At 37.9% G+C, this 288358-nt stretch overlaps 1 protein-coding gene across 1 annotated transcript; it reads right to left on the bottom strand.

Moving 5' to 3' along the window:
• Positions 1 to 15924: 15924 nt before the first annotated feature.
• Positions 15925 to 133623, bottom strand: SYT10 (synaptotagmin 10). The gene is made up of 7 exons (XM_027541702.1): positions 132997 to 133623; positions 97764 to 98121; positions 76631 to 77198; positions 35393 to 35513; positions 24101 to 24272; positions 20217 to 20346; positions 15925 to 16937 (listed from the first exon to the last, which is right to left on the bottom strand). The coding sequence occupies exons 1-7, from the start codon at positions 133145 to 133147 to the stop codon at positions 16866 to 16868; spliced, it is 1572 nt and encodes a 523-aa protein (XP_027397503.1). The 5' UTR covers positions 133148 to 133623; the 3' UTR covers positions 15925 to 16865.
• Positions 133624 to 288358: the final 154735 nt, after the last annotated feature.

The raw sequence follows: 288358 nt of genomic DNA on the forward strand, positions 1-288358 counted from the left end.
TACACAAATTGATTTGATATGTGTGTGTGTGTGTGTATATATATATATGAATTGTTTACCACAGTAAAGTTAGTTAATACATCCTTTACCTCATAAAATTACCCAAATTACCATTTTGTTGTTATTTTTATGATGAGTACATTATAGTTCTACTCTCATAGCAATTTTCAAGTATAGAATATGATATCATTAACTATGTTCCTATGCCATATATTAGATCCCTGGAAATTATTCATCTTATAACTGGAAGTTTGTATCCTTTGACCAACATCTCCCAATTCCCTTCACTGGCCACCTGTTCCTGGCAACCTCCATTCTACTATCTGTTTCTATGACTTCAATGTTTTTAGATTCCATACATATAAAAGAGATCATAGAGTATTTTTCTCTGTCTGACATTTCACTTAGCTTAATACCTTCAATGTCCATCCATGTTGTGGCATAATTGCTTTATTTTTGTGCTTCAGTGTAAATGTCGACTCATGTAGCTTTTTCATGCTTTTAAATAACTACCTTAGAGTTTTTCTCTTTATCCTTATAGAACTACTTATTTTTTTTCTCAGAAAATGGTTTGGACCACTCAACATTGACATTTAGATGTCTTAGTCACTTCAAAGTCAATATGTGGAAAATTATTTTTGAACCACTCCTTCTCTGTCAAAAATGCCCATTCTTCAATGTTCCCATTTCACTCTCATGTGCTTCTAATTCATTTTCTCCATATTAAAAAAATATGCAGTATTAAAAAGTTCTTGTCTGTAGGCATCTCATTCCCCTATTAGATAGAACAAATGAGTAGTAGACATATTACTGCATGGGCTGGCTCTTAACTAGCTATCTCTCCAACCTCATCTTGTATTACTCGTCAGACTGCCAGTTTTTTGTTCCTCCATAATTAGCATTCTTCATTTCTTCTACTGTACCCAGTTTTCTGTTTTCTAAAGCTTAGGCAGGTTGATAGACAGTCCAAGCCCCTTAAAGTAGGAGGAGGCAAACATTCTTTTGTACATCCTTTTGCCCTAGTCACATACAACATGCTTCTTTTAAGCCTTGTACTGATATTGCAACAGTATATCTCGCTTGAGATCTGGCCTTTCTTTAGGTCTGGAGCTAATGATTACATAGCACAATAATCTATCTTACTCATGGGTGTGCTTTTCCTAGGCTCTATGTTAATTATTATTATTGTAACAAATCTTTCCTGGGAACCTGTTTCTTAAGATCTGTACCCTTGATTACACCACAGCAATATATCTCACCCAGATACATTTTGCCCAGATCTTGTTCTTCCTGGCTAATCTTATACGGAAGTTATCTCAGGATGTAGGCCTTGGGAAAGGGTCTGGTGGAACTTTTAAAACCTTGAGGTATCCTTTTTATCTATTATCAGCAGCCAGTTGAAAAGTATATAATGTCCTGCTTAAACTAGTGAAGGTGGGTACTCTTTCTATCCCCTTCTGATGTCTATGTCAGAAGCTTTCCCTATCCTTTCACTTTTAAGTCTCTGGTGCATAAAGCTCTCTGAGTGACTTAGACTGTATCTTTGGTCCCTGAGTGAAATCTTCAGAGGCCACAAACCCAACACTGACCATCATTATCATTATCATTCCCAGCAAATGGTTTGGACCACTCAACATAGACATATAGATGTCTTAGTCACTTCAAAGTCAGTATATGGAAAACTATTTTTGAACCACTTCTTCTCTGTCAAAAATGCCCATTCTTCAGTGTTCTCTATCTCTATTTCACTCTTGCATGCCTCTAATCCATTTTTCCCCATATTAAAAAAATATGCAGTATTAAAAAGTTTTCTTGTCTGTAGGTATCTCATTCCCCTATTATATAGAACAAATGAGTAGTAGACATATTACTGCATGGGCTGGCTCTTAACCAGCTATCTCTCCAGCCTCATCTTGTATTACTCCTCAGACTGCCAATTTTTTGTTCCCCCATAATTAGCATTTTTCTTTTTCTTTTTCTTTTTTTTTTTTAATGTTTTCTCTCCAATTCACCGTACACCTCATTCTTCACATCTCAAGGAGAATATGCCTTCTTCCAACAAAGTCTCTAAGGACAAAGCTCTCCAATAGACTAGGTTAGGTCTTCCTATTACACAGTTTTAAAAATGTGCATGTCTCAGTTAAAATTATTAATAACTCTTTCTTATCCTCAACTTAAGCTCCATAATGGTATGGTCTGGGCCTGTTTTGTAGGTTCTCAATAACATCCATGGGGGAAAAAACTGAATGAATTATTATTTTTTTTTTTTGATTTTATATTATTTTTTTTTGAATTTTTTTTAAATTTTATTTTATTTTTAAACTTTACATAATTGTATTAGTTTTGCCAAATAACAAAATGAATCCATTACAGGTATACATGTGCTCCCCATCCTGAACCCTCCTCCCTCCTCCCTCCCCATACCATCCCTCTGGGTCGTCCCAGTACACTAGCCCCAAGCATCCAGTATCGTGCATTGAACCTGGACTGGCATCTCGTTTCATACATGATATTTTACATGTTTCAATGCCATTCTCCCAAATCTTCCCACCCTCTCCCTCTCCCAAAGATTCCATAAAACTGTTTCATACATCAGCGTCACTTTTGCTGTCTCGTACACAGGGTTATTGTTACCATCTTTCCAAATTCCATATATATGCATTAGTATACTATATTGGTGTTTTTCCTTCTGGCTTACTTCACTCTGTATAATAGGCTCCAGTTTCATCCACCTCATTAGAACTGATTCAAATGTATTCTTTTTAATGGCTGAGTAATACTCCATTGTGTATATGTACCACAGCTTTCTTATCCATTCATCTGCTGATGGACATCTAGGTTGTTTCCATGTCCTGGCTATTATAAACAGTGCTGCGATGAACATTGGGGTACACGTGTCTCTTTCCCTTCTGGTTTCCTCAGTGTGTATGCCCAGCAGTGGGATTGCTGGATTGTAAGGCAGTTCTATTTCCAGTTTTTTAAGGAATCTCCACACTGTTCTCCATAGTGGCTGTACTAGTTTGCATTCCCACCAACAGTGTAAGAGGGTTCCCTTTTCTCCACACCCTCTCCAGCATTTATTGCTTGTAGACTTTTGGATCTCAGCCATTCTGACTGGTGTGAAATGGTACCTCATAGTTGTCTTGATTTGCATTTCTCTGATAATAAGTGATGTTGAGCATCTTTTCATGTGTTTGTTAGCCATCTGTATGTCTTCTTTGGAGAAATGTCTATTTAGTTCTTTGGCCCATTTTTTGATTGGGTCATTTATTTTTCTGGAGTTGAGCTGTAGGAGTTGCTTGTATATTTTTGAGATTAGTTGTTTTGAATGAATTATTTTAAATCAATCTGTTTACTATGTTTTACGGACTGCAGTTCTTTCATCTTTATTTTGACTTTAAGTGGTCAAAATTCATTTTTCTATGATTTTTTTCCTCACAAAAACATGAATAACTGCAACTCTTCTATTATATAAATTTTATGCACTCTGCTCTTGGATCACTATCTCCTGCCTTTCCAGATCATTCATATTATCACTATTCCATTAAAATTTTGCTCCTATATCTCTGAAACTGAACATGTCTGGAGAAAAACACATACCTACATTCATTGTTTCTATTAAATTCATGCCACAAACTTAAAGGTATTCCCTTAATTATGCCTAGTAATCAGTACCTTTTACTAGGTTGCTCAACCCTACACTATCCTTGAAGACTTTCTCACATCTTCCATTCTCAGACTTCCCCTGTGGCCTTCTCTCTCAGCTGACACCCTTGCTTTCTTATTCACTGAGAATACTGAAATTCAAGGGAGAATTTTCCCAGATCCCAGCACCACATCTACTAACTGACCATCACCTGTAGCTAAAAGATCTGACAGCAAATTGAGCTACTTGTGCTCCTACCTGAATTCCCTGTGCTCCAAAAAGTTCATGGGTGTGTTAAACCTCTACTCATGTACAGTCATTGATTTAGGAATTCTATATCCCTTCCTTGTATTATGTTTTCTTTTTTTACACTATTATTCTCAACAGTACACATACATGTTTCCTCCCCGCCTCCAACTATGAGAATCTGGAGGCTTCTAAACCACTTATCAAGATTTATAAAATGCAGATAAGAGGGGTCGTGGCCTAAATCAGAATCATATCAATGGAAAAAATACTTTTTAAATGAGATATCATTCTGTTGTTTAGTCACTAAGTCACATTCGACTCTTTTGCAATCCCATGGCTGGCAGCACACCAGGCTCTTCTGTTCATGGGACTTCCAAGTCAAGAATATTGTAGTGGGCTGCCATTTTCTTTTCCAGAGGATCTTCCCAACCCAGGGATCAAACTTGTGTCTCCTGCATTGGCAGACAGATTCTATACCTCTGAGCCACCTGAGAAGCCTGAGATATTTTTAGTGGGAGTCTATGCTCTTTCTCTTTCTTTCTTTGCTCTTTTATTGTTAGGTCAGGGTTGATTCAATATCTAAAGGGAGTTCCTTTTCCTTAACAAACTGATCCCCACATATTCCTATCTTAGGCTTCTTAAAAATATTTACCCTATCCATGGTTATAGGTGTTAATGATCAGAATGATGTTGGTAACAAAACTAGTATCTACTGATGTTCATAGTGATTTACATGTTGTAAAAATGACAGAAACATTAACTAATTGGTAGATCAGGCAGATACAACTGATCTCAATTTAGAGATGAGTAAAGGTCAAGAACGTTTACCCATCTTTGGTCTTGGTGGTTTATCTAAAGAGGCAAAAAAAAAAAAAAAAAATCCAATTAGCTGTATTTTTAGTGTTAAACTGAAAAAGCATCATGTTGCTTATACTTCTAGCTTAGAGGCCAAAGATCTAGATTCGAAGCCCAGTTCCACCGTCTACTATGTGACCTTGGGATTTCTTGTAATTTCTTTTAACCACAATTGCCATCTTTGTTAAATGGGAGTGATAAAACCCACATGACTTGGATAAGAATCAAGAAACAGCAAATGTAAAAATATTTTAAAATTGTATACGGACTTCCCTGGTGGTCTAGTGGTTAAGAATCTGCCTTGCAATGCAAGGGATGCAGGTTAATTCGCTGGTTTGGGAACTACGATCCCACATGCCATGGAGCTACTAAGCCTGAATGCCACAATTAGACAGCCCTCAAGCCTAGTGAAAGATCCCAAATGCCCTCAACAAATGTCCCGTGTGCTACAACTGAGACCCAACACAGTTACATTAAATATTAGATTTTATATTTCATGATATGTAGAGAATAAACGGAGAAGACAATGGCACCCCACTCCAGTACTCTTGCCTGGAAAATCCTATGGACAGAGGAGCCTGGTGGGCTGCAGTCCATGGGGTCACTAAGAGTCGGATACGACTGAGCGACTTCACTTTCACTTTTCACTTTTCACTTTGATGCATTGGAGAAGGAAATGGCAACCCACTCCAGTGTTCTTGCCTGGAGAATCCCAGGGACGGGGGATCCTGATGGGCTGCCGTCTATGGGGTCGCACAGAGTCGGACACAACTGAAGCGACTTAGCAGCAGCAGCAGCAGCAGAGAATAAAAGCTCAGATTTAAGAATGAGTTTACCTTGTATTCAAAGCTGTGCTCCACTATTAAAAAAAAGAATCTCCCTAATTCTTGACTCTAGCTTGTAATTACTTTTTCTAGTTAAGGTACCTCTATAGCTTTCAATATACTTCTCCCTTGTTATTCACTAATTTAAGGGGTTATGTGAGTGTGAGTGTGATCAATGCCTCTAGAAGTTGTGTGATTAGGTGACCTGTTTGTGTTCTCAAATATAATTCTTTTTTAAGAAATTAATTTATTTGTTTTAATTGCAAGATAATTACTTTACAATATTGTGCTGATTTTTGGCATACATCAACATGAATTTGCCACAGGTATACATGTGTTCCCCCAATCCTGAAACCCCCCTACTTCTCTCCCCATCGTATTCCTCTGGGTTGTCCCAGAACCCTGACTTTGGGTGCCCTGCTTTATGGATCAAACTTGTACTGGTCATCTAGCTTACATATGGTAATGTACATGTTTCAATGCTACTTTCTCATATCATCCCATCCTCACCTTCTCCCACTGAGTCCAAAAGTCTGTTCTTTACATCTGTGTCTCCTTTGCTGCCCTACATGTAGGATTGTCAGTACCATCTTTCTAAATTCCACATATATGTGTCAATATACAGTATTTGTCTTTCTATTTCTGGCTTATTTCATTCTGTATAACAGGCTCCAGGTTATTCCACCTCATCAGAACTGACTCAGACAAGTTCCTTTATATAGCTAAGTAATAGTCCATTGTGTATAGGTACCACAACTTCTTTATCCATTCATCTGCTGATGAACATCTAGGTTGCTTCCATGTCCTAACTATTGTAAAAGTGATACAATGAATATTAGGGTATGTGTGTCTCTTTCAATTCTGGTTTCTTCAGAGTATATGCCCAGCAATGGGAATGCTGGGTTGTATGGCAGTTCTATTCCCAGATTTTTAAAGGAATCTCCACACTTTTTTCCATAGTGGTTGTACTAGTCTACATTTCCACCAACAATGTAAGAGGGTTCCCTTTTCCCTATACCCTTTTCAGCCTTGTTGTTTGTAACTTTTTGATGATGGCCATTCTGACAAGTGTTAGATGATACCTCATTGTGAGGAGACCTTACAAATAACTGAAAAGAAGAGATGCGAAAAGCAAAGGAGAAAAGGAAAAATATAAGCATCTGAATGCAGAATTCTAAGGAATAGCAAGGAGAGATAAGAAAGCCTTCCTCAGTGATCAATCCAAAGAAATAGAGGAAAACAACAGAATGGGAAAGACTAGAGATCTCTTCAAGAAAATTAGAGATACCAAGGGAACATTTCATGTAAAGATGGGCTCAATAAAGGACAGAAATGGTATGGACCTAACAGAAGCAGAAGATATTAACAAGAGGTAGCAAGAATACACGAACTGTACAAAAAAGATCTTCATGACCCAGATAATCATGATGGTGTGATCACTCACCTAGAGCCAGACATCCTGGAATGTGAAGTCAAGTGGGCCTTAGAAAGCATCACTACAAACGAAGCTAGTGGAGGTGATGGAATTCCAGTAGAGCTATTTCAAATCCTAAAAGATGATGCTGTGAAAGTGCTGCACTCAATATGCCAGCAAATTTGGAAAACTCAGCAGTGGCCACAGGACTGGAAAAGGTCAGTTTTCATTCCAATCCCAAAGAAAGGCAATGCCAAAGAATGCTCAAATTCCTGCACAATTGCACTCACCTCACACGCTAGTATAGTAATGCTTAAAATTCTCCAAGCCAGGCTTCAACAATATGTGAACCACGAACTTCCAGATGTTCAAGCTGGTTTTAGAAAAGGCAGAGGAACCAGAGATCAAATTGCCAACATCCGCTGGATCATCAAAAAAGCAAGAGAGTTCTAGAAAAACATCTATTTTTGCTTTGTTGACTATGCCAAAGCCTTTGACTGTGTGGATCACAATAACCTGTGGAAAATTCTGAAAGAGATGGGAATACCAGACCACCTGATCTGCCTCCTGAAAAACCTATATGCACATCAGGAAGCAACAGTTAGAACTGGACATGGAACAACAGACTGGTTCCAAATAGGAAAAGGAGTACGTCAAGGCTGTATATTGTCACCCTGCTTATTTAACTTATATGCAGAGTACATCATGAGAAATACTGGGCTGGAAGAAGCACAAGCTGGAATCAAGATTGCCAGGAGAAGTATCAATAACCTCAGATATGCATATGACACCACCCTTATGGCAGAAAGTGAAGAGGAACTAAAAAGCCTCTTGATGAAAGTGAAAGAGGAGAGTGAAAAAGTTGGCTTAAAGCTCAACATTCAGAAAATGAAGATCATGGCATCTGGTCCCATCACTTCATGGGAAATAGATGGGGAAACAGTGAAAACAGTGTCAGACTTTTTTTTGGGTGGGGGGGCTCCAAAATCACTGCAGATGGTGATTTCAGCCATGAAATTAAAAGACGCTTACTCCTTGGAAGTAAAGTTATGACCAACCTAGATAGCATATTGAAAAGCAGAGACATTACTTTGCCAACAAAGGTCTGTCTAGGCAAGGCCATGGTTTTTCCAGTGGTCATGTATGGATGTGAGAGTTGGATTGTGAAGAAATTTGAGCACCGAAGAATTGATGCTTTTGAATTGTGGTGTTGGAGAAGACTCTTGAGAGTCCCTTGGACTGCAAGGAGATCCAATCAGTCCATCCTATAGGAAATCAGTCCTGGGTGTTCATTGGAAGGACTTATGTTGAAGCTGAAACTCCAATATTTTGACCACCTGATGCGAACAGCTGACTCATTTGAAAAGACCCTGATTTTGCAAAAGATTGAAGGCAGGAGGAGGAGGGGACAACAGAGGATGAGATGGTTGATGGCATCACTGACTCAGTGGACCTGAGTTTGGGTAAACTCTGGGAATTGGTGATGGACAGGGAAGCCTGGCATGCTGCGGTTCATGGGGTCACAAAGAGTCGGACACGACGAGCAACTGAACTGACTGACTGACTGACTGATGCTGGGAAAGACTAAATGTGGGTGGAGAAGGGGATGACAGAGGAGAAGATGGTTGGATGGCATCACTGACTCAATGGACATGTGTTTGAGTAAACTCTGGGAGTTGGTGATGGACAGGGAGGCTCAGCATGCTGCAGTCCATGGGGTCGCAGAGTCGGACATGACTGAGAGACTAAATTGAACTGAACTGAATAATGAGTGATGTTGAGCATCTTTCATGTGTTTATCAGCCATCTGTATGATTATTTATTAGTTTCTTTTCTTTCTGGTTTAAGTTCCTGTCACTGATTCAATTCTAGTGACTCAAGGCTGAAAAGGTACAATTTTCAGTCATATGTGTTTTGAAATTTTTAAAAAACAAACAAGCATTACCCCCAAACATAAATGTTGCTCATGAAATGCACACAAGCTAAACAATTAGACTCATTAAGTGGATTCATAGTTGGAATTGACTCCGTCTACATAATTTATACTTGTAGGTGGAAATTTGGATAATGTTTTTTTCATTTGAAGGAAAACTGAGTTTAAAAAAAACACATAAACTGTTGTATGTTTTCATAGGTACTGTTCAGATTTTTGGTTTAATTTTCTGTAGACATTAATGGGTATATTGTCCCTTGTTCTGTATTAATTTATGAAAGTGGATAGTTTTGAAACTGTCCAAAACCCAGCACAAAAATTAGTTAAAACATAAGAAATAATGGTTTATCCATAAAATGGATGCCTTCAAATTCTTTTAGAAACACTGGCAGTGACAGCACAAAATGATCTAGAACCTTGTCAACATAACATCTTATGCTTTATAATAAAAACATGGTGACTTTTGATTGCACTTTTAATTTCTCATATATATTTTACTATATATTTTTCACTTGTATAGCTTGTATAAACTACCTTTACAGATTATAATCTAGCATTAAATGCCTTTAGCTCTGCAGAATGGAAATTAATTTGAGATGTGGTCATATGAAGAATATGTCTACATTAAGGGGAAAAGAAGCTTCTAAAATTGAATGAGGAAGTCAATTTCAACAAAAGAATGAGGAAATATTAAGCAATAAAATTCAAATTTCCAATCAAAATTTATGAAAAATTATGAATACCACCTGATTAAAAAAGAAATAAAATTAAAACACTGATGAAATATCATTTTAGTTGTGTTTAAATTGGCAAAGCTTCAAATAATAATTACGTCATGTATTGACAAGGTTAACTGGAAATTCTCGTATATTGTTAGTGGAAATATAAATTTTAATTTAGCCCAAAATTAAATATAAAAACTTCCTGGGGAGACATTTAGAAACACAAAATATCTTTAAGAGTGGCCATTTGACTAAGTTTTGTCTTAAACAAAACCAAATATAGAGCATTTGGTTTATAATTTCCTTTGAGTCAGTGCTGTGTTGATTGTCTAAAATTTGTTGCTATGGGTACATTCCTTAAGAAAATACTGATTATTTATGAAAATATGAAGGAAAGAGAAACAATATAACTGGTATTGCCCAACTACTAGATCATCTGATAATGTATTTATAGGGATATTTTGCAGATGAAACAAATGTAGCTAGTACGTGTAAATGGCATTTACCTCTTCTTACATCTGATTCATGTTTTTTTTTTTTTATTATTCCATATGGAAACAATCCAAGATCTTAAGTTCATAATTTTATTAAAATAATGATAAGAATTAAGTGAGGTTTTAAAGACATTAAGTTGCTTCACCTACTGAATTATTGATAAATGAATTACTCTGCTCTCTAATGAATGCCAAAAATAATGACTGTTAAAGAAAGACAGCAATTTAAAGGTCTCTAAATCTGAAAAAGATATTTTCTTCAATATCAAGAAAAATAATTTCTAATCACTTTATTTTTCAAAATACATATGAAACAATAAAATTATATTTTAAGTTCTTTTCCATTTTCTTTTATAAAAGTAATCATAGACTTTACAACAGCTTTGAGGTTTCATTGCTTCATAATTCATCTGAACCTGACAAATATGTTCACACATTTTAAAGAAGACGTAAAAGTACTGAACTATTTAACATGTTTTAAAGGTGGTTGCAAAACATTTGTTCTAAGTAATACAATTATATGTTGTCGTTTCACAAATGGCTGGTTACCATATACAAAAGCCAGAAACATGAATTTCAAAAGATTTTAAAATTTTTGTTCTATTATACAGACTCAGAGAAATCTATTTGAACAATAGCTATATATTATATCACAAACTTCAGTTAAAAAGCCACCACATCAACAATGACTGAAGGATACCAAAAAATGTCAAATATAATGGATATAAATTATTCAATGATATATATGAAATGAAGAAGTTTCATGTCTTCTGCCAGCTTAGAATAACTGGCAAATTATCTTGGACTGCTCATTAGTGGAATCATTGTATTTACAATGTGAGAAATTTCTTTTCTATATTGACTTCTTCTTTCTTCAATGAAGATCTCACTTCATGTGTTCTAAAACTTATCTAGATTTTGCAGATGAACCCAATTATTTCTCTCAGTTGGAAAAGTCCAAAAAGTTAATGCAAATTCAAGTTGGACTTTTTGTTTATAAAAACTTTAAATGTAAATATCTTATATTTTAGAGTTTGTCTACCTGCTTTCTTATGCTGTGATAGAATTTATGAAGCTATTCACATTAGGGATTACTATGCTTCTATATGGAAAGCTTAAAGGGTCTTTTAAAAGAAAAAAACAAAAATATATATAATAAAATTAGCAAAATGGTCTAAATGGATACAAATAGAATAAACCATGAAATTTTCATGGGGAATCAGTCTGTGACCAGTTTGTACATAGCCTTAGGTTGTTTTTTTAGGTTCACAAACTTTATTCTATAGCAAAGTCATAGTCAAATATAACTCTGTATGGATGTTTAGACTGGGAAAATAATAAAACAATTTTGAAAAGATAACAAAAATGAAAATCCAATGCATTAACTTTTCAGCATTGGGAATTATTTCTCTGAACAATTTTTGACTCATTTTTATAATGTGCACTGTTATCCCATACATTGTTTTTGAGGAAACAAAATTATGATCTCGAATAATTGAAATTCAGCATCCCATACAGTAAATAGATTCTGCGTATAGCTGATGCAACTCATAACAAAATTTCTGAAGACAGTGGTCCATTTTTACCCTTTTATGACAAAATCGGGCCATAGTTTGTTCTTTGGAGAGAGCATTCATGACCCAGTTGAGCTTCAAAGAAATCACTGACAATTGGAGGTTAAAACATTTCCATGCAATTACTATTTGCATATTTAGATCCATTGAATAGAAGTCATTTCCAGTGTTTCAGAATAAATAAAATAGGATTAGTATAATCAAGTCTTCTTTTAAGAGTGTATTTAAATCATTTCAAGCATGAAGAAGCCTATCTTCTCCTTTATATCTTCTACTTATGTTTTTCAATCACTATTTCTAATATCCAAAATGTTTGCATTCAATAAATCCTTAAGTCCCACCTCAGCTGTTTATGCTTTCTTTTTAAGGTCATGATATCATAATACTATTATGCTATTAAGTCAAACCCTGGTTACCAATCTTCATGATGAACAAAGTGGTAATAAAAACATGTTTTTGCCTTGATGAGAAAACACTTGAACTGAGAACAAGTTGCTGTGGCTCAAATGTACATCTTTTTGATTAACTGTCATTGACAGATGGCGAGTGTTACCAATGCATCTTTTATTAAATTACTATTCACTTAACATATGATTGAGCAAATAGAGGAAAAGTTTTTTTTAATGAAAAACAGAATTCTTACCTAAGAGATTATCACTGAATAACATATTGGAAATATTAGCACTCTTTTGCATATAAAATATGCATTCACTATTTTCTTTTAAATAATGGGTCTTAGTAGGTTCAGATGAATCATATCCTGAGCCACGTCTTCTAGTAAGTATTAAAATGCTGTTATCATGGGTTTTTTGAATAGTATTAGAGAATTTTATTTCTCCTAAAAGTTAAATTACATTTAATTTAAAAAAAACATTTAATTTTGCATTCAATGTCTTTATTTCCATAAGCTTTAACATCTGCGTTCAATTGTCATTTAGTTACATAGATTCTTAATTTAATTAACTTCACTTTCTATGCTTTTGTATCATTTCTTATTGGTAGCAATCAATTCCTAGCCTACAAACTGCTGCTGCTAAGTCACTTCAGTCGTGTCCGACTCTGTGCGACCCCAAAGACAGCAGCCCACCAGGCTCCCCCATCCCTGGTATTCTCCAAGCAAGAACACTGGAGTGGGTTGCCATTTCCTTCTCCAATGCATGTAAGTGAAAAGTGAAAGTGAAGTTGTGTCTGACTCTTAGCGACCCCATGGATTGCAGCCCACCAGGCTCCTCCATCCATGGGATTTTCCAGGCAAGAGTACTGGAGTGGGGTGCCATTGCCTTCTCCACTACAAACTATAAATTCTTAAATCAATTAAAGTATATCAGAACAGCCAGAGCTGCTTCAAGAACAGATTTGCTGGAAGACGATTTTCTTAAATCCTCATCAACTCTAGTTTTCTTTCTTTCTTTTTTTAATTATCAGGTAATTAAATTATTTGGCCATGATTGCAACTAAAGTGGCAAAAAAATCATATGGAACTCCATTCCATGAAAATATACCTGAGAAAATATCAAGTATTCTTTTTAAAGAGGTAAAGAAATAGCCATGCTTTCAATGTTAAGATTTTGTGTCACTTTATTTGCAACAGTCTCTGGCTCTTTTGATGACTCATTCTGAAATAAGTTATATTTTGTTTCATAGATAGTAAAAGTTGAGAAAGAAGTGAAAGTTTGGCTTTTTCATTTTTGAAGCAATTAATTATTAAATGGGATTTTAATCCCATTTTTAAGGGATTGACAGCTTTTTATTGCATTGTGCAAGTTTTAAAATAGCAAACATTACAGGAGAATAAGTACAGGTGTCAATTAAATATCACAATCAGATAGATTCAAAATACATATTTTGTATCTAATACCTGAGTCAGTATCAATCAGTTGTGAGCTCCCTGCAGTAACTAGAATGTACATAAACTCTCAAAAATTGCGTAAGATAGTGGGTGCTTGGTTCTGTGTTCTGTCCCTAGTTCCCCATTACTAGTCCTGCTGAGTTTTTTAAATGAATTGTTAATGTATTAATGTCATAAGTTTTATATATTAAATAAAGTGCCAGAAATAGGACTGGCCTGACAAAAATTTTAAATTGTCAATAAAAATGTTAAGAAACTGTGGTTAAAAAAAGCATCAACTGTTCAGAATTTTGCAAGAGAATGATTATATACTCCACAAACATCTGTGCTTTTTTATACTCAATTTCCTCATTCCCCTGATTATTTAGTGTAAAATAAGCAAATGAATAAACAAAATAAAAAACAAAAAGAACATCAGTGTTGTTACGCTAACTAATCAACATGTTTCTTTTTCTTAGATTTATGTTTGGCAAGTCCCTAGAATTAGGTATCCATTATATACCTAAACTGCAACTTCATCATGCATCAGTGTGGTTCTTAAAATGTGGTCTTTCACACAAATTAGTGGAGAATATCTGTAACAGCAAACCTTACTTTAAATATTGAAATGAAAAACACTGCATCTTTAACCATAAGTAGAAAGAGGATAAGTTATGTTTGTATGGATGTGTGACTGTGCAGAGTAGGATGTACTATATTGAAAATCCTACGGTGGCTCAGACAGTGAAGAACCTGCCTGCAGTGCAGGAGACCTGGATTCAGTCTCTGGGTCAAGAAGATTCCCTGGAGAAGGGAAAGGCAACCCACTCCAGTATTTTTGCCTGCAGAATTCCATGGACTGAGAAGCCTGGCAGGCTATAGTCAATGGGGTTGCAAAGAGTTGGACATGACTGAGCAACTAATACTTTCACACCATTTTAAATCATGCATTTAAAATCTGTTATGAATTTTCTCCCTTTAATCTCTCAAGGATTAGCAAATGGTCAGTCCTGGTATGTTTATTCTAATCCCTAGGAAACAATAATTTAAAAAAAAATTATCTTAAACTTTTAGTCCACAATGGCCACATTAAAGTCTCCTAGTTGGCTGGTTGTTTGTGTTTTTTACTGTAAACACTGACTATTTCTACATAGGAGGCAAAGAAAAGCATGAATAAAAATCCTTAAGTAGGTTTTAGGTGAAAAAAAATTACCATACTAAGGAAATATAGTTACTAATTAATTGTAAGCTGCAGCTATGCCTATAAACAATTGTCTTTGAACATGTTATTTTTATTAAGAGTCTTCTCATTTGACAATTTTATTTTCCAATAAAACAAAGAATTACAAAATAGAAGTGTCATCTTCAGTCATATTGTCTATAGCAAGTGGTTCTTTTAGGCTTGGTAAGGTTTCTTTAGTTTTAAATCAGAAAATGTTAGCCAGGAATACTTGTTTTCATTGAGATGCCACAAGTAGTTTTGAAAAATTTTAGGGAATTATGTATGACTTAAAAATATTAATTTGTAAAATAGTTACATCTTAATTAATGGTAATACCATCATATGAGAGGTGCCAACATACAAAATCTCAAGACTTTGAAACCTAATTTTAATATTTAGAAACAAGGGATTTTACTAAAATCAAAATTTTGCAACTGCTGATAAAATTTTCTCATTCTGTATTGGTGTTTTTCCTTCTGGCTTACTTCACTCTGTATAATAGGCTCCAGATGTATGAAACGAGGTGCCAGTCAAGGTTCAATGCACGATGCTGGATGCTTGGGGCTGGTGCACTGGGACGACCCAGAGGGATGGTGTGGGGAGGGAGGAGGGAGGAGGGTTCAGGATGGGGAACACATGTATACTAATTAAATAATTTTCTATTAAAGAAAAAAAAAATTTTTTTTTCTCATTCTGATGAATCTGTTTTTAAGGCCTAACTGCAGATTTTCTTGCTTTTTGGGGGGTGGGGGAGGGGGAGAAGATTTGGATTTAACCTTCTGTCTTTGGATAAGCTTGAAACATACACAATACACATCTCAAAAGTAAGGCTGGGGTCATTCAATATAGATATATTCTAATAGGGCCCAGAAACATGACAATAAAAAGTTGACATGATTTAAAGGAAAGTTCTGCAAAAACATTGCATTGTTTTTACAACTAGTGGCCTGATTCTTGATTCTTATGAGGACAAAACCTTTCACAAAAGACTGTGGGTCTGTGCCTTAAGAATTATTTGTTTTTTATTAGATGTTGAAGTTGAATTATTTATAATTTTATAATTTGCTGAAAAATAAGTAATTTTTTTCTTTAAGAAAATACCCATTTCTAAAGATTAGCTTCTGTTTGAGTTTAAAAGTCACTATCACTGTGTACAATCCAAATGGCAATAAGCACAGAGATTTATTGTAACTTTGGTGTCAGTATGTCTATCAGGAATACAGGATCCATGTGATAACTTTATGTCACAAAATAAACATGTTGTAGTACTTGAGAACCTCATGAGTTCTGATTCTATTCATTTAGGAATACTAATGCTACATTTGAGAATACGAATAATAGAATTTTTTAAATATCAAACAGTGCTACAGATATTTGAACTAGTAACTTTAAGACAGTATGAAATAGTAGCCCAAATGGCTCAATCTCCATTTGCCAGCTACTAAATATTCTTAAATGTATACCCAGAGAGGATCTTCAAATTATAGTGTTTTCTCTATATCTTAAAGAATAAGCTTGACAGAAAAAGTTTAGAGTTTAGCAAAAACCAAACTTCACCAAGAAAAGATTTTGTTGAGAATGAAAGAATAAATAATAAGTAAATTAATAAATTATATTAATTTGATTATTTAATGCAGTGACTAAAGCTCACATTTTCCATTAAGGTTTATATAGAACCATATACACAACTGGAAATGAACATAATTTTAACAAAGTCAAAACCATACATATATGACATGTGCTACTTTACACAATAGCAGCATTAACTATATTTAATTTTAGATAAGTATGGATTATTTTCAAAAATGTATTATTTGCTTATTCAGAGAATTTACAATTTATTAAAAACAGTTTTTCTGCTAATTGGCATATGACACAAATAATAAAATGCCTTATGTAAGTAAAGACCATTTGTATTCAAGTAAAATATATTAAGATGTTCAAAGTCAGTAAACAGACAATAAAAGCAAATAAAATTTACACAATATTTTGTTTGTTATCAGGATGTATTTCAAATGAGGAAATAAAATCTTCCACTTTTTTTTTCTAATTTGGTGAGTACATAGTCCTGGGTCCTCATTATAATGACATTATTTTGGAAGCATTATGGTGTGGAAGTTGGCTTGGGAGATGGACAGGATCCTTGACTATCAAAACTGGTCGCCCGGCCAGGTAACTGAAAGATAATAATTTTATAATGTACAAAAAAAATAATAAAGTGGGTAATTGTTGTTACCTTTTAATAGTGAATATTCACACCCATGATATGCTAGTCTCTGAAGAGAAGATATACATAACTCCCCATGACCTTCATAACTCACCTTCTCAGGTGGCGTGAGGGGACACAAACATCTCACAAAAATGTAGGCAGAGCATGGTACATAGATGACATGCAGGGAAACTGCAGATTCATTTCACATTCTATCACAGACTATTAGTTTTAGACTATTAGGCTCAGATGGCAAAGAATCTGCCTACAATGTAGGAGATCCAGGTTTGATCCCTGGGTTGGGAAGATCCCTGGCAAAGGGAATGGCTACCCACTCCAGTATTCTTGCCTGGTGAATTCCATGGACAGTGGAGCCTGGTGGGCTACAGTCCATGGGGCCATAAAGAATCGTGGGAAACAACTGAGCAACTAACACTTTCATTCTAAGGTTGGGTAAAAGCAAGAAGGTTCAAGACACAAGAGCCTGCATTCCATTTGCTGTAAGACAGGAGGTGATTTTTATAGAAGCAATTAAAGAGAAGGACTGAGTTTGGAAAATAGGAGCCACAGGGATAAAGAATAATTTCTTCTAGTCCCTAAATATTATGTATATTTTAAACATTTAATTACAATAGGATAAACTTTTATATCCAAGTAGAAGTAGACAGATTTTCAAAGTGAAGTTTTAGTCTCTTTCTTACCAATTTATTCAGCTCTTGAGTAATTGTTCCCTTCTCATTTTAATCCCTGCTGTGGCAACAAAACACATAATTCCACACACAGCACTTTCCCACAATTCAAAATCCAGCCAGTTCTTAGGTCTGTAGTCCCTATGTTCTGTTTGACCAGTGAATGCAGGTGCAGAAGTCAGAAAAAGTGAGCTATATGCTGGAGAAACTACCTCTGCATAATCTTTTCAGCCCTCCTGTCCTCTGCTAGTTAGCAACTAGAAAATTGTATCTAGGATCTTCTTCTGATGTTTATCCTTCCTATATACCCTACAATGACTGAAAAGTTCTCCTATGTTTTCACACACAAATTCATGCCTATTTCATAGTTTTTCCTCATCATATAAATGTATAACTGCTTATTGTTGTTCAGTTGCCCTAAACAACAGTCAGTCATGTTCGACTCTTCACAACCCCATGGACTGCTGCATGCCCAACTTACTGAAAGTGAAAGTGAAGTCGCTCAGTCGTGTCCGACTCTTTGCGACCCCATGTACTGTAGCCTACCAGGCTCCTCTGTCCATGGGATTTTCCAGGCAATAGTACTGGAGTGGATTGCCATTTCCTTCTCCAGTGGATCTTTCCGACCCAGGGATTGAACCCAGGTCTCCAGCATTGTAGACAGATGCTTTACTGTGTGAGCCAAGAAATTATAGTATGCTTTGGGTCATAAAACATCTGTCCTTTCATTAGTTAAAAGTTGTTGATCACACTATCTCACTTATCCCTACATCATTCCTATAAACTGTGTAAGAGCGCATATTTCTCTTTTTTAAATATTTATTAATTTTTTGGCTGTGCTGGGTCTTCAGGATCTTTGGTTGTGGAATGAGGATGCTTAGTTGCCACATGTAGAGCCTAGTTCCCTGACCAGGGGTCAAACCTGAGGCCCCTGCATTGGGAATGCAGAGTCTTAGTCACTGGACAATCAGGGAAGTCCCAGAGGTGTGCATCTCTATTTTCTAAATATAGAGAAATTTAGCTGCAGATAAAGCACCTGGTCTGCCCAGGATTAGACAGTTAGAGGGACAAGGGTTAGAATTCATGTCTGCCTTCAGTGTAGTACTCTGCCTAGCAAACTCTGTTCTTATGTCTAGATTCTTAGACCTAATAATCACTTTTCAAACTAAGTAAAAACAAAGATGAGAATCAGGAAAAGAATAGTTAAGCAGTAGCATGTACTTCAGATAATACACGTTGTTGAAATGAAACAACCTTCTCAGGACTTATTCAGTTATTATTTAGGGGAAAGTGCTGTGTGAATGTGCACTTGCATAGCATGTCTGTCTTTTATGATTTACAATAAATGATGAAGTGAGTTAAAGATTTGGAACATTAATGTAATAAAGCAGATAATTTATCTAAGATGACATTTCACCTCCTATGTCTGAGTATGTGCTGTTTATATAGTGTTCATGGAATTTTTCCCATAATGTCTTGAGTAACACAGCCAAGGTCACATTTTTGTGATCAAGCTGAGAACAGAACGAGGGCTCAATGACATTTAGTTAATTATACTGCTCTGTCTCTCCTATTCAATGTACGCTTAGTGACAGAATAAGAAGTAGAATTTTATCCATGGGAGAAATAGCAATGTATACTTCACTTACTATTACTGTGTGGTTATCATAAATTTTTGCATAAATTTCACCTCTTATCAACTCACAACTAATTAGATCATATAAATAATTTATTTTGAGGTTCTTCAAGATATTCCAGTCTTTGGAAAAGAAAGTCACTTCACCTGGCAACATTCAGTGTATCTGCTTTCATGGCTAAAAGTTCTGATAGAAACTGGTATTGATATTGCTTCTAGTTAATATAACTATTAATATTAGTTCTATTTAGAACAACATTGTGCTATACTCTGTGTTAAGTACTTAATAGTCAGCAGTTTGTCTAGTTTTACTCTATGTTTACTGCTATTAAGTAGTAATAACAGAAACTTAAGTTTATGTCTTGCCCAAGGTTCTCCAATATGTGGTCACACAGCAGAGCCAGGTTTTCAACTTAGGCAAACTGATGCCTCAATATTTTTAAAAACAATCTGTGAGACTTTTTACTTCCTGGACAGAGCCAGTAACTATATACCTCCTCCCTTACATATTAAGTGACATCTTTATTTAGGGATTCTTGGGAAGTTTACATGAGGTGGCTGTTTTCACAAAAGAGGAGCAACAAAATTCAGTTTCCAGGTAATAATGAATTTACTTGATTGTCATCCACCACTTAATGACACAAGTTTTCAGATTATGTAGAGAAAACAATAGATTTGCAGTTTTTACAGACTTACTCTAAAGGAATACCAAGCTCAAGAAAATTTAGTTATTTAAAAAAACCAACAAGACATACAGAATTTTGCATACTGGATAACTGAGTCTATGGGACAAAAACAAGAGCAAATAGCTATTTTTTTAAAAAGGTGAATATGTAAAATGTTAGTGAAATGTTAGCAGATAAATAATATTTAAACAAGAGATAAAGAAAAGAGTAGATGTGAGAGAGGTCCAAAGCTTACCTCCAACAAGGGGTGCCAATGTGTTATTGGTTTTCGGTGATAGGTCAACATTTCATTCCAGTGGTCTCGCCCAAGACCCTTGGCGTCCAGTCCTGTTCTACAAACTCCTATGACCTCATTGTGTCCTACCCTATGATTTGGAGAATATTTTACTTTCATTCCAATATTCAAAGATAAGTTTCACACACCTTAACAGAATTTTAAGCACAATTAAAACAGTAGATTTTGTGATAAGTTCTAGATAATTTTACATATTAAACTACTTCAGGCCAAATGAAGAGTCTTAAGCAAGTTAAAACTTACTAAACAAGATTGGGCTTCCCAGATGGTTCTAGTGGTAAAGAACCCAACTGCCAATGCAGGAGATATGAAAGATGCAGGTTCAATTCCTAGGTCAGGAAGATCCCCTGAAATTGGGCATGGCAACCCATTTCAGTGTTCTTGCCTCGAGAATCCCTTGGAGAGAGGAGCCTGGCAGGCTACAATCAGTACAGTCGCAAAAAGTAGAACACAACTGAAGTCACTGAGCAGGATCAGCATTCAAAAATGAATTTTTAAAAGGACTACACCCAAACTATTTTAGGGCTCTGTAAATTAAGCACATTTCACAATAATAGGAGTGTGAATGAGAAATGCCACTTGGTCCTTACCTATATGATGCATTTCTTTCTTGGAAGCAGACCTATTAACTTTAAGTGATGTAACTCTAATCTCCTTTTCCCAAAGGGCTTAATGTTTTATAATGATGCATAAATTACTCATAAAGAGTTCCATAAGTGAGCTTGTATAAATGACCATAATTAACTGATTCTAAATGATATGTCAGTGAATGTTACCACTGGTATAATAATTAAACAGGGAAGGGCTACATTTTGAACCATGGCATTTAACTTACTGAATAGCATCAGAGCATAGTGAACATTCTTGTTTTCTATTCATGCCTTGTTTTCATAGCAATAAATCAAAATAATATGACAGTTAATGTTTTTGAGAGCTTATTATGTGTGAGACACTTTTCTAAGTAATTTAAATGTACTGACTCACTTAATCTTTACATCATGACCATGAATATCATTATTATCAGTTCATTTTTGCAGACAAAGAAGTTAAAAATTCAGAAGGGACCTGCCTGCCTGTACACTTAGTAAGAGATAGAAGCCTTGAATCAAAAGAGTTGACCCAAACACATATGGGGTAAGCTGCTTCTCAAGAACAGAATGCAAGTTAAAGGCATTTTTTCTAGCATTATTTTGGCAGAAAACTCTAAGGAGATTTTTGAGATGATTTTAGGGCACTTCTCACTGTCACTGATGTAGTAATTGTACAGTTAATTAATGATGTAGTAATTAACTGATGTATTATGGCAGAAAGCAAAGAGGAACTAAAGAGCCTCTTGATGAAAGTGAAAGAGGAGAGTGAAAAAGCTGGCTTAAAACTCAACATTCAAAAAACTAAGATCATGGTATCTGGTCCTATCACTTCATGGCAAATAGATAGGAAAATAATGGAAACAGTGACAGACTTTATTTGGGGGGGGGGGTCCAAAATCACTGCATCTGGTGACTGCAGCCATGGAATTAAAAGACACTTGCTCCTTGGAAGAAAAGCTATGTAACAACCTAGACAGCATATTAAAAAGCAGAGACATTACTTTGCCGACAAAGGTCTGTCTAGTCAAAGCAATGGTTTTTCCAGTAGTTATGAATGAATGCACAAGTTGGACCATAATGAAAGCTGAGCGCTGAAGAATTGATGCTTTTGAACTGTGTTGTTGAGAGTCCCTTGGACAGCAAGGAGATCCAAACAGCCCATTCTAAAGGAAATCAGTCCTGACTATTCATTGGAAGGACTGATGCTGAAGCTGAAACTCCAATATTTTGGCCACCTGATGCGAAGAACTGACTCATTAGAAAAGATGCTGATGCTTAGAAGGCTCAAAGGCAGGAGGAGAAGGAGACAATAGAGGATGAGATGGTTGGATGGCATCACCAACTCAATGGACATGAGTTTGAGCAAGCTCCGGGAGTTGGTGATGGACAGGGAAGCCTGGCATGCTGTAGTCCATGGGGTCTCAAAGAATAAGATACTACTGAATGACTGAGCTGAACCGACTGAATTTCAGAAGGGACTGGGAGATGATTAAATAGTGCCCACCTTTGTACAATTAAGGATATTGAGGATTCTTGAGGATGCATTCATTAATTCAATTATTCACTTTCTCAGTATGCAACAAATATTTATTAGATTCTTAAAGGAGCCACAGGTTTTTCCTAGGCACTGAGGATAAAACAATAAACAAGTCACTGCCTTCAAAGAGTTTACAACCTATTGAATTAATGTCATTAGCAGACTAAAAGGTAGATAAGGAAAAACATAGTTTGAGCAAACTCTGGTCACTGGTGATGGACAGGGAAGCCTGTGTGCTGCCGTCCATGGGGTCACAAAGAGTCAGATACGGCTGAGTGAGTGAACTGAACTGGACTGATGTTTAGTATCTTTCCCTTTAAAATGAAGTCCCCACAAAAGTATATATTTATAAATAACTTTCAAAATTCATTTTACAGATTGTCAGGGTCCACTTCCCTAAAGTCATTTGGGTGACAAATGCTCAGTTGTATCTACCTGCAGTCTTTGCTGTGAGAAATCAATGGGAGTAATTTTTTGATAAAGTGGAACAAGGGGTTCTGATTGAAACACTGTAATATTTTTAGAGTTTGCCATTTCAACTATAAATTCAAGATTTTTCTCTCTCTCTCTCTTTAAACATTGTCAGCTTTTCTATAATCTGTGATATAAACTAACTTCAAATAGATAGTATAAATCATCTTATCTTTCAGTACTTCATTTTTCTAGCTGTCATCCAGAGTATACCATTTTTGATGTTTCTCTGTTATAGGGTCCTGTCTACTACCATTCACATAATAATACAAAATAGACACTCTGAATATGTATGCATTCTGTATCACTTGTGTTATCTTTAGAACAAAATAAGACACTATCTATGTGCTGATAATTTTGTAGTTTAAATATACAAGATTCATTTTTGAAAGCCTCATAAATATGAAGAGAAAACAATAAGAAGAATTATATAGCAAGGAACTTCAGTGGAACACAAGTTCAGAGGAAGAAGAGATTGATTAGCCAAGAAAGACGCAGAAATGGTGACTCGAGCGGAGCTGTAAACCATGAATGAAATGAGATAAACTGAGCAGGGCAACATTTCAGATAAGGAAGGAGTAGGTGCTCCAACAGGAAGAAGATTCAGTGCTTTACTCAGGAGTTACCTGTTTATTTTATAAATGGAGAAGTAATCAAAATGTGTGAGCTAGAAGAACTATCCATAAAGCAATGATTTAAGATTAGTGTGAAACCTTCAAGGCAATAACAATATAGACAATATTCACCTTCAATTCTTAATACTCACTGTTCACAATTCCACATTATACTAATGTTTCAAAAATGGAAAAGTGAATCTTTAAGAGAAAACTTGCCCTTTACACAGCTAATTAATGATAGAGCTCAGGTAAGCATCATGATATTCATATTCCAGCCCACTTGGAAAAGCAAAATCCATTGATTGTAATTTCTGCTGTTACTATTTTTAAAAACTTCACAAAAGTGTTTCTTATAATGTATCCCATACAGCTTCCACACCCATTATGTCACAATACTCAGGTAACCTGTCCTTCAACTTCAGAATGATGTACTTTGGAAAAGAAAAATGAAATGTTATAGCACAGAATAAAGTAAATTTTGAATAAATATTTTTTCCCTTTTCCAATTTAAATTAAAATTCTTGTAGCAGAAAATAAACTGAAAAGCTGAATTTGGTCCACATATGACTAAATGTAGCAATTACTCTGTGAGTAAAGAAATGAACATACCTATCATAATCCATGACTGCAATGGAGAGGCTGACCTGGTCCACATTCTCCGGAGGGATGTCGAAAATAATTGCCTCATTGTATACAGGGTTTAGAGTGTTTTTCTTCGTAGTTGTCTTCTTCTTTTTTAATCTTCGACCCTCACACATCAGAGACACTTTGACATAAGGATCTAGCAATAGAAAGGTAGTTTTAATAAAATGCAAATAATAGTACAAAGCACAAATAAAAACTGTGGTTAATTTTATTAAATAAGAAAAGTGGTATATTATGCCCTATAGTGGTATATTATGTCCTATAATGATATATTATGTCCTGTAGTTTCAATTATACCAAAGAAATTCTTGCACTGTTAAGAAAGTTCTAGGACCTACAACAGATTTCCCAACCTGGAGATCCAGCAAAGGGACTGAGAACTCCCAGGGACTTTGACATTGGAGGCCAGTGGGATTTGATTACAGAACTTCCACAGGACTGGGGAAAGAGACTCTTGGAGCGCATAAACAATACCTTGTGCCCACCAGGATCCAAGAGAAAGGAGTAGCGTCCACATAAGAGACTGAGCCAGACATGCATGTGTGTGTCCAAGAGTCTCTGGAGAAAGCATCGGTCAACAGTGGCCTGCTGCAGAGTCAGGGACACTGAATACAATAGTGCAGGCATAAGTCCTTTTGAAAGAAGTCTCCATTATCGCCATTACCACTACCATAGTTTGACCTCAGGCCAAAAAACAGGAAAGGACCACAGCCCCGATCACCAACAGAAAATTGGATTAAAGATATATTGATCATGGCACCACCTATCAGAACAAGAACCAGATTCCCCCACAGTCAGTCTCTCCCATCAGGAAGCTTCCCAAGCCTCTTATCCTTATCCATTGGAAAGCAGATAGAATGAAAACCACAATCACAGAAAACTAACCAAACTGATCACATAGAACACAGCCTTGTCTAACTCAATGAAACTTTGAGCCATGCCGTGTAGGGCCACCCAAGATGGGTGGGTCATGGTGTAGAGATCTGACAAAAACGTGGTCCACTGGAGAAGGGAATGGCAAACCACTTCAGTATTCTTGCCTTGAAAACCCCGTGAACAGTATGAAAAGGTAAAACGATAAGACATTGAAAGATGAACTCCTCAGCTAGGTAGGAGCCCAATATACTACTGGAATAGTGGAGAAATAACTCCAGAAAGATGGAGAGACAGAGCCAAAGTGAAAACAATGCCCAGGTGTGGATGTGACTGGTGATGGAAGCAATGTCTGATGACTTCCTATGAACAATATTGCATAGGAAACTGGAATGTTAGGTCTATGAATCAAGGTAAATCAGAAGTGGTCAAACAGAAGATGGCAAGAATGACCATTGACACTTTATGAATCAGTGAACTAAAATGAACCAGAATGGGTGAATTTAATTCAGATGATCATTATATCTACTACTGCGGGCAAGAATCGCTTAGAAAAAAGTGGAATAGCCCTCATAGTCAACAAAATAGTCCAAAATGCAGTACTTGGGTGCAATCTCAAAAATGAAAGAATGATCTCTATTCATTTATAAGGCAAACCATTCAATATCAGAGTAACCCAAGTCTATGCTCCAACCACTTATGCTAAAGAAGCTGAACAGTTCTATGATTATCTACAAGACCTTTTAGAACTAACATCCAAAAAAAATGTATTTTTCATCATAAGGGACAGGAATGCAAAAATAGGAAGTCAAGAGATACCTGGAGTAGCAGGAAAGTTTAGTCTTGGAGTACAAAACGAAGCAGGGCAAAGGCTAACAGAGTTTTGCCAAGATAACACACTGCACATAGCAAACATTCACTTCCAAGAACACAAGAGACAACTCTACACATGGACATCACCAGATGGTCAATATCAAAATGAGACTGATTATTTTCTTTGCAGCTGAAGATGGAAAAGCTCTATACAGTCAGCAAAAACAAGACCAGGAGCTGACTGTGGCTCAGATCATGAACTCCTTATTACAAAATTTAGGCTAAAACTGAAGAAAGTAGGGAAAACCACTAGACCATTCAGGTATGACCTAAATCAAATCTCTTAATTATGCAGTGGATGTGACAAACAGATTCAAGGGGTTAAATCTTATACACAGAGTGCCTGGAAAACTGTGGACAGAGGTTCATGACATTGTATAGAAGGTGATGATCAAGAGCATCCTCAAGAAAAATAAAGGCAAAATGGTTGCCTGAGGAGACCTTACAAATTGCTAAGAGAAGAAGAGATCCTAAAGGCAAAGGAAAAAAGGGAAAATATACCCATTTGAATACAGAGTTCCAAAGAATAGCAAGGAGAGATAAAAAAGCCTTCCTCAGTGATCAATGCAAAGAAATAGAGGAAAACAATAGAATGGAAAAGACTAGCTATCTCTTAAAGAAAATTAGAGACACCAAGGGAACATTTCATGCAAAAATGGGCACACTAAAGGACAGAAAAGATAAGGACCTAACAGAAGCAGAAGATATTAAGAGGTGGCAGAAATACACAGAAGAACTATACAGAAAAGATCTTAGTGACCAGGGTAACCACGATGGTATGATCACTGACCTAGAGCCAGATATCCTGGATTGAGAAGTCAAGTAGGCCTTAGGAAGCATCACAATGAACAAAGCTAGTGGAGGTGATGGAACTACAGTTGAGATATTTCAAATCCTAAAAGATGATGCTGTTAAAGTGTTGCACTCAGTATGCCAGCAAATTTGGAAAACTCAGCAGTGGCCACAGGACTGGAAAAGGTCAGTTTTCATTGAATCCCAAAGAAAGGCAACATCAAAGATTGTTTAAACTACAGCACAATTGCAGTCATCCCACGTGCTAGGAAAGTGATGCTCAAAATTCTACAAGCCACACTTCAGCAGTACATGAACTGAGAACTTCCAGATGTTTAAGCTGGACTTAGAAAAGGCAGAGGAACTGGAAATCAAATGCCAACATCAATTGGATCATCGAAAAATCAAGGAAGTTCCAGAAAAACATCTACTTCTGCTTTATTGACTATGCCAAAGCCTTTGACTGTATGCATTTTAACAAACAGTGGAAAATTCTAAGAGATGGGAATACCAGAACAATTTATCTGCCACCTCAGAAATCTGTATGCAGGTCAAGAAGCAACAGTTAGAATTGGACATGGAACAAAAGACTGGTTCCAAATTGGGAAAGGAGCACATCAAAGCTGTATATTGTGACCCTGCTTATTTAACTTACATGCAGAGTACATCATGTGAAATGCTGGGCTGGATGAAGCACAATCTGGAATCAAGATTGCTGGAAGAAATATCAAAAACCTCAGATACGCAGATGACACCACCCTTATGGCAGAGTGTGAAGAGGAACTAAAGAGCCTCTTGATGAAAGTGAAAGAGGAGAGTGAAAAAGCTGACTTAAAACTCAACATTGAAGAAACAAAGATCATGGCATCTGGTCCCATCACTTCACAGCAAATAGATGGGGAAACAATGGAAACAGTATCCGACTTTATTTTGGGGGGCTCCAAAATCACTGCAGATGGTGACTGCAGCCAAGGTGACTTGCTCCTTGGAAGAAAAGCTATGAACAACCTAGACAGCATATTAAAAAGCAGAGACATTGCTTTGTTGACAAAGGTCTGTCTAGTCAAAGCTATGGTTTTTCCAGTAGTCACATATGGATGTGAGAGTTGAACTATAAAGAAAGCTGAGTACCAAAGAATTGATGTTTTTGAACTGTGGTGCTGGAGAAGACTCTTGAGAGTCCCTTGGACTGCAAGAAGATCCATCCTGTCTATCCTGAAATAAATCAGTCCTGAATATTCATTGGAAGGACTGATGCTGAGGCTGAAGCTGCAATACTTTAGTCACCTGATAGGAAGAACTGACTCATTAGAAAGATTTTGATTCTGGGAAAGGTTGAAGGCAGGAGGAGAAGGGGATGGCAGACGATGAGATGGTTGGATGGCCTCATTAACTTAATATACATGAGTTTGAACAAGCTCCGTTGTTGGTGACAGACAGGGAAGCCTGGCGTGCTGCAGTCCATGGGACCCAAAGAGTTGGACATGACTGAGCAACTGAACTGAATGACTGATGTCCTATTGTATTACCAGTTTTATAATTAAATGGCATAACTGGGGGCAACAGAATAAGACTTCTTATTGAATGAACTAGAAAAGAATTAGCTGATCACTGTGTTTAATACAACAGAGAAAATCCACTATTTTACCAGGAGCCAGTCTAAATTATAATGTGTCTTTTAGTTATTTGAGGACATGTTTTAGTGTAAAAGATGTCTAAGGAATATAATCCAAATAGGAACAATTGTATTTATTTTCTTCAAAGTGATTTAGAAGACTAAAATTTATGAAATAGCAATTGTATCTGCATAAGTATATATAATCACAATGAATTGAAATTAGCAAAACTATACTTGTTAGGACTGTCTTGAATTGTTGGAAAAGGCACTAAATTTAGAGGTTCTGTTTCAGTCATCATGCTTGATAAGGAGTTTGGATTGAAGGAATGATTACTACAAATCATTTATTAAATGCTCAGCCATATAAAATGAAAAAAGGTAAAATTTGGTTTACATATATTCTCAAGGAAGTTTCGTCAAATGTATTGTCTATATGATGTCAATAGGAAAGAGAAATTTTCATTTAGGCTATATTTTTATGGGCCAAAGAGGACAAATAATTGGTAACAAGTTTTGCCCTAGCTGATCGATCTCTAACCTTAAGTAGAAAAACTGTCATAGTATTATAGAAAATCATACAATATTTGCAATAAGGAGTTCGTGATCTGAGCCACAGTCAGCTCCCAGTCTTGTTTTTGCTGCCTGTGTAGAGCTTCTCCATCTTCAGCTGCAAAGAAAATAATCAATCTCCTTTCAATACTGACCATCTGCCAATGTCCATGTGTAGAGTCATTTCTTGTGTTGTTGGAAGAGGGTGTTTGCTATGAGCATTGCCTTATCTTGGCAAAACTCTGTTAGACTTAACTTACCTATTACTAGAGGTTTCTCTTGACTTCCTACTTTTGCATTCCAGTCCCCTATGACAAAAATGACATCTTTTTTGGATGTTAGTTCTAGAAGGTCTTGTAAGTCTTCATAGAACCATTCAACTTCAGCTTATCTGGCATTAGTGGTTGGGGCACAGTCTTGGATTACTCTGATACTGAATCATTTGCCTTGGAAATGAACAGAGATCATTCTGTCCTTTTGAGATTGCACCCAAGTACTGTACTTTGGACTTTTGTTGACTATGAGAGCTACTCCATTTCTTCTAAGGGATTCTTAGAAGTAGTAGATATAGTGGCCCACAGTAGTAGATATAATGGTCACCTGAATTAATTTCACCCATTCCAGTCCATTTTAGTTTACTGATTCCTAAAATCGTGATGTTCACTCTTGCCATCTCCTGCTTTACCATTTCCAATTTACCTTGATTCATGGACCTAACATTTTAGTTTCCTATACAATCTTGTTCTTTACAGCATCAGACTTTACTTCCATCACTGGTCACATCCACAACTGGGCATTGTTTTCATTTTGGCTCTGTCTCTTCATTCTTTCTGGAGTTATTTCTCCAAAACATTAAAAAAAAAAAAAAAAAACCCTAAGATCATGGCATCTGGTCCCATCACTTCATAACAAATAGATGGGGAAACAATGGAAATGGTGACAGACTTTATTTTCTTAGGCTCCAAAATCACTGCAGATGGTGACTGCAGCCATGAAATTAAAAGACACTTACTCCTTGGAAGAGAAGCTATGACCAACCTAGACAGGATATTAAAAAGCAGAAACATTACTTTGCTGACAAAGTCTGTCTAGTTAAAACTATGTTTTTTCCAGTAGTCATGTATGGATGTGAGAGTTGGACCATAATGAAAGCTGACCACTGAAGAATTGATGCTTTTGAACTGTGGTGTTGAAGAAGACTCTTGAGAGTCCCTTGGACTGCAAAGAGATCCAACCAGTCCATCCTAAAAGAAATCAGTCCTCAATAGTCATTGAAAGGACTGAAGCTTAAGCTCCAATTCTTTGGCCACCTAATGGGAAGAACTGACTCATTAGAAAAGACCCTGATGCTGGGAAAGATTGAAAGCAGGAGAAGGGGGCAACAGAGGATGAGATGGTTGGATGGCATCACTGACTCGATATACGTGAGTCTGAGCAAGTTTTGGGAGTTTGTGATGGACAGGGAAGCCTGCAACAGTCCATGGGGTCACAGAGTCAGACAGGACTGAGCGACTGAACTGAACTGAACTGAACTGATATAACATTTATCAAAAGTTTGCTTTTTGTACCTTTTTATTAAAAGGAAGCATGGTTTTGGAAGAGGGTATAGGCATTGGGGTGAGTTTGCTAGGTGGTAAAACTGTCTATTCTATCTTCATTTGTTCTTTTTTTTTTTCATTACAATTACCCTCCAATTATAGCACCACAATTTTTTTTCACTCTATCAATGTAATAATAGATCTTATTTCCTTAGAATAAGCCAAAAATGTGACATTAATTTATTTCAGCAAATGAATGAAATGAATGTTTTTTAGATTCTAGAAAAATGTATCTGTATATTTCATAAGCATTTGTACCAAGGGGCCAAAACACATTTTGTGGCTGGAAATAAGGTATATAGAGGAAAACAAGGTAAAAGGGAAATATTCAATGACTGCTTGTATTTTTTTAAACTTTTTATTTTATATTGGCATACAGTTGTCAAACTCAGCTGAGCGACTAACAAACACACATACAGAGTTGATTAACAATGTTGTGTTAGTTTTAGGTTTACAGCAAAGTGATTCAGTTATGCATATATTTTTATGCATATATTTTTATGCATATTCATGCATCTATTCTTTTTCTGGGCTTCCCTGGTAGCTCAGACGGTAAAGCATCTGCCTACAATGTAGGAGACCTGGGTTCGATCCCTGAGTAGGGAAGATCCCCTGGAGAAAGAAATGGCAACCCATTCCAGTATTCATGCCTGGAAAATCCCATGGACCAAGGAGGCTGGTGGGCTACAGTACATCGGGTCGCAAAGAGTTGGACACGACTGAGTGACTTCACTTCACTTCACTTCACTTCATTCTTTTTCTAATTCTTTTCCCATTTAGGCTGTTACAGTATTGAGTAGAGTTATCTTCCCTATAGAGTAGGTGCTTGTTGTTTATCCATTTTAAATATAGCAGGGTATGGTGGTGGTTTAATTGCTAAGGCGTGTCTGACTCTTGTGATCCCATGGACTGTAGCTGCCAGGCTCCTCTGTCCATGGGATTCTCCGGGCAAGAATACTGGAATGGGTTGCCATTTCCTTCTTCAGAGGATCTTCCTGACCCAGGAATTGAACGCTGGATCCCCTGAATTGCAGGCAGATTCTTTACTGACTTATCTATGAGGGAAGCCCAGGTTGTATATATCAATAGCATTGTGTACATATCAATCCCCTATTCCCTGGCTATTCCTTCCCCCCACCCATTCCCCCTGGTAACCATAAGTTTGTTCTCTAACTCTGTGAGTTTGTCTAAATAGAAATATTGATCAATGGAACAGGATGGAAAACCCAGAAATAAACCCATGCACCTATGGTCAATTAATCTATGACAAAAGTGGAAAAATTAAACAATGAAATAATGGAGGTAAGATAGGCTCTTCAATAAATGGTGCTGGGAAAACTAGACAGCTATATGTTAAAAAATGAAATTAGAACATTCTTTAGCAGCATACACAAAAATAAGCTCAAAATAGATTAAAGGCCTAAATGTGAGACCAGACACTATAAAACTCTTAAGAGCACCCATGGATGATTCATGTCAATGTATGGCAAAAACCACTACAATATTGTAAAGTAATTAGCCTCCAATTAAAATAAATAAATTAATTTTTTTTTAAAAAAAACCTCTTAGAGCAAGACATAGGCAGAAGACTTTCTGACATAAATCGCAGCAACATCTTTTTTTTGATCTGTCTCTCACGGTAATGGAAATGAAAGCAAAAATAAACAAATGGGACTTAATTAAACTCAAAAGCTTTTGCATAGCAAAGGAAACAATAAACAAAACTAAAAGACAATCCACAGAAAGGGAGAAAATATTTGCAAACAATGTGACTGACAAGGTGTTTGTTTTCAATATTTACAAAGAGATCATGCATTTTAACATCATCAAAGCAAACAACCCAAGGCTTCCCTGGTTGCTCAGTGGTAAAGAATACACCTGTCAATGCAGGAGATATAGGGTCAGTCCCTGACCTGGGAAGACCCCACTTCCATGGAGCAACTAAGCCCACAACCCACAACTACTCTTAAGCCTAAACACTCCAGAGCCCAGGAGCCACAACTACTGAGCCCACATGCAGCAACCACTGAAGCCCATGAGCCCTAGAGCCCGTGCTCCACAACAATAGAAGCCACAACATTGAGAAACCCAAATGGCCTCTACAGAGTAGCTCCCGTTCACCTCAACTAGAGACAAGCACATGCAGCAACAAAGACCCAACACAGCAAAAATATAAATAATAAAGAAATAAATAAAAATTATAAAATACAATCAAATCAAAACGTGGGCTGAAGATCCAAATAGACATTTCTCCAAAGAAGACATATAGATGGCCAGAAGGCATATGAAAAGATGCTCAACATTGCTAATTACTTAGAGAAATACAAATCAAAACTATAATAAGATATCACCTCACACTAGTCAGAATGGTTATTATCAAAAAAGTCAACAAAAAATATATGCTGGAGAGGGTGTGGAAAGAAGGGAATCTTCCTAATCTGTTGGTGGAAATGTAAATTGATACAGCCACTATAAAGGTTTCTTCAAAAACTGGGTCTTCCCTAGTGGTTCAGACAGTAAAGAATCTGCCCACTATGCTGGAGACACAGGTTTGGTCCCTGGGTTGGGAGGATCCCCTGGAGAAGGGAGTGTCTACCCATTCCCTTTTTCCCTTAAGAATTGCAGTATTCTCATCTGGAAAATCCTATGGACAGAGGACCCTGGCAGGCTATAGCCCATGGGGTCACAAAGAGTCAGACACAACTGAGCAACTAACACTTCACTTCAAAAACTAAAAATACAGATACCATATGACACTGCAATCCCATTCCTGGGCATATACCCAGAGAAAAACATGGTCTGAATGGATACATGTATCCCAGTGTTCACTGTTTTACAATAACCAAGACATGGAAGCACCTTAAATGTCCATTGATAGTGGAATGGATAAAGAAGATGTATACACACACACATGATGGAATATTATTCACCTATTAAAAGAGAATGAAATAATGCCATTTGCAGTAACATGGATGGACCTAGAGAAGTCATACTAAGTTAAATCAGTCAGATAAAGAGAAATACTGCATGGTATTGCTTATATGCAAATCTAAAAATGATATAAATGAACTTATTTGCAAAATAGAAACATTCCTATATATTTTTCAATTTTTAATCATAGGAACTATGTTCTAAGGAAGAAACTCACTTTTGTGGTATGAGCCCCAGGCCTAAGCCTCTTATTAACAGTGAGAATGAGGCCTGGTTTATCATTTACTACCCCCATCATGTCTCTGATGACATTTCTCTATTAGTGATAAAGATAATTTACTGGTTCCTTACTTGATTCACAAGGCTGATGTGTGACTTAATGAGGTGATGTTCTCAAAGCATGCACTCCCCTGATGAGAAGCTTCATAGAAATAAAAAATATTCTTGAATTTAATTACAACTTTGCTATTTGCTTGTCTGGAAATTTGGTTCTCTTTCAATACATGGTAGAAAGAGCAAAATAAACAATAATTTGCAGAATACGTTGTTTATCTTAAGTTCTTCCACATTTGTTTACCTAAGACTTTTTCACCAAAATGAATGTAGAATTAATTTCCTTTCTTTCTATCTTTACATTTCAACTATGCATTGCAAATTTTAAAAAATGAATAAAAATTCATAACAAATTTTAAAAGATGAGACAGAGAAAGACATGCAATGAGAAGTCTCCTTCCCATCTGTTCCCATACTTCTCCACCCCTCAGTTTTTATATATCACTCAATTATTTCTTTATGCAAATATTAGCAACATGATATATATTTTAAGATTACACATTCTTATATCAAAAGGAGCATGATATCCATATTTATGCTTGTACATCATTTTTTATTCAGTTAATTTTTCCTGGAATCCTTTCTACATTAGAGCTCTTAATATTTTTTGTGTTGCAAATTTAGTTTATTTTGTTCTGAAGAACTAAAAGGTTATAGATTGCACTCCCCATGTCATCTTTTACTATATCTGCATTACTATTTCTTATTTATTTAATTCAACAAATGCTATTGACCTCCGTACTCTGTCCTTATCATTTTTTCTTCCACAGAGCTGTGCCAAAGTTCCCTATTAACTTACAAATAACTCTCCAGAACTGCGGTGATTTAAATGAAGGGATTAAAGAGAATGATGGGGTTTTACCTCTTTATCAAATCTAGAACAAGGGTAATTTTCTCCACTGATGTTTTTAAGAAACTTTAAGGTGTGTTCATTTACTTTATTATATCTCTCTGTTCCTGCATTCATGCATGCTCAGTCACTTCAGTTGTGCTCGACTCTTTGTGACCCCACGGACTATAGCCCTCCAGGCTCCTCTGTCCATGGAATTCTTCAGGCCAGAATACTGGAGTGGGTAGCCTTTCCCTTCTCCATAGGATCTTCCCAATCCAGGGATCGAACCCAGATCTCCCACATTGCAGGTGGATTCTTTACCAGCTGACCCACAAGGGAAGCCCCAAAGTATATGGTAAGTTACACACTTTTTGTGAAAGAACTAAATCAGTAGAGAAAGAAATTAAAATATAAACCCAAGTTCAAAGACAATCTACTTGATAATACCTTTCAAAAATGCCATAGTGATAATGTAAACTAAAGAGGTGTTTAGAACACTTTAGTTGGTAATTTTTTTTCCTACTTTTATAGTGCCCCAGGCTTCCCAGGTGGTGCTAGTGGTAAAGAACACACCTGTCAATGCAAGAGACATAGAGATGCTGCTTTAATCTTGGGAAGATCCCCTGGAGAAGAAAATGGCCACCTACTCCAGTATTCTTGCCTGGAGAATCCCATGGACAGAGGAGCCTGGCGGGCTACAGTCCATGGGTTCACAAAGAGTCGGACACAACTGAAGTGACTTAGCATATAGTGCCCCACAACAGACAAATGAACTTAATAATTCAGTAGCCATTCATAATTTCAGCTATATGGCATGTTATTTTGGTAATGTCCCCATTAGCCAATTGTGAACATACCTGATGAGCCAGTGACATCCATAGCCTTCAGGTTTCTGCACTTGATGACGGTCAATGTCATACGTCCAGCAGTTGGCAAATAACAAAGGGAAAACATGATTTCACCCAGATCTATACTTTCCTAGAAAGGAAATAAGTAACATTAGCAATTTAAAACACCAGATAGTGAAAAAAAAAATTACTGCTGAGTAAAAAAAATCACTTTAATGGACTATTTGAATTCCATTTTAAATTTTTTTATTGAGGATATATGTTACAATGCAAAAATGCTCTAATAAACAGGTAAGAAAAGAGAGTATATCCCAGGTGGTATTTTGATATATCTACTTGTATTTCTAACCAGAATCTCAAACTTAATACAGTCAGAATAAGACTGCTGGTTCTACTTATTTGCAAACATTTACTAAAACCAGTTCCTCTGTCATCTTTCCAAAATCAGGAAATGGTATCTTAATTCATCCAGAGGTTGCAGTTAAAAACCTAGCACTTACTTTTATTCTTCTTTTTCTCTCACCCCTAACACATCCAATCCACATCTTGCCTACATTATCTATAAAACATATCTGAAATTACTGACATTCTTTGCAGCTCTATTACTATTAATCTCATGGAAGCCACTTTCACTTTTTATCAGGATTACTGCAAAGATTAATCAGAAGCAGTCAGTGTGGTGACTTATGAAATGCAAACCACATTATCTCACTTTCCTGCTTAAAATCATCTAAACAGCTGGTATATCTAGGAAATTCCAGATTAATACCTTTTGTCCTGGTATAATTATCCAGAATATCTCTGTCTATTATTAAATATGTCTTTGTTTAGATAATGTATTACAAAGTCATTCACATAGGCCCCATGTGATCTGGTCTCATCTATCACTCTATTAATCTCTTGCCCCTTCCTCAGTTCACTCTCATGTAGGCCAAAAGCCTTTTTCTCAGTTATTCATCAGATGGTGTTTGTGCTTTTGACTTTTGCATTTTCTTTTTCTCTCCCATAACTTTATATGGCTGACTCAGCTCACCATATAGGGCTCAGCTCAAAAAAAAATCTCTTCAGTGAGGCCTTCCTCCTTCCTATCCTATACCCACCCTAATCACAGATTCTTCACATTTTTTCATAGCACTAAGCATCATCAGAATTATCTTTTAAATTCATTTTTCATTTCCCCGACTCCCATATGTAAGGTCTAAGGGAATATAGATCTTATCTATCTTATTTTTGTAACCTAGTGAAAGTACATAGCTGACTTTCAGTGCAGTTTCTAAGGAATGAAAATACTATTAATTAATCTGGATAAAAATCTGAACAGCTTTGCTTCATTTGTAAAGTAAAACTGTCCATAGTATCCTGGAATAGATAAATTTGCTGTCAAAGTCTGCATAGATGGTGGACAAATGAAAATGAGTGTGAACAATGCACATTCTGGATGCTTCTCAAAAAGTTGTTTACAGGAGTTAAATTAAATTATTCCTGGTTAGAAAATCTGTGGTAGATTTAATATGGGGAAGAACAAGTTGCTATTCATTCAGGTTCATAAAACTTGGTTCTTAAAAATTTTTCATGAAACACTATTAACATTTATTGGACTAATTCTTACAATTCAAGTTCTGATCTATGTAATTCCCATTTCTTTATTCATGGTCTAGAATTAGTGTTAGTTGCTCAGTCATGTCTGACTCTTTTCTACCCCATGGACTATGCACAATAGCCAACCAGGCTCCTCAGTTCATGGAATTATCCAGGCATGAATATGGAGTGGATAGCCATTCACTTCTCCAGCGGATCTTCCTGACCCAAGGACAGAACCTGGGGTTCCTGCATTGCAGGCAGATTCTTTACCTTCTGAACCATCAGGCCTAGCAATTAAGAGCATAAATATTAGAGTCAGCTAAAGTTGCACTGACTCCTGTTTTCTCCTTCTGAGCTGTGAGATCCTAGGAAATTTAATTAAGCTTTGAATCTCGGAAATTTCATTTTCAGATTGAAGAAAATATCCTCCCCACAGGGGTTTTAATCAGTAATTGAGATAATGTAAATAAAGTTCAAGGCATTTAACAAAGTGTCTGGCATATGATAAGGCATGCTGTTTTGTTCATTGCTGTATTGCTATCACATGGAGCAATGTCTTAACACATATCAGGCGCTCATAAATATTGGATAAGTGAAAAAAATAAATAGAAGAATTATTATTTTTAAAAAAGGGTAAGAAAATAATTATTTTAAAACAAAAGTATATCCAAATGGCTCTCCTCTGGGTTGTTTGCTGCACACTTAAAAGAGCAAGAAAGATCTAAAAGGAGAAGCCTGAGGAAAACAGGAAGGTACAGCCTCCTACAGGACTCATTCTTTTCCCTACCAAGAAAATATTGAGCATTATTTGTTAGGTACACTGGTAGGTGCTATAGATACTAAAAGAGAGATGGCATGATTCTGCCCTTGAAGATCTCAGCTGAGGAGGAAGTCAGTATATAAGACTATAAACAGCTAATAAAATAAGTCTGAATTTATTTATCTGATTCTTTACTTATTCTCTTTTCCAAGAATTTCTTTAGGCTCAGTTAATGGGTTAAAATTCTTTGTCTGTAGCCCATCCTTCTTTCCTTTTCTGGATGTTTGTCCTCCCAGGAACTATCAATCAGAGTAGGCACTTTTTGTTGAAAGCTGGTAAAAATTAAAGTGCTGTTAAACTGCTGTACTCAATATGCCAGCAAATTTGGAAAACTCAAAAGTGGCCATAGGACTGGAAAAGGTAAGTTTTCAATCCAATCCCAAAGAAGGGCAATGCCAACGAATGTTCATACTACTACACAATTGCACTCATTTCACACGCTAGCAAAGTAATGCTCAAAATTCTCCAAGCTAGGTTTCAACAGTACATAAACCGAGAACTTCCAGATGTTCAAGTTGGATTTAGAAAAGGCAAAGGAACCAGGGATCAAATTGTCAACATCTATTGGATCATTGAAAAGTCAAGAGTTCCAGAAAAACATCTTCTGCTTCATTGATTATGCTAAAACCTTTAACAGTGTGGATCAAAAAATTGTGGAAAATTTTTAAAGAGATGGGAATAACAGATCACCTTACCTGCCTCCTGAGAAATCTGTATGCAGGTCAAGAAGCAAGAATTAGAACTGGACATGGAAAAACAAACTGGTTTGAAATTGGGAAAGGAATATGTCAAGGTTGTATAGTTTCACCCTGCTTGTTTAACTTATATGCAGAGTACATCATGAGAAATGCAGAGCTGGATGAATCACAAGCTGGAATGAAGACTGCTGGGAGAAATATCAACAACCTCAGACATGCAGTTGACACCACTCTTTTGGAAGAAAGTGAAGAACTAAAGAGCCTTGGTGAAGATGAAAAAAGACACTGAAAAAGCTGGCTTAAACTCAACATTCAAAAAAACTAAGACTGTGGCATCTGGTCCCATCACTTCATGGCAAATAGATGGACAAACAATGGAAAGAGTGACAGACTATTTTTGAGGCTCCAAGATCACTGTAGATGGTGACTGCAGCCATGAAATTCAAAGACCCTTGCTCCTTGGAAGAAAAGCTATGACAAACCTAGACTGCATATTAAAAAGCAGAAACGTTACTTTGACAACAAAGATCCATCTAGTTAAAGCTATAGTTTTTCCAGTAGTCATTTATGGATGTGAGAGTTGGACCATAAAGAAAGCTGAGCACTGAAGAATTGATGCTGTTGAGCTGTGGTGTTGGAGAGGACTCTTGAGAGTCCCTTGGACTGTAAAGATATCAAACTAGTCAATCTAAAGAAAATCAGTCCTGCATATTCATTGGAAGGACTGGTGCTGAAGTTGAAGTTCTAGTACTTTGGTCACCTGATGGGAAGAGCTGACTCATTAGAAAAGCCCTGTTGCTGGGAAAGATTGAAGGCAGCAGGAGAAGGGGATGACAGAGTAAAAGATAGTTGAATGGCATTACCAACTCAATGGACATGAGTTTGAGCAAGCCCTGGGAGATGGTGGACAAAGAAGCCTGGCGTGCTGAAGTCCACGAGGTCACAAAGAGTCAGATATGACTGAGAGACTGAACAACAACAACAAAAATTAAAGGATCCCTTTATAAATATAGAACAAGGTACCAAGTGCCACCAAGAAACATGTTGGGGATTGTGATGGATAAATTAGGCAAGAAATAGGAGAGATAATCTCAGAGACAACATATTTAGAATTCAACAGGACATGAACCACATTTTCTGCTTGTGCAGAAAAAAAGTACACAGAGACTTCTAAAGGGGTTAATAAAACATTTTCATACCTCTGACTGATGGTTTTACTTTTATACATCACACAATCTGTAGGAGTAATTTTCTTTTTCTTTTGATGTATCACATGTTTACAGGGTAGAACAAAGAAAGTTTGCTGTGTTTGGTGCCATCTCTGAAAGATCCTATCTGTGAATTGATTGCAACATAATTTTGACTATCGATAGGTATTGGCAAATATGAAGAGGTTAAATTGACGAGTGATTGAAGAACTAGCCCAAATAAACTGAAAGAAAAGAATATGGACCACTTTTTAAAGGACCACTTTGATGACAAGCTAGTTGGCTTTTTGCTCACTGAAGTACTAAGAAATCTACTTAAATGTGTCAATTCCATATAGTCAGGAGTTTTAAGGAAACTGGAATGAGCTGAGTGGGGAAAATTAATGTATTGTAGCCATGTGTAATAACTGCACAAAATTTGAGTCTTCGTTAAGACTAAGTTTTTCCTTTAGGAAGTAAAAATTAGAAAGAAGTAAAACTGCCCATATATAGAAAAGGGCAAAATATTCTCTAGGGTAAATACCAATATTCTTCAGCTTTTTAAATCTGGAAGCAATACAAGAGATAATTATGAGAAATGAACTTGATGAAGGTAAAGGGCTGTATGACCTATAAAAAGATCCCATAACAAGAGTGCATCAAATCTCTGGATTTTGGTGACAGTCTTCTGAGCTACAATGTGCATTGATCTCAGTACCCACCACTGAATCTGTCCCTATATTGATAGCCCTCTTCCAGGGACCAGACTGAGTTTTATTTGACTCTGTCTGTCCCAGAGCAATGCAGTTTATAAGGAAAGTCACTTTCAACAATCTGAACTTCCCAGACCCAGCAAAAGACCAGGAAATAAACTGAAAGGTCTCTGAATATACAGCATAAATATAATATAGTTATGAAGTAAAATTCTCTTATATAAGAATGCTATACCATCCCTATCCAACACCCATTTACTATTATTTTAGACAAAATTCTAAGAAGAATTTTTAATTGGTGTATTGATCTGTAACAGGTCAAAACTCACACATGAAATGTAAAGTTGGGAAAACTAACAGCACTAGGTCTAGCAAAGCAGAGATAAACAATAGCTACAGAGATACAAAGCATATAAAAAAGAAGCAAATACTGTATCCTAAAAAGGATAGCAATCTAGAATCATTTTGTATCAAAGGTGACTAACACTAATAATGCCTCAGTAACTTAAAAATGTCATCTTATTACAGAGTTGAAGAGTAATTAAAGTTCAAAATGATGATTCTGAGTCATCAAGCTAGGGAAAATTATCCTTTATGTTTTGTTTAAGAAAGTAGAGAAGTATACACTATTTTTTTGAAGTTATTTTTATCCCCAAACCTTAAAGTGTTTAAAATAATAATTTTGGCTTAAAATGAGAAATGCTTTGAATTTCTGAAAATTTTATTTATGAGTAATCTCATTTACTGTAATGCTCTATAAATATGAACTCCCCATATTAACCTTTGAAAAACATTTGTGTCTTTATGCATATAGTTATTTGAAAGCCTACTATTAAGTCTAGGATATCATGTTCCATAAATTTTCTTTCAGATAGGACAACTTAAATTTAATTCTGATACACACACACATAATTGGTGAAACAGTCACAGTGACAATTTTCTTAATCCATTGGAATAAAGGGCTTATGAATAAAAGCTAACACTAGGGTCAGGTTAGACACTGTATCTTTGATTTCTTTTACCTGGTTCCACAGACATAGAGCTGGAGAGATCAAGATAATTAATGACTGGCTGCAGTCAACTTCTGAAACATAGTCACATTTATAAAGTTCTTGTGTGTACTGTCTCATTAAAACAGCAATCATTGGAAAGATAAATCAGTATGCAAACAGTTGCACTGCATATCTTATTTCAGGACTAACTGAACTAATAGTGAGCTCAAGATATGGAGAGGAGGCAGTTTAAAGGCTCGGTGACTAGTGTGTACAATAACCAACAGAAGCACTCCTTGAGGGAAATAATCCTTATGTTGGGTTTGAAGAATTAATGAAATTGAGTTTTACAGGGAAGAGTAGGAATAATGCTACAGGTGAGTACTATGATAAATACTCAGAAATAAAAATGGACAATTTATGTTGAGAAATATGGAGTTTGGCAACATGTTGAAGGAGGTTTAAGGCTAGATATAGTTGGTTTGGTGACTTCTCTGGGCAACAGGGATCCAAAGGTTTTGGAAACACTAGAGAGTGGGAGCTTGGCAGAGTGAAAAGGGCATAGGTTCCTGGATTGGAAAAGCCAGAGCTGAAAGCTACATATTCCATGTACTAGTTCCCAAGCACATGGCAAAAATATGACCTCCTTTAACTTCAGGTTGATCACAAGTAAAATGGGGATAATAACTTCTGCCTCACAAGGTAGGTATCATCCATATAAGGTGCCTGGCATGAATAGACATTCAGAAGTAATGATACCAATGAAAATAATGGTTTAAAAACATTTATTTATTTTGAGTAGGCTACATTAGGCCAGGAAAAGACCAAAGAGAGGGATCACTGAAGTAAGCAGATATAGGGAAGTGCTGGCTAAAGACATGCTTGAATTCAGATATATTAGAAGGATCATTAAGACTTATTTTAAAAAATCTTTAAATGAACAACTTGTTGCCATAGTGACAGCAGTCATCACATCCACTTAGGATCCTAAATGCAGCCTGCCTTCCAAATTTCCTGCTTGGTAAGAAAACAGATGGCTTTCCTCACTTTGTTAAATATGTTATTGGATCAAGTGAGTGTCTTCTTAAAGATACTATTTTACTTCATGAAATGAAGCTATAGTGAAATGCAGACCCAAAGAGGGTCTATTGAATTTAAACTACAGTAAAATACTTATATCTCTCTGACCCACACCTCCTATACACCTGAGGAAATCAATCAATCCATTTAACCCTATTTGGCCTTGGTGTTTTTTGGTATAAAATGAAGGTGTTCAAAGAGAAAAACTAGTTGATTTTCCAGCTCTAAAATTTTGTGTCTTAATTGCTAGTAAAATGAGGACTAAATAATATACATAGTTCAGGTATGTTTAGACTGGATGGACAGGCCCTTTTAGTCTTTGTGTGCTAAAGAGCCGACAAAACCTCATTGGAAAGACTAGAAAGGATCAGTTGGTGCTCATAGCTTGATTTCAAGTTTAAGAATAAGCAGTTATAAAACATAGCTGTCAATTAAATTCCAAGACAATGTCGTTCAGATGAGGAAGGATACAGTCCTTAAGGTAGAGAACATAGGGTTTATTTGGTTAGGGATTTGTGAGAAAAGACCATGTTGAACAAGTAACATTCAGGGTCATTTATATTGTTCCCTGGCTCTGCTAAAAATTCCAAGTATTTGACTCTCTGATACATGTTGGACACACAGGACTTTCAATATAGTCCATACTCCTCAACATGACACATAGTCCCTATCAAGTTGGTTCTTATGTTTTTTCTACTTTCATTTACAAATTCCTTGTTATATACAACAAACTCTTCATATTGCTCATGGGGTTCTCAAGGCAAGAATACTGAAGTAGTTTGCAATTCCCTTCTCCAGTGGACCAAATTTTGTCAAAACTCTCCACCATGACCTGTCTGTTTTGGGTGGCCCTACATGGCATGGCTCATAGCTTCATTGAATTAGACAAGGCTGTGGTCTATGTGATGAGATTGCTTAGTTTTCTGTGATTGTGGTTTTCAGTCTGTCTTCCCTCTGATGGAGAAGGATAAGAGGCTTATGGAAGCTTCCTGATGGGATAGACTGGCTGAGGGGGAAACTGGGTCCTGTTCTGATGGGAGGGGCCATGCTCAGTTCAGTTCAGTTCAGTTGCTCAGTCGTGTCTGACTCTTTGCGACACCATGAATCAAAGCACGCCAGGCCTCCCTGTCCATCACCAACTCCCGGAGTTCACTCAGACTCACGTCCATCGAGTCAGTGATGCCATCCATCTATCTCATCCTCTGTCGTCCCCTTCTCCTCCTGCCCCCAATCCCTCCCAGCATCAGAGTCTTTTCCAATGAGTCAACTCTTCACATGAGGTGGCCAAAGTACTGGAGTTTCAGCTTTAGCATCATTCCTTCCAAAGAAAGCCCAGGGCTGATCTCCTTCAGAATGGACTGGTTGGATCTCCTTGCAGTCCAAGGGACTCTCAAGAGTCTTCTCTAACACCACAGTTCAAAAGCATCAATTATTTGGCGCTCAGTTTTCTTCACAGTCCAACTCTCACATCCATACATGACCACTGGAAAAACCATAGCCTTGACTAGACGAACCTTTGTTGGCAAAGTAATGTCTCTGCTTTTGAACATGCTATCTAGGTTGGTCATAACTTTCCTTCCAAGGAGTAAGCGTCTTTTAATTTCAGGCTGCAATCACCATCTGCAGTGATTTTGGAGCCCCCTAAAATAAAGTCTGACACTGTTTCCACTGTTTCCCCATCTATTTCCCATGAAGTGATGGGATCAGATGCCATGATCTTCATCTTCTGAATGTTGAGCTTTAAGCCAACTTTTTTACTCTCCACTTTCACTTTCATCAAGAGGCTTTTTAGTTCCTCTTCACTTTCTGCCATAAGGGTGGTATCCTCTGCATATCTGAGATTATTGATATTTCTCCCTGAAATCTTGATTCCAGCTTCTGCTTCTTCCAGCCCAGCGTTTCTCATGATGTACTCTGCATATAAGTTAAATAAGCAGGGTGACAATATACAGCCTTGACGTACTCCCTTTCCTATTTGGAACCAGTCTGTTGTTTCATGTCCAGTTCTAACTGTTGCTTCCTGACCTGCATACAGGTTTCTCAAGAGGCAGGTCAGGTGGTCTGGTATTCCCATCTCTTTCAGAATTGTCCACAGTTTATTGTGATCCACACAGTCAAAGGCTTTGGCATAGTCAACAGAAACTGGGTCCTGTTCTGATGGGAGGGGCCATGCTCAGTAAATCTTTAATCCAATTTCCTCTTGATGGGTGGAGCTGTGTTCCCTCTCTGCTATTTACCTGAAGCCAGCCAGGAAGATCCCCTGAAGAAAGAAATGGCAATCCACTCCAGTACCCTTGCCTGGAAAATCCCATGGATGGAGGACCTTGGTGCAGGCTACTATCCATGGGGTCGCATAGAGTCGGGCACAACTGAGCGACTTCACTTTTACTTTCAAACTATGGTGGAGGTAATGAAGATAATAGTGACCTCCTTCAAAAGATCCCAGGCTTATACTGCTACACTCAGTGCCCCCAAGCCTGCAGCAGGCCACCACAAACCCACACCGCTGCTGGAGACTCCTGGACACTCACAGGCAAGTCTGGGTCAGTCTCTTGTGGGGTCATTGCTCCTTTCTCCTGGTGTACAAGGTTCTGTTTGTGCCCCCTAAGAGTCTATTTCCCAGTCCTGTGTAAGTTCTAGAAGCTCTATAGTGGGGTTAATGGCGACCTCCGTCAATAGGGTTTATACCATACCCAAGTCCACTGCACCCAGAGCCCCTGTCCCTGTGGCAGTCCACTGCTGACCCATACCTCCACAAGAGATGTTCAAACACAGTTCTGTCTCAGTCTGTATGGGGTCCCTGGGTCCTGGTGCACAGAAGCTTTGTTTGAGCCCTCTTAGTGTCTCTGGTGGGAATGGGATTTGATTCTAAATGCAAATTTGCCCCTCCTACCATCTTGCATCTTCCTACCATCTAGGGCGTCTCCTTTGCCCTTGGATATGGGGTATCTTCTCACAGCCACTTCAGCACCTACTGTCTTACTGGGGTTTCTCTGACTTTGGACATGGGGTATCTCCTTCCTTTGGGCTCACTGCTGCAGGAAATGTATCCCAATCAAGGGTCCAAGTAGGGCAAGGGTGGGGAGAAAACATGACTTCAATGCCTTTTTCCATTAATTTAGTCATAGTGGGTCACACACTAGTAAAGTAATGCTCAACATTCTCCAAGCCAGGCTTCAACAATACATGAACTTTGAACTTCCAGATGTCCAAGCTGGTTTTAGAAAAAGAAGAGGAACCAGAGATCAAATTGCAAACATCAGCAGGATCATCAAAAAAGCAAGAGTTCCAGAAAAACATTTATTTCTGCTTTATTGACTATGCCAAAGCCTTTGACTATGTGGATTACAATAAACCGTGGAAAATTCTGAAAGAGATGGGAACACCAGACCACCTGACCTGCTTCCTGAGAAATCTGTATGCAGGTCAGGAAGCAACAATTAGAACTGGACATGGAACAGACTGGTTCCAAATAGGAAAAGGAGTACATCAAGGCTGTATATTGTCACCCTGCTTATTTAACTTATATGCAGAGTACATCATGAGAAATTCTGGGCTGGATGAAACACAGCTGGAATCGAGATTAGCAGGAGAAATATCAATAACCTCAGATATGCAGATGACACCACCCTTATGGCAGAAAGTGAAGAGGAACTAAAGAGCCTCTTGATGAAAGTGAAAGAGGAGAGTGAAAAAGTTGGCTTAAAGCTCAACATTCAGAAAACGAAGATCATGGCATCTGGTCCCATCACTTCATGGGAAATAGATGGGAAAACAGTGGAAACAGTGTCAGATTTTATTTCTCTGGGCTCCAAAATCACTGCAGATCGTGATTGCAGCCATGAAATTAAAAGATGCTTACTCTTTGGAAGGAAAGTTATGACCAACCTGGATAGCATATTATAAAGCAGAGACATTACTTTGTCAACAAAAGTCCATCTAGTCAAGGCTATGGTTTTTCCAGTGGTCATGTATGGATGTGAGAGTTGGACTATAAAGAAAGCTAAGTGGAGAAGAACTGATGCTTTTGGTCTGTGGTGTTCGAGAAGACTCTTGAGACTCTCTTGGACTTCAAGGAGATCCAACCAGTCTATCGTAAAGGAAATCAGTCCTGAGTGTTTATTGGAAGGACTGATGTTGAAGCTGAAACTCCAATACTTTGGCCACTTGATGCGAAGAGCTGACTCATTTGAAAAGACCCTGATGCTGGGAAAGATTGAAGGTGGGAGAAGAAGGGGATGACAGAGGATAAGATGGTTGGATGGCATCACCATCTAACTCAATGGACATGAGTTTAGGTAAACTCCAGGAGTTGGTGATGGACAGGGAGCCCTGGCGTCTGCAGTCCATGGCATCACAAAGAGTCAGACATGACAGAGTGACTGAACTAAACTCAGCTGAAGTGATACAACAAACTCTGCACTCTAGCTTTATCAAATACCTCATCATTTTTTAAACATTCATTCATTTATTAGTATGCTTGTGTTTATTGAGAACAGCCTAAATGGAAAACACTTTTCTTATCATTGCTGCTGCTGCTGCTGCTAAGTCACTTCAGTCGTGTCCTACTCTGTGCGACCCCATAGACAGCAGCACACCAGGCTCCCCCGTCCCTGGGATTCTCCAGGCAAGAACATTGGAGTGGGTTGCCATTTCCTTCTCCAATGCATGAAAGTGAAATGTGAAAGTGAAGTTGCTCAGTCAGGTCTGACTCTTAGCGACCCCATGGACTGCAGCCTACCAGGCTCCTCCGTCCATGGGATTTTCCAGGCAAGAGTACTGAAGTGGGGTGCCATTGCCTTCTTCGTTCTTGTCATTAGGGGATCACTGATGATCAGGACAAAATTTTTCTCCTTATAGGGCTTATATGGGATTTTGTGTAAGTTACATAGCCTCTCAGAACATCACATAATTAAGAGACAAAATGGAATAAAAAATACTTACGTCTGTATAATTTTAAAGTACATTTTTAAATCCAGTGTTGTACAGTCTTTTAGAGGGATTCCTGGGTTTTAATTGTGAGAGTAGAGATGAAAAATACTTGCTTCTTCCCATGAGGATCTAGGAGAACTTCAGAAGTGGGTGACTGAATCTTGAAGAATGACTAATGGTAAAGGAAATTACAAATAGAGGAAGCATCATATAAAGATGTTGTGAGGTAAGGCTTTTAAGTGTCTAACTATGACCAGAATGTAAACAAGATCACTGCTTTAGGACCCTTTCTCAATAATACTTACTCAGATCAACCCAGAATTTCTCTGTAATCAAGATGAGATCCACTTTCATGACTAATATCGATAATAATTTTCTGGGGAGGTTGCATTTAGACTTAAAAGGGATAATATGCAAAGATAATGTATGTTCAATTTGCAGACGCTCAAGAAATACTATTCTTTTCTTGTTTATAACAATATTTCTATTGTTCATGAGCATCATAATGTTGATTCTCAATAAAAAGCATACTGAATGAAAAAATCATAAAAGCATCAAGCCAGGTCAGTGGCAGCAGGGACTTCACTTCCGTTTGAAGATGTAAAGACTGCTCATTAACCAGAGAGCAACTGAGCTAAGACACTGTTCATGACTGTTGAGGGCTTTATGAGGAAACCCTCTAGAAGTGTGCAAGGGCATATCCATGTATGGCTCAAAACACTTTTGAGTCATTTAAAGGTACACAGGATTTGGAGAGCTGAAGTTGCATGATACGTATCTGCTAGTTTTATTGAACCTATTTCTTTATAGATCCCTTTACTCTAGGGTGATTTGGCATTATGTTTGCTATAATTCTATAGCACTCTGGAATTTCAAAATAAATACATCCCTAAGGTGGAAAAATTGCTTCTTTTTTTGTACATCTGACCATCTCTTCCACTCAGCCAGGGCAAGCAGTCTAGTGACTATGGGGAGCAAGGGAAAACGACGAAGAAGGTGCTTGGCAGAATTACAATTAGGAAATATAATTAACATTATAATCCTGTTCCAGTTTCTAGCTCATTTCCCTCCTTCTTCTTCAAAGAACCACACTTTGTGAACAACCCTTCCTCCCTGCCCTTCCTCTTTCTCTCAGTGATTCCGATTAAACTAGATTTCATCATGTTCAATGAAGATGGAGAAGAAATAACCAAATGAGGGTCTTATCAGAAAACCTAGTTACATTCCTGAATTTTTACCTCACATTTTCTTTACTGATTCTTTCCCACCATCTCCATTAAAAACAGAGAAAAGGCTCACCTGGTGTCCTTTAGCAGGACCTGCTAGTTTTTCCATAATGAAGGAATGCCTTTGTATTAAGCATATAATATTAAGCATTGTGCTTGGTCATGGAACAAAGATGAAACTTATTTGAAGTCAAGGCAGAAGTGGGCAGACAGCATAGTAGTGTTATAGATGGGACCATTATAAAGCATACTGAGCATTAAGTGCTTAATGATCACAGCCAAGAGCTATTATTGCCAAGGATGCTATTTAATATTGCCCCTGTTTTGTCTCAGTAGGAGAACCATTTTCAGCCCTTAATTCAAGCAGGAAATAACTACCTGACACAATGGTTTAACTCTTATACAATCCAATACAGCCATTTGGATTAGCTACCAGGAGTCATTGAATGCTCAGGTTGAAGAGATAGAGCTGAAACAAACCTTCCTGGATTTAACAAATGAAGTATCCTAACCATCTACATAAAGAGCAAATGGGATAGACTAATATAGACACTGGGACAAGAAGAACTTGGAACACAATTAGAGTATACAAATTTGATAAGAACTCTTCATCTTACTGGTTAAGAGATAAGGAAGTTTCTTGCTGAGAGAAACTGGAGACTTATTTTCAAAACTTAATTACTATTTATAGATAGGTTATAGAAACTTGTGTAGTAAACTGTATACAGCAGTCCTTAGAATGTTTGATGCCTTTAAATATCATTACAAAATTCCTGATTGAAGGAATTCTTCTCAGTTATTGCTATATGAAGATATTGAACTGGATGAATTTAGCTTCACTATTTTAAAAAATAAGAAATTGGTTTAATTGGTTCCACATTCCTTTGCCAAAGTTTTTTCTCCATATAGTAGCCAGAGATCTTACAGCTAATAAATGAAGTCATGGCTCACTTCTGATCAAAAGCCATCAGTGGTCTCACATGTCACTCAGAATATCATTCAAAGTTCTTTCCATGACCTAAAGGCTCTCAGTGACCTGACCCTCATCTACCATGCTCATCAGAGAGGTTTTATCTGACCATACTATGAAGAGTGGCTCTGCCTCACTGCCAACTTCTTGTCCCTTACCTTGCCTCATATAGCACTTTCATTCACTGGAGATATTCATATTTCTTTCATTATCACCTGTTTCTACATAGTAAGCCTTATTAGACTGGGGACACTTTATGTCCTAAAACATCCAGAAGAATACCTGGCAAATAGAAGAACTAAACAGAAGTTATTGAACCTATAACATAGATAATTTAAATCCTTGGTCTAAATAGGCATAGCAGGTAACCAGCATCTGTTATAAAAATGTTCACCTAGTCATTATTTTTCACTGTGTGGGCAATATTTTATAGTCATCATATCAGTTATATCATAGTTGCTTCTCTATAAATAACTAGTTATAAATTGAAACATCTGCATCTACTTGGTACAGTAGCAACCTATTTAAACATAATTTCCTGCTCCTTAGAAAGAGTCTAAGCTCTTTCCTAGATTGCTATTTAATATGTGCCTATACTTGTAAATCATCCTATTACTTACTATGGGGTATGGGACTGTGCATAGCATATACAAAAATTAAAAGCATTCCAAAAATATAAATAAAATTGGTATACAATCAGTGATTGAATGGTTTAACATTGGTAAACATTTTGTAAAAATTTACAAAACCAAGTAAAAAACCAAGTAAAAATTGGTTTAGTGAACTAATTAAATTTATAGAAAGACTTAAAGCAGTGTATGCCAAAGCACAGTCTTTTATAATGTGTCATGTTTTAATCAACTTAAGATTGAGGATAATAGTAAAGAATATCTTATTCATTTTTAAAAACATTGTGACAGTAATACATTTAAGAAAGTTAAATATTAAGGTAAGAGATTTAACACATGGAGGGAATTGGATATTACTAATCAAGTAGATATTCAAGATATTCAAGAAAATCAAGGCTGTATATTGTCACCCTGCTTATTTAACATATATGCAGAGTACATCATGAGAAACGCCGAGCTGGAGGAAGCACAAACTTCCTCAGCACAAACCCAGGAATCAAGATTGCTGGGAGAAATATCAATAAGCTCAGATATGCAGATGACACCACCCTTATGGCAGAAAGTGAAGAACTAAAAAGCCTCTTGATGAAAGTGAAAGAGGAGAGTGAAAAAGTTGGTTTAAAGCTCAACATTCAGAAAACTAAGATCATGGCACCTGGTCCCATCACTTCATGGCAAACAGATGGGGAAACAGTGTCAGACTTTATTTTTCTGGGCTCCAAAATCACTGCAGATGGTGATTGCAGCCATGAAATTGAAAGAGGCTTACTCCCTGGAAGGAAAGTTATGACCAACCTAGACAGCATATTATAAAGCAGAGACATTACTTTGTCAACAAAAGTCCGTCTAGTCAAGGCCATGGTTTTTCCAGTGGTCATGTATGGATGTGAGAGTTGGACTATAAAGAAAGCTGAGTGCTGAAGAACTGATGTTTTTGAACTGTGGTGTTGGAGAAGACTCTTGAGAGTCCCTTGGACTGCAAGGAGATCCAATCAGTCCATTCTAAAAGAGATCAGTCCTGGGTGTTCATTGGAAGGACTGATGTTGAAGCTGAAACTCCAATACTTTGGCCACCTGATGGGAAGAGCTGACTCATTTGAAAAGACCCTGATGCTGGGAAAGACTGAGGGCAGGAGGAGAAGGGGATGACAGAGGATGAGATGGTTTTATGGCATCACCGACTCAATGGACATGGGTTTGGGCGGACTCCAGGAGTTGATGATGGACAGGGAGGCCTGGTGTGCTGAGGTTCATGGGGTCACAAAGAGTCAGACATGACTGAGAGACTGAACTGAACTGAATGAAGTAGATGACAAGTAGCTGTTTTCTTTATTTACAAGATTATAGCATGTTGGGTATAAGTGACAGAACTTATTTTAAAGTAACTAAATTTTACAGAACTTCACTTTTATTATCTTATTTTATTTTCAAAATTATTCCCATGGGGCTGATATTATTATAAACCTTTTTTTTTTTATGGTTGTAGGGACAAGTTCAGAAATGGTAAGCAGTTTCCCCAAAATGATATGACTAGATGGTAACAAATCCTGGATTGTAATTAAAGGACACTCATTTTGAGTTCCTGTGGTCTTCTGCTTTCCTCTGTGACTTTCTTCAAAGGAAATACTGCTTCACATTTTACAAACCAGAAGGACAAATTCAGAATTGTTTTCATGGACTTAGATTTCAAAGCTAGTGAATGAAGTACTATATTTCTTTGAAAAAAAAATTTTAATTAGAAAATCAGTTACTGAATTTTAGGAAACTATTTAATGCAGTCTATTATAGAAGAGGAGAAGATTTTGAATATTTAAAAATCAACTGCATATTATTTTCACTATATAAGAGAATATTAATAATTAAACTAGTTAAATGCAAGAGAGAAAGGAAAAATTTTAATTAAATACTACCAGTAGAATTATACTAAATCCCTAAAACTTGCAACAGACCTGTATATGTTGCTAGAACATCATGGGCATAAAAAGTTTCTTTCTGTTTCCTATAACCTCCAAACATTATAATATAGAAAGATACAAACAATAAATACAATCAAATTATACTTCTAGTGTGGATTTTTCACACATATATATAAGAAAGAAAAATAGCCTAGACATTCCCTGAAATAGCATTGATTCTGACTACTGTTGTGATAAGGCCACAACAATTACTGCTTAGCACTTCATGCATTTTTGATCAATGTTGTAAAGATAAATTTGACAGGGTTGTAAGTTTTAAATTTTTGACATATATTTTGTCAGAAGTATCATATTAAATTTTTATTAAATTCAAATTATGTAAGTAATTTGAGATTTTAGTTCTGTAAACCAAAAGTGAAATTCCATGTTAAAAAATTAATTCTTTTCATTTATTTTTAGCATATTTCAAACATGCAATCTAACATATTTCAAGGCAAACAACACTGAACCAAGAGTTAATTAATGATTTAAAATCTAGTTTTAAACTTTCTATTAATCAGCAGTGTGAACTGGTAATTTTCTTATCATTGGACTTCCATTTGCTAAACTATAAAACAAAAGGATCACTTGAATTCTCTACCAATTCTAAAATAATATGATCATAAGATACAGATTTTCAAAACCTACTCAGAACATACCCTTGAGCTTTTAGATTAATATAAAAAGACTTCTATCCTGTTACAAGCCTCATGCACTTTACTATGAGAACAAAATCTCAAATCATTATTTAACACATATTGATTCTACTTATATATAGTCCAACTTAGATATTTTATTATACAACCTAAAAGGAACAAATTGGAGAAGTAAGGAATGTAGGAAGCATGTATACTTATATGGAGAAAAAACAGTGTAATAGATGAATAAAGGACAAAAATAAAAGTCTGCTTTTTAAATTTACTATCATAATTAATGGTCATAAAGATCACCACTGATAAGCAAAGGCTAAATTATATTCAGTAGTTTCTATTGAAAAAGTAGGGACATATATATACATATATATATATATATGTATAATGTGTTCTTAAATTATATTTCTAAACTGGGCACACAAATATATGTTTTGAAATCTAAAAAAATTATCATAAATAGAGTCATTTTTTTAGACTATCTAAATAAATGGTGTATTATTTATTCTGAAATCTTGATTTTTTAAAAGACAGAAATTCAGATTTTTTTCAGTTGCAATGAAATGTGAAATTCTGATACAAGGAAGCCCATTGAAATTCTCTGTATAAAAAAGATTAGAAGACTGTAACAATGTCATACCTATTTTGCCTTGTTAATAGCTGAAAACTTTATCTTAATACCAAGCATTTAAAGGACTAATTTAGCTTCCCTAAAAGTAATAAATATGTGGAATATATTCCACATGTGGCACGGTCCCCAATGACTCAATGGATAAAGAATCCGCCTGCAATGCCAGAGATACAGGAAACGTGAGTTTGATCACTGGGTCATGAAGATCCCCTGGAGAAGGAAATGGCAACCCACTCCAGTATTTTTGCCTGGGAAATCCCATGGACAGAGAAACTGGCAGGCCATAGTCCATAGGGTCGCAAAGAGTTGGACAGACTGAGCAACTAAGCATTCATGCATGCATGATCCTAGAAGTTTACAGGAAATTAAGCTGTTTGTAATCAGGAATCATTTTATCTCTTTGTTATATCTTTCAGGGATATAAGAAGAAACAGAATGACACACACTGCTGCTGCTGCTGCTAAGTAGCTTCAGTCGTGTCTGACTCTGTGCAACCCCATAGACGGCAGCCCACCAGGCTCCTCCGTCCCTGGGATTCTTCAGGCAAGACTACTGGAGTGGGTTACACACACAAATCAGAGTAATTCCAAAGGGTTTAATTGGGGGTGGGGAGAATCTAAGGGGTGTAAGCAGGAAGTAGGGAAACCACAAGAGACAGTGTGATATCCTGGCTGCTGGTAAGAGTAGAGGTAGTAATGACCCCGAGGTCTGAAAGGGCAAGGGAGAGGACAGTTACCAGATCTCAGAAAGAGGTGTAATAAGAAAAGCCTACTTTGAGAGGAACTGTACCCTCAGGTAAAGCACATAGCCAGCCTGAGACAATCTCTCATAGAAAGATCTAAAGAGACTACATAGCCAAATACCATTCTCCTTCTGCCCTAACATCTTTTGCCAGAACTCAGAGAACATAGAGTGTGTGGACAAACAAGTCAACCTCTTTATGCATCAAACAGGTTGAAGAATAGTGGAAAGTAGCATACTGAAGATAACCAGCATCATTAACTTTTGAGGTTTTATAAGATACACATTATAAGTGCGTGCAGAGGTTGGTGAGGGGAAAAAGAGGAGGAGATGGGCCCAGTGGAAAAGGAAGAGTCAAGTCAGGTGGGAGATAAGAAGCATGTTAGGTAGCAGTATATATCATAAAAGAAAAAGTAGTATCTACTCACTGAGTCATGGCATACAGTAACTAAATAGATTTGAATTATCTCTTGCACAAAACTTTCCAATCTAAGTAGAAAAACACACCATCTAAAACTATCTTCAGTATAATAACAGGGCGAAGCTACTTTTAGCACCAAGATCTTCATTCCTATATAATAAGCCAACTATAACAAAAACCAAAACAATATACCAATGATATCATTTTGCCAATACTTCTTAGCAGCTAATGTATAGTGAGAATTTAGAAAAGGTCTGGATCTATGCTAAGCACATATCTTATTTAGTTTATTCAATAAACCATGATTAATGTGCTCATAATCCCCATTTTGCAGATAAGATAATTAAGACTTAGAGAGATATAGTAACTTGCTCAAAAATATACAGATTAATGACCTAGTATGTATGCAAATCCATGGTCAGTTTGTTTCAAAGTTCTCACTGAATTCTTCCATTCTTTTCCTCATTTGGGTGGGTATCCTTGTGACTTTCTGTCAGTGAGAACTTTCACAAAGACTTAGAAAATATAATAATGAATCAGTCAGAAATTAAGAATACAATAACTGACACAAAAATACACTAAAAAAATCAAGCATTATAATATTTACAGGGTCCCCAAAAAGAGAAGAGAGAGACAAAGAGAAAGAAAATATATCTGAAGAAATAATGGTTGAAAACTTCCTTAACCTGTGGACATCCAGGTATAGAAAGCACAGGCAGCCCCAAGCAAGATAAACCTAAAAAGGTCCACACTAAGGCATATCATAATGAAAATGGCAAAAGTTAAAGAGAGAATGATCAACTTGGATTCATTCCAGGGTTGCAAGAATGGTACAATATCCACAAATTCAATCAATGTGACATACCATATGAACAAAACAAAAAGTAAAAATCATATGATCATCTCAACAGATGTTGAAAGGCATTTTATAAAGTTCAACATCAATTTATGATAAAAACTCTCAACAAAGTGGGCATAGAAGGAGCATACTTCAACATAATAAAGACTATATATGATAAACCCATAGCTAACATCATACTCAATGATAAAAATTTGAAGACACATTTCCTTTAGGTCAGGAACAAGACAAGGATGCCCATTCTTGTCACTTTTATGTAACAGAGCATTAGAAATTCTAGTCACAATAATTAGTCAAGAAAAATAAACAGAAGTCATCTAAAGTGGAAGGGAAGGAGTAAAATTATCAATGTTTTCAGATGACCTGACACTATATAGAGAAGCCCCAAAGACTCCATCAACAAAGTATTAGGACTAATTAAAAAATTCAGCAATATTGAAGGATACAAACTAATATACATAAATCTGTTGCATTTTATACACTAATATCAAACTATCAGAAGGAGAAATTAAAAAAGACATCCCATTTAAAGCTGCATCAAAACAAATAAAATATATAGGAATAAATTTAGCCAAGGAGGTGAAAGATCTTTATTCTGAAAATTCTTAAGACTTTGATAAAAGAAATCAAAGACATTACAAGTAAGAGGAGAGACAGACTGTGCTTATGAATTGGAAAAATCAATATTTTATTAATCATTGCAATATCTATAAAAATAACTGATGTTTTTTCACAGAAGTAGGACAGATAATCCTAAAATTTGTTTGGGATCATGAAAGCCCTTGAATAGTCAAAGTAATTTTGAGAAAAAGAAGAAAGCTGAAAATATCATGCTCCTTGACTTCACACTATTCTACAAAGCTACAGTAAACAAAACAGTATAATCAATGGAACAGAATAGACAGCCCATACGGAGAAGGCAATGGCACCCTACTCCAGTACTTTTGCCTGGAAAATCCCATGGACGGAGGAGCCTGGTGGGCTGCAGTCAATGGGGTTGCTAGAACCGGACACAACTGAGTGACTTCACTTTCATGCATTGGAGAAGGAAATGGCAACCCACTCTAGTGTTCTTGCCTGGAGAATCCAAGGGATGGGGAAGCCTGGTGGGCTGCCGTCTATGGGGTCACACAGAGTCGGACACGACTGAAGTGACTTAGCAGTAGCAGCAGTAGAGAGCCCATAAATAAACACAAATTTAGATGGACAATTAATCTACATTAAAGGAGGTAAGAAATGACAATGGGAAAAGCTTATACAATAAATGGTGTTAGAAAACTGAACAGCTACATTCAAAAGAATCAAATTGACTATTGTCTCACACCATATAAAAACAAACTTTGAATGGATTAAAGACTGTACAAAACAAAACCATAGAATTCCTAGAAGAAAACATAGGCAGTACATTCCCTGACACTGATTTTAATATTTTTTCTATGTGTCTCATCAGGAAAGGAAGACAAAGGTATAAACAAACAAATAGGTAGGACTAGATCAAACTAAAATGCCTACTGAATGGGAAAAATAAGAATGAGAAATGCAAGTCAAAAAACATAATGATATAACCACCTCACAACTGTCAGAATGGCTATTATCAAAAGACAAGAAAAAAGTTTTGGTGAGAATACGGAGAAAAGAAAATTATCATACAATGTTAATGGAAGTTGTAAATTGGTGCAAGCTGTAAATTGGTGTAGAAAACAGTATGAAGGTTGTTCAAAAAATGAAAAAAAACAGGACTGAAATATGGGCCAGCAACTACACTTCTGGGTATTTGCTTGAAGAAAATAAAAATAGTCTTTTAAAAATATATATGTACCTCTGTGTTCATTACAGCACTGCTTATAGTAGCCAAGATATGGAAGCCACCTGTTTCTGTTGAAAGATAAATGGATAAAGAAGATGTATATATGCACACAATGGAATAGTACTCAATCATAAAAATAAAATCTTGTCATTTGCAATAATATGGATAGAACTTGAGGGCATTATACCCCAAGTTTATGAAATAAATCAGAGAGAAAGACAAGTGGCATATAAATTCGCTCATATGTGGAATCTAAAAAACAAATACAAATAAAACAGAAACAGACCCATAGGTACAAAGAACAAACTGGTGGTTGCCAGAAGGGAGGGACAAATAATCCTAAAATTTATATGGAACTATGAAAGAGTCATAATTGCCAAGGCAATGCTGAGGAAAAAGAAGAAAGCTGGAGGTATAAGCCTTCCAGACTTCAGACAGGACTGCAAAACCACAGTGATAGAAAAACATGGTATGGGCAGAAAAACAGACAAAGATCAGTGAAACAGAATATAGAGTCCAAAAATAAAGCCACACACCTACAGTCCATCTTCAAAAAAGGAGGCAAGAAAATACAGTGAAGAAAAGACATTCTCTTCCACAAGTGCTAGGAAACCTGGACAGCTGCATGTAAATCAATGAAGTTAACACTCTCCCACATCATACACAAAAATAAACTTAAAATGGCTCAAATACTTAAATATATGAAAAGACACCATAACACTCCTAGAAGAAAACATAGGTAAAACATTCTCTGACCTTAATTGTAGCAATGTTTTCTTAGGTCAGCTCCCAAGGCAATAGAAATAAAAGAAAAAAAGTAAACAAATGGGACCTAATCAAACTTATAAGATTTTGCATAGCAAAGGAAACCAGAAACAAAATGAAAAAACAATCTATGGACTCAGAGAAAATATTTGCAAAGGATGGAACCAACAAGGACTTAATTTCCAAAATATACAAACAGATCATACAACTCAACAATGAAATTTTTTTTTTTTTAATGGGCAGGAGACCTAAATAGACATATCTACAAAGAAGACAATAGGCACATGAAAAGATGCTCAATATCACTAATTATCATGCATGCTTCAATCATTTCTGACTTTTTGTGACCCTATTGACTATGGCCTGCCAGGCTCCTCTATCCATGGGATTCTCCAGGCAAAAATACTGGAGTAGGTTGCCATGCTCTTCTCCAGGGGAATCTTCCTGATGCAGGGATTGAATCAGTGTCCCTTATGTCTCCTGCACTGGCAGGAGGGTTCTTTACTACTTGCACCACTTGGGAAGCCCTAATGATCAGCAAAATACAAATCAAAACTACAAAGACGCATCATGTCACATCCTTCAGAATGACCATTATCAAAAAGTCTACAATTAAAAGCTAGAGAGGGTATGGAAAAAAGAGAACCCTCCTACACTGTTGGTGGGAATGCAAATTGATGCAGCTACTTTGGAAAACAGTATGGAGGTTCCTTAAGAAACTAAAATTAAAGTGACCATATGACCCAGCAATTTCACTCCTGGACATAAGTCCAGAAAAGATGAAAACTCTAATTCAGAAGTACATGCACCTCAATGTTTGTAGTGGCACTATTTACAATAGCCAGGACATGGAAGCAACCATAATGTCCATCAACAGATGAATGGATAAACATGTAATATATATATACAGTGGAATAACATTTAGCCATAAAAATGAATGAAATAATACCATTTGCAGCAACATGGATGGACTTAGAGATTAAAGAAAGACAGAGGGTGGTCCTAAGATGTCAAAGGAATAGGACGGGGAGACCACTTTCTTCCCCACAAATTCATCAAAAGAACATTTGAACGCTGAGTAAATTCCACAAAACAACCTCTGAATGCCAGCAGAGGACAGCAGGCACCCAGAAAAGCAGCCCATTGTCTTCGAAAGGAGGTAGGAAAAAATATAAAAGATAAAAAGAGAGGCAAAAGAGGTAGGGATGGAGATCCGTCCTGGGAAGGGAATCTTAAAAAAGAGAGAAGTTTCCAAACACCAGGAAACATTCTCATTGGCAAGTCTGTGGTGAGCCTTGGAACCTCAGAGGGCAACATAAATGGGAGGAAAAATAAATAAATAATTAAAACCAGATTGGGTGCCCAACGGTAACTCCCAGCGGAGAAGCAGTGCAGATGCGCGCATACACCACTAGCAAGCGGGGGCTGGGCAGGGAGGCGGGGGCTGCACTGCTTAGAGTAAGGACCAGGGCTGAATGCCCCAAGGGAAATCTGAGGGAACTAACTTGAGATAGCAACCCAGACTGTGGGATAGCTACCCTGTGAAAAGCCCTAACCTAAGACACCGCCAGGCACGCTCACAGAACAAAGGACTAACTAGAGCTAGCCGGCTGCAGACTGGCCCATCCCCTGCCAGAGACAGGCAGGGAAGGGCAGCCAGAGCCAGAAGGGGGCAATCGTGGCCCCAGAGATGGCATCACCTACCAAACTGCAAGCAGGCTTCGTTGCTAACCAAGACTTCTTGGGATTCTGAATGGTCAACATCCACCTGAGAAGGTGCGCCAATTATACACCCAGAAAACCAAGCAGCAGGGACAGGGGAGGTGATAAGTCGCAGAGACCGCGCTCGCCAAACACCTGGTCACCTGATCTGCTCGGACCTGGGAAGGGCACCAAACGCAGGCCCAACCGAGTCTGTGCCTTTGAGGAGTACCCAAGTACCTGAACCTGAGCGGCTTAGACCTGGGAAGTGCATACAACCCAGGGCCAGCCTCAGACAGTTCCTGGCAGAGCAACCTAGAGCCTAAGAGTGTAGACAGGGAAAGCACACACCCTGTGAGTGGGGGCAAACCCAATGTGGCCGAGACACTGTGAGCACTCCCCACAGAAGCCAGTGTTATTTGTTTGCAGCGTTCCTCCCTCCCCACAGCACGACTGAACAAGTGAGCCTAAAAAAGTGTCCACCATCGCCCCCTTATGTCAGGGCGGAAATTAGACATTGATCAGATCAGATCAGTCGCTCAGTCATGTGCGACTCTTCGTGACCCCATAAATCGCAGCACGCCAGGCCTCCCTGTCCATCACCAACTCCCGGAGTTCACCCAGACTCACGTCCATCAGGTCAGTGATGCCATCCAGCCATCTCATCCTCTGTCGTCCCCTTCTCCTCCTGCCCCCAATCCCTCCCAGTATCAGAGTCTTTTCCAATGAGTCAACTCTTCACATGAGATGGCCAAAGTACTGGAGTTTCAGCTTTAGCATCATTCCTTCCAAAGAAATCCCAGAGCTGATCTCCATCAGAATGGACTGGTTGGATCTCCTTGCAGTCCAAAGGACTCTCAAGAGTCTTCCCTAACACCATAGTTCAAAAGCACCAATTCTTCGGCACTCAGCCTTCTTCACAGTCCAACTTTCACATCCATACATGACCACAGGAAAAACCATAGCCTTGACTAGACGAACCTTTGTTGGCAAAGTAATGTCTCTGCTTTTGAACATGCTATCTAGGTTGGTCATAACTTTCCTTCCAAGGAGTAAGTGTCTTTTAATTTCATGGCTGCAGTCATCAGCAAACACAGGAAGCTAAAACAAACAGAGGGAACTGCCTTGGAAGTGACAGATGGAGAAGTCTTGAGGCTACTGTAAGAATAAGACTGAAAACCAGAGGCAGGAGGCTTAAATCCAAATCCTGAGAACACCAGAGATCTCCTGACTCCAGGGAACATTAATTGATAGGAGCTCATCAAATGCCTCCATACCTACACTTAAACCAAGCACCACCTAGGGACCAACAAGTTCCAGAGCAAGACATACCATATAAATTCTCCAGCAACACAGGAACATAGCCCTGAGCTTCAATATACAGGTTGCCCAAAGTTACTCCCAAACCACTGACATCTCATAACTCATTACTGGGCACTTCATTGCACTCCAGAGAGTAGAAATCCAGCTCTACCCACCAGAACACTGACACAAGCTTCCCTAACCAAGAAACCTTGACAAGCCACCCGTACAACCCCACCCACAGCGAGGAAATGCCACAATAAAGACAACTCCACAAACTGCCAGAATACAGAAAGGCCACCCCAAACACAGGAATATAAACAAGATGAAGAGACAGAGGAATACCCAGCAGGTAAAGGAACAGGATAAATGTCCACCAACCCAAACAAAAGAGGAACAGATAGGGAATCTACCTGATAAAGAATTCTGAATAATGATAGTGAAAATGATCCAAAATCTTGAAAACAAAATGGAGTTACAGATAAATAGCCTGGAGACAAGGATTGAGAAGATGCAAGAAAGATTTAACAAGGACCTAGAAGAAATAGATAAGAGTCAATATATAATGAATAATGAAATAAATGAGATCAAAAACATTCTGCAGGGAACCAACAGTAGAATAATGGAGGCAGAAGATAGGATAAGTGAGGTAGAAGATAGAATGGTAGAAATAAATGAAACAGAGAGGAAAAAAGAGAAACAAATTAAAAGAAATGAGGACAATCTCAGAGACCTCTGGGACAATGTTAAACGCCCCAACATTTGAATCATAGGAGTCCCAGAAGAAGACAAAAAGAAAGACCATGAGAAAATACTTGAGGAGATAATAGTTGAAAACTTCCCTAAAATGGGGAAGGAAATAATCACCCAAGTCCAAGAAACACAGAGAGTCCCAAACAGGATAAACCTAAGGCGACACACCCCAAGACACATATTAATCAAATTAATAAACATCAAACACAAAGAACAAATACTAAAAAGTGGCAAAGGAAAAACAATAAATAACACACAAGGGGATTCCCATAAGGATAACAGCTGATCTTTCAATAGAAACTCTTCAGGCCAGGAGGGAATGGCAGGACATACTTAAAGTGATGAAAGAAAATAAACTACAGCCCAGATTACTGTACCCAAGAAGGGTCTCATTCAAATATGAGTGAAAAATCAAAAGTTTTACAGAGAAGCAAAAGCTGAGAGAATTCAGCACCACCAAACCAGCTCTCCAAAAAATGCTAAAGGATCTTCTCTAGACAGGAAACACAGAAAGGGTGTATAAACTCAAACCCAAAACAATAAAGTAAATGGCAATGGGATCATACTTATCAATAATTACCTTAAATGTAAATGGGTTGAATGCCCCAACCAAAAGACAAAGACTGGCTGAATGGATATAAGAACAACACCCCTATATATGTTGTCTACAAGAGACCCACCTCAAAACAAGGGACACATATAGACTGAAAGTGAAGGGCTGGAAAAAGATATTCCACGCAAATAGAGACCAAAAGAAAGCAGGAGTAGCAATACTCATATCAGATAAAATAGACTTTAAAACAAAGGCTGTGAAAAGAGACAAAGAAGGACACTACATAATGATCAAAGGATCAATCCAAGAAGAAGCTATAACAATTATAAATATATATGCACTCAATATAGGAGCACCACAATATGTAAGATAAATGCTAACAAGTATGAAAGGGGAAATTAACAATAACACAATAATAGTGGGAGACTTTAATACCCTACTTACATCTATGGATAGATCAACTAAACAGAAAATTAACAAGGAAACACAAAATTTAAATGATAAAATAGACCAGTTAGACTAAATTGATATCTATAGGACATTTCACCCCGAAACAGTGAATTTCACCTTTTTCTCAAGTGCACACGGAACCTTCTCCAAGATAGATCACATCCTGGGCCATAAATCTAGCCTTGGCAAATTCAAAAAAATTGAAATCATTCCAAGCCTCTTTTCTGACCACAATGCAGTAAGATTAGATCTCAGTTACAGGAGAAAAACTACTAAAAATTCCAACATGTAGAGGCTGAACAACAGGCTGCTGAATAACCAACAAAGCATAGAAGAAATAAAAAAAGAAATCATGTTGATGTATGGCAAAACCAATACAAAATTGTAAAGTAAAATAAATAAAATAAAAAGGAGAAAAAAAGGAAAGAAATCAAAATATGCCTAGAAATGAATGAAAATGAAAACACAACCCAAAACCTGTGGGACACTGTAAAAGCAGTGCTAAGGGGAAGGTTCATAGCAATACAGGAGCACCTCAAGAAACAAGAAAAAAGTCAAATAAATAACCTAATTCTACACCTAAAGCAACTAGAAAAGGAAGAAATGAAGAACCCCAGGGTTAGTAGAAGGAAAGAAATCTTAAAAATTAGGGCAGTTCAGTTCAGTTCAGTTAAGTCGCTCAGTCATGTCCGACTCTTTGCGACCCCATGAATCGCAGCACGCCAGGCCTCCCTGTCTATCACCAACTTCCGGAGGTCACTCAGACTCATGTCCACCGAGTCAGTGATGCCATCCAGCCATCTCATCCTCTGTCGTAGGGCAGAAATAAATGCAAAAAAAAAAAAAAAGAGAGAGAGAGAGAGACCACAGCAAAAGTCAACAAAGCCAAAAGCTGGTTCTTTGAGAGGATAAATAAAATTGACAAACCATTAGCCAGACTCAGCAAGAAACAAAGGGAGAAAAATCAAATCAATAAAATTAGAAATGAAAATGGAGAGATCACAACAGACAACACAGAAATACAAAGGATCTTAAGAGACTACTATCAGCAATTATATGCCAATAAAATGGACAACATGGAAGAAATGGACAAATTCTTAGAAAAGTACAACTTTCCAAAACTGGACCAGGAAGAAATAGAAAATCTTAACAGAACCATCACAAGCACAGAAATTGAAACTGTAATCAGAAATCTTCCAGCAAACAAAAGCCCAGGTCCAGACGGCTTCACAGCTGAATTCTACCAAAAATTTGGAGAAGAGCTAACACCTATCCTACTCAAACTCTTACAGAAAATTGCAGAGGAAGGTAAACTTCCAAACTCATTCTAAGAAGCCACCATCACCCTAATATCAAAACCTGACAAAGATGCCACAAAAAAGGAAAACTACAGGCCAATATTACTGATGAACATAGATGCAAAAATCCTTAACAAAATTCTAGCAATCAGAATCCAACAACACATTAAAAACATCATACACCATGACCAAGTGGGCTTTATCCCAGGGATGCAAGGATTCTTCAATATCCATAAATCAATCAATGAAATACACCACATTAACAAATCGAAAAATAAAAGCCATAAGATTATCTTAATTGATGCAGAGAAAGCCTTTGACAAAATTCAACATCCATTTATGATAAAAACTCTCCAGAAAGCAGCAATAGGAGGAACATACCTCAACATAATAGAAGCTATATATGACAAACCCACAGCAAACATTATCCTCAATGGTGAAAAATTGAAAGCATTTTCCCTAAACTCAGGAACAAGAAAAGGGTGCCCACACTTACCACTACTATTCAACATAGTTTTGGAAGTTTTAGCCACAGCAATCAGAACAGAAAAAGAAATAAAAGGAATGCAAATTGGAAAAGAAGAAATAAAACTCTCACTGTTTGCAGGTGACATGATCCTCTACATAGAAAACCCTGAAGACTCCATCAGGAAATTACGAGAGCTAATCGATGAATATAGTAAAGTTGCAGGATATAAAATCAACACACAGAAATCCCTTGCATTCCTATACACTAATAATGAGAAAATAGAGAAATTAAGGAAACCATTCCATTCACATTTGCGATGAAAATAATAAAATACTTAGGAATATATCTACCTAAAGAAACAAAAGACCTATATATAGAAAACCATAAAACACTGGTGAAAGAAATCAAAGAGGACACAAATAGATGCAGAAATATACCATGTTTTTGGATCAGAAGAATCAATATAGTGAAAATGAGTATACTACCCAAAGTAATCTATAGATTCAATGCAATCCTTATCAAGCTACTAATGGTATTTTTCACAGAACTAGAACAAATAATTTCACAATTTGTACGGAAATACAAAAAACCTCAAATAGCCAAAGGTATCTTGAGAAAGAAGAATGGAACTGGAGGAGTCAACCTGCTTGACTTCAGGCTGTACTACAAAGCCCCAGTCATCAAGATAGTAAGGTACTGGCACAAAGACAGAAATGTAGATCAATGGAACAAAATAGAAAGCCCAGAGACAAATCCACGCACCTATGGACACCTTATCTTTGACAAAGGAGGCAAGAATATACAATGGAGAAAAGACAATCTTTTTAACAAGTGGTGCTGGGAAAACTGGTCAACCACTTGTAAAAGAATGAAACTAGAACACTTTCTAACACCATACACAAAAATAAACTCAAAATGGATTAAAGATCTAAATGTAGACCAGAAACTATAAAATTCCTAGAGGAGAACATAGGCAAAACACTCTCTGACATAAATCACAGCAGGATCCTCTATGACCCACCTCCCAGAATATTGGAAATAAAAGCAAAAATAAACAAATGGGACCTAATTAAACTTAAAAGCTTCTGCACAGCAAAGGAAACTATTAGCAAGGTGAAAAGACAGCCTTCAGAATGGGAGAAAATAATAGCAAATGAAACAACTGACAAAGAATTAATCTCAAAAATATACAAGCAACTCCTAATGGGCCAAAGAACTAAACAGACATATCTCCAAAGAAGACATACAGATGGCTAACAAACACATGAAAAGATGCTCAACATCACTAATTATTACAGAAATGCAAATCAAAACCACAATGAGGTACCATTTCATGCCAGTCAGAATGGCTGCGATCCAAAAGTCTACAAGCAATAAATGCTGGAGAGGGTGTGGAGAAAAGGGAACCCTCTTACACTGTTGGTGGGAATGCAAATTAGTACAGCCACTATGGAGTTACAAAACTGGAAATAGAACTGCCATATGACCCAGCAATCCCACTGCTGGGCATACACACCGAGGAAACCAGAATTGAAAGAGACACGTGTACCCCAATGTTCATCACAGCATTGTTTATAATAGCCAGGACATGGAAGCAACCTGGATGTCCATCAGCAGATGAATAGATAAGAAAGCTGTGGTACATATGTACAATGGAGTATTACTCAGCCATTAAAAAGAATACATTTGAATCAGTTCTAATGAGGTGGATGAAACTGGAGCCTATTATAGAGTAAAGTAAGCCAGAAAGAAAAACACTAACACATATATATATGGAATTTAGAAAGATGGTAACGATAACCCTGTATGCGATACAGCAAAAGAGACACTGATGTATAGAACAGTATTTTGGACTCTGTGGGAGAGGGCGAGGGTGGGATGATTTGGGAGAATGGCATTGAAACTTGTATATTATCATATGTGAAATGAATCGCCAGCCCAGGTTCGATGCATGATACAGGATGCTTGGGGCTGGTGCACTGGAATGACCCAGAGGGATGGTATGGGGAGGGAGGTGGGAGGTGGGTTCAGGATGGGGAACACATGTGGCAGATTCATGTCAATGTATAGCAAAACCAATACAATATTGTAAAGTAATTAGCCTCCAATTAAAATAAATAAATTTATATTTAAAAAATAAATTAAAAAACAAAAAATAAAGACAAATATATGCTATTACTTGTATGTGGAATCTAAAAAATAATACAAACAAAATTATTTACAAAACAGAAACAGTCAAAACATAATAGACTTTTGATAGACTATTAAAGATAATAGATTGAAACATGTTATATCTGTAAGCCAGGTCAATGTGGTTACACACATACATACATCCTTCCCTCCTTGAGGTTCCTGAGTGTCTAGAACATAGGTGGTGCTCAAAAAATATTATTTCAATAGCAGCATAAATAAATAAATGTGCAAATGAAGTGGTTCTGTTTATAAGAAGGAAAGCCTTTCCTTATATATTTATACTTTCAGTGGTTTCTTGAGTGTTCATAAGAAAACTACATTTACATATTCAAAATACATTAGTTTTTATGATATTGGACTTTTTGAAAAAGTTAATTAAAATTTGAATAATTAGTTTAAATGTAAAATGATCTCTGTTCGTTTCCAAGGCAAACCATTCAATATCACAGTAATCCAAATCTATGCCCCAACCAGTAATGCTGAAGAAGATGACATTGAAAAGTTCTATGAAGACCTAGGAGACCTTCTAGAATTAACACCCAAAATAGGTGTCCTATTCATTTTATGGGACTGGAATGCAAAAGTAGGAAGTCAAGAGATACCTGGAGTAACAGGTAAATTTGGCCTTGGAGTACAAAATGAAGCAGGGAAAAGTCTAACAGAGTTTTGTCAAGAGAACACATTGGTCATAGCAAACACCCTCTTCCAGAAACACAAGACACAATTATGCACATGGACATCACCAGATGGTCGATACCGAAATTAGATTGTTTTCTTTGCAGCTGAAGATGGAGAAGCTCTATGCTGCTGCTGCTGCTGCTGCTGCTGCTGCTGCTGCTGCTGCTGCTAAGTCGCTTCAGTCGTGTCCGACTCTGTGCGACCCCATAGACGGCAGCCCACCAGGCTCCCCCGTCCCTGGGATTCTCCAGGCAAAAACACTGGAGTGGGTTGCCATTTCCTTCTCCAATGCATGAAAGTGAAACGTGAAAGTGAAGTCGCTCAGTCGTGTCCAACTCTTAGCAACCCCATGGACTGCAGCCTACCAGGCTCCTCCATCCATGGGATTTTCCAGGCAAGAGTACTGGAGTTGGGTGCCATTGCCTTCTCCAAGAAGCTCTACAGAGTCAGCGAAAAGAAGACTGGGAACTGACTGTGGATCAGATCATGAATTCCTTATTGCCAAATTCAGACTGAAATTGAAGAAAGTATGGAAAACCACTAGAACATTCAGGTATGATCTAAATCAAATCCCCCATGATTATACAGTGGAAGTGACAAATAGATTCAAAGGATTAGATCTTATAGACAGAGTACTTGAAGAACTATGGACACAGGTTCATGGCATTGTACAGGAAGTAGTGATCAAGACCATCCTCAAGAAAAAGAAATGCAAAAAGGCAAAATGGTTGTCTGAGGAGGCCTTACAAATAGCTGAGAAAAGAAGAGAAGCTAAAGGCAAAGGAGAAAAAGAAAGATATACCTATTTGAATGCAGAGTTCCAAAGAATAGCAAGGAGAGATGAGAAAGTCTTCCTCAGTGATCAGGGCAAAGAAATAGAGGAAAACAATAGAATGGGAAAGACTAGAGGTCTCTTCAAGAAAATTAGTGATACCAAGGGAACATCTCATGCAAAGATGGGCACAATAAGAGACAGAGATGGTATGGACCTCACAGAAGCAGAAGACATTAAGAGGAGGTGGCAAGAATACACAGAAGAACTATAGAAAAAGATCTTCACGACCCAGGTAACCATGATGGTGTGATCACTCACCTAGAGCCAGACATCCCAGAATGCGAAGTCAAGAGGGTCTTAGCATCACTATGAACAGAGCTAGTGGAGGTGATGGAATTCCAGTTGAGATATTTCAAATCCTAAAAGATGATTCTGTTAATGTGTTCTACTCACATTGTAATATATTACTTTATTTACATTTTACATTTCAGTAGTTCAGTTCAGTTCAGTTCAGTAATATGCCAGCAAATTTAGAAAACTCAGCAGTGGTCACAGGACTGGGAAAGGTAAGTTTTCATTCCAATTCCAAAGAAAGGCAATGCCAAAGAATGTTCAAACTACCGCACAATTGTACTCATCTCACATGCTAGCAAAGTAATGCTCAAAATTCTCCAAGCCAGGCTTCAACAGTACGTGAACCGTGAACTTCCAGATGTTCAAGCTGGATTTAAAAAGGCAGAGGAACCAGAGATCAAATTGTCAACATCCACTGAATTATCAAAACAGCAAGTGAGTTCCAGAAAAACATCTACTGCTTATTGACTACACCAAAGCTTTTGACTGTGTGGATCACAACAAACTGGAAAATTCTGAAAGAGATGGGAATACCAAACCACCTTACCTCCATCCTGAGAAATCTGTATGTAGTTCAAGAAGCAATAGTTAGAACTGGATATGGAACAACAGACTGGTTCCAAATTGGGAAAGGAGTAGTCAAGGCTGTGTATTGCCACCCTACTTATTTAAGTTAAATGCAGAGTATATAATGCAAAATGCCAGACTGGATGAAGCACAAACTGGAATCAAGATTTCTGGGAGAAATATCAATAACCTCAAATACACAGATGATATCACCCTTATGGAAGAAAGTGAAGAACTAAAGAGCCTTTTAATGAAAGTGAAGGCAGGTGGAGAAGGGGATGACAGAGGTTGAGATGGTTGGATGGCATCACCAAAATGAATTTGAGCAAACTCTGGGTGTTAGTGATGGACAGGGAAGCCAGGTGTGCAGTAGTCCATGGGGTCACAAAGAGTCAGATACGACTGAGTGACTGAACTGAACTACTGAAACATAAAATGTATATAAAGTAATATATTACAAATTATTCCTTTTCCATATTCATTGAGTTTCTACCATTTTTGCCAATAGGTAATTGGCTCAGAGGTTAAAGCGTCTGCCTGTGTCTGTCTGTGTCTGCCTGCAATGCGGGAGACCTGAGTTCGATTCCTGGGTCGGGAAGATCCCCTGGAAAAAGAATGGAAACCCACTCCAGTATTCTTGCCTGGAGAATCCCATGGACAGAGGAGCCTGGTGGGCTTCAGTCACCGGGGTCGCAAAGAGTCAGACACGACTGAACGACTTCACTAGTGACTATTATTGGGCTTCTTAGGTGTTTCTAGTTATAAAGAACCCAGTTGCCAATGCAAGAGATGTAAGAGAGAGATGCAGGTTCCATCCCTGAGTCAGAAAGATCCCCTGGAGGAAGGCATGGCAACCCACCCCAGTATTTTTTCCTGGAGAATCTCATGGACAGAGGACTCTGATGTGCTACAGTCCACCGGGTCACAAAGAGTCCAACACGACTGGGCAGCTAAGCACATTGCCTGCATGCATGTTAAGTTGATTCAGTTGTTTCTGACTCTTTGCGACCTTATGGACTATAGCCCACCAGGATCCTCTGTCCATAAGATTCTCCAGGAAAGAATACTGGAGTGGGTTATCATGCACTCCTCCAGAGGATCTTCCCAACCTGGGGATTGAACCCAGATCTTCCGCACTGCATTCTCTGCTGTCTGAGCCACCGGGGAAGCCCAAGCATACGGGAGTGGGTAACCTGTCCCTTCTCCAGGGGATCTTCCTGACCCAGGAATCCAACTAGGGCCTCCTGCATTACAGGCAGATTCTTCATCAGTTGAGCTATGAAGGACACATGCAATCAGATCAGATCAGTTGCTCAGTCGTGTCTGACTCTTTCGACCCCATGAATCGCAGCACGCCAGGCCTCCCTGTCCATCACCAATTCCCGGAGTTCACTCAGACTCACGTCCATCGAGTCAGTGATGCCATCCAGCCATCTCATCCTCTGTCGTCCCCTTCTCCTCCTGCTAGTACTAAAATTTTATGTCTCCTTATAAAGACCTTTATTGCATATATAACTCAATGCGAATATATATTTTTCTTTCCCATTTTAGAAGTAGAGGTATAGTATATACACTGTCCTTCAATGTGATTTTTTTCCTACATTGGAGATATTTCTGTGTTAGGTGAAGTGCTAATTGGCTTACCATATTTTTAACATGCAATGAGACGAGCTCTAAAGTGATAACTAATTTTTTGCACAAAATAAAGATACAACTTTACTGTTTTCTTAGTCATTCAACCTGAAATTTAAAAAAAAACCCTACACACCAAGGAAACCAGAATTGAAAGAGACACGTGTACCCCAGTGTTCATTGCAGCACTGTTTATAATAGCCAGGACATGGAAGCAACCTAGATATCCACCAGCAGATGAATGGATAAGAAAGCTGTGGTACATATACACAATGGAGTATTACTCAGCCATTAAAAAGAATACATTTGAATCAGTTCTAATGAGGTGGATGAAACTGGAGCCTATTATACAGAGTGAAATAAGTCAGAAAGAAAAACACCAATACAGTATACTAACACATACATACGGAATTTAGAAAGATGGTAACGATAACCCTCTATGTGAGAGAGCAAAAGAGACATAGATGTATAAAACAGTCTTTTGGACTTTGTGGGAGAGGGCGAGGGTGGGATGATTTGGGAGAATGGCATTGAAATATGTATAATATCATATAAGAAACGAATCGCCAGTCCAGGTTCAATGCATGATACAGGATGCTTGGGGCTGGTGCACTGGGATGACCCAGAGGGATGGTATGGGGAGGGAGGAGGGAGGGGTTCAGGATGGGGAACACATGTACACTCGTGGCAGATTCGTGTTGATGTATGGCAAAACCAATACAATGTTGTAAAGTAATTTTCCTCCAATTAAAATAAAGCAATTTAAATTTTAAAAACCTGCTAATTCCTGATAAAAATGTTAATCCTACTTGTATAGAAATAATTAGTAATACATTTATACCTGATATGTGTCTCTTTTTTCAACCTGATAGGATGAACAATAAATTTAAAATATTAATATTTCTGGCTTATTTCACATATGAATTTGTGCTACACACTCAATAATTTTTAAATTTTTTTGTCTACAGAAAGTAGTTAATGGCAACAAATATAACCAAACATATCAATAAAGTACTTCATCGCATTGTTTTTCCCCCTCTGGGAGGTTTGTACTAACATACATTCTTTTACTGACCTTATATGAAAATATGCTAAGTTAATTATTCAACAAGTGTTTAGTGAGGGCATATGACTACATTACTATTTCATTCCTTTCTCCTTCTTTCTAGAAAACTCTATAGTTTCTGTGTGAATTTTTTAAAATTAAAGATGTGTGAGTAGGAAAAGACAATTTCTTAAGCAAATTTCAATTCGTTCTTTTTTTCATTTTTATTAATCTGAGGATATAAAAATGCTTAATAATTTCTCAAAAGCTGAAGAGAATTTTTAATTAAATACTACATTAACCTAAAAGATGATACTAGTGCATACTGAGAACTTTGGTTCCGTATTCAAGAAACTTGAGTTTCATCACTATCTTCACAACAAAAAAGTCATAAGTAGTATCTAGAACAGTGCATGGCTCGGTGTTCCAGTTAAAGGGAAACGTCATTTGACTAGAATAATTTAATAATACACATTATTATTCTCATACTTCCTTTTATATCCAGAATACTGAAACGAAAATATCTATAGCCATGGCAGACAAAATAAAGGCATCCTTAAAGATGGCTGCATCCTAATTACAAGACCTGAGTATGCTACCTACATGGCAAAAAAGGACTTTGCAGATATGATTAAGATTATAAACCTTGGGATGGGAAGCTTATCCTTGATTGCTCACATGGGCTCAATCAACACAAAGGAATTCCTGTGACTGCTAAAATCTGGAAAAGGCAAGAAATGCATCACCCCTAGAGCCTCTAGAAAGGAGCAGAGTCCTGCCAACACCTTGATCAGTCCAATAAGACCTATGTTGGACTTCTAACCTACAGAAGTATGACGTGATAAATTTGTGTTAAGACACTATATTTGTGGTAGGTTTTACAAGAGAAATAAAAAAGTAATACCTGAATCATATGGGAGAAGTAAAAATAAAACTGAGGAGTTCATTTATGTTCACCAAAAAACAGTTTATGTTCTATAAACAGTCAAAAATTGAAGCTTCCATGAGGAATTCTTACTATGTTTTTAAGGACCAATTATGGAACATATAAATAACATATAAATGTTAAAAAGAAAATCCACTATCAGTCACCTATAAAATTATGCTAATTTTTATACTTCATTTAGGAGTTACCTACCTCTGATCCCAAATATATGAACAGAATGTATGTCAAACAATTTTTTATGGTAACATTTTTCACATTCCTAGTACTCAGAGTATGTCAAACACAGAGTAGGTAATCAGCAAATAGTTGCTGAATAAATAAAAGAAGGAATAAGATTGGAGAATCAAGAGAAATAACCCAGCAATTAATTGTTATCTGCATTTTATAATTCTAGAATATGTCATATGTTTAAAACAGTAAAAACTCCCTCTTCACCATTGTTATTCCTGTAGGAATATAAGTAATAAGGTAAAAAATTATATGAAATCAAAAAGTTCCAATGTTCCTTTGAAATATAATCTAGTTTGTTCCTTAATAGAGAATCACAGTGGAGACGATGAAATAAAAACCCAAAAGCTAAAATGTTTTGATGACGTAATGCAATAAACTGACAATATAAAATTTTATTTAATTTATCTGTATAATTTATAATGGAAATGTGTTGACCTCAAATACTAGTGTGCTACAAAAGGAGCATTTCAAATTTAACAGTTTTCTTATTTTTTAAATAACTTCTGTCTCTGTCTAAAACTTCAACTTTTTAAGTTTATAATTTGTGGTAAAACTTTTATAAAAGATGTTAAATACATAAAGACAGCCTGGCAGTAAAAAACTAAATACCTTCATTTAATAATAAATGAAAAAAATTAGCAATCTAACCTCCTAGGAGACCAGTTCACTAATTCTGGTTCTCCAGTTCTATTCTGGACAAATATTCTTGAATATAAAAGAAATTTCTGTAAAAAGAATGCAACAATTTTTAGTATAAACAAATTTATGCCTAATTTAAATGTTCAACAATAAAAGACTCACTGGGGAAAATGGATCATATCTTGAACATCATGTACTAAAACAAACATCATCTGAAAAAAAGCATGGAAAAGTTTAAACTTATATTGACTTTAATTACTTACAAACATTTATAGAAAAACAAATAGCAATATGCCAAGTTTTTACATATTAATTCATGGCATTATAGGCTATTTAATTGCATATTTTTATTCTATTTTTCAAATTTTTATATTAAATTATTTTATAATCATAATAATCATTTTACAATGAAAAAGACAAGTTCTAATGTAAACAATTCCAGTTTAGTTATTTCAAATCCTAAAAGATGATGCTGTGAAAGTGCTCACTCAATATGCCAACAAATTTGGAAAACTCAGCAGTGACCACAGGAATGGAAAAGGTCAGTTTTCATTCCAATCCCTAAGAAAGGCAATGCCAAAGAACACACAAACTACCATACAATTGCACTCATCTCACATACTAGTAAAATAATGCTCAAAATTTTTCAAGCCAGGCTTCGACAATACATGAACTGTGAACTTCCAGATGTTCAAGCTGGTTTTAGAAAAGGCAGAGAAACCAGAGATCAAATTGCCAACATCCACTGGATCATGGAAAAGCAAGAGAGTTCCAGAAAAACATTTCTGTTTTACTGACTATGCCAAAGCCTTTGACTGTGTGGATCCCAATAAACTGTGGAAAATTCTGAAAGAGATGGGAATACCAGACCACCTGACCTGCCTCCAAGAAATCTGTATGCAGGTCAGGAAGCAACAGTTGGACGTGGAACAACAGACTGGTTCCAAATAGGAAAAGGAGTACATCAAGGCTGTATATTGTCACCCTGCTTATTTAACTTATATGCAGAATACATAATGAGAAATGCTAGGCTGGATGAAGCACAAGCTGGAATCAAGATTGCCAGAAGAAATATCAATAACCTCAGATAAGCAGATGACACCACCCTTATGGCAGAAAGTGAAGAAGAACTAAAAAGCCTCTTGATGAAAGTGAAAGAGGAGAGTGAAAAAGTTTACTTAAAGCTCAACATTCAGCTTTAGCATCATTCCTTCCAAAGAAATCTCCTTTAGAATGGATTGGTTGGATCTCCTGAAACTCCAGTACTTTGGCCACCTCATGTGAAGAGTTGACTCATTGGAAAAGACTCTGATGCTGGGAGGGATTGTGGGCAGGAAGAGAAGGGGACAACAGAGGATGAGATGGCTGGATGGCATCACTGACTCAATGGACATGAGTCTGAGTGAACTCCGGGAGATGGTGATGGACAGGGAGGCCTGGCGTGCTGCAATTCATGGGGTCGCAAAGAGTTGGACATGACTGAGTGACTGAACTGAACTGAACTGATAGCTATTCAGGATTCCTTGCAATTACATATGAACTTTAGGATTAGCTTGTCTTTCATTTGGATTTTCATAAGGATTGCATCTAACTTGTAAATTGTCATGTTAAAATATTAAACTTTCTAATTTATGAAATAGAATGGCTTTTCATTTATTTAGATCTTAATTCCTGTTAGAAATATCTTATAGTTTTCAGTGTACATGTCTTTAGTAAAATTTAATATTATGTATTTTTATGCTATTTTAAATAAAATTTTGTTCCTAAAAAAAAAAAAACTCAACATTCAGAAAACTAAGATCATGGCATTCAGTCCCATCACCTCATGGCAAATAGATGGGGAAACAGTGGAAACAGTGGCTGACTTTATTATTTTGGGCTCCCAAATCACTGCAGATGGTGATTTCTGCCATTAAATTAAAAGACACTTACTCCTTGGAAGGAAAGTTATGACAACCTAGACAGCATATTAAAAAACAGAGACATTACTTTGTCAGCAAAGGTCCATCTAGTCAAGGCTATGGTTTTTCCAGTGGTCGTGTATGGATGTGAGAGTTGGACTGTGAAGAAAGCTGAGCACCAAAGAATTGATGCTTTTGAACTGTGGTGTTGGAGAAAACTCTTGAGAGTCCCTTGGACTGCAAGGACATCCAACCAGTCCATCCTAAAGGAGATCAGTCCTGGGTGTTCATTGGAAGGACTGATGTTGAAGCTGAAACTCCAATACTTTGGCCACCAGATGCAAAGAGCTGACTCATTTGAGAAGACCCTGATGCTGGGAAAGATTGAGGGCAGAAGGAGAAGGGAACAACAGAGGATGAGATGGTTGGATGGCATCACCAACTCAATGGACATGAATTTGGGTAATCTCCGGGATTTGGTGATGGACAGGGAGGCCTGGGGTGCTGCAGTCCATGGGGTTGCAAAGAGTCAGACACAAGTGAGTGACTGAACTGAACTGAACTGAATGTAAACAATCACTTCCTCATTATTTGCCATTTCAAATGGTATAATTTTACAAATTCCACAAAAGCTTCTGAAGGAGTGGGCTGCTTTAAGCTCAATCAAGGCCTTTCCAAATGGCATCAAAGTACATTTTAGGTTAAATCTGAGGAATGAAATAGTCTTAAAAAATTAAAATCAATAATAACTATTTGGAAATTGACTGTAGAGAATAAGTTAAAGATAAATATTTTACAAGTGAAAGGCCTACTACTTTTGGCAAATTATAAGAACTGTCCAGTATGGTGAAGTAATGAACTTCCTCAAAACAAGAAGTGTAGAAACAAAGGTTAGACATTAAAAGAAAAGATTTTTTATGTACACAGTAACTAATATTACCTAGTGTTAAGTGCCTGAATTATGTATGTACATACGTAATTCATACACTGCAGGTATTTAGGATAAAATTTCCCTAAATTTTTAAACTAATCTGGGTAAAAATTAGTTTTATATATCACTGCAGGTCAAATAAAAGGAATACATTGGTGTTATTATAACTTACTGTGGTAGCACAATGAATATCTTTCCATACTGTGGCTTCTCTGGAGAGATCAGAGGCTTCAAACAAATTATCAAAAATCACTTCCCCAATCATGTCATGTCTAGAAAATCTGTCAAAATCATACACACTGAAATGTAATTTTCTGTTGCTTAGTTGATCATATGCTACAGGAAACTGAAAAGTTTCATCAAACAGAGGATTTAAAGTCTTTCTGTGCACACGAGTCTGAAATTTCTTTTTCCTATCTGGAAGAAGATACATCTTCACATAAGGATCAGAAGTTCCGATGAAGTCTTTAGCAGGGAGATCTAAGGCTTTGATAATTTTCACCACTAGAAGTTCATTTTCATAGTCATACTGGAGGGTGAAATTAAGCTTTCCACAGGTTTTGACATCTTCTTTCCTGTTGTCCTCAGAGTCCACTGATTTCTGTTTGTAGAGCTCTGGTTTTATTCTCCCAATGCTGGTTGTTGTTTCTCCTCTTTGTAAAATGGGTTCTGTGCCCATGCCAAAATCAACACTGGAAACCTGCATTTGCCTTGGTAGGTGTCTTCTGAAGGAATTGTGTCTGTATACATATATATATATACACACAAAAAATCATTTAAGCAGATTGTTTTGATAATAATGTTACATAAAGTGGCATAAAAACTCTTCCTCACACCCATGATAATGAAGTAATCTATCGACAGCAATAAACAGATGGACACACACACACACACACACATATACACACAGTACTTTTGAAAAACCAGGGATGAAGTATTCAAAGAAAAAATCTCCTAAAATTATAGAAACACCTAAAACACACAAATGCACAATTTACAAGTTCTTGGTATTTTTACTTACCATCATAAGCACAATTACAAAGAAAGAGGATTACCAAAAAAGTTCAATATTACACAAAATGTTATAAATGTTATCAATTACCTGCATGCATCAAGATTTAAACATTATGCAAACAAATCATTCAGATGACTGGTTTCTTTTCATCTAGATATTTTGGTCCTATGAATTTCCATTTTAGTGTCAATATTAAAGACATACGTCCACATGCTCTTACACTGTGTTATTTCTAATATTTAACCAAATTAATTTTTACTTTTCAAAATATATATAATTATGACAGCCAAAATGAGGACATTTTACTTTTTTCAACATAGAGTGGCTTCAGAAACTCTTAAGGATTGAAAGATTTTAGAATTTGGGGTTAAATAATAGTTCTTAAAATTCAAACTGAATTTCATATACTCAGTTACTGTTTATCTCATCAACATTTCCAAAACATTATATATATATACATATATATATATATATATATATATATATATATCAGCTTACTAATCGTCACCTAACTGTGACTTGCATTAAGATCTGATTCTTTTATACTTTCTGCATGATTTCTAGCATGAGCCATGTCAACTTATGTATTTCCTTAAGGTCTAGTTCCAGGTTTTCTGTTCTTTTTTCAGTCACTGCACTAGACTAATAATCAGTTCCTGAGCTATAATTACTATCTTAAATCTGATGATTCCCAGAGTTTCCTGAGATATAGATATATCTCATATAGACAAAAATTTAGTTCCATATCTCTTTGTCTTCAAGAGGGATTTCTAAACAAATGTCCTAATTTTGCCCCAAAGTCAAGCAAATTCATTATTTTCTCTATTTTGCTTTCAAATCTGTTATCTCTTCTATAATCTCTTATAACAGGTCTAACAGTTTTCTCAATCACTTATGCTTGGAATCCTGCAGTATGCTTTGAGTCATCTTTTCTTTAATTCATGGGCTTTGCTCAACTTTCTAAGTCCTGTTGATCTGCTGCTTTGAGACAGCTCATATAATTGCCCATTCTGCTTCATTTCCATTGCTATTCAGTCCAGATTCTCATCACCTCATACTTTGCTTTCTACAGTAGCCTTCAGTTTGGCTTTCCTTCTTTCAGCTCTCTCTTACACTCAATAGCTCTCCAGCGCTTATATCAAAATCCTTTACTCATGTCATTATATCTTTTTCCAGTTGATCATAATTTAAAAAATATTTCTATACAAAAACAAACTAGGACTACTTTATCTCAGATGAGGGAATTTGCTCCTAATTAAACTATACTGAATTCAAAACTAAAATAATTCAATATTTTAGTTTCAGTATTTGAGTATAAATATAAAAGTCTTTACTGACTGACTTCAAGCTTGAAGTGATCTGCTTCCTCAGACTGATCCCATTTTAACGTGTTGAATACGCTATAAAATGCATTTTAATCTTGACTCTATTCCTGATATATAAGATCAGGGGCTTAAATTAGGGTCACAAATCATCAGGAAATAATAAGAATTTTAAAAGGAATACAAGTAGTATATATTGCTGTGAATTATTAAATAGATCTAGTATATCCCACTTTATACATTCAACATTCTTAAGAGACTTGGAATACTTAACTAAACAATCTAATGTTTCTGCCAAACTCACTTTCACTTATGCAGCAATTTAATTTTTTTTTGCAAGCAAAAAACCCCACAAAAATTTTTTTCTTATTGGTTGACCCATGATTTCACTTCCCTATGCTTTTCAATAAAATTTAATCTTCTGTCCTCCCCCTGCTGCTGCTAAGTCACTTCAGTCATGTCTGACTCTGTGCAACACCATAGACGGCAGCCCACCAGGCTCCCCTGTCCCTGGGATTCTCCAGGCAATAACACTGGAGTGGGTTGCCATTTCCTTCTCCAATGCATGAAAGTGAAAAGTAAAAGTGAAGTCGCTCAGTCATGTCCGACCCTCAGCGACCCCATGGACTGTAGCCTTCCAGGCTCCTCCATCCATGGGATTTTCCAGACAAGAGTACTGGAGTGGGGTGCCATTGCCTTCTCCGTCTATCCTCCCCCTAAAAAATCAGTAATTTATTTCTTATGTCACTGACTATAACTGTGCAGCTGTAAGCCCCTTCTAACAAGAATCAAAAAGTAGTAAGATTTTCATTCTAGTAAGCCAGTACCCTAATTATAGAGTAAATAGTGCCTGTTCTAAGTCAGAGTTTAGCTAGTCAGCTAGGAGAAGCTTTAATTATTACAATGTTAAAGTACTGTCATGACAACACAGATCTTCTTTACCTTATTGCATTTTTTTTTCTCCTTTGGAATGACAGTGGTAAGTGGCTATTTAGTCTCACACAAATATCCAACCAATTAAAGTACAGGCCATTAGACTGCTACAGACCCCACTCTTAACCTTCAAACCTAGGAAGACACCACATATATACTCCTCCTGATGGAGAAGGAAAAGTTCTATCCACCTTACCTGGAACATCCGAGGGTAGCTACTAATTATAGTCAATATTACATAATGTCACAGGAACAAATGTATTAATACAGCAATTTTAAAATATTATTTTACCAACAGTTCTTTTCTTTCAAACAAAATCAGAGACCAGAAGTTGAATACAAATGGACAGAATCTCTTTGGGTGACATGTGAGTAGAGTCCTGGAATCACACTGGAAACCATGCCAATATTTCCCACTATCCAAGCAAAAGCACTTGAATAGGATTACACTGGGATGAGATTTTTAAAATGCTGCACTTGAAATCAGACAGTAGTTTGGTCCCAGCCTTCCTATGAAGTGAGCAACTTTGGACAAGTCACTTCACATTTTGAGCTTTATTTTCTTCATCCATGCTGCCATGCTGCTGCTCAGTTGCTTCAGTCATGTCCGGTTCTTTGAGAACCTATGGGCTGTCACCCACCAGGATCCTCTGTCCATGGGGTTCTCCAGGCAAGGATACTGGTGTAGGTTGCCATTTCCTCTCCAGGGAATCCCGACCCAGGTATCAAACCCATGTCTCTTACAATGTATTGTTCTTCATCCTGCTCACAGCGCCAGTTGTCTTGCTGTATCTCACTGTGCACACTGTTCGCTGAAACCACAGTAAGCAAGGTGAGAGCTAAGAGACTGGAAGAAAATGTGAGGAGTCTAGGAACTTCAGACCTGTTTATTCTCTCCTGGCTGGTGCAGCAGCCATAGAAGACACAACATAACTGCACACCACCCTTCTTTCTTGTCTTCTATTACCACTTTCACATCAATCCCCCTGAATACACCACTCCAGGCTCTAAAAAGTTCAAGTCAACAGATCATATCCACAACATTGTAAAGTAATTAGCCTCCAATTAAAATAAATAAATTTAAATTAAAAATAAAAAATAAAATAAATTTATATTAAAAAAAAAAACCAGATCATATTCCCATTAACACTTATTGTGAGTACTTTCAGTTCAGTCACTCAGTCGTGTCCAACTTTTTGTGACCCCATGGACTGTAGCACACCAGGCTTCCCTGTCCATCACCAACACCTGGAGCTTGCTCAAATTCATGTCCATTGAGTTGATGATGCCATCTAACTATCTCATTCTCTGTCACCTCCATATCCTCCTGCTGTCAATATTTCCCACCATCAGAGTCTTTTCCAGTGAGTCAGGTCTTTGATTCAGGTGGCTGAAGTGTTGGAGCTGCAGCTTCAGCATCAGTCCTCCAAGGAAATATTCTGAGTTGATTTCCTTTAGGATTGACTGGTTTGATCTCCTTGCTATTCAAGGAACTCAAGAATCTTCTCCAGCACCACACTTTGAAAGCATTAATTCTTCAGTGCTCAGCCTTTTTTGGTCCAACTTTCATACCTGTACATGACTATTAGAAAAACCATAGCTTTGACAATTGGGACTTTGTCAGCAAAGAGATGTCTCTGCTTTTTTTTTTTTTTTTTTAATTTTATTTTATTTTTAAACTTTACATAATTGTATTAGTTTTGCCAAATATCAAAATGAATATGCCACAGGCATACATGTGTTCCCCATCCTGAACCCTCCTCCCTCCTCCCTCCCCATACCATCCCTCTGGGTCGTCCCAGTGCACTAGCCCCAAGCATCCAGTATCGTGTATCAAACCTGGACTGGCAACTCGTTTCTTACATGATAATATGCTGTCTAGGTTTGTCATAGCTTTTCTTCCAAGGAGCAAACATCTTTGAATTTTATTACTGAAGTCACTATCCGCAGAGATTTTGGAGCCCAAGAAAATAAAGTATGTCACTGTTTCCATGTTTTGCCCATTTATTTGCCATGAAGTGATGGGACTAGATGCCATGATCTTAGTTTTCTAAATGTTTTAAGTTTTAAGTCAGCATTTTTGCTCTCCTCTTTCACTTTCATTGAGGCCCTTTAGTTCCATTTAGCTTTCTGCCATTATGGTGGTGTCATCTACATATCTGAGGTTATTGATATTTCTCCCAAAAACCCTAATTCCAGCCTGGCATTTCACATCAGGTACTCTGTGTATCCGTTAAATAAGTAGGGTGACAATATACAACCTTGATGCACTCCTGTCACAATTGTCAACCAGTCCATTGTACCAAGTCTGGTTCTAACTGTTGCTTCCTGGCCTGCATACAAGTTGCTCAGGAGGTAGGTAAGTGGTCTTTTATTCTCATTTCTTTAAGAATTTTCCACAGTCTGTTGTGATCCACACAGTGAAAGGCTTTATTGTAGTCAGTGAAGGAGAAGTAGATGTTTTCCTGGAATTTGCTTGCTTTTTCTATGATCCAGTGGATGTTGGCAATTTGATCTTTGGTCCCTTTGCCTTTTCTAAATCCACCTTGAGCATGTGGAACTTCTCAGTTTACATACTGTTGAAGACTCAGTTCAGTTAAGTCACTCAGTATTGTCCGACCCTTTGCGACCCCATGAGCTGCAGCACGCCAGGCCTCCCTGTCCATCACCAACTCCAGGAGTCCACCCAAACCCATGTCCATTGAGTCAGTGATGCTAACCAACCATCTCATCCTCTGTTGTCCCCTTCTCCTCCTGCCCTCAACCCTTCCCAGCATCAGGGTCTTTTCTAGTGAGTCAGCTTTTCACACCAAGTGGCCAAAGTATTGGAGTTTCAGCTTCAACATCAGTCTTTCCAATGAACACCCAGGACTGATCTCCTTCAGAATGGACTGGTTGGATCTCCTTGCAGTCCAAGGGACTCTCAATAGTCTTCTCCAACACCACAGTTCAAAAGCATCAATTCTTCAGTGTTCAGCTTTCTTTATAGTCCAACTCTCACATCCATACACGACCACTGGAAAAACCATAGCCTTGAATAGATGGACCTTTGTTGGCAAAGTAATATCTCTGTTTTTCAATATGCTATCTAGGTTGGTCATAACTTTCCTTCCAAGGAGTAAGTGTCTTTTAATTTCATGGCTGCAATCACCATCTGCAGTGATTCTGGAGCCCAGAAAAAATAAAGCCAGTCACTGTTTCCACTGTTTCCCTATCTACTTGCCATGAAGTGATGGGACTGGATGTCATGATGTTAGTTTTCTGAATTTTGAGCTTTAAGCCAACTTTTTCACTCTCCTCTTTCACTTTCATCAAGAGGTTCTTTAGTTTTTCTCTTTCTGCCATGAGGGTGGTGTCATCTGCATATCTGAGGTTATTGATATTTTTCCCAGCAATCTTGATTCCAGTTTGTGCTTCCTAAAGCCCAGCATTTCTCATTATGTACTCTGCATATAAATTAAATAAGCAGGGTGACAATATACAGACTTGACCTACTCCTTTCCCGATTTGGAACCAGTCTGTTGTTCCATGTCCAGTTCTAACTGTTGTTTCCTGACCTGCATACAGATTTCTCAGGACACAGGTCAGATGGTCTGGTAATCCCATCTCTTTCAGAATTTTCCACAGTTTATTGTGATCCACACAGTCAAAGGCTTTGGCTTAGTCAATAAAGCAGAAACAGATGTTTTTCTGGAACTCTCTTGCTTTTTCCATGATCCAGTGGATGTTGGCAATTTGATCTCTGGTTCCTCTGGATCACAACAAACTGTGGAAGATTCTTCAAGTGATGGGAATAGCAGGCCACCTTACTGCCCTCCTGAGAAATCTGCATGCAGGTCAAGAAGCAACATTTGGAATCAGACATGGAGCAACAGACTGGTTCCAAATAGGGAAAGGAGTACATCAAAGTTGCATATTGTCACCCTCATTATTTAACTTATATGCAGAGTGCATCATGCAAAATGCCAGACTGGATGAAGCACAAGCTGGAATCAAGATTTCTGGGAGAAATATCAATAACCTCAGATACACAGATGACACCACCCTTATGGCAGAAAGTGAAGAACTAAAGAGCTTCTTGATGAAAGCGAAAGAGGAGAGTGAAAAAGTTGACTTAAAACTCAACATTCAGAGAACTAAGATCGTGACATCTGGTCCCATCACTTCATGGCAAAGATGGGAAAACAATGGAAACAGTGTCAGACTTTATTTTCTTTGGCTCCAAAATAACTGCAAATGGTGACTGCAGCCATGAGATTAAAAGACAGTTGCTCTTCAGAAGAAAAGCTACAACCAGCCTGGATAGTATATTTAAAAATGCAGACATTACTTTGCTGACAAAGGTCCATATAGTCAAAGCTATGGTTTTTCCAGTAGTCATGTATGGATGTGAGAATTGGACTATAAAGAAAACTGAGCGCCGAAGAATTGATGCTTTTGAACTGTGGTGTTGGAGAAGACTCTTGAGAGTCCCTTGGACTGCATGGAGATCCAAACAGTCAAGCCTAAAGGAAATAAGTCCTGAATATTTATTGGAAGGACTGATGCTGAAGCTGAAACTCCAATACTTTGGCCATCTTATGTGAAGAATTGACTCTTTGGAAAAGATCCTGATGCTGGGAAAGATTGAGGGCAGGAGGAGAAGGGGATGACAGAGGATGAGATGGTTGCATGGCATCACCGACTCGATGGACATGTGTTTGAGTGAGGTTTGGGAGTTGGTGATAGACCAGGAAGTCTGGAGTGCTGCAGTCCATGGGGTCACAGAATCGGACACAAGTGAGCAACTGAACGGAACTGAATACACACACATACACAGAGATGCACATACCGTTGTTGGTGTTGTTTAGTTGCTAAGTCATGTCTGATTCTTTTGCAACCCCATGGACTGTAGCCAACAGGCTCCTCTGTCCATGGGAGTTTCCAGGCAAGAATGCAAGAAGACTGGAGTGGGTTGCCATTTCCTATTCCACAGTATGTTCCTGACCAAGGGATCAAACTCAAGTCTCCAGCATTGGAAGGTGGATTCTTTACCCCTGAGCCATTAGGGAAGCCCTGCTCTGTAAATATTGTTGAATAAATAAGTTAAAATTTTCCCTGAAAACTTTAGCTATATGACTAACAATCCAATAATAATAAAAGCTGTTTGGAGAGAAAAACTGTTTTTCTTTCAATTATGTGATATAATGGTTAAAATTAACTTGAGTAACTTATCTTTATTCTGTTCAAGGAAATTTGTTCTTTAATAGAAATTAATAAGATGAATTATGGTATTCAGAAAATACTTGTCCCTGACCTTTTATCATGTTAAAAAATGTTTATAAATCAAAACAAGAGATGATAAGCAATTGCTTTTGATGTATCATATATTTAAAGGAATGCATATGAAGTAATTAGGTTGGGAAATTTTTCTTGGTAGTTTTTTATCTACAAATAAAGTTCTGAAAACATAATATTTTATATTAAAAGAATGAAGCAATATAAAAGCCTAAATTTAAAAAAATCTTACAATAACATCTTATCACAATAATAAAACCAAGAATATTTTGTTTGGTATTGCTACATCCCCTATAAGGTCTTTTGACCTTATAATTATGTATTTTAGCTTTAACTTTCTATGCTAAACATGTCACTTAGGCTGTCCCTTAATTTTTTTTTTTTTTTGGTTCTTCTTTTATTTAAAACACTCCATGTTTTCTTTTCACATTTTATTCCTCTTTAATCTGTGATGATCCAGATATCATGAAATTTCCTATCAAATCTCTTGGATGCTTGATTTACTCTTTTTTTTTTTTTTTAATTTTTTATTCCTTTATTTCTCATGTGTTCCCCATCCTGAACCCTCCTCCCTCCTCCCTCCCCATACCATCCCTCTGGGTCGTCCCAGTGCACCAGCCCCAAGCATCCAGCATCGTGCATTGAACCTGGACTGGCATCTCGTTTCATACATGACATTTCACATGTTATCATGAGCCTCTCTTCTAGTGAGCTCAGCTAGGATTTGAAGGAAAGTGTTAAAATCCTTCAAATGAATTTACCTACCACTCTGGGGCCCTCCTTCTGTACCTTCACATCTCCTTGAGCATACTGCAAAGAGTGTATTGAAATATCCTATCTTCAGATTTATCTACCATTCCCCAACACTTCCACTAGTATTCTTTATAATAGCAGAAAATAAGTTTTATTAATCTTTTTATGAATTTCATAATAATCACAAGCTGGGATTCAGGAAATATCTGTTGGAGTTCATATCAAATGATTACTAAAAGATCTTATGACTAATAAAAGTCAACTTCCCAAGAATTATTTGTACTATGAAGAAGTGGGCCTAACCAATTTATGTGCTGCACTGTGCTTAGTCACTCAGTCACATCCAACTCTTTGCAACCCCACTGACTGTAGCCCTCCAGGCTCCTCTGTCCATAGCAACTCTCCAGGTAAGAATACTGGAATGGGTTGCCATGCCTTCCTCCAGGGGATCTTCCCAACCCAGGGACTGAACCCAGGTCTCCCACATTGCAGGCAGATTCTTTACCATCTGAGCCACCAGGGAAGCCCAAGAATCCTGGAGTGGGTAGCCTCTCCCTTCTCTAGAAGATCTTCCTGACCCAGGAATTGAACAGGAGTCTCCTGCATTACAATCAGATTCTTTACCAGCTGAGCTACTAGGGAAGCCCTAACCAATTTATAATTGGTGCTTATAAAGAGGAGATAATATTTATCAGTATCATTAAACAAAATCTCCTAGTTTTTATACCTTATAAGGTTTTATCTCTGACCTTGGTTCGAAGAGCCACTCCATTTCAAAAGTTAGATTATATACCAAAAGCATATGTTTCCTAAAGGAGATTATTTAACCACCTCAAGCATCTGTACAGTATATTTCATGAATTGTTATTTCAAGGAACTAGATATGCCTTATTTACCTTATATGCAGAGTACATTATGCAAAATACTGGGCTGGAAGAATCACAAGCTGGAATCAAGACTGCCAGGAGAAATATCAATAACCTCAGATATGCATATGACACCACCCTAATGGCAGAAAGCAAAGAGGAACTAAAGAATCTCTTGTTGAAGGTGAAAGAGAAGAGTGAAAAAACTGGCTTAAAACTCAACACTCAAAAAACAAAGATCATGGTATCCATTCCCATTGTGTGTGCATGAAAAGTTGCTTCAGTTGTGTCTGACTCTTTGCGACCCTCTTTGCAGCCCACCTGGCTCTTGGGTCCATGGGCTTCTCCAGGAAAGAATACTGGAGTGGGTTGCCATTTAGTTTTCCAGGGGATCTTCCTAACACAGGGACTGAACCCGGGTCTCCTTCATTGCAGGTGGATTCTTTACCACTGAGCATGGCAAATAGATGGGGGAAAATTGGAAACAATGACAGACTTTATTTTATTTGGCTCCAAAATCACTGCAGATGGTGACTGCACCCATGAAGTTCAAAGATGCTTGTTCCTTTGAAGAAAAGCTTTGACAAACCTAGACTGCAAATTTAAAAGTAGAGACATCACTTTGTCGACAAAGGTTTGTATAGTCAAAGCCATGGTTTTTCCAGGAGTCATGTATGGGTATCAGAGTTAGACCATAAAGGAGGCTGAGCACCAAAGAATTGATGCTTTAGAATTATGGTGCTGGAGAAGACTCTTTAGAGTCGTTTGAACACCAAGGATATCAAACCAGTCAATTCTAAAGTAAACCCACCTTGAATTTTCATTGGAAGGACTGATGCTGAAACTGAAGCTTCCTCCAATACTTTGACACCTGACGCCAAAGAGCTGACTTATTGGAAAAGACTCTGATGCTGGGAAATATTGAGGGCAGGAGGAGAAGAGGGTGACAGACAATGAAATAGTTGGATGGCATCATCATTTCAATGGACATGAGTTTGAGTAAACTCTGTGAGATAGTGAAGGACAGGGAAGTCTGATGTGCTGCAGTCCATGGAGTCACAAAGAGTTGAGCACACTGAGTGAGTGAACAACAACAGATCTGAGGTTCTCCTATTGTTCTGGTCATGATATCCTAGCAGTTAAATATCTTCTAAATTCTTCATTTGCGTAACATCTTGTTTCCCACTCTGTTCAGTATCTTGGAATGAAAATTGCAACTTTTGCTATCTTTTGAGAAGGATTTAATTTTTAAAAAATCTCTTAAAGAAAACTATACAATTCAGTTTTATATATAATTAAAATATTTTTGCATAATTTATTTCTGAGTGTTCTTTCTAACTTTATTTGTGATGACTTTAAGAATTACTTTTCTATGAAACCATGGCTAATGTAAATCCATCAGCACATATAAGTCAATTATTTCTTTTTTTTTTTTTCTTTTTTTTTATTTTATTCTTCCAATTTTATTTTATTTTTAAACTTTACATAATTGTATTAGTTTTGCCAAATATCAAAATGAATCCGCCACAGGTATACACGTGTTCCCCATCCCGAACCCTCCTCCCTCCTCCCTCCCCATACCATCCCTCTGGGCCGTCCACTTGTAAAAGAATGAAACTGGACCACTTTCTAACACCATACACAAAAATAAACTCAAAATGGATTAAAGATCTAAACGTAAGACCAGAAACTATAAAACTCCTAGAGGAGAACATAGGCAAAACACTCTCCAACATACATCACAGCAGGATCCTCTATGACCCACCTCCCAGAATATTGGAAATAAAAGCAATTATTTCTTTAATTATTTTCAGTAGGTACTTAGAATCCTAAAAGTGATCAACCAACATAATTTCTCATCCTCAACAAATTATTTTGCCACTTACAATTCACCTCATTTCACAATAGCAATGAATGCATAGAAAATTGTTCCTTATACTCATCCTAGGGAGTTGACTTAGGATTAACCATCATTATTATCTCACCAGCTGATGATGTCTTTAAAGGAGGAAAGTGGAGATATAATCAATCAAAATCAGTCACTTGATGCTTTTTATGCACTTACCCAGTGATGGAAATTGGGGCTCCCCTGGTGACACAGATGGTAAAGATCCACCTGCAATGCAGGAGTCCTGGGTTCAATCACCGGGTTGGGAAAATCCTCTGGAGAAGGGAATGGGTACCCATTCCAGTATACTTTCCTGAAGAACTCCACGGACAGAGGAGCCTGGCGGGCTATAGTCCATGGGGTCACAAAGAGTCAGACATGACTGAGCAACTAACACTCTCAGTGTCTTTCAATGATGGAAAAAAAGAGCACATTAAAGTAGGTTATATACACACTGGTTCTCTGAGAAGTTATCCTATTAGGTATGGCAATCAGCTAGAGCTCAACATTAAGACAATAAACAATTGCTAGACTGTAGATATGACTTTAAAGGACAATAACTGATAATTGGATAGGAAAAGATTTATTTCCTTAAAGATCTGATAGTGAATAAAACAGTTTGTCATTCTAGACAAAGGAAATGAGCACAGAAGAACAAAGTTGAAATCTACAGGAAGATGATAAAAAGACCAAGGACCTTTCTAACTGGTAACCATGAAAGACCCATTTGGATAGATAAGATGAAGTCATCAAATTCATTTACTGATTTTTTAAATCCAACAAATATATCCTGAATTCCTACAGTGCTTTGTCTAGGTTTCAAGAGCAATGCAGAAGTGAAATCAGCAGATTTTCTGCCTAAGAAGGCAGGGCTATATGTTTGGGGCAATATGGACCTAAAACATTATAATGGCAGCTTGGCATCATCAGACACATACATCAAACATCAAAAGTTTGAATGTCAAGCTTTTAGTCTAGGATTTGACTAGACTTGGAATGACAGAAGTGTCACTTAATACTTTTTATGAAATCTTAGATTCTTCCTTTATAACTTTTCTCAGTTTTCATTCGGTTGTTTGCAACTTCCTGATTTTTATCATGCCTGAACTAATATATTACTTTCAAAATAGATGTCTTTTTCTACAGCCTGCCCTCAAACTGTTGTCAAATTAAGTTCACTAAAACACAGCTCTTTAGCCAAGAGATTCTTCTGACACAAATATTTTTGACAGGACAGACCTTGAACATTTTGTCTATGATTTCAAGGCCTTCTCAGACTTTAATTCCAACTGACTTTATCTTCAATTATCCCTCAACTGACCTCTATTTTCTGATCAAGGTAACTTACCTGATGTTTTCATAGCAAGATTTCCTATTCTGTATCTTTCCATATAAAATGTTTCCATCTGGAATTCATACCCTCTTCGAATTGCCATTTATGTGAATTTCTAGTTTCCTTTGGCCTCAGATCCATGCCTCAGCTGGCAATGATTTTTCTATTCTCTTAAGTCCACATTTTCTACCACACAGTATGTACTTGTAATTTTGAATACTGTAATTTCTTATGTTTCTTATCTTTCTGCATTATGTTGTGGATGTTTTTCTCAGTTCCCTAGAGTTGCAGATCAGATACAGTATGCAGAATACCCTGACCATACTTAAAAGTTATATCTACTGAATATATCTACTAAGTAAGACTACTGGATGAATGAAAAAGCAATCAAGATAGATGCTAGAATAATGTTAATAGTAAGAAATACACAGACGTCTGTTGGGCTGCCAGGAGGCTGATGGGGTCAAATGTCCAAATATTTGAAAAGGAAGATGAGAACTTGAGAAATGTGATAGTTTCTAGCATGTTGTTAACTATTTAGGATGTCACTTAAAAATAGAGACAACTAAAAGTTGAGAGACTATGATGCTTGTCATCTATTGTCTAAGCCAAATAAAAGGGAGTCCTGATACCAGACTAGAGCTGGGATATCCTAATAAGGGGAGGGAACCAAGCATTAAAGTTAAATTACTGTGTGGGTTGGTGGGGTAGGGTTCCTGATATTGCTAGACTTCAATGAAAAGTTAGCATTTGAGCAGAATAATCCAATTTATAATAATGTGCCCTCAAGCTCTCTGTATAATAAACATCAATTTCCCCTTCCTCTCTATATAAAGGTAATTAGTATGATGAAGTAATTAACATATATGGGGAGTTTTGAGAAATAGAATAATCAAGTTTTCTGCAAGAAATTCATCCCAAGGTCAAACAGATTAAAATCGTGACTAGCTATTCGTGATAACCACATATAATTCCACATTTCTAACTGAGCAGAATGAGCAGGAAGATGCCCTCATTCTCCAACCTCCAAGCTACCTGTCCTCAGTGGACTTTGTAACCATCTTTTTTCCTGTTATTTTTATTTTGTAATAGGGTAGAGCTGATTAACAATATCATGATAGTTTCAGGTTAATAGTGAAGGGACTCAGCCATACATATACATGTATCCATTCTCCCCCAAACTCCTTTCCTGTCCAAGCTGTTACATAACACTGAACAGAGTTCTATGTGCTATACAGCAGGTCCTTGTTTGTAACATCTGATTGTGAAAAAACCATATCTTCTTGGCTTTAACTCTAAAAATGTGTTACATCAATCTGGATAAACGTGAGTTCTAATTTTCACCAGCTTCATTTCTTTAGGAACTTTTAAGAACCTCTCTGGATTTCAGTTAACTCAGAAGCAATAGGGATAATTAATAATAACTTCATGCAGGCTGGTGGAGGATTAGCAGGAAGGATGCTGGCATGGTGACTAAACTGCAAGCACTCAAAAATGATATTTTATTTTCTTCCTTCCCCAACCTCTCATAAACAAGGAAATTCAAAGAGGTCAATGATATCAAGCTTATAGAAAAACTATGAATCTGTACTACACTTTTTCTCTTAAAAAATATGAGACATATGTACAATGCCATCTTTATATTTTTTAAGATTAAGAGAAAAAATGATTTTTTTCTGATTTAATTTCCTATAATTACTGAGAAATTCCTGGAGTATAAAATAGCAACCCACTCCAGTATTCTTGCCTGGAAAATTCCATGGACGGAGCCTCATGGGCTACAGTCCATGGGGTCACAAAGAGTCATACATGACTCGGTGACTCACTGACTGAGAAATTTAGTGCTAAAATGATGTGTTGTCACTCTTTACTGTATTTTATTTCTAGATAGCAATTCTGCATCCAAAACCAATTCTTCAAACATGTGTTCTCAGTATGTATTCTTTCATTCTCCCCTGCTGCTGCTGCTGCTGCTAAGTCACTTCAGTCGTGTCCGACTCTGTGCGACCCCATAAACGGCAGCCCACCAGGCTTCCCCGCTAGCTAGTGATAATTGGATAAGTTGTATGTTTACATTCAACAGATAATCTTTTGGAGATAGTGTTTTATTTTTCTGAGGTTTCCAAAAAAAACTGAGCAAAGAAAGGCAAGTTATTCTTATTGTACATGCTCAGTCATTCAGTTGTGTCTAACTCTTTGCAACCCCATGGACTGCAGTCTGCCAGGCTACTCTGTCCATGGAATTTTCCAGGAAAGAACACTGGAGTGGGTTATCATTTTATACTCCAAGACATTTCCCTGACCCAGGGTATGAACCCACGATTTCTGTGTCTCCTGCATTGGTAGGCAGATTATCACCTGAGAAGCCCAAGTTATCTTCATTAATTGAGTGTCTTTATTTGGGATGCACTTATCCACTAAACAATTTGATTAATTCTGAACACTAAGTTGATATATAGTCACAGACAGTATCAATATTTTTTTTTAATGTCTTGTAGATTAATTGGATATTTTTACCCTGAAATTTCTGAGTATGTTAAGGCTTTATTAAATATCATATTTGGCCACAATTTGAAGTTTTGATAGTAATGATAATCATGTAACCACATGAAATAAACTTAAAGCATTTTTTCCTATAAAGAAGAAGCATATGGAATAATTATTTTAGAATTAACTATCTATAAATAAATTTAAATTAATGCATACTGGATCATAAAAGTGAATGGATGCAGTGCTCAGGAAAACCTGTCAACATAATAACATGAAGCACATCTAGGTTATAAAATTTAAATAGTTTGAAAAGTATAACACTTTCATCCATCCTCCTTACCCCAAAGTTCCTCATCCCTGAACTAACAATTATTCTTACCTATTTCACTGGAATTTATCTCAGAATGGTTTATTTATAGATACAATCTTTTTTTTTAATTTTACAAAAGATATATTGAATATTCTTTCAATCCTAGTAGTAAACATGACTCTTGCAGTTTTTCAACTTGATAGATTTCCAAATCCACAAAAAGTATGTCATATCAGAAAGCATGAATGCATCTTTGATTTAGAGAGATAGGAAGGTAAGATTAGGAAGTCAATTGTTTGGCAGAAAATATCACTTACCCTCATTGCTTTTGATTTTTACGATGTCCCTAGGGTAAAACTAGTTGTTACGTCTGGGAATCAGAGAAATACTGCTATTATTAGACCGTTATTATCAGAAACAATGTTACTATTACAATCAGTTAAGTTCAATTCAGTCACTCAGTCGTGTCCGACTCTTTGAGACCCCATGAATCGCAGCACGCTAGGCCTCCCTGTCCCTCACCAACTCGCGGAGTTCACTCAGACTCAGCCCATCGAGTAAGTGATGCCATCCAGCCATTTCATCCTCTATCGTCCCCTTCTCCTCCTGCCCCCAATCCCTCCCAGCATCAGGGTCTTTTCCAATGAGTCAACTCTTCGCATGAGATGGCCAAAGTACTGGAGTTTCAGCTTTAGCATCATTCCTTCCAAAGAAATCCCAGGGCTGATCTCCTTCAGAATGGACTGGTTGGATCTCCTTGCAGTCCAAGGGACTCTCAAGCGTCTTCTCCAACACCACAGTTCAAAAGCATCAATTCTTTGGAGCTCAGCCTTCTTCACAGTTCAACTCTCACATCCATACATGACCACTGGAAAAACCATAGCCTTGACTAGACGGACCTTTGTTGGCAAAGTAATGTCTCTGCTTTTGAATATGCTATCTAGGTTGGTCATAACTTTCCTTCCAAGGAGTAAGCGTCTTTTAATTTCATGGCTGCAGTCACCATCTGCAGTGATTTTGGAGCCCAAAAAAATGAAGTCTGACACTGTTTGCACTGTTTCCCCATCTATTTCCCATGAAGTGATGGGACCAGATGCATGATCTTTGTTTTCTGAATGTTGAGCTTTAAGCCAACTTTTTCACTTTCCACTTTCACTTTTATCAAGAGGCTTTTTAGTTCCTCTTCACTTTTTGTCATAAGGGTGGTGTCATCTGCATATCTGAGGTTATTGATATTTCTCTCAGCAATCTTGATTCCAGCTTGTGCTTCTTCCAGCCCCCATTTCTCATGATGTACTCTGCGTATAAGTTAAATAAGCAGGGTGATGATATACAGCCTTGACGTACTACTTTTCCTATTTGGAACCAGGCTGTTGTTCCATGTCCAGTTCTAACTGTTGCTCCCTGACCTGCATACAGATTTCTCAAGAGGCAGGTCAGGTGGTCTGGTATTCCCATCTCTTTCAGAATTTTCCACAGTTTATTGTGATCCACACAGTCAAAGGCTTTGGCATGGTCAATAAAGCAGAAATAGATGTTTTTCTGGAAGTCTCTTGCTTTTTCCATGATCCAGCGGATGTTGGCAATTTGATCTCTGGTTCCCCTGCCTTTTCTAAAAACAGCTTGAACATAAGGAAGTTCATGGTTCACATATTGCTGAAGCCTGGCTTGGAGAATTTTGAGCATTACTTTACTAGCATGTGAGATGAGTGCAATTGTGTGGTAGTTTGAGCATTCTTTGGCATTGCCTTTCTTTGGGATTGGAATGAAAACTGACCTTTTCCAGTTCTGTGGCCAGTGCCGAGTTTTCCAAATTTGCTGGCATATTGAGTGCAGCAGTTTCAAGCATAATCTTTCAGGATTTGAAATAGCTCTACTGGAATTCCATCACCTCCACTAACTTTGTTCGTAGTGATGCTTTCTAAGGCCCACTTGACTTCACATTCCAGGATGTCTGGCTCTAGGTGAGTGATCACACCATCCTGATTATCTGGGTCGTGAAGATCTTTTCTGTACAGTTCTTGTGTGTATTCTTGCCACCTCGTCTTTATATCTTCTGCTTCTATTAGGTCCATACCATTTCTGTCCTATCTCGAGCCCATCTTTGCATGAAATGTTCCCTTGGTATCTCTAATTTTCTTGAAGAGATCTCTAGTTTTTCCCATTATGTTGTTTTCCTCTATTTCTTTGCATTGATCGCTGAGGAAGGCTTTCTTATCTCTCCTTGCTATTCTTTGCAACTCTGCCTTCAGATGCTTATATCTTTCCTTTTCTCCTTTGCTTTTCGCTTCTCTTCTTTTCACAACTATTTGTAAGGCCTTCTCAGACAGCCATTTTGCTTTTTTGCATTTCTTTTCCATGGGGATGGTCTTGATCCCTTTCTCCTGTACAATGTCACGAACCTCAGTCCATAGTTCATCAGGCACTCTATCTATCAGATCTAGGCCCTTAAATCTATTTCTCACTTCCACTGTATAATCATAAGGGATTTGACTTAGGTCATACCTGAATGGTCTAGTGGTTCTCCCTACTTTCTTCAATTTAAGTCTAAATTTGGTAATAAGGAGCTCGTGATCTGAGCCACAGTAAGCTCCTGGTCTTGTTTTTGTTGATTTATACAGCTTCTCCATCTTTGGCTGCAAAGAATATAACCAATATGATTTCGGTGTTGACCATCTGGTGATGTCCATGTGTAGAGTCTTCTCTTGTGTTGTTGGAAGAGGGTGTTTTCTATGACCAGTGCATTTTCTTGGCAAAACTCTATTAGTCTTTGCCCTGCTTCATTCCATATTCCAAGGCCAAATTTGCCTGTTACTCCAGGTGTTTCTTGACTTCCCACTTTTGCATTCCAGTCACCTATAATGAAAAGGACATCTTTTTAGGGTGTTAGTTCTAAAAGGTCTTGTAGGTCTTCATAGAACCGTTCGACTTCAGCTTCTTCAGCATTACTAATTGGGCCATAGACTTGGATTACTGTGATATTGAATTGTTTGCCTTGGAAACGAACAGAGATCATTCTGTCATTTTTGAGATTGCAATCAAATACTGCATTTTGGACTCTTTTGTTGACCATGATGGCCACTCCATTTCTTCTGAGGGATTCCTGCCCGCAGTAGTAGATATAATGGTCAACTGAGTTAAAGTCACCCATTCCAGTCCATTTGAGTTCGCTGATTCCTAGAATGTCGACGTTCACTCTTGCCATCTCTTGTTTAACCACTTCCAATTTGCCTTGATTCATGGACCTGACATTCCAGGTTCCTCTGCAATATTGCTCTTTACAGCATCGGACCTTGCTTCTATCACCAGTCACATCCACAGCTGGGTATTGTTTTTGCTTTGGCTCCATCCCTTCATTCTTTCTGGAGTTATTTCTCCACTGATCTCCAGTAGCATATTGGGCACCTACTGACCTGGGGAGTTTCTCTTTCAGTATCCTATCATTTTGCCTTTTCATACTGTTCATGGGGTTCTCAAGGCAAGAATACTGAAGTGGTCTGCCATTCCCTTCTCCAGTGAACCACATTCTGTCAGATCTCTCCACCATGACCCACCCATCTTGGGTTGCCCCACGGGCATGGCTTAGTTTCATTGAGTTAGACAAGGCTGTTGTCCTAGTGCGATTAGATTGACTAGTTTTCTGTGAGTATGGTTTCAGTGTGTTTGCCCTCTAATGCCCTCTTGCAACACCTATCATCTTTCTTGGGTTTCTCTTACCTTGGGCGTGGGGTATCTCTTCTCGGCTGCTCCAGCAAAGCGCATCCATTGCTCCTTACCTTGGATGAGGGGTATCTCCTCACCGCCGCCCTTCCTGACCTTCAACGTGGGATAGCTCCTCCAGGCCCTCCTGTGCCCATGCAGCCATCACTCCTTGGACCTGGGGTTGGTCCTGCCGGCCACGGCACCTGGCTTCAGGTGTGGGGTAGCTCCTCCCAGCCACAGCCCCTGGCCTCGGGCATGGGTTTGCTGCTCCCAGCCGCCACTCCTGCCTCGGGTGTTGGGTAGCTCTTCCCGGCCGCGGTCCTTGGCCTCGGGTGTGGGGGCGTGGGGTAGCACCTCCCAGCCGCAGCCCTGGCTTCGGGCATGGGTTTGCTGCTCCTGGCAGCCACCCCTGACCTCAGACTTGGGTAGCTCTTCTCGGTCGTTCCTGCGCCGGCGCAGCCTGGCACTCTCGGCCGCTGCCCCTGACTTCGGACATGGGGTAACTCTTGGCCACCGCCCTTCGGGCATGGGGTCCTACCGGCTTCTGCCCCTGACCTCGGAAGTGGGGTAGCTCCTCTCCGCCTTGCTTTAGTGCGCCGGTCACAGCCGCCCGCGCTTTAGTGCACCGGTCGCAGCCAACATGTTGGTTTTTCATGGTAAAGATCGAAGACCATACTTAGTAGAAAAAAATCTTTTCATAAGAATCTTTTCCCATTTACAGTTAACACAATTTGAAATACACTATAGCAAATTATTTTTGTTCACATAAACTTGCTGATTTTTCCAGGCTGAATTAAAATGTACCTCCTTAAAATGTATCACTTTAAGGAGGTTTCCCTGTGGCTTCCCTTCATGTACACTCTTGCTATGTTCATGATACTCACCAAAGCTGTTGTGGAATTTACCATAATAGTTTGGTCTATGAATTACAATAAGCAATGAAATTTTCTAGCAGTTTATGGTATAGGTGCTAAACAAGTGTAAACTAAACATTAGCCTCTGTTACTCAGTTTTGACTGTGAACTTGTAGATGATTTAATGGAACACAAGGCAAATGGCTGATTTATTTATTGGTTGTATTAAACTAAATCAAAAGACTGGAGATCAACCAAAAATATTTCAAAGGAAAAAGCCAATAAATAAATCTCTAATTAGATTATTTTAATGAAACCTCTACCTTTCATGGTACCACTCTCTGTCTGACTTTGTCCTCAATTTCTTTGTCTTCATCCCTATTTATTCTGTCCTATCAATTCCCTCCTTACTCTATTATTTATTTTCCTCTTTCTCATTTCTCTAGTTTGTCTTTTCTCCTTTCCCACCTCAGTTTTTCTCCCTTAGAAAATCATATACAACACACACAAATACAGACACACACACAGCCCAAAGAGTTTTGTTTATTTGATCTTTCCTTACCGGGATGAAGATGTAGGCTCAGTTGTTTGTCTTTGCACACGTGCATGTTTAATTACATGTTCTTTTACAGCAGTTTGGACTTCGGCTGGGATATCAGGGGAAGTGTGGCTGATTTTTATTGCAGGCTCAATAACTTTTGGTGCTGGTTCTCCATTTTCTTTAATCTCTTTTTTCTCTTCAGTCTCAAAAACTTCAGTGGGAGCACTTGACATGCTCTGTGGTAGAGTACTGACATTGAAAGTCATGGGTTTGCTCTTCCAGAAAGGCCAGCATAACTTCCAGAAGACAAAAAGTGAAACAACCAACAAGGCCAGGCCACAAAAGCTGACAACAACTGCTAACAGGCTGACTGAAATATCTGGAAAAAAATTACAATGTAGGAGAAATATTAAGTCATTGATAATGTATATAGCAGAGCAGTAATTGTGGGATAATGTGATATTATGGTTATTATTAATAGTATGCCGATTTAGAGTTTCAATAATCTACTTTTAAGTAATTTCGTAAGGAGGAAATATTAATAATTATGTTTGTTCTCTATGTTTGCATCTTATTCCTGCCCTGGAAATAGGTTCATCGATACCATTGATGACATAAATGGGTGGGATGGTGGGAGGTGGGAAGGAGGTCCAAGAGGGAGAGGAAATATGTATATTTACATATAGTTCATTCACTTAGTTGTACAGAAGAAACTAACATAGTATTATAAGCAATTATACTCCAACTATATATATATATATATACACACACGCATATATATGTATATATGTATATGTGTGTATGTATATATATATATATATATATATATATATATATATATATATATATATTCAAAGGAAAAAATTGAAAAATTCTATCCCAGGAAGTTTCCAGTTGTATACAAGAAAAGCATGATATATACATATCATTTCCAAGTATAGTACAAGGGGGTCCAAGAGTTTGCAAAATGAAGGTTAGCTCCTTGCAACCTACCTTGAAGTCATGAAGCTTAACATGCTCTAAGACTGTATTTAACAAGAAAGCCTTCTGTTGGCTTCATCTTTGATCTACAGATGTAACCTTTTTACTCTCTAAGCAGTAATAATGTTAAATATTTGTATAAGCAGCTTTCTGTGGTCTAAATGAGAATGTGTGTGTGCTAAGCAGCTTCAGCCATGTATGACTCTTTGTGACCCTATGGATCATAGCCTGCCAGGCTCCCCTGTCCATAGGATTCTCCAGGCAAGAATACTGGAGTGGGTTGCCATGCCCTTCTCCAGGGAACCTTCCCAACCCAGGGATTGGACTCATGTCTCTTATGTCTCTTGGACTGGCAAGCAGCATCTTTACCACTAGCACCACCTAGGACACATTACTAATAGAGAATGAGTACACAATTAGTTGTATTTTCAAACTCCATGTGTGTGTATGTACTCAGTCGCTCAGTTATGTTGGAGTATTTGTGTCCCCATGGACCCACCAGGCTCTTTTGTTCATGGAATTTTCCAAGAAAGAATACTGGAGCAGGTTGCCATTTCCTAATCCAGGGATCTTCCCAACCCAGGAATCAAACCAGCATGCATCTCTTGCACTTCCTGCATTAGCAGGCAGATTCTTTACCACTGTGCTACCTGGGAAACCCCTCTTCAAAACTCCATAGGGCCTTTCTAATAAGCTCGAGTGCTCCTAACTTCTGAAGTCCAAAATTGGTTAATAATTTGCTAAGGAATTTTAAAATATTCTTATTTTTAAATAATTACAAAATTAATATATGTATAAAATAATTAAAAGGAATACAATAAAAAGTTAATAAGATTATATAAATAAATAAATGGGAGAGAAATCACAAATCTCTCATGCAAAATCATGCCAAGGAGTTTATGTAGATACTCTGCCCTCAAAGAAGTGGAAAACAGCTCTCTACTCCTTAACTGTGGGATGTACAAAGTGACTTCCTCCTAATGAGTACTTCCTCCTAATGAGTACCTAAATGAGTACCTTTTGTATGAAAAGGGGCAAAATGGTATAATTTTCCACAGGAGACATTTGAAAAATACAGACCTCATCCAGGTGATCAAGGGGAACATCAACAGTGACAAATCATGGCAATAGCCTTGATATGATGTGATGAATATGGCACATTATCTCTGCAATCTGTCTCCCCAAATTAATAACCCAGATCTAATCATGAAAAAAAAAATAATAAAATTTGAGTATAGGGACATTCTACAAAACACCTGACCAGTACTCTTCAAAACCCAATGTTGTCAAAAAAAAGGAAGTCTGAAAAACTGTCATACTGTCATTTCTCAGAGAGACTGAGACATGATAATTAAATGTGATATGGTAATCTAGATGGAATTATCCTAGTCTCCTTTGCTTTCTCCAACCTGAAATAAATACAATATTGTAAAGTAATTAGTCTTTAATTAAAATAAATAAATTTAAATTAAAAAATAAAGAACATTATGAAAAAGGAAATCTGAATAAAGTATGGACTTCAGTTAACAATGTATCAATACTAGTTCAGCAACTGTAACCAAATACATTAGTATTTCACATACTAATGTAAAATGTTAATAATAGGAGCAACTGAGTGTGGGGAATATGGAAACTCTGTACTGTCTTCCCAAATGTTTCTGTACATTGAAAACAGTTTCAAAAAGTAAAATCCATTGAAGCATGTTAAGAATATCCCTCTACCAATTTCCATTTTCACCTTCCTAAAATTACAAATGTTAGCAATCTGGTGCTGCAGCACTCTTTTTTTATATATAAATTTATTTATTTTAATCGGAGGCTAATTACTTTACAATATTGTATTGGTTTTCCCATACATCAACATGAATCCACCACAGGTATACACATGTTCCCCATCCCGAACCCCCCTCCCACCTCCCTCCCCGTACCATCCCTCTGGGTCATCCCAGTGCAGCAGCACTCTTAAAGTTTGGAAGACTAAATAGATATCCCACGAAGAACTTTTCTAGACTTAGATAACCATATACTTTTATTACACAACTTTGTTTAGCATCAGTGTCAAATATAACTCTTAATTTCTTTTGTTTCTCTGTTTTAAATAAAATATGTTAGGGATATAACATAGACTGAATTGTGTCTGTCCCTCCACCACCTCTAAATCCATATGTTAAAGTCCTAACACCCAGGACCTCAGAATATGACTGTGTTTGGAGATGGGCCTTTTAAATTAGTAATTAAGGCAAAATGAGGTCATATGAATGAGCCCTAGCGCAATATATCTGAGGTGCTTATAAGAAGAGGAGATTAAAACAAAGAGAGTCATAGAAGGAAGACCATGTAAGGACCCAGGGAGAAGGTAGCTATCAAGAAGCCAATGGGGAGAGGACTCGGAAGAAATCTACCCTCCTGACAACTTATCTAAGACTTCTAGTTTTCAAAACTCTGAGGAGTAAGTTTCTGTTGTTTAAGTGACCCATTGTAGTACTTGGTTATGGAAGCCCTAGCAAACTAAAGAACAAATCTAATTTCTTTTAATAACCATTGTAAAACACCACTCCTTGAAAGCAACCAGTAACCTCAGTTTGGTGTGACTCTGTCCAGCCCAAGCACTAATAAACAAAAATATCTCTTAAGTAATCATAAAGTATAGAATTTTAAATATAGAATAAAATATAGAAATGCACTGGAGGAAGAAATGATAACCCACTCCAGTATTCTTGCCTTGAGAATCCCATGAACAGTATGAAAAGGCAAAAAGATATGATACCATAACACAAGCCCCCAAGATCAAAAGTTGTCCAATATGCTACTGGGGAAGAGCAGAGAACAATTACTAATAGCTCCAGAAAGAATGAAGTGGCAGGGCCAAAGCAGAAATGATGCTCAGTTGTGGTTGCGCCTGGTGGTGAAAGTAAAGTCCAAGCTATAAAGAACAATATTGCATAGGAACCTGGAATGTTAGCTCCATGAATCAAGGTAAATTGGAAGTGGTCAAATAGGAGATGGAAAGAGTAAACATTGGTATCTTAGGAATCAGTGAACTGAAATGGACAGAAATGGGAAAATTTAATTCAGATGACCATTATATCACTACTGTGGGCAAGAATCCCTTAAAAGAAATGGAGTAGCCCTTATAGTCAACAAAAGATTCTGAAATGTAGTACTTGGGTGCAAGCTCAGAGAGATCTCAGTTTGTTTCCAAGATAAATCATTTAATATCACAGTAATCCAAGTCTGTGTCCCAGCCATTAATGGTGAAGAAGTTGAAGCTGACTGGTTATGAAGACCTACCATACTTTCTAGAACAAAAAACAAAAGATGTCCTTTTCATTATATCAGATTGGAATGCAAAAGTAGGAAGTCAAGAGATACCCAGAATAACCAGCAAGTTAGGCCTAAGAGTACAAAATGAAGCAAGACAAAGTTTAACAGTTTTTCCAAGAGAACACACTGGTCATAGCAAACATCCTTTTCCAACATACCATGAGACATGGACATCACCAGATGGTCAATATGGAAATCAGAGCAATTATGTTCTTTGCAGCTGAAAATGGAGAGCTATATACAGTCAGCTAAAACAAGACTATGCCAAAGCCTTTAACGGTGTGGATCACAATAAACTGTGGAAAATTCTGAAAGAGATGGGACTGCCAGACCACCTGACCTGCCTCTTGAGAAACCTATATGCAGGTCAGGAAGCACCAGTTAGAACTGAACATGGAACAACAGATTGGTTCCAAATAGGGAAATGACTATGTCAAGGCTGTATATTGCCACCCTGCTTATTTAACTTATATGCAGATTATATCATGAGAAACGCAGGGCTGGAAGAAGCACAAGCTGGAATCAAGATTGCCGGGAGAAATATCAATAACCTCAGATATGCAGATGACACCACCCTTATGGCAGAAAGTGAAGATGAACTAAAAAGCCTCTTGATAAAAGTGAAAGAGGAGAGTGAAAAAGTTGGCTTAAAGCTCAACATTCAGAAAACAAAGATCATGACATCTGGTCCCACCACTTCATGGGAAATAGATGGGGAAACAGTGGAAACAGTGTCAGACTTTATTTTTTGGGCTCCAAAATCACTGCAGATGGTGACTGCAGCCATGAAATTAAAAGATGCTTACTCCTTGGAAGAAAAGTTATGACCAACCTAGATAGCATATTCAAAAGCAGAGACATTACTTTGCCAACAAAGGTCCGTCTAGTCAAAGCTATGGTTTTTCCAGTGGTCATGTATGTATGCGAGAGTTGGACTGTGAAGAAGGCTGAGTGCCGAAGAATTGATGCTTTTAAACTGTGGTGTTGGAGAAGACCCTTGAGAGTCCCTTGGACTGCAAGGAGATCCAACCAGTCCATTCTAAGGGAGATCAGCCCTGGGATTTCTTTGGAAGGAATGATGCTAAAGCTGAAACTCCAGTACTTTGGCCATCTCATGCGAAGAGTTGACTCATTGGAAAAGACTCTGATGCTGGGAGGGATTTGGGGCAGGGGGAGAAGGGGACGACAGAGGATGAGATGGCTGGATGGCATCACCGAATTGATGGACATGAGTCTGAGTGAACTCCGGGAGTTGGTGATGAACAGGGAGGCCTGGCGTGCTGCGATCCATGGGGTCTCAAAGAGTCAGACACGACTGAGCGACTGAACTGAACTGAACTGAAAACAAGATCTGCAGTTGGCCCAAATCATGAGCTCCTTATTACAAAATTCAAGCTTAAATGGAAGAAAATAAGGAAAACCACTAGATCATTCAGTGAAAGTGTTAGTCACTCATGGTATGACCTAAGTCAAATCCCTTGTGATATATAGTGGAGGTAACAGATACATTCAAGGGAGTAGATCTGATAGAGTGCCTGAATAAGACAGAAATTTGTAACATTGTACAGGAGGCAGTGACCAAACTATTCCAGAGAAAAAGAAATGCAAGAAGGCGAAGTGGTTGTCTGAGGAGGCTTTACAAATAGCTCAGGAAAGAACAGAAGTGAAGGGCAACGGAGAAAGGGAAAAATATACCCAACTGAATGCATAATTCCAGAAAATAACAAGGTGAGACAAGAAGGCCTTCTTAAATGAATGATTCAAAAAAATAGGGGGAAATAGTGGAATGGGAAAGATGACAGGTCTCTTCAAGAAAATTAGAGATATAAAAGGAATATTTCATACAAGAATAGGCACAATAAAGGAGAGAAATGGTAAGGACTTAATAGAAGCAGAAGATTAAGAAGAAATGGAAAGAATACTCAGAAAGGTGTTAATGACCCAGAGAAGCACTGTGGTTTGATCACTCACCTAGAGCCAGAAATCCTGGAGTGGGAAGTAAAGTGGGCCTTAGGAAGCCTTACTATAAACAAAGTTAGTGGAGGTGATAGAATTCCAGCTGAGCTACTTAAAATCCTAAAAAATTTCATTGCTGTTAAAGTGCTACACTCAATATGTCAGCAAATTTGGAAAACTTGGCAGTGGCCATAGGGCTGGAAAAGGTCCGATTTCATTCCAATCCTAAAGAAGGGTAACGTTAAAGAATATTCAAATTACTGCACAATTGCACACATCTCACACGCTAGCAAAGTAATGCTCAAAATTCTCCAAGCCAGGCTTCAACAGTATGTGAGCTGTGAAATTCCAGATGTTCAAGCTGGATTTAGAAAAGGCAGAGGAACCAGAGATCAAATTGCCAACATTTGTTGGATTGTGGAGAAAGCAAGGGAGATCCAGAAAAACATCTACTTCTGCTTCATTGACTAAAGGCTTTGACAATGTAGACCACAACAAACTGTGGGAAATTCTTAAAGATATGGGTATACCAGACCACCATACCTGACTCCTGAGAAACACATATGCAGGTCAAGAAACAACAGTTAGAACTGGACATGGAACAACTCCATGTATTTGTGCATGCTATGTCGCATCAGTTGTGTCCAACTCTTTGAAACCCTATTGACTGTAGCCTGCCAGGCTCTTCTGCCATGGGATTCTCCAGGCAAGAATACTGGAATAGGTTGCCATGCTCTCCTGCAGGGGATCTTCCCAACCCAGGGATCGAATCTGTATCTCCTGGGGCTCCTGCATGCAGGTAGATTCTTTATAGTGAGCCACCAGGGAAGCCCACATGTATGGAAAAACTGACCTGTTCAAAATTGGGAAAGGAGTACAACAAAGCTGTACATAAGTCTTATTTAACTTATATGCAGAATACATCACAGAAAATGCTAGGCTAGATGAATCACAAGCTGGAATTGAGATGTTTGGGAGAAATATCAACAACCTCAGATATGCAGATGATACCGCTTTAATGGCAGAAAGTGAAGAGGAACTAAAGAACCTCTTGATGAAGGTGAAAGAGGAGAGTGAAAAAGCTGACTTAAAACTCAACATCAAAAAAACTAGGTCCTATCATTTCATGGCAAATAGATGGGGGAAATGTGGAAACAGGATCAGATTTCACTTTCTTGGGCTCTAAAATCAATGTGGATGGTGATCGCATCCATGAAATTCAAAGACACTTGCTCCTTGGAAGAAAAGCTATGTCAAACCTAGACAGTGTATTAAAAAGCAGAGATATCACTTTGCTGACAACATTCTGTGTACTCAAAGCTATGGTTTTTCCCGTAGTCATGTTTGGATGAGCTGGACCATAAGAGTTGGACCATGAGTGTTGGACCATAAAGGCTGATCACTGAAGAATTGATGCTTAAGACCTGTGATGTTGGAGAAGACTCTGGAGAATCCCTTGGGCAGCAAGAAGATCAAACTAGTCAGTCCTAAAGGAAATCTATCCTGAATATTCATTGGAAGGACTGATGCTGAAGCTCCAATATTTTAGCCACCTGATGCAAAGAGCTGACTCATTGGAAAAGACCCTGATCCTGGGAAAGATTGAGGGCAGAAGGAGAAGTAGGTGACGGAGGATGAGATCATTGGATGGCATCACTGGCTCAGTGGACATGAGTTTAAGCACACTTAGGGAGCTAGAGATAAACAAAGAAGCCTGGTGTGCCTCAGCTCATGGGTTCTTGAAGAGTCGGACACGACTTAATGACTGAACAACAACAACAACAGATATTTCAAAACAGAACACAGACTCACTAATAAAAACATCATGTAAGTTTACCAGTTCCTACAATTTCAGAGAAATATTATTTTACTTTTATTTTCATTGACCTGATAGGGAAATGATTGGTAGTTTTATCTTTCTGTAATTAGTGAGACAAAATGGTTCTGCTTTAATTCTCAATCTATTGCTGATGCAAATCCATTCAGAAATTGAAATAATTCTAAGTTTTTATTGCTTCTTAATTATATGAATAAAAATTAATTTTAACATGCTATATATACAGAAATTAATTTTTCCTTCATTTTTCAATTGAAGCTAAAGCTACATAGATTATAATTTCCATTTATATTCCATTGGTGAGGAATGTGTGATCATATTTTATATTTTGTAGTTTATTTTTAGCACTATAACTTGAGTAAAAGAGAAAAAAATATAAAATCAATATGCTTCCTGATTTTTAACTACAATTTTGAAATAAAGGAAGCCTATGATTTGCTTCATAATCTTCATATATTTTAAGCCCCACTTACATATTTTTTCTGGATATTTTAACCCAGTTAACTTCTTCAGTGGCTAAGTTCTGCTCAGTTGGAGCTAAAGCCAAGATATAAGGAGACGGCAGGACAATGTGGGATAGGAGAAAGGACAGAAACAGTTTTCAGTCTATAACTGAAAATACCCCCTGTTTTTAGGTTCTTTTACCCAATTTCAATGTGTGTGTGGGAGGAGGGGTGATTCACAAACCACAAACAATTCTCTGGATACCAATTGTGTTCTTAAAATTCAACTCAATTCTGATGGTTGACTACCTGGAGGTCGCATCAAATTCCACAGGTTAAGGGTTCAGTCCCAACACACTGTCCCTCTCCCTTCTGATGCCAGTAGCAAACACAGGTTGTCACCTGTGGGATTCTGACCAACTGGCAAAAGATTGGAGGAGGTTCCCACCACCTATTCCTTAGGTTTGATTAATTTGCCAGACAAGCCTATAGATCTCAGGAAACTTGTTTATTTACCAGTTTATTAAAAGAAGATATAACTCAGGAATAGCCAGATTGAAGAGTTCATTGGGTAAAGTATTGAGAAAGCTCTCATGCCCTCTCAGAGCACACTGTTTTCAAATTTCTGCATGTTTAACATAGAAGCTCTCAAACCCCATCCTTTGGGGTTTTTATAGAGGCTTCAAGATACTGGCATGGCTGAGTAAAAAAACTGCCAGTGGTTCAACCTCCAACTGATTCAACCTCCAGCCCTTCTCCCCTGCCAAAAGTTCAGCAGGGGTGGAACTAAAGTTCCAGTCCTCTAATACATGGTTGATCTTCTGGAAAACAGTACCCAACCTTAGCTGGGATCCAAAAGTCATGCCATTAACCTAACAAGACACTTTTATGGCTCTCATCACTGAAGAAATTCTAAGGTTTTGGGGAGCTGTGAGCCAGGAATTGTGGACAAAGACTAAATACATATGCACAATATCACACCTCTCTTCTCACTGTTCTTGGTCATGTATTTAATCCAAACCAAATCACTTTTGAAAGTGACAGCCTATACTATCAGTAATACTGGGATAGGAGGAATAAAGTTATTATTAACTTATATATTATATTATTATGCATCTTAGATAAACTGTGTCCCTACCTCTTTTAGCCTAACATCCTCCCAGGTCACCTTAGTCAATCTGGATCAAATTAAAACTTTGCATAACATTCCACAGTGTCCTGTGATTTGACCCCTGGCTACTGACCCAACTTCATTCGTCTGTCACTCTCTTGCCTATTCTCCTCCTCCGGGCTACATATTACTCTCTCACGATTTCTGCTCAGTCTGTTTCAAGTGGCTCCATTGTTTTCTCTTATCTGTCTGCCTGGCAAATTTGTATTCCTGCTTCAATAACCAGATCCAGTAGTATCTTTCCCTGCAGCTCTTTCTGCCTCCTCTGTTCCTAACGGCTTTTAAAGCACACCCACCACCACAGCACTAGTATAGTAACAGTAATAATTTTTTGGCCGATAATTTTTATCCTAAATGCTTGGGATACAATGGTTTCAAAACTTATTTTCTTTTGGATATTAGAAAGGTATTATGGTAAACATTATCAGGGATAACATCTAGTAACCAAATACATTAATAGATATGTAATGAAATATATGAATTAGGCACAGTGAATGGGATCACTGAAGACCATAAGCAACTTAATGTCAATTTAGGTAAGATATTGGTGCCAAATTGGACAATTTACAAAATAATTTTCAGTTTTTTGAGGTTTGGAGGTTTAATAATTGTGGATAAGGGATTGTGAATATGTGTTTATTTTGCTTCTCCAAGTGTTCCCAGCCTAAAAATAAACTCACTTCCTTTATTTACCTTTTTTAGTGTTTAGTATATATCACACAGTCAAAAAATATTTATGGGGCTTCTGAAAACATATTAGGGGAATTATCTAAAAAGATATGCCTATGTACTTCAAGACAGCTGGATAACTAAGAGTTGAGGGATATGAAAGGAATATGCAGAAATTCTTATACTAGGAAAATAGTATAATTATACTATGAAACCATTTTGACCTGGGTTCAAATGTCAGCCCCACCATTGTGTAGCTTCGGGCAACTTGTTTAGACTTTAAGAATCTTAGTATAATTGAGGAATTTATGTTTTTGTTTCATAGGAATGCTGTGAGTTTTACATAAGGAAATGTATGTAAATTATTTATCATCATAGTTTGCAACAACTATGGGTAACAACAACATAGTAAGGGCAACAATGGGTTGTTACTATTATCAACTTTTTTTTTTCTTTCTTTAAACAAGAGTACCTAGGGGAAAGGAGGCATAGGTATGGAATGAGTATGGATTGAATGGTGATTCACAGATTAATAAGAAGAGAAACATCTTCCAATGTTATTTTGGTACTAAAAGGAGTGAATTTATTTATATTAGAGACCAAGATTTCTAAGTAAAAATTATTTTTTCAAGAAGCTAATAAATAACATTCTATTTTTCTACCCAGTTGTGCTCAGAGAAACTGTTCAACCAGGTAGCAATTATAATAAAAGTGAGTATAAGCTTAGTTAGTTCAGTCACTCAGTCGTGTCTGATTCTTTGCGACCCCATGCATGCCAGGCCTCCTTGTCCATCACTAACTCCCAGAGTTTACCCAAACTCATGTCCATTGAGTCGGTGATGCCATCCAGCCATCTCATCCTCTGTCATCCCCTTCTCCTCTTGCCTTCAATCTTTCCCAGCATCAGGGTCTTTTCCAATGAGTCAGCTCTTCACATCAGATGGCCAAAGTATTGGAGTTTCAGCTTCAACATCAGTCCTTCCAATAAACACCCAGGACTGATCTCCTTGCAGTCCAAGGGACTCTTTTCTTTTTTTTAATTAGAGGCTTTACATTAAGAGTCTTCTCCAACACCACAGTTCAAAAGAATCAACTCTTCTTAGGTCTGTTAGAAAGTGGACTTGCTAACAAATCACCTTGAATTAATTAGACTTTCAGATACAGCCAGAAGCCTGGCTGGACAACCACAAGTATTCTCCATGAGTACTTGACCCTATAAAATTTACTACATGAAGGAGTAGAGAATATCCATCAATGAATAGGGAAACAGGTAAGTCATGTCTTAGGGATAGGGTAAGCTAAGATTCCATGATTATCTTATCTTGTAGCTTCTTCCATCCAGAAATGCAAAACGAGGGGAAAGGGCTTTTCCCACAACAGGAAAAGGTGAAAGGAGTTTCATTAATTAGAATTTCTTTGAGAAAAATAAAACTAAAATTATAAAAACAAGCTTATTGCATTATATATTTTTACATTTCTTATTATTGCAATTATGACAAATAAGAGTATTTCAAAAACAAAACCAAGAGTTTAATTATTAGGTCTTTACGACGTTTTCTTCAACAAAATTTGTTAAACAAGATAAAGACTCTGACTATCAAAAGATTAAGGGAGCTTAAAAAAGATTAAGGGAGGATTTGTGAGAATTTATAAAGTCATCAAAATGTTTAAAAAAAAATTTTTAATGCTTGTTTTTCAACATTTAACTATGACATAAAGGATGTTATGAGTTTGGACTTAGTTCAAATTGAAAGATGTAGTCCCAGAAGCATTTTTATGTCAAGGTATGAAATGGTTAAATATGCATTTCATAAATAACACTCTGGCTGGGGAGAAAATAAAAGTGGAGACCAGATGAGAAGAGAAAAAATAGTTACCGATTATAGTAGTCATCCACATGAGAGATGAGAGTATTTCTGAACAAGAGTGGCTAGAATGGGAAAAAGAGCACATTTTAGAGGTATTTGGCAAGGCAAGGGGCTAGTGAGGAGTGTGAAGATTGAAGAACAAGAATGTGATTCATTGGGAGACAAACAGGATGATGAAGTAAGGAAGACCATGACTTCAACTATGTTGGGTTTAGACCATATATTAATAATAATACTCAACATGCAAGTAGAAATTTTGAGTAAGCTGTTGGTCATATATGACTGCAACTGAAAATAAAATTGAAGGACTTCTTTAAACAGAAGAATCTGAATCCATGACAAAGAAGGTTAAAGCTCCTCAACAGAATCCTGAAGACATCAATAATTAAAGAAAGAAAGAGAAATTTAAAGAACAAAGAGCCTGCATATAAGACTGAGAAAGAGTAGAGACATGAAAAAAATGAGGTCAAGGTGCTTTCATAGAAGTTTGGAGAGTATTTATAAAGTGATAAGTAGTATAAGAAGTTAAAATAAGTTCAATCAAAACGAAGGTAGATAAGTAAATATTAACTTAAACAAGTAAGTCTGCAGTGAATTCAATGAGACTAGTGCAGCAGAGACTGTGTTAACCAGATGAATGTAGTTTAATGAATGAATGAGAGTGAGGATGTGAATTCTATGAGTATAGATAGTTCTTTCAAGATATTGTATTTAGGAAAGGAGGAAAGAATCACTCTTGGAGTGAAGTAAGCCAGAAGGAAAAACACCAATACAATATAATAACACATATATATGGAATTTAGAAAGATGGTAACAATAACCCTGTGTACGAGACAGCAAAAGAGACACTGATGTATAGAACAGTCTTATGGACTCTATGGGAGAGGGAGAGGGTGGGAAGATTTGGGAGAATGGCATTGAAACATGTAAAATATCATGTATGAAACAAGATGCCAGTCCAGGTTCGATGCACGATACTGGATGCTTGGGGCTAGTGCATTGGGATGACCCAGAGGGAGGGTATGGGGAGGGAGGAGGGAGGAGGGTTCAGGATGGGGAACACATGTATACCTGTGGCGGAATCATTTTGATATTTGGCAAAACTAATACAATTATGTAAAGTTTAAAAAATAAAAAAAATAAAAGGAAAAAAAAAAGAATCACTCTTGGAATTGATGTTTTTAATGGGTGTTTTTAATTAAAATGTGCAATATTTCATCACGGTTTATAATTTATGGGAAAGTAGTACCAGATAAGGAGAGAAAGAAAATCAAGCAGAGTGAATAATTAATAAAGTCACATAAAAGGTGATGATGGATGGAATCTGAAGCAAAGATGAAAGAACTCTATCACTTCTTCCTTTTCAAGAAAAAGAGCATAGTTCTGAAGTCAAATTCTATAAGTATAGGCAGGAATTCAAGAGAATTCTTGTTTATAATTTTCTCTCCAAATAGGAGTTAGAGTCAACTACCAGTTATTTTGGGATGTTGGAAAATAATTTGGAATATTTAAATACAGTGGGGAAAATTTGATACATGAACTTTAGAGAATAGGAGAAAATGGAATAGGAAAACACACGACATCTGGTCAGAACTGAGGGTTCTTTTGCAACTGAAGACTAAGAGTGATACTAGCCTGCCTGGTTTTAAAATCTTCTAAATATTCAGGTTCTTTGGTGTAGGAATAAAGAAGCAGATGAATTTATCCATGAATGAGCATCTTCTATCCTCCCAGAAGAATGTAATAAACCTCAAAGGAGAAAGTGATTGCAATGATTAAATGATGTATCATAAGCATGGTGCAATATTTATTGACAGGGAATTCACCTAGAGGTAGAAAATTGAATGGAGTTTCCAAATGCAAAAGAAGAAAGCACAGGAGCTTTTGGTTGGGGTTTGGAATATTTGGATTTATAATTCTAAAATAGTACTTTTAACATAATGACAAGTGTTTGGTAATGATCATGAAAGAAATGAAGTAAGGTGGAGATGAGATCACTGGAGGGAGATGAATATGAATGATTTTCCTTCACCACACAGACTTTGAAGTTACCCATTGTATAATGAATAAACTTGATGAGTAGGATCTCTGTAGCTCAAACTTTCAATGTCTCTGGATAATTAAAAATAACCCATTATATACCATGCATCCAATTATATCTTGGTAAGAATTGAAGTTAATGAAATTTCAAAAATTAAATTAGGCTCAAGGATAATCAGGTTTAATATTACACAAACCCTGATTTGATTACATACATATGCATAACTATTGCTTCTACCTCTATGTGTCTACTTATCTGTCTGGCTGGCTGACTCTTCATATGTAGCTATAAAGATCTTATTCTTTTATCATGCCTTAATAGCTCAAAATAAAGTCAGAGAGTTCTGGGGAAAAAAAAAAAAAAAACCACTCTCATCAGAAAACATAATTAGCAAAAACATGCTAAGTCCTCATAAGCTTTTAATAAACCAGGATTTTGCTAATTTCTAACATTTGCATGGTCTTAATTACTATAAATTGTAAATACTGTTAGGACTAAGTACGTATTATCCATGCAGATGGCTACAATGATGCAGAAAATCATAGACCAATTGCTATTCTCTCGATTCCAATTACTACTGTACCACTTTTTTAAATTTAAAAATTCTAGTTCTTTAATTTCTCAAAACGTACAAATAAGTAACTTCTCAATTAATCAGAAATTATAATTTATTGTAAATTGCAAATCTTTTGTTTCTTTGGTTGTCCTCATTGTCCATATAGTCAAAGCTATGGTTTTTCCAATAGTCATGTATGGATGTGACAGTTGGACCACAAAGAAGGCTGAGCGCCGAAGAATTGATGCTTTCGAACTGTGCTGGAGAAGATTCTTGAGAGTCGCTTGGATTGCAAGGAGAGCAAACCAGTCAATCCTAAAGGAAATCAGTCCTAAATATTCATTGGAAGGACTGATGCTGAAGCTGAAGCTCCAGTACTTTGGCCACCTGATGTTAAGGACTGACTCATTGGAAAAGACCCTGATTCTGGGAAAGATTGAGGGCAAGATAAGAAGGGGGTGACACAGGATGAGATGGTTAGATGGCATCACTGACTCAATGGACATGAGTTTGAGCAAAGTCAGGTATATACTGAAGGACAGGCAAGTCTGGTATGCTGTTGTTTATGGGGTTGCAAAGAGTTGGACAAGACTTAGTAACTAAGCAACAACAACAATATGGTATTATTATTATAATGCCACATAATTCTGATTTCTACAACAAGGGACCAAATTGATAGTAACAAACAAAATAGAAGTTTATTTCTCTCTCATTTAATTAATTGGTCCAGTATAAGCAAGTCATGGTAAACACATCAGCTTAAGTGTCTGAAATCCTGTTTTTCCCATGTTTTTGCTTTACTATTCAAAGGTTTTTGCCTCTTCCTTAATGTCCAAGATGCAAGCTTACATGTCTACATTCCAGGCAGCTGGATGAAAAATAACAAGGGAGAAAGGAAGGTAATGGTGTGTCCTTTCACTTCAAGGGAAAAATCTAGAAGTAGTGCACATCACTGCTGCTAATATTCCGACAATCATAACTTACTCATGCGATTGTACCAACCTATAAAGTATGCTGAAAAAAGCTGTCCTTTTTAAAGTTTTTTTTTTTTTTTTTTAATAATGCTGCCACATACCAAACTAAAACTAAAGGATTCTAATGCTGTGAAATAGAAGGGGGAAATGAATACTAGGAAACAGCTATCAGTCTCTTCCTCAACCATAAATCCAATACATAATCAACCAACCTATTACCGTTGCAACAATGCCTCTTAAAATAATTTTATTTTATTTTAAAATAAAAAAAAGTTATTGACTATTGCCTTTTTCCAGAGAAGGCAATGGCACCCCACTCCAGTACTCTTGCCTGGAAAATCCCATGGACAGAGAAGCCTGATAGGCTGCAGTCCATGGGGTTGCTGAGTCAGACACGACTGAGCGACTTCACTTTCATTTTTCACTTTCATGTATTGGAGAAGGACATGGCAACCCACTCCTATGTTCTTGCCTGGAGAATCCCAGGGACGGGGGAGCCTGGTGGGCTGCCGTCTATGGGGTCGCACAGAGTCAGACACGACTGAAGTGACTTAGGAGCAGCAGTAGCAGCAGTGTGCCTTTTTTTTGAATTTTAGTAAATGATAGAAACTTCATATCATTACCATATTTAATTGATTATAATATGCATATTTTTGACATTTCAGTTTTCGAAATAAGAATGTATCAGTATCAATGACCTGTTACAACTACTAGTAGTCATTAAGTAATTGTGTCATACTTTTCTCTCTGTTTATGCTAAAGCAAATGCATCAGAATCAGAAGTCAAAGAATGAGTTTAAATGGCTTGGAAGAAAGTGTTGAGAAAATAGTGAAACAAACACATAACCTTCATAACCAAATTTTTGCTGGGTCAAATGAGTTTGGCAACATTGTCAGATTCAACATAACTATACGGCTACCATTCAGTTTAGATAACTTCAGTCGCTCAGTCCTGTCCGACTCTTTGCGATCCCATGAATCACAGCACAACAGGCCCGCCTGTCCATCACAAACTCCTGGAGTTCACTCAAACTCATGTCCATCGAGTCAGTGATGCCATCCAGCCATCTCATCCTCTGTCATCCCCTTCTCCTCTGGGCCGCAATCCCTCCCAGCATCAGGGTTTTTTCCAGTGAGTCAGCTCTTCACATCAGGTGGCCAAAGTACGGAGTTTCAGCTTCAACATCAGTCCTTCCAATGAATACCCAGGACTAATCTTCTTTAGGATGGACTGGATGGATCTCCTTGCAGTCCAAGGGACTCTCAAGAGTCTTCTCCAACACCACAGTTCAAAAGCTTCAATTCTTCGGCACCCAGCTTTCTTCACAGCCCAACTCTCACATCCATACATGACCACTGGAAAAACCATACCCTTGACTAGATGGACCTTTGTTGGCAAAGTAATATCTCTGCTTTTCAATATGCTATCCAGGTTGGTCATAACTTTCCTTCCAAGGAGTAAGCGTCTTTTAATTTCATGGCTGCAGTCACCATCTGCAGTGATTTTGGAGCCCAAAAAAATGAAGTCTGACACTGTTTCCTTCTTTCCCCATTTATCTGCCATGAAGTGATGGGACCAGATGCCATGATCTTAGTTTTCTGAATGTTGAGCTTTAAGCCAACTTTTTTACTCTCCACTTTCACTTTCATCAAGAGGCTTTTTAGGTCCTCTTCACTTTCTGCCATAAGGGTGGTGTCATCTGCATATCTGAGGTGATTGATATTTCTCCCGGTAATCTTGATTCCAGCTTGTGCTTCTTCCAGCCCCCATTTCTCATGATGTACTCTGCATATAAGTTAAATAAGCAGGGTGACAATATACAGCCTTGACGTACTCCTTTTCCTATTTGGAACCAGTCTGTTGTTCCATGTCCAGTTCTAACTGTTGCTTTCTGACCTGCATATAGGTTTCTCAAGAGGCAGGTCAGGTGGTCTGGTATTCCCATCTGTTGAAGAATTTTCCACACTTTACTGTGATCCACACAGTAAAAGCCTTTCGCATAGTCAATAGAGCAGAAATAGATGTTTTTCTGGAACTCTCTTGCTTTTTCGATGATCCAGCGGATGTTAGCAATTTGATCTTTGGTTCCTCTGCCTTTTCTAAAACCAGCTTGAGCATCTGGAATTTCACGATTTATGTACTGCTGAAGCCTGGCTTGCAGAATTTTGAGCATTATTTAACTAGTGTGTGAGATGAGTGCAATTGTGTGGTAGTTTGAGCATTCTTTGGCATTGCCTTTCTTTGGGATTGGGATGAAAACTGACCTTTTCCAGTCCTGTGGCCACTGCTGAGTTTTCCAAATTTGCTGGCATATTGAGTGCAGCGCTTTCACAGCATCATCTTTCAGGATTTGAAAGAGCTCAACTGGAATTCCATCACCTCCACTAGCTTTGTCTGTAGTGATGCTTTCTAAGGCCCACTTGACTTCACATTCCAGCATGTCTGGCTCTAGGTGAGTGATCACACCATCGTGATTATCTGGGTCGTGAAGCTCTTTTTTGTACACTTCTTCTGTGTATTCTTGCCATGTCTTCTTAATATCTTCTGCTTCTGTGAGGTCCAACCCTTTCTGTCCTTTATCGAGCCCATCTTTGCATGAAATGTTTCCTTGGTATCTCCAATTTTCTTCAAGAGATCTCTAGTCTTTCCCATTCTACTGTTTTCCTCTATTTCTTTGCATTGATTGTTCAGGAAGGCTTTCTTGTCTCTCCTTGCTATTCTTTGGAACACTGCATACAGATGCTTATATCTTCCCTTTTGTCCTTTGCTTTTCACTTCTCTTCTTTTCACAGCTATTTGTAAGACCTCCTCAGACAGCCATTTTGCTTTTTTGCATTTCTTTTCCATGGGGATGGTCTTGATTCCTGTCTTCTGTACAATGTCATGAACCTCCATTCATAGTTCATCAGGCACTCTATCTATCAGATCTAGTCCCTTAAATCTATTTCTCACTTCCACTGTATAATCATAAGGGATTTGATTTAGGTCATACCTGAATGGTCTAGTGGTTTTCCCTACTTTCTTCAATTTAAGTCTGAATTTGGCAATAAAGAGTTCATGATCTGGGCCACAGTCAGCTCCCGGGCTTGTTTTTGCTGACTGTATAGAGCTTCTCCATCTTTGGCTGCAAAGAATATAGTCAACCTGATTTCAGTGTTGACCATCCTGTGATGTCCATGTGTAGAGTCTTCTCTTGTGTTGTTGGAAGAGGGTGTCTGCTATGACTAGTGTGTTCTCTTGGCAAAACTCTATTAACCTTTGCCCTGCTTCATTCCATACTCCAAGGCCAAATTTGCCTGTTATTCCAGATGTTTCTTGACTTCCTACTTTTGCATTCCAGTCCCCTATAATGAAAAGGACATCTTTTGGGGTGTTAGTTCTAAAAGGTCTTGAAGGTCTTCATCAGATCAGATCAGATCAGTCTCTCAGTAGTGTCCGACTCTTTGCGACCCCATGAATCGCAGCACGCCAGGCCTCCCTGTCCATCACCAACTCCCGGAGTTCACCCAGACTCACGTCCATCGAGTCAGTGATGCCATCCAGCCATCTCATCCTCTGTCGTCCCCTTCTCCTCCTGCCCCCAATCCCTCCCAGCATCAGAGTCTTTTCCAATGAGTCAACACTTCGCATGAGGTGGCCAAAGTACTGGAGTTTCAGCTTCAGCATCATGCCTTTCAAAGAAATCCCAGGGCTGATCTCCTTCAGAATGGACTGCTTGGATCTCCTTGCAGTCCAAGGGACTCTCAAGAGTCTTCATAGAACTATTCAACTTCAGCCTCTTCAGCATTACTGTTTGGGGCATAGGCTTGGATTACTGTGAAATTGAATGGTTTGCCTTGGAAACAAACAGAGATCATTCTGTCGTTTTTGAGATTGCATCCAAGTACTGCATTTCAGACTCTTTTGTTGACCATGATGGCTACTCCATTTCTTCTAAGGGATTCCTGCCTACAATAGTAGATATAATGGTCATCTGAGTTAAATTCACCCATTCCAGTCCTTAGTTCACTGATTCCTAGAATGTCGACGTTCACTCTTGCCATCTCGTTTGATCACTTCCAATTTGCCTTGATTCATGGACCTGACATTCCAGTTTCCTATGCAATATTGCTCTTTACAGCATCAGACCTTGCTTCCATCACCAGTCACATCCACAGCTGGGTATTGTTTTTTGTTTGGCTCCATCCCTTCATTCTTTCTGGAGTGATTTCTCCACTGATCTCCAGTAGCATATTGGGCACCTACTGACCCGGGGAGTTCCTCTTTCAGTATCCTATCATTTTGCCTTTTCATACTGTTCATGGGGTTCTCAAGGCAATAAAACTGAAGTGGCTTGCCATTCCCTTCTCCAGTGGACCACATTCTGTCAGACCTCTCCACCATGACCCATCTGTCTTGGGTGGCCCCTCATGGCATGGCTCAGTTTCATTGGGTTAGACAAGGCTGTGGTCCATGTGATCAGATTGGCTATTTTTCCATGATTATGGTTTCAGTGTGTTTCCCTCTGATGCCCTCTGCAACACCTACCATCTTACTTGGGTTTATCTTACCTTGGTGGTGGGGTATCTCTTCACGGCTGCTCCAGCAAAGCGCAGCCGCTGCTCCTTACCTTGGACGAGGGGTATCTCCTCACTGCAGCACCTCCTGACCTTGAACATGGAGTAGCTCCTCTCAGACCTTCTGCGCCCACTCAGCCGCTGCTCCTTGGACGTGGGGTAGCTCCTCTCGGCCGCCGCCCCTGACCTCGGGCGTGGGGTAGCTCCTCTCAGCCACTCCTGTGCCAAGGCAGCCTGGCACTCCAACTGCATGAGGGTGCTACCTCCTGGATACCCACCCCCCAGGCTTCTCTGACTAGATGTCCAGCAGACAAGGATGAGACACCCAGTCCCTGGACCCTTTGAAGGCCCCGCTTGTGAGTGAAAACTGAAGCGCAGAGAGGGAGAGCGCCAAGCATGAGGTTTCCCAGCCCCAACAGCACCCCAAAACGCTGCGCCCAGAGCCTGAGCCTCATCCCTGGGAAGGCACCTGCCCGCCTGGCCCACTCACTGACCCTGCAAGGCAGTGTGGCCACCTCCTCCCGGGAGGGGCCTCTCAGACTCTCCAAAGAAAGACAAGCAGTCAGGGGTGGCTCAGAAGCTGAGACTTGGCCGTTTACCTCTTGAACACCTCCCCAGCCCCCAGAGCAGCCTCTCCAGGCTGGACAGCCCTCCGTAGGCAGCCTGCTCAGGCCTGCGTCCCCAAGGAGGAAGGAGGGCTGGAACCCCAGGGGCTGCTCCGTGTGGCCCCGACCCTGTGGCCCCCAGAGCAGTCGGGACCCCGGCTCACCTGGATAGAGTGGCCCAGCTCTTCCTGCTGACCGACATGCCGCCGGACCGCCCCGCTTCGCATCCGCTCCGCGCCACCCCGCAGAAAGTATTGTTAGCTAGCTTTAGAGCACAGTAACACTAGTATTTATATCGCTTTTGAATTCCCCTGGGATTTTCCAGGTGGTACTAGTGGTTAAAAAAAAAAAAAAAAAAAAAACCTGCCTGCCAATGCAGGAGACGAGACACAGCTTCAATCCCTGGGTCAGGAAGATTCCCAGGAGATCAGATCACATCAGTCGCTCAGTCGTGTCCGACTCTTTGTGATCCCATGAATCGCAGCACGCCAGGCCTCCCTGTCCATCACCAACTCCCGGAGTTCATTCAGACTCACTTCCATGGAGTCAGTGATGCCATCCAGCCATCTCATCCTCTGTCGTCCCCTTTTCCTCCTGCCCCAAATCCCTCCCAGCATCAGAGTCTTTTCCAATGAGTCAACTCTTCACATGAGGTGGCCAAAGTACTGGAGTTTCAGCTTTAGCATCATTCCTTCCAAAGAAATCCTAGGGCTGATCTCTTTCAGAATGCACTGGTTGGATCTCCTTGCAGTCCAAGGGACTCTCAAGAGTCTTCTCCAACACCACAGTTCAAAAGCATCAATTCTTCGGCGCTCAGCCTTCTTCACAGTCCAACTCTCACATCCATACATGACCACAGGAAAAACCATAGCCTTGACTAGACGAACCTTTGTTGGCAAAGTAATGTCTCTGCTTTTGAATATGCTATCTAGGTTGGTCATAACTTTCCTTCCAAGGAGTAAGCATCTTTTAATTTCATAGCTGCAGTCACCATCTGCAGTGATTCTGGAGTACAGAAAAATAAAGTCTGACACTGTTTCCACTGTTTCCCCATCTATTTCCCATGAAGTGGTGGGAAGCCTGATGCCATGATCTTCGTTTTCTGAATGTTGAGTTTTAAGCCAACTTTTTCACTCTCCTCTTTCACTTTCATCAAGAGGCTTTTTAGTTCCTCTTCACTTTCTGCCATAAGGGTGGTGTCATCTGCATATCTGAGGTTATTGATATTTCTCCTGGCAATCTTGATTCCAGCTTGTGTTTCTTCCAGTCCAGCGTTTCTCATGATGTACTCTGCATGTAAGTTAAATAAACAGGGTGACAGTAAACAGCCTTGACGAACTCCTTTTCCTATTTGGAACCAGTCTGTTGTTCCATGTCCAGTTCTAACTGTTGCTTCCTGACCTGCATACAAATTTCTCCAGAGGCAGATCAGGTGGTCTGGTATTCCCATCTCTTTCAGAGAAGGGCATGGCAACCCACTCTAGTTTTCTTACCTGGTGAATCCCATAGGCAGAGGGGCCTGGCATGCTACAATGGGACTGCTAAGAGACATGACTGAAGCAACTTAGCACAACAATGAATTCCTTTAAGGAAAAAAATTGATCATTACTACTCTTGACAGTATTTTTGATGCCATAGTCTCCAATAATATGTGCATAAATGAAAGTATCACCATTCAGAAGAATCAGACTCAGTACTTTACATTTTAAATTAATCTATTTGTCTTTTATGTTTTCCTTTCTGTTGTTGTTGTTTTGTTTCCCTTTTTATACTTGTACAAGAGTGATATATGATTTTTAAGATTTATGTCTGTTTTAAAAGAAATTTTTCCATAGGTGTAAACTAAAAATTCTATGTGATGAAAAAGCACCAAGTCATAATTTAATTTTTGTAGTCTTTTTTGATTTTCCTGGTGTAATATAAAATAATGGTGTGCCTTGTAATCAACAGCATCCTAAATTCAATGAAATGGTATTGTTAGATAGGAAGTTAGGCATAAGCAACAAGAGGTGGCCTAACTGAAAAGGATGCAAGCTGATCTCTAAATCCCATTCCAGGCAGGCCCAGGAGTGCTCACATATAGGCTACAAAAATAACCCCAGAAACTTTTCCAACTCCTGCACAGGTAATGTAGGCACACAATAGATACAAACTAACCACAGGGACTTCCTTAAGTGACCTTAGGCTCCTAGGAGTCCATTAGGTATTCATAAATATTCTATACATACATACATCTGATTATAACAGACTGAATTATGGGAAAGACATACACAATACAGCCTGTTATTATATAACTTGAAACTATCAAAACTCTCAGTCTGCACCCATTTAGATGAATATATAAAAGCCCTATTATGCATGTGACCTATTATGCATCCCTTCCCTGATTGGCCCATTTGCATTTTGTACAGGGTAGAACTAAGAGGAGGAAACAGGGAGTATAAAAAGGGAAAGCCAAGAGGGATTGTGGCCAGTACTTCAGGGTTGGCTTGTCCCCACATCTCAGGAGTGTACTATCCCTTGTCTGTTTAGTAAAAAACCTCTCTGTTTGAGCTATAACTGAGCTGTAACCTTACCATTGTTTTGAATGCTTACTATGAAAAGACAGGGGCTGAGAAATCCTGCCTGCTTGAGCTGTAATTAGTCTGTCATTCCAAACCTTTGTTATGAGGAGACAAAAATCAAGGGAGAGAAATAAGCCTGCTTGACAGTATCAAGCATGATATCAAATATAATTAAATTAGCCAAATTTACTTGTAAATCTTTACATATATTCATAATTGAGTAAATAATTTATAATCTCTTATTATATATTAACTCTACATTTATGTTAACTTGAAAAACTATGCACATTTAATGGTACCAGTACATTTAAATGTTTGGCACAGTGGCTTTCACATAGTAAGACCTCAGTAAATATTTGTCAAAAAAAAGCATAATGCTAAAACTACCTCTCATGTATATTAACAACTCATATTATAATATATTCAAAATGATAATATATCACTTAATATTGTTTTGTTCAGGATGGGGAACATGTGTACACCCGTGGCGGATGCATGTTGATGTATGGCAAAACCAATACAATATTGTAAAGTAAAATAATAATAATAATAATTTTAAATAAATAAATAAATGTGTGACTACTTAAACACAACTAAAGGAACAATGGATACTGAAGAGAAAACAACAGTCCTCATTGTTAAATTAAAATAACCTTGCAGTATGGACAAACTGACTTACAAGGTTTTAAAAGCTATCATGTTCTCTATTCAATAACAGAATATTTAACAGTAGATTATAACACTTTGGGACACATCTGAATGGAAAAAAGTTAATATCAGTTCGTTTTTCCCTCACCTCTCCCTCTAGATGATTTTACCTTTTAGCTCTTAGGCCATCACAGCACAATTCCAGGAAATAATTAATATATTCATTATATATATATATATAGCTTTACTTTCTGAGAGTCTACCTAAGCTATGTTAATGTCAGCTCTTACAGCTTCAATGGTCACTAGGACATTTAATATTGTAAGGAAAAAGAAAATAACTCTATTTAGAAGCTCTCTTCAGGAATTCTGTTTCTAAACTTGAACAGTATTGCTTATTACACCAACAGAGGAAATCGATGTTGTTCTAGTGTTCCTTAGCACCATGGATGGCCCCAGGATCTCTTTTTATGTCTACTTTTTGTTGAGCCTAGGACAGGATCTAAAGAGCCCAGCATTGTTATCCTAGCCACATCATTAATTAGTTGTGATTGAGGGGAAGTTGCTAACTTTTCCTGCCTTAGTTTTCACAACTGCAAAATGATGATTTCTAGTTCTTACTGGAATGACTAATAGCAGTTTGAATAATAATAATATTATTTTTTCTATGCTACTTTTTACATAAGCAAATGAACAGACTTTCCTTTTACTATTATGAATGGGTATATTAAACAGATATTCCCACTTTTCTAGAACTTTAATAAATTCAATACATTTATTATGTAACATATAAGTTGAGCCATGGAGTCATAGTTCTACCTGAATACACTCAGGAAGTGAATGCACAACCAAAGTTGTTACTTTTGAGTATGTTGCTTATCATATTCTAGCTTGTAAATGCCTAAGTGCTCTAATTTTTGCCATTATCATAAAACTAAATTGGTAGTATATTAGCTACATAGAATACTGTATTGGACACCATAGACACAAAGATACAAATATATACAACTTAGTTTCAGAAGTTCAAAATTGAAAGTCAAAAATGACATATACAAAGTACATCATGTGAAATGCCAGGCTGGATGAAGCAGAAGCTGGAATCAAGATTGCTAGGAGAAATACCAATAACCTCAGATATGCTCATGACACCACCCTTATGGGAGAAAGTGAAGAGGAACTAAAGAACCTCTTGATGAAAGTTAAAGAGGAGAGTGAAAAAGCTGGCTTAAAACTCAACATTCAAAAAACTAAGATCATGGCATCCAGTCCCATCATTTCATGGCAAATAGATGGGGAAACATTGGAAACAGTGACAAACTTTATTTTGGGGGGCTCCAAAATCACTGCAGATGGTGACTGCAGCCATGAAATTAAGAGACACTTGCTCCTTGGAAGAAACATTATGACAAACCTAGACAGAGTATTAAAAAGCAGAGACATTACTCTGCTGACAAAGGCCCCTATAATCAAAGCTATGGTTTGATTTTTCCAGTAGTCATGTATGGATGTAAGAGTTGGACCATAAAGAAAGGTGAGCATCAAAGAATTGATTCTTTTGAACTGTGCTGTTGGAGAAGACTCTTGAGAGTCCCTCGGGCTGCAAGGAGATCAAACCAGTCAATCCTAAAGGAAATCAGTCCTGAATATTCACTGGAAGGACTGATGCTGAAGCTGAAAGCTCTGATATTTGGGCCACCTGATATAAAGAAATGACTCACTGTAAAAGACCCTGATGCTGGGAAAGTTTGAAGGCAGGAGGAGAAGGGGACAATAGAGAATGAGATAATTGGGTGGCATCACCAACTGGATGGACGTGAGTTTGAGCAAGCTCCAGGATTTGGTGATGGACAGAGAAGCCTGGCGTGCTGCAGTCCACAGAGTCACAAAGAGTTGGACACGATTGAGTGACTGAACTGAACTGACTGAGTTTCAGAAGGAATTGGGAAATGACTAAATAGCACCCACTGTTATACAGTTAAGGATATTGAGGCTTCTTGAGGATAAATTCATTAATTGAATATTCATTCTCTCAGTATCCAATAAATATTTATTGAAACTCTTAACAAGCCACAGTTTTTTTCTAGGCACTGAGGATAAAACAATAAACTGGCCACTGCCCCCAAAGTGTTTACAGCCTATTGAGTTAATGTCATTAACAGAATAAAAGGTAGATCAGGAAAAACATAATTATATTTTCAAAATACAGATTATTGAAATTGAAATTGGAAAGTCCATTAAACATTTATGATAATGCTCATTTTCTGACAGTTTTTGTACAAAAACAATTTGTAAATGAATGCAGATGTATTCCCAATAATGACAATTTTACTCCATAAAACAAGATTACAATGATGACTAAGTTTTAAAGAAAATCTGATAGGGATGAAATGGACAGCTATATACTTTGTATATTAAATTGCTCTTGAAAGAATCAGATTTCTGAAATTCACAGCTCATATAGAGAGGAAACACAGATCTTAAATTGTCCCAAAGTGGAAAAAAGTTTAAGGCAAAAAATAAATCATGACAATACTGCCAAAATATTGATATCTCACAGGGAAGAGTACTGGATGTTTGCTGATACCTGCTTGGCCTTTGAAGCCAAGGTAGTCATCCATTTGCCTAGAAGTAACTGAGACCAAGCACAATATGTACTGAAGATCATGTAAATATGAGACTAGAAATAGTAGAAGCTGGCCATTCTTCAGTGGAGTATCAGTATGGGGAAGGAAAAAACCCTCTGGTGCATCCTTCTTCAAATGTGCCTACAGGTCTGAATTCACTGTGCTTCAGTTACTTTTTGAAACCTACAACTCTCAAGGATTTCTACTGACCCTAACATGCCTACTATGTTTCTAAACTGTAATTCTTTATACAATTTTCAGGACAGTTCAGTTCAGTCACTCAGTCATGTCCGACTCTCTGAGACCCCATGAATTACAGCACGCCAGGCCTCCCTGTCCATAGCCAACTCCTGGAGTTAACTCAGACTCATGTCCATCGAGTCAGTGATGCCATGAAGCCATCTTATCCTCTGTCGTCCCCTTCTCCTCCTGCCCCCAATCCCTCCCAGTATCAGAGTCTTTTCCAATGAGTCAACTCTTTGCATGAGGTGGCCAAAGTACTGAAGTTTCAGCTTCAGCATCATTCCTTCCAAAGAACACCCAGGGCTGGTCACCTGTAGAATGGACTGGTTGGATCTTCTTGTAGTCCAAGAGACTTTTAAGAGTCTTCTCCAACACCACAGTTCAAAAGCATCAGTTCTTCGGCACTCAGCCTTCTTCACAGTCCAACTCTCACATCCATACATGACCACAGGAAAAACCACAGCCTTGACTAGATGGACCTTAGTTGGCAAAGTAATGTCTCTGCTTTTGAATATGCTATTTAGGTTGGTCATAACTTTTCTTCCAAGGAGTAAGCGTCTTTTAATTTCATGGCTGCAGTCACCATCTGCAGTGATTTTGGAGCCCAGAAAAATAAAGTCTGACACTGTTTCCACTGTTTCCCCATCTATTTCCCATGAAGTGATGGGACCAAATGCCATGATGTGAGTTTTCTGAATGTTGAGCTTTAAGCCAACTTTTTCAGTCTCCTTTTTCACTTTCATCAAGAGGCTCTTTAGTTCCTCTTCACTTTCTACCATAAGGGTGGTGTCATCTGCATATCTGAGGTTATTGATATTTCTCCCGGCAATCTTGATTCCAGCTGATGCTTCTTCCAGCCAAGCGTTTCTCATGATGTACTCTGCATATAAGTTAAATAAGCAGAGTGACAATATACAGCCTTGACGTACTCCTTTTCCTATTTGGAACCAGGCTGTTGTTCCATGTCCAGTTCTAACTGCTGCTTCCTGACCTGCATATAGGTTTCTCAAGAGGCAGGTCAGGTGGTCTGGTATTCCCATCTCTTTCGAATTGTCCACAGTTTCTTGTGATCCACACAGTAAAAGGCTTTGGCAGTCACTAAAGCAGAAATAGATGTTTTTCTGGAACTCTCTTGCTTTTTCCATGATCCAGCGGATGTTGGCAATTTGATCTTTGGTTCCTCTGCCTTTTCTAAAACCAGCTTGAACATCAGGAAGTTCACGGTTCACATATTGCTGAAGCCTGGCTTGGAGAATTTTGAGCATTACTTTACTAGAGTGTGAGACGAGTGCAATTGTGCGGTAGTTTGAGCATTCTTTGGCATTGTTTTTCTTTGGGATTGGAATGAAAACTGACCTTTCCTAGTCCTGTGACCACTGCTGAGTTTTCCAAATTTGCTGGTATATTGAGTGCAGCACTTTCACAGCATCATCTTTCAGGATTTGAAATAGTTCAATTGGAATTTCATCACCTCCACTAGCTTTGTTCGTAGGGATGCTTTCTAAGTCCCACTTGACTTCACATTCCAGGATGTCTGGCTCTAGGTCAGTGATCATACCATCGTGATTATCTTGGTCATGAAGATGTTTTTTGTACAGTTCTTCTGTGTATTCTTGCCACCTCTTCTTAATATCTTCTGCTTCTGTTAGGTCCATACCATTTCTGTCCTTTATCGAACCCATCTTTGCATGAAATGTTCCCTTGGTATCTCTAATTTTCTTGAAGAGATCTCTAGACTTCCCCATTCTGTTGTTTTCCTCTATTTCTTTGCATTGATCACTGAGGAAGGCTTTCTTATCTCTTCTTGCTACTCTTTGGAACTCTGCATTCAGATGCTATATCTTTCCTTTTCTCCTTTGCTTTTCCCTTCTCTTCTTTTCATAGCTATTTGTAAGGCCTCCCCAGACAGCCATTTTGCTTTTTCACATTTCTTTTCCATGGGGATGGTCTTGATCCCTGTCTCCTGTACAATGTTACGAACCTCATTCCATAGTTCATCAGGCACTCTATCTATCAGATCTAATGTATAAAACTCATCACTACTAGTGATACAAAATAATTAAATTAATTGGGTAATCATTTGCTTTCTATCTGTAGAGAAAACCTATAAAGTCTTTTTATTCATTTTAAACTATTATGACAGACTGAAAATGCCTTATTCTCAAAGGAAATCATGTTATTTTGATTTTTTTACTTAGCCATCTCTGTTTTTATTAGTCAAGTAACTTCAACGAAAGTGTCTGCCATATAAATACCTACTTGCTCCCACATCTTAAGAAAATGAAGAACACATATATTAATTTAGAAGAATTTGTTTACATTTTTATTTTAGAATTTTAGTACTAAATTAAAAGTGTAAAATGTAAATTTAAAACATTGAGAAATTAAATGTTTGTATAAAATTTTAAAATTATGGTTAGGTCTGCACAGTTGTGATGTGAATGAGTTTAAGGAGGGTTGATTAGCTGCATTTATGAGGTCTGCTTCTCAAGTAATGAAATTTCCTAAAATCTCATAAGCATTTGGATATGGAATAGCAATTAAAGACCAGAAATGAACTCAAATCCAGTTCAAAAACTATTATGTATATTCAGTCACAGTATACATGAAGAATTACATTTAAGGCAATAGGCCAATATACTGTTTTGTATTTTCCCTAAGTATTAGAATATTAAGTTCTCTTTTACATTAATGAATTTAGTGGGTGACCTGTCTATTTTGGAGGGGGAGAATCAGTGCTAAAAAGACTGCAAAAATCTGATTTTCTAAAAAACTGCATACAATGAACTTTCTAGTGTACTAGTAATGTTGACATCAATAATGTCTCTGAAAAAGAGTAAATTAACCAGTATTGCCATCTGCAGTTAAGTTACTGTAAAGTTTACTAAAATATAGAATCTGTCAACTTGACTGCTTGATTCTCAAGTCAATAACATTATCACTGCTTCTGCTACTGCTATTGTAGTAAATGGTAAAGAGAATAGTGAAGCCTGTTCTTTATTGGTATTAAAAAAAAAACAGTAGAAGAATATTTTATTTCTATATGTGATTCATGACTTCTTTAAGGTAGAGTAACTTTAGGCTTACAATCAGTCTTCTGTATCCATGTTTCATATCCATGCAATCAATCAGCCACAGGTTGAAAGTATTTTTAAAAATTCAGGAAGTATAAAAAAAAAATGGATTGTCAGACAAGCAACTATCTACATTACCTTTACGTGGGTCTTCCTTGGTGGCTCAAATGGAAGAAAATCTGCCTGCAACACTGGAGACCTGGGTTCGATCCCTGGGTCAGGAAGATCCTCTGGAGAAGGGAATGGTAACCCACTTCAGTAATCTTGCCTGAGAAAACCTATGGACAAAGGAGCCTCGAGGGCTACAGTCCATGGGATCGCAGAGTCAGACATGGCTGAGGGCCAAATGAATGAGTGACATATCATTTACCTTGATTTAGATTGTTGTTGTTCAGTCACTCAGTCGTGTCTCATTCTTTGTGACCCCATGGACTGCACACGCCAGGCTTCCCTGTCCTTTACCATCTCCCAGAGCTTGCTCAAACTCAGGTCCATTGAGTCGGTGATGCTATCCAACCATTTCGTCTTCTGTTGTTCTCTTCTCCTCTTGTCTTCTATCTTTCCCAGCATCAGGGTCTTTTCCAATGAGTCAGCTCTTCGCAACAGATGGCCAAAGTATTGGAGCTTCAGCTTCAGCATCAATCCTTCCAAAGAATATTCAGGATTGATTCCCTTTAGGATAGACTAATTTGTTCTCCTTGCAGTCCAAAGGATGCTCAAGAGTCTTCTCCAACACCACAGTTTAAAAGCATCAATTCCTCAGCGATCGGCCTTTATGGTCTAACTCTGACATCCATATGTGAGGGCTTCCCTGATAGCTCAGTTGGTAAAGAATCTGCCTGCAATGCAGGACACCCCAGTTCAATCCCTGGGTTGGGAAGATCTGCTGAAGAAGGGATAGGCTACCCACTCCAGAATTCTTGGGCTTCCCTTGTGGCTCCAGTTTGATCCCTGGATTGGGAAGATCTGCTGAAGAAAGGATAGGCTACCCTCTCCAGAATTCTTGGGCTTCCCTTGTGGCTCCAGTTTGATCCCTGGATTGGGAAGATCTGCTGAAGAAAGGATAGGCTACACTCTCCAGAATTCTTGGGCTTCCCTTGTGGCTCCAGTTTGATCCCTGGATTGGGAAGATCTGCTGAAGAAAGGATAGGCTACCCTCTCCAGAATTCTTGGGCTTCCCATGTGGCTCAGCTGGTAAAGAATTCACCCACAGTGTGGGAGACCTGGGTTTGATCCCTGGGTTGAGAAGATCCCCTGGAGAAGTGAAAGGCTACCCACTTCAGTATTCTGGCCTGGAAAATTTCATGGACTGCAGTCCATGGGGTCGCAAAGAGTCAGACATGACTGAGTGACTTTCACGTACTGGAAAAATCATAACTTTCATTATATGGACCTTTGTCAGCAGAGTACTCTGTTTTTTAATACTCTGTCTAGGTTTGCCATAGCTTTTCTTCCAAGGAACAAGCATCTTATAATTTCATATATGCAGTTACCATCTGCAGTGATTTTGGAGCCCAAGAAAATAAAGTCTTTCACTATTTCCCCATCTATATGCCATAAAGTGGGCTTCCCTGGTGGCTCAGCTGGTAAAGAATCCCCCTCCAATGCAGGAGACCTGGGTTTAATCCCTGGGTTGGGAAGATCCCCTGGAGAAGGGAAAGGCTACCCACTCCAGTATTCTGGCCTGGAGAATTCCATGGACTGTAGACTCCATGGGGTCACAAACAGTCAGATATGACTGAGCAACTTCCATTTCATTTTTTCATGCCATGAAGTGATGGGACCAGATGCCATGATCTTAGTTTTTTGAATGTTGAATTTTAAGCCAGCTTTTTCACTCTCCTCTTTCACCTTCATCAAGAGGTACTTATAATACCTTGATGAAGGTATGAATACCTCTTCATCAAGAAGATGAAGAGGTATTAGAAGTATCTCTTGATGATTTAGGTATTATAGGTAATCTAGTGATTATTTAAAGTATATGGGAAGAAGTGCTATCGCAAATACTACAGCATTTTATGTAAGGAACTTGAGCATCATAACTCTTGGTATCTGTGGGGCCTCCTGGATTCAATCTCCCAAGGAGACCAAGAGAGCCCTGTACCTAAACTTCTCTCCCCCAACCCCTGCATGAAGGAATCTAAAATCATGCACAATCTGGAAGCTTGCAATTGTCGTTGCAACCTTAGAATAACTGGCACCACCTGGGCAGTGCTGAAAGTAAAAAACCATCATTCTATTCAATGTCCATTTCCTCTTACCATAATGTGTTTCTCATTAAACAAACAGTGAGTCAAGAACCACCTACTAGAACAAGTGCATAAGAAAATCTACTACAAAGAACAAGGTGAGGGTGAGTAGCTAATTAATATAGCTAAAGATTTGATAATTAATCTTTGATACATTTCATAGATATCTATTAGTAATAGGAGCTTATTTGCAGATTATTTTACTTTTAATTGTTGCATGGATTTATGAATGGAAAGTGTAAAACAAGCTTCTACGGCCTTATATCTCATAGACAACCTAGTAGGATGTCTTTTTTAGTGGTAATCATTCAATAAGTATTCATATATTAAATTGAATACCCAATGTGAATAGTACATATTTTCACTTAAGGGCAGAAAAATACCCATGCAATTGTTTGAGATTTTGTTTTGCTCCATTTTTGTTCCCAGGCACAAATCCGAAAGGAATTAGGATTACAATTACTTTCTGTAATGCTTAGAACAAGTTCAGAATTCTCTCTACAATTCATATGCTGTGTTTTACCTTGAGCTGTGCTGAGTTAGGTTGCTTCAATTATATCCGACTCTTTGAGACCTAGGGACTGTAGCCCACCAGGCTCCTCTGTCCATGGGATTTTCCAGGCAAGAATACTGGAGTGGGTTGTTGTGCCCTCCTCCAGGGGATCTTCCTGACCCAGGAATCGAACCCATATCTCCAGCATCTCTTGCACTGCAGGCAAGTTCTTTACCCACTGAGCCACCTGGGAAGCCCACCTGAAGGCCATAATTGTGTATTTATAAAGATTTAAAAGCTAGTATTTGGCTTCCAGTCTTCAGATTTTCCTCATTACCAGCCAATCTGAGGCCCAGAAAACCACTATTTGTTGTATGATCACAAGGGGGTGGGGTTGGGGTTGGAGTGGAAATCAGTAGTTTTATCCACAGCATCAACTATTAAATGACCAAAGTTCAGATCTTTTAAATACTCTCATTTCTTTCACTGCACTTCCATCTCTGAGTCTTATCTTTAGCATGTATATCATCATTTCAGAACAACTTATCCAATTACCACAGAAGACTTTAAGTTCAAACTATTTTGAGTGTTTACCTCATGCTGAGCAACTATATACAAGACAGGCATATAGGCAATATTCAGCCAGTGCCTTCAACTAGTAGTTGAATTTCACACACTCCTAGGAATGTAACACCTGCTGAACAAATGGAAAAGACTCTGCTATGGTTATTAAAATTCACAAAATGTCTATGTTTCCAGCATATGTACAGCAGCAGTTATGTATCATTCCTCTCCAGGGCCCAAGTAGCAACATCTCCTCAGGTTCTGCCAAGGGCAGACAGAAGCCTCTCTTGGTTCCTGTTGCCATGATCAGAGAATTTTTAAAAGTACAAATATTCCACTTAAATAATGGTACTGTAAAGGTTAAAACATATTTGTTCCCCACCTCCCTCCTTTCTCTCTTTGTCTTTGGTGGTAGTGGTTGGGGAGCCCGCTAACTGTGCCTTCCTTGTCTCCTTCTCAGAATACAGGGTTCTCCACTGTTAACATTCCACGCTGAGCTAAGGTCCAGCTCTCATCTGTTGCCCTGACTACCCTCAATCCACGAGGTCCCACCAGAAGACTAAAATGACAGGCTAATAAAAGGAAAGAAACAAACCCTACAGAAGGAATGACGATCTTCCAGCGCAATAACAAAAATCCTCAAACCTGTGTTCATCTCCCAGAACTATGTGGACTCTCTCCCATGGCACTCTTAAAACTACTCGGCCTGTGCTCGCTTCGGCAGCACATATACTAAAACTACTCGGCCTGCAACTCCAGGAATCCAGCTAGACCCCATCAATGGCACAATAGGCTAGACAAACTTCACAGCGCAGGTGGTTATAAATCTTTCCCTCCAGGCATCACCCCTGAGTGGCTCTGCTATGCTCCACATTCCTTTTGCAAAAAATCTGTTACCTGAGACTTCTTTCCACCTTCAGATTTCTAAAGGTCCGTGTGCCTCCTCCATCCCACCCCGTTTTTCCCCCCAAGTTTGTTGACGGGCAGAGAGGATGCCTGTATTAAGGGCTGTATGAGCACCTGTGTAGAAAGGATTTATAAACCTTTCCTTCTTCCACTTAAATCTGTCTGTCCTCTAAGCCTTACTTTTTGCCTCGAAAAATGGAGTAGATCATCCCTGCTGTTGGTCCAACGTTGTCAAGAAGCCCTAGAATTTCATATATATTAAAGGGTTTTGCACACTGTCAAATGCAAACATGACACTGGTTGTGGGTTACCCCTACCGGGCTCCTTTCTGTTCTCGGGGACCAACGCAGCCCCATTTCCAAGGCGTTTTTTTTTTGTTTGTTTGTTTGTTTCTTTGGTTTGGTTTTCTTTTCTTTTTTTTTTTTTTTTTTTTTTTGCATCTAAGTACGGATTCTTCGGCCTGGGCCCTTCCCCAAACCGCGATCCGCCACCTGCGGGACCAAAGCGAGGGCAGCCAGAGTCCCGGTGGCAAATGGCCCCCGCGGGCAGCTCTCGGCTAACGGTCTGGACACCGCGGCCCGCGCTCGCCTCTCTGAGAGCGAGATGGGAGGCGTGGGAGAGCTCAGAGAAAGAGGGTACAGGAACCTAGGAGCGAGAAACGGCGGCAGCGGGTACGAAGCGGACCAGAGAAGTGGAAGAAGCCAGACAGATGGAGGCAGAAGACAAAACCCGAACAGTCCACACTGGAAGTCGCCAGGAGCTAACCAAAGGAGACGGGTAAGATACGAAGGCTAGGCGTCCTAAAGAAGCCCCTGCGCCGCGCGGAAGGCGCAGGACCCAGGAGCTTAGGACCGAGAGCGCGAGTCCCCTAGGACTGCGAGGTCGCGAGCGGAGCCCTCCGCAGTTACCTGTGTTACTTCCGCCTTGGCTGCCCCCGTCCGGGGGGAAGATGCTCGAACATTTCTCCCACTCCACCTGGCCCGCGAAGCACAGCTCCGTGACGATGTGCAGCGCCTTTTGGCACAGGCTGCTCACTCCGTCCTCCTTATGGAAACTCATCGTTTGGCCTCGTTTATCCCAGAGAGCCGTTCGTTCCCCTTCCAGTTACCTCTGTGCTGACCACTCTAGCGCCCTAAGCCATATCCCGCCCTCGGAGACTTTGGCCCAAGAGCGCGCAGCTAAGAGGTGACAACTCTTAGGAGCCCCAAGTTGGCCCCATGGCGGGAGCAGAGGGCTTCAGAGAAAGTGGAGAGGCTGGGGCGGAAATTAGAGCTAGGCGGAGGCGGCAGCGAGGTTATTGCTAACTCTCAGGCCGCGCGAACGAGCCCAAGCAAGCCAGAGAGACCTGGCATGGAGAGCGGAGGGGAGCGCGGGGAGACGTAAAAAACCTAAAGCCCTTCGTTTGCAGAAGCGTTTGTGTTTCTGGAGGGCGCCTGACGACGGCGCGTCCAATCGCAGCCTGGCGCGGGTCTGGTGACCCCTTTTCTAGTCACTGGGGGAAGCGGGAGACAACAGAGGAGGCGCCGCCAGGCGCCCTTGCTGGGTTTTCCTGCTGAGGCCAGAGATGCTCTTCTGGCGCGCAGGTTGGTGAGAAATCTTGGTTTTCTGGGTACCTTTCCCAGCCTCCGTACCCCCTACCGAAACCCCCTTGATTACAGATGTGCTCTGATTCTATGCTTTTCTTTAAAAGATCATGCCAAACTGAAAACAAACTGAAAAAGTTAACGAAATATCTAGTAGATGAGCGATCAAACCAGAAGTCTACAGAAAGAAAAAAAGACATCCCAGGAAAGCATTTTAGAAATGACTTCTTTTTTCTTTTTGATTTCTAACTATGATTGTTTAGAAAACAGAATATTCAACCCAAGAGCTCTTTTTACTACTAATAGTAAAATTCTCCATGAGGTGCATTTACCATTTACCCAGTTCAGGTTTCTTTATGCATAAATGAAGTGAATAGGCAAAGCTGTTCATTGCTATTTAAATTTTTTTACTAAATTTAAGAGATCACAAAACAAAATATGTTGTTTGTATTAATATTCAGTTCGAATTTTGCCATTAATATGCAACTGGCAATTGAGATTGCATAACCTGACCTCCTTTATCACTCTTTCAAGTGACTTAAGTACTGAAGAAGACAAGGCACAGGTGTTAAAGGGGAAAGGGGTAAGTTCAAATCTGTCACACAGATTGCTCAACCTGAGGAAATTGCTTTCAGGGCTTTAACTAAGTCAAAGGGCTGACTGAAGGGTTTAGACTCTTATAATTCTCTAACGCAAATGAATGGAGCTAAAGCTACAAAATAATGTTAATAAACATGTGCCGCTTATAGGAAATAAATTTACATTGCTTTTAAATTGTTTTCAGGCAGAGTTTGATCCCATATTATAATCTGAATATGGGATCAAACTCTGCCTGAAAACAATTTAAAAGCAATGTAAATTTATTTTGTTAGGTAAGGATTCTTTATTTTAGAAGTGAAATATCCTTAATTTGTTCATGTTGAGGATGAAGAAATTTCCCTCTACCCATCTTGATTCTTCAGGGTGATCTAAGAATTAAATTGATGTGAGAAAGATCAACAGGAGAAAAAAAAAAAAAACTAGTAATGTACAATGTGAGAGACTGAGGAAAAATGAGTGACTCACCAAAATGGCTGAAGCCCTCACCTTAAATGCCCTCTTCAGCTAAAGACAAAAGAGGACTTTGGGGGTATCCGAGGACCTCGGAGGGGTGGAAGACAATTCACAAGGAGATGGAAAGGCAGATGCTTGGTAAACAAATGTTTACTCTGCCATATAGAGACAATAGGAGACAATGAGACTTTTAACAAACAGATTTTGCTAGGTTTCTCCCAGTCTACACATGTAGTTCATACAACAGTTTTCTTTGATGATAGCTCCCTTCCTGGAACAGCTCTAGCTACATTCTTTAGGCAGCTGAGAGGACTGTCAAAATTTCTTCCTGAGTCTTTTGGGTGTTGTTTTCAGCTCAAAATAATCTGCGTGCCCAAGAGACATTTTGGGGTGGCAGGTTTTGTTCCCAAAGAATAGGTAGTTTTATTTTAAACCATTCCAGTTTGTGATAAATTATTTCTTCTGTAAGGACACTATGGTAAAGCTTAGGGTAAACATTTGGCATAGCATCCCAGTAGGGAGCATATATTAGTTGAATCATTTTAACCTGATTCATAGGACAATTGGTATAACTAAGGACTATTTTTTCTTTCATGAATTAAGACAAAGTATAATCTACTGGCTTCATTTGCTTTTTGTTTTTATGCACATCGATCTGGGTTGTTTTTAGATCAGATTGACTAAAGAAATAATTTCACTGTCAATTTAAGAAACCTTAAATATCTACTATGTTTGAAGCTGTTATTAAATAAGTGCTCTGGTGCCCATGTTATAGAAAGCCAAACTCTGACAGTGGGTGTTTGCAGCAGAGTAAGGATTTATTTGGGCATTAAGCAAGAAGAACAGGCAGATTATTCTCAAATGGCTTTCAAGCAAGAGTTTTAAAGACAATGTTAGGAAAGAACTGTGGACATTCTTCTGATTGGTTGATAGGGAAGAGCCAATTTTTAAGTGTGGAGGACTGGAGGGCAAGGACAGTTGGAAAGGGACTTATTAAAATGTACTACTTATGAAACTGAGCAGGACCCTGAGGGGCCTTCCTGAGTACAGAATCCCCTCTATGCCCCCATTTCTTGTTTGTAGAAAAAAAGGCTTTAGTCTTTAAAATCTTTACTGAGCTTCAGAGAGTAGGCTCAAGCAGTTAGTGATTAGGACAACAGTCATTAAATGGATTAAATCCAATCCATGTTGGATCTGTTTCTTTGACTTTAATCTTTGCTTTTTGTTGCTTTTGTTATTATGTCATGCATAATGGCCTGCTTTGGGAAACCCTGCTTCTCTGTCTGAATGTTAAACCAAAGTGCCTTTGTTCAGGACCCTGTTCACCTGTGGATGGCTACAGGAAGGAAGAACTTAATTTATCTCCTCCCTGAGATTGGCCATTCCAGGAAATATTTGCAGGATTAATGACCTTTTACTTTATTTCCTCACTGCTTCCCCCTCTCCTTTCTGTAAAAGATACCGGTTTCCCAATTCCAATAAAATGGTTATTTTGAGATATTATTCTGCCATCTTCTTGGCCAGACAATTTTCCAAATAAAGTTATATTCCTTGCCTCAACACCTAGTCTTTTGGATTTATTGACCTGTCATGTGGTGAGCAGAGTGAGTTTGGACTCAGTAACAGGTTGGTGGTGAGATAATAAGGTGATGTTTGGGAAACCACAGTCTTCCGGCTCCAGTCTGGGGCCTACATGTGTGTAGTCAGCATGTAGTCACCATCCTCCACCTCGGTGGGGTCTTAGTTTCTACACAAAAGCTCAAAGATATGCATTAAATTTTATCTATATCCCTTCAGGAAGAATTAGGAGTTTAATGACTCTGTTGTCCTAATCACTAACTGCTTGAGCCTACTCTCTGAAGCTCAGTAAAGATTTTGAAGACTAAAGCCTTTTTTTCTACAAACAAGAAATGGGGGCATAGAGGGGATTCTGTACTCAGGAAGGCCCCTCAGGGTCCTGCTCAGTTTCATAAGTAATACATTTTAATAAGTCCCTTTCCAACTGTCCTTGCCCTCCAGTCTTCCACACTTAAACAGACAGATCCATATTAAATGACCTGCAAAGCAATGCTGTTTTCATATTTACTACATGAGCTATTGTGTGGGATGTCTAAACCAGTGATTTTATACTATTTAGAGGCTCTACTTGCTTTTGTGAAGTAAGATAGTATGGCTGTCTATTGACCCTCTTATGGATTTTTTTCCAGTGTTTTTTTTTTTTTTCCTTTGATTATTTTTTAATTGGAGGAAAATTGCTTTATAATGTTGTGTTGATTTCTGCTGTACAACAATGCAAATCAACCAAAATTATGCATATATCACTTCCCTCTTCAGTGCTTCTCTGGTGGCTCAAACAGTAAAGAATCTGCCTGCAATGCAGAAGACCTGGGTTTGATCCCTGAGTCAGGAGGATCTCCTGGAGAAGGAATTGCCAACCCACTCCAGTATTCTTGCCCAGAGAACTCCATGGATAGAGGAGCCTGGTGGGCTACAGTCCATGGGGGTCACAAAAAGTCAGTCATGGCTAAGCGACTAACATTTTTGCTTTTTCACCTCCCTTTTTAACCTCTCTCTTCACCCCCCTATATCCTACCCTTCTAGGTCATCAAAGAACACCAGGCTGGGCTCCATATATATATAACAATTATTCACAAGCTCTCTATTTTACACATGGTAATGTATATATAATTGATCCTACTTTTTTGGTTTATAGCAGTCTTTCCTTCTATCACCATGTCCACAAGTCTATTCTCTATGACTGCATCTCCCTTCCTTCCTTGCAAATAGGCTCATCAATATCATTTTTTGAGATTCCATATATGTGCATTAATATACTGCCTATGTTTCCCTATAAGAGCTTTACAGTTTGTGGCCTTACATTTAACTATTTAATCCATTTTGAGTTAATTTTTGTGTATAATGTTAGAAAATGTTCTAATTTAATTCCTTTACAAGTATGTGTCCAGTTTTCCCAGCACCACTTATTGAAAAGACTGTCTTTTCTCTGTTGTATATTCTTGCCTCATTTGTCAAAGATAAGGTGCCCATAGGTACATGGGTTTGTCTCTGGGTTTTCCATCTTGTTCTATTGGTCTATATTTCTGTTTTTGTGCCAGTGACATACTGTCTTGTAGTATTTGTAGTATAGTTTGAAGTCAGGAAGGTTGATTCCTCTGTTTTTCTTTCTCAAGGTTGCTTTGACTATTTGGGGTCTTATATTTCCATACAAACTGTGAAATTATTTGTTCTAGTTATGTGAGAAAGGTCATTGGTAATTTGATAGGGATTGCATTAACTCTGTAGCTTCCTTTGGGGAGTATAGTCATTTTCACAGTATTGATTTTTCCAATCCAAGAGCACAATATTATCTCTCCTTCTGTTTGTGTCATCTTTGATTTCTTTCACCAGTGTCTTATGGTTTTCTAAATACAGATCTTTTTTCTCTTTAGGTAGGTTATTCCTAGATATTTTATTCTTTTTTGTTTTAATGGAGAATGGAATTGTTTACTTAATTTCTCTTTCTGTTTTTTCATTTTTGGTGTATAGGAATGCAAGGGATTTATGTGTATTAATTTGATAGCTTACAACCTTACTATTCATTGGTTAGCTCTATTAATTTTCTGGTGGCATCTTTAGTGTTTTTTTATGTATATATATATATAGTGTCATGTCATCTGTCATGTCACTCTCAAACAGTGAGAGTCTTGCTTCTTCTTTTCCAATCTGGATTCCTTTTATTTCTTTTTCTTCTCTGATTGCTATGTCTAGGATTTCCAAAACTATATTGAATAATAGTGGTGAGAGTGAGAACTCTTGTCTTGTTCCTGATCTTAGAGGAAATGCTTTAAGTTTTTCACCGTTGAGAATGTTTGTTGTGGGTTTGTCATGTATGACTTTTATTATGTTGAGGTACGTTCCTTCTATGCCTATTTTCTGAAGTGTTTTTATTATAAATGGGTATTGAATTTTGTTGAAAGTTTTCTCTGCATCTATTAAGATGATCATATGATTTTTATCTTTTATTTTTTAATATGGTGCATTATATTGTTTGATTTCCATATACTGAATGCAATATATGCATGCCTTGCATATATTGGGATATATATGCCTGGGATAAAACCCACTTGATCATGATGCATAAACTTTTAATGTGTTGTTGGATTCTGTTTGCTAGAATTTTGTTGAGGATTTTTGCATCAGTGTTCATCAGTGATATTGGCCTGAAATTTCCTTTGTGGTATCTTTGTCTGGCTTGGTATCAGAATGATGGTGCCCTTGTGGAATGAGTTTGGGAGTTTTCCTTCCTCAGCAATTTTCTGCAAAGTTTTGAGTAGGATAAGTGTTAACTCTTCTCTAAACTTTTGATAGAATTCACCTGTGAAACCTTCTGGCCCTGGGGCTTTCTTTGTTGGAAGATTTTTCAATACACTTCCAATTTCCATGCTTATGACTGGTCTGCTCATGTTTTCTATTTCTTCCTTGTTCAGTTTTGAAAGGTCATACTTTTCTAAGAATTTGTCCATTTCTTCCTGGTTATCCATTTTATTGGCACATAGTTGTTGATAGTAGCCTCTTATGATCCTTTGTATTCCTGTGTTGTCTCTAGTAACTTCTATTTTTTCATTTCTAGTTTTATTGATTTGAGTCTTCTTCCTTTTTATCTTGATAAGCCTGGCTAGTGGTTTGTCAATTTTCTTTATCTTCTCAAAGAAACAGCTTTTAGTTTTATTGATCATTGCTAATGTCCTCCTTTTTCTTTTTCATGTATTTCTGCTCTGATCTTCATGATTTCTTTCCTTCTACTAACTTTGGGGGTTTTTTGGTTCATTTTCTATTGTTTTAGGTGTAAGAATTTGTTGCATCTCTTGTTTCTTGAGGTAGGCTTGTACTGCTATAAACATCTCTTTTAGCACTGCTTTTATTTCATCCTATAGATATTGAGTTGTTGTGTTTTCATTATCATTTATTTCTAGGTATATTTTGATTTTCTTTTTGATTTCTTCAGTGACAGGTTGGTTATTCAGAAGTGTATTGTTTAGCCTCCATGTGTTTGTTACAGATTTTTTCCCCCTCTACTTGATATCTAATCTTATAACACTGTGGTAGGAAAAGATATTTGAAATGATTTCATTTTTTTAAACAATTTACCAAGGCTTGATGTGACACAAGATCAAACCTTGATGTGACCATGAACAATGTCTCATGTGCACTTTAGGAAAAAAAGTGAAACATACTCTTTTTGAATGAAATGTCCTATAGAGATCAACTAGATCCAGCTTGTCCAATGTATCATTTAATGCTTGTGTTTCCTTATTAATTTTCTGTCTGGATGATCTGTTCATTGGTGTGAGTGGGTTGGTGAAATCTCCCTCTTTTATTGTGTTCTGTCAATTTCCACTGTAATAGTTGGTTCCATTTGTATTATGTATTGGTGTACTCCTATGTTGGGAGCATATATGTTTATAATTGTTATATATGCTTCTGGGATTGATCTATTGATCATTAGGTGGTGTCCTTCTTTTGTCTCATAATATTTTTTATTTAAAAGTCATTTTATCTGATATGGGGATTGATATTCCTGCTTTCTTTCCATTTCCATTTGCATGAAATAATATTTTATAGCCCCTCACTTTCAATCAGTATGTGTTCCTAGATCTGAAGTGTATCCCTTGTAGACAGCTGTTGTTTTTGTGTCCATTTAGCCAAACTATGTCTTTTGCTTGGAGCATTTACATTTAAGGTAATTATTGATATTTATGATCCTATTTCCATTTACTTTATTGTTTGGGGTTTTGTCTTTTTTTTGTTTGGTTGGTTTTTTGTTTATTTGTTTGTTTTTAGGTCTTTTCTTTCTCTTTGTTTCCTATCTAGGGAAGTTTCTTTAGCATTTATTTCCTGGTGTAGGCTGATTTGGTGGTGCTGAATTCTTATAGCTTTTACTTGTATAAAACTTTTTATTTTGCCTTCAAATCTAAATGAGATCCTTGCTGGATAGAGTAATCTTGGTTGTAGATTTTTCCCTTTCATCACTTTAAGTATATCCTGCCACTCCCATCTAGCCTATAGAGTTTCTGTTGAAATATCAGCTGTTAATCCTATGGAGATCCCCTTGTATTTATTTTTTGCTTTTCCTTTGCAGTTTTTAATATTTATTTTTTGTTTTTAATTTTTGTTAACTTTATTAATATGTGTCTTGGCATGTTCCGTTTTGAGTTCAACCTGTATGGCTCTCTCTGGGCTTCCTGGAGTTGGGTGGCCATTTCCTTTCCCACATTAGGGAAGTGTTTGACTATAATCTCTTCAAATATTTTCTCATTGTTAAACATTTCTTGCATCTACTCGATTCATGTCTTCATTCTATTTATTTGTGTCTCCATTTTATTCTAAGATTTTTTAAATCATCTTTACTATCATTTCTATGAATTCTTTTTCAAGTAGACTGCCTATTTCCTCTCCATTTATTTGATCTTGTGGACTTTTACCATACCCTTTCATCTGCTGTATGTTTCTGTCTTTTCATTTTATTTAGTTTACTTTGTTTGGGGTCTTCTTTCTGCAGGCTGGACAAATCATAGTTCCTCTTATTTGTGAAGTCTGTCCCCCATGGCTGAGGTTGGACCAGTTCCTTGTGAAGGTTTAGTGGTTGAAAGGACTTGTTCCTATGATCTGGTGGATGGAGGTGGATCTTGTCCTTTAAAAGGCAGTGCCATGTTCAGTATAGTTTTGTTGTTTTTATGGACGTGGTATTGCTTTGTGCAGTCTGTTTTCTAACGAGCAGCTTGTGTTCCTGTTTTGCTGAAGGTTTGGCATGAAATGTCCAACAGTGTAGCTTGCTGGCTTTGAATGGAGCTTGGTCTTAGTGTTGAGATGGAGGCCTTTGGGAGAGCTCTCACCAGTTAATGTCCCATTGGGTTGGGACTGCTCTGGTGGTCCAACATCCTGGACCCCAGTCTCCTTCCTTGAAGGTTCAGGCCCGACAACTTATTGTCACACCAATACTTCATAAGCCACACAGCACACAAGACAGAACCCCAAGACTAATGGTGAAAGCAACATTCAACAGCCAAGAACACTCTAAGAAACTCACACACTTACAAAAAGAAGAGTGAAAAAAATGAAAAAGAAAAATGAGTAAAAGCAGGAATCAAAAAAGAAGAGAGCAACCAAGATATAATTTAAAATATACTAAAGCCTACACTAGCAAAAATACAAAATCAAAAATATGGGGGAAATGAATACAATTAAATAGTACTACAAAAATAGAAAAAATATAAAATAAAGTAAGTTTATTTTAAAATAAGATTCTTCTTTAAAGGGTGAAAGTAAGGGGAAAATTAACAATTAAATAATAAAGAACATTAGAACTGTATGATAAAGAAAAAAGAAAAGGGAAGGAGAAGAAAATTATATACAGAGAGAGTGGTAGTAAGATGAATGGCCTCCTTACTCCTGCACTGACCTCTCCACACAGCAAGCATCACCCAATCTACCTATTTAGAAAGTACTCCAATGTTTCTAGGAAGGTCTCTGGACCTGTTGTGGGTGTTTTGGAATCAGCTCAGTCTCAGATCTGGCCTTACTCCAGTTTGTACTTTGTCCTAGTGTCTACAATTGTTCCCAGTGACCACAATCTCAGCCTTATTATGGAGATTTCATCCAAGGCAAAGGCTTTGGCATAGTCAATAAAGCAGAAATAGATATTTCTCTGGAACTCTCTTGCTGAAAATGGCAATAGGAACATATATATCAGTAATGAGTTTAAATGTAAATGGATTAAATGCTCCAACCAAAAGACACAGACTGGTTGAATGGATACAAAAACAAGACTCATGTATGTGCTGTCTACAAGAAACCCACTTCAGAGCTAAAGGCACATATAGACTGAAAGTGAGAGAATGGAAAAATATATTCCATGCAAATGGGAAGCAAAAGAAAGCTGGAGTTGCAGTACTCATATTAGACAAAATAGACCTTAAAATAAAGATTACAAGAGATAAGAAAGAACACTACATAATGATCAAGGGATCAATCCAAGAGGAAGACATAACAATTGTAAGTATCTATGCACCCAATATAGAAGCACCTCAACACATAAAACAAACACTAACAGACATAAAAGGAGAAAGTGACAGTAACATAGTAATACTAGGAGATTTTGACACCCCACTCACACCAATGAACAGATCATCAAAACAGAAAATTAATAAGGAAACACACGTCTTAAATAATACATTAGATGAGATGGATCTCACTGATATTGTCAGGACATTCTATCCAAATGCAGAAGAATACACATTCTTCTCAAGTGCACATGGAACATTCTCCAGAATAGAGCACATCTTGGGTCACAAATCAAACCTCAGTAAATTTAAGAAAATTTAAATCATATCAAGCATCTTCTCCCACCACAATGCTATGACACTAGATATCAATCATAAGAAAAAAACTGTAAAAAACACAAACAAATGGAGATTAAACAAAACATTTCTAAATAACCAACAGGTTACTGAGGAAATCAAAAGGGAAATCAAAAATTTTCTAGAAATAATGACAATGAGAACATGACAACTCAAAACCTATGGCATGCAGCAAAAGCAGTTCTATGATGGAAGTTTATAGCAATACAATCCTACCTCAAGAAAAACATCAAATAGACAATCTAACTTTATACCTAAAACAACTGGAAAAAGAAGAACAAAACAAATCCAAAAATTAGTAGAAGGAAAGGAATCATAAAGATCCAAGCAGAAATAAGTAAAAAAGAAATAAAAGAAGCTATAGTAAAGATTAATAAAACTAAAAGCTGGTTCTTTGAGAGGATAAACAAAATTGACAAGCCTTTAGCCAGATTCATCAAGAAAAAAAAAAAAAGGAAAAGAAGAATCAAATCAACAAAATTAGAAATGAAAAAGGAGAGGTTGCAACAGAAAATGCAGAAATATAAAGGATTATAAGAGACTATTATGAACAACTATTTGGCAATAAAATGGATAACCTGGAAGAAATGGACAGATTCTTAGAAAAGTTCAATCTTCCAAGACTGAACCAGGAAGAAATAAAAATTATGAACAACCCAATTACAAGCACTGAAATTGAAGCTATGATCCAAAATCTCCCCACAAACAAAAGCTCAAGACCAGATGGCTTCACAGGAGAAGTCTATGAAACATTTAGAGAAGCGCTAATGCTTATCCTTCTAAAACTCTTTCAAAAAATTGCAGAGGAAGGAACTCTTCCAAACTCATTCTACGAGGCCACCATCACCCTGACACCAAAACCAGACAAAGACAACAGAAATAAAGAAAACTACATGCCAATATCACTGATGAACATAGATGCAAAAATCCTCAACAAAATTTTAGCAAACAGTATTCAGCAACACATCAAAAAGCTCATACAACATGATCAAGTTGGGTTTATTCCAGGAATGCAAGGATTCTTCAATATATGCAAATCAATCAATGTGATACACTATATTAACAAATTGAAAGATAAAAACCATATAATTATCTCAACAGATGCAGAAAAAGCTTTTGACAAAATTCAGCACCCATTTATGATTAAAACTCTTAAAAAAAACTGGGCATAGAACGAACCTACCTCAAAATAGTAAAGACCATATATGATAAGCCTACAGCAAACATTATTCTCAATGGTGAAAAACGGAAAGCATTCTCCCTAAGATCATGAACAAGACAAGGGCATCCACTTTCACCACTATTATTCAACATAGTTCTGGAAGTCCTAGCTACAGCAATCCGAGAAGAAAAAGAAATAAAAGGAATCCAGATCAGAAAAGAAGTAAAGCTCTCACTCTTTGCAGATGACATGATACTGTACATAGAAAATCCTAAAGATAGTATCAGAAAATTACTAGAGCTAATCAGTGAATTTAGCAAAGTTGAAGGATACAAAATCAATACACAGAAACCACTTGCATTTCTATATACTAACAATGAAAAATCAGAAAGAGAAATTAAGGAATCAATCCCATTCACCATTGCAACAAAATGAATTAAATATCTAGGAATAAACTTACATAAAGAGACAAAAGAACTGTACACAGAAAATTATAAGACACTAATGAAAGATATCAAAGATGACATAAACAGATGAAGAGATATTCCATGTTCCTGGGTAGGAATTATCAATATTATGAAAATGACTATACTATCAAATACAGTGTACAGACACAATGTGATCCCTATCAAATTACCAATGGCATTTTTCACAGAACTAGAACAAAAAATATCACAATTCATATGGAAACACAAAACACCCCACATAGCCAAAGCAGTCTTAAGAAAGAAGAATGGAGCTGGAGGAATCAACCTTCCTGACTTCACTATACTATGAACCTACAGTCATCAGACAGTATGGAGCAAAGACAGCCTCTTCAATAAATTGTGCTGGGAAAACTGGACAGCTACTTGTAAAAGAATGAAATTAGAATACTTCCTAACACCATACACAAAGATAATCTCAAAATAGATTAACGACCTAAATGTAAGACCAGAAACTATAAAACTCTTAGAGGAAAACGTAGGCAGAACACTCGATGACATAAATCAAAGCAAGATCTTCTATGACCTACCTCCTAAAGTAATAGAAATAAAAGCAAAAGTAAACAAGTGGGACCTGACTAAATTTAAAAGCTTTTGCATTGCAAAGGAAACTATAAACAAGGTGAAAAGACAGCCCTAAGAATGGGATAAAATAACAGCAAATGAAACAACTGACAAAGGATTAATTTCCAAATATACAAGCAATTCATACAACTCAATGCCAAGAAAACAAACAACCCAATCAAAAAGTGGGGAAAAGACTTAAACAAACATTTCTCCAAAAAGACATACAGATGGCTAACAAACACGTGAAAAGATGCTCAACATCACTCATTATTCAGTTCAGTTCAGTCGCTCAGTCGTGTCCGACTCTCTGCAACCCCATGAATCGCAGCACGCCAGGCCTCCCTGTCCCTCACCAACACCCGGAGTTCACCCAGACTCAGGTTCATCGAGTCAGTGATGCCATCCAACCATCTCATCCTCTGTGGTCCCCTTCTCTTCCTGCCCCCAATCCCTCCCAGCATCAGAGTCTTTTCCAATGAGTCAACTCTTCGCATGAGGTGGCCAAAGTACTGGAGTTTCAGCTTTTTAGCATCATTCCTTCCAAAGAAATCCCAGGGCTGATCTCCTTCAGAATGGACTGGTTGGATCTCCTTGTAGTCCAAGGGACTCTCAAGAGTCTTCTCCAACACCACAGTTCAAAAGCATCAATTCTTCGGTGCTCAGACACTCTCACATCCATACATGACCACAGGAAAAACCATAGCCTTCACTAGACGGACATTTGTTGGCAAAGTAATGTCTTTGCTTTTCAATATGCTGTCTAGGTTGGTCGTAACTTTCCTTCCAAGGAGTAAGCATCTTTTAATTTCATGGCTGCAGTCACCATCTGCAGTGATTTTGGAGCCCAAAAAAATAAAGTCTGACACTGTTTCCTTATCTATTTCCCATGAAGTGATGGGACCAGATGCCATGATCTTTGTTTTCTGAATGTTGAGCTTTAAGCCAACTTTTTCACTCTCCACTTTCACTTTCATCAAGAGGCTTTTTAGTTCCTCTTCACTTTCTGCCATAAGGGTGGTGTCATCTGCATATCTGAGGTTATTGATATTTCTCCCGGCAATCTTGATTCCAGCTTGTGTTTCTTCCAGTCCAGCGTTTCTCATGATGTACTCTGCATATAAATTAAATAAGCAGGGTGACAATATACAGCCTTGACATAGTCCTTTTCCTATTTGGAACCAGTCCGTTGTTCCATGTCCAGTTCTAACTGTTGCTTCCTGACCTGCATACAAATTTCTCCAGAGGCAGATCAGGTGATCTGGTATTCCCATCTCTTTAAGAATTTTCCACAGTTTATTGTGATCCACACAATCAAAGGCTTTGGCATAGTCAATAAAGCAGAAATAGATGTTTTTCTGGAACTCTCTTACTTTTTTGATGATCCAGCGGATGTTGGCAATTTGATCTCTGGTTCCTCTGCCTTTTCTAAAAGCAGCTTGAACATCAGGAAGTTCACGGTTCACGTATTGCTTAAGCCTGGCTTGGAGAATTTTGAGCATTACTTTACTAGCATGTGAGATGCGTGCAATTGTGCAGTAGTGTGAGCATTCTTTGGCATTGCCTTTCTTTGGGATTGGAATGAAAGCTGACCTTTTCCAGTCCTGTGGCCACTGCTGAGTTTTCCAAATTTGCTGGCATATTGAGTGCAGCACTTTCACAGCATCATCTTTCAGGATTTGAAATAGCTCAACTGGAATTCCATCACCACAAAAGTACAATGAGCTATCACCTCACACGGGTCAGAATGGCCCTCATCAAAAGAGTCTGCAAAAAATAAATGCTGGTGAGAGTGTGGAGAAAAGGGAACACTCTTGCACTGTTGATGGGAATATAAATTGATACAGCCGCTATGGAAGATGGTATGGAGATAAATGGCAACCCATTCCAGTATTCTTGCCTGGAAAATCCCATGGACGGAGAAGCCTGGTAGGCTACAGTCCATGGGGTCGTAAAGAGTCGGACATGACTGAAAGACTTCACTTTACAAAACTAGGAATAAAACCACCATATGACCTGGAAATCCCACTCCTAGGCATATACCCTGAGGAAACCAAAATTGAAAAAGACACATGTATTCCATTTTTCATTGCAGCACTACATACAATAGCTAGAACATGGAAGCAACCTAGACGTCCATTGACAGAAGAAGCCGTGGTACATATACACAATGGAATATTATCAGCCATAAAAAGGAACACATTTGAGTCAGTTCTGATGAGGTGGATGAACCTTGAGCCTATTATACAGAGTGAAGTGAGTCAGAAAGAGAAAGATAAATATCATATTCTAAAGGATATATATGGAATCTAGAAAAATGGTACTGAAGAATTTATTTACAGAGAAACAGACATAGAGAATAGACTTATGGACATGGGAGAGGGGAGGAGAGGGTGAGATGTATGGAGAGAGTAACATGGAAACTTAAATTACCATATGTAAAATAGATAGCCAATGGGAATTTGCTGAATGGCTCAGGAAACTCAAACAGGGGCTCTGTATCAATTTAGAGGGATGTGATGGGGTGGGAGATGGGAGGGAGGTTCAAAAGGGAAGGGATATATGTATACCTATGGCTGATTCATGTTGAGGTTTGACAGAAAACAATAAAATTCTATAAGGCAATTTTCCCTCAATAAAAAATAAATTTAAAAAAAATAGGCAGGGTGACAATATACAGCCTTGACATACTCTTTTCCCAATGTAGAACCAGTCCACTGTTCCATGTCCAGTTCCAGTCATTGCTTCTTGACCAGGATACAGGTTTCTCAGGAGCCAGGTAAGGTGATCTGGTATTCCCACCTCTTTAAGAATTTTCCACAGTTTGTTGTGATCCACACAGCCAAAGGCTTTAGTATAGTCAATGTAGCAGAAGTAGACGCTATAGACTAATCAATTAATTTTCCAAGCCTTAGTTTTCTCATATTTTCAGTTAAAATAATGACACTAAAAGATATCTTGCATCATTTTTTATGAATTTCATGAGTTATTTTGTATAAAAATAATCAAAAATAACCTCAATGTGGAAGTTTGTTGAGGGTAGAGATTATGATTTATTTGTCTTTTTACAATAATGTGCCTAATAGACTGAATTTGGTCAAGTGAACATACTATGAAAAATGAATTAATTTATTTATTGAATTTCTAACTTTTCTAATTATTAAAACAGTATAAGACTAACCTACTTCATGCAATAGACATTTATAGAGTAGATATTAGTTACACTGTAGTTCACTATACTTAGTAAGTAGTACAAGATATGGAGGAGCTCACAGTGACAGAAATTACAGAACACTGGAACCCAAAGAGACTTTCTAGCTCAGCCCTTTCACTTTATGTACATGGGAAATGAGAAACAGGGCATTTAAATAGCTTTCCCAGGGTGAAAAATCTATTAAGTAGAAAATCCTGGACTTCAAACTTCAAAACAAGTAGAAAGAGAAGCATGTGTACAAATAACATAAGTACATGGCATATTGTGAGAGATGTATATCAGAGATACAAACAGTGCTATGATTTTATGGGACTCTATATTGTATAATAAAAAGAATTCCACCATACAGATCTTCCTAGATCACCATTTACAATGTGACCTTGTGAAAGTTGTTTAAAGGCTGAGACTAAGTTTTTCCATTTGTAAAAATAGCAGCATTAATAAAGACTCGGCAATATTATGTGAGTTTTAAACACTAAGTAAGCACCTTATGGTAATAATTATTATTTCTTTGATGAGTCTATAGTAACACTAATAAATAAGACTTTACTATATTATAAGCCAATTATATGTGTTTGTATGTATATGTATACAGAAAAACTTTCATGTGCATACTTAGTACTTAATTTCTTTCAGACTTAGTTTCATTTTGTGAACTGGTATAATAAGAATCTGTCAAACCTAATATCAGTTGAGATAATCCTGCTTCCTAAAAGTTAGAAAGCAGTGCATATCCATGATAGAGGAAAGCCTGGATTAAAGATAAAAATTAGACCTTAGCTTCATAATAAGTACATTTGGGAGAAGGAATGTTAAAGATGAAGTATAAGACGGTTCATCTCCCCTCCATTACCAGAAGTAAGTTTAGTTCAATACATTCTTCAGACCAAAGTGAAAACAATTGAGGTGAATAATAAAGTAATGAAAAAATTGACTAAATAAAGAATTAAATTAAGGTATGCTTTAAAACCTCATAAATTCAATGTTACAGTTCAGAGGCAGAAAACACAGCTTTCTGAAACTGGCAAAGTCATATACCTTAAAGCTTTATGCAAACTCTATTACCAAGTATATTTTCATTGTTCAAAGGATTAAAAGTTGTGATTTATTCTTTTTGTAGAAAAATGCCAGCTTGTTTTCTTCCTACATTTGTTTTATTTCATATGGTTTGTAAGACATTAATTAAAACTATGCATGTTTTAATTAAAGTGGAAAGAGAAGAATGTATAGATCCTTGCTGACTTTGGATTTGTAAACAAGAAATAGGCAATGTTGATAGGAGGAAAGTTAATTTTTCATACTGTGTTTATCTGAATAATAAATCATTCTCAAGAAATTCAAGCTCTAGGGACTTCCCTGGTGGTCCAGTGGCTGAGACTCTGCACTTCCAAAGCAGGGAGCCCAGGTTTGACCCCTGATCAGGGAACTAGATCCCATATGCTGCAACTAAGACCTCATGTGGCCAAATAAATAAGTAAATAAACACAAATATTTTTAAAAGACTCTTGAATATGTGAGAAGAAAATACCGATTAAAAACAAAGCATAACAGAGATGAAAATGCTCTTACTTGCACACCCATGGCTGATTTGTGTCAATGTATGGCAAAAACCACCACAATATTATAAAGTAATTAGCCTCTAATTTAAGTATTAAGTAATTAAAAAAGAAAAGAAATTCAAGCTCTAGAATGGATGCTTAGCAGATTGAAAGTATCAAATAGTGATATATGAGATAAAATCAAAAGAACTTGGTGATGTGTTGCATAAAATGTGTGTGAAAAGTGTCAATGATCATCTCCAAGTGTTTAGCAGGTGACAGAGCCCTTCACTTCTCCTGGAAACACCAGAAAAGGAGTAAGTTTTATTTTTGACATGACTAGGTGCTTTTGAGCTATTCACTGAAACTGATGATTATGATGGATACAGGCCTCTGGAACTCAGTCAAGTGAAGAAGGGAGAACATAGTTTAAATCTGGTAGATTAGAGATAGCTGCAAATTCTTTGACATTTGAACCTCTGAGACATCTGTGTTCCTATCTCTTGAAACTAGGTGGGCTCTCTACCTTAACAAGTAAGAACATACAAATAACAACAGAAATGATTCTGTTGCAGTTTCTAGGCCCGGGCCTCAAAAAACTTGTAGTTTCCAATTCCTGCCTCTTAAAATATTCTGTCTAGGGGAAGACAGTTGCCACTGTGGTATGAGAAAGCACAGCTTCCCCATGTGGAAAAATCGTAACAAGAAGAGAAAAAAATCTCAATCAACCTGTGCTACTCCAGCCACCTCAGCTCAGGTGCCTAACATGTGAGCGAAGAAACCATCTTGGACACTCCTTATTACAAAGAGTCGGATATGACTGAGCCTTCACTTTCAGAAAGTACAGCAAAACTGTCACCTGAGGCAATATGGAAAATAAGAGTTTCATCTAATAAAATGATAGATCTGAACAAGGAAATTTCCAGAAAGAATGTCAAAAGTGTCAGCTCCTTCCTTTTATTTGCTAATCATAAGGTACAGATAGAAATTATATAAAGAAGTAATTACTCACTCACTATGAGGAGTTTAAAGACAATATAAAGGAGTCAAAACTTGCTGAGTTAGAAAATAAAAGTGTTTTATTCCCAGGCTCTTTTATATTTTGCTAGAAGTAAGTAAGAAAGGGTATCAGGGAAGAGATGAAATCCAGGGTTCTATTAGGAAAAAATGATTTCCAAATAAAGATGACCCAAAAGTATGATTGTAAAACTTTGTTAAGAGCTCAAAAAGATGTAAGGGTATGCCTTGCAGATACTTGTAATTGGGCAATATGGTTTCTAATAATCTTAATGATTTTTTGGGGGGACAGCTCAGTTGGTAAAGAATCCACCTGCAATTCAGGAGACCCCCATTTCTATTTCTTGGTTGGGAAGATCTGCTGGAGAAGGGATAGGCCACCCACTCCAGTATTCTTGGGCTTCCCTTGTGGCTCAGCTGATAAAGAATCTGCCTACAATGCAGGAGACTTTGGTTCAATCCCTGGGTTGGGAAGATCCCTCAGAGAAGGGAATACTACAGTATTCTGGCCTCCAGAATTCTGGACTGGCTGTAAAGTCCATGGCATTGCCAAGAGTTGGTCACAACCAAGCGAGTTTAACTTTCATCTTCTCAGAACCAAATTTTAGTACATACATATTTTTGAATGAATGAGCTGAGAAGTCAGAAACATCACAGAAAAATGCTTGGCAAACATTCTCTAACAAAAGGGAAGTGACACTATTTCATACAGTGCAAAATGTCAAAGGAGGTTGTGAGTACTTAGTCACAACTGATATCCCTGTGACTGATATCACCAGATGGTCAACACCGAAATCAGATTGATTATATTCTTTGTAGCCAGAGATGGAGAAGCTCTATACAGTCAGCAAAAACAAGACTGGGAGCTGACTGTGGCTCAGATCATGAACTCCTTATTGCCAAATTCAGACTCAAATTGAAGAAAGTGTGGAAAACCACTAGACCATTCAGGTAAGACCTAAATCAAATCCCTTATGATTATACAGTGGAAGTGAGAAATAGATTTAAGGGACTAGACCTAATAGCGTGCCTGATGAACTATGGACACAGGTTCGTGATATTGTATAGGAGACAGGGATTAAGACCATCCCCATGGAAAAGAAATGTGAAAAAGCAAAATGGATGTCTGGGGAGGCCTTACAAATAGCTGTGAAAAGAAGAGAAGCGAAAAGCAAAGGAAAAAAGGAAAGATATAAGCATCTGAATGCAGAGTTCCAAAGAATAGCAAGAAGAGATAAGAAAGCCTTCCTCGGCGATCAATGCAAAGAAATAGAGGAAAACACCAGAATGGCACAGACTAGAGATCTCTTCAAGAAAATTAGAGATACCAAGGGAACATTTCATGCAAAGATGGGCTTGATAAAGGACAGAAATGGTATGGACCTAAAAGAAGCAGAAGATATTAAGAAGAGATGGCAAGAACACACAGAAGAACTGTACAAAAAAATATCTTCACAACCGAGATAATCACGATGGTGTGATCACTCACCTAGAGCCAGATACCCGGGAATGTGAAGTCAAGTGGGCCTTAGGAAGCATCACTATGAACAAAGCTAGTGGAGGTGATAGCATTCCATTTGAGCTATTTCAAATCCTGAAAATGATGCTGTGAAAGTGCTGCACTCAATATGCCAGCATATTTGGAAAACTCAGCAGTGGCCACAGGACTGGAAAAGGTCAGTTTTCATTCCAATCCCAAAGAAAGGCAATGCCAAAGAATGCTCGAACTACTGCACAATTGCACTCATCTCACATGTTAGTAAAGTAATGCTCAAAATTCTCCAAGCCAGGCTTCAGCAATACGTGAATCATGAACTTCCAGATGTTCAAGCTGGTTTTAGAAACGGTAGAGGAACCAAAGATCAAATTACCAACATCCACTGGATCATCGAAAAAGCAAGAGAGTTCCAGAAAAACGTCTATTTCTGCTCTATTGACTATGCCAAAGCCTTTGACTGTGTGGATCACAATAAACTGTGGTAAATTCTGAAAGAGATGGGAATACCAGACCACTTGACCTGCCTTTTGAGAAACCTATATGCAGGTCAGGAAGCAACAGTTAGAACTGGACATGGAACAACGGACTGGTTCCAAATAGGAAAAGAAGCACGTCAAGGCTGTATATCGTCACCCTGCTTATTTAACTTATATGCAGAGTACATCATGAGAAATGAGGTGCTGGAAGAAGCACAAGCTGGAATCAAGATTGCCGGGAGAAATATCAATAACCTCAGATATGCAGATAACACCACCCTTATGGCAGAAAGTGAAGAGGAACTAAAGAGCCTCTTGATGAAAGTGAAAGTAGAGAGTGAAAAAGTTGGCTTAAAGCTCAACATTCAGAAAACTCAGATCATGGCATCTGGTCCCATCTCTTCATGGGAAATAGATGGGGAAACAGGGGAAACAGTGTCAGACTTTATTTTTTGAGGCTCCAACATCACTGCAGATGGTGATTGCAGCCATGAACTTAAAAGATGCTTACTCCTTGGAAGGAAAGTTATGACCAACCTAGATAGCATATTCAAAAGCAGAGACATTACTTTGCCAACAAAGATCCATCTAGTCAAGGCTATGGTTTTTCCAGTGGTCATGTATGGATGTGAGAGTTGGACTGTGAAGAAAGCTGAGCACCGAAGAATTGATGCTTTTTAACTGTGGTGTTGGAGAAGATTCTTGAGAGTCCCTTGGACTGCAAGGAGATCCAACCAGTCCATTCTGAAGGAGATCAGCCCTGGGATTTCTTAGGAAGGAATGATGCTAAAAAGCTGAAACTCCAGTACTTTGGCCACCTCATGGGAAGAGTTGACTCATTGGAAAAGAGCCTGATGCTGGGAGGGATTGGAGACAGGAGGAGAAGGGGAGGACAGAGGATGAGATAACTGGATGGCATCACCGACTCGATGCACATGAGTTTGAGGAACTCCGGGAGTTGGTGATGGACAGGGAGGCCTGGCATGCTGCAATTCATGGGGTTGCAAAGAGTCGGACACTACTGTGTGACTGAACTGAACTGAGCTGAACTGAATGTTTAAATGATGTCTTGGTGTTGCTTTTCTGCTTATATATAACAAACAGAAATTATAAGGGACAGGCACTTCACATTTATATGAAAATAAATATACTGCATTAAAATATTCAGTTCTGACCCTGAACACAATTTTCTAATAATATCATTGCCTTTATGGACTTTCTAGTTCTTCCTTGTGTGCTCATGTGCTCAGTTGTGCCCAATTCTTTGTGACCCCATAGACTTTAGTCTGAAATTTTCCAGAAAACCCCATGGGAAAGTCCATGGAATTTTCCAGGCAAGGATACTGGAATGGGTTGACATTTCCTGCTTCACGGGATCTTTCTGACCCAGGGATTGAACACATGTTTCTTGTACCTCTTGTGTTGGCAAGCAGATTCTTGACCACTGTGCCAGCTGGGAAGTCCATTAAGTCTTTTTTTCTCACCCTCTTGCCTTTCCATTCTTACACAAGATTTCTTATCCAATCTATGTCATCAGTTGCTTCTTTTCTGTGACTGTCCATCTTTAATTCACATTTATCTTCTGACCTATTTACCTAGATACTGGTTCTTTCACTGGTTCTTTCAGACTAGTTGTATTTGCCATTTAGAATTTGAGGTCATAGAGTCCTGAATGTATCTTATGAAAACAATGGATTCTCTGCTTTGTCAACAATGACTCAAAGTGTACATTTTTTTTTTTTAATTTTAGCCTTATCAGGTTCACACTTACTCAAATCCATTTGAACACCTCCACAAAACAAATCTTCTTGCTTTAATTGTTGAAAGCAAAGATCTCATGGACTGACCAGAGATTAGAAACAGGCTCGCCACTGTGTCACCTCTCTCACCCTCACTACTCTCATTCAAAATCACATTAAGCATTGATAGGCAACATGGTACAACTGTTAATGGCAACTACTTCATGTAATATTTTTTCAGGTAACATATTTGTATTTTAATAGAATTTTAGGTAATTTACTAAGCAGTCACAACTCACAAGAGTAAGTGTAAGAAGGTTTTCTTTTCCCCAGTAATTACTGCCAATAGTGCCTTTTCATGCCCTCTTTCCATCTGGATAAGAATGCTACCTTAAGAGCAAGCCAGTCTGATTCCATGATGCTTCACATATTGTCTACAATAATCTCACTTTAGTTTGGATTTTAATTTTATACATTTAAAACTTCAATCTCCATTTGATTCAAAACTTTTTGTTTTCCCACACGTAAGTTAGATACATCACATTTGTTGGCTTTCCCAATAACTCAGTGGGTAAGGAATCCACCTGTGATGCAGGAGACACAGGAGATGAGGGCTCACTCTCTGGGTAGGGAAGATCCCCTGGAGAAGGACATGGCAACCCACTCCAGTATTCTTGCCTGGAAAACCTAATGGACAGAGGAGCCTGGTGGGCTACAGTCCATAGGGTCACGCAGAGTCGGACACAACTGAAGCAACTTAGCACACAGGCACGCAATGGATAGAAATGTTCAGCATCTTTTTGTGTTCTTATTTTCCATTCAAATATCTTCCCTGTTGTCATGTCTATTTAAATCTTTCACCTGATTTTAAAAATTGAGTTGTTTGTTTTCTTAATATTGAGATTTAAGAGTTGGTTTAACAATCTTTCATCACATATGTGATTAGCAAATAGTATCTTCTTTTGTTTGTTTTTGGCTGTGCTGCATGGCTTATGGTTATGGGATCTTAGTTCCCCAACCAGAGACTGAACCTGGGCCCACAGCAGTGGAAGCAGAGTCCAAACAACTGGACAGCCACAGAATTTCTTGTAAATATTTTCTTCAAGTCTGTTGTTTGCTTTTCAGTCTCTTAAAAATGTCTTTTGAAGAATTTCAAAATTTTGATGAACTCCAATTTGTTTATTGCTCATTGTTTATTTCTAAGCTCTTTGTATTTTTTAAATTAATTCACTTATTTTAATTGGAGGATGATTAAAATTTTGTGGTCACATTTTTTAATATATATTTTTGCCTAACCAAGATAACAAAGATTTTCTTCTATGTCTTCAGAAATGAAAGTTGGATTTTATCAAATTCTTTTCTATTAAGAAAATTATTATTGTATTTTTCCTTTTTGATTGTGTTAATATCACAAATCACACTGATTGATTTTTTTATTTTATTTTTTAACTTTAAAATATTGTATTGGTTTTGCCATATATCAAAATGAATCCGCCACAGGTATACATGTGTTCCCCATCCTGAACCCTCCTCCCTCCTCCCTCCCCATACCATCCCTCTGGGTTGTCCCAGTTCACCAGCCCCCAGCATCCAGTATTGTGTATTGAACCTGGACTGGCAACTCGTTTCATATCTGATATTATACATGTTTCAATGCCATTCTCCCAAATCATCCCACCCTCTCCCTCTCCCACAGAGTCCAAAAGACTGTTCTATACAACAGTGTCTCTTTTGCTGTCTCGTATACACGGTTATTGTTACCATCTTTCTAAATTCCATATATATGCATTAGTATACTGTATTGGTGGTTTGTTTTTAATTTTATTTTATTTTTAAACTTTACAATATTGTATTGGTTTTGCCATATATCCAAAAGTCTACAAGCAATAAATGCTGGAGAGGGTGTGGAGAAAAGGAAACCCTCTTACACTGTTGGTGGGAATGCAAACTAGTACAGCCACTATGGAGAACAGTGTGGAGATTCCCTAAAAACTGGTGTTTTTCTTTCTGGCTTACTTCACTCTGTATAATAGGCTCCAGTTTCATCCACCTCATTAGAACTGATTCAAATGTATTCTTTTTAATGGCTGAGTAATACTCCATTGTGTATATGTACCACAGCTTTCTTATCCATTCATCTGCTGATGGGCATCTAGGTTGCTTCCCTGTCCTGGCTATTATAAACAGTGCTGCGATGAACATTCGGGTACACGTGTCTCTTTCAATTCTGGTTTCCTTGGTGTGTATGCCCAGCAGTGGGATTGCTGGGTCACAAGGCAGTTCTATTTCCAGTTTTTTAAGGAATCTCCACACTGTTCTCCATAGTGGCTGTACTAGTTTGCAAACCAACTTAACATTCAAATCATAAACCACAGTTGGTTAGGACATATTATAAGCTTGATTTACTTTTTATTTGAGTTACTAAAATTTTGTTAATGCTTTATCCTCATGAGGATTGCTGCCATTTTTTAATGACTAGGCTTTAAAATGATATACACCTCATAGAATGAGTAGAAAATATTCATTCCTCTTTCTGGAAGAATTCATGTGGAATTGATATTTTTTCCTGGAAATATTCATGTGAAATTGAATTGATTTTTTTTCTTTAATATTCATTACAGTTTACCAGTGTAGCCATTTATTTGTGATTAGTCTTTTTAACTACAAATGTAATTCCTTTTTAGACATAGGCCTAAATATGCTGCTTATTGTTAGAAGCCTACATAAGCTATTACATTAGTCAACTTCAATAATTGTGTCTTTCAAGGTATTTGTCCATTTCATCTAAGTTGTTGAATTGATTTGCATAATATTGTTCACAATATCCCCTTATTATTCTTTTTATATTTGAGAGTCCATAGTCATGGACATTTTACATCTCTGATATTATCAATTTGTTTCTTCTTTTTTTTTCTGTTCATTTTCATTAGAGGGTAACTAATCAATGAAACTCCAATACTTTGGCCACCTCATGCAAAGAGTTGAATCATTGGAAAAGACCCTGATGCTGGGAGGGATTGGGGGCAGGAGGAGAAGGGGACAACAGAGGATGAGATGGCTGGATGGCATCACCGACTCGATGGACATGTTTGAGTAAACTCCGGGTATGGGTGATGGACAGGGAGGCCTGGCGTGCTGCGATTCATGGGGTCGCAAAGAGTCAGACACGACTGAGCGACTGAACTGAACTGAACTGAATCATACTGATATCAAAGACTCAGCTTTTGGTTTCATTTTTATTCTCTATTGTTTCTCTGTTTTCAATCTCTTGATTTCTGCTCTGATTTTTTTCTGTTTCATTTGATTACTTTGCATTTAATTTGTACTTTTCCCCCTAAGCTTTCAAGATAGAGGATGAGGTCATTTATTTTCTTTTCTTCTAAATATAAGTATTTACCCTAAGTGCTACTTTATTTTTTTCTTCTTCTTTGTTATTTTTTTAAATTATGAAAGTATTATAACACATTTATAGGAGACTTGGAAACTACAAAACAAAATTACATATAGTTCCACTATATATTTCAATTATTTTTTTAAGTAAATAAAGGCAGATTTTTAGTTGGAGCTTTTTTTTTTTTTTTTCCCTGCATGAATGAGTGTCTTTATTTTTTTTTTAATTTTATTTTATTTTTAAACTTTACAATATTGTATTAGTTTTGCCAAATATGGAGCTTTAATATCAAACTCTCATAAATTAGTAGAATGAATAGACAGAAAAGCAGAAGGAAATAGTAGACCTGTAGAGCACCATGAACCAATTCAATATACACACTAAGTAATACTTTAGCTTCATACACTGAATTCAATATGCTATCTCTTTATCTTCATTCAGTTTGAAATATGTAATTGATTTATATTTTAATTCCACAGTACTTGGAGAACATAATTTGTATGACTTGAAGCTTTATATTTTTTAGTATCCATTTTATGTCCAGAATATGGTTAGCAAATACTATCTTAGTAAATATCCCATGTACACATGAAAATTAAGTTTATTATGTTTTTCTTACATAGAATGCTCTGTAAATGTCAATTAGGCCTTATTATTTGCATAGTTTCTGATGAGAAATATGTTATAATCTTTATCTTTTTTCCACCTGTTGTAATATGTCTATTTTCACTGGCTACTGAGAAAATATTCATATTGAGTACTGGTTTTAAGCAGTTCAAACATCAAGTGCCTTGATAAAGTTTCTTTACACTTCCTGTGCTTGGACTTCACTGTGCTTCTTGAATCTGCAGTTCATATTTTTCTTCAACTTTGAAGAACGTACATTTTGGATATTAAATTTTTATCAGCTATATGATTTTAAAATATTTTATTTTATTCCATAGGACAAATGCTACATGATATGAGTTATTTGAGGAATGTAAAATAGTTAACCACATAGAAGCAGAGAGTAGAATGGTGGCTGCTAAGGTCTCAGGGGAAAGGGAAACAGGGGTTTATTAGTCAAAGGGTAAAGTATTTCATTTATACAGGATTAATAAATCCTAGAGAGTAACTGTCTAGCATAGTGCCTATAGTTAAAAACACTGCAGTTTGTACTAAAATTCTTTCTAATAAGGTATATCTTATACAAACTGTTCTTAAAAAATGTAATAACAAGCAGAGGGTGGGAGGAAACTTTTGGAGGTGAGAGATTAGTTTACAATATAGACTGGTATTAATGTTTTCATGAATATATATATATCAAAATTGAATATATATATCTCAAAGTTCATCAAAGTGTACATTAAATATATACATATTTTTGTATTGGCAATCATATCTCAATAAAATGGTTTTTAAAAAGTTTGAAAAATGCTTGTTTGTGTTTCTTCAAATATTCTTTCTCCATCTGTAGGGACTCAAGATCAAATGAACTTTAGGCCAAATAAAGTTGTTCCACAGATCATTGATGCTTTGCTCCTTATTTTTTGAGAGTTTATTTTTTACTCTTTCATTTTGCATAATTTCTTTTGCTGTGACTTCAAGCTCCCTAATCTTTCCTTTTGCAATATCTAATCTGCTATTTATCAGTCCTAGTGTATTTGTCCCCTCAGATACTAGTTATCATCATATTATATATATATATAATATATATTCATGTATTTATGTGTATGTATATGTATTCCATATCTCTTATTAACAGGTTCAATCTTTCTTGTAGTTTGTCTTTAACATATGAAACACAATTATAACAAATGTTTCATTGTTTTCTGTTAATTGCATAATCTCTGATTGGTTGTTCTTTTCATTGGTAGTGGTTTTTTACTTCTTTGTGTGCTTGAAAGTGAAAGTGAAGTCATTCCGTCATGTCCAACTCTTTGCAGCTCCATGGACTGCAACCTGCCAGGCTCCTCCGTCCATGTCCATGGGATTTTCAGGGCAAGAATACTGGAGTGGATTGCCATTTCCTTCTCCAGGGGATTGAACCTGAGTCTCCTGCATTGCAGGCAGACTCTTTGCCATCTGAGCCACCAAGGAAGGGCTTTGTGTGCTTGATCCCTTTTAAACTGATACCAGACATTTAAAATTTTACTCTGTTGGGAGCTGAATATTTTTGCATTCCTGTTAATTCCCTAATTTTTGTTTTTGGACACAGTTAGTTTACTTTGATTAGTTTGATCCTTTCCATTCAGAAACTAAGATCATGGCATCTGGTCCCATCACTTCATGGCAAATAGATGGGGAAACAGTGGAAACAGTGGCTGACTTTATTTCTTTGGGTTCCAAAATCACTGCAGATGGTGACTGCAGCCATGAAATTAAAAGGCGCTTACTCTTTGGAAGGAAAGTTATGACCAAACTAGACAGCATATTAAAAAGCAGAGACATTACTTTGACAACAAAGGTCCATCCAGTCAAGGTTATGGCTTTTCCCATGGTCATGTATGGATGTGAGAGTTGGACTATAAAGAAAGCTGAGCACTAAAGAACTGATGCCTTTGAACGTTGGTGTTAGAGAAGACTCTTGAGAGTCCCTTGAACTGCAAGGAGATCCAACCAGTCCATCCTAAAGGAGATCAGTCCCGGGTGTTCATTGGAAGGACTGATGTTGAATCTGAAACTCTAATACTTTGGCCACCTGATATGAACAGCTGACTCATTTGAAAAGATCCTGATGCTGGGAAAGACTGAAGGCAGAAGGAGAAGGAGACGACAGAGGATGAGATGATTGGATGGCATCACTGACTCAATGGAGACAAGTTTGAGTAGACTCAAGGAGTTGGTGATGGGCAGGGAGGCCTGGCGTGCTGTGGTCCATGGGGCCACGAAGAGTCGGACATGACTGAGTGACTGAAGTGAACTGAACTGAACTTCCATTCCTACTTGTAAGATTTATTATTGGAAACTGAATATTATTTAGTGTAGGGAAGTGATTCTCAACCAGCCATGATTGTGGCCTTCAGAAGACATTTGACAATTTCTCGAGAACTTTTTGAGAGCAACAGTTGTGGGGTAAGGTGCTTTGGCATCTAATAGGTACATGCCAGGTATGTTGTTCAGCATCCTATAAAGCACATATTGTCTCCAAGCAAAAAAGAGCTATCCAGGTCAAAGTATCAATAATGCCAAATCTAGTGAATGACATTTTTGGCCATAAGTGCTTCTCAGAAAGCACATATTTTTGTATATATATTTTATATATATTTCTTCTTTCAATCTAGTCTAGATTACCCTTAACTCAGAATATTAAAACATCTGGATATTTTTTATTTCATTGTAGAATTTTAAGCTAAAACAACCAAACAAAAGAAGATCCTGTTCTACCATACTTTACTTAAAAGACTCAAATTGAGTTAATCAAAATCACACACCATTCCTCTTGCCACTCGTTTTAACTCTTCATTACAGAGCCTCAACACACTGCTGGCTGTGGTCTTACACAAGAATAAAAGGTTCACTGCAAAGAATTTCATGCTATTTATAAAAAACTGATGGAATTATAAAATATAAATTAAGAAATTGACAGTTCAGAGGAAGACTATTCTGCTGTTTTTCATCAATTGTGGAAATCCAGATAATTGCTCTCAATGGCCATATTTTACATTGGAACTTCTTGTCATCAAAATTCAAATTAAGTAGTAATGGTCTAGTTGAATCCAAAAACTATAATGAAATGAAGATACAATTTGACAAATACTTTAGTTTTTAAAAATGTTACCAAATCTACTATTTTTTTGCCAAATGTCTATCATTTCAAACTTAATTTAAAGTTTATTAAATTAATTTTTTAATAAATTTTATTTACAAATTATTTGAAATAGGTTTTTATATTCAATAATTATCTTACATAAACATATGAGGGAAAACTCAGTTTATGGGCTATATTATCAAAAGGTAGAATGTAGGTGGTAGCTCAAGCTACCATTTTAAAATATTAATGCTCCTAGTTATACTTAATAAGTTGAGAGTTCATTGGAGGCAATATAATTTCTTTCACTTCATTCTAATTTTACATTTGGTAGTTAAAAAGCATTGTATATAATATATATGTACTTCAAATGAACTAGATTAATACCAATTCAGTTAACATTTTTTTTGTATTCCTCTTACCTTCCAATCAGAGAATCTATTGAATTTTATATTTGTCATACATAAAAAGATGAAAAAAATTAGTCTCAAAATACATGCATATATCTTTGAGCAATATATTTAAAGTTTTTCAAATTTAATCAAATGGTTTTTTTAATGCAAGTAGTCTTCTAGGACTTGCTTTTCTAACTCAAGATGTTTCTGAGACATACATTGTTGTACATATTTGTCCTCACTTATTATCCCAGTTATATTTCATTTAATAAATGTAAACAACTCATTTATCTACCTTTTTCTTGGCATATGAATATCTGTATTGTTTTCAATAATTTCAGAAAAGTAAATATTGCTCTGAACATTCTTTGCAAGCCTTATTTACCTTTGATAAGGAATTACTGGGTCTTACGGTAGATTCATATCTATTCTCATGTGAAATTTTATCTCCAAAATGACTGAACCAATTTATATTTCCAGTAGCAATGTTTAAAGATTATGTTATTCAACATTCTGGCCAATATCTATCATTGACAGACTTAATTTCTGCATATTCAATGAGCCTAAAATATTGCATCATTATGGTCTGAATTTCAATTTCTTCACATCCCACCAAAGTTGGACATTCATATTTCTTCTTTTTTAAAATTAATCACTGTTTGTGTCTTTTGCCTAGGCTTTATTTGTTATATCTTATTTTCCAATATAGATATTCAATTATTTCAGCATCTCTGCCTGCTCAGTCTTTCCATTCCTCAATGATCTTTTTGAGACATGTATAATACCATATTTGAAACGAATCACCAGTCCAGGTTCGATGCAGGATACAGGATGCTTGGGGCTGGTGCACTGGGATGACCCAGAGGGATGGTACAGGGAGGGAAGTGGGCGATCCGGCAGGGGGTGGTGTTCAGGATGGGGAACACGTGTACACCCATGGTGGATTCATATTGATGTATGGCAAAACAAATACAATATTGTAAAGTAAAATAATAATAATAATAAATAATAAATGGTTAAAATTTTTAAAAAATAAAGCAAATGAAGCAATGTGACTAACAAAAAAAATAATAATAATAAAAGACGCTTGTTCCTTGTGGGGGGAAAGCTATGAGAAACCTAGACAGCCTATTAAAAAGCAAAGACATCACTTTTCTGACAAAAGTCTGTATAGTCAAAGTTATGGTTTTCCAGTAATCATGTACTGATGTGAGAAGTTGGATCATAAAGAAGCCAGAGTGCCAAAAAACTGATGCTTTTGAGCTGTGGTGCTGGAGAAGACTCTTGACAGTCCCTTGGGCAGCAAGGATATCCAACCAGTTCATCTTAGTAGAAATCAACCCTGAGTACTCTTTGAAAGGGCAGATGCTGAAGCTGAAGCTACTGGTCCTTTGGCCACTTGATGCAAAGAGTCGACTCAAAAGACTGTTCTATCAATACAATATTGTAAAGTAATTAGCCTCTAATTAAAATAAATAAATGTAAATTAAAAAAAAAAGTCGACTCATTGTCAACCCTAATGACAGGAAAGAAGGGAGTGACAGTGTAGGAGATGATTGGGTGGCATCATCAACTCAATGGACATGAGTTTGAGCAAACTCCTGGAGATAGTGAGGGACAGGGCTATCTGGCATGCTACAGTCCATGGGGTTGCAAAAAATCAGACATATCTTTAGCAATTGAACAACAGCAATGATTACATTTATCAGGTAAAGACATTTCAATGTTTTCTAAGTTTTCTGAGAACTCCATTTAAATGTTTTTTTAATTTATTTATTTTAATTGGAGGCTAATTCCTTTACAATATTGTATTGATTTTGCCATACATCAACATGGATCCACCACAGGTGTACACGTGTTCCCCATCCTGAACCCCCCATCCTGACCCAGAGGGATGGTACCTCCCTCCCCGTACCATCCCTCTGGGTCATCCCAGTGATTGTTGAAATTTAATAAAAACTGTTACTATAACTATTGAAATAAATATTTATTCTTTCAACATTTCTCACATAAAGCAAATCAAGAATCCTGACATAAATTCAACTTATCAATGATGTGATTTTTTTAATATTATTTTTCTATAAATTGTACATGTTGTATTCACAAGTGAGATTAATTTGTCATTTTCTTTTATGTACAGTACTGTTATGATTTTCATGTCAATATATTGAACAAATTGATTAGCTTTTTCTCCCCTTCTCTTTTCTGGAAGACTATGTGTAAGATTTGAATGATCCATTCTTAACACTTCAGTAGAAATCACCTATTTAGTACAAATTGAAAACATTTGTACTTAGCCTTTTCTTTGTGGATTTTAAATTTCAGTCTGATACATTGTCTTTAATTGCTTAGGACTTTGTTTTCCATTTCTTCATGAGATAGTTTTGGAAACAGGTTTTTTTTAATGTCCATTTAATCTGAGATTTCAAATATATTGGCATAAATGTGGTCTTATTTTGTATTCTTTTCAAAATTTGGCACAATTTATTATTTCTAATAATTAATATTTGTACATTCTTTCTATTTTCTGGATTAGTTTTGCTAGAGATTTATTAGCATTTTCCAAGAGTAAATGTTTGGATGTACTTATGTTTTCTTTTGAATATTTTTTTCTATTTCAGTGGATTTGCTCATATCCTTATTATCTATTTTCCTCTAATTTCTTTAGATATGTTTGGTAATCATTTTACTAAGTTTTCAGTTAGGTTACTGTTCAATTTTCTAATGTAAGTATTAAAGGCTGTGCACTTCCCTTTAAGTACCTTTTTAACTTCCTCCTGCTAATTTTGATGTATGATTTAATTATATCACATGTCTTCATGTTCTAATTTTAGGTTCTCTTTCTAGGATCCAATGCTGGGACCAATGCTTAGTTTTATCTTAGTTTTTAAATAACATTTTCCCCTAGATTTCAATTTAATTTAATGTTCACTCTGTTCTTTCCATTATAATTTTAGAATCTCCTTAAATTCGACATTTCTTTTGTTCAGAAATGCTTTTAAATCTACTGTACTAATGACTAGTTATATGACATAGTTACATGGTAACAGAATGAACTTCAAAAAATTATATTTGTCCTCTGCTATAAATTTCTTAGTTGCTATGACTCTTTTCATTTTTTCCTTTTAGTGCAGTAGGAATAAAATGGGAGCACAAATCAGAATGTGATTAATCTACTGTCATGGGGGGGGTGGGATAGTGTTATAAATTTTAAATTTGAGTTGACTTCAAAGCTTGAGTAAAGGATTTCACATAGAAGACTTGGGAAAAATACATATTCTATATAGAAAGAACAATATAAGTATTTAGTACGTAGAAAGTTGAAGAGATTGGAAAAGAATAGACAGAAATAAAAATTTTAAAAATAAAAGAAATGTTTGAAGAAAATATTTCTAGATGGTACAGAAATAAAATTTCAGGAGAAGACATGGCCAAAAGTATTAGATATTATGGAGAAACGAAATAGGATGTGTGACTAAGAAAGGCCATTATAAACAGCAGTTGGAAATTAGGATGGCAAGCAGGGGGTGACAAAATGAATAATCTCAGTGGCATGATGAGGGTAGAAAACACAAAACCAATACAATATTGTAAAGTAATTAGCCTCCAATTAAAATAAATAAATTTAAAAAAAAAAAAGAAAGAAAACACATGTACAGCAAGATTCAGAAATGAAGGGAGAGGTTAAAAATCCAAGTAGAATTTAAGTTTATCTTTCAAAAAATACTGTAGAAAAATGAATGAGGAGAAATGAGGCCTAAGCTGGAAAGGGAAAGAAGATCAAGGGTCAAATAAATAACCTAACTCTACACCTAAAGCAACTAGAAAAGGAAGAAATGAAGAACCCCAGGGTTAGAAGGAAAGAAATCTTAAAAATTAGGGCAGAAATAAATGCAAAAGAAACAAAAGAGACCATAGCAAAAATCAACAAAGCCAAAAGCTGGTTCTTTGAAAGGATAAATAAAATTGACAAACCATTAGCCAGACTCATCAAGAAACAAAGGGAGAAAAATCAAATCAATAAAATTAAAAATGAAAATGGAGAGATCACAACAGACAACACAGAAATACAAAGGATCATAAGAGACTACTATCAACAATTATATGCCAATAAAATGGACAATGTGGAAGAAATGGACAAATTCTTAGAAAAGTACAACTTTCCAAAACTCGACCAGGAAGAAATAGAAAATCTTAACAGACCCATCACAAGCACGGAAATTGAAACTGTAATCAAAAAACTTCCAGCAAGAAAAAGCCCAGGTCCAGATGGCTTCACAGCTGAATTCTACCAAAAATTTAGAGAAGAGCTAACACCTATCCTACTCAAACTCTTCCAGAAAATTGCAGAGGAAGGTAAACTTCCAAACTCATTCTATGAGGCCACCATCACGCTCATACCAAAACCTGACAAAGATCCCACAAAAAAAGAAAACTACAGGCCAATATCACTGGTGAACATAGATGTAAAAATCCTTAACAAAATTCTAGCAATCAGAATCCAACAACACATTAAAAAGATCATACACCATGACCAAGTGGACTTTATCCCAGGGATGCAAGGATTCTTCAATATCCGCAAATCAATCAATGTAATACACCACATTAACAAATTGAAGGATAAAAACCATATGATTATCTCAGTAGATGCAGAGAAAGCCTTTGACAAAATTCAACATCCGTTTATGATAAAAACTCTCCAGAAAGCAGGAATAGAAGGAACATACCTCAACATAATAAAAGCTATATATGACAAACCCACAGCAAACATTATCCTCAATGGTGAAAAATTGAAAGCATTTCCTCTAAAGTCAGGAACAAGACAAGGGTGCCCACTCTCACCACTACTATTCAACATAGTTTTGGAAGTTTTGACCACAGCAATCAGAGCAGAAAAAGAAATAAAAGGAATCCAAATTGGAAAAGAAGAAGTAAAACTCTCACTATTTGCAGATGACATGATCCTCTACATAGAAAACCCTAAAGACTCCACCAGAAAATTACTAGAACTAATCAATGATTATAGTAAAGTTGCAGGATATAAAATCAACACACAAAAATCCCTTGCATTCCTATACACTAATAATGAGAAAACAGAAAGAGAAATTAAGGAAACAATTCCATTCACCATTGCAATGGAAAGAATAAAATACTTAGGAATATATCCACCTAAAGAAATTAAAGACCTATATATAGAAAACTATAAAACACTGGTGAAAGAAATCAAAGAGGACACTAATATATGGAGAAATATACCATGTTCATGGACTGGAAGATTCAATATAGTGAAAATGAGTATACTACCCAAAGCAATTTATAGATTCAGTGCAATCCCTATCAAGCTACCAATGGTATTCTTCACAGAGCTAGAACAAATAATTTCACAATTTGTATGGAAATACAAAAAACCTCGAATAGCCAAAGCTGTCTTGAGAAAGAAGAATGGAACTGGAGGAATCAACCTACCTGACTTCAGGCTCTACTACAAAGCCACAGTCATCAAGACAGTATGGTACTAGCACAAAGACAGAAATATAGGTCAATGGAACAAAATAGAAAGCCCAGAGATAAATCCATGCACATATGGACACCTTATCTTTGACAAAGGAGGCAAGAATATACAATGGATTAAAGACAATCTCTTTAATAAGTGGTGCTAGGAAAACTGGTCAACCACTTGTAAAAGAATGAAACTAGAACACCATACACAAAAATAAACTCAAAATGGATTAAAGATCTCAACGTAAGACCAGAAACTATAAAACTCCTAGAGGAGAACATAGGCAAAACACTCTCCAACATACATCACAGCAGGATCCTCTATGACCCACCTCCCAGAATATTGGAAATAAAAGCAAAAATAAACAAATGGGACCTAATTAAACTTAAAAGCTTCTGCACAACAAAGGAAACTATTAGCAAGGTGAAAAGGCAGCCTTCAGAATGGGAGAAAATAATAGCAAATGAAGCAACTGACAAACAACTAATCTCAAAAATATACAAGCAACTCCTACAGCTCAACTCCAGAAAAATAAATGACCCAATCAAAAAATGGGCCAAAGAACTAAATAGACATTTCTCCAAAGAAGACATACAGATGGCTAACAAACACATGAAAAGATGCTCAACATCACTCATTATCAGAGAAATACAAATCAAAACCACTATGAGGTACCATTTCACGCCAGTCAGAATGGCTGCGATCCAAAAGTCTACAAATAATAAATGCTGGAGAGGGTGTGGAGAAAAGGGAACCCTCTTACACTGTTGGTGGGAATGCAAACTAGTACAGCCACTGTGGAGAACAGTATGGAGATTCCTTAAAAAACTGGAAATAGAACTGCCTTATGATCCAGCAATCCCACTGCTGGGCATACACACTGAGGAAACCAGAAGGGAAAGAGACACGTGTACCCCAGTGTTCATCGCAGCACTGTTTATAATAGCCAGGACAAGGAAGCAACCTAGATGTCCATCAGCAGATGAATGGATAAGAAAGCTGTGGTACATATACACAATGGAGTGTTACTCAGCCATTAAAAAGAATATATTTGAATCAGTTCTAATGAGGTGGATTAAACTGGAGCCTATTATACAGAGTGAAGTAAGCCAGAAAGAAAAACACCAATACAGTATACTCATGCATATATATGGAATTTAGAAAGTTGGTAACATTAACCCTGTATACGAGACAGCAAAAGAGACACTGATGTATAGAACAGTCTTATGGACTCTGTGGGAGAGGGAGAGGGTGGGAAGATTTGGAAGAATGACATTGAAACATGTATAATATCATGTATGAAATGAGTCGCCCGTCCAGGTTCGATGCACGATACTGGATGCTTGGGGCTGGTGCACTGGGACGACCCAGAGGGATGGTATGGGGAGGGAGGAGGAGGAGGGTTCAGGATGGGGAACACATGTATACCTATAGTGGATTCATTTCGATATTTGGCAAAACCAATACAATATTGTAAAGTTTAAAAATAAAATTAAATTAAAAAAAAAAAAAGATCAAGGGATCCCAGTGCACCAGCCCCGAGCATCCTGTATCATGACTCAGAGGGATGGTATGGGGAGGGAAGTGGGAGGGGGGTTCAGGATGAGGAACACGTGTACACCCGTGGCAGATTCATGTTGATGTATGTATGGCAAAACCAATGCAATATTGTAAAGTAATTAGCCTCCAATTAAAATAAATTTATACTAAAAAAAAAAAAGGAAGATCAAGGGAAAGGTATTTAATGACTATGAGGACTTGAACTTTTGTAAATGGGATTTAAGAAATTGTAATAGAAACAATTAAAGATACAGAAGAAATAAAGGGTTATTGATGAAGAAAAGCCTTGGTAATAGAGATTCGGAGAGTAGGGCCAAGAACTCAGAAAGAGTTGCCTTAGCAGGCACCTGAAAACTGTTTGGAAATGTCAAAATGCGGTGGGAATTTGAGGGAGTATTATGGTATTTAATTCCTCAGGTAAGCATGGAGTAAAACCCTCTGTTGTGAGTGAAGAGGGTAGGAGTGAGATGGAGTTGGTAGTATGAGAAGGTGATCAATGACTGGGACAGAATAGGAAGGAAATTGGAGATTCCCCCCACCCCCCTCCCCCCCCCACCAAAAAAAAAGGTTAGAGAGCACTATTGACATTTAGTGCATGCTCAGTTGCTAAGTTGTGTGACACTTTGCGACCCCATGAACTGAACTCCCCTGTTCATGGGGTTTTTCTAGGCAAGAATACTGGAGTGGATTGCCATTTCTTCCCCTGCACCACCTGGGGAGCCATACTATGGCGATTAGTTGTTGGCAGTCAATAGCAGAGTAAATCTCAGTTTAGGGATCCACTTTTGTTTGCAAGTAAAGTAAATTTAGACCCTTACTCTTATTATTTCTTCTTGATTACATAAATGAAAACATGGTCAGTTTTAAATATTTAAAACAATTTGAGTTTCCAGTAGACAAAGCAGATTTTATAACTTTTTTTTTTTTTTTTTGGAGGCCGATTACTTTACGATATAGTATTGGTTTTGCCATACATTGACATGAATCCGCCACGGATGTACACATGTTCCCCATCCTGAATCCCCCTCCCACTTCCCTCCCCATTCCATCCCTCTGGGTCATCCCAGTGCACCAGCCCCAAGCACCCTGTATCATGCTTCGAACCTGGACTCGTGATCTGTTTCACATATGATAATATACATGTTTCAATGCCATTCTCTCAAGTCATCCCACCCTTGCCCTCTCCCACAGAGTCCAAAAGACTGTTCTATACATCTGTGTCTCTTTTACAACTTAAATGAACTAGGTAGAAGTGATATTTTCTCAATACATCAAGAAAAGACCTTGAGAAGTATCTACAGAATTATAACTTTTTATTTTCAAAGTGTCTTCTATTTGACATACAATTTCTTGACTTTTAGCTAAAAATAATGTTAGATATGTAAAAGGAGTTCCAGTCAACAATTATTTATTGAAAACCTAAAGGATGCTCATCTCAACGGGACCTTATAATAGAGTAGGGAAATAGATTTTAATGATGATAATAGCAACTTTGGGGCTTCACAGGTGACTCAGATGGTTAATTTATTTTTTCTAATTAAAATGTTATGATTTTCTTCAGTTTTGGTTTATCAGTACAGTAAAATTACCCACCCCACGATAATTTTCCCATTGGTTGGTAATATAATTATCTCTATTTTTGAGGTGAAGGGAATTGTTTATTTTTGGTCATTTTAGGGGAAAATGAAAACTTAAATTTAGCAAAAGTCTTCATAAACCTCTTATTTGGAAAAAAATTAATAAATTTTAAAACAAATGCAACACTATATAACTACTTTTCACATTAATTTTCACATCATCTTTTGTCAGGCAAACACAGTGAAAAACAGAATTTGAACTTTGTTCCTGGTCAGTTTGTTCTCTGTGCCTCCTTGCCACCTGGTGGTTCAAAGAACATTGAGTAGGGAAGTGACCTAGATCTTTTAGTTCATTTTGACAATAATCCTTAGTATGTATCTCTCTTTCATTTACAAGTTCTGCTTATTTTTGCCCTCTCTTGGTTTCCTCTTCTCTTTTACATTCTTCCTTCTACTTCCCCTCCTCCTAAAGATTTTAGTGTTGTTCTTTCAACTAGTTAAACTTTAAAATTTTTAAACAAATTCTACTGAAAAAAACATATTTAATAGGGAAAAAATAATTATTTCAGCCTTATAAGTGTGCTAAATATTTTAAGAAAAATTTAATTTTGAAAAATCTACATAATTATACAATATACTTTATATCTTCTAAAACTCGGCAATTCATTCTTTTCTTTGGCAGGAAATACAGTTTTATGTAAAGCAGTAACTGTCTAAACTACAGAACAGATCCCTACTACTACTACTACTAAGTCACTTCAGTCGTGTCCAACTCTTTGCGACCCCAGAGACGGCAGCTCACCAGGCTCCCCCGTCCCTGGGATTCTCCAGGCAAGAACACTGGAGTGGGTTGCCATTTCCTTCTCCAATGCGTGAAAGTGAAGTCACTCAGTCGTGTCCAACTCTTAGTGACCCCATGGACTGCAGCCCACCAGGCTCCTCCATCCATGGGATTTTCCAGGCAAGAGTACTGGAGTGGGGTGCCATTGCCTTCTCCAGAACAGATCCCTAGTAAATGTCAAAACAACAAGTCTACAAATAATAAATGCTGGAGAGGGTGTGGAGAAAAGGGAACCCTCTTACACTGTTGGTGGGAATGCAAACTAGTACAGCCACTATGGAGAACAGTGTGGAGATTCCTTAAAAAACTGGAAATAATAGGCTCCAGTTTCATCCACCTCATTAGAACTGATTCAAATGTATTCTTTTTAATGGCTGAGTAATACTCCATTGTGTATATGTACCACAGCTTTCTTATCCATTCATCTGCTGATGGACATCTAGGTTGCTTCCATGTCCTGGCTATTATAAACAGTGCTGCGATGAACACTGGGGTACACGTGTCTCTTTCCCTTCTGGTTTCCTCAGTGTGTATGCCCAGCAGTGGGATTGCTGGATCATAAGGCAGTTCTATTTCCAGTTTTTTAAGGAATCTCCATACTGTTCTCCATAGTGGCTGTACTAGTTTGCATTCTCACCAACAGTGTAAGAGGGTTCCCTTTTCTCCACACCCTCTCCAGCATTTATTATTTGTAGACTTTTGGATCGCAGCCATTCTGACTGGTGTGAAATGGTACCTCATAGTGGTTTTGATTTGCATTTCTCTGATAATGAGTGATGTTGAGCATCTTTTCATGTGTTTGTTAGCCATCTGTATGTCTTCTTTGGAGAAATGTCTATTTAGATCTTTGGCCCATTTTTTGATTGGGTCATTTATTTTTCTGGAGTTGAGCTGTAGGAGTTGCTTGTATATTTTTGAGATTAGTTGTTTGTCGGTTGCTTCATTTGCTATTATTTTCTCCCATTCTGAAGGCTGTCTTTTCACCTTGCTAATAGTTTCCTTTGTTGTGCAGAAGCTTTTAAGTTTAATTAGGTCCCATTTGTTTATTTTTGCTTTTATTTCCAATATTCTGGGAGGTGGGTCATAGAGGATCCTGCTGTGATGTATGTTGGAGAGTGTTTTGCCTATGTTCTCCTCTAGGAGTTTTATAGTTTCTGGTCTTACGTTGAGATCTTTAATCCATTTTGAGTTTATTTTTGTATTATACAGAGTGAAGTAAGCCAGAAGGACAAACACCAATACAGTATACTAACGCATATATATGGAATTTAGAAAGATGGTAACGATAACCCTGTATACGAGACAGCAAAAGAGACACTGATGTATAGAACAGGCTTATGGACTCTGTGGGAGAGGGAGAGGGTGGCAAGATTTGGGAGAATGGCATTGAAACATGTGAAATGTCATGTATGAAACGAGATGCCAGTCCAGGTTCAATGCACGATGCTGGAAAAAAAAAAAAAAAAAAGATACAGTTGGGTGGTTTATAAAATACAGAATTCGGTAGTTCCTCATGTCCCTGGGGTGGGTGCCCTTTCCCAGTGCTTTTTAAAATGTCACTTTTTAAGAGCCTGTAAACATTTTTAAGTCCAAAATATTTAGGCATTTACTGTTATAAAGCTCAAGTGATTTGTATTATGTGAATATTGGTATGAATCAAAAGTTTTCCAATATATGTCTTAATTTATTCTTAAAACTCAATATACTTTGAAAGAGGTAATAAAATATGGTAGGTGGAAAGGTGATGGCGTTTTAATGAATTACTGTCTGTAGCAAAACAAATCCTTTCTTTGATCTGATGTATGATGTAGCATTTTATTTGAGGTTTAGTCTGAAGTTTATTGAAGCATTCTTGTTACCTTGAGGATTATTACTGACAACATTTTGTTGCTGGATAAACTGAGGCCTGATTAAAGGTCCTGACTAGGGTTATGATGTAGAAAGTCTTGAAGCCTGTGCCCTGAATGCCAGTGTCTTTGAGTTTCTGTTTAATTCTTTACTTCCTATTATATTTTGTTTTCTTTATCAAGAAGCTTGGTTTTCAATGGCAGTCCCTGAGGGTACCCAGTGTTTTTAACTCTAGAGACAGGGATGAGCATCTGAAATGCCAATGAGATTGTGTATGGATGTGCTACTAATGCTTATGACTGGATGGTAAGAATGTCATTCATTCCTTTTTTTAAGTAACCATGTAATTTATCATTTTTTGCCAAACTTGTATTGCTTTTAACAATAAAGTTTAACAGTAAAGACATGAAAAAAAAAAAAAAAACTGGAAATAGAACTGCCTTATGATCCAGCAACCCCACTGCTGGGCATACACACTGAGGAAACCAGAAGTGAAAGAGACACGTGTACCCCAATGTTCATCGCAGCACTGTTTATAATAGCCAAGACATGGAAGCAACCTAGATGTCCATCAGCAGATGAATGGATAAGAAAGCTGTGGTACATATACACAATGGAGTATTACTCAGCCATTAAAAAGAATACATTTGAATCAGTTCTAATGAGGTGGATGAAACTGGAGCCTATTATACAGAGTGAAGTAAGCCAGAAGGAAAAACATAAATACAGTATACTAACGCATATATATGGAATTTAGAAAGATGGTAACAATAACCCGGTGTACGAGACAGCAAAAGAGACACTGATGTATAGAACAGTCTTATGGACTCTGTGGGAGAGGGAGAGGGTGGGAAGATTTGGGAGAATGGCAATGAAACATGTAAAATATCATGTAGGAAACGAGTTGCCAGTCCAGGTTCGATGCACGATGCTGGATGCTTGGGGCTGGTGCACTGGGACGGCCCAGAGGGATGGTATGGGGAGGGAGGAGGGAGGAGGGTTCGGGATGGGGAACACATGTATACCTGTGGTGGATTCATTTTGATATTTGGCAAAACTAATACAATTATGTAAAGTTTAAAAATAAAATAAAATTAGAAAAAAAAAGAAAAAAAAACTGGATTATATGAGCATGTTATTGATTCATTTATTCAAGAAACTTGATAGAAGATGGATAAAGACTGCGCTTTCTGAGAACTTGCATTCTAATATAGATTGGGAAGTGTGATAAGCAGTTTAATTAATTTGAAAAATCTTATATGTAGTGATGATTTATTATATTATGCTGTGTAAGCATCGCACTTTCACAGGAGACCATAGAACACAGTTAGTATCACCAAACATTATTCCAGCTATTCCTCCACCCCAACACATTCTTGCTTCCAACACAAATTTAAGAGCTTCCCAAACATTCTTACTATGGTTTATGGGTATCTTGAACTATTGTATCCATACGGAATATTCATTATGGATCATCCAAAGTATGCACCTTGCTTGAGAAATAGACAACAGCTGAGGTCTGACATAGATGAAGATATGCTTAGACTTTTCAAGCCTATCTAGCTCTGAAACTGGCAGAGATAATTCTGATTGTTAATGGGTATGTCAAAGATAATATGTACTAAACTGAGTTACTTCCATATTTTTCCTGTCTACAATCTCTTCAATTATTATTAATAAATTTCAGTCTAGAAACCATGACTTTATGTTGACCTCTTTACTTCTCTCACATTCATTCACATCTCCAAACACAACTTTGCTCTAAAACATATCCAGACTTTGATCACTTACCACCTCTAGTGCTACCTTCTTGGTCCAAGACATTTTCAACCCTTGCTTTGGTTTTATAATGGTTTCTCTGCTTCCACTCTTCCCTCACTTACATCTCTAACCAATAGAGTAGATTGAGAGCCCATCAAAATGTCTCATATCACATCTCCTCTGTTCAAAACAACGTAATTGCTATTCATCTAACTCAGAGTAAAAAGCAAGTCATTTCTTTATTTTGCAAATCTCTCACATATCTTATCCAGTTAACTCTCTCCTATTCTTATGCTTCCAACATAAAAGTCCCCCTAATAGGTCAAGCACCTCTCATCTAAGCCTTCTCCATCATATGTGCCCATGCTGAAATGCTCTTTTCTCTTATATCACAGGACTTTGTCCCTCAACTCCTTCCTGTCTTCACTCACATGTTATAGTTTAGTGAAACCTTTCTTAATCAATCTAAAATGTTAGTGTATATCCCTTTCCCTGTTTTTATTTCTCTTGATGATCATCATTAAAAATAATATGTGTATTTTACTTGATCATCTTCTCTCCTTTTGTCAATAATGTATTCTGTGGTAGATATGTCTTTTCTGTTTTGTTGTTTTGTTATTTTTATTCTTAATCTTGTTTGACTTTTACACAGAGATTTTAGTTCTTACTTATTTTTTTCTTCTTTTGGGCACACTTTTCCCTTAGGACCTCAAATCATATTTGGTTCTGGCCTCCAGTACTAGCTCCTTCTCTTGGCCTGTAGACATCCCACCAAGGCCCTGAGTAAAAGCTCATCTCCATAACTAGAACCCTGGTACTGGATCAGAATATGGCTAATGCATAGGGGAAAACTTCAGTACTTGTCCATTTACAAGTCTTAGGTCAGGAAATCAAAAAATTATTTTAAAGCATATCCCAATATGTAGATAGACTGCATCTGTGGAAAACTGAAAACTTGTACTTATTATACACCTAAGGTTTCAGTATTTTTTTTTTACTTACACACACAAACATGAAAAACCAGGTCAACAAATACAATTTCACTGCTTTCTTACCTCAAAAATTTTGATAGCTATGAATTTCTACACCCCCTGCTGTCTTCTGTTGCCAACAGCCTTCCTGCTGTGCTACATGAATTTTCTATCCTGTGCCAGGACACCAATTACCTCTCTGTCACTGTGGCTCTGACTTATAGTCTTCTTAGCCACTAAAAATAAAACTCCAAATAAGTCAATGAAATGATAACTTTGATATATGTGAAGAAGTGCATAATTATTCTCAATGATCTTATGAATGAATTTTCAGTACTTTTTTGGATTTTCAAGTATTTTTCACATGGCTTTTTTGTTTTTCTCTACTCTATTTTTATCAATTAAGAGAAAATAAACTCAATTTTTAAAAGCCTAATATTAAATAATTCTAAGGATTGTAGAGCTATTATTCTTCTGTGTCTGAAGACATTTGTCATCAAATCTTACAAGTAAGCTTTTTATGGGCTTCCCTGGTGGCTGAGATGGAAAAGAATCCACCTGCAATGCAGAAGACCCAGGTTTGATCCCTGGGTTGGGAAGATCCCCTGGAGAAGGGAATGGTAACCCACTCCAGTATTCTTGCCTGGAGAACTCCATGGACAGAGGAACCTGGTGGGCCACAGTCCATAAGACCACAAAGAGTCAGACACGACTGAGCAACTAACACACACAAGCTATTTATCAGTTGAATTCAATCTCTCAGCTGTGTCCGACTCTTTGCGACCCCATGAACTGTAGCACACCAGGCTTCTCTGTCCATCACCAACTCCCGGAGCTTGCTCAAGCTTATGTCCATCGAGTTGGTGATGCCATCCAACCATCTCATCCATTGTCATCCCCTTCTCCTCCTGCCTTCAATCCTTCCAAGCATCAGGGTCTTCCCCAATGAGTCAGTGCTTCGCATCAGGTGGCCAACAAGCTATTTATAGGGGTGATCATATAAGCTATCATCCTGACACCTCTTGAAAGTGAAAGGTTGCTATTAATTAGTCAACTTGTGCAACAGGCAGAATTGGAACTATCTGGGAAAGTCAAAGCATATGATTGTCTTAACAATTTCATAAGGTCTTTCACGATTAAGAAGCAAGATAGACTGTGTTTACCATGAGCTGAACAAAATACTTTTGAAAAAATACATGTTATAATTAGGTTTGGGGGTTTTAAAAGAGACCACAATTTAGAAATTTATATCCCAGTTGCTGAAAGTAGTTATCAGCAGTTTTGATGTTACTTATAAAATATTGTATCACATGTGATGAACTTGTAGAAAGTTGTACTAATAAAATACTTCTCTTAATTGAATATGTACTTTTATTTATAGTAAGAATAAAAAGTATATTATTGTATTTGTCATTTTGGGTGTCAAAAAATATAAATTTTATATTCAAAATTCAGTCTAGTATATATTTTCTTCATTCTTTTCTTTTTAGTTTTTCAATTAAAATGATATATTCTGGGTTGAGTTTCCTTAGCCTCATTTTGGAAATCAGCAGAGTATAAATTACAAGTATGTGTTAAAATTTGGGTAGTCTCTGTGCACGGTATATACTAAGGGTAAAGTTTAGGAATTGCATAGGATACACAAAAGAATTCTGAGGGCAAATTATTGTTTATAAGTTTGTAGACTATATCTAAATCTGTTTAACATGGAAGAAAATGCCAAGTTTCCACAAAATTGTTTCTGTACCAGTGGATAGCTATGTAAAGGTACAGGTCAGTTCAGTCGCAGAGTCGTGTCCAACTTTTTGCAACCCCATGAATCACAGCATGCCAGGCCTCCCTGTCCATCACCAACTCCCGGAGTCTACTCAAACTCATGTCCATAGAGTCAGTGATGCCATCCAGCCATCTCATCCTATGTCATCCCCTTCTTTTCCTGCCTCCAATGCCTCTCAGCATCAGGCTTTTTTCCAATGAGTCAACTCTTCACATGAGGTGGCCAAAGTATTGGAGTTTCAGTTTCAGCATCAGTCCTTCCAATGAACACCCAGGACTGATCTTCTTTAGGATGGACTAGTTGGATCTCTTTGCAGTCCAAGGGACTCTCAAGAGTCTTATCCAACACCACAGTTCAAAAGCATCAATTCTTCAGCTCTCAGCTTTCTTCACAGTCCAACTCTCACATCCATACATGACCACTGGAAAAACCATAGCCTTGACTAGACAGACCTTTGTTGGCAATGTAATGTCTCTGCTTTTGAATATGCTATCTAGGTTGGTCATAATTTTCCTTCCAAGGAGTAAGCATCTTTTAATTTCATGGCTGCAATCATCATCTGCAGTGATTTTGGAGCCCCAAAAAGTAAAGTCTGACACTGTTTCCCCTGTTTCCCCATCTATTTCCCATGAAGTGATGGGACCAGATGCCATGATCTTCATTTTCTGAATGTTGAGCTCTAAGCCAACTTTTTCACTCTCCTCTTTCACTTTCATCAAGAGGCTTTTTAGTTCCTCTTCACTTTCTACCATAAGAGTGGTGTCATCTGCATATCTGAGGTGATTGATATTTCTCCCAGCAATCTTGATTCCAGCTTGTGCTTCTTCCAGCCCCACGTTTCTCATGATGTAGTCTGCATATAAGTTAAATAAGCAGGGTGACAATATACAGCCTTGATGAACTCCTTTTCCTATTTGGAAACAGTCTGTTGTTCCATGTCCAGTTCTAACTGTTGCTTCCTGACCTGCATATAGGTTTCTCAAGAGGCAGGGCAGGTGGTCTGGTATTCCCATGTCTTTCAGAATTTTCCGCATGTCAGTAATGCCTAACGCAGTTTATTGTGATCCACACAGTCAAAAGCATTGGCATAGTCAATAAAGCAGAAATAGATGTTTTTCTGGAACTCTCTTGCTTTTTCCATGATCCAGCAGATGTTGGCAATTTGATCTCTGGTTCCTCTACCTTTTCTAAAACCAGCTTGAACATCTGGAAGTTCATGGTTCACATATTTCTGAAGCCTGGCTTGGAGAATTTTGAGCATTACTTTACTAGCATGTGAGATGAGTGCAATTGTGCAGTAGTTCGAGCATTCTTTGGCATTGCCTTTCTTTGGGATTGGAATGAAAACTGACCTTTTCCAGTCCTGTGGCCACTGCTGAGTTTTCCAAATATGCTGCCATATTGAGTGCAGCACTTTCACAGCATCATCTTTCAGGATTTGAAAGAGCTCAACTGGAATTCCATCACCTCCACTAGCTTTGTTTGTAGTGATGCTTTCTAAGGCCCACTTGAGTTCAAATTCCAGTATGTCTGGCTCTAGGTGAGTGATCACACCTTCATGATTATCTTGGTTGTGAAGATCTTTTTTGTACAGTTCTTCTGTGTATTCTTGCCACCTATTCTTAATCTCTTCTGCTTCTGTTAGGTCTATACTCTTTCTGTCCTTTATCGAGCCCATCTTTGCATGAAATGTTCCCTTTGTATCTCTAATTTTCTTGAAGAGATCTCTAGTCTTTCCTATTCTGTTGTTTTCCTCTATTTCTTTGCATTGATTCTTATCTCTCCTTGCTATTCTTTGGAACTCTGCATTCAGATGCTTATATCTTTCCTTTTCTCCTTTGCTTTTCACTTCTCTTCTTTTCACAGCTATTTGTAAGGCCTCCCCAGACAGTCATTTTGCTCTTTTGCATTGCTTTTCCATGTCAAATAAACCAAAGAACACACACAGGTAATTTCCTTTCAATTTTGAAAGGATTTCTGAAAATATCTTAGATATATATACAATAATACATAGAAATAATCTTAAGTCTATCTATATTGGGACAGCCCTGCTGCTGCTGCTAAGTCACTTCAGTCGTGTCCGACTCTGTGCGACCCCAGAGATGTCAGCCCACCAGGCTCCCCCATTCCTGGGATTCTCCAGGCAAGAACACTGGAGTGGGTTGCCATTTCCTTCTCCAATGCATGAAAGTGAAAAGTGAAAGTGAAGTCTCTCAGTTGTGTCCGATTCTTAGCGATCCCATGGACTGCAGCCTACCAGACTCCTCCATCCATGGGATTTTCCAGGCAAGAGTACTGGAGTGGGCTGCCATTGCCTTCTCCTGAGACAGCCCTAGCAGAAATCAAATGAATCAAAGAGAGTATTTGCTTAAATGTACTTCTCCCTTCTACTCAAGCACTTTCATATTTTTTTTTCTCATTGTCATCCTTGACACACAATTTCCTCTATTCCCCTGATTACCATATAAATTATTGCCCTGGATTTGCCATATTAGGAGTATATTCACCTGTTTTTAATGTCTTAACATGTCCAATTTTAGACATTTTAATGGGTGTGTAATGGTATTCCACTGTGGTGTTAATTTTCATTTCCCTAATGTCTAATCATGTTGCGTACCTTTGCATGTGTTCATTCTCCAACAAAGGTCCATCTAGTCAAGGCTATGTTTTTCCAGTAGTCATGTGTGCATGACTTTGTTGGCAAATGTTGATTAAATCAATTTGACATTTTTTTGTATGATTTTATTGGGTTATTGGGTTTTTTTATTATTGCATGCTGAGTATTTTTTGTATATATTATATACATGATCTTCATCAATATGACTTGCATATATGCTCTCTGAGTCTTTGGCCTTTATTTTAATTCTTTGACTCTATATTTTGTAGTGAAAAATGCTTAATTTTGATGAAGTACAACTCATCAATTCTTGTATAGTTTAGTTTTGGTGTCATAGCTAAAGATCTTTTACTAATAAGAGGTCACAAAGATTCTTTGTTTATATTCTTCTTGAGGTTTTATAGATTTAGATTTTACATTTAGATCTACAATCCATTTTTATTAAATTTTAAATGTAGTGTTTTATATGAATAGAGGGTCACTTTTTTTTTTTTTTTTTGCATATAGACATTCAACAGTTTCAGCATCATTTGTTTAAAAGACTATACTTTACTAGTGAATTGCCTTTGCACCTTGTTAAAAATAAGTTGATGATATTTTTGAGGACATATTATTAGACTCTCTTTTCTGTTCCAATTATTTATTTCTCTACTTTCACATCAATGTAATGCTATCTGTATTACTGAAGTTTTATCATTTTTAAATTAGGTTGCATATAAGTCCTTCAAAATTATTACTGTTTCCCAAAGTTATTTGAGTTATTCTTTGTACATTGGGCTTCCCAGGTGGTGCTAGTGCTAAAGAACCCACCAGCCAATGCAGGTTAGATATAAGCGATGCCGGTTCAATCCCTGGGTCAGGAAAATCCCGTAGAGGAGGGCATGACAACCCATTCCAGTATTCTTGCCTGGAGAATCCCATGGACAGAGGAGCCTGGAGGGCTACAGTCCTTGGGGTCAAAAAGAGTTGGACAGGACTCAAGCAAATCTTGCCTAGAAAATCCCATGGATGGAGGAGCCTGGTAGGCTGCAGTCCATGGGGTCGTGAAGAGGTGGACACGACTGAGCGACTTCACTTTCACTTTCATGCATTGGAGAAAGAAATGGCAACCCACTCCAGTGTTCTTGCCTGGAGAATCCCAGGGACGGGGGAGCCTGGTGGGCTGACATCTCTGGGGTTGCACAGAGTTGGACACGACTGATGTGACTTAGCAGCAGCAGCAAGCAACTTAGCACATGTACATTATATTTCTATATACATTGTGAAATCAGTATGTTGATTTAAAAAATACACTGGATTTCCATTTGTTATGCTCTTAATCTCAGAAAGATTGAGGGATAGCTGACAATTTTAACAATATAAAATCCTTTGATCCATGAATGTGGTATATCTCTTCATTTATTTTGCCTTGTTTAATTTCTCTCAGCAATAGTTTGTAGTTGTCAGTGAACAGATCTTGCACTTTTTCCATCAAATTTGTCACTAAATATTTCAAGTATTTTATGATTTGGGAATTTTTTTTTGCTAGTCACAAATTCCAGTTCTTCACTGTAGGTACACATAAGTCCTTCTTCCTCACTATATTGACTTGCAAGCTTACTAAACTCACCTCTTATGCTTTACTGGCTTTTGCAGATTCTGAAGGACTTTCTACATAATTATATATAGAATAAAAGCAGTTTTATTCCTTCCTTTTCAGTCAATGGCTTTCATCTCATTTTATTGCCTTATTGAACTGGTTAGAATATTCAGTATAATGTTAAATAGAAGTTAAAAGATCAGATATCCTTATCAGGTATAAGAAGGTTTCTTCTATCCCCTGAGAATTCTTATCAGAAATAGAGTTTAGATGTTGCAGAAATGGAATTTAGATTTTTCACTTAACTATATGCTCTTTTGTTTTCCTTTTTAGTCTGTTATTGTCATGAAATATATCAATGAATTTTACATATTAATTCATCTTGCATTTGTGGGATTCCAGTTGGCCATAATATATTTACATTTACTAAAATTTTAGATTTAATTTTTGAAAACATATTGATTTAAAACATAAAAACTAATTTAGGAAAAATATAATTTTTTTCAAGCTGTCATTCTTCTTCCCTACCTACCATTACATACATGATATTTTTTTATTGCATTATAATTTAGAAGAGATGGATGACTAGGAAGAGATCACTTGATTTGTTTGTTTGGGGATTGAGTTTATATTTGTTTGTATGTTTTTTTAATTTATGTTTCAATTGAAGTATGCAAAGTATTAGTTTCTGCTTTTTGTATGCTTAGGTATATCATTCTTCACTTCTGAGCCAGTGCTTGATAGTCTAATTTGCTAGCTAGTCCAAATATAGTTTATGATCTCTTGCTAAATGTTCAGAAGTGTTGAAACTAATTTTTAGTATGCCAATCGCAAAGAGTATAATCTGGAAGTTTTATCTCAATATCTCACAAAAATAATCTGGAATGGGAAATATTCAAAAACAGGATTTAAAATCACACAGTCCTCTGTTATGGATTGCTGCAATACATAATGCTAAATTTTAGGCAACATTTAAATACTTCATAATGTTATATGATTTTAAGTCTCAAATTAAACTAGATAATGCCTCATAATTCAAAGATCTATGATTTCCTGTGGGGAAAAAAGCAGCTAAATTTTGTATTTATATAACAGAAACTCTAGTGCTTCTCTACATGGCAAAATGGTAATTAGGTAATGACTAAAAAAGAATTGTCCATTACATCATAGTTTTCAGGATTTTCTTAACCCCCGTGCATAAAATTTTGTTTATACTAGACCTATAATCATTGGCCTTTCACAATAAAAGTTTATATACTCAGAAACAATACTGTAAGGAATAAGATTGTTACTTAGTAGATGGTTCAACCTTAATGCCTATGATTATTTCATTTCCTTGCTTTTGCTTTCTTTAATTTTGCTGCTGTTTTATATTCTAACATGGAACATGGGCTTCCCTGGTGGCTCAGATGGTAAAGAATCCACCTGCAATGTGGGAGACTTGGGTTCAATCCCTAGGTTGGGAAGGTCTCCTGGAGGTGGGCATGGCAACCCTCTCCAGTATTCTTGCCTGGAGAACCCCCATGGACAGAGGAACCTGGCAGGTTACAGTCCATGGGGTCTCAAAGAGTCAGACACAATTGAGCAGCTAAGCACATGGAACATTAATAGGGCCCAAAGTGATGCCAAGTGAAATTTATCAGATAAAGCAATATAGAGTGCTCCATGCATCATAAAAGAATTCCTGTTTGAAATTGAAGACACACACGTAATTTGTGCTAGAAATAGAGAATAGAGTATACAAGGAGACTATAAGGAGTATTCTTTTTTAATATAAATTTATTTATTTTAATTGGAGGCTAATTATTTTACAATATTGTATTGATTTTGCCATACATCAACATGAATCCACCACGTGTGTACACATGTTCCCCATCCTGAACCCCCCTCCCACCTCCCTCCCCATACCATCCCTAATTGAGTGTGGGTGGCTTTTAGTTTTGAAAATTTTTGTTCTTTGGCTCACTTTCTGCACTGATGCTGGATGCATTTCCTTTTGTTAGTTTCATGTTCAATACTAAGTACAGGTGTTAGACACCTTTCACTCAGGTGACAAAGCTAGACAGCATTTTAAAAAGCAGAGATATCACTTTGCTAACAAATTCCATATAGTCAAAGCTGTGGTTTTGCCAATAGTCATGTACTGTTGTGAGAGTTGGTCCATAAAGAAGGCTGAGCATTGAAGAATTGATGCTTTTGAACTGTGGTGCTGGAGAAGATACTTGAGAGTCCCTTAGACTGCAAGGATAACACACCAGTCAATCTTAAAGGAAATCAACACTGAATATTCATTGGAAGGACTGTTGCTTAAGTTGTTTGGTTCAGCTCAGTTGTTCAGTAAGTGTCCAACTATTTGCAACTTCATGGACTGCATCACACCACAACTCCCTGTCCATCACCAATTCCTGAATCTTACTCAAACTCATGTCCATTGAGTCGGTGATGCCATCCAACTATCCTCTGTTGTCCCCTTCTCCTGTGTTCAATCTTTCCCAGCATCAGGGTTTTTTCTAATGAATCAGCTCTTCACATCAGGTGGCCAAAGTATTGGAGCTTCAGTTTCAACATCAGTCCTTCCAATGAATATTTAGGATTGATTTCCTTTAGGAATCCAAAAGATTCTCAAGAGTCTTCTCCAATACTACCGTTCAAAAGCATCAATTCTTCAGTGCTCAGCTTTCTTTATAGTCCAACTCTCACATCTATACATGACTACTGGAAAAACCATAGCTTCAACTATATGGAACTCTGTCGGCAAAGTTTCAGAAAATCATGTTTCTGATTTTTAATGTATTGTCTAGGTTGGTCATAACTTTCCACCAAGGAGTAAGTATCTTTTAATTTCATAGCTGCAGTCACCATCTGCAGTGATTTTGGAGCCCCCCAAAATAAAGCCTCTCACTGTTTCCATTGTTTCCCCATCTATTTGCCATGAAGTGATGGGACTGGATGCCATAATCTTTGTTTTTTGAATTTTGAGTTTTAAGCCAGCTTTTTCACTCACCTCTTACACTTTCATCAAGAGGCTCTTTAGTTCCTCTTTACTTTTTGCCATAAGGGTAGTGTCACCTGCATATCTGAGGTTATTGATATTTCTCCTGGCAATCTTGATTCCGATTGTGCCTCATCCAGCTTGACATTTCTCATGATGTACACTGCATATAAGTTAAATAAGCAGAGTGACAATATACACCCTTCACATACTCCTTTCCCAATTTTGAACCAGTCTGTTGTTCCATGTCTGGTTGTAACTGTTGCTTCTTGACCTGCACACAGGTTTCTCAGGAGGCAAGTAAGGTAGTCTGATATTCCTATCTCTTTAAGAATTTTCCACAGTTTACATGATGGGCTCCCCTCATGGTTCAGATGGTAAAGAATCTGCTTGTAATGCAGGAGACCTGGGTTTGATCTCTGGGTGGGGAAGATTCCCTGGAGGAGGGCATGCAACCCACTCCAGTATTCTTGCCTGGAGAATCCCCAAGGACAGAGGAGCCTGGATGACTACAGTCCATGTGATTGCAAAGAGTCAAACACGACTGAGTGACTAAGCACAAGCACACAGTCAATGGCTTAAGTGTACAATGAAGCTGAAGTAGATTTTTCAGTAGAAGAGATGGAATTCTCTTGCTTTTTCTATGATCCAATGGATGTTGGCAATTTGATCTCTGGTTCCTCTGCCTTTTCTAAAACCAGCTTGAACATCTGAAATTTGTCAGTTCATGTACTGTTGAAGCCTACCTTGGATAATTTTGAGCATTACTTTCTAGCATGTGAAATGAGTGCAAATGTGCAGTAGACTGAACATTCTTTGGCATTGCCTTTCCTTGGGATTGGAATGAAAACTGACCTTGAAGCTCCTGAAGTTGCTGAAGTTTAAATTCCAATACTTTAACAACCTGATGTGAAAATCTGACTCTTTGGAAAAGATCCTGATGCTGGGAAAGATTGACGGCAAAAGGAGAAGGGGGAAGCAGAAGATGGGATGGTTAGATAGCATCATTGACTCAGTGATCATGAATTTGAGCAAACTCTGAGATATAATGGAGAACAGAGGAATCTGTTGTGCTATAGTCCTTGGGCTTCTAAAGAGTCAGAAGTGACTTGAGACTGAAGAGCAGACATCTGAGCCTCTGCATAGCCAAAGCCAAAGATTTCCAAGGCAGTCTGGAATGACTATCCCTTGGCATATCATATTAATTTGAAGTCATTATATTGGTCATGTAGCTACATAATTAAGCCATTTTTGAACAAGACTTAGGTATTGTAGATTCTCTCTAGTATTTGTTGAGAAATATTTTAAACAATATCCAGCAAAAAAAAATAGGAATCTATTGTATTAGGTGTAAATTTATAATTAGTTGTATTTAGATTATAATCTACTGGGACTTTAAATAAGTGAGAATTTCTACATCATTTGATAAATATTATTTATATTTATTTTACTTTTTATACTTTATTGCAGAAAACAGCTTCTAATGGAAAGATGGTATTTAGAAATAATAATAAAAGATGCATTCAATTGTATAATATGGAAATAGTCTAGTTTGTTTATTGTCTTAAATGAGAGAGAAGAATGCTTATGTTTCTCTTGAAGATCATTTCCTGAGGAAGGTGAAAACTGAATATTTTTATTGCTGTACTTTGTATTTCTCTATTTCAGACATAGGCCATAGATTAAGTCAAAGCTTAATATAGTAAAATCATTAAAAATCACATACAAAACATTACTTGTCAAATTGCTTTTTCCATTTCTGCCTTGTTGTTCCCTTCCCACCCACCCACCACCCAAATTACGTGAGACACATTAAAAACAAAAATCATCTTAAAGGAGGATACCACAGCAAACAAAAGAATTGATTCTATATTCAAATTGTATATGTGCTAATCACTAAGAGCATGACTGTCAGAAAGATATTTAATTTCTTTATTTAAACCAGCTTTCTCATTTGAAAGGTGGATTGAAGACAATATCTCTCTTTAAGGTTTGTTATGTGCTGAAGATTGAATGTCTGTGTTCCCTTCAAAATTCAGATGCTGAAACCTAAACTCCAGTATGATGGTATTTGGAGATGGAATTTTTGTGTGGGCTTTGCCCTCATTAGTGCTCATATAAAAGGGATCCAGAGAACTCCCTTGTCACCTTTCACAATATAAGGATAGTGACCTGTCCAGGAAAAGGGCTCTTACCAGACACCGAATCTTCTGGTGCTTTGGTCTTGGACTTCTCAGTGTTCAGAATGATGAGAAATAAATTTGTATTTTTAAGCCACTAAGTCTTTGGAATTTTGTTATATCAGCTTAAGCAGAACAGATTAGAACATTATGAGAGTTAAATATTTTATTTACAGGGTTTAGGATAGTAACTGATATCTAGTAGAAACTCTGTGATTCAAGCAGTTCAGATGCTTTGTATGATCGGGTAATGAATGAAGATGTAAATGGAGAAGTCAGGAATTGGGGGGGGGGGGGTGGAGAGGAAACAAAATACCAGTCCTCTGTTCAGTTCAGTTCAGTTGCTCAGCCATGTCTGACTCTTTGCGACCCCATGTACGGCAGCACACTAGGTTTCCTTGTCCACCACCAAATCCTGGAGCTTGCTCAAACTCATGTCCATTGAATCAGTGATGCCATCCAACCATCTCATCTTCTATCATCCCCTTCTCCTCCTGCCTTCAATATTTCCCAGCATCAGGGTCCTTTCCAGTGAGTCAGTTCTTCAGATCAGGTGACCAAAGTATTGGAGCTTCAGCTTCAGAATCAGTCCTTTCAATGAATATTCAGGATTGATTTCCTTTAAGATTGACTAATTGGATCTCCTTGCAGTCCGAGGGACTCTCAAAAGTCTTCTCCAACACCGCAGTTCAAAAGCATCAATTCTTCGGCATTCAGCTTTCTTCACAGTCCAGCTCTCACATCCATACATGACCACTGGAAAAACCATAGCCTTGACTAGGCGGACCTTTGTTGGCAAAGTAATGTCTCTGCTTGTCAATATGCTATCTAGGTTGGTCATAACTTTCCCTCCAAGGGGTAAGCATCTTTTAATTTCATGGCTGCAGTCACCATCTGCAGTGATTTTGGAGCCCAGAAAAAGAAAGTCTGACACAGTTTCCACTGTTTCCCCATCTATTTCCCATGAAGTGATGGGACCGGATGCCGTGATCTTCATTTTCTGAATGTTGAGCTTTAAGCCAACTTTTCCCCTCTCCTCTTTCACTTTCATCAAGAGGCTTTTTAGTTCCTCTTCACTTTCTGCCATAAGGGTGGTGTCATCTGCATATGTGAGGTGATTGATATTTCTCCCGGCAATCTTGATTCCAGCTCGTGCTTCATCCAGCCCCGCGTTTCTCATGATGTACTCTGCGTATAAGTTAAATAAGCAGGGTGACAATATACAGCCTTGATGTACTCCTTTTCCTATTTGGAACCAGTCTGTTGTTCCATGTCCAATTCTAACTCTTGCTTCCTGACCTGCATATAGGTTTCTCAAAAGGCAGGTCAGGTGGTCTGGTATTCCCATCTCTTTCAGAATTTTCCATAGTTTATTGTGATCCACACAGTCAAAGGCTTTGGCATAGTCAATAAAGCAGAAATAGATGTTTTTCTGGAACTCTCTTGCTTTTTTGATGATCCAGCAGATGTTGGCAATTTGATCTCTGGTTCCTCTGCCTTTTCTAAAACCAGCTTGAACATCTGGAAGTTCATGATTCACGTACTGCTGAAGCCTGGCTTGGAGAATTTTGAGCATTACTTTACTAGCATGTGAGATGAGTGCAATTGTGTGGTAGTTTGAGCATTCTTTGCCATTGCCTTCCTTTGGGATTGGAATGAAAACTGACCTTTTCCAGTCCTGTGGCCACTGCTGAGTTTTCCAATTTTGTTGGCATATTGAATGCAGCACTTTCACAGCATCATCTTCCAGGATTTGAAATAGCTCAACTGGAATGCCATCACCTCCACTAGCTTTGTTCATAGTGATGCTTTCTAAGGCCCATTTGACTTCACATTCCAGGATGTCTGGCTCTAAGTGAGTGATCACACCTTCGTGATTATCTTGGTCGTGAAGATCTTTTTTGTACAGTTCTTCTGTGTATTCTTGCCACCTCTTCTTGATATCTTCTGCTTCTGTGAGGTCCATACCATTTCTGTCCTTTATCCAGCCCATCTTTGTATGAAATGTTCCCTTGGTATCTCTAAGTTTCTTGAAGAGATCTCTAGTCTTTCCCATTCTTTTGTTTTCCTCTATTTCTTTGCATTGATCACTGAGGAAGGCTTTGTTATCTCTTCTTGCTATTCTTTGGAACTCTGCATTCAGATGCTTGTATCTTTCCTTTTCTCCTTTGCTTTTCACTTCTCTTCTTTTCTCAGCTATTTGTAAGACCTCCTCAGACAGCCATTTTGCTTTTTTACATTTCTTTTCCATGTGGATGGTCTTGATCCCTGTCTCTTGTACAATGTCACAAACCTCATTCCATAGTTCATCAGGCACTCTGTCTATCAGATCTAATCCCTTAAATCTATTTCTCACTTCCACTGTATAATCATAAGGGATTTTATTTAGGTCATACTTGAATGGTCTAGTGGTTTTCCCTACTTTCTTCAATTTAAGTCTGAATTTGGCAATAAGGAGTTCATGATCTGAGCCACAGTCAGCTCCCTGTCTTGTTTTTGCTGACTGTATAGAGCTTCTCCATCTTTGGCTGCAAAGAATATAATCAATCTGATTTCAGTGTTGACCACCTGGTCATGTCCATGTGTAGAGTCTTCTCTTGTGTTGTTGGAAGAGGGTGTTTTCTATGATCAGTGCATTCTCTTAACAAAACTCTATTTAGCATTAAACTCTCTTAAAACTCTATTATTAAGAGTTTCCTGGGTCCATTCAAAAAGAGAATCTGGAGAGTGAGAGCCAGGAATTGACATTTCTAAAAACTTGCCAGATTGGACTGATAATCACCCCATTTTGGAACTAAAGCATTCCTAAATTGAATTTCTAAATATTATGTCTTTTATTTAAGCTTTTGCTAGGCATTGAAAAGCAGACATGAGATCTTATTTTCTGATTGTTTTCATCTTATGTTGCTAATTTAGGAAACATTATTATATTGTGAGAACCACATGACCATGGGCAGTGCTGATTTTCTAATATGGTGGCTATATACCCCAGATCATGCTTTCTGGTGGATGTAATCTTCATATGGTATCTTCCCTTCTTGGTAATGTAGGGAAACACAAGATGCTTTTCACAAAGGAGATCTGAACCTGCTTCAATACCTGGATGGGTGATTTATCAAGACTCAAAAACAACACCATTCAGAATATATAATATTTTGTGATGCCTTAGAAAAAAAATCAGAGAAGGAGCTGGATGTAACTTGCCATCCATACAAAAATATAAACCTATGATCGTACACTACCTAGCCTCCTGAGGAATCTGCCAGGATGATTTATTCTAAATGTAGTTGGCCAAAGGAATTAAAGAGTTGGGAATAATTTTTAACCATGTGTGAGGGTGTTACTGAGTTCAAGTTCATACTGCTAGTGAGAGATCAGGTGTTGGGACAAGGAATAGCAACTGTATATGGGAAAGCCAGCAGACTAAGAAGATGGTGGACTAGAGTCCCAAAGAACCATCTTATTCAGAGTTAGAATTCAGGCTTCTTTTATAGTAAAAGGAGAGGGGGTGTGGCTGGTTGATGTGAACTTCCTGGTGCCAGCCAAACTTCAGAGGGGATATGCTAATCCTTTGTTCTTACAGCTGTCCATATAGGTCTGATCAAGCTGTTCCTGTAAACCTCCAGCAAGACAAATGTTATTCTGTTTTGCAACTTTTGTCTCTGTATGAAAGAATGTGTTATACTTTTAAAGGTTAAGCCTGAGAGGAAGAGCTTTGAAAATGGGTTATCAAGTATTTTCAAGCTATAGAAAATATTCTTTTTGAAAAAGTGCAGAGTCAGCAAGACTAAGCACAGCAGCAGAACACAAAGGTTATAACTAAAAGAATACATCCAATATGGAGTCAAGTTTGTTCTCTGTTACAAGAGAGTGGTAGTTAGGTAGTGACTTTTTCATGAAATGCTATAGTATTGTAAGAATTTATAGTTCATTTAAGGAATGAATACTTAACAGAAATAAAGAGGTTACTGATCAGTAGAGAGAGCCTAAAGAAAGAGCCATTTTTTCTGATATGTAGTTGTAAGAAAGAAAAAATTTGTAAAGTAAATACAATTAGTTTAGCTTTTAATTGGAAAACATAGAGCCAATAAATTGCTTACTTGAACATGCTAAATATAAATTTTTAGATTATATTAACATTGTATTATAACAAATAGCACACAGATACTAGTCTGTAGCTGAGTCAAATGTTAATCCTTTTTTGTTTCCAGTTGAAACTGTGTACAAGCCCTTGTCTGTGTACAAGCCCCTGTGTCCTTGTTTTCTGAAGTAAAATGCTGACTCAAGAGTTAATGACTGGGAAACATGAAGATGTAGAAACACAGCGTGGCTTTAGGGTTAAGGAACTGGTAATAATTTAGGCTATAATTCTGCCACATAACAGAACCACCAAGCTTCCAGTTCCCTGAAAGATAAAGGCCTGACACACATTCCTAAGCTCTTTTGCAGGAAGCATACTGCCCCCCACCCCCACCCCAGATGAAAACTGCTGACCACAAGAACATAGACCCTAGACTGGTTGAAATCAGAATGTTGATGATACTCGAAATTTCAACTTGATGCCAACCAGTCCAAAAACTTTCCATGGGCTGATCACACCCTGCTCCTTGAACACTATAAAACTCCTCACTAACCCCTCCATGGTGGGTCACACAGTTTTCAGGGCATTAGTCCACTGTTGGCCCCCTTTGCCCGGCAAAGCAATAAAAGCTACTCTTTTCTACTTCACTCAAAACTCTGTCTCTGTGTTTCTGTTCAGCACTGATGAACAGAGGCTGAGTTTCAGCAACATTATGTCATTTAAGACAGCCTTGGACCTGGGACTTGGAACCCTTTGCTGCAGTGCTTCACCTACACAAATACCTGGACACAAGTCCTCAAGCAACAGAATACTAAGATACTATAAGAGACTAAAGATAACCGAGTACATGTGCACTTCAGGCAAATTACATATCTTGTTATAAGCTACAAAAATATCAGAAATCCAACTGCCACTTCTGAAAAGCCAAGAGCAAAAACAGGATACTGCACATGCCCTCTGCATTCAACACCACCAAAGGTGTAGGCAGACCACCTAAGCTGCAGTAGGAGCCCCAAAAAGCCTTGCTGAATATCTTGTCTAGCCTCTTATCAAATTCTATTGATTAAGGATGTCTAAGAACTCTGGTCAGTAACAATTTGACTGTCACCTTGTTTTGTGCTTAAAATATCTATTTGAGACCATAAATTGAAAGTTGGAAATAAAATTCTGGATGGATACATTCTGTTTTATTGAAACTCAATTTTTCTTTTATATGTTCTTCTATTTAAAGCATTCCTCAGAAGACAGAGGCTTTAGCTGTCAGTATACTTAGTTTATTCTTAGAGTTTCATCTTTTTATATTTGAAAGGTCATGGTTATTTTGAAAACTTGGTGAAGTGGAAAGAGCATGGACTTTTAGGTCATATTGAACAGGATTGAAAACCCATTCTGACACATCAGATATGTAACATTTCCCAAACATCTCTCATTCTCTTCTCTAAAAGCTTAAGGAACATAACACAAGCCTTTGTAGTTTCAGTGAATAATAAATAAACTAATTCAAGTAAAATGCCTATAATACTGTGAATCAATTGTTTCCTTTCCTTGGGTAATCTTTGTTTTCATGGAAAAAATTCAGGATTATTTCCATTGGGAATTTTCATCCAAATAATATTAAAATCTTATCTTGTGCTTATCTAAATTTCTGTAAAGTATTTTTCCCACTTTTAACATGTATAATATTCACAGATATTTTCTAAATGTTAGACAATCTCTGCTAATTAAAAAATATAAATACATTATATTACAACTAATTTATTTTCTGAAATCTAATTTATTAATTATTAATTGAAGCATAGTTGATTTACAATATTATGTTTATTTCATGTGTATACAATAACAATTCAGTATACTTATAGATTAAACTTCATTAAAGGTTATTATAAGATAATGTCTTATGTCTGTGCTACATAATATATTCTTGTCACTTATCTACTTCATACATACTAATTTGTATTTCTTAATCCCATACCCACAATTTGCCCCTCCCCACTTTACCTCTCCCATGAGGTAACTGTTAGTTTTCTATATCTGTGAATCTCTTTGTTTTGCATATATATTTATTTGCATTTTTTAAAATTTGGTATATAAGTGATATCAAAGAGTATTTGTCTGTCTCACATTTTTCAGTTCACTTCAGTTCAGTTCAGTTGCTCAGTTGTGTCCGACTCTTTGTGACCCATGAATCACAGCAGGCCAGGCCTCCCTGTCCATCACCAATTCCTTGAGTTCACCCAAGCTCATGTGCATCAGGTCATGCACATCCAGCCGTCTCATCCTCTGTCGTCCCCTTCTCCTCCTGCCCCTAAACCCTCCCAGCATCAGAGTCTTTTCCAATGAGTCAACTCTTCACATGAGGTGGCCAAAGTACTGGAGTTTCAGCTTTAGCATCATTCCTTCCAAAGAAATCCCAGGGCTGATCTCCTTCAGAATGGACTGGTTGGATCTCCTTGCAGTCCAAGGGACTCTCAAGAGTCTTCTCCAACACCACAGTTCAAAAGCATCAATTCATTGGCGCTCAGCCTTCTTCACGGTCCAACTCTCACATCCATATGGTTTTTCCATGACTACTGGAAAAACCATAGCCTTGACTAGATGGACCTTTGTTGGCAAAGTAATGTCTCTGCTTTTCAGTATGCTATCTAGGTTGGTCATAACTTTCCTTCCAAGGAGTAAGCGTCTTTTAATTTCATGGCTGCAGTCACCATCTGCAGTGATTTTGGAGCCCAAAAAAAGAAAGTCTGACACTGTTTCCACTGTTTCCCCGTCTATTTCCCATGAAGTGATGGGACCAGATGCCATGATCTTCGTTTTCTGAATGTTGAGCTCTAAGCCAACTTTTTCACTCTCCTCTTTCACTTTCACTTTCAGTTCCACTTAAAAAAAGAGGAACATTTTTAGTTCCTCTTCACTTTCTGCCATAAGGGTGGTGTCATCTGCATATCTGAGGTGATTGATATTTCTCCTGGCAATCTTGATTCCAGCTTGTGCTTCGTCCAGCCCCGCGTTTCTCATGATGTACTCTGCATATAAGTTAAATAAGCAGGGTGACGATAAACAGTCTTGACGTGCTCCTTTTCCTATTTGGAACCAGTCTGTTGTTCCATGTCCAGTTCTAACTGTTGCTTCCTGACCTGTATATAGGTTTCTCAAGAGGCAGGTCAGGTGGTCTGGTATTCCCATCTCTTGAAGAATTTTCCACAGGTTTTGTGATCCACACAGTCAAAGGCTTTGGCATAGTCAATAAAGCAGAAATAGATGTTTTTCTGGAACTCTCTTGCTTTTTTGATGATCCAGTGGATGTTGGCAATTTGATCTCTGGTTCCTCTGCCTTTTCTAAAACCAGCTTGAACATCTGGAAGTTCACAGTTCACGTATTGCTGAAGCCTGGCTTGGAGAATTTTGACCATTACTTTACTAGGAAAGATGGGCACAATAAAGAACAGAAATGGTATGGACCTAACAGAAGCAGAAGATATTAAGAAATGCAGGTAAGAATACACAGAAAAACTATACCAAAAATATCTTAATGACTCAGATAACCACAATGGTGTGATCAATCACCTAGAGCCAGACACCCTGGACTGCAAAGTCAAGTGGGCCTTAGGAAGTATCACTCTGAGCAATACTAGTGGAAGTGATGAAACTCCAGCTGAGCTATTTAAAACCCTAAAAGATGATGCTGTTAAAGTGTTATACTCAATATGCCAGCAAATATGGAAAACTCAGCAGTGGCCACAGGACTGGAAAAGATCTGTTTTCATTCCAATCCCAAAGAAGGGTAATGGCAAAGAATGTTCAAACTACCACATAATTGCACTCATTTAATACTAGCAAAGTAATGCTCAAAGTTCTCCAGAATATGCTTCAACACCGTGTGAACCAAGAGCTTCCAGATGATCAAGCTGCATTTAGAAAAGGCAGAGGAGAAAGAAAACAAATTACTAATATTAGCTGTATCATAGACAAAGCAAGAGAATTCCAGAAAAACATCCATTTTGCTTCATTGGCCTTGTGGATCACAATATATTGTGGAAAATTCTTCAAGAGATGGGAATACCAGGCCACCTTACCTGCCTCCTGAAAAAGCTGTATGCAGGTCAAGAAGCAATAGTTACAACTGGACATGGAACTACAGACTGGTTCCAAATTGGGAAAAGAGTATGTCAAAGCTGTATAGTATGACCCTGCTTATTTAACTTATATGCAGGGTATATCATGCAAAATGCAAGGCTGGATGAAGCACAAGCTGGAATCAATATTGCCAGGAGAAATATCAATAACCTCAGATATGCAGGTGACACCACCCTTATGAAAGGAAAGGGGAACTAAGGAGCCTCTTGAAGAAGGTGAAAGGGGAGAGTGAAAAAGCTGGCTTAAAACTCAACATTCAAAAAAATAAGATCATGACTTCTGGTCCCATCACTTCATGGCAAATAGATAGGGAAACAATGGAAACCATAACAGACTTTATTTTCTTGGTCTTCAAAATCACTGCAGATGGTGACTGCAGCCATGAAATTAAAATACACTTGCTCCTTGGAAGAAAAGCTATGACCAACCTGGACAGCATATTAAAAAGCAGAGACATTACTGACAAAGGTGTGTTAGAGTCAAAGCTATAGTTTTTCCAGTGGTCATGTATGGATGTGAAAAATGGACCATAAAGAAGGCTGGAAGCCAATGCTTTTGAATTGTGGTGTTGGAGAAGACTCTTGAGAGTCTCTTGGACTGCAAGGAAGTCAAAGTAGTCAATCCTAAAGGAAATCAATCCTGAATACTCATTAGAAGGACTGATGCTGAAGCAGAAGCTCCAATACTTTGGCCACCTGATTTGAAGAGCTGACTCACTAGAAAAAAACCTTATGCTGGGCAAGTTTGAACGCAGGACGAGAAGGGGATGACAGAGGATGAGATGGTTGAATGGCATCACTGACTCAAGGAAAATGAGTTTGAGCAAGCTCTGGAAGATGGTAAGCAGGGAAGCCTGGTGTGCTGCAGTCCATAGGATTGCAAAGAGTTGAACAGGACTCAGCACCTGAACAGCAACAACAAAGAGTCTGAGACTTAAATTAATGCAAGTTGTACAGTTCTAACAGATATGCACAGCTATAGTCAAACAATGAGACTCAGTCTACCCCTTGACCAAAATGGAGGGAGTGGGAAAGAGCTTTAAGCGCTGAAAATTTCTTACTGTGACCCTCACATATCATTAAATTTTCTGTTTATATTTCTTCTACCCTTCGTGATAAACCTAAACTGCTCAACCTGAAGTGTTGAAACCTAAACTGCTCAATCTGAAGTGAAAAGAAAGTGTTAGTCACTGCATTGAGGTTGACTCTTTGCAACCCACCAGACTCCTCTGTCCACAGGATTTCCCAGGCATGAGTACTGGAGGAGGTTGTCATTTCCTTCTTCTGGGGACTTCCTGACCCAGGGATTAAACTGACATTTCCTGTATCTCCTGCACTGCATGCAAACTCTTTACCTGCTGAGCCACTGGAGAAGCTGCTCTTGAACCTAAACTACTCTTAAACCTACACTGCTCAACCTACACATTACTAAAGTACTATTTTTTTCCAATTGTGTTTTTGACAGAAATAACTAAATTTTGATTGACTTCTCTTACTATACCTCTATAAAACTCTAGGAATTCTTCTCTTCATGTTTAATACAGAATTCTCCTTTGAGGCTTTCTGGCTAGTTTCTCCCATAATGTGAATTAAACTAGATCTATTAATATGATCACTTTTTTAATTAAATTCATTTATTTTAATTAGAGGCTAATTACTTTACTCAGCCATTAAAAAGAATACATTTGAATCAGTTCTAATGAGGTGGATGAAACTGGAGCCTATTATACAGAGTGAAGTAAGCCAGAAAGAAAAACACCAATACAGTATACTAACGCATATATATGGAATTTAGAAAGATGGTAACGATAACCCTGTATGCAAGACAACAAAAGAGACACAGATGTATGATCACTTTTTAAGTTAACTTTTCTGATCAAGTATTTTGTACTAGCATTTTTCCTCTATAATGAACATTTGTGTGTCACTAGGATCTACCACAAAAAAAGAAAGTAAACATTGGAAATTATCCCTGAGTTTAGCCTGTGAAATAAATGACTGGTGGCTACTATAAAAACTATTAGATTGATTTTCATAGATTAAAATGAGATAAATGTTAATTCTGCTTCATACCATTATAGTGCCTTCTTGATTCTTTTTCACATTGTTGTGCTATAGTAATTTAAACCTTTTCTTGTCAATTCATATAGGCATTGCTTTTGAAAATATTTGTAATTGCCTTTGTTTACTCCTTATTAAAATTTAAATAAAGGAGCACTTGGCACTGAATTATTATTTTTTTATTTAATTTTTATTTTATACTGGAGGATAATTGATTTACAACTGTGTGTTAGTTTCATGTATACATAAAAGGGATTCATATATATATATATATTTATATATACTTGGTACTCATGTATATTCATGTATATATATATATATATATATATATACACACACACACACACACACACACACACACACACACACATACAAATCACTTTCATGCATACCTAGAGCTAACACAATATGGACCTAACAGAAGCTTGAGAAACTAACACAATATGGACCTAACAGAAGCAGAAGATACAAAGAAAAACTACACTAAAAAGATTTAATGACCCAGATAACCACGATGGTGTGATCACTCACCTAGAGCCAGACATCCTGGAGTGCAAAGTGAAGTGGGCCTAGGAAGCATCACTATGAAAAAAGCTAGTGGGTGTGATGGAATTGCAGCTGAGCTCTTTCAAATCTTAAAAGATGATGCTGTGAAAGTGTTGCACTCAATATGCCAGCAAATTTGGAAAACTCAGCAGTGGCCACAGGACTGGAAAAGGTCAATTTTCATCCCAATCCCAAAGAAAGGCAATGCCAAAGAATATTCAAACTACTGCACAATTGCATTCACCTCACACACTAACAAAGTAATGCTCAAAATTCTTCAAGCAAGGCTTCAACTGTACATGAACTGAGAAGTTCCAGATGTTCAAGCTATATTTAGAAAAAGCAGAGAAACAAGAGATCAAATTTCCAACATCCACTGGATCATAGAAAAATCAAGAGAGTTCCAGAAAAACATCTACTTCTGCTTATTCATTTGAGAGTTGGACCATAAAGAAAGCTGAGCACCAAAGAACTGATGCTTTTGAACTATGGAACTGGAGAAGATTCTTGAGAGTCCCCTGGACTTCAAGGAGATCAAACCAGTCAATCCTGAAGAAAATCAGTCTTGAATATTCATCGGAAGGGCTGATGCTGAAGCTGAAGCTCCAATACTTTGGCCACCTGATTTGAAGAACTGACTCTTTAGAAAAGACCCTTATGCTGGGAAGGCTTGAAGGCAGGAGTAAATGGGATGACAGAAGATGAGATGGTTGGATGGCATCCCCATCTCAATTGACATGAGTTTGAGCAAGTTCTGGGAGTTGGTGAAGGACAGGAAAGCCAGACATGCTTCAGTCTATGGGGTTGCAAAGAATCAGACATGAGTGAGCGACTGAGCTGACAAAGAGTTAACTTACAGCTCCATTAATAAAGTTCTTGGGCATTAGGAGTGTTTAAATCTAAACCCATCAGATAGCTCTCTAACTCGCCTGACAAGTTTACCCAGACTCCTACAGCTATGCATACGATTGTTTACAGTCTCCCAGCCTCGAGAGGCACAGGAAGCTTAAGATATTCAAATAGCTTAGAGCCTCTCAGAGAGTTAGAAACTGTCAGAATAAAACTAGTAAAAGATTTCATTGATGAGCCTGAGCCAATGCTTGTTGCCAAGTTTCCACATCCCCTGTATTGTATCCTTGAATGTGTATTAATTAATATAGTTGGTATGCAGAAAAAATAAGTAGTGGCCTTGGTGTTAGCAACTTTAGACCCTTCAGGTAATAAATTCTTTCCTTTGTTGTAAACCCACTGCACCTCTGCCCTATAGGAATTCAACTTTATCTAACACCTTTGGAGGATGGCACCAAACCTTAAAATAATTACTCTTAGAGAAAATAAGTCTTACGGTTGACAAACCTTTGTCAAGAGTCATAAAATGTTAATAGGCCTTCTGGCCAGAAGATGATGTAAATCACCTAAACCATTTGTATAAGATAAGTTTGCAAAAAAGAAACCCTGGTTTCGATAAGGATCAAAGACTGCTGACTTTGTATGATCTCACATCCCCTATTATCCTGTATGTACAACTTAGGTTATAAAAGCCCCTGTTGAAAATAAAGCTGTGGGCCTTGCTCACCGAAGCTTGGTCTCTCCATGTCATTCTTTTTTTTTTTTTTTTTATGTCATTCTTTCTTTTCACATTCCGGCTGAAGTTTCCATCTGGAGCGCGGAGGTCCTTTGCGACCATTTATTTGCCTGGGCTTCTGAGACCCACTCGAGAAGGTGTCTAAGGTGGGGCACCTTCCGCTATTCGAGAGGGCGCCTGTGGCCTCCGTGGTCAGAGCTAACCTGGTGTCACAAGTTATATTGATTTTCCGTGTAAACCAAGCTACTCAGCCTCTTTTCTCCACTGAATTTTCCTACTGAGCTATCCTCATTCTATTACTCTTTATATCTTTGATGAATATTTAAATTAATAGCCGATGCTGTCTCCCCTTCGAATACCCTGGATCAGCCGGGGCTGGACCTTGGCATATATATATGTTATATATAATTTATATATATAACTTTCTTATATAAGTTACTATAGAATGTTGAATAGAGTTCCCTGTGCTAGACAGTAGACCTTTGTTGACATCACTCATATATAGGAGTATAAATATGGTAATCTTAAGCTCCTAATTTATACCTTCCCACCACATTTACCCTTAGGTAACTATAAATTTGTTTTCCAAGTCTGTGAGTCTGTTTCTGTTTGGTAAATAAGTTCAATTGCTTCATTTAAAAAAAAAATTAGATTTCACATGTAAATATATCATAGGATATTTGACTTTCTTTGTGTGACTGACTTCACTTAGTATGGTAATCTCTAGGCCTATCCACATTGTTTAAAAATGGTATTATTTCATAGTTTTTCTATGGTTGACACAATGAAGTATTACTCAGCCATTAAAAAGAATACATTTGAATCAGTTCTAATGAGGTGGATGAAACTGGAGCCTATTATACAGAGTGAAGTAAGCCAGAAAGAAAAACACTAATACAGTATACTAACGCATATATATGGAATTTAGAAAGATGGTAATGATAACCCTGTATGCAAGACAGGAAAAGAGACACAGATGTATAGAACAGTCTTTTGAACTCTCTGTGAGAGGGAGATGGTGGGATGATTTGGGAGAATGGCATTGAAACATGTATAATACCATGTATGAAACAAATCGCCAGTCCAGGTTCGATGCAGGATACAAGATGCTCGGGGCTGGTGCACTGGGATGACCCAGATGAATGGTACGGGCAGGGAGGTGGGAGGGGGGTTCAGAATGGGGAACACATGTATACTTGTGGCGGATTCATGTTGATATATGGCAAAAACAATACAATATTGTAAAGTAATTAGTCTCCAATTAAAATAAATAAATTTATTTTTTTTAAAAAAGAAAAAAAATCATTATATATATGCACCACATCTTCTTTATCCATTCCTTGGTGGAGGTGTGGGACAGCAGGGGCTCATCACAGGGACAGGGGCACTGGTATGGGAAGGTCCTCTTTGGTGTAAACCTTCTTGGAGTTTTCCATTAACTCTACTATAGATCCTCTAGACCCAAGGGCTGGGTCACCTCAGACCAAACAACTACCAGGGAGGGGGTGCAACCCCACCCATCAGCAGATAATGGATTAAAGTTTTACTGAACAAGGCCCTGTTCACCAGAGCAACACCTCTTTTTTCCCATCACCAGTCCCTCCCATCAGGAAGTTCACACAAATCTCTTAGCCTGCTCCATCAGAAGGCAGACAGAAGAACCAAGAAGAAACACAGTCTCACAGTGACTAAAAAAAAAAAAAAAAGCCATATTATAGAAAGTTAATCATGATGAAAAAGCATAAAGTTATGTCCCAGATGAAGGGACAAGATTAAACCCCAGAGAAACAACTAAGTGAAGTGGAGATAGGCAACATTCCAGGAAAAGAATTCAGACTAATGATAGTGAAAATGATTCAGGATCTCAGAAAAGAATGGAGGCAAATATTGAGAAGATGAAAGAAATCTTTACCAAAGACATATGAGAAATGAAGAACAAATAAACAGAGATGAATAGTACACTAGAAGGAATCCATAGCAGAATAACTGAGGCAGATGCACAGATAAATGACCTGTGGGACAGAATGGTGGAAATCACTGCTACAGAACAGACTATAGAAAAAGGAATGAAAAGAAATGAAGACAGCCTAAGAGACCTCTGGGACAGCATTAAATGCATGAACATTGGCATTATAGGGGTCCCAGAAGCAGAAGAGAGAGAGAAAGGACCTGAGAAAACATTTGAAGAGATAATAGTTGAAAACATACCTAATGTGGGAAAGGAAATAATCCACCAATTCCAGGAAGCACAGAAAGTCCCAGGCAGGGTAAACCCAAGAAGCACCACACTGAGAAACATAATAATCAAACTGACAAAAATTAAAGACAAAGGTAAAATATTAAAAGCCACAAGGAGAAAACAAAAAATAATATACAAGGGAACTTCCATCAGAGTATCAGGTGATTTCTCAGCAGAAACTCTACAAGCCAGCAGGGAATGGCATGACATATTCAAAATGATGAAAGGGAAGAACCTACAACCAAGAATACTCTACCCAGCAAGACTGTCCTTCAGATTTGATGGAGAAATCAAAAGCTTTGCAGACAAGCAAAAGTTAAGAGAATTCAACACCATCAAGTCAGCCTTACAACAAGTGCTAAAGGAACTTCTCTAGGCAGGAAACACAAGAGAAGGAAAACACCTACAGAAAATAAACTCAAAATAATTAAGAAAATGCTAATATGATCGTACATATCAATAACTACCTTAAATGTAAATGGATTAAATGTGCCAACCAAAAGGCATAGACTGGCTGGGTGGATGAAGACATCTGTGTGCATGTACTTCCACTTACCACATCATTCTGCTTAACCCTCTCAAACTGTATGTAATTATTTTATATTGTTAAATTAATTATATTCCCATTATGGTTCCCAGTTTTAATTATCTTTTGTTTTTTGTCTAGCTATTGATTGTGAAAACTGATAAACATCTTTTACTTTTGTGATTATGTAAATATTACTTACTTAATACCTTTGTATCATGATTGGCCAACAGAAAAATAATAGAACTCTATATCACCAAATAGAACTCTATATCCTTGGAAGGAAAGTTATGACCAACCTAGATAGCATATTAAAAAGCAGAGACAGTATTTTGCCAACAAAGGTTCATCTAGTCAAGGCTATGGTTTTTCCAGTAGTCATGTATGGATGTGAGAGTCGGACTGTGAAGAAAGCTGAGCACCGAAGAATTGATGCTTTTAAACTGTGATGTTGGAGAAGACTCTTGAGAGTCCCTTGGACTGCAAGGAGATCCAACTAGTCTACCCTAAAGGAGATCAGTCCTGGGTGTTCTTTGGAAGGAATGATGCTAAAGCTGAAACTCCAATACTTTGGCCACCTCATGTGAAGAGTTGACTCATTGGAAAAGACTCTGATGCTGGGAGGGATTGGGGGCAGGAGGAGAAGGGGACGACAAAGGATGAGATGGCTGGATGGCATCACCGACTCAATGCACATGAGCTTGGGTGAATTCCAGGAGTTGGTGATGGATAGGGAGGCCTAGCGTGCTGCAATTCATGGGGTCGCAAAGAGTTGGACACGACTGAGTGACTGAACTGAACTGATATCACCAAAACTAGTACCTAATAATAAACCATGTAATCACTTTTTAAAATCCAGATGCATATCAGAATTATCTTGAATTTTTTAATATAAATTTATTTATTTTAATTGGAGGCTAATTACTTTACAATATTTTATTGGTTTTGCCAGAGCTCCAGTTATGTTTCTAGTGAGCAGTCATGTTTAAAAACAACTGGATTCTGATGATTTTTATTTGGGGGGGGGGGGGGGGTGGGGAGAAGGCAATGGCAGCCCACTCCAGTACTCTTGCCTCGGAAATTTTTTACCTTTATCTAGTTTGTTTCACTTTTTCTATTTCATATTCAGTGCTCCCACTTATTTAATTTACATTCTCTAATTTCTCCACCTATTCTTTTTTTTATGTTCTTTCTCAAGCCTTTATCAAGTGTAGTAGAATAGCTTTTGTATAAACATATACAGAAATATGTATAATATATATATTTTAGAAAATGTATGAATTTTTGCCTAACAGAAAATTATGATATATTGATCCCACTTGCTTGACTTAATATGAATAGAATGCTAGATTTCTAATTTACAAATAGATATGCAGCAATCAACAAAAGTTTACTGTATAGCATAGGGAATTATAGTCAATATCTTACAATAACCTATGATGGAAATAATTTTTAGAATAATATACTACAGTAATCAAGATGATATGGTACTGGCACAGAAATATAGATCAATAGAACAAGATAGAAAGCTCAGATTAAAAAAAATCCACATCTCTGGTCACCTAATCTATGACAAAGGGGGCAAGAATATACAATGGAGAAAAGATTATCTCTTCGATAAATAGTATTGGGCAAACTGGTCAGTTACATGTAAAAGAATTAAGCTATAACACTTCGTAACACCATGCATAAAAATAAAGTGAATTAAAGACCTGAATGTAAGACCAGACACTATAAAACCCTTAGAGGAAAACAGGAAGAACACTGACATCAATCAGCAAGATTCTTTTTGACCCATCTCCTAGAGTAATAAAAACAAAACCCAAAATAAGCAGATGTGACATACTTAAACTTAAAAGCTTTTGCACAGCAAAGGAAGCCATGAACAATATGGAAAGACAACTCTCAGAATGGGAGAAAATATTTGCAAATGAAGCAACTGACAAAAGTTTAATCTCTAACAAATATAAGTAGCTCATGCAAACTAATATCAAGAAAATTGACATCTTCTGTCACATACCTTTACAGATAGTTCAGCAAATGATGTAATCACCCTATTTGTCTCATGACAGCACTATTTTCTGTTTCTTAAGGATCAAGAGAGAAAAATACAGGTGGCTATCCTTTCACAGGCTTCAATTTTTAATTTCTCTCTAAGGCATAGTTTTTATGAGAGAAAAGAAATCTGGACCTATAAATTGTAAATATAAATACATATATAATCAAATATATATATATATATATATATATATATATATATATATATATATATATATATACATCATGAGAAACGCTGGGCTGGAAGAAGCACAAGCTGCAATCAAGATTGCCAGGAGAAATATCAATAACCTCAGATATGCAGATGACACCACCCTTATGGCAGAAAGTGAAGAGGAACTAAAAAGCTTCCTGATGAAAGTGTAGTGGAGAGTGAAAAAGTTGGTTTAAAGCTCAACATTCAGAAAACGAAGATCATGGCATCCGGTCCCATCACTTCATGGGAAATAAATGGGGAAACAGTGGAAACAGTGTCAGACTTTATTTTTCTGTACTCCAGAATCACTGCAGATGGTGACTGCAGCCATGAAATTAAAAGATGCTTACTCCTTGGAAGGAAAGTTATGACCAACCTAGATAGCATATTGAAAAGCAGAGACATTATTTTGCCAACAAAGTCCGTCTAGTCAAGGCTATGGTTTTTCTAGTGGTCATGTATGGATGTGAGAGTTGGACTGTGAAGAAAGCTGAGCGCCGAAGAATTGATGCTTTTGAACTGTGGTGTTGGAGAAGACTCTTGAGAGTCCCTTGGACTGCAAGGAGATCCAACCAGTCCATTCTGAAGGAGATCAGCCCTGGGATTTCTTAGGAAGGAATGTTGCTAAAGCTGAAACTCCAGTACTTTGGCCACCTCATGCAAAGAGTTGACTCATTGGAAAAGACTCTGATGCTGGGAAGGATTGGGGGCAGGAGGAGAAGGGGACGACAGAGAATCAGATGGCTGGATGGCATCACTCACTCGATGGACATGAGTTTGAGTGAACTTCAGGAGTTGGTGATGGACAGGGAGGCTTGGCATGCTGCAATTCATGGGGTCGCAAAGAGTCAGACATGACTTAGCCACTGAACTAACTGAACTAAACTGATATAATCAAAAACTTTATTTGAGTCTATTCAAATATATTAGGGAAACATGGATAATAATATCACTTATATTTATAAAAGTCCTAAATTTACAAAGCTGAAGAGTAAGGGTTTTGATCTTTACAAGAAACCTGTACAGACTGATAAAACAGCTATAGATGACCATTTTACAGCTGGAAAAATTTGGTCTAGAAAGATCAATATGTAAACTACACAGATGGTAAGTGGTAAATCTATGACTTGAACGTACTCCTTGCATTTCCTTTACCAAAATTGCTTATTTGATTCACTGGTAAGTGACCCAGTAAATAAAGTAAGTGCTCTTAACATGTAGGTCATTAGAACTGTCCATCTGGAGAAGTAACCGATTTCATTATAGGTCTTTGTGTAGGATATTAGGGAAGGTTATGAAAACAAATTAGCATTTATTATGCTGGAACATAGAGGTCATAGACATAAATATTAAATTAGAAAATCAATCAGCTTATTCCTTAGACTTTTATTTTCATAATTTAAAAATGTTTCATATTTGAACATTCTTATATAACTTGTAACTGGTCGTTCATTTGCATGCTTTGATGTCCTTCTTGGCATCAGAGTAGGTGATGGATGTATTGTCTATGTAATGCTTAGTGATGGGTGCTAGGCATTTACTTGCTATCTGATTTAATCTTTATAACAATACTCTGAGTTGCATATTATTTTTTCACAAGAATCCAAGACTCAGAGACCAAATACTTTCCCTAAGTTTATACAATGAAAATGTAGGCCTCTCACAGCCATTCTTTCGACCATCACATTGCCTACCACTAAACTTGAATTGAGTTGCTCACCCTCCTTGATAGCAGATCCCTGCAAATTGAGTAAAAGAAGATCCTTTGGAGAAGGCATATATTATTTATTTTCTGTAAAATATTCATTTTATAAGCAATAACTAGTAGCTAATATGGATATTCTCTCCATGTGATAAGAGGCAGTAATAGCAGAAAGTTTTAAAGGAGACCTGCTGAAGTTCCAGGGAAACTTTGACCAAAAACATCATAGAGGACAAAGGACCTAAGGTGACTCTGATAGAGATGACCTCGGAGCCAGTCAATGAACAAAGAAGCCACTATAAACAAAAGAGTGGATCCTGCTTAAACTATTAACATAGGGGAACTGGAAAAGAGTATTTTGTTTTTGAGGAAGTTGTACATTACAGCATAATTCTCAATGTGACACTGAGAGGAGATTGAGGCACAGTATGCCTCAAACAATGGAAACAGAAAAAGACTATTTTCTTGGGCTCCAAAATAACTGCAAATTGTGACTGAAACCATAAAATTAGAAGATGCTTGCTCCTTGGAAGAGAAGCTATGACAAACCTAAACAGCATATTGAAAAGCAGAGACATTACTTTATCAACAAAGCTCTGTCTAGTCAAAGCTATGGTTTTTCCAGTAGTCATGTATGGATGTGAGAGTTTGGAATATAAAGAAAGCTGAGTGCAGAAGAATTGATATTGGTGTTTTGTTTTGGGGTTTTTTTGCTTTTTTTTTTTTTTTTCCTTTTTGACTCTTCGATTTTATTTATTGTATTGGTTTTGCCATACATCAACATGCATCCGCCATGGGTGTACACATGTTCCCCATCCTGAACCCCCCTCCCACCTCCCTCCCCATACCATCCCTCTGGGTCATTAAAAAATGTGTAATATCATATAAGAAACGAATTGCCAGTCCAGATTTGATGCAGAATTGATGTTTTCAAAGTGCAGTGTTGGAGAAGACTCTTGAGAGTCCCTCGGGCTGCAAGGAGATCAAACCAGTCAATCCTAAAGGAATTCAGTCCTGAATATTCATTAGAAGCACTGATGCTGAAGCTGAAGCTCCAATATTTTGGCCACCTGATACGAAGAATTGACTCATTGGAAAAGACCCTGATGCTGGGAGAGATTGAGGGCAGGAGGAGGGGATGACAGAGGATGAGATGGCTGGATGCCATCACTGACTTGAGGGGCATGAGTTTGAGCAAGCTCTGGGAGTTGATGATATCGATAGGGAAGCCTGGTGTGCTGCAGTCCATGGGATCACAAAGAGATGGACATGACTGAATGACTGAACTGAGGTACAATAAAAATAGGAATGTCAATTAATACAATAGACTAGAGAGTACCAACATAGACAATTATATATGTGTATGGAAAACTCTGTATGTCCACAGGGTTGCAAAGAGTCGGACATGACTGAATGACTGAACTGAACTGAACTGATGCCCAAAACCAATTTCCTGAGATATAATGTTTCAGATACTTTGGGCGGGGAGGAGCATCTCATTTACTTGGTACATTTGATTCCCAAAAGTAGAATACATGGATTCTTATTTATTTACATCACTTGAAAGTAAAGGTCACAGTCTCATAAAGTGAAGAATATATTGTCTATTTTATTCTTTGATGAATTATGATCAGATAGAACAGTTTCTGGCACTTCATAGACTCTCAGTAAGTATTTGCTGAATGAATGAATAAATAAATTAATGTATGTGGGCAGACTTTAGTATCATAAACTTGGCAGTGCATTTGTTTAACACAGGATGTAGCACCTTCTTTCAGCACAAATTGAAATGGCTTTCTAAATAATCTAGCCTAACATCATTTTATAAACAAAAACAGGTGCAGAAAAAAGGCATGGTTTAATGAAGATTATGCAGAAGCCAGAAATCTAGGCAAAATTCAAAAAAGAATCCTCAGCTCCAAAACAGATATTTCCCCTTCTTTCTTTCTTTTTTCTCTTTCTCCTGTCCCTCCTTCTCCTCTCCTCCTCCTTCTTCCTCTTCTCTCCCTCCTCATCCTTTTCCTTCTTCTTCCTCTTCTACCACCCCTCCTTCTTCTTCTCCTTCCTATCCTTTTCCCCCTTCTACTCCTTCATCTTCCTTTTCTCCTCCTCATTCTTCTTCTCCCCTTCCTTTGTATCTATGACATAACTGGACAACATCTATAAACTAGTTAAAGAATATTTTTAGAAAAGAGGCAAAAACTAGTTCTTATAAAAACTCAAGCCAATCTCAGGCTGTACCTTTTCACCCCATGATGCTGAGATCCAATAACTGATAGTGTACCTTGTGTTTCTACACTTCTTCACTTGAATGTTACATCTTATACGCATGTGTGCTCAGTTGCTTCAGTCGTGTCTGACTCCCTGTGACTCTATGGACTGTAGCCTGTCAAGTTCTTCTGTCCATGGGATTCTCCAGGCAAGAATACAGGAGTGTCTTGCCATTCCCTTCTCCAGGGAATCTTCCCCATCCACGGATCAAACTCAAGTCTTCTGTGTCTTCTGCATTGCAGGTTGATTCTTTATCGTTGAGCCACCAAGGAAGCCCTACATTTTATATGATGACATGCAATTATATATGTTTATGGTTATCCTTCCTTCTTTGTAAAGGAGTAAAACAAGGTAGATTGTCTTGATTTATGAAGTATAATTGGGATCCACAGAAGGTAAAGTGGACATGTGAAGACTACAATTGCACATATAAGACCTTATGCTAGAGACTGAGAGCTCACTTTGTTTCAGAAGTAGTCAGATGCTGCTGAATGGAGCTGTGGGCTGTATATATGCCTGCACTATACTTGGCATGTTTCTCTGATTTTTCTTGCCTGATGTTATTTGTATACACCTCCTCTACTGAAGGAAAGATGACTAATTCTCAAGAAACATGCTAATGAGTATCCTTGTTGTGTTATTCACAATATATATTCAGGGTGATTGCAAAGTTCCGTTAAATCATACTACAGAGCTAAAACAGCATATATGGTTTAAAATGTAAGTTTGGGACTTAGGCAAATCTGGGCTTGAATCTTATCTCTAACACTTCTTCAGTATACATCAGTAAAATGAAGACAATAATATGAACTCCTAGAAGTCGTTATACGTTTAAATAAATACTATGCATAAAGTGAAAGAAAGAAAGAAAGTGAAGTCTCTCAGTCGTGTCCGACTCTTTGCCACCCCATGGACTGCAGGCTACCAGGCTCCTCCCTCCATGGAATTCTCCAAGCAAGAGTACTGGAGTGGGTTGCCATTTCCTTCTCCAGGGGATCTTCCCAACCCAGGGATCGAACCTGGGTCTCCCTCATTCCAGGCAGATGCTTTAACCTTTGAGCCACCAGGGAAAGTACCTAGCAAAATGTATTCCGTTGTCTTTTAAAATTATTACTGTCCAATTTTCTACCAGTCTATCCTAAAGGAAATCAGTCTTAAATATTCATTGAAAGGACTGATGCTGAAGCTGAAGCTCCAATACTTTGGCCACCTGATGTGAAGAACTGACTCACTGGAAAAGACTCTGATGCTGGAAAAGATTGAAGGCAGTAGGAGAAGGGGATAACAGAGGATGAGATGGTTGGATGGCATCACCGACTCAATGGACATGATTTCGAATAAACTCCGGGAGTTGGCAATGGACAGGGGGTCCTGGCATGCTGCAATCCATGAGCTCACAGAGTCAGACATGACTGAGCAACTGAATTGAACTGAATTTTCTACTTTATATGTTCATGGATTGAAGAATCAATATCGTGAAAATGAGTATACTACCCAAAGCAATCTATAGATTCAATGCAATCCCTACCAAGCTACCAAGGGCATTTTTCACAGAACTAGAACAAATATTTTCACAATTTGTATGGAAACACAAAAAACCTCAACTATCCAAAGCAATCTTGAGAAAAAAGAAAGAAACTGGAGGAATCAAACTTCCTGACTTCAGACTGTACTACAAAACTACAGTCATCAAGATTGTCACAAAGACAGAAATATAGATCAATGGAACAAAAGAGAAAGCCCAGAGATAAATCCTTGCACCTATGGACACCTTATTTTTGACAAAGAAGGAAAAAATATGCAATGGAGAAAAGACAATCTCTTTACTTTAACAAGCAGTGCTGGGAAGACTGGTCAACCACATGTAAAAGAATGAAACTAGAACACTTTCTAACACCACACACACACACACACACACACACACACACACACACACCCACCCAAACCTCAAAATGATTAAAGATCTAAATATAAGACAAGAAAATATAAAACTTTTAGAAGAAAACATAGGCAGAACACTCTCTGACATAAATCATAGCAGGATCCTCTATGACCCACTTTCCAGAGTAATGGAAATAAAAACAAGAATAAACAAATGGGACCTAATTAAACTCAAAAGCTTTTGCACAATGAAAGAAACTTTAAGCAAGGTGAAAATGCAGCCTTCAGAATGGGAGAAAATAATAGTAAATGAAATAACTGACAAAGAATTAATCCCCAAAATATATAAGCAGTTCATGCAGCTCAATACCAGCAAAATGAACAACCCAATCAAAAAGTGGCCCAGAAGAACTAAACAGAAATTTCTCCAAAGAAGACACACAGATGGCTAAAAAACACATGAAAAGATGCTCAACATCATTCATTATGAGAGAAATGCAAATCAAAACCACAATGAGGTATCATCTCACATCAGTCAGAATGGCCACCAACAAAAATTCTACAAACAATAAATGCTGGAGAGGGTGTAGAGGAAAGGCAACCCTCTTACACTTCTGGTGGGAATGCAAACTGGTACAGCCATTACGGAGAACAGTGTGGAAATTCCTTAAAAAACTGGAAATAGAACTACCTTATGACTCAGCAATCCCAGTGCTGGGCATACACACCAAGGAAACCAGAATTGAAAGAGACACATGTATCCCAATTTTCATTGCAGCGCTGTTTACAATAGCTAGGACATGGAAGCAACCTAGATGTCCATTGGCAGACAAATGGATAAGGAAGTTTTGGTACATTTATACAATGGAATATTATTCAGCTATAAAAAAGAATGCATTTGAGTCATTTCTAACGGTGGATGAACCTGGAGCCTATTATACAGAGTGAAGTAAGTCAGAAAGAGAAACACCAATACAGTATATTAATGCATACATATTCAATTTAGAAAGACAGTAATGATGATCTTATATACAAGGCAGCAAAAGAGACACAGATGTAAAGAATGGACTTTTGGACTCTGTGGGAGAAAGTGAGGGTAGGATGATTTGAGAGAATATCATTGAAACATGTGTATTACCATATGTAAAATAGATGTCCACTGCAAGTTCAATGTATGAATCAGGGCACACAAAACCAGTGCTCTGGGACAGCCCAATGGGATAGGGTGGGTGGGGAGGTGGAAGCGGGGTTCATGATGGGGGGACACATGTGTACCCATGGCTGATTCATGTCAATGTATGGAAAAAATCACAACATTTTAAAGTATTTATCTTCCAATTAAAATAAATTAATTTTTAAAAGATATAAGGGAAAACAAAAGGATGTAGATATACACACTTCAGATTTCTATTCTGTTCTGTTAAAAGATCTCTGAGATCTCAGATCTCAGAATTATTATTCCACTTCAGTTAAAACACATATTATACTGAAAAAAAATGAAGTAAGATGAAGGAGAGTAAGTCCAGTGAGTTAAAAGATATTAGTGACATGTGGATGTAGTGGTGTGGAAGAAGAAAGAGTTAAGATGACATCTAGGTTTCAGTCTTGCATAAAATGATGTTTCCATTTACTAAATAAGGCCTAAGAGAGAAGCAACAAATTTTTGGAGGAAAGATAGTTTCAGCCTTGTACACTTTGTGTTCAGCATGCCTATGATATATCCATACAGGACATATAGCTGAATACTTGAGTCCAAGTGCAATGTAAATATGCAGCCAATTACTTCTACAGAGTAAGTGAATTGCATCAGTTTTTAGTCTTTTGTCTAAGCTATTTGGCCCCTTTAAATTCTTGTATCATTTTATTTCTTCCTCCAGTGTTCTGCTTACTAAGAGTATGAGGGTAAAATTTGGCCCCTAGAAATATAATAAGTGACTCCACTTAGGTTTTTTACTTTGGATGATAATCTCAATTTTAAGATCCAGGGTCTTTTTCTTCTAAGGGCCTTATGAAGATAAAACATAAATATGTGGGAAAGAGTATGTAGCACAATGTCTAAAATAATTGGCACTCAGTAAATGTTTTCTCCCCTCATCTTTTTTGTTTATATGTTTTTGTTTTGTTTGTTCTATTTTGTTACTATTATTATTTTTTACTGTTAGTTTAGATGAAATAATATCCTGGCAGGAAATAATTACTGATCTATTGCTTGATTACTTTCAGAGGAACATTGAGTGAATTCTCCTTCCCCAAACACATAGTATGTCCCTAAAACTTGAACATCTTCTTCAAAGAGGAACACTTAGAGTGCAATCACAATGTACTAGAAGATAACATTCCATTTTATACCATGGGAGTCAGAGACTATCTGATTTCAATTATGCCACTAACTGTGTAATCTCAAGCAATCACTCTGGCTCTCGATTTCTTTTCTAAACAATGGCTACTGAATGATCCCAATTTCTTTTTCCATCTGAATTTATATGAATGAAATTACATTCAGTTCCTGGTATGTAACAGCAAAATGATGAACTTCAGACACAATGTCTATCTAATGAAACCCTTTACTGACTGGGTTCAAGAGGCTGAGGCCCACCATATTTATCATGAGAACTAATTAGACACCTGAAATGCACCTGAAAGTGTGTCCTTACCCAGGCTTTTTATGGTGCCTTGTCAGGAGAAGCATGATAGGTTTAAGCCTTGGGTTATGACCAAAATTATTTCCTACTGTGTTCTTTAGTTTTTCAACTGCCTGTTCCAAATTGTTTATACTAGATTGGTGGATATCAAAATCTGGCATATCAGCCAGCAATATCAGCATTTCCAAGGAAAGCTTTAGTAATGAAAACTCTCAGGAACCAACTTAGAATTCCTGTCATATCTAAGAATCTGTGTTTTAAGAAGGTCTCCAGGTGATTCTAATGCATAATAAAGTTTACAGTAGATCCTCTTAGTCAAGTGTACTATTGTCAGCATTATCTAGAGCTTGTTTGACATCTCAGGCCCACCCCAGACAAGGTTAATGAGAATCTGTAACTTAACAAGATTCCCAGGTGATTCATGTACGTCTTAAGGCATACGATTCATGCAGATATTTTTACATGTAGACAGATCCATTGTATAATAAGAGAGATGCTAAATGCCATGGCTCCACTCTATTTATTATGACTGTTCCAATACTTACCATACCTACCTATAGTTCCTTAAGTGCCTTTTAAAGAGAACCCTTAGAAAATTCATAAATGTAGTCTGTGAAGGGCATTTCTAGCATTCTGGCCTTAAGCAGAATAGGTCTGACCAATCATTAACATTTAATAATACAGATCTTCCAGTCTCACTGCTATTTATACTCAATTGTATAAATACACTGTTTTAGAGGAATAGAAATGAGTTAAGATGGCGGTGTTCAGGTTCTCTCACCCCACTTTCTGTAAACAATGACTTCGCATGGTTATCTAACAGCTGAGCTCATTCATAGCACTGCGCATGTGCATCATGATGTAATCGCCTGGCAAATTGCCACCTTTGTTCCTGTATACCTATATTAAGCCCACCTGAAATATCCCCTCCTGCTGTGTTGGCCACTAGTGAATAAAGACTGTAGTTGCTACTGCTTCTCCTCACATTTTCTTCCAACTTCCCTGCTTGCACCTTGCCTACCCTGGGTTCAGCAATCAACAAGACAACTGTCAAAACTTCTTCTCCCAACAAACATTGTGAATAAAGCCTGTCAATCATACAAAGCTTTTTCTTAAAACAACTTGTTGAAAGTCTTATGTCCAGAAATAGGAGTATTTTTTAAATAATTTAGGGTTTGCTTAGTGGCTCAGATGATAAACAATCTGCCTGCAATGCAGGTAACCTGGGTTTGATCCCAGATCAGGAAGATCACCAGGAGAAGGGAATGGCAACCCACTCCAGTATTCTTGCCTGGAGAATCCTATGGCAAAGGAGTCTGGTTGGCTACAGTCCATGGAGTCACAAAGAGTTGGACACAACTAAGCAGCTAACATTTTCACTGTCTTTTAAAAAACTGAACCACATTTATATTAACACATTCTACCTATATACTTTTATTGTGGGAAAGATAAAGTTCTCTTTTTGCTTTGTCATTTTCTTTCTTTTATCCTAAATTTGATTCAAAAGAATATCTTTCATTATAGTTACAATGCATTTTAAACTTGGAGACAACCAAATACATTCATTTCTTTATTCGTTATTGTTTCATTATCTGAATTTAATAATTGCAGTAACTGAAGTCTTTTTCATTCTACTTCTCTACTTCTGGGCCCACATTACATGTAAAAGCTTTCCCGTTGCTGTTTTACTCTAAGTTTGAGGATACAGCACTTTAGGAGACGTTTTTGCAGTTTATTGTAGAGATGGTCCTTCACTAAACTGGTTTGGAGCTCTAAATTGTGCTTCTTTCACAGCATCTAATGGGGAAAAATAAGATCCCAATTTCACAGTACCAGTAAATGCTTTCAGGGCAAAGTGGCTTTAATGCTTGCTTCTGTCTGGGTCCTGTTTTCCCTTTATTTTTGGCAAGGTTCTTCCTGACTGCCTTGTAATTTCTTAGAGTTTTGGGGACATTGCTGTTTAAATCTTTTTCATTAAAGTTTTTGTCTATATTTCTGTAAAGTGACATGGTAATTATGAATAGCTTAGCTGACTATAAGGAAGCAATCTACTCCTTTACTGTTTAAACTATAAAAAGAGTTTTAAAAAAGAGATTTGGATGATAATAAGAATTTCAGCATCTGCATGAATTTTTTGACCTATTTCTTAAATATATAAAACATCTGTTAATTCTGTGTGTGCATGTGTGTGTATGCATGTGTGTTAGTCACTTAGTTGTGTCTGACTCTTTGCAACCCCATGGACTGTAGCCCACCTGGTTCCTCTGTCCATGGAGTTCTCCAGGCAAGAATACTGGAGTGGATTGCCATTCCCTTCTCCAGCGGGTCTTCCCAACCCAGGGATTGAATGCATCTCCTGCTTTGTAGGCAGATTCTTTACCATCTGAGCCACCAGGGAAATCCAAAAAAACCGTTGCCACCCAACGTGGGGCATGAACTCACAACTCTGAGGTTAAGAATCTATGCTCTATCAACTGAGCTAGCCAGGTACTGGCAATTCCATAGCAAGATATTTAGGTAGGTTTTAGCTATATTGTACTTCAGGTATTTGCTGAGGAGTTACATATGGGGAGGATGGTTACTATAACCAGAGAGTTAAGACATGCTAAAATGAGCTCATGATTAGACTCTTGATCTGCTTGTTTTGCTGCTTCATTCTACTCAGTCTATCTCACTATGATTATCTTTCATCTGATTTTTCTCCATTGTCTTTACTTTCTATTCTTTACTGTACCATCAGGACTCTTTGGCTTCCTTTCTTTGCAAGATACTCAGATTCCGATTTTATTTACCACTAAACACAGTCTTCTGTGTGTTGCTTGAGATGACTTTCTGACGGTTATTTTCTCTATTGTTTCCCTGGTTATTTTTGCTGTTTGTCTGTGATGTTTGAATTATTTCTCTACTCTTATCTAGGTGCTTTTACTTTCATATATATATATATATATATATATATATATGTATAATACATATATATGGTAGGAAAGAAAAGGCTAACTGAGAACCTGTCACTTTAAGAAGACAATAGGCAATATACTATTGGGATGGTCTTTGTCACTGCTTCCTGTTCAGTGTTACAAACCACCAGCCATAGTTCTTCAGGCATACTGTCTACCAGACCTAATCCCATGAACCTATGCCTCACTTCCATCATATAATCATAAGGGATTTGATTTAGTTCATACCTGAATGGCCTGGTGGTTTCCCCTACTTTCTTCAATTTAAGCCTGAATTTTGCAATAAGGAGCCAGAATCAGCTCCATATCTTGTTTTTTTGCTGACAGTATAGAGTTTCTCCATCTTTGGTTGCAAAGAACATAATCAATCTGATTTTTGTATTGACCATCTGGTGAAGTCCACCTGTACAGTCATCTCTTGTGTTGTTAGGAAAGGATGTTTGCTATGACCAGCATATTCTCTTGACAAAATTCAGCCTTTGCCCTGTGCCAAATGTGCTTGTTATTCTAGTATCTCTTGAGTTCCTACTTTTGCATTCAAATCCCTTATGATGGAAAAGACATCTTTTTTTTTTTTTAATTTAGTGTTAGTTCTGGAAGATGTTGTAGTTCTTCATAGAAGCAGTCAATTTCAGCTTCTTCAGCATCAGTGGTTGGGGCATAGACGTGGATTATTCTGATGTTAAATGGTTGCCTTGGAAACAAACAGAGGTTATTCTGTTATTTTTTTAGGTTGCACCCAAGTATTGCATTTTGTACTCTTTTGTTGAGTATGAGGGCCATTCCATTTCTTCTAAGTGATTCTTGTGCATATTAGTAGATATAATGGTCATCTGAAGTAAATTTGCCCATCTCATCCATTTTAGTTCACTAATTCCTAAGATGTCAATGTTCAATATTGTGGTCTCCTGCTTGACGATGTCCAATTTACATTGATTCATGAACCTAAGATTCCAAGTTTCTATGCAAAAAAAAAAAGAAATGTAAACATGCAAAGTGGTTGTCTGGGGAGGCTTTACAAATAGCTGAAAAAAGAAGAGAAGTGTAAGGCAAAGGAGAAAGGGAAAATTTTACTAAGAGAATGCAGAGTTCCAGAGAATAGTAAAGAGACATAAGAAGGCCTTCTTCTATGAATAATGCAAAGAAATAGAGGAAAACAACAGAATGGGAAAGAGTGGAGATCTCTACAAGAAAATTGGAGAAATAAAGGGAAATTTTTATGCAAGGGTAGGCTCAATAAAGTACAGAAATGGTACGTGCCTAACAGAAGCAGAAGATATTATGAAGAGGTGGCAATAATACACATAAGAACTATACAAGAAGGTCTTAATGACCCAGATAGCCATAATGGTGTGATCACTCACCCAGAGCCAGATATCCTGAAGTGTGAAATCAAGCGGTCCTTAGTAAGGTATACCATGAACAAAGTAATTACAGGTGATGGAATTCCAGCTGAGCTATTTAAAATCCTCAAGGATGATGCTATTAAAGTGTTGCACTCTGTATATCAGCACATATTTGGCAGAAAACAGCAAGGCCTGGAAAACCCTACTGTTTGTTTCGGTTTTGATCACAACCTATTAAATGTTAAACTAGGAATGGACCTCCACAATTATCAAGGCTGCTGCTGCTGCTAAGTCGCTTCAGTCGTGTCCGACTCTGTGCGACCCCATAGATGGAAGCCCACCAGGCTCCCCTATCCCTGGGATTCTCCAGGCAAGAACACTGGAGTGGGTTGCCATTTCCTTCTCCAATGCATAAAAGTGAAAAGTGAAAGGGAAGTCGCTCAGTCATGTCTGACTCAGCGACCCCACAGACTGCAGTGCTCCTCTGTCCATGGGATTTTCCAGGCAAGAGTACTGGAGTGAGGTGCCATTGCCTTCTCCATATCAAGGCTAGTTTATACTAAAAATTCAGAAAACTGGACCTTTTTGTTTGAATCTAGAAGAGCTTTAAAAAGCAGGCAGAAGAAGAAGGGAGGACGTGTTCAGGGCAATGGAGAGATGCAACAGACTGTCAGCTATTCGAAAGGAGCTGCCATATTCTACTAGTCTTGGAAGGATGGGGCCTCAGAAATTAGGAAGGAATTAATTTCCTCCATCCCTTCATTCAAAGGATCAGGAGGAACTGTATTATTGGAGAACATAAAGATTCTTAATGGCCTTTTCATCATGCATGGTACATATCTAATTTTTTCACATTTAGTCTAATTGTTGTCCTCTTTATAAGTGACTAATTTGAATAAGTCAGTTAATGTATGCTGTTAAGGCTTCCTAAGAGGCACAATGGTAAAAAGTTTGCCTACCAATGCAGGAGACTCAAGAGATGCAGGTTTAACTCCCGGGTCAGGAAGATACCCTGGAGTAGGAAATGGCAATACACTCCAGTATTCTTGCCCAGAAAATTCCATGGACAGAGAAGGCTGGTGGGCCACAGTCCATGGTATCACAGAGTTGGACAAGATTTAGCACATCACAACTATATATCAACAAAGTTGGAAAACTCAGCAATGGCCACAGGACTGGAAAATGTCAGTTTTCATTCCAATTCCAACTAAGAGAAATGCCAAAGAATGTTCAAACTACCTTACAATTGCACTCATTTCATATGCTAGCAAGATTATGATCAAATTCTTTCAAGTGAGGACTCAGCACTACATGAACTGAGAAATTCCAGATGTACAAAGGGGGTTTTGAAGAGGCAGAGGAACTAGAGATCAAATTGCCAACATTTGTTGGATCACAGACAAAACAAGGGAGTTCCAGAAAAACATCTACTTCTGCTTCATTGACTATGCTAAACCTTTGATTATGCAGATCACAATAAACTGTGGAAAATTCTTAAATAGATAGGAGTACCCAATCACCTTACTTGTCTCCTGTAAATCCTGTATCTGGGTCGAGAAGCAACAGTTAGAACTGGACATGGAACAAGGAACAGGTCCAAAGTTGGGAATGGTGTATGACAAGGGTGTATATTGTTACTCTGCTTATTTAACTTATATGCAGAGTACATCGTGCAAAAATGCCAGACTGGATGAATCACAAGCTGGAATCAAGATTGCCAGGAGAAATATCAACAACCTCAGATATGCAGATGATTTTATTCTAATGACAGAATGTGAAGAGGATCTAAAGAGCCTCTTGAAGAGGGTGAAGGGAAGACTGAAAAAGCTGGCTTAAACTTGAAATTTAAAAAAAAAAAAAAAAATGAAGATCATGGTATCTTGTCTCATTACTTCATGGCAAACTTAAGGTGAAAAACTGGAAACAGTGACAGATTTTATTTTCTTGGGCTCCAAAATCACTGCAGATGGTGATTGCAGCCATGTTGATGTATGGCAAAACCAATACAATATTGTAAAGTAATTAGCCTCCATTAAAAAAAAAAAAAAAAGACCATTGCTCCTTGGAGCTACCCCACGTCTGAGGTAAGGAGCAGTGGCTGCACTTTGCTGGAACAGCCGTGAAGAGATACCTCACATCCAAGGTAAGAGAAACCCAAGTAAGACGGTAGCACTGAGACAGGGCATCAGAGGGCAGACAGACTGAAACCACAATCACAGACAACAGTACAATCTGATCACATGGATCACAGCCTTGTCTAACTCACTGAAACTAAGCCATGCCATGTGGGGCCAACCAAGATGGACAGGTCATGGTGGAGAGGTCTGACAGAATGTGGTCCACTGGAGAAGGGAATGGCAAACCACTTCAGTATTCTTGCCTTGAGAACCACATGAACAATATGAAAGGGCAAAAAGATAAGACACTGAAAGATGAACTCCCCAGGTCAGTAGGTGCCCAATATGCTATTGGAGATCAGTGGAGAAATAACTCCAAAAAGAATGAAGGGAAGGAGCCAAAGCAAAAACAACACCCAGTTGGGGATGGGACTGGTGATAGAAGCAAGGTTCGATGCTGTAAAGAGCAATATTGTATAGGACCCTGGAATGTTAGCTCCATGAATCAAGGCAAATTGGAAGTGGTCAAACAGGAGATGACACGAGTGAACATCGACATTCTAGGAATCAGCAAACTAAGATGGACTGGAATGGGTGAATTTAACTCAGATGACCATTATATCTACTACTGGGGGCAGGAATCCCTTATAAGAAATGGAGTAGCCCTCATAGTCAACAAGAGTCTGAAATGCAGTACTTGGACGCAATCTCATAAAGCAGAATGATCTCTGTTTGTTTCCAAGGAAAACCATTCAGTATCACAGTAATCCAAGTCTATGCCCCAACCAGTAAGCTGAAGAAGCTGAAATTTAACAGTTCTATGAAGACATACAAGACTTTCTAGAACTAATACCCGCTCCCCCCCCAAAAAAATGTCCTTTTCATTATAGGGGACTGGAATGAAAAAGTAGGAAGTCAAGAAACACCTGGAATAACAAGCAAATTTGGCTTTGGAGTACAGAATGAAGTAGGGGAAAGGCTAATAGAGTTCTGCCAAGAGAACGCACTGGTCATAGCAAACACCCTCTTCCAACAACACAAGAGAAGACTTCACACATGGACATCACCAGATGGTTGACACTGAAATCAGATTGATTATATTCTTTGCAAACAAAGATGGAGAAGCTCTATACAGTCAGTAAAAACAAGACCGGGAGTGGACTGTGGCTCAGATCATAAAATTCTTATTGCCAAATGCAGTCTGAAATTGAAGAAAATGGAGAAAACCACTAGACCATTCAGGTGTGACCTAAATCAAATCCCTTATGACTACACAGGGGAAGTGATAAATAGATTTAAGGGACTAGATCTGATAGAGTGCCTGATGAACTATGGATGGAGGTTCATGGCATTGTACAGGAGACAGGAATCAAGACCATCCCCAGGAAAAAGAAGTGCAAAAAAAGCAAAATGGCTGTCTGAGGAGGCCTTACAAACAGCTATGAAAAGAAGGGAAGCGAAAAGCAAAGGAGAAAAGGAAAGATATAAGCATCTGAATGCAGAGTTCCAAAGAATAGCAAGGAGAGATAAGAAAGCCTTCCTCAGTGACCAATGCAAAGAAATAGAGGAAAACAACAGAATGGAAAAGACTAGAGATCTCTTCAAGAAAATTTGAGATACCAAGGGAATATTTCATGCAAAGATGGGCTCGATAAAGGACAAAAATGGTATGGACCTAACAGAAGCAGAAGATATTAAGAAGAGGTGGCAAGAATACACAGAAAAACTGTACAAAAAAGATCTTCACAACCCAGATAATCACGAAGGTATGATCACTCATCTAGAGCCAGACATCCTGGAATGTGAAGTCAAGTGGCCTTAGGAAGCATCACTACGAACAAAGCTAGTGAAGGTGATGGAATTCCAATTGAGCTATTTCAAATCCTGAAACATGAGGCTGTGAAAGTGCTACACTCAGTATGCCAGCAAATTTGGAAAACTCTGCAGTGGCCACAGGACTGGAAAAGGTCAGTTTTTATTCCAATCCCAAAGAAAGGCAATGCCAAAGAATGCTAAAACTACAGCACAATTGCACTCATCTCACACGATAGTAACGTAATGCTCAAAATTCTGCAAACCAGGCTTCAGCAATACCTGAACCGTGAACTTCCAGATGTTCAAGCTGGATTTAGAAAAGGCAGAGGAACCAGAGATCAAATTGCCAACATCTGCTGGATCATGGAAAAAGCAGGAGAGTTCCAGAAAAACATCTATTTCTGCTTTATTGACTATGCCAAAGCCTTTGACTGTGTGGATCACAATAAACTGTGGGAAATTCTGAAAGAGATGGGAATACCAGACCACCTGACCTGCCTCTTGAGAAACCTGTATGCAGGTCAGGAAGCACCAGTTAGAACTGGACATGGAACAACAGACTTGTTTCAAATAGGAAAAGGAGTATGTTAAGGCTGTATATTGTCACCCTGCTTATTTAACTTATATGCGGAGTACATCATGAGAAAAGCTGGGCTGGAGGAAGCACAAGCTGGAATCAAGATTACCAGGAGAAATATCAATAACCTCAGATATGCAGATGACACCACCCTTATGGCAGAAAGCAAAGAAATACTAGAAAGCCTCTTGATGAAAGTGAAAGAGGAGAGTGAAAAAGTTGGCTTAAAGCTCAACATTCAGGAAACTAAGATCATGGCATCCGGTCCCATCACTCCATGGCATAAGATGGCAAAACAGTGGAAACAGTGGCTGACTTTATTTTCTGGGCTCCAAAATCACTGCAAACGGTGATTGCAGTCATGAAATTAAAAGATGCTTACTCGTTGGAAGGAAAGATATGACCAACCTAGACAGCATATTGAAAAGCAGAGACATTGCTTTGTCAACTAGGTCTGTCTAGTCAAGGCTATGGTTTTTCCAATGGTCATATAGGGATGTGAGAGATCACAGAAAAATTGATGCTTTTGAACTGTGGGATTGAAGAAGACTCTTGAGAGTCCCTTGGACTGCAAGGAGATCCAACCAGTCCTTCCTAAAGGAAATCAGTCCTGGGTGTTCATTGGAAGGACTGATGTTGAAGCTGAAACTCCAATACTTTGGCCACCTGATACAAAGAGCTGACTCATTGGAAAAGACCCTGATGGTTGGAAAGATTGAGGGCAGGAGGAGAAGGAGACGACAGTGGATGAGATGGTTGAATGGCATCAACGACTCAATGGACATGGGTTTGGGTGGACTCTGGGAGTTGGTGATGGACAGGGAGGCCTGGAGTGCTGCGGTTCATGGGATTGCAAAAATTTGGATAAGACTGAGTGACTGAACTGAACTTAACTGCTCCTTGGAAGGAACGATATGACAAACCTAGACAGCATATTAAAAAGCAGAGACATTACTTTGCCAACAAAGGTCCATATAGTCAAAGCTATGGTTTTTCCAGTAGTCATGTTTGAATATGAGAGTTGGATCATAAAGAATGCTCGGTGCCAAAGCATTGATGCTTTTAATTGTGGTGCTGGAGAAGACTCTTAAGAGTCCCTCGGACAACAAGGAGATCAAACCAGTCAATTATTAATGCTGAATATTCATTGGAAGGACTGATGCTGAAACTCCAATACTTCGGACACTTGTTGTGAAACCTGACCCACTGGAAAAGACCCTGATGCTGGGAAAGATTGAAGCCATGTGGAGAAGGGGGTGGCAGAAGATGCAATGTGTAGGTGGCAGCACTGATTCTGTGGATATGGATTTGAGCAAACTCTGAGTGTTAGTACAGGACAAAGGAGCATGGCCCACTACAATCCATGGGGTTGCATAGATTCAGACATGACTTAGTGATTGAACAACAACAAATAATATCCCTATGAGCTGCTTCTAATTCCTTTCACTTCAAGATATTCCCCACTTACATAAACTCATCTGCAATAAAATCCAGTGTAGTGTTTAACTTTCTCAAACACCATTGTAGAAACGTCCATTTATACTTTCGATTTTGTGTGTATCATTATTAAATGTACTTCACACTATTGCTAGCTACAGTGCTAGCTAGCTGGACTCTTTCTTTCAAAACTTCTTCTTACTGTAAGCCTCCTATAATTCCAGTAGTATCTACTATCAACAACAAATTTGCCCTTTCTTGGGCACTTGTCATGTATTTCTATAAGGGTTAAATCAAGTGCTGCTGCAGCTACTGACATTTAACACCTCCAGAAAAGAGTTTGGGCTGGAGAGCAAAATGCGACACTCCGGGTTGAGGGGAAAAGTAGGATTTTCAGGAGCCAATATTATGAGCCCAATTTTTCTATCTCTTCATATCTAGAAAATCACTAAAGTAATTCATGCTGATGATGACTTTTTCTCATGACTAGCAGAAATTATCTAGAAAAATATGTGCTTGACTGCATGTATTCCCCCTTCACCAAAATCACATAAATACTGATATTCCCCCCTGCCTCTTTGGATCAGTTTCTCAGAGATATCTGAGGAGCTGTGGCTCGGGCTGCAGTCCTTATTTTGCCCCAAATGAAACTTAACTCATAACTGACATGTTATGCATTTTTTAAGTCCACAGTTTTATGATGACCAAGAAGGAGGGTTCCTTGATGACCAAGAAAGAGTTGACTTCTTTTCTTTGCCTGAACTCTCCTAGGATCCTGAGCTTTGGTACCAGCAGAGACCCCTTGTGCCCATCTGCCTCTTCAGAGATTCCAGATGAATTTGGTAAGTTTCTCTTGGTTCTCAGATTTTCCATGTTGGTTGAAAATCCTTAATTTTATTTGCACTGGAGCAGGTACCTGCCCTCTCTCAGCTGAAAGAAACTTGGAGTGGGAGTGGTTGAAAAATACCAAGGCATCCTACCCAGTGGAAAGATACAGGGTAGGGCTCAGTTGAAAGATACAGAGGCTGCTCAGTTGTAAGAGACTGAGTGGTCTATGCTCAATGGTTAGATAAGAATCTGATCTCATATTTTTCCTCAGTGAGTTCAGTTCAGTTCAGTCACTCAGTCATGTTTGACTCTTTGCAACCTCATGGACTGCAGCATGCCAGGCTTCCCTGTCCATCACACCAGGCTTCCCTGTCCATCACCAGGTCCTAAAGCTTTCCTCGAAACCAGGAAATGGCTGACTTAATAGAATTTGTCAAGATAATAGATATTATATGAGGATTTTGCTCCTAAGAAAAGAAACAAAACTTCTCCTGGCTGGTTACAGCTTTCTCTGGCAACTGAGAAATTTACAGGAGTGGTGGAGGCTGAGTCCTCATATTGTTCAGTGGTCCTAAAGGAAAACCCACTGATTAATTAAAATACTTGTCCAGTGGTCACAGGTAAGAATTGACCATTCAGTAATCTGAACACAGGTGGTGGTCTTAGACTGCAGAAGGGATAAACTGAAGCATGTAAGAGAGCTGAAATGACTTAAGGTTGATGCCTAGAATAGTTAAGCTTACAAGCAGCACAGTGACCCACCACACAATTTCATTAGTAACTTTTATCCCAATAAATCGAACTTAAAATGGGAAATAGAGTCAATCAAACAGAAATAAGGGGCATCAGAAAGCCAGCCTCTAACTAACACACCAGCCAGGGTTATGTATATACAAAATTTGTATTTGAAAGTGCCTACTTGATTGGGGAAATTACACTAAGGGATATCTCAAACTAAAATGACAAAATTGGGCTTCTTTTGATATTCCAAAATTGGTAGCTTTGTGCACACCATTAGAAAAAGCTGGCCATAAGATCAGACTGAATGATATGCTTGCTTTGATTGGTATCTAAAAACTTCTCTTGAGATTATATAAGAATAACGGAAACAAAAGGCTGCTAGCAGTATGTCACTGACTCTCGCTCTCCTTCTACATATCTTTTTCTATCTGAATTACTTGGCTGGATGATATCTCTTTTTTTCTCTTCCAACTCTTCCTCCACCTGCTGCTCCCCTTCTCCCAGCATAGGAGGATAAAAATCAGAAGTGATTATAGTTCCCTTAAGGAGAAATCTATTAGAGAGAGAAGTCAACTGCCCTGAGGCTAACACATACACTTAGCAGCACTTAGAATGAGTGGCTTAGAATGTTGGCTAAGGAATTTCCCAATCTAAATCAGAATCCATTAAGATTTGCTAAGTAATTTCAGTTGACCATCCCTCCTATAAGCCTTGGCTTTCAGATCTATATCAATTAATATAGTTGTCAAGTGTTTGCGTGTGCATGCCTATTCAGCTGTCAGTTTTTGAAAGCAAAACAAAGGAATAAGTAGAGAAAGCAGAATGGAAATGTTCTTAGTGGACATTGAATCACATCGTCCACAGGGTAGCACTAAATGCAAGCAGTTAGCTCAAAAATTACTCAAAATTTTTCCCAGAGTCTTTTTCAAAAACTGTAGATTGGACAGAGATCCAACAGTGCAAGTAAAGACCAAATGAAGCAATTCTGAACTACTATGAAAGTTTTAAATCAAAAAACTTTAAAGCAACATTATGGCTTGACACTTGAGTTATTTTTTAATGCCCAAAATGATCCTTTGCTTAAGTCTGCATTTTTGGACAGCTTAGATGAGGATTTGGCTACTCTAGTCAGAAGACAATCTAGATTGCTCTGAATTACACATAAACACCCTTCTTATACTGGCTGACCAAACTTTCAAACCATTAAAAAAAAAAAAAGAAACAGAAGTATCTACAAAAATTATGAACCTTTAATTGTGCCAATAAATTTGTGCTAAAGTACACAATGCCAGTCAAAGCTTAAATGACCCCCAATGAGTTTAAGTTCCAACTAATAGAGGAAGCTAGCTTGAAGGAGAGTAATATTAGAGTACCGAGGGAATAAATTCTACTTGGAGAACCTGATTTTCACTCCCTGTGCCTTGAGACCAGAGCTCTCATGATCACTTATCTTATCTAGACCATCTCTAATTCCTGAAACTGAAAAAAAAAAAAAAACACACAAACAAGGAAACTAGTAGAGGAAGATAGCTTGAAGGAAAGTAGAGTACTGAGGGAATAAATTCTACTTGGAGAACCTGATTTTCACTCCCTGTGCCTTGAGACCAGGGCTCTCAGGATCACTTATCTTATCTAGACCATCTCTAATTCCTGAAATTGAAAAAAACAAAACACGAACAAGGAATAAAGTCCTTTAAAATCTTTCTTATTCCAACTTTTCAGAGAAGGCAATGGCACCCCACTCCAGTACTCTTGCCTGGAAAATTTCATGGATGGAGGAGCCTGGTAGACTGATGTCCATGGGGTCGCTAAGAGGCGGACACGAATGAACAACTTCATTTTCACTTTTCACTTTCCTGCATTGGAGAAGGAAATGGCAACCCATTCCAGTGTTCTTGCCTGGAAAATCCCAGGGACGGGGAAGCCTGGAGAATCCCAGAGACGGGGGAGCCTGGTGGGCTGCTGTCTATGGGGTCGCACAGAGTCGGACACAACTGAAGCGACTTAGCAGCAGCAGTATCCCAACTTTCATTTAAAAACTAGTGAGTTTTATATCATGATATCTAATTCATGACTTAGTTTATCAAATGAAGCTAGATCTCTTGTTGTGTCTGTCTCGATATATGTACATCTCAGTATGTCTTTGTCTTTGATATTGTGTCTTTGTCTTAATACTGCTGAAGTTAATTTGTAAATGATCCCTATTTAATTAGTCTAAAGAGAAAGTAAGCACTTACAAATTAAACAATTCTAAATAGAGAAAAAGTTAAACTAAGTTAATTTCAGGTTCATGTCAACTGGGGAATATTCAATACTAAATTAATACCTGGTTTTAATGCTTAAGTTTGTTGATCTAATTAATATAGACAAGTCTTGAGTCAGTAACATCAATATAATATTTTCATTGTGCCTAGATTTAATGTAAGTTAAATAAAACCTTGTTATATCTGTTACAATTTTATCAGCAAGTAACCCAATGTGAAAAGACTTTTAAGGAATGAAAATACAAATGAGATAAGAACTTTTTAGATAAACTCTACTAAGAAAAACTCTATTCTAGTCTCCCTAGATTTTGTTAAATTGAATTTCTAGGACTGTTTCAAATTAGTTAAGTGATGGTAGTTTATTGAATAGCTCAGTCACTCACAAATATAATAAGATACTGAAATATTAATTACTGAACACTAACTTCCTCTTATAGAGAAACTAAAGATATCTTGGGCTATTAATGAACATGGTGCCATCCTGATATGTTCTCTAAAAGAAAGTAAATATTTTTAGAAATTATCACTGGCATTTATGTTCACCAATCTACAGAGTGCTGATATAAAGAACTGTTCATGGTTGCTTAAGGAAAGTAGAATGCATATTTTTAGTAAAGAAGGTATCAGGAATGGAATTGCATTTAACTAAAGGAAAAAGAAGTGGGTTTGACTTACAGAGTGTCTATTTCAGGATGGGCAAATTAAGGGAGAGCTACAGAAAATAAGGAAAGTTTTGTGAAAGTGGACCCTGAAAAAAGAGTTTTGTGCATGGTAAAAATTTTTTAAATGTTGAGCTGCCTTTGATAACACATTTTAAGTTCTTTACTTTGAAGTGATATGTTCTTGTATTTGCCTTTGAAACATTTGAAACAAGGGAATAACTTGTTTCACAGTGATTTGTGTTCCTATCTGACTGAGTGTTCTAAACTCTTTTGATATTTATTGACAAAACTTCCTAAATCAAAATTTAATGAAGTTCTTTGACTTCTATCTAATTTTGGGATGCTTCAAAGGGCCCCTTAAACATTCCAAAGACAGATACTAAACTAATTAGGTTAATTTGGTGTTTTAAATTATATAGAAGTGTTGTCAAATGCATAATTAATCTTTTTAGGTTATGTTGTGTGGGAAAAGATACATCCAAAAGAAAAGGAAAGATATATCAGAGTGTAGAGTTCCAAAGAATAGCAAGGAGAGAAAAGAAAGCTTCCTAAGTGATCAATGTATAGAAATAAAGGCGGAAGAAATAGAACATCTTAACAGACCCATCACAAGCATGGAAATTGAAACTGTAATCAGAAATCTTCCAGCAAACAAAAGCCCAGGTCCAGACGGCTTCACAGCTGAATTCTACCAAAAATTTAGAGAAGAGCTAACACCTATCCTGCTCAAACTCTTCCAGAAAATTACAGAGGAAGGTAAACTTCCAAACTCATTCTATGAGGCCACCATCACCCTAATACCAAAACCTGACAAAGATCCCACAAAAAAAGAAAACTACAGGCCAATATCACTGATGAACATAGATGCAAAAATCCTTAACAAAATTCTAGCAATCAGAATCCAACAACATATTAAAAAGATCATACACCATGACCAAGTGGGCTTTATCCCAGGGATGCAAGGATTCTTCAATATCCGCAAATCAATCAATGTAATACACCACATTAACAAATTGAAAAATAAAAACCATATGATTATCTCAGTAGATGCAGAGAAAGCCTTTGACAAAATTCAACAACCATTTATGATAAAAACTCTCCAGAAAGCAGGAATAGAAGGAACATACCTCAACATAATAAAAGCTATATATGACAAACCCACAGCAAACATTATCCTCAATGGTGAAAAATTGAAAGCATTTCCCCTAAAGTCAGGAATAAGAGAAGGGTGCCCACTCTCACCAATACTATTCAACATAGTTCTGGAAGTATTGGCCACAGCAATCAGAGCAGAAAAAGAAATAAAAGGAATCCAAATTGGAAAAGAAGAAGTAAAACTCTCACTGTTTGCAGATGACATGATCCTCTACATAGAAAACCCTAAAGACTCCACCAGAAAATTACTAGAACTAATCAATGATTATAGTAAAGTTGCAGGATATAAAATCAACACACAAAAATCCCTTGCATTCCTATACACTAATAATGAGAAAACAGGAAGAGAAATTAAGCAAACAATTCCATTCACCATTGCAACGGAAAGAATAAAATACTTAGGAATATATCTACCTAAAGAAACTAAAGACCTATATATAGAAAACTATAAAACACTGGTGAAAGAAATCAAAGAGGACACTAATAGATGGAGAACTATACCATGTTCATGGATCGGAAGAATCAATATAGTGAAAATGAGTATACTACCCAAAGCAATTTATAGATTCAATGCAATCCCTATCAAGCTACCAATGGTATTCTTCACAGAGCTAGAACAAATAATTTCACAATTTGTACGGAAATACAAAAAACCTCAAATAGCCAAAGCTATCTTGAGAAAGAAGAATGGAACTGGAGGAATCAACCTACTTGACTTCAGGCTCTACTACAAAGCCACAGTTATCAAGACAGTATGGTACTGGCACAAAGACAGAAATATAGATCAATGGAACAAAATAGAAAGCCCAGAGATAAATCCACGCACATATGGACACCTTATCTTTGACAAAGGAGGAAAGAATATACAATGGATTAAAGACAATCTCTTTTAAAAGTGGTTCTGGGAAAACTGGTCAACCACTTGTAAAAGAATGAAACTAGAACACTTCTAACACCATACACAAAAATAAACTCAAAATGGATTAAAGATCTAAACGTAAGACCAGAAACTATAAAACTCCTAGAGGAGAACATAGGCAAAACACTCTCCGACATACATCACAGCAGGATCCTCTATGACCCACCTTCCAGAATATTGGAAATAAAAGCAAAAATAAACAAATGGGACCTAATTAAACTTAAAAGCTTCTGCACAACAAAGGAAACTATTATCAAGGTGAAAAGGCAGCCTTCAGAATGGGAGAAAATAATAGCAAATGAAGCAACTGACAAACAACTAATCTCAAAAATATACAAGCAACTCCTACAGCTCAACTCCAGAAAAATAAATGACCCAATCAAAAAATGGACCAAAGAACTAAATAGACATTTCTCCAAAGAAGACATACACAGGCTAACAAACACATGAAAAGATGCTCAACATCATTCATTATCAGAGAAATGCAAATCAAAACCACTATGAGGTACCATTTCACGCCAGTCAGAATGGCTGCGATCCAAAAGTCTACAAGCAATAAATGCTGGAGAGGGTGTGGAGAAAAGGGAACCTTCTTACACTGTTGGTGGGAATGCAAACTAGTACAGCCACTATGGAGAACAGTGTGGAGATTCCTTAAAAAACTAGAAATAGAACTGCCTTATGATCCAGCAATCCCACTGCTGGGCATACACACTGAGGAAACCAGAAGGGAAAGAGACACGTGTACCCCAATGTTAATCACAGCACTATTTATAATAGCCAGGACATGGAAGCAACCTAGATGTCCATCAGCAGATGAATGGATAAGAAAGCTGTAGTACATATACACAATGGAGTATTACTCAGCCATTAAAAAGAATACATTTGAATCAGTTCTAATGAGGTGGATGAAACTGGATCCTATTATACAGAGTGAAGTAAGCCAGAAAGAAAAACACCAATACAGTATACTAACACATATATATGGAATTTAGAAAGATAGTAACAATAACCCTGTGTACGAGACAGCAAAAGAGACACTGATGTATAGAACAGTCTTATGGACTCTGTGGGAGACGGAGAGGGTGGGGAGATTTGGGAGAATGGCATTGAAACATGTAAGATATCATGTATGAAACGAGTCACCAGTCCAGGTTCGATGCACGATATGGGATGCTTGGGGCTGGTGCACTGGGACGACCCAGAGGGACGGTATGGGGAGGGAGGAGGGAGGAGGGTTCAGGATGGGGAACACAGGTATACCTGTGGCAGATTCATTTTGATATTTGGCAAAACTAATACAATATTGTAAAGTTTTAAAAATAAAATAAAATTTTTTAAAAAAATAAATTAAAAAAGAAAGAAAGAGAGGGGGGAAATTGAATGGGAAAGACTAGAGATCTCTTCAACAACAACAACAAAAAAGAGATACCAAGGGAACATTTCATGCAAAGATGGGCACAATAAACGACAGAAACGGTATGGACCTAACAGTAGCAGAAAGTATTAAGAAGAGGTCACAAGAATATGCAGAACTATACAAAAGAGGTCTTAATGACTTAGATAACCACGATGGTGTGATCATTCCCCTAGAGCCAGATATCCCAGAGTGTAAAGTGAAGCCAGAGAGATCTCTTCAAGAAAATTAGAGCTACCAAGGGAATATTTCATGCAAAGATGGGCTCGATAAAGGACAGAAATGGTATGGACCTAACAGAAGCAGAGGAGATTTAGAAGACGTGGCAAGAATACACAGAACTGTACAAAATAGATCTTCACAACCCAGATAATCACGAAGGTGTGATCACTCACCTAGAGCCAGACTTCCTGGAATGTGAAGGCAAGTAGGTCTTAGAAAGCATCACTACAAACAAAGCTAGGTGATGGAGGTGATGGAATTCCAGTTTAGCGATTTCAAATCCTGAAAGATGATGCTGTGAAAGTGCTGCATTCAATATGCCAGCAAATTTAGAAAACTCAGCAGCGGCCACAGGACTAGAAAAGGTCAGTTTTCATTCCAATCCCAAAGAAAGGCAACGCCAAAGAATGCTCAAACTACCACACAATTGCACTCGTCTCACACGCTAGTAAAGTAATGCTCAAAATTCTCCAAGCCAGGCTTCAGCAATACGTGAACCATGAACTTCCATTATGTTCAAGCTGGTTTTAGAAAAGGCAGAGGAACCAGAGATCAAATTGCCGACATCTGCTGGATCATCGAAAAAGCAAGAGAGTTCCAGAAAAACATCTATTTCTGCTTTGTTGACTATGCCAAAGCTTTTGACTGTGTGGATCACAATAAACTGTGGACAATTCTGAAAGAGATGGGAATACCAGACCACCTGACCTGCCTCTTGAGAAACCTATATGCAGGTCAGGAAGCAACAGTTAGAACTGGACATGAAACAACAGACTGGTTCCAAATAGGAAAAGGAGTACATCAAGGCTGTATACTGTCACCCTGCTTATTTAACTTATATGCAGAATACATCATGAGAAACATTGGGCTGGAAGAAGCACAAGCTGGAATTAAGATCACTGGGAGAAATATCAATAACCTCAGATATGCAGATGACACCACCCTTATGGCAGAAAGTGAAGAGGAACTAAAAAGCTTCTTGATGAAAGTGAAAGAGGAGAGTGAAAAACTTGGCTTAAAGCTCAACATTCAGAAAACGAAGATCATGGCATCTGGTCTCATCACTTCATGGGAAATAGATGGGGAACAGTGGAAACAATGCAAGACTTTATTTTGGGGGCTCCAAAATCACTGCAGATGGTGACTGCAGCCATGAAATTAAAACACACTTACTCCTTGGAAGCAAGGTTATGACCAACCTAGATAGCATATTCAAAAACAGACATTACTTTGCCAGCAAAGCTCCGTCTAATCAAGGTTATGGTTTTTCCAGTGGTCATGTATGGATGTGAGAGCTGGACTGTGAAGAAGGCTGAGTGCTGAAGAATTGATGCTTTTGAACTGTGGTGTTGGAGAAGACTCTTGAGAGTCCCTTGAGCTGCAAGGAGATTCAACCAGTCCATTCTAAAGGAGATCAGTCCTGGGTGTTCTTTGGAAGGACTAATGCTAAAGCTGAAACTCCAGTGTTTTGGCCACCTCATGTGAAGAATTGACTCATTGGAAAATACTCTAATGCTGAGAGGGATTGGGGGCAGGAGGAGAAGGGGATGACAGAGGATGAGATGGCTGGGTGGCATCACTGACTCGATAGACGTGAGTCTGAGTGAACCCCAGGAAATGGTGATGGACAGGGAGGCCTGGTGTGCTGTGATTCATGGGGTCCCAAAGAGTCGGACACAACTGAGGGGCTGAACTGAACTGAACTGATGGAATCTAGAAAGCAGCACTGGTGAACATTTTGCAGAGAAGGAATGCAGAGGCAGACATAGATAGGAGACTTGTGGATACCACAGGGTAAGGTGAGTAAAGGACGAATTAAGAAAGTAGCATTGACATATATACACTATCATGTGTAAAATAACTAGTGGGAAGCTGCTATATAACAGGGAGCCCAGCATGGCTCTCTGTGATGACCAAGAGGTGTGAGATGGGAGGGGGAAAGGAGCCTCAAGAGGGAAGGTATACATCTATAATTAAGACTGTTTCACATTTAATGGCAGAAATCAGCAGAACATTGTAATTATCCTCCAATTAATTTTTTAAATTAACCTCCAATTAAAATAAATAAATTTAAATTTAAAAATAAAAAGCAGAGACATCACTTTGCTGAAAAGACCAAAAATAAATAAATAAATAAAAATAAAAGAATAATGAAAGAACAGAATAAAATGAAATAGTAGAAATAATGAAATTTCTTGAGGCCCCATCTGTCATTTTCCTTGCTCCAATGGTGAAACACAGCTGATCCTCACCCTCCCAGAAAGTCCTCTAATACCTCTAGGTGGGTCTCTGGACCTGCTATCAGTAGTGTGAGGCCAGCTCAGACACTGACTCAGCCCAATTTATGTGTGTACTTTTCCTCAAAGCCCACAGTTATTAATGCTAGACTAGCCTCAAAATGTGGGAACCCTCATTGTCTATTCAGATATTCCACAAATGCAGTGTTTACCAAGCCAATTACAGGGATCTAATCTGTTGCCCCTGTGGCTGCATGGAGAGAATTCTGTTCCTCTTCTTTAGTAGCACTATCCCTAGGGTTCAGTAGTAGCTGATTAGAGCACACTCACTCAGGCCAGGGAGAAGGAAGGATATGGCATAAGTGGGATGTGGAAGTGCCTGTGGTGATAGAGGCTGGCAGGAAGTTGCGAGAGGCTGGGGTACACCATGTACTCTTGCCTTTGACAGGGAAGTTGTCCCCCACATCCTGATCATGATACCCTAGACAATGGTGGGCCTACTGGGAAAGTATATGCACTGTTCTGTACTAGCTCAAAGGACCCTTGGAGGTAGCAGCAGCAGCAACAGTGGTAGTGGTCCATGCCTGCCTCTTCAATCCGCGATAGGATCCATCACTCACAACAGCCCCTGGACCTCACATAAATGGTGCCCGGCTGCCTAAGGGCATGGGGAGAAAGAAGCTCCTATGGCAGACCCCAGCCCCTCCTTGTGCACCCCACAACAATGGTCCCATGCCTCTTTGGCATGCCCAGTCTTCTTCCTGGATTCCCTCAGATGTGGTACATTATACTCTGGCCTCCACAAGCTGTCTTCATGTTGCCAATCTCAGTCTTTTCCCTTGGGTCTGACCTCCAAAGCCAGAGTCTCAATACCAAGCCCCTACCCACCCTGATTTGTGACCACAAGCAGACAAATGTCTCAGGCTGGGCAATGTGCATCAGCACCGATCGTCTGTGCAGGATTCTCTCAGCTTTGCCCTCTGTATACCTGTTGCTGTACTCTCCTCTGAGGCTCTGAAGCTTCCCATTTGTCTCCACTAATGAGGGTAGGTCCTACATTGTGGAAAATTTTCTTCCTTCACAGCTCCTTCCCAGATTCCTTTGTCTCTCTCTTTTTTATTTCTTTTTTCCTTTTGCTCTACCCAGTTATTTAGAGATTTTCTTTCCTTTTTAAAAGACTAAGGTCTTCTGCTAGAGTGTAGTAGATCTGCTGGGCTTCCCTGGTGGTTCAGACAGTAAAAAATCTGCTTGGAATGCAGAAGATGTGGGTTCCATCCCTGGATTGGAAAGACCCTGGAGAAGGGAATGGCTACCCACTCCAGTATTCTTTCCTGGAGAATCCCATGGACTGAGGAGACTGACAGGCTACACTCCATGGAGTTGCAAAGAATCGGACATGACTGAGCTACTAACACAACACTGGGAAGTCATTCCACTTGTAGATGCATTTTTTATATTTTTGTGTGCAGAATGTAAACTCCATGTCTTACTCTCCCATTATCTTTTTACTCCTCCACCAAAGGACATCTTCAACTATCTGTATGATATATATTGGGCTTTCCCAGTGACTCAGTAAAGAATCTACCTGCAATGCAGGAGACCTGGATTGGAAAGATCCCTTGGAGGAGGGCATGGCAACCCACTCCAGTATCTTTGCCGGGAGAATCCCCATGGATACGGAGCCCATTGGGCTACAGTCCATGGGGCGGCAGAATTAGACACAACTGAGTGACTAAGCACACAAAGCACATGATATGTATTGAATGTTTTTTTGAAGATACTTTTTAAGCAAGACATTTTCTTTCATTCCTATTTCTTTAAGCTTTGTAAAATGAATATTATACATTTTATCACATGCTTTTTCTATATCTATTGACCTTGTCAATAGCTTTTTCCTCTCTGTTAATGTGGGGAATTGTTTGATTTTCTGAGCAACACCAACTTTCTCTTTCTAGAATAAAATCTAACTTTAATGTATTTACATACACACATTAATGGATTTGGTGTTTTAAAGATATGGCAAAATCAATACAATATTGTAAAGTAATTAACCTCCAATTAAAATAAATAAATTTATATGGGGGACGACCCAGAAGGATGGTATGGGGAGGGAGGAGGGAGGAGGGTTCAGGATGGGGAACACATGTATACCTGTGATGGATTCATTTCGATATTTGGCAAAACCAATACAATATTGTAAAGTTTAAAAATAAAATAAAATTAAAAAAAAAAAACACTAAAAAAATAAAAAAAGATAAAGATCTGTTTAAGACCTTTGTGTTTATGTTAAGGAGCAAAAATCAACCATATATTTTCATTCTCAGATTGTTCTTGCTATATTTTAATATTAAGATTAAGCTACATACATATAATAATTTGGTACTGTTTCCTGGGTTTTTTGTTTGTTTTTTTTTTTTTTTTCAGTTTCTGAAAGAGATGATATAAGATTGAAGTTATTTCCTTATTGAATACTTTATAAAACTTGCTGGAAACTTTCTGAGATTAAGTTTTTAAGTTTATGATTGATATAGAATAAATGATTTATTATAAAGGGTAGGTAAGGGAGAAGAGAGGAAACAGAGGTCTGGAAGAGGACTGTTGAAGGATCAGATAAAAGTCACTAACCAGGGACCCCAAAGAAGAGAGCAGGTAAAAGAGTCTACATAAGGCTATCGTTCTGAGTCCAGTATTGGGCCAGAACTCATTGCATATTGTAACATTGACAGTCTGGAAGAAAAACAGGCAAGAATTGTGACAACCTATGAATACAACCCGATGTCTGTCATTCACTATGTTTAACCTTGATTATAGAGTAATTCACTAAAAATCTGCATCTGATTCAGCCTTAATAATCTTCAGGAGAAGATCCTATTGGAGGTGAAAGAGCTGCAGGTCTCAGTGCTATCCCTTGGCAACCAAAAGAGCCAGTGCATGACGTTTGGAATGAAACTGCACCTAGATCCCTACACTGACTTTTAGAGGGTAAAGACAGCTGCTTCACTTCTGCCTCTCTAATGTCATGCTGGTAAAGAACCAGATTGTCAATGCAAGAGATGTAAGAGGTGTGGATTTGATCTCTGGGTGGTGAAGATACCCTGAGAAGGAAATGGCAACCCACTCCACTATTCTTGCTTGGAGAATCTAATGGACAGAGGAGCCTGGCAGGCTGCAGTCCATAGGGTCACAAAGAGTTGGACACTGAAGTTGGACTTAGCACACATTCACAGAAACCTGACCCAGGACCATACAGGGGAGCAAATTCTGGTAAATGTAGCTCCCATTCAACTAAATTCACAGTACAAAACCACTATAACCCCAATTAGCTTGAAAACTATACATACACTTGTTTCATTTGTAACTTTTAATATATATTTAGTGGCAATATTTGTGCATAATTTTAGAAGGGCATTTTCCAGGTTTTATGATCAATATATGCTATTTATGTAAACAGAAAAGTTTTATTTTAGCATGATTCCAAATAAATTTCTCAAAATTATACTAAATTATTGAAAGAATGAATGGTCAGGTAGGGCTCTGTAGGGAGGCCAAGGTCCCCAAGCCAGGAGAAGAGGCAAGTGATCAAACAGCAGACTTTTTTTTTCTCTACATTTCTTCACTCCTCCTTAGTCACACAGGAAGCTCCTTTAACCTTGTGTTGCCATGGCAACTACCCAAAACTAAATTTTTTAAACCCTGAGCTGCTAATTGCTCAATAAACCAGTATATCTTGCTCATGAGAATGCCCAAATGTCCTTCTTAAGCTATGTTAATGGAACAAAGTATCTTGCTACCTCCTGAGAAATCTGTATGCAGGTCAAAAAGCAACAGTTAGAACTGGACATGGAACAACAGATGGGTTCCAAATCCAGAAAGGAGTATGTCAAGGCTGCATATTTTCACCCTGCTTATTTAACTTATATGCAGAGTACATCATGTGAAATGCCACGGTGGATGAAGCACAAACTGGAATCAAGATTGCGGGGAGAAATATCTATAACCTTGGATATGCAAATGACACCACCCTTATGGCAGAAAGTGAAGAACTAAAGAGCCTCTTGATGAACATGAAAGAGGAGAGTGAAAAAGTTGGCTTAAAACTCAACATTCAGAAAACTAAGATCATGGCAATTGGTCCCATCACTTCGTGAAAAATAGATGGGGAAACAATGGAAACAGTGACAGACTATTTTGGGGGGCTCCAAAATCACTGCAGATGGTGAATGCAGCCATGAAATTAAAAGACGCTTGCTCCTTGGAAAAAAAGTTATGACCAACCTAGATAGCATATTCAAAAGCAGAGATATTACTTTGCCAACAAAGGTCCATCTAATCAAAGCTATGTTTTTTCCAGTAGTCATGTGTGGATGTGAGAGTTGGACTATAAAGAAAGCTGAGCCCTGAAGAATTGATGCTTTTGAACTGTCATGTTGAAGAAGACTCTTGAGAGTCCCTTGGACTGCAAGGAGATCCAACCAGTCCATTCTAAAGGAGATCAGTCCTGGGTGTTCTTTGGAAGGAATGATGGTAAAGCTGAAACTCCAGTACTTTGGCCACCTCATGCGAAGAGTTGACTCATTGGAAAAGACTCTGATGCTTGGAGGGATTGGGGGCGAGAGGAGAAGGGGACAACAGAGGATGAGCTGGCTGGATGGCATCACTGACTCGATAGACGTGAGTCTGAGTGAACTCCGGGAGTTGGTGATGGACGGGGGGCCTGGTGTGCTGCAATTCATGGGGTCGCAAAGAGTCGAACATGGCTGAGCGACTGATCTGATCTGATGCTTATGGAATTCTGTTTCAAATATTGTGAACATATTAAGGTTGCTGCTCTTTATCCAAGAACAGCCCTTGTTTTTGTCATGTAATCCAAATGTATTTTAGTGTGTTTATAAAAGGTGTCAAAAGTGCTATTTCTGATTTGTAAAACAATGTGCCAAATCTAGGTAAACTTTTATTTAATTATTCTGTATTTCAAATTTTAAAACATCATTAAAATTTTAGTATTGTGGTAGAAGGTACATATAGAGAAGAACACAAATCTTGAATGGATAGCCTCAACCAATTTTAAAATATATATACAACTGTGTAATCATCCCCCATATCAACATACAGAAAATTTTCAGCAGAGAGAAGGTTTTTCATGCCCTTTCTCACCTGTCCAGCAAAGAAGTACCTCCACTCTGATTTCTATTACTCTGTATTAAATTAGCCTACTTTAGAGTTTCTTATAAAGAGAATCATATAGTATCCACTATTTTGATGTGAATCATTGTCTACCTATTAATTTTGGGCCTTGTTTCCTTTGTTCACCATTTACCTTTGTTGTTGCCTGTGGTAGTAGTGTTGGGGCCACTGTGAGGAAAGCAGGAGAGACACCATCTTGAAGCCTGTCATCCATCTTAAAGACAGGATGTGAACTGGGCCTGAACTCTGCCCAAGAATGAGGAAACCATTACTAATGAAAACCAGGTCTCCTGGAGACTTCCCTCCCAACAGATGGCAAACGGAGATTGTAGTTGAGGTCAGGCTGGCCCTGTTAGATTAACCATGGAGACATGCCCCTGTGATATAAAATTTTTGTTCCCTCCTTTAACCTTAATTGTTTGATCTCCTACCACCTTCTTGTTGTAAAACTCAATCATATACATCAAAGAAGTTGCGAACATGTCACGTAGCGAGGGGTATAAAACTAAGTCTCTCAAAAACATCAGAGTCCTTGCTGGGAACTGATTCCCTATGGACCCGCTGGCATAATAAACTGTACTACACTGGCTTAAGTGTCCTCCAAGGTGTGTTTTGTGACTCCAGATTCCACAACAGAAATTTATTCTGCTATGTTACTGTGTGGTATTTCATCATATAAATAATCCATTACAACTTATTAATTTATTCAGCATTGATAGGTATTTGAACTGTTTCCAGCATTTGGCTATTATGAATAAAGCTACAATGAATATTATGATGTATCTTATCAGAGGAACTTATGTATACATATCCCTTAGCTCTATACCTAACAGAGAAACTTCTTTCACACGATGGAAGTATTTTTAATGTTAGTGAAGTGAAAGTGGCTCAATTGTGTCTGACTCTTTGGGACCCCATGGACACTACAGTTCATGGAATTCTCCAGGCCAGAATACTGGGGTGGGTAGCCGTTCCCTTCTCTAGGGGATCTTCCCAACCCAGGAATTGAACCCAGATCTCCCACACTGCAGGCGGATTCTTTACCAGCCACAAGGGAAGCCCAAGAATACAGGAGTGGGTAGCCTATCCCGTCTCGGATCCTCCCAACCCAGAAATCAAACCGGGGTCTCCTGCATTGCAGGCGGATTTTTTACCAACCGAGCTATCAGAGAAGCCTCTTAATGTTGCTGCTGCTGGTGGTGCTAGGTGACTTCAGTCGTGTCCGACTCTGTGCGACCCCATAGACGGCAACCCACCAAGCTCCCCGGCCCCTGGGATTCTCCAGGCAAGAACACTGGAGTGGGCTGCCATTTCCTTCTCCAATGCATGAAAGGGAAAAGTGAAAGTGAAAGTGAAGTCGTGTCCAACTCCTAGCGACCCCATGGACGGCAGCCCACCAGGCTCCTCCATCCATGGGATTTTCCAGGCAAGAGTATACTGGAGTGGGGTGCCATTGCCTTCTCCAATTTTGTTCTATCTCACCTAGAGACAGACATCCTGGAATAGGAAGTCAAATTGGCCTTAGAAGCCATTACTACGAACAAAGCTAGTGAAGGTGATGGAATTCCACTTGAGCTAGTTCAAATCCTGAAAGATGATGCTGTGAAAGTGCTGCATTCAATATGCCAGCAAATTTGGAAAACTCAGCAGTGGCCACAGGACTGGAAAAGGTCAGTTTTCATTCCAATCCCAAAGAAAGGCAATGCCAAAGAATGCTCAAACTACCGCACAATTGCACTCATCTCACATACTAGTAAAGTAATGCTCAAAATTCTCCAAGCCAGGCTTCAGAAATATGTGAACCGTGAACTTCCAGATGTGCAAGCTGGTTTTAGAAAAGGCAGAGGAACCAGAGATCAAATTGCCGACATCTGCTGGATCATCGAAAAAGCAAAAGAGTTCCAGAAAAACATCTATTCCTGCTTTATTGACTATGCCAAAGCTTTTGACTGTGTGGATCACAGTAAACTGTGGACAATTCTGAAAGAGATGGGAATACCAGACCACCTGACCTGCCTCTTGAGAGACCTGTATGCAGATCAGGAAGCAACAGTTAGAACTGGACATGAAACAACGGACTGGTTCCAAATAGGAAAAGGAGTACATCAAGGCTGTATATTGTCACCCTCCTTATTTAACTTATATGCAGAATACGTCATGAGAAACGCTGGGCTGGAAGAAGCACAAGCTGGAATCAAGATTGCTGGGAGAAATATCAATAACCTCAGATATGCAGATGACACCACCCTTATGGCAGAAAGTGAAGAGGAACTAAAAAGCCTCTTGATGAAAGTGAAGGAGGAGAGTCAAAAAGTTGATTTAAAGCTCAACATTCAGAAAACGAAGATCATGGCATCCGGTCCCATCACTTCATGGGAAATAGATGCGGAAACAGTGGAAACAATGTCAGACTTTATTTTGGGGGGCTCCAAAATCAGATGGTGACTGCAGCCATGAACTTAAAAGATGCTTACTCCTTGGAAGAAAAGTTATGACCAACCTAGATAGCATATTCAAAAGCAGAGACATTACTTTGCCAACAAAGGTCTGTCTAGTCAAGGCTATGGTTTTTCCTGTGGTCATGTATGGATGTGAGAGTTGGACTGTGAAGAAAGCTGAGCACCAAAGAATTGATGCTTTTGAACTGTGGTGTTGGAGAAGACTCTTGAGAGTCCCTTGGACTGCAAGGAGATCCAACCAGTCCGTTCTGAAAGAGATCAGCCCTGGGATTTCTTAGGAAGGAATGATGCTAAAGCTGAAACTCCAGTACTTTGGTCACCTCATGCAAAGAGTTGACTCATTGGAAAAGACTCTGATGCTGGGAGGGATTGGGGGCAAGAGGAGAAGGGGACGACAGAGGACGAGATGGCTGGGTGGCATCACTGACTCGATGGACGTGAGTCTGAGTGAACCCTGGGAGGTGGGGATGGACAGGGAGGCCTGGCGTGCTGCAATTCATGGGATTACAAAGAGTCGGACACGACTAAGTGACTGAACTGAACTGAATAATGACATGCCACTGTCACTCTGCTTAGTAGCTGGAACTTTATAGTAAGTTTTGATACTTGGTAGCATGATTCTCTAATGTGCTCCTCAAGACTTTTTTAAAAATATACTTTAGCATCAGTTTGAAAATTTCAAAAATAAATATTTTTAAAGTAAATAAATAACAAGATAATAAAATAAAATTCAACTTGGATTTTGAGTGACATTACATATTGAGTATATAGGAGAATTTAGGGAGAATGAAATCTTAACATTATTGAGTCCTCCAATTCATGTGCATATATTCCTCAATTTATTTAGGTCTTTTAAAAATCCTTCATCAATGTTTTGCAGTTTTAAATACAGAAGTATTGCCTATTATTGCAAGATTTATTCCTAGCTATAGAACTACTAGCTAGAGGATTATAGTCAGGATTCTTAGGTATAAGATTATAACTTTTTAACACTATTACAAATGTCTACATATTTTTCTCTCTTTTTTTTTTTTTTTTGCTTTTTTACTTTATTTTTTTAATTTTTTTATTAATTTATTTTTAACACCAAAAACATTTTGGTTTTTGTTTGTTTGTTTTTATTTTTAAACTTTACAATATTGTATTAGTTTTGCCAAATATCAAAATGAATCCACCACAGGTATACCTGTGTTCCCCATCCTGAACCCTCCTCCCTCCTCCCTCCCCATACCCTCCCTCTGGGTCGTCCCAGTGCACCAGCCCCAAGCATCCAGTATCATGCATCGAACCTGGACTGGCAACTCGTTTCATATGTGATATTATACATCTTTCAAAGCCATTCTCCCAAATCATCCCACCCTCACCCTATCCCACAGAGTCCAAAAGACTATTCTATATATCGGTGACTCTTTTACTGTCTCACATACAGGGTTATCGCTACCACCTTTCTAAATTCCATATACATGTGTTAATATACTGTATTGGTGTTTTTCTTTCTGGCTTACTTCACTCTGTATAATAGGCTCCAGTTTCATCCACCTCATTAGAACTGACTCAAATGTATTCTTTTTAATGGCTGAATAATATTCCATTGTATATATGTACACAGCTTTCTTATCCATTCATCTGCTGATGGACATCTAGGTTGCTTCCTTGTCCTGGCTATTATAAACAGTGCTGCGATGAACATTGGGGTACACGTGTCTCTTTCCCTTCTGGTTTCCTCAGTGTGTATGCTCAGCAGTGGGATTGCTGGATCATAAGGCAGTTCTATTTCCAGTTTTTTAAGGAATCTCCACACTGTTCTCCATAGTGGCTGTACTAGTTTGCATTCCCACCAACAGTGCAAGAGGGTTCCCTTTTCTCCACACCTTCTCCAGCATTTATTGCTTGTAGACTTTTGGATCGCAGCCATTCTGACTGGCGTGAAATGGTACCTCATAGTGGTTTTGATTTGCATTTCTCTGATAATGAGTGATGTTGAGCATCTTTTCATGTGTTTGTTAGCCATCTGTATGTCTTCTTTGGAGAAATGTCTGTTTAGTTCTTTGGCCCATTTTTTGATTGGGTCATTTATTTTTCTGGAATTGAGCTGCAGGAGTTGCTTGTATATATATATTTTTTAATTTTACTTTACAATATTGTATTGGTTTTGCCATACATCAACATGCACCCGACACGGGTGTACACATGTTCCCCACCCTGAACCCCCCTCCCAACTCCGTCCCCATACCATTCCTCTGGGTCATCCCAGTGCACCAGCCCCAAGCTTCCTGTATCCTGCATCAAACCTGGACTGATGATTCGTTTCTTATATGATATTATACATGTTTTAATGCTGTTCTCCCAAATCATTCCCCCCTCCCCCCGCCGTCTCCCACAGAGTCCAAAAGACTGTTCTGTACATCTGTGTCTCTTTTGCTCTCTCACATACAGGGTTATTGTTACCATCTTTCTAAATTCCATATATATGAGTTAGTATACTGTATTGGTGTTTTTCTTTCTGGCTTACTTCACTCTGTATAATAGGCTCCAGTTTCATCCACCTCATTAGAACTGACTCAAATGTATTCTTTTTAATGGCTGAATAATATTCCATTGTATATATGTACAAAGCTTTCTTATCCATGCATCTGCTGATGAACATCTAGGTTGCTTCCATGTCCTGGCTATTATAAACAGTGCTGCGATGAACATTGGGGTACACGTGTCTATTTCAATTCTGGTTTCCTCAGTGTGTATGCCCAGCAGTGGGATTGCTGGATCATAAGGCAGTTCTATTTCCAGTTTTTTAAGGAATCTCCACACTGTTCTCCATAGTGGCTGTACTAGTTTGCATTCCCACCAACAGTGCAAGAGGGTTCCCTTTTCTCCACACCTTCTCCAGCATTTATTGCTTGTAGACTTTTGGATCACAACCATTCTGACTGGGGTTAAATGGTACCTCATTGTGGCTTTGATTTGCATTTCTCTGATAATGGGTGATGTTGAGCATCTTTTCGTGTGTTTGTTAGCCATCTGTATGTCTTCTTTGGAGAAATGTCTGTTTAGTTCTTTGGCCCATTTTTTGATTGGGTCATTTATTTTTCTGGAATTGAGCTGCAGGAGTTGCTTGTATATTTTTGAGATTAGTTGTTTGTCAGTTACTTCATTTGCTATTATTTTCTCCCATTCTGAAAGCTGTCTTTTCACCTTGCTTATAGTTTCTTTTGTTGTAGGAATATATCTACCTAAAGAAACTAAAGACCTATATATATATAAAACTATAAAACACTGGTGAAAGAAATCAAAGAGGACACTAATAGATGGAGAAATATACCATGTTCATGAATCAGAAGAATCAATATAATGAAAATGAGGATACTACCCCAAAGCAATTTATAGATTCAATGCAATCCCTATCAAGCTACCAACGGTATTTTTCACAGAGCTAGAACAAATAATTTCACAATTTGTATGGAAATACAAAAAACCTCGAATAGCCAAAGCAATCTTGAGAAAGAAGAATGGAACTGGAGGAATCAACCTGCCTGACTTCATGCTTTACTACAAAGCCACAGTATCAAGACAGTATGGTACTGGCACAAAGACAGAAATATAGATCAGTGGAACAAAATAGAAAGCCCAGAGATAAACCTACGCACCTATGGACATCTTATCTTTGACAAAGGAGGCAAGAATATACAATGGAGAAAAGACAATCTCTTTAACAAGTGGTGCTGGGAAAACTGGTCAACCACTTGTAAAAGAATGCAACTAGAGCACTTTCTAACACCATACACAAAAATAAACTCAACATGGATTAAAGATCTAAATGTAAGACCAGAAACTATAAAACTCTAGAGGAGAACATAGGCAAAACACTCTCTGACACACATCATGGCAGGATCCTTTATGACCCACATCCCAGAATAATGGAAATAAAAGCAAAAATAAAAAAAATGGTATCTAATTAAAATTAAAAGCTTCTGCTTGTATATTTTTGAGATTAATTCTTTGTCAGTTGCTTCATTTGCTATTATTTTCTCCCATTCTGAAGGCTGCCTTTTCACCTTGATAATAGTTTCCTTTGTTGTGCAGAAGCTTTTAAGTTTAATTAGGTCCCATTTGTTTATTTTTGCTTTTATTTCCAATATTCTGGGACGTGGGTCATAGAGGATCCTGCTGTGATTTATGTTGGAGAGTGTTTTGCCTATGTTCTCCTCTAGGAGTTTTATAGTTTCTGGTCTTACATTTAGATCTTTAATCCATGTTGAGTTTATTTTTGTGTATGGTGTTAGAAAGTGTTCTAGTTTCATTCTTTTACAAGTAGTTGACCAGTTTTCCCAGCACCATTTGTTAAAGAGATTGTCTTTTCTCCATTGTATATTCTTGCCTCCTTTATCAAAGATAAGGTGTCCATAGGTGCGTGGGTTTATCTCTGGGCTTTCTATTTTGTTCCATTGATCTATATTTCTGTCTTTGTGCAGTACGATACTGACTTGATGACTGTGGCTTTGTAGTAGATCCTGAAGTTAGGCAGATTGACTCCTCCAGTTCCATTCTTCTTTCTCAAGATTGCTTTAGCTATTCGAGGTTTTTTGCATTTCCATACAAATTGTGAAATTATTTGTTCTAGCTCTATGAAAAATACCTTTGGTAGCTTGATAGGAATTGCATTGAATCTATAGATTTGGGTCATATCCTCATTTTCACTATACTGATTTTATGATTGCTTTGGGTAGTATCCTCATTTTCACTGTATTGATTTTCTGATCCATGAATATGGTATATTTCTCCATCTATTAGTGTCCTCTCTGACTTCTTTCACCAGTGTTTTATAGTTTTCTATATATTGGTCTTTAGTTTCTTTAGGTAGATATATTCCTAAGTATTTTATTCTTTTCATTGCAATGGTGAAGGGAATTGTTTCCTTAATTTCTCTTTCTATTTTCTCATTATTAGTGTATAGGAATGCAAGGCATTTCTGCATGTTGATTTTATATCCTGCAACTTTACTATATTCATTGATTAGCCCTAGTAATTTTCTGGTGGAATCTTTAGGGTTTTCTATGTAGAGGATCATGTCATCTGCAAATAGTGAGAGTTTTACTTCTTCTTTTCCAATTTGGATTCCTTTTATTTCTTTTTCTGCTCTGATTGCTGTGGCCAAAACTTCCAAAACTATGTTGAATAGTAGTGGTGAGAGTGGGCACCGTTGTCTTGCTCCTGACTTTAGGGGAAATGCTTTCAATTTTTCACCATTGAGGATAATGTTTGCTGTGGGTTTGTCATATGTAGCTTTTATTATGTTGAGGTATGTTCCTTCTATTCCTGATTTCTGGAGAGTTTTTATCATAAACGGATGTTGAATTTTGTCAAAGGCTTTCTCTGCATCTATGAGATAATCATATGGCTTTTATTTTTCAATTTGTTCATGTGGTGTATTACATTGATTGATTTGCGGATATTGAAGAATCCTTGCATCCCTGGGATAAAGCCCACTTGGTCATGGTGTATGATCTTTTTAATGTGTTGTTGGATTCTGATTGCTAGAATTTTGTTAAGAATTTTTGCATCTATGTTCATCAATGATATTGGCCTGTAGTTTTCTTTTTGTGTGTGTGGCATCTTTGTCAGGTTTTGGTATGAGCGTGATGGTGGCCTCATAGAATGAGTTTGGAAGTTTACCTTCCTCTGCAATTTTCTAGAAGACTTTGAGTAGGAAAGGTGTTAGCTCTTCTCTAAATTTTTGGTAGAATTCAGCTGTGAAGCCATCTGGACCTGGGCTTTGTTTGCTGGAAGATTTCTGATTACAGTTTCAATTTCCATGCTTGTGATGGGTCTGTTAAGATTTTCTATTTCTTCCTGGTTCAGTTGTGAAAAGCTGTACTTTTCTAAGAATTTGTCCATTTCTTCCACGTTGTCCATTTTATTGGCATATAATTGCTGATAGTAGTCTCTTATGATCCTTTGTATTTCTGTGTTGTCTGTTGTGATCTCTCCATTTTCGTTTCTAATTTTATTGATTTGATTTTTCTCCCTTTGTTTCTTGATGAGTCTGGCTAATGGTTTGTCAGTTTCATATATCCTCTCAAAGAACCAACTTTTGGCTTTGTTGATTTTTACTATGGTCTCTTTTGTTTCTTTTGCATTTATTTCTGCCCTAATTTTTGAGATTTCTTTCCTTCTAATAACCCTGGGGTTCTTCACTTCTTCCTTTTCTAGTTGGTTTAGGTGTAGAGTTCAGTTATTTATTTGACTTTTTTCTTGTTTCTTGAGGTATGCCTCTATTGCTATGAACCTTCCCCTTGGCACTGCTTTTACAGTGTCCCACAGGTTTTGGGTTGCTTTCATTTTCATTCGTTTCTATGCATATTTTGATTTCTTTTTTGATTTCTTCTATGATTTGTTGGTTATTCAGCAACGTGTTGTTCAGCCTCCATATGTTGGAATTTTTAATAGTTTTTCTCCTGTAATTGAGATCTAATCTTACTGCATTGTCATCAGAAAAGATGCTTGGAATAATTTCATTTTTTTTTTTCTAATTTACCAAGGCTAGATTTTTTTTTTTTAACTTTACAATATTGTATTGGTTCTGCCATATATTGAAATGAATCCGCCACAGGCATACATGTGTTCCCCATCCTGAAACCTCCTCCCTCCTCCCTCCCCATACCATCCCTCTGGGTCATCCCAGTGCACCAGCCCCAAGCATCCAGTATCATGCATCAAACCTGGACTGGCGACTCGTTTCATATATGATATTATAAATATTTCAGTGCCATTCTCCCAAATCATCCCACCCTCTCCCTCTCCCACAGAGTCCAAAAGACTGTTCTATACATCAGTGTCTCTTTTGTTGTCTCGTATACAGGGTTATTGTTACCATCTTTCTAAATTCCATATATATGCATTAGTATACTGTATTGGTATTTCTCTTTCTGGCTTACTTCACTCTGTATAATAGGTTCCAGTTTCATCCACCTCATTAGAACTGATTCAAATGTATTCTTTTTAATGGCTGAGTAATACTCCACTGTGTATATGCACCATAGCTTTCTTATCCATTCATCTGCTGATGGACATCTAGGTTGCTTCCATGTCCTGGCTATTATAAACAGTGCTGCGATGAACATTGGGGTACACGTGTCTATTTCAATTCTGGTTTCCTCAGTGTATATGTAAGGCTAGATTTATGGCCCAGGATGTGACCTATCCTGGAGAAGGTTCTGTGTGCACTTGAGAAGAAGGTGAAATTCATTGTTTGGGGGTGAAATGTCCTATAGATATCAATTAGGTCTAGATGGTCTATTGTATCATTTAAAGTTTGTGTTTCCTTGTTAATTTTCTGTTTAGTTGATCTATCCATAGGTGTGAGTGGGATATTAAGGTCTCCCACTATTATTGTGTTATTGTTAATTTCCCCTTTCATACTTGTTAGCATTTGTCTTACATATTGTGGTGCTCCTATGTTGGGTGCATATATATTTATAATTGTTATATCTTCTTTTGGATTGATCCTTTGGTCATTATGTAGTGTCCTTCTTTGTCTCTTTTCACAGCCTTTGTTTTAACGTCTATTTTATCTGATGTGAGTATTGCTACTCCTGCTTTCTTTTGGTCTCTATTTGCATGGAATATCTTTTTCCAGCCCTTCACTTTCAGTCTGTATGCATCCCTTGTTTTGAGGTGGGTCTTGTAGACAACATATATAGGGGTCTTGTTTTTGTATCCATTCAGCCGGTCTTTGTCTTTTGGTTAGGCCATTAAACCCATTTACATTTAAGGTAATTATTGATAAGTATGATACTGTTGCCATTTACTTTACTGTTTTGGGTTCAAGTTTATACTCCTTTTTTGTGTTTCCTGTCTAGAGAAGATCCTTTAGCATTTGTTGGAGAGCTGGCTTGGTGATGCTGAATGCTCTCAGCTTTTGCTTGTCTGTAAAGCTTTTGATTTCTCCTTCATATTTGAATGAGATCCTTAATGGGCACAATAATCTTGGCTATAGGGTGTTTTCTTTCATCACTTTAAGTATGTCTTGCCATTCCCTCCTGGCCTGAAGAGCTTCTATTGAAAGATCAGCTGTTATCCTTATGCTAATCCCCTTGTGTGTTATTTGTTGTTTTTCACTTGCTGCTTTTAATATTTGTTCTTTGTGTTTGATCTCTGTTAATTTGATTAATATGTGTCTTGGGGTGTTTTGCCTTGGGTTTATCCTGTTTGGGACTCTCTGGGTTTCTTGGACTTGGGTGATTATTTCCTTCCCCATTTTAGGGAAATTTTCAACTATTATCTCCTCAAGTATTTTCTCATGGTCTTTCTTTTGGTCTTCTTCTTCTGGGACTCCTATGATTCGAATGTTGAGCGTTTAACATTGTCCCAGAGGTCTCTGAGATTTTCCTCATATTTTTAATTCATTTTTCTTTTTCCCTCTCAGATTCACTTATTTCTACCGTTCTATATTCTACCTCACTAATCCTATCTTCTGCTTCCATTATTCTACTATTTGTTCCCTCCAGAGTGTTTTTGATATCATTTATTGCATTAGTCATTATATATTGACTCTTTTTTATTTCTTCTAGGTCTTTGTTAAACCTTTCTTGCATCTGCTCAATCCTTGTCTCCAGGCTATTTATCTGTGATTCCATTTTGTTTTCAAGATTTTTGGATCATTTTCACTATTATTATTTGGAATTCTTTATCAGGTAGATTCCCTATCTCTTCCTCTTTTGTTTGGCTTGATGGGCATTTATTCTGTTCCTTTACCTACTGGGTATTCCTCTGTCTCTTTATCTTGTTTATATTGTTGTGTTTTGGGTGGCCTTTCTGTATTCTGGCAGTTTGTGGAGTTCTCTTTATTGTGGAGTTTCCTCATTGTGGGTGGTTTGTCAAGGTTTCCTGGTTAGGGAAGCTTGTGTCGGTGTTCTGGTGGGTGGAGCTGGATTTCTTCTCTCTGGAGTGTAATGAAGTGTCCAGTAATGAGTTATGAGATCTCAGTAGGTTTAGAGTGACTTTGGGCAGCCTGTATATTGAAGCTCAGGGCTATGTTCCTGTGTTGCTGGAGAATTTGCGTGGTATGTCTTGCTCTGGAACTTGTTGGCCCTTGAGTGGTGCTTGGTTTCAGTGTAGGTGTTTGATGAGCTCCTGTCAATTAATGTTCCCTGGAGTCAGGAGTTCTCTGGTGTTCTCAGGATTTGGATTTCAGCCTCCTGCTTCTGGTTTTCAGTCTTATTTTTACAGTAGCCTCAAGACTTCTCCATCTATACAGCACCATTGATAAAACATCTAGGTTAAAGATGAAAAGTTTCTCCACAGTGAAGGACACCCAAAGAGGTTCACAGAGTTACATGGAGACGAGAAATGGGAGGAGGGAGATAGAGGTGACCCGGATGAGATGAGGTGGAATCAAAAGAGGAGAGAGCAAGCTAGCCAGTAAATCACTTCCTTATGTGTGCTCCACAGTCTGGACAGCTCAGAGATGTTCACAGACTTATACAGAGAAGAGAAGAGAAGAGAAGAGAAGAGGGAGGAAAGAGACAGAGGTGGCCAGGAGGATAAAGAGGGGAATCAAAAGGAGAGAGACAGATCCAGCTGGTAATCAGTTCCCTAGGTGTTCTCCACCGTCTGGAGCACACAAAGAGATTCACAGAGTTGGGTAGAGAAGAGAAGGGGAAGGGAGGAGATAGAGGCAACCTGGTGGAGAAAAAGGAGAGACAAAAGGGGGAGAGAGTGGTCAAGCCAGTAATCTCGCTCCCAAGTAAAAATGGGTACTGAAGATTAGGTTCTTAAGGGTAAAAAATTGATAACAAATACCAAAAAGCAAAGATTTAAAATCTAGAGTAGAGGTTGGATTTTCAAAAATCCAATATTAAATGTAAAAAAAGGTCACAAAATTATAAAATATATATATGAAGTTTGTTTTAAAAAATAGGGTCTCTAATTAAAGAATGATAGTAAAAATAGTAAAAATATATCTAGGACTTTCTCTGGTGTTGTTGTGGGCAGTGTGGGGTTTTCATTTTCGGATAGTTCCTTGATCCGGTTTAAATTTTCAAGATCTATAGGCCCCTTCCTGTGTAGTCGGTACTAACCAAAGGGTTTTAATCTATTGCACCTGTCGCTTCAAAGGAGGTTCCCTCTGTTTTAGCTTCATCTGTTTGCTAGTCTCTTCAGTGTCTAATTTCTGCCCTGATGCAAGGGGGCAGTGGTGGACACATTTTTAGGCTCACTTGTTCAGTCATGCTGTGGGGAGGGAGGGACGCTGCAAACAAATAACACTGGCATGTGCTCACAGCGTCTCAGCCACACTGGGCTTGCCCTCCTCACGACGTGTGTGCTTTCCCTGTCTACCCTTCTTAGGCTCTAGGTTTCTCTGCTGGGAACTGTCTGAGGCCAGCCCTGGCTTGTATGCACTTCCCAGGTCTAAGCCGCTCAGGTTCAGGTACTCGGGTACTCCTCAAAGGTGCAGACTCGGTTGGGCCTGCGTTTGGTGCCCTTCCCAGGTCCGAGCAGCTCAGGTGACCAGGTGTTTGGTGAGCACAGTCGCTGCAACTTATCGCCTCCTCTGTCCCTGCTGCTCGGTTTTCTGGGTGTACAACTGGTGCACCTTCTCAGGCATATGTTGACCGTCCAGAATCCCAAGAAGTCTTGGTTAGCAATGAAGCCTGCTTGCAGTTTAGTAGATAATCATCTCTGGAGCCATGATTGCCCCCTTCTGGCTCTGGCTGCCCTCGCTTGCCTATCACCAGAGGGGAATGGGCTGATCTGCAGCTGGCTAGCTCTGCTCAGTCCTTTGTTCTGTGAGTGGGTGTCTTAGGTTAGAGCTTTTCACGTGGTAGCTATCCCACAGTCTGGTTTGCTATCCCAAGTTAGTTCCCTCAGATTGCCCTTGGGGCATTCAGGCCCGGTCCTTACTCTAAGCAATGCAGCCCTCACCTCCCTACCCAGCCCCCGCTTGCTAGTGGAGGATGCAGGCATCTGTGCTGCTTCTCCTGGGGGAGTTACCTTTGGGCATGTAATCTGTGGGTTTTAATTATTTATTTATTTTTCCTCCCGGTTATGTTGCCCTCTGTGGTTCCAAGGCTCACCACAGACTCGGCAGTGAGAGTGTTTCCTGGAAACTTCTTTTTTAAGACTCCCTTCCCAGGACAGAGCTCTGTCCCTATCTCTTTTGTCTCTCTTTTTATCTTTTATATTTTTTCCTACCTCCTTTCAAAGACATTGGGCTGCTTTTCTGGGTGCCTGATGTCCTCTGCCAGCATTCAGAAGTTGTTTTGTGGAATTACTCAGCGTTCAAATGTTGTTTTGATGAATTTGTGGGGGAGAAAGGGGTCTCCCTGTCCTATTCCTCCACCATCTTAGGACTACCCCAGAAAATATATTATTAAAGGTCAGGTTAAAAACTAAAGCTTTGACATTTTGATATATGGATAAAATATGTGGGAGCATAAAGTAAAGATTTATTTGAACTAAGGTATAATTGAATGGATGTTGCTCTTTCCTAGGGCATCAGGATGGATATCAGTAATTGCAATGTTAAATGCTAGCTGTAGTTAAGGATAGGGGCTAGCAAGTGTTTTAAATGATCCCTTAAATATCAGTTTTCAAAATCTTTTAATCTCTGAATAACTTGCTTAATTTATACTATATTTATATGGATTTATGATATACTACTCCAATAAATGACTTGAAATGCCAATGCCAGTGCTAAAGGCTACCTGACAAATTACAATGAAACCTTACACACACTTTTCTTTTTTTAAGTGATGTTGGTAGTAAGAGTGTCATACAATTTAAACATAGTCTTCAAAATGTCCAGTCATGCCAAAACACTAGTGCTGAGTAGCTTTTATTTTGTATAGAATATATTGATTCAAGATACTTTAAAAATAATTTTCTTAACCTTTTCAAAACGTTAGTTAATATAACCCACTCTACCTTGACATTCTCAATGGGATGTCATGTCAATTTCTGAATGGCCACTTGCTTATTTCATAAACATTTGTTGAGAACCTACCATGTGAGACCAGTAGCATAAGTGATAGCCAGGACTTTCAAGGACCTCAGGCCAAGTGGAGAGTCAGAGTTAAAACAGAAAAAAAAAAAAAAAAACAGACATGATAAAAGTGACACGTGTATGAATAAAGACAAAATGAAATGGCATGAAAGCCCAAAATAAGTAGTTTGGAGGACTTATTAGAGATCCTAGAACAGGAGAAATTTAAGTTGGAACTTGAAAGAGATCCAAAATGCATTTGACAAGCCAATAGATGGAAGAAGGATGTTTCAGACAGAATAATCAGTTTAACAATAAGAAGAGACAGATATTTGAAGAAGAGGTTTGAATGCTTATCATTAGTCAAGCTGGATAAAAATGTGCTTTTATTCATTATGAAAGTGAAAGTCACTCAGTCGTGTCTGACTCTTTGTGACCCAGTTCTCCAGGCCAGAATACTGGAGTGGGTAGCCTTTCTCTTCTCCAGGGGATTTTCCCAACTCAGGGGTCAAACCCAGGTCTCCCACATTGCAGGCGGATTCTTTACCAGCTGAGCCACAAGGGAAGCCCAAGAATACTGGAGTGGGTAGCCTATCCCTTCTCCAGTGCATCTTCCTGAACCAGGAATCGAACCACAGTCTCCTGCATTGCAGGAAGATTCTGTACCAACTGAGCTACCAGGGAAGCCCTGAAGACATTCATTATGAAAGTCCTATAATCACCATTATTATTCCCACACTACATATTAAGAAACTGAATCTCAGAAATGTCTTATAGCTAGTAAAGGGCAGATTTGGTATTCAGACTCAGCTAGTCTAACAGGTTTTACACTCATTACTATGCCACTTAGACAGCACAAGAAAAGATGCAGGTAGAGGGTGAAAGAGCTTTGAATAGGTACTTTAGTAAAAAAAAAAAAGCTTTAAACATCTCCAGGGCTAAATTTAAAGCACAGAGTTTGTAATTTCAAGTATACCCTATTCCAAGAATAAAATAGTTTTGTGAGTATATTTTTAAATGACCAGGTGATTCAGAACTTAAACTTAGGGGTTTGTTCTATTCTCTTAAAAAATGTGGTGCCTGGATCAAAAATTATTGTCTTCTCCAAAATTTTCCAAAGTGACCTTCTTCTCTATCTTCTTACAGTTGCCATAGAAAGAACTAATCATAAATACACCTCTGCTGGGCTTTTTAACCTCTTAAAATATGTGGAATTTCTTTTTCTTTTTTTCTAAAGAAAGACTGTTTTGGACTCCCAGCACCTCTTCCTCACCTTCAGTAGCATACGTTTAATTAATATTTGCTTATAACCAAGTCTACTTTTTTTTTTTTTTTGTCTCCCTAAGTGAATTTTTAGAGCTAAGTCCTGAAAAACTAATAACGGCCCTGGGGCAGGATGACACACCCAAAATAACATTGCAGCTGGCTTGGTTTTTGTTAATTTTACAGGAATGTTCTGCTTTAGAAATACCCCCTATATAACCCTTAATTTGAATATATATTTAGGACAGTAGTTAGTACTGTCACATAAGAATTAACTTCAAACTTTACTCATGAAGAGGTATTACTAAGCCAGCATGAAAACCGGCAGGGAGTGGAGGGAAAATGAAAGGGTTAGATAGGCCTTGCTAGGGAGGTCAGGGTCCCCAAGTGGCAGAAGGAAATAAACCATAAGTAGCAGACATTTGTTGTTGCTTTTTGTTTTTATCTCTTCTCTACACAAGATTAAAGGAGGCTCCTTTTAATCCTTTGCTGCCATGATGACACTTGAAACTAACTTTGAGCTGCTAATGGCTCAGCAAAACAATAAGTATTACTCAGGAAAATGCTTTTATTGAGCTATGTTAATGAAACTATGTACTTGCTTGGGTATTTGCCTTTCTTCAAGACTCATGTCAATTGTATGGCTGTGGATGACTCCCTTTGTGCAGGTGCTATCTCAAAACCCATGTGTTTGGAGAGAAGCTTAGTGCAAATCTAAGCCTTGAGGTGTTTCTTTTATCTATGATTAGCAGCTTACTAACAAGAGATAAGAAAGCCTTCCTCAGCGATCAATGCAAAGAAATAGAGGAAAACAACAGAATGGGAAAGACTAGAGATCTCTTGAAGAAAATTACAGATACCAAGGGAAATTTTCCTGCAAAGATGGGCTCGATAAAGGACAGAAATGGTATGGACCTAACAGAAGCAGAAGAGATTAAGAAGAGGTGGCAAGAATACACAGAAGAACTATACAAAAAGATCTTCACGACCAAGATAATCACGATGGTATGATCACTCACCTAGAGCCAGACATCCTGGAATGTGAAGTCAAGTGGGCCTTAGAAAGCATCACTATGAACAAAGCTAGTGGAGGTAATGGAAGTCCAGTTGAGCTATTTCAAATCCTAAAATATGACATGTGAAAGTGCTGCACTCAATAAGCCAGCAAATTTGGAAAACTCAGCACTGGCCACAGGACTGAAAAGGTCAGTTTTCATTCCAATCCCAAAGAAAGGCAATGCCAAAGAATGCTCAAACTACCACACAACTGCACTCATCTCACACGCTAGTAAAGTAATGCTCAAAATCCTCCCAGCCAGCCTTCAGCAATATGTGAAGCTTGAACTTCCAGATGTTCAAGCTGGTTTTAGAAAAGGCAGAGGAGCCAGAGATCAAATTGCCAACATCTGCTGGATCATGGAAAAAACAAGAGCATTCCAGAAAAACATCTATTTCTGCTTTATTGACTATGCCAAACCTTTGACTGTGTGGATTACAATAAACTGTGGAAAATTCTTCAAGAGATGGGAATACCAGACCACCCGACCTGCCTCTTGAGAAACCTATATGCAGGTCAGGAGGCAACAGTTAGAACAGGACATGAAACAATAGACTGGTTCCAAATAGGAAAAGGAGTATGTCAAGGCTGTATACTGTCACCCTGCTTATTTAACTTATATGCAGAGTACATCATGAGAAATGTTGGGCTGGAGGAAGCACAAGCTGGAATCAAGATTGCTGAGAGAAATGTCAATAACCTCAGATATGCCCATGACACCACCCTTATGGCAGAAAGTGAAGAGGAACTAAAAAGCCTCTTGATGAAAATGAAAGAGGAGAGTGAAAAAGTTGGCTTAAAGCTCAACATTCAGAAAACGAAGATCATGGCATCTGGTCCCATCACTTCATGGCAAATAGATGGGGAATCAGTGGAAACAGTGTCAGACTCTTTTGGGGTGGGGAGGGGGGAGTTCCAAAATCACTGCAGATGGTGGCTGCAGCCATGAAATTAAAAGACACTTACTCCTTGGAAGGAAAGTTATGACCAACCTAGACAGCATATTCAAAAGCAGAGACATTACTTTGCCAACAAAGGTCCATCTAGTCAAAGCTATCGTTTTTCCAGTGGTCATGTATGGATGTGAGAGTTGGACTGTGAAGAAAGCTGAGCGCCGAAGAATTGATGCTTTTGAACTGTGGTGTTGGAGAAGACTCTTGAGAGTCCCTTGGACGGCAAGGAGATCCAACCAGTCCATTCTGAAGGAGATCAGCCCTGGGTGTTCTTTGGAAGGAATGATGCTAAAGCTGAAACTCCAGTACTTTGGCCACCTCATGCAAAGAGTTGACTCATTGGAAAAGACTCTGATGCTGGGAGGGATTGGGGGCAGGAGGAGAAGGGGACGACAGAGGATGAGATGGCTGGATGGCATCACCAACTCGATGGATGTGAGTTTGAGTGAACTCCAGGAGTTGGTGATGGACAGGGAGGCCTGACGTGCTGTAATTCGTGGGGTCGCAAAGAGTCAGACACGACTGAGCAACTGAACTGAACTGAACTGAACTAGTATAAAATTCCTTGCTAAAAAACCAGCAAGGGTGCACTCTTCCTGTCTCATTATTTTGTCCATGTCAGCTTTCTCTATCCCTTTACACCTTAATAAAACTTTGCTACGCAAAAACTCTGTGTGATCAAGCCTCATCTCTGGCCCCAGATAGAAATTTTCTCCTCGGGAGGCCACACATACTGGTCCATTTACAGCTTTCAAAAACTAAATGCAAAGCATCGGGACAAGGGTAACTGATGACACTCACCTAGTTAAAATGCCTTCTACCTTTTATTCTTGCTTATAAGACAAGATAGTAGACTAGTAGACATAGATGGTGATAAAGAAATTGGATTTAATCCTTACGGCAAATATGATGATTGCTAGGGATCTATTGATTTTCTTTTTATGTATCATTGTAGAATTAAAACAGTTATAGTTGTCCTATGTTTAAATTTCTCCTCCTATTTAAACCCCATTAAACACTCATAAAGATTTTTTTATTCTAACACTTATATGATCCCTTCCTCACACAATATTCCCATGCTTTCTTTTTTCTTTATCTCAGATTACCTAAGCTAGTATTTGTGGCAGGCAGTCTCTAAGTTGGCCCCTAATGATTCCTTCCTCATGATTTTCATGCCCTCATGCCATATCCTCTTTTTGTATTTGAGCTGGACTTATTGACTCCCAGTGAATAGAATATAACAGAACTGTGTCTATTTTGGTACTGGATTACTGGATTATAAAATGACTATGGCTTTCATTTTGATAGTATAGACACTGCTTGACATAATGCTTTGATTTACAACTTTTCAATTTTATGATGGTTTGAAATCTATTTGCATTCAGCAGAAATGTGAATTCAAAATTTAAATTTTTATATTTTCCTGTCTAGAGATAAGCAGTATGATACTCTCTTGTGATGCTGAGCAGTGGCAGTTAGACCCAGTTCCCAGTCAAGCCATTCAATCATGAGAGTAAACTACCAGTACACTTACAACTATTGTCTATCCATACAATCTTTCTGTTTTAATCTCAGCAGAGTATTCAATAAATTACATGAGATATTCAGCATTATAAAATAGATTTTGTGTTACATGATTTCACCCAACTATTGGCTAGCATACATGTTCTGAGCACATTTAAGCTAGTGTAGACTAAACTAGGGATTTCCCTGGTATCTCAGCTGGTAAAGAATCTGCCTGCAATGCAGAAGACCTTGGTTCAATTCATGGGTCAGGAAGATCCCATAGAGAAGGGATAGGCTACTCACTACTGTATTCTTGGAATTCCCTGGTGGCTCAGACAGTAAAGAATCCACCTGTGAATGCAGGAGACCTGGGTTCGATCACTGGGTTGGGAAGATGCCCTGGAGGAGGGAATGGCAACACAAACCAGTATCCTTGCCTAGAGAAACCCATGAACAGAGGAGCCTGGCAGGTTACAGTCCATGATGTTGCAAAGAGTCAGATACAACTGATCGACTAAGTACAGCACAGCTCAGACTTAACAAAGGCTTCCCTGATGGCTCAGATGGTAAAGAGACTGCTTGTAATGCAGAACTCCTAAGTTCAAGGATGTTCAGTGAGTTAGATATTTTAATTGCACTTTTTACTTGTGATATTTTCAACTTACAGTGGGGTTTACCAGGATGTAACCCCTCTGTAAGTTGAGGAAGATCTGTACTTTCTTGCTACCTCATGCTAGAAGGAATCCAGCTATCATCTTGTGAGCTGCCCTATATAGAGGCCTCTATTACTTTGCTAGGGATGCCATAACAAAATACCATAGACTGGTGGTTCAAGCACAGACATATATTTTTTTTTAACAAGACCCAAATCAAGGTGCCAGCAGGATTGGTTTCTCCCAAGATCTCTCCTTGGCTTCTAGATAGCTGTCCCTTGCTGCATCTTCACTTGGTTCTACCTTGGTGTCTGTTTTTGTGTCCAAAGTTGTTCTTATGAGGGCACCAGTCATCAGATTAGGGCTCCCCCAACAGCCTTATTTTAATTTAATCACCTCTTTAAAGAGCCCTATTTAAAGGACCAATCTCCAAATATAGTTACATACTAAAGTACTGAGGATTAGAGTTTCAACATATGAATTTTGAGGGGGACACAATTCAGCATATAACAAGGCCTAAATGGCAAAGTACTAAGGGAGGTCTTAATTCAACAACCTCTTAGGAAACTGCTGCCAACAATCATGTAAGTGAACTTGGAAGTAGATACACCTCTAGGAGAGTCTTCTGATGATATCGAAGCCTTGGCAAACTGCCTGACTGAATCTGGTGAGTAAACGAGTCAGAGGCACCAAGGTACATCAGAACTAATTACATTAGTGACCTGCAGAAACTGTAAGGTAAATCTTTTTTCTTGCAGACTTTTAAGTTTCAGGGTAAGTTTTTACACAGCAAGAGATAACAGTATCTTATCTATAACATCGGTTTTAGTTTGGTGTATCTGTTTTTCTGTAGTAGAAGAACATTTTAATGAAATTAGGAGAAATGACTATGGTTGGTATTGTAGTGCACCATCCAGATTCCCACATCAGGTTTTCCCAGCTACTGAGTGTTGGTTCCTGACAGTACACAGCTGCATCCCTATCAAAAATTGCATTCAGCTGAAAGGTAATTTTTTTGATGAGTCAAACCTTACCTGTCTTCAAGTTAGGGAGTCTGAGCTTAGTGAGAACTGATGATCTACCTACATAGAGATTCTGGCTTTTCAGAGTTTCCTAAAGGGCCCCCCACAAATGAGACACAGATCTAAGGAAAATATAATATGTTGCATCCCCTCTTTTCTTCGTGCTATACTCACCTTAGCATCGCTGATTCAATGGGCATGAACCTGGGCAAACTCCAGGAGCAGGAGATAGGGACAAGGAGGCCTGGTGTGTTGCAGTCCACAGGGTCACAAAGAGTCAGACACGAATGAGTGACTGAACAACATACTCACTTTGGGGCTTCCCTGCTTGGCTCCAAGCAGTAACAAATATGCCTGTAGTGCAGGAGACCTGGGGTTGATCCTTGGGTCAGAAAGATCCCCTGGAGAAGGTATGGCTACCCACTTCAATATCCTTGTCTAGAGAATTTCACGACAGAGGAGTTGGGCAGGTTATATTGCTGGGTTGCAAAGGGTTGGACACGACTGAGTGACTAACGCTTTCACTAAAACTTCATACTCACCTTGGGATTCAATCCTTGTTCATCTTCATCAAGATATATTAGACTTGAGGGAGAAAAAGGCAGAAGAGCTACCTCCAAGTGAGATGAATTCTATTCCTTACTCTAGGATAAAATACCCAGGCTTATTTATGCTAAACTCAGAAATTTCTCTGTTGGCGCCTCCAACTGTGTTCAACTTACAGAAGCCACTGCTGCTGCTAAGTCGCTTCAGTCGTGTCCGACTCTGTGGACCCCATAGACGGCAGCCCATCAGGCTTCCCCATCCCTGGGATTCTCCAGGCAAGAACACTGGAGTGGGTTGCCATTTCCTCCTCCAATGCACGAAAGTGAAAAGTGGAAGTGAAGTCACTCAGTCGTATCCAACTCCCAGCGACTCCATGGACTGCAGCCCACCAGGCTCCTCCATCCATGGGATTTTCCAGGCAAGAGTACTGGAGTGGGGTGCCATTGCCTTCTCCACAGAAGCCACTAGGGAGCAGCAAAATAATAGGATTGCTTTTCCTGATTATCCCTTGCAAACATATTATTCAGAACAAGTGAAAACAATTAAAAGTGGATCACTGGCATTCATCTCAATAATGACCATTCTGTTTGATTCTTCTTCCTCAAAATAAAACAGAGCAGAGTATAATTATTTTTTTATCAAAAAATTATCTATTCTCTGACAAAATGAAGCAGATTTCTTAAAAACCTGCGATATGAAGTTACAAATTGAGTCAAATAATCTGTGTTGTCAAAAAGACTGAATATTTTTAAATCCACAATAATTTTTATTCATGAGTTTTATATTCAACAACTGTTAGGACTCCACAGTCTCCTTTTTGGAAATGTCAAAGCAAAGTGCTCACACATTAAAGCTGAATTGAGAACACTTAACTACATCAATGAACTACAATCTAGCCAGGAAAATGATCTTCAATAACACGATCACTCAGTAATGTAATAGATTGGCATAGTCTTAGAAAGTCATCATGCATGAATGCTAAGTCATTTCAGTCATGTCTGACTCTTTGCGATCTGATGGAGTGTAGGCTACAGGTTCCTCTGTCAATGGAATTCTCCAGGAAAGAATTCTGGAGTGTGTTGCCATGCCCTCCTCCAGGGGATCTTCCCAACCTAGGGACCAAATCTGAGTATTGGTAGTCAGGTCCTTTACCAACTAATAGTGCCCCCTGGGAAACCTGAGAAATTCATCACTTAATGGCTAGATTATTCTGTGCTGCACTAAGGGAGATACTAGAGTGTGCAGATAATAGCATCCAAATAATTGGGTATCCGGATAAGAAAAAAAGAGCATGTTTAAATATCTCAACATAAAGAAAATAAAATATAGTACAGTTTTCAAGTTCTTATCTTTGTTTCACATTTATGATTGACATTCATCAGACTAATCTTCAAAACTGTTTTAAACTCATTGTTCAGTTCAGTTGCTGAGTCATATCCAACTCTTTGCGACCCCATGATCCGAAGCACTCCAGGCCTCCCTGTCCATCAGCTACTGTCAGAGTCTACCCAGACCCATGTCCATTGAGTAGGTGATGCCATCCAACCATCTTATCCTCTGTTGTCCCCTTCTCCTCCTGCCCTCAATCTTTCCCAGCATCAGGGTCTTTTCCAATGACTCAGCTCTTTGTATCAGGTGGCCAAAGTATTGGAGTTTCAGCTTCAACAACATTCCTTCCAATGAAAACTCAGGACTAATCTCCTTTAGGATGGACTGGCTGGATCTCCTTGCAGTCCAGTGGACACTCAAGAGTCTCCTCCAACACCACAGTTCAAAAGCAACAATTCTTCGACACTCAGCTTTCTTTATAGTCCAACTCTCACATCCATCCATACATGACTACTGAAAAAATCATAGGCTTGACTAGCCAGACCTTTGTTGGCAAAGTAATATCTCTACTTTTTAATATGCTGTCTAGGTTGGCCATAAATTTTCTTCCAAGGAGTAAGCATCTTTTAATTTCATGGCTGAAGTCACCATTTGCAGTGATTTTGGAGTCCCGCAAAATAAACTCGGTCATTGTTTCCACTGTTTCCCCATCTATTTGCCATGAAGTGATAGGACCAGATGCCATGATCTTCATTTTCTGAATGTTGAGCTTTAAGCCAACTTTTCACTCTCCCTTTTCACTTTCAAGAAGGGGATCTTTAGTTCTTCTTCCCTTTCTGCCATAAGGGTGGTGTCATTTGCATATCTGAAGTTATTAATATTTCTCCGAGCAATCTTAATTCCAGCTTGTGTTTCCTCCAGCCCAGCGTTTCTCATGATGTACTCTGCATATAAGTTAAATAAGCAGGGTGACAATATACAGTCTTAACATACTCCTTTCCCGATTTGGAACCAGTTTGTTGTTCCATGTCCAGTTCTAAGTGTTGCTTCCTGACCTGCATACATATTTCTCAAGAGGCAGATCAGGTGGTCTGGTATTCCCATCTCTTTCAGAATTTTTCTCAGTTTGTGGTGATCCACACAGTCAAAGGCTTTAGCATAGTCAATAAAGCAGAAATAGATGTTTTTCTGGAACTCTCTTGCTTTTTCAATAATCCAACAGATGTTGGCAATTTGATCTCTGGTTCCTCTGCCTTTTCTAAAACCAGCTTAAACATCTGGAATTTCATAGTTCACGTACTGTTGAAGCCTGGCTTGGAGAATTTTGAGCATTACTTTACTAGCGTGTGAAATGAGTGCAATTGTGCAATAGTTTAAGCATTCTTTGGCACTGCCTTTCTTTGGATTGGAATGAAAACTGACCTTTTCCAGTGTTGTGGCCACTGCTGAGTTTTCCAAATTTGTTGGCATATTGAATGCAGCACTTTCATAGCATCGACTTTTAGAATTTGAAATAGCTCAACTGGAATTCCATCACCTCCACTAGCTTTGTTCATAGTGATGCTTCCTAAGGCCCACTTGACTTTGCATTCCAGGATGTTTGGCTCTAGGTGAGTGATCACACCATCATGATTATCTGGGTCATGAAGATCTTTTTTGTACAGTTCGTGTATTCTTGCCACCTCTTCTTAATATCTTTTGCTTCTGTTAGGTCCATGCCATTTCTGTCCTTTATTGAGCCCATCTTTTCATGAAATGTTCCCTTGGTATCTCTAATTTTCTTGAAGAGATCTCTAGTCTTTCCCATTCTGTTGTTTTCCTCTATTTCTTTGCACTGATCACTGAGGAAGGCTTTCTTATCTCTCGTTGCTATTCTTTGGAACTCTGCATTCACATGCTTATATCTTTCCTTTTCTCCTTTGCGTTTCGCTTCTCTTCTTTTCAATGATATTTGTAAGGCCTTCTCAGACAGCCATTTTGGTTTTTTGCATTTATTTTTCTTGGGGATGGTCTTGATTCCTGTCTTCTGTACAATGTCATGAACCTCTTTCCATGTTCATCAGGCATTCTGTCTATCAGATATAACCCCTGAAATCTATTTCTCACTTCCACTGTACAATCATAAAGGATTTGATTTAGGTCATACCTGAATGGTCTAGTGGTTTTCCCTACTTTCTTCAATTTAAGTCTGAATTTGGCAATAAGTGTTCATGATCTGATAACCTACACACTATCTGTTAATAGAGCCCTTCACATTATGAGAGTACCTCCTTCATTTTCTTCTATCACTGAATACATAATGAGTAAAGTAGCATATTATATTTTTTGTTTACATATGTCTTGGAGATTTTTTACATGGCCTCCAAACTGTCACTCATCCAATCAACAGGGCCTAGCCCCTCTTGTGTTTGAGTTCAGTGGTTGCTTTCAGCAGAAGTTACACTCTGCTAGTTTCTTGACCCAGGTTCTAAGAAACTAGAAGTTTCTACCCTGTCTCTTGGGACTCCTGTCACTTTTGAGACCCAGCCACCATGCTCTGAAGAAGCCATAAGTAGCCTACTGGAAGAGGACAAATAATGAATCCACATTATTTTTTCTAACCAAAAGCACAGCTGAAGATCTGGCTGAGGTTAGTATCAATCACCAAACAAGTGAGTGATGATGATTACAGATGATTTTAACACATAGCCATTGAGTGCAATCCAGCCTGAAGGGCTTCTCCAGATAACGTTCCAAATAGGGTGCAGCAGACAAAATGTCCCAACTGCACTCTTATCAAATTCTTAGGTCATCAAATCCATAAGCATAATTAAATTGTTTTTGTACACCAGTGTTTAGAGCAGTTTGCTATGCAGCAATAATAATGGCACCTTATTTTTTTTATTGTCTTCTCATTAGTTATATGCTATACAAGTGAATAATACTGCAAGCATCTTCTCATACTCTCAGTTTCAGCAAACTGGTAGCCACCCCTCTTTCCTCCCTCAAATAGGAGATTAAGGAATTTACTCTGGAGAAACTTAGTAGATCAACAATGAAGACTTGTAGGTACAGATAACTAGAGATTTGTTAAAGAAACAGCCTAAACAGATTACTCTAAGGTGAAGTACCTTGTCAGTCACATATGTTCACATGTCCTGCTTCCTATCAGCTAGAATTATAAGTATTCATTCTTAATTGTTTAGCAGATAGCTAAAAATCAGAGATGTAATAGATGCAGGTTCCATCCCTGGGTGGGGAAGATCCCCTGGAGAAGGGAATGGCAATGCACTCCAGTATTCTTGCCTGGAGAATCTCTTGGACATAGGAGCCTGGCAGGCTCATGGGGTCACAAAGAGTCAGACACTACTGAAGCGATTTAGCATAGCATAGCATAGCATTGCTAAATATTAGTAGACTTTTGAGGAGACCCTCTTGATTGGGAGTAGAAAGTCAAGCCAAATAACAATTAAAAAGTAAAACCATATTTGGAATTCATAGATATATTTAAGGAGAAATGTTCAAAAGAAGGTTATAATTTTTTATCATAGGAAGGTAGAAGGAAACAGTGCATCCATGAAAAAATTGTAAAAAGGCTAAAAGAATATGTTTAATAAAATAAGAAAAGAACTACTGGGAAAAAAATTTAAAGAAGAAATTGATTTTTTTTTAAATAGAAGTCTCTTGAAAGATAAAGTTAAAGACATCTAGGGGAAAAGTAAAACAATGAAATTGAGAGATAAAATAATAAAATTGAGTGCCAGTTTTCAGGAGGCCTAATAATCACAGGGCTTCCCTTCTGGCTCAGCTGGTAAAGAACCTGCCTGCAACGCAGGAGACTTGAATTTGATCCCTGGGTTTGGAAGATCTCCTGGAGAAGGGAAAGGCTACCGACTCCAGTATTCTGGTCTGGAGAATTCCATGGACTTTATAGTAAATGGGGCTGCAAAGAGTTGGACACGACTTAGTGACTTCACCAATAATGACGTAGGACTTCTAAAAATTAAAAAACAAACAAACAAACAAAAACTGTGTTTATAGAGGAGAGAGGTAAAATTTCAAGGAAATTATTTAAAATTTTTCCAGAAAGATAAGGGCTCTCATTTTGAAAATTTCCACTAAATGGGCATCTGTTGTTAAACAAACACTAATAATAAAATTATATAGTGAAATTTAGACAAACTGGGACTATGAAAATATTAGAAGAAGAGAAAGGAAAATAGGTATTGTTTTGGGATTGTATAAGAAATATTAATGTCAATTTCAGGACAAAAGTTAACGATGTCTAGAAGAGAAAAAAGAGTAAATGATATTATAAGCGTACATTTTTAAATATGAGTATAATGTCAACATTGTATGAAAGGAAATGACAGCCAGCATAGAAGAAAGAAATGTTGGATATCGGCATGTATAATTTTGATAGTATCATATTCTGAAATTCTTATTCAGATTTGAATAAGTAGTATGTAAGGTATTTCTGACCCAGAATCAAACAGCATCAACAATGAAGGCATAGGCAAATATTCATTAATTTTTAATAGTGTTTAAAGGACTAAACTTATATCTCTACTCTATATAAAGTAAGTAAGCATCAAGGATATATTTTACACCACATGGAAATATAACCATTATTTTATAATAACCTTAATAGAGTATGATCTATAAAAATAATGACAAACTACTTGTATACCTGAATATAATATAATATTATAAATCAACTATACTTCAATCTTTAAAAAAAGTTAAATTTTGTTTTTGTTAAACATCATTTATGTGGAACTATTCGGTGCCTCCAAAAGCAACTTCAGATTTCTTTTTGCTCTTTGTTCTTCTACAAATTATAAATGAAAGTCTGTGATTAGACTAACAGCAAGACGCTAACTGGATCACATATCTTCATTTGACTTAATCTTAGAATTCTAAAAATAATCAAAAAAAATTGGGAAATCACCAAAATAAGTCATTAGCTTAGAAAACATTAGGTTGAATGTGATGCCTGATTACATAACATTATAGTATTTTTGAGATATTAGTTCTTCATTACCAATAATGAATTTTTATTTTCATCTGATCCAATTTACCCAGGAATACTTGATCTTCATGATGTCCACTGTTTATTCCTAGCTAAAATCTACCCATGATACCTATCTGCTATTTTTCTTAGATGATGAATACCTAGCAAGGGAGGATCCTCTAAAACCCCTTTTACATTTTTCCTTGAGGTAAAAAGCAGAGTTAAACCTATGTAGCCAGGCAGGGCCTAATTTGATTCTTTCTTAGGTTAAACTCCAGCTCTCAGAACAGTTTACGACTTCTCAAGACGAAGGCAAACCCTGGCTGATTTCACCACTCTGGTAGGAAAAAAGTCTGTAGTACAGCTTGAAATGAATAATGCAAGATCGTCAGTACCATCTTTCTAAATTCCATATATATGCATTAATACACAGTATTTGTCTTTCTATTTCTGAGTTTCTTCTCTCTGTATAATAGGCTCTAGTTTCGTCCACCTCATTAGAATGGACTCAAATTCATTCCTTCTTATAGCTGAGTAATATTCCATTGTGTATATGTACCACAACTTCCTTATCCATTTATCTGCCCATGGACATCATGGTTGCTTCCATGTCCTAGCTATTGTAAATAGGGCTACAATGAGCATTGGGGTACATGTGTCTCTTTCAGTTCTGGTCTCCTTGGGGTGTCTACCCAACAGTGGGATTGCTGGGTTGTATGGCAGTTCTAGTCCCAGTTTTGTTAAGGAATCTCCACACTGTTCTCCATAGTAGCTGTACGAATTTTCATTCCCACTAACATTGTAAGAGGGTCCCCTTTTCTCCACACCCTTTCCAGCATTTAACACAGATGTAAAAAACAGACTTTTGGACTCAGTGGGAGAAGGCGAGGGTGGGATGATTTAGCAGAAGAGCATTGAAACATTTACATTACCATATGTCAAATATATGACTAGTGCAAGTTTGATGCATGAAGCAAGGAATCCAAAGCCAGTGCTCTGGGACAACCCAGAGGGATAAGTTGGGGAGGGAGGTGGGAAGGGGGTTCAGGATGGGGAAAACACATGTATACCTGTAGCCAATTCATGTTGATGTATGGTAAAAATCATCACAATATTATAAAATAATTAGCCTCCAATTAAAATAAATTAATTGAAAAAAGAAATGAATAATATTTATTTTTTCATCTCTCAAATATTCTTTTTCACAATGGATTCCTTGCATTAATTTGATTATTTATTACTTTATTTGATAAATATATTTATTACATGAGGCATTTGTGCTAGGCACTGGAGATTCAATGGTGATGGAAACTATTGTCTCTGTCCTGTTGAGCAAAAAGACCAGAGAAGGAGAGAGACTTTGTCAAATAATAACATGAATATATAAAACTCAGTGAATGAATTAGGAAGGACTACCCATGTTTTATTTATTCCTTATCACAAACCCCACCATTCCTTTTCTGAAGTTAAGATTTTGTTAGGAAGGGATAAGGTAGGTTGAGTGAATACATGCAGGTGTGTGTGGGGAAAACAGGAAGCAGATGGAATAGATGATAATTAAGAAATATATCTTTGATACAGGGAGTCAGATTGCTTACTAAAGATTGGAATAAATTTTTATTTTTAATGTAATTATGTAGTAGTATATACTTTAGACTAATATTTTTAAAAATCAGTTTTGTAAAGCAATAACTTTGTCCAATGAATCTATCCAACAGACTTTTTGGTATCAACAGATTTGACAGTGGAATATTGAGCTTTGAAAAGCTGAGAAAGTGTAAATAAATTTTGTTTGGAGCCAAATCTGGCACTTTGTGATTTAAGACACTGTGGTGTTTCCAAGGAGATGATTCAGTCTTCTGTATGAAAATGAATGACTTTTCTCACAAACCTCCAACAAGGGAGTCGCAAATGATTATCACATCACAGGAAAAAAAAAAAAAAAAAAACAGATTCTTTGCTTAGAAAAGAAACCCTGGCTGAGGAGATTATCATCAAGAAGAACCTTAAGATAAAGTTGTAACATCAATATAACAAAAACAAACCAATTTGGCAAGTGGAAAAGGAAACTAGATTCAATTTTTCTCACTCTTAGTTCATGTCCTTATATAAAATAACTAGTTGGAATGCTTATTCAAGTTTTGTGACTTTATATTTCTTTTAAAGTTCTCAGACTAATTTTTTACTGCCCTGTTTTCTATTCAGAGAAAGAACATAGTAGAATATTAGTTATGCTATGCTATGCTAAGTCACTTCAGTCGTGTCCGACTCTGTGTGACCCCATAGACGGCAGCCCACCAGCCTCCCCCATCCCTGGGATTCTCCAGGCAAGAACACTGGAGTGGGTTGCCATTTCCCTCTCCAATGCGTGAAAGTGAAAAGAGAAAGTGAAGTTGCTCAGTCGTGTCCGACTCTTAGCGACCCCATGGACTGCAGCCTACCAGGCTCCTCCATTCACGGGATTTTCCAGGCAAGAGTACTGGAGTGGGTTGCCATTGCCTTCTCCGGAATATTAGTTAGCATTTGTTAACAGATGCAAATGTTACATTTATGTTTCAAACAGTTCTTCTTTTATTATGTTTGCATTTTCTTTAATAAATGTGAGGATGTAGCAGAATTATATTGTAAAATATATAATTCTTGGATTAAAAAGAGAAAAGGAAGAGGATTGCAGAGCATTAATTGTAAATATCTGAGTTGAAAAGTTGAATATTTTTTGATTCAGTGATGAATGACATTTACTTTATTTTAAATTTGTATTTCATTTCTAAAAACTTAAAAATATAAATATTTACCCATACTTTGGCAAAACCCATTAAGATATGGCTTAGCTGCATATTTATTAAGTTGTAACAGGTAGCACTAGTGGTAAAGAACCTGCTTGCAAATACAAGTAGGTCACCTGTTGTTGTTCAGTCTCTAAGTCATATCTGACTCTTTGTGACCCAGTGAACTGCAGTACACCAGGTTTCCCTCCCAGAGTTTGCTCATACTGATGTCCACTGAGTCAGTGAGGCTACCGAACCATCTCATCTTCTACTGCCCTCTTCTATTGCCTTAAATGTTTCCGAGCATCAGGGTCTTTTCCAATGAGTCAGCTCTTCGCATCAGGTGGCCGAAATACTGGAGTTTCAGCTTCAGCATCAGTCCTTCCACTAAATTTTCAGGGCTGATCTCGTTGATTTAATCTCTTTCCTCCAAGGGACTCCCAAGAGTCTTCTCCAGCACCACAATTCAAAGGCATCAACTCTTCAGCCTCAGACTTCTTCATGGCCCAAATCTCACATTCACACATGACTACTAAAAAAAAATCATAACTTTGACTATACAGACCTTCATTGGCTAAGTGATGTCTCTGCTTTTTCTAAATTTATTTGTTTATTTTAATTGGAGGCTAATTACTTTTCAATATTGTAGTGTTTTTTGCCATACATTGACATGATTCAGCCATGGGTATATATGTATTCCTCATTCTGAATCCCCCTCCAACCACCCTCCCCATCCTATTCCTCAGGGTTGTCCCAATACACTGGCTTTGAGTGCCCTGGACTGGTCATCTATTTCACATGTGATAATATCCATGTTTCAATGCTATTCTCTCAAATCATCCCACCCTCACTTTCTCCCACAGAGTCCAAAAGTCTGTTCTTTATATCTGTGTCTCTTTTGCTGTCTCACATATAGGGTCATCATTACCATCTTTCTAAATTCCACATATATGTGTTAATATACTGTACTAGTGTTTTTCTTTCTGACTTATTTCACTCTGTATAATAGGCTCCAGTTTCATCCTCCTCATTAGAACTGATTCAAATGTGTCCTTTTTAATAGTTGAGTAATATTCCATTGTGTATATGTACCACAGCTTCCTTATCCATTCATCTGCTGATGGACATCTAGGTTGCTTCCATGTCCTAGCTATTGTAAAGGGTGCTGTGATGAGCATTGTAGTACATGTGTCTCTTTCAACTCTGGTTTCCTTGATGTGTATGCCCAGCAGTGGGATTGCTGAGTGTTATGGCAGTTCTATTTCCAGTTTTTTAAGGACTCTCCACACTATTCTCCATAGTGGCTATACTAGTTTGCATTCCCACCAGCAGTGCAAGAGGGTTCCCTTTTCTCTGCACCCTCTTCAGAATTTATTGTTTGTAGACTTTTTGATAGCAGCCATTCTGACCAGCATGAGATGGTACCTCATTGTGGTTTTGATTTGCATTTCTCAATAATAAGTGATGTTGAGCATCTTTTCATGTGTTTGTTAGCCATCTGTATGTCTTCTTTGGAGAAATGTCTGTTTAGTTCCTTGGCCCATTTATTGATTGGGTTGTTTATTTTTCTGTTATTGGACTGCATGAGCTGCTTATATATTTTGGAGATTAATTCTTTGTCAGTTGCTTCATTTGCTATTATTTTCTCCCATTCTGAAGGCTGTCTTTTCATCTTGCTTACCATTTCCTTCATTGTACAAAAGTTTTTAAGTTTAATTAGGTCCCATTTGTTTATTTTTACTTTTATTTCCATTACTCTGGGGGATGGATCATAGAGGATCCTGCTGTGGTTTATGTCAGAGAGTGTTTTGCCTATGTCTTCCTCTAGGAGTTTTATAGTTTCTGGTCTTATATTTAGATCTTTAATCCATTTTGAGTTTATTTTTGTGTGTGGTGTTAGAATGTGCTCTAATTTCATTATTTTACAGGTGGTTGACCAGTTTTCCCAGCACCATTTGTTAAAGAGTTTGCCTTTTCTCCATTGTATATTCTTGCCTCCTTTGTCAAAGATAAGGTGTCCATAGGTGCATGGATTTATCTCTGGGCTTTCTATTTTGTTCCATTGATCTATATTTCTGTCCTTGTGCCAGTACCATACAGTCTTGATGATGGTGGCTTTGTAGTATAGCCTGAAATCAAGCAAATTGATTCCTCCAGTTCCATTCTTCTTTTTCAAGATTGCTTTGGCTATTTGAGGTTTTTTGTATTTCCATACAAATTGTGAAATTATTTGTCCTAGTTCTGTAAAAAATACCGTTGGTAGCTTGATAGAGATTACACTGAATCTATAGATTGCTTTGGGTAGTATACTCATTTTTACTATATTAATTCTTCTGACCCATGAACATGGTATATTTCTCCATCTATTTGTGTCATCTTTGATTTCTTTCATCAGTATTTCATAGTTTTCTATATATAGGTCTTTTGTTTTCTTAGGTAGATTTATTCCTAAGTATTTTATTCTTTTTGTTTCAATAGTGAATGTGATTGTTTCCTTAATTTCTCTTTCTGTGTTCTCATTGTTAGGGTATAGGTATGCAAGGGATTTCTGTGTGTTAACTTTACATCCTGCAACTTTACTATATTCATGGACTAGCTCTAATTATCTGGTGGTGTTTTTCAGGTTTACTATGTACAGGATCATGTCATCTGTAAACAGAGTTTTACTTCTTCTTTTCCAATTTGGATTCCTTTTATTTCTTTTTCTTCTCTGATTTTTGTGGCTAAAACTTCCAAAACTATGTTGAATGGTAGTGGTGAGAGTGGGAACCCTTGTCTTGTTCCTGACTTTAGGGGAAATGCTTTCAATTTTTCACCATTGAGGATAATGTTTGCTGTGGGTTTATCATATATGGCTTTTATTATGTTGAGGTATGTTCCTTCTATGCCTACTTTCTGGACGGTTTTTATCATAAATGGATGTTGAATTTCATCAAAGGCTTTCTCTGCATTTGTTGAGATAATCATATGGTTTTTATCTTTCATTTTGTTAATGTGGTGTATCACATTGATTGATTTGTGAATATTAAAGAATCCTTGCATCCCTGGGATAAAGCCCACTTGGTCATGATGTATGATCTTTTTAATATGCTGTTGGATTCTGTTTGCTAGAATTTTGTTGAGGATTTTTGTATCTATGTTCATCAGTGATATTGGCCTGTAGTTTTCTTTTTTGTGGCATCTTTGGTTTTGGTATTAGGGTGATGACGGCCTCATAGAATGAGTTTGGCAGTTTACCTTCCTCTACAATATTGTGGAAGAGTTTGCATAGGATAGATATTAGATCTTCTCTAAATTTCTAAATTTTTGGTAGAATTCAGCTGTGAAGCCATCTCGTCCTGGGGTTTTGTTTGTTGGAAGATTTTTGATTACAGGTTCAATTTCTATGCTTGTGATGGGTCTGTTAAGATTTTCTATTTCTTCCTGCTTCAGTTTTGGAAGGTTATACTTTTCTAAGAATTTGTCCATTTCTTCCAAGTTGTCCGTTTTATTGGCATATAGTTGCTGATAGTAGTCTCTTATGGTCCTTTGTATTTCTGTGTTGTCTGTTGTGATTTCTCAATTTTCATTTCTAATCTTGTTGATTTGATTCTTCTCCCTTTTTTCCTTGATGAGTCTGGCTAATTATTTGTCTATTTTATTTATCTTCTCAATGAACCAGATTGTAGTTTTGTTGATTTTTGCTATAGTCACCTTTGTTTCTTTTTCATTTATTTCTGCTCTAATTTTTATGATTTCATTCCTTCTACTAACCCTGGGGTCCTTCATTTCCTCTTTTTCCAGTTGCTTTAGGTGTAAAGTTAGGTTGCTGCTGCTGCTAAGTCGCTTCAGTCATGTCCGACTCTGTGCGACCCCATAGATGGCAGCCCACCAGGCTCCACCATCTCTGAGATTCTCCAGGCAAGAACATTGGAGTGGGTTGCCATTTCCCTCTCCAATGCGTGAAAGTGAAAAGAGAAAGTGAAGTCGCTCAGTCATGTCCAACTCCTAGCGACCCCATGGACTGCAGCCTACCAGGCTCCTCTGTCCATGGGATTTTCCAGGCAAGAGTACTGGAATGGGGTGCCATTGCCTTCTCTGAAAGTTAGGTTATTTATTTGATTTTTCTCTTGTTTCTTGAGGTAAGCTTATATTGCTATGAACCTTCCCCTTAGTGCTGCTTTTATTGAATCCCATAGGTTTGGGGTTGTTTTGTTTTTATTTTCATTTCTTTCTATGCATATTTTGATTTCTCTTTTAATTTCTTCTGTGATTTGTTGGTTATTAACAAGCATGTTGTTTAGTCTCCATATGTTTGTATTTTTAACAGTTTTTTTCCAGCAGTTGACATCTAATCTTATTGTATTGTAATCGGATAGGATGCTGGAAATGATTTCAATTTTTTTGAATTTACCAAGGCTGGATTTATGGCCCAGGATGTGATCTATCCTGGAGAATGATCCGTGTGCACTTGAGAAAAAGGTGAAATTCATTGTTTGGGGGTGAAATACACTATAGATATCCTTAGGTCCAACTGGTCCATTGCATCATTTAAAGTTTATGTTTCCTTGATAATTTTCTGTTTGGTTGGTCTATCCATAGGTGTGAGTTGGGTATTAAACTCTCCCACTATTCTTGTATTACTGTTAATTTCCCCTCTCATAACTTGTTAGCATTTGCCTTGTGCATTGCAGTGCTCCTACGTTGAGTGCATATATATTCATAAGTGTTATATCTTCTTGGATTGACCATTTGATCATTATGTAGTGTCCTTCTTTGTCTCTTTTCATGGCCTTTATTTCAAAGTCTATTTTATCTGATATGAGTATTGTTACTCCTGCTTTCTTTTGGTCTCCATTTTCATGAAATATCTTTTTTCCAGCTCTTCACTTCCAGTCTGTATGTGCCCCTTGTTTTGAGATCAGTCTCTTGTAGACAGCATCATCATTTCAAGTATGCCCTGCCATTCCCTCTGGCCTGAAGAGTTTCTATTGAAAGATCAGGTTATCCTTATGGGGATCCACTTGTGTGTTATCTGTTGCTTTTTTCTTGCTGCTTTTAATATTTGCTCTTTGTGCTTGGTCTTCATTAATTTGATTAATATGTGTCTTGGGTGTTTCGTCTTGGGTTTATCCTGTTTGTGACTCTCTGGGTTTCTTGGACTTGGGTGGCTATTTCCTTCCCCATTTTAGGAAAGTTTTCAACTATTATCTCCTCAAGTATTTTCTCATGGCCTTTCTTTTTGTCTTCTTCTTCTGGGACTCCAATGATTCGAATGTTGGGGTGTTTAACATTGTCCCAGTGGTCTCTGAGGTTTTCCTCATTTCTTTTAATTCTTTTTTTTTCCTCTCTCTTTGCTTTATTTATTTCCACCATTCTATCTTCCACCTCAGTTATCCTATCTTCTGCCTCAGTTATTCTACTGTTGGTTCCCTCTAGGGTGTTTTCATCACAGTTATTGCATTATTCCTTGTTGATTGACTCTTTTTCACTTCTTCTAAATCCTTGTTAAACATTTCTTGCATCTTGTCAATCCTTGTCTCTAATCTATTTATCTGTAACTTGATTTTGTTTTCAAGATTTTTGATCATCTTTACTATCATTATTCTGAATTATTTTTCAGGTAGACTCCCTATCTCCTCCTCTTTTGTTTGGTTTGTTGGGCATTTATCATGTTCCTTTACCTGCTGATTATTTCTCTGCCTTTTCATTTAGTTTAGATTGCTGTGCTTGGGATGGCCTTTCTGTAGGCTGGAAGTTTGTGGTCCCTCTTTACTGTGGAGGTTGCTTCCTGTGGGTGAGGTTGCATTAGTGGCTTGTCATGGTTTCCTGGTTAGGGAAGCTTATGTCTGTGCTCTGATGAGTGGAGCTGGATCTCTTCTCTCTGAAGTGCAATGAAGTGTCCAGTAGTGAGTTTTGGGGTGTCTATGGATTTGGCATGACTTTGGGTAGCCTATATTTTAATACTCAGGGTGGTGTTCCTGCATTGCTGGAGGGTTAGTGTGGTATGTCTTGCTCCAAAACTTGATGGCTCTTGGGTGGAGCTTGGTTTCAATGTAAGTATAGAGGCTTTTGGATGAGCTCTTGTCAATTAATGTGCACTGGAATCAGGAGTTTTCTGGTGTTCTCAAGTTTTGGATTTAAGCCTCCTGCCTCTGGCTTTCAGTCTTATTCTTACAGTAGCCTCAAGACTTCTCCATCGATAAAGCCCTGATGATAAAACATCTAGGTTAATAATGAAAAGATTCTCCACAGTGAGGGACACCCAGAGAAGTTCACAGAGTTACATGGAGAAGAGAAGAGGTGACCAGGAGGAAAAAAGGGGGAGTCAAAAGGGGAGAGACCAATCTAGCCAGTAATCATTTCCCTAAGTGTTCTCCACAGCCCATAACACCCAGAGTGATTCACAGAGTTAAGTAGAGAAGACAGGACAGAGGCAGGAGATAGAGGTGACCCTGGGGGAGAAAGGGGAGAGTCAAAAGGGGAGAGCACAATCAAACCAGTAATCACACCCCTAAGTGAAAATGGATACTGAAGATTAGATTCTTAAAGGTACAAAACTGATTTTTAAAAATACCAAAAAGCAAAGATTGAAAATCTAGAGTAGAGGTTAGACGCTCAAAAATACAATATTAAAAATACAAAACAAAATCAATCACAAAAATTATAAAATACATATATGTGAAATTTGCTTTTAAAATAGGGTCTTTTTTTGCAAGTTAATAATTAGTTTTAAAAATGAAAATTAAAGGAATAATAAAGAACTTAAAATTTAAAAAAAATTAAAAATGATAATAGTAAAAATATATCTATGAATTTTTCTGGAGCTGTTGTGGGCAATCTGGGGTCAGTTCAGTTTCAGATAGTTCCTTGTTCCAGCTTGTACATCTTCTCAAGATCTATAGGCTCCTTCCAATGCTTAGTCAATGCTAACTACAGGATTTTAATCTCTTGCACCTGTCACTTCCAGAGCGGTTCCCTCTTCATTTTGGCTTCCTCTGTTTGCAAGTCTCTTCAGTGTCTAATTTCCACACTGAAACAAGGGGGCAAAGGTGGTCATTTATTTAGGCTCACTTGTTCAGCTGTGTTGTGAGGAGGGAGGAATACTACAAACAAATATTGCTGGTGTGTGTTGGGAGTTCTCGCAGTTTATGGACCACACTGCGTTTGCCCCAGCTAACAGCAGCATGTGCTTTCCTGGTCTACACTGCTCAGGCTCCAGGTTTCTCTGCAAGAGCACTGTCCAAAGCAGGTCCTGCGTTTCATGCACTTCCCAAGTCTAAGTTGCTCAGGTTCAGGTTCTCAGGTACTCTGCAAGGGCACAGACTCGATTGGGCATGCGTTTTGTGCCCTTCTCAGGTTCAAGCAGCTTAGGTGATCAGATGCTTGGCGATTGTACTGTCCCAGGTGGGCCATGAATCTTAATCACCTCCCGGGTCCCAGCTGCTTGGTTTGCCGGGTGTGCCATGAGAGCACTGTCTCAGGAGTGCTGTGTCTCCTCTGGGGAATTGATCTCAGACTGCAACCCTCCTGGCAGATGTCAACCATTTAGGATCCCAGGAAGACTTGGTTAGCAACTAGGAGCCTGCTCACAGTTTGGTGGAGGATGCTGGTCTCTGGGCCAAGATTGCAACAGCCCCTTGCCTTCAGGGTCTGGCTGTAGCACACTGCCTCTCTGCCTCCGGCAGCAGGGGAGGGCCCTATACACAGGCGGTTAGCTCTCCTCTGGTATTGGGTCAATCTTTTGTTCTGTGAGAGGGCCAGGCTGTGTGTTAGATTAGATCCTTTTGATGAAAAGTTCTCCTCTCCTCCCCTTCCCTCCCCTCCCCTTCCTTTCTCTCTCCCACAGTTTGGGTTGCTATCTCATGTTAGCTTCCTCAGATTGTTCTCAGAGCATTTAGCCTGGTCCTTACCCTAAGCATGCAACCCGCGCCTTCCTGTCCAGACCCTGCTCGCTGGTGGCAGACCCAAGAGTTTGGACTACTTCTCCCCTGGGAGTTGCAGTTAGGTGCATATTCTGTGGGCTTCGTGTTACCCCCACCCCCCCCCCCTCGGTTATGTTGTCCTCTGAGATTCCAAAACTCCCCACAGACTCACCAATGAGAGAGGGTTTCCTGCGGTTTGGAAACTTCTCCTCCTTAACGACTTCCTCCCCAGGACGGGTCTCTGTCCCTAACTCTTTTGTCTTTTCGTCTTTTATATTTTGTCCTACCTCATTTCGAAGAGCATGGGCTGCCTTTCTGGGTGTCTGGCGTTTTCCTCCAGCATTCACAGGTTGTTTTGTGGAAGTTGCTCAGCATTCCAATGATCTTTTGATGAATTTGTGGAAGAGAAAGTGATCTCCCCATCCTATTCCTCTGCCATCTTGGGACTGTCCTCTGTCTCTGCTTTTTAATACACTGTCTAGGTTTCTCGTAGCTTTTCTTCCAAGGAAACGTCTTTAATTTCATGGCTGCAATCACCACCCACAGTGATTTTTGAACCCTAGAAAATAAAATCTGTCACTGCTTCCACTTTTTCCTCATTTATTTGCCATGAAGTGATGGGACTCAGTGCCATAATCTTAGTTTTTTGAATGTTGAGCTTTAAGCCAGCTTTTTCACTCTCCTCTTTCACCCTGGTCAAGAAGCTCTTTATTTCCTCTTCACTCTCTGCCATTTGAGTAGTATCATCTGCATATCTGAGGTTGTTGATATTTCTACCAGAAATCTTGATTCAAGCTTGTGAGTCATCCAGACCAGCATTTTGCATGATGTATTCTGCATATAAGTTAAATAAATAGAGAAAGAATATACAGCCTTGATGTACTTCTTTCCCAATTTTGAATCAATCCAATTCTAACTTCTGTCTTGACCTACATACCAGTTTCTCAGGAGACAGGTAAGGTGGATTGGTATTCCCATCTCTTTAAGAATTATCCACAGTTTGCTATGATCCACACAGGTACACACACAAGAGAAGACTCTACACATTAACATTAGCAGATGGTCAATAACAAAATCAGATTGATTATATTCTTTGCAGCCAAAGATGGAGAAGCTCTATACAGTGAGAAAAAAACAAGACTGGAAGCTGACTGTGACTCAGATCATGAATTCCTTATTGCCAAATTCAGACTTAAATTGAAGAAAGTAGGAAAAACCACTAGAACATTCAGGTATGACCTAAATCAAATACCTTATGATTATACAGTGGAAGTGAGAAATAGATGTAAGGGACTAGATCTGATAGAGTGCCTGATGAACTATGGAAGGAGGTTCATGACACTGTACAGGAGACAGGGATCAAGACCATCTCCAAGAAAAAGAAATGCAAAAAAGCAAAATGGCTGTCTGAGTAGGTCTTACAAATAGCTGAGAAAAGAAGAGAAGCAAAGGCAAAGGAGAAAAGGAGAGATATACCTATTTGAATGCAGAGTTCCAAAGAATAGCAAGGAGAGATAAGAAACACTTCCTCAGCGATCAGTGCAAAGAAATAGAGGAAAACAATAGAATGGGAAATACTAGAGATCTTTTCAAGAAAATTAGAGATATCTAGGGAACATTTCATGCAAAGATGGGCTCGATAAAGGACAGAAATGGTATGGACCTAACAGAAGCAGAAGATATTAAGAAGAGGTGGCAAGAATACACAGAAGAACTGCACAAAAAAAGATCTTCACGACCAAGATAACCACGATGGTGTGATCACTGACCTAGAGCCAGACATCCTGGAATGTGAAGTCAAGTGGACCTTGGGAAGCATCACTATGAACAAAGCTAGTGGAGGTGATGGAATTCCAGTTGACCTATTTCAAGTCCTAAAAAAATATGCTGTGAAAGTGCTGCACTCAATATGCCAACAAATTTGGAAAACTCAGCAATGGCTACAGGACTGGAAAAGGTCAGTTTTTATTCCAATCCCAAAGAAAGGCAAGGCCAAAGAATGTTAAAACTACCACACAATTGCACTCATCTCACATGTTAGTAAAGTAATGTTCAAAATTCTCCAAGCCAGACTTCAACAGTATGTGAACCGTGAACTTTCAGATGTTCAAGCTGGTTTTAGAAAAGGCAGAGGAGCCAGAGATCAAAGTACCAACATTCATTGGATCATAGAGAAAGCAAAGAGTTCCAGAAAAGCATCTTCTGCTTCATTGACCATGCTAAAGTCTTTGACTGTGTGGGTCACAACAAACTGTAGAAAATTATTAATGAGATGGAAGTATCAGGCCACCTTACCTGTGTCCTGAGAAATCTGTATGCAGGTCAAGAAGCAACAGTTAGAACCACACATGGAATAACTGACTGGTTCAAAATTGGGAAAGGAGTATAACAAGGCTGTATGTTATTACCTTGCTTATTTAACTTGCTGTTGCTGCTGCTAAGTCGCTTCAGTCATGTCCGACTCTGTGCGACCCCATGGACTGCAGCCTACCAGGCTTCTCTGTCCATGGGATTCTCCAGGCAAGAACACTGGAGTGGGTTGCCATTTCCTTCTCCAATGCATGAAAGTGGAAAGTGAAAGTGAAGTCGCTCAGTTGTGTCCTACTCTTAGTGACCCCATGGGCTGCAGCCTACCAGGTTCCTCTGTCCATGGGATTTTCCAGGCAAGAGTACTGGAGTGGGTTGCCATTGCCTTCTCCAGTACATTACTATAGCTGGTATTAATAGTATTAACAGGGTTATAAGTAAATATTTAAGCCAAGAACTTCCATTATATGTGGCCCAGCATATCTCAAGTTCATCTAGCCCCGTTTGTTATTGCTGTCTTAAAGGTAATTATATATTGGCATTGTCCATAAGGCACCCAGCTCAATTACCTAGTGTTACTAGGTAGATTATCCTTAGTGTGATTTAATACTTTCCAACATAAGGACCTTTAAACTTGAGTGACCTGGTGTTAGCCATATAAATCCATCCCCAAATTGAGAGAGATTATATCTTTAACCAAAATTTAGGTCTTGTTCTGATTGAACTTGAAAAGTTTTAAAGGAAAATTCACATTTATGGCCATGGTCAGAACAACTATGATTGATTGGCTAAGTGAGGGAGTTTCATTTAATAATATCAGTAGTGGCCTAAACAGAACTGTAACCTCTTTCTTCTAGGATAAATTTCCTGAGACCATTCAGTTAGAGTCTTGAAGAAGAGAAATCCACAAAGGTAACCCAGAAGTACTGGATATAGGCAACTGAAATAATTTTTAAACTCTGCATAGGATTTGTGCCCATGATAAAAAAAAAAAGTTGATTTATGCAAAAGTTCTGATAATAAAACACAATAAATAATTATACAGATCAATTCCAGCATCTTAGCAGGTATCTTTACTTCTGATGTTGTCTGATTCTGGTTCTGGTGTGAGTATACTTTCTCCTCTGAGAATTGTTTCAGGGTGAGTTGAAGAGGCTGAATCAAAGCAAAAACAATGCCCAGTTGTGGATATGACTGGTGATGAAAGTAAAGTCCGATGCTATAAAGAACAGCATTGCACAGGAACCTGGAATGTTAGCTCAGTGAATCAAGGTAAATTGGAAGTGGTCAAACAGGAGATGGCAAGAGTGAACATCAACATTTTAGGAAATAGTGAACTAAAATGGACTGGAACGGAAGAATTTAATTTACATGGCCCTTACAACTGCTACTGTGGGCAAGAATCCCTTAGAAGAAATAGAGTAGCCCTCACAGTCAACAAAAGAGTCCAGAATGCAGTACTTGGGTGCAATCTCAAAAATGACAGAATGATCTCTGTTCGTTTCCAAGGCAAACCATTCAATATCACAGTAATCCAAGTCTATGTCCCAACCACTAATCCTGAAGAAGCTGAAGGTGAACGGTTCTATGAAAAACTACAAGACCTTTGAGAACTAATACCAAAAAACAAAAAAGATGAGTACCCTTCTCATCACAGGGGACTAGAATGCAAAGTAGGAAGTTAAGAGATACTTCAAGTAACAGGCAAGTTTGGCCTTGGAGTACAAAATAAAGCAGGGCAAAAGCTAATGGAGTTTTGCCAAGAGAACACATTGGTCATGGCAAACACTGTCTTTCAACAACACAAGAGATGACTCTACACATGGACATCACCAGATGGTCAATACCTAAATCAGATTGATTATATCCTTTGCAGCCGAAGATGGAGAAGCTCTATAGACTCAGAAAGACAAGACCAGGAGCTGACTGTAGCTCAGATCATGAACTCCTTATTGCAAAATTCAGACATAAATTGAAGAAAGTAGAGAAAACCACTAGACCATTCAGGTATGACCTAAATCAAATCCCTTAAGATTATACAGTGGAAGTGACAAATAGATTCATGGGATTAGATTTTATAGAGTGCCTGAAGAACTATGGACAGAGGTTTGTAATATTGTACGAGAGGCAGTAATCAAAGCCATCCCCTGCAAAACAAAGAAACACAAAAAGGCAAAATGGTTGTCTGAGGAGGCCTTACAAATATCTGAGGAAAAAAGAAAAAGAGAAAATTGAAAGGCAAAGGAGAAAAGGAAAGATATATCCATTTGAATGCAGAGTTCCAAAGAATAGCAAGGAGAGATAAGAAAGCCTTTCTAAGTGATCAATGCAAATAAATAGAGGAAAGCAGTAGAATGAGAAAGACTAGAGATCTCTTCAAGAAAATTAGAGATACCAGGGAATATTTTGTGCAAAGAGGAGAAAATAAAACAGAAATTGTATGGACCTAACAGAAGCAGAAGATATTAAGAAGATATCTTAATTTCTATGAAAAATAGACAAATTGAAAATAATTTGTTTGCAAAGGTAAGTCTGGCTTCAATAAACTTGGCCTGATTATTTACATAAGTGGAACTGATTATAAAGGCAAAATAAACATTTATTTTGCTGGAAATTTTATAATGAATCTCAGATTGAATTTTTATAAAACCTCTCAAGGCCAGGAGGCCACATCAAGAGCTTGTCATCAGATCACACCTGTGACACCTAAAGATTTGGGTAAGTTACTCACTCATGGAGGTCCCAAAATATCTTTAGATATCTACATCTGTTAGGAGTCAGCCTACCTAATTCACCTGATAAGGCTTCTGGTAACCTGAAAATTTCCAATTTCTCTTCCAATCAAGTACAGAGAAAACATAAATATTTAAATTCTGATTACCAAATTGCTATCTGTTATAATTAACTTAAGGGGAAATATTTCCTTACATCTGGAAAACACAGACTAAAAGCCAGTAATATTTCAAACCAAAAATAAAATAAAATAAAATAAAAATTACAGCCATATTCACCAGTTCACTCAGTCCAATGTAACTAATACTTGAACTTTTGTTGACAGTTATATGAACCAAGATTTCCATTAGAATTCTTTAATTTCTTACCCAGTTTAGTGGTATGATCTGAAATTTATCAGAAGCCTGTATTTGTCAAAAAGTTTCTTCTGTAAATCTTCTTGAAGATTAAGCATTTTTTTCAAAGGCATCAGAGTAAAACAGTAATTGTCTCTGAATGACAAAAGGCTTAAAATTATTTAAAAGATAAAGAAAGTTCACAACCTGTTATCAAAAGCAAATCAATATTTTAAGAAAACTTTGTTCTTTTAACAGAAAGAAAACCCAGTTTGGGTTTTGCACCACTTTACCTTTAAAATTGAAATTCATTTGCCCAAATTTATCTTAATCTTAGCCCTGATCACATATAGAATTTCTTTCTGAAGCTTCTTTTTTCTCATGGATCTTCTACAACTTTCTATGTCTATATTAATTTGTCTCTTATTTTCCTTCCCATTTAGAAATAACTTGCTTTAGGACAAAATTATCATCTTGATCATTAATGAAATACATTTCTATCTTGTTTACCTTTATTTGCTTGACTATAAAAATATTTTCCTTATTATCTTAGTAGTTTTAATTACATATATTAGTTGAAACTCCCAACTGTTTAAAAGAACATAGCTTCTAGTGAAAACTAAGAAGTAAGCAATTGTGAACTCTCTTTTTACAAGAGCATTTTGTAGATTGACAAACTTATGAATACTGTTTATAATTTCCAGAAAGCATGTGCTTTCTTAAAGAAAATTCCTTGATAAGGCATCAAATATGTTTATTAATAGTTCTAAGTATTATTGGTTTCCCTGTAAAAAAAAAATAGCTTATGTTCAGTAATTAATGTTCCCATAATTATATTTGGGAATGAGCTAGATATTTAATAAACTGCCATCATTTAATTCAATTTATCAATACTCTAAAGTTTCAGTACCAAATACTTAAAGAGACTATTTTTAAGTAGACATTCCTAAAACATAACTATTCCAAAAGAATTTACCTAAAAGCTCTGTCTCATCTACATTTAATTTGCTTATAAAATTTTAGGATTCTAAGTTATTTTTCTTGTTGACAAATTTTACAACTTCTTATATGACTTTACTTCTTATATGTACAATGAAAGCATTATAGTCAATGTTGATTCTAAGGACATGTCTGTATTAATTAAACCAACAAACTTTAACTTTCATACTAAATGATAATTTAATGCTATTTATTTCCCATATTATTTGAATCTAAAATTCATTTGGATTAGTCTATTTTATATTTCTTGGAATTTATATAAGCATTAAATTTCTTCTAAGTCAACTAAATAAAGGTCATTTACAAATTATTTTTGGTAATAACATCCAGAGTTAGAGACATATCTATAAAGTACACACGGATATATAGACAGACATAATTAGAGATCTCATAGTTTCGTCTTTAAAACTTAGCCATGAATTAATTGGGTATTATAATACAAAACTCACTAGTTTATAAATAACAGTTGTGCTGTTCTTAGTCCCTCAGTCATGTCTGTCTATTTGAAACCCCATGGACTATAGCCCACCAGGCTCCTCTGTCCATAGGGATTCTCCAGGCAAGAATACTGGAGTGGGTTTCTATTCCTGCCTCCTGGGGATCTTCTCAACATAGGGATCGAACCCAGGTCTCCCTCATTGTAGGCAGATTCTTTACAATCTGAACCACCAGGGAAGCCCAAGAATACTGGAGTGAGTAGCCTGTCCCTTCTCCAGGGGATCTTCCCAACCCAGGAATTGAACCAGCATCTCTACCAACTGAGCTACTAGGGAAGGTCTCTTCCCCGCCACCCCCATTGTTTTTCTCTCAGTCTCAGGTATTGAAGATGGTCTAGATAAAAGTAAGATCAGTTCCTGAGAGTCGTGAAAGAACATTTACATCTCAAAGGCACATTTAGATAGAAGCAAATACTTCTTAGAAGGACCCTTTGGGTCAGAATTTAGAAAACTTTTATGTAGCTAGCTTTCTCTAACTTAAGTGTGTAAGCAATAAAGGAGACCCATCTTGGAGTTGCCCCAAGGGAAAGGGACTGCGTTCAATCTCCAGTCTGGAAAGATTCCATATGCCAGTGGAGCCACTAAGTTCCTGCACCACAACTACTGAGGCTGCACTCTAGAGCCTGAGAGCTGCAACTATTAAGCCTGTGTGTTGCAACTACTGAAGTCTCATGCCCAGAGCCTGTGCTCTGTAACAGGAGTAACCACCACAATGAGAAGTCCATGCACTGCAACAAAGGTAGCCCCCAATCGCCACAATTAGAGAAAGCCAGCACACAGCAATGAAGACTCAGCTTCACCAAAAACTTAATAATTTTTTAAAAAATTAAAAAATAGAAATAAAAAATATACTGAGTTGGTAGGTTTATTAAGTTCTTTAAAAAAAAAAAAAAAAAAAACAAGGAAAGAAAGAGCCCCATCTTAACCATTTTCAGGGTGAGATTTCCTTTAATTCCCAATTAAAGAAGTACTTAAAATATAATTTTTCTACATGCATAAAAGGGCAGGGGTGTTATTTGGAGGGTGGTTTTCTAATGTTCCTCATTTAGAAAAGACATTAAGCCAGCATCCTATCAAATCACCCAGTCCAGATCCCTCAAGTGCCTTTCAACTGAGCAAATCTTAGTCTTTCCGCTAGACCTCCCCTAGTATCTTTCAGCTAGGGGGTCAGATAGCTGCTATACACTGCCAGATAAAACTCAGAATCATCAAACAATAATCAGGAAATCCAAGAACCAAAAGAAGATTAATCAAATTGATCTGGACTAGGCAGATGGGCATAGGAGACCCTGCTGATACCAAGGCTCCAGATCCTTGTAAAGTTCAGGCGAAGGGAAGAATTCAGATCTGGGTCCACTCTTGGTCACGAAAACTGTCAGTCAGTTGAAATGAAAACACACAATGTGAGAGCTGTGAGCTTCAGTGATATTTGGGGACTCACTGAAGACCAATAGCCACTCACTGAAGACAGCTTCTCACATAGCTCTGAGGAGTTGCTCTGAAGTGGTAAGCGAAAAGATCAGCATATATTTGATTTTGAAGAAGAAATATGTGCCATCAAGCACACATCTTCATAGAATGTTACTGCTGTCATGAGGCATGGATATCAGTTAATGATTTTAATGCTTTTATAGGTATGGGAAAGATATAAGAAATTGGCTTATAAAATTTTTTGCTGAAAATATCTAATTATCTAAAGGATTATTCTGCCAGTTTTCTCAGACCAGAGTGCCTCAATCCTGATCTCCACTCTAAATTTCTTTCAGGGTGTGTTGAAGGTCTGCAACTGCAGTGGCTAATGACTTAATTCTTGTGGAACCAAATGGTGAGCAATATTCTTTAGTTGACATTATAGCCTGTGATGAAAACACTGCCTACCACTTCTTTTTTAAATTGATTTCCTGGTAGCTTAGTGGTAAGGAATCCACCTGCCAATGCAGGAGATGTAGGTTTGACTCCCGGGTTGGGAAAATCCCCTGCAGAAGGAAATATCAACCCACTCCAGTATTCTTGCCTTGGAAATCCCATGGACAGAGGAGCCTGGCAGGGCAACAGTCCATGGGGTTGCATAAGAGTCAGATACAACATTGGGACTAAATAACAATGTAATTGCTTTACAATGTTGTGTTAGTTTCTGCTGCATAAAAACATGAATCAGCTATATGTATATATGTATTTACCTGAACCCTGTTCTCAGCCTCTCTCCCATACCCTATCCCATCCCTCTAAGAGAGTAAGTTTTTAGGTAAGTTGGTAAGGAGTCCAGGGTCCCTGAGGAGGAGGAAGGGGTCCAACACCCTCAAGAAGGAAGGGGTCCAGGGCTCTCAAAGACTGGAAAAGAACAAACTCTTTTCTTTTCCTACATTCCTTGTCTTAGTCACATAAGATGTTTTTTCTTTAACTCTTGAGTTGTTATGACAACCATCTTTAAGACTAACTTTCTTTAAGCCAAGAGCTATCACTGACTCGATGCACACGAGTTTGGGTGAATTCCAGGGGTTGCTGATGGACAGGGAGGCCTGGCATGCTACGATGCATGGGGTCGCAAAGAATCAGACACGACTGAGAGACTGAAGTGAACTGAACTGAATAATTACACAACAAAACAATTCAGCTTGCTCAAGGGTATGTTTTTCTTTAAGCTCTGTACTAATAATTGTATAACAATGTATCTTGCATGAGGACATGTTTCTCCTTCTTAACAAGAATCTTCTGACTAATTCTGTTATCTTAAAATGTATGTTGTGGGAGTGGTTCTGGTAAAACCTTTCAGTCACTCAGTTCAGTCACTCAATTGTATCCAACTATTGGTGGCCCCATGGACTGCAGGATCCCAGGATTCCCTGTCCATCACTAACTCCCAGAGTTTACTCAAACTCATGTCCATTGAGTCAGTGATGCCATCCAATCATCTCATCCTCTATCATCCCTTTCTCCTCCCACCTTAAGTCTTTCCCAGTATCAATGTCTTCTCCACTGGGTCAGTTCTTCGCATCAGGTGGCCAAAGTATTGGAGTTTCAGCTCCAGTATCAGTCTTTCCAATGAACACTCAGGACTGATCTCCTTTAGGATGGACTGGTTAAATCTCCTTGCAGTCCAAGGGACTCTCAAGAGTCTTCTCCAACACCACAGTTTAAAAGCATCTATTCTTCAGCGCTCACCTTTCTTTATAGTCCAACTCTCACATCCATACATGACTACTGGAAAAAGCATAGCTATGACTAGACGGACGTTTGTTGGCAAAGTAATGTCCCTGCTTTTTAATATGCTGTCTAGGTTGGTCATAATTTTCCTTCCAAGGAGCAAGCGTCTAAATTTCATGGCTGCAGTCACCATCTGCAGTGACTTTGGAGCTCAAAAAAAATAAAGTCAGCGACTCTTTCCACTGTTTCCTCATTTATTTACCATGAAGTGATGGGACCAGATGCCATGATCTTAGTTTTCTGAATGTTGAGCTTTAAGCCAAGTTTTTCACTCTCCTCTTTTACTTTCATCAAGAGGCTCTTTAGTTCTTCTTCACTTTCTGCCATAAGGGTGGTGTCATCTGCATACCTGAGGTTATTGATATTTCTCTCAGCACCCTTGATTCTAGCTTGTGCTTCATCCAGCATAATGTTTCTCATGATGTTACTCTGCATATAAGTTAAATAAGCAGTTCGACAATATACAGCCTTGATGTATGCCTTTTCCTATTTGGAACC

Source organism: Bos indicus x Bos taurus, chromosome 5, assembly GCF_003369695.1.
Source record: "Bos indicus x Bos taurus breed Angus x Brahman F1 hybrid chromosome 5, Bos_hybrid_MaternalHap_v2.0, whole genome shotgun sequence".
Lineage (NCBI taxonomy): Eukaryota > Metazoa > Chordata > Mammalia > Artiodactyla > Bovidae > Bos > Bos indicus x Bos taurus.

Bases quoted from the DNA above. Each gene is read 5' to 3' on its own strand.
- SYT10 (XM_027541702.1), bottom strand. From the start codon at position 133,147: ATGAGTTTCCATAAGGAGGACGGAGTGAGCAGCCTGTGCCAAAAGGCG. The intron at 35,514-76,630 runs GTAAGTTATAAT...TTTCCTTTCTAG, and splicing joins ATATTCATTGTGCTACCACA to GAAAGTATAGATCTGGGTGA. The intron at 24,273-35,392 runs GTATGTTCACAA...TTCTATTGCTAG, and splicing joins GGATGTCACTGGCTCATCAG to ATCCTTATGTCAAAGTGTCT.